At 49.9% G+C, this 268,699-nt stretch overlaps 6 protein-coding genes and 2 long non-coding RNA genes across 18 annotated transcripts; 3 read left to right on the forward strand and 5 right to left on the reverse strand.

The window, feature by feature from the left end:
* Window positions 1–42,019: 42,019 nt before the first annotated feature.
* On the forward strand, window positions 42,020–49,526 carry MANEAL (mannosidase endo-alpha like). Of its 3 annotated transcripts, none has more exons than XM_025190237.2 (5): window positions 42,020–43,316; window positions 45,765–45,874; window positions 46,678–46,754; window positions 47,925–48,515; window positions 49,331–49,526. In XM_025190237.2, the coding sequence occupies exons 1-5, from the start codon at window positions 42,833–42,835 to the stop codon at window positions 49,365–49,367; spliced, it is 1,299 nt and encodes a 432-aa protein (XP_025046022.2). In that variant the 5' UTR covers window positions 42,020–42,832; the 3' UTR covers window positions 49,368–49,526. The 3 variants fall into 3 exon arrangements, 2 of the variants coding, with proteins under 2 accessions (XP_025046022.2, XP_006134310.2); XR_012897559.1 differs by having other exon boundaries at window positions 42,021–43,316; window positions 47,925–48,831; XM_006134248.4 differs by having other exon boundaries at window positions 42,021–43,316; window positions 47,925–49,526.
* Window positions 49,527–53,945: 4,419 nt separating this feature from the next.
* On the reverse strand, window positions 53,946–60,372 carry YRDC (yrdC N6-threonylcarbamoyltransferase domain containing). The gene is given in 7 exon segments (XM_075908539.1): window positions 53,946–54,516; window positions 55,274–55,416; window positions 55,896–56,015; window positions 57,560–57,674; window positions 58,385–58,580; window positions 60,166–60,324; window positions 60,327–60,372. Coding segments are annotated over 7 exon segments (849 nt in total). The 3' UTR covers window positions 53,946–54,446.
* Window positions 60,373–64,424: 4,052 nt separating this feature from the next.
* LOC142819926 (uncharacterized) lies at window positions 64,425–70,193 on the forward strand. Of its 2 annotated transcripts, none has more exons than XR_012897609.1 (3): window positions 64,425–64,527; window positions 64,653–64,747; window positions 65,119–70,193. It is a non-coding gene; the product is annotated as an uncharacterized LOC142819926 (long non-coding RNA). The 2 variants fall into 2 exon arrangements; XR_012897610.1 differs by having other exon boundaries at window positions 65,674–70,193.
* Window positions 70,194–81,779: 11,586 nt separating this feature from the next.
* LOC142819941 (uncharacterized) lies at window positions 81,780–84,494 on the forward strand. Its single transcript, XR_012897624.1, has 4 exons — window positions 81,780–81,971; window positions 82,262–82,447; window positions 83,189–83,308; window positions 84,229–84,494. It is a non-coding gene; the product is annotated as an uncharacterized LOC142819941 (long non-coding RNA).
* An 11,680-nt stretch (window positions 84,495–96,174) lies between these two features.
* On the reverse strand, window positions 96,175–135,631 carry MTF1 (metal regulatory transcription factor 1). Of its 3 annotated transcripts, none has more exons than XM_075908516.1 (11): window positions 135,505–135,631; window positions 133,818–134,279; window positions 118,617–118,855; window positions 117,819–117,950; window positions 117,230–117,303; window positions 104,726–104,859; window positions 103,035–103,112; window positions 101,721–101,823; window positions 100,449–101,005; window positions 99,409–99,472; window positions 96,175–97,851 (listed from the first exon to the last, which is right to left on the reverse strand). In XM_075908516.1, the coding sequence occupies exons 2-11, from the start codon at window positions 134,226–134,228 to the stop codon at window positions 97,466–97,468; spliced, it is 2,178 nt and encodes a 725-aa protein (XP_075764631.1). In that variant the 5' UTR covers window positions 134,229–134,279; window positions 135,505–135,631; the 3' UTR covers window positions 96,175–97,465. The 3 variants fall into 3 exon arrangements, with proteins under 3 accessions (XP_075764631.1, XP_075764632.1, XP_006134307.2); XM_075908517.1 differs by having other exon boundaries at window positions 135,435–135,560; XM_006134245.3 differs by lacking the exon at window positions 135,505–135,631 and adding an exon at window positions 134,410–135,364.
* Window positions 135,632–143,178: 7,547 nt separating this feature from the next.
* INPP5B (inositol polyphosphate-5-phosphatase B) lies at window positions 143,179–198,383 on the reverse strand. 6 transcript variants are annotated; one of them, XR_012897655.1, is made up of 24 exons: window positions 198,177–198,383; window positions 197,794–197,859; window positions 197,096–197,175; window positions 196,537–196,634; window positions 196,093–196,122; window positions 195,232–195,342; window positions 168,930–169,023; window positions 164,806–164,970; window positions 163,361–163,462; window positions 162,434–162,548; window positions 161,587–161,703; window positions 160,373–160,560; window positions 158,143–158,254; window positions 156,990–157,099; window positions 154,467–154,602; window positions 153,683–153,793; window positions 152,599–152,761; window positions 150,540–150,775; window positions 149,444–149,557; window positions 148,876–148,960; window positions 148,081–148,208; window positions 147,712–147,823; window positions 145,328–147,315; window positions 143,179–145,027 (listed from the first exon to the last, which is right to left on the reverse strand). XR_012897655.1 is itself a non-coding variant. In XM_014579110.3 (23 exons), exons 2-23 carry the CDS (start codon window positions 197,848–197,850, stop codon window positions 147,191–147,193), a joined length of 2,589 nt encoding a protein of 862 aa, XP_014434596.2. In that variant the 5' UTR covers window positions 197,851–197,859; window positions 198,177–198,383; the 3' UTR covers window positions 143,179–147,190. The 6 variants fall into 6 exon arrangements, 5 of the variants coding, with proteins under 5 accessions (XP_014434596.2, XP_006134303.2, XP_006134304.2 ...); XM_014579110.3 differs by having other exon boundaries at window positions 143,179–147,315; XM_006134241.4 differs by lacking the exon at window positions 198,177–198,383 and having other exon boundaries at window positions 143,179–147,315; window positions 197,092–197,175; window positions 197,794–197,860.
* An 8,316-nt stretch (window positions 198,384–206,699) lies between these two features.
* On the reverse strand, window positions 206,700–224,954 carry LOC142819918 (uncharacterized). The gene is made up of 9 exons (XM_075908800.1): window positions 224,681–224,954; window positions 217,511–217,581; window positions 215,591–215,650; window positions 214,185–214,285; window positions 213,700–213,798; window positions 212,115–212,280; window positions 209,947–210,011; window positions 208,351–208,446; window positions 206,700–207,514 (listed from the first exon to the last, which is right to left on the reverse strand). The coding sequence occupies exons 2-9, from the start codon at window positions 217,545–217,547 to the stop codon at window positions 207,254–207,256; spliced, it is 885 nt and encodes a 294-aa protein (XP_075764915.1). The 5' UTR covers window positions 217,548–217,581; window positions 224,681–224,954; the 3' UTR covers window positions 206,700–207,253.
* Window positions 224,955–232,319: 7,365 nt separating this feature from the next.
* SF3A3 (splicing factor 3a subunit 3) lies at window positions 232,320–253,716 on the reverse strand. The gene is made up of 18 exons (XM_075908602.1): window positions 253,707–253,716; window positions 253,547–253,666; window positions 253,062–253,109; window positions 251,826–251,878; window positions 249,886–249,991; window positions 248,438–248,510; window positions 247,429–247,520; window positions 246,151–246,233; window positions 245,210–245,348; window positions 242,666–242,734; window positions 242,227–242,294; window positions 240,322–240,429; window positions 239,315–239,384; window positions 238,060–238,224; window positions 237,849–237,959; window positions 235,486–235,576; window positions 233,348–233,403; window positions 232,320–232,631 (listed from the first exon to the last, which is right to left on the reverse strand). Exons 2-18 carry the CDS (start codon window positions 253,640–253,642, stop codon window positions 232,554–232,556), a joined length of 1,506 nt encoding a protein of 501 aa, XP_075764717.1. The 5' UTR covers window positions 253,643–253,666; window positions 253,707–253,716; the 3' UTR covers window positions 232,320–232,553.
* Window positions 253,717–268,699: the final 14,983 nt, after the last annotated feature.

Below are 268,699 nucleotides of genomic sequence, written 5' to 3' on the forward strand. Positions count from 1 at the left end.
CACAGTGGCACAGATAATGCTGCTCAGGGACTGCAATGCTTCAGGGTTATTTGGCCCATCCGGGAGCAACTTGCCCAGTGTGACCCACCGCAGTGTGCTGGGATGCAGCAAGGCACACCGCCTTCTCCAAAGGAGCATAGCACAGCCTGGGCCACACCCACATGTCAGCGTGCCCCCCTGTGGGACAGCAGCGCTCCATGTGCCCCCAGCTCTCTGGCCCAAACGGGGTGACTCTCCGAGCGCGGCAGGGCAGTGTGGGTGCTGCTCCTTTCTGGTGTCTGTTCTGGCCAGGCCCAGCCCCCTGCATCCTGTGGCCCTCTTCACAGCACAGGAGGGCTGAGCCCTGGAACACCCAGTCCTGGCAGGAAGCCAAACCCCTGGGAGCCTCCCGTTGTCCAGTATTTAAACAAACTTCGTCAGCATGGGCTGTCAGTCCAGGGAGAGGTGCCAGGGCAGTGCCAAGCTGCGCATTTGCCCTTCCCATGGTACAGGCCTGCAGCGTGGCCCACTGAGGATGGGTGATCCAGCGAGCCGCTATGCCGCCGCTGATTTAATAACCTGCCTGGCCCCCGTTTAAATTGTTGAGCTGCCAGAGGGGCATCGGACACCTGCTCTGACCTGGCCTCATGTGCCTTTTTCAGTCAGGCCCCAAGGAGCTGCAGGGGAAGCAGGCCGTGTGGGTGTGTCAGAGGTCAGGAAGATGGAGAGATTTCAGCATCTGAAGAGGAGGAGGCAGAATGGCTCTGCACAAGAGGACTACATCTACACTGGCATGATTTTCCGAAAATGCTTTTAACGCGGTTTTCCGCAAAAAATCCCCGATTGCCATTTTTGCGATCGGGGCTTTTTTGCGGAAAACAATACTGTGCTGTTTACACTGGCCCTCTTGCGCAAATGATTTAGACAAGAGGGCTTTTGCCCGAACAGGAGCAACACAGTATTTCCGCAAGAACACTGACAATCTTACATGAGATCGTCAGTGTTCTTGCGGAAATTCAAACAGCCAGTGTAGACAGCTGGCAAGTTTTTCCGCAAAATCAGATGATTTTGTGGAAAAACTTGCCAGTCTAGACACAGCCGAGGGGTTTTTTGCGCAAGAAGGAGCGGTGTAGACAGCTCCTTCTTGTCGAAAAGCCCGTGCCACAAAATGGCAGCTCATTAGCTATGCAAATGAGGCACAGCGATATTCATCCCCGTGCCTCATTTGCATATCTTATTGTGCAACAATGCACAGTGTAGATGTAGCCAGTGTATTGTCTTTTCCCCTGAAAAAGATCCCGTGTGCTTCTTATAAGCATAACATTGGGGAGTACCTCGCCAAATTGTGTTCCTTCAGTGCCGGGCCTATATGGGCATCACTCTGTGAATGATCTCCCCATTGTGCCTTACTTCAGCTGTGCTGCACCCTTTGACTCTGGCCAGACAGGTGCTGGTTGGGCAGTTCAGTCTGGCAACTGGAGTGCACTGAATTGGCGGTAGGCAGAAATCCCCGTGGCTTGGCTCCACGGCTGGGATTCTCCCTTCACTCACATCCAGCTTGACCGCTCCGTCTCTCACTGATGCGCAAGGAAGCCTGAGAACCCCAGCAGTGCCAGGCCCATCCTACACAGGAGCTGGCTTTTTCGATCTCCCTGTCAGAAGGCGTCAGAGGCTGATCGATTTAATTCCATGCACTTTGGTAGAAAGTCAGGGACCAATCCGGAAAAGCAATTTGTATCTCCCAGAGCAGGCAGTTGTAACATTTCCCATTAAAATGTAAATTTGGCTAAGTTTTCTGGCCTCTCTTCTCCTTCCTTAAGGTAAAAAGAATATGAACTTGTATTATTTTTTCCATCAATGTTATCTTCCTCCCGGTTTTGTGCTAAGTAAAAAAACCTGCCCGATATACACCTTCTGCAAATTAAATTTGAATTGAGTCTGACAGCAGTACAGGGATCCAGATTACAAAGAGATGTGCTAGTCTAATTGGAATCATTTCTAAAGGATTATTCGCAGCAGCTTGCACCGTGGAAGGCACAAGCGGAGAGATGTATTTAGTGCCCGCCCTGAACTCTCGTCTCTGCAGATCCATGTGAGCATGGTGGCCCACAGAAAGGAGCACTGGCTGCACGCGTGAGTGAAGAGGGATGGGGAGCCTGGCAGGGCATCTCCTGCACTGAACAGGACTCTTCTAGGAGCATGGCTGGGGAGCAGCACACACATATTCAAGTTGTATTGTTTACATGCCACTAGCACCCCATTGAGCTAAAGCCCCGTTGTGCTGAGCAGTGCTCAGACAACGGCATGAGAAAAGTCCTGTTCCAAACGTTGACAATCTAAGTAGATGAGACTGGCAAAGGGCAGGAGAAACAGGGTGTGACGGGGTGTGCATACCCCACACTGGGACAGAAGGGTTAAAACTCGGTGGGCAGAGGAAGTCCCACCCCTCCACCCACACTGGGCATGCTCCAAGTCCAGGGCAGTATAAAAGGGAGCAGCTCAGCCCAGTCTGAGTTGGATGCTGGACGGGGAAGGACCTGCTGCAGGAGCTCTGGAGTGAATCCAGCCAGAGACTGCCTTGAGCCTCCAGAGCAGGTGGCGCCTCAGGGAGAGACTGGTGCTGAGGAGCTGGAGGACCCTGAAACCATGTGGATCACCCCAAAGCTAGAAGTGGCAGGAAGTGACCCACGGAGGGTGTGTGAGTGGGATCTCCCACCTGAGCGAGCTCGGCATGTTGTGGTGGGGTTTCCTGCTGAGTTTGTGGTGGATCACTCACCCACTGACAGGTCCCTGGGTTGGGGCCTGGTGGAATAGGGTAGGTCAGGCCCCCCTACTGAGGCTGCTGCCCCAAACCCCTGACACTCTGACTGCGTCTATTTTGGCATGATTTTCCGGAAATGTTTTTAACGGAAAAAGTTTCAGTTAAAAGCATTTTTGGAACAGAGCGTCTAGATTGGCATGGATGCTTTTCCACAAAAGCACTTTTTGCAGAAAAGCGTCTGTGCCAATCTAGACGTGCTTTTCCGCAAAAAAGCCCCGATCGCCATTTTTGCAATCGGGGCTTTTTTGCGCAAAACAAATCTGAGCTGTCTGCACTGGCCCTTTTGCGCAAAAGCTTTGCGCAAAAGGGACTTTTGCCTGAATGGGAGCAGCATAGTATTTCCGCGAGAAGCACTGATTTCAGACAGTAGGAAGTCAGTGCTTTTGCGGAAATTCAAGCGGCCAGTGTAGACAGCTAGCAAGTTTTTCCGGAAAAGCGGCTGATTTTCCGGAAAAACTGGCCAGTCTAGACACAGCCTCTAGCTATCAGGCTGTGCTGCCCTGAATCCTGGAGCTGTGTTACTGACTCTAGCCATTAGGCCATACTGCCCTGAACCTGAGGGCTGAGCTACAGACTCAGGCCAATAGGCCACACTGCCTCAGGGCGATGGACTGTCCTAGGTCACCTATGGACTGACAACCAAACAAGTGCTGCCCATACCTACAGGACATCAGGGAGCTAGTGTCTGGCCTGGTCGTGGTTTCAGGGCTCTTCTGGACACAGCAGGAGACGCAGTAAGTCCTGAGGGCCCAGGCTCCTGGCATCACGCCATTTCCCACCCTCCCTGGGCTCCTGAGTTGCACCATGCGAGTACGAGGTGAACCAGGCCCACACAGCAAAGCGCCTGGTTTAAACCTCTCATGAGGCTGCCCATTGAGTAAAAAAGAAGGGCAACAAGAGGGCCAAGGGCTGACAATATGCAGGGTGCAGCCAATGAATGAATTCTTCTGCTGTGGCCCGCCAAGCAATGTCGGTGGGTAAGGAGAGCATGTTGGGTTTTCCTTTGTCCATATTTGCTAAACAAGAGCCTCTGAGTCCTGACCTCTGCTCGGTCTCACCTGTGTGGCAGCTGCCCGCTCGCCTGGGCTGGGTGGGGGTGTACCATCCGCTCTGAAGAGGCCTCTCGGGTGTTGTGTCTTTAACTACAACCTCCCAGAAGGAAACGTTGCCTTTCCCCTTCGCTTCCCGAGCAGAGAGCAAACGACGCACCTTGTCACAAAGCAACGGGTTTTGCCCAGACGTGCCCCGAATAATTAAACCGTTCTTTCTGCTCACGCTGCAGTTTTTAAAGATGATCTTTAAAGATAATCCTAGCAGATTCACCACTTCTTTTCCCTTCCGACCCTGGAGGCTGGGAGGCTGTTCTCTCCCTTCCTGGGGAAGCTGGCTGTCAGCGTCTGAAGGGGATTTAAAGGGCATCAGCCTCGGCCACGGGAAAGTAGATGTGATTATGTAAAACTGAAAAATTAACATCTTTTGATGGTCAGCTCCGCGGACATTAATAGGGAACCGTGAGAGCCATTCTAATGCTCCCAGCCCAGAACTTCTATTGGATGTGGCGTGTCAAAGTCACACCAGAGAAGGACTGCTGCAGAACTAATCTGGGAGCCGGAGTGAATTAATTAATATCTCCGGCTGCGGTTCCTGGGGGGATAATTTCAGGTGCAATGATTTGAGTGACATCGTTTCAAAGAAGAGCCTCCCATTTTCTTGACTAATTTGAGGTTAACTAAATTTGTTTCTCACCAGGAGACAGCTCGTCAGCTCAGCTACAAGAACTCCATCTCCACAAGCTCTTCGCAAGTCCCGGAAAAGCAAGCAAGACATGTGCCTCATCTCTGAGAGAGGTCCTCAGAGGCAGCAGAATGAAATCCGCCCAGGCACATCCTTCCTGCTCCTATTGCTAGGCCAGCTGCTATGGAAGGGGAGGGGTAATTGTCCTTGATAAGACAGCACTGAGATATTTTGCTTGGCTTGCCCCTAAGCAAGAAGCTTTCTTATTTCCAGAACACTTGGGCTTCCTTGCAGCTGAACTCTGCTTTATACTAATAGCTGCTAACAGCTGCATTGTCCCTAGTTAATGTAGATGGAGACTAGAAAACAATGAATTGAAATGTTGCCCTAGGAGTTTGTAAGCATTTACCATGTATTGATTTAAAATGGGGGAAGGGCGGGAGGAGGAGGGAGGGAAGAAGTTTGAATCCCCACAATGAAGAGCAACAGATCTAAACCAGGGTTTCCCCACCTATGGGTCGGGACCCAAGGTTTGCTGTTACATTTCAAAAGGGAGGCCAAGTGTCTCCCTAGGTGGCTCTGCCCCCCCCCTTTTTTTGAATTGCCTTAGGTCACCAAGTCTTCCTGATTTGTCAAAATGGGTCTCCATCTGGAAAAGGTTGGGCACCACTGATCTAAACAAAGACACAGAGCAAAATCTTGAGGGAGGGGATTGCTCAGACAGGAAGATTTTTCACATTGTCTTTAAAAAACCACACAACAGCAGTTGCCCGTGAAAAGTGAACTCAGGCTGTTCGGGGAAAGGGATTTCCACCCCAAAGTGAGAAGTTTTGAATTAAACTGGACCTGCTTTTAAGAGATGAGACGCCCCTCCCCCCCCCGTCGTGGGGGGTTCGTCTCTTAAAAGCGGGTGCAATCTAATTCAAATGTTTTAGAGGGAAACCGTCTGTTCCCGGGGCCCAAACTTCAGCAAAGATTGGAGAAAATCCCTTCTCTTTGCACCTCATGCATCTGACCAAGCGAGCTGCAGCCCACACAACCTAATGCCCTAATAAGCCCGTTAGTCTTTAAGGACTAACTTGTTGGTTTTGCTGACTCAGACTAACACCGCGACCCCTCTGAGACTTGTCATGTGGGGGGGGAGTGGTGACAAAACGAGCCCACCGTGATTATTCCTCACAGATTATGACTAAGTGCAGACAACACGCCCAGTGCTGCACAAGGACAGAGCAAACTTGAAATGCCGCCTGTCTATTCACAGGGCTTTCCAGTGCCTGCCTCCCTGGGGCCCAAGCACTGGGCAATAGAAGAGTTTGGTTAGTGTTTAAGGCAGTTAAATGCCCAAACTCTATCATTAGGCTCTACCAGTGAGCAAAGGAGGCTTGTGGGTCTGTCCTCCAGTGCCCTCTTCTGGTATAAACGGCGCATTAGACTTCAGGAGTCCATGGTCCAACCCAGTGCTTAATGCAGCAGCCTTTGATTTCAGCCCAAAAGTCCCGTTCCTAGCCCACTCACTGCCCTGTGAGCATGCCCCATCCCCGCCAGACTGCCGCTCACTAGCTCTGTGATGAAGCTGTTTTACAACAGTAAGGCTGTGTTTAGACTGGCAAGTTTTTCTGCAAAAGCACTTGCTTTTTCGGAAAAACTTGCCAGCTGTCTACACTGGCCGCTTGAATTTCCACAAGACCACTGACTTCCCTCTGTCTGAAATCAGTGCTTCTTGTGGAAATGCTATGCTGCTCCCGTTCGGGCAAAAGTCCTTTAGCTCAAAGCTTTTGTGCAAAAGGGCCAGTGCAGACAGCTCAGATTTGTTTTGAGCAAAAAAGCCCCGATTGCAAAAATGGCGATCGGGGCTTTTTTGCGGAAAAGCGCGTCTAGATTGGCACAGACGCTTTTCTGCAAAAAGTGCTTTTTCGTTTAAAGAAAACTTTTCCGTTAAAAGCATTTGCAGAAAATCATGCCAGTCTAGACGTAGCCTAACTGTATTTCTCTTAGTAGCATGGGCCTGTATCTTCCATTCTTCACAGCCCTGGCCAATATGTGCAAGTTGCCCTGTTTAATATGCAGGGGTTCACTCAAACTAGTACAAACCCCACCTGGATACCCGTGATTTGGTTTGAGTGGCTTGTATTGGTTTACCTTGATCTTGTTCCTAAGCTAAACCAAAATAAGCCTGGTTTAAAACGATCCGTCCAGCCTTCTGCACCAGTTTAACTACTTGGGTTTCAAAATCATATTTTGAAGTTAATTTGCTGCAACATTCTTGTGTAGACAAGTGTCGGGAATTCACATTCCATCTGCTGCAGGCCAGGCCACTCCACACTTTGCCGCATCTGATTATCCTCTAGCCAAGCATGGCAGGCCCTTCCTTGCTGGGCTGCTCGGGCGGTTAGAACTGTGCAGAGCAGCAGTTGTTCCTGTCACACCCTCCCCCCCAGCTTTATGAAAATTGGCTCATGAATATGCATAACGTGAAGGTGGCTTATGCAAAATGCATCCTGTAACATGTCCATTTTAAAACTGCAATCTGCTGCCTCTGTATGTCCTATGTTTGTTCATTCTTCGGTCTCGTGTGTGACATTAGAAATAGGAGGGAATCTCATTTTACTTCTTAATGTGCTACTGAGGGCCACTGGGGATACGTTAGGATTTTAATGGCTTGGTACTCAACCCAACAATTGTGAATAGTCTTGTTTGTCCTATAAGCCAACTGTGGTTGGTCATAGGAAGACATGTGGCCTGGCCTCCTGATGCTGAGACCCGTTTTGGTTCTTGTATTTTTCCATTGGAGGTGAGAAAAGTTTGAACTGGGCACAAAGAATTCCCACGTTCAGCAAAAGGGATAGAAAGGAGGGAAAACAAACAAAAGGGGCAATTGCCAGGTGCCAAGAGACCTCTCCACTTACCATCTGGGATGCCTGCTGGAAACATCGAAGACTGGACAGGGGAAAGGATCGAACCCAAAGCAGGAGGCTGCCTAGCTTGTGAAAGAAATTTAGAGCAACTGTTTAGGGCAGGGCTACTCAAGTTTGGAAGCCCCGGGGGCCACAATGATACTCACAGCACATGCCAAGGGCCACAACTCAAGTGTAGTTGCATATACATGCAAATATATATGTAAATATATTCAAATAGCTTCTTTCGCACACATTCAGATAGGCATGAATACAAAGAGTAAGCCAAGACTACACAACACACAGGCCCCATTGCTGATATTAATAAAATGCAATATTAACTCGATTTCCACCCATATGACAAGCAATGACCATGCAGGAATTTAACTACTAAAACACATCTCAACAGAAGACCATTCTATTGACTCCTTTTTTGTTTTGGTTCCCACCTGCAGACCGCATGTTGAGCCCTGCATAAACCCAAACTGCACCGCGACTACAAACAAACAGGCTGTAGGCCGCATGTTGAATAGCCCTGGTTTGGGGTAAGAATTCGCTTGGGACAGATTTCTTAGTAGATTATCATAGAATCATAGAATATTAGGACTTGAGAGGTCATCAAGTCCAGTCCCTTGCCCTCATGGCAGGACCAAAAAGATTAGGTATCTTTATTTTATTTTTGTGACTTTGATCTGACTGCTTTTACTTGCAACCACTAAAATCCTACTTTTTATACTTAATAAAACGTTTTTGTTTATTATCGAGACCAATGTAAATAATTGTTACCTGGGGAAGAGCTACAGCTGTGTGTCTCTCTCATTGATAAAGAGGGCAGACAACCTCATGAGCTTTCTCTGTAAAACTTTCAACTCAGGGTCAGACAAATTGATTTGGTCTCTTTTGGGGGTTGGTGTCCTGGGTGCTGAGCTCTTACAGCTGAGCCTTCCCAGAGCTGAGCTAGTGCAGTGTCTGTGTTGCTCTGGGGGGGGGCAACCCCAACTCTGTGCCTTTGCTGGGGGAGATCAGAGCTTCTGGCCCAGCAGGGCAGGGTGGTGGGGAGTTCCAGAGGGCAGGAAGGCAGGCATTAGTGGCTTGATCCGTACACCGGGGGACAACCTCGTGGAATGAGGAGTAACGGTAGTTCGAACTAGGAAGCCTAGTTCGAACTACCTAGTTGGTGCCGCGTGTAGCCGCGCTGCACGGGGTTCGAACGAGCGGGGATTTAAAAATGGCAGCACCCTGCTTATGCAAATGAAGCCCGGGAAATTCAAATCCCGGGCTTCATTTGCAAGTGCGGTATGCCTATATTACCCCGTTAGTTCGAACTAGCGGGGTAGTGTAGACATACCCTCAGAGAAGTGCAGCAGGCTGGGGCCAGGCCGGGATGCTCCGCTTCCTGTTGCTGTAGTGAAGGGGAGCGCAGCAGGCTGGGGGCTGGGCAGTGGGGCAGGGTGGAGTAGAGCAGGCTCTTCAGTTGCTCTGTCCTCCACCACTGCAGTGAATGGGAGGGTGTAGACCCCTGCACCACCCCGTGCCAGGCTGCCCCGTTAATCCCCATCTCACATAGATGTAGGGAAAGGACTCTGGATAAGAGGCAACACAACGACAAGTTGCAAAAAAGAACGAGATAAAACGAGGATAGGGCCACCCGTGGTTATGAGCCAGGATGAGCAAGGATGGTGTCCTGAGGCCTCTGTTTGTCAGAAGCTGGGATTGGGCAACAGGGGATGGATCACTGGATGATCACCTGTTCGGTTCATTCCCTCTGGGGCTGGCATTAGCCCCTGTTGGCAGACAGGATACTGGGCTAGATGGACCTTTGGTCTGACCCAGTCTGGCCATTCTTATGTGTCAGGTCCCTTTACTCTCCTGGGCATCTGCAGAACAAACCCACTGGTTGGAAATGAAGTTAAAGATGCTCAAACTGGAAATAAGACCCCACTTGTCCCAGCGAGCATCCCTGGCCATCGGACTTGCTTCCCTAGGGCAGGGTGGGGCCTGCATGCCCAGGAGGCTGTGTCAATCAAGGCTGGGTGCCTTTCGGAAAGATTTGCTCTAGGTCAGCCACAAGGAAGGCTACAACTAGACAGCAGGTTTCTTTCGGAAGAAGCTTTTCCAAAAGTGATCTTCCAGAAAAACGTCTTTTGAAAGAGAGCGTCCACACAGGAAGGCTACGTCTACACTGGCACCCTTTTCCGGAAATGCTTAACACGGAACAGTTTTCCATTATAAGTATTTCCTGAAAAAGCGCATCTACATTGGCAGGATGCTTTTCTGGAAAAGCACTTTTTGCGGAAAAGCATCCAAGGCCAATCTAGACGCGTTTTTCCGCAAAAAAGCCCCGATCATCATTTTCACGATCGGGGCTTTTTTGTGGAAAACACTACTATGCTGTCTACACTGGCCCTTTTCCGGAACAGTTTTCCGGAAAAAGGACTTTTGCCCGAATGGGAGCAGCATAGTATTTCCGGAAAAGCAGCTGATTTCTTACAGTAGATCGTCAGTGCTTTTCTGGAAATTCAAGGGGCCAGTGTAGACAGCTGGCAAGTTATTCCGGAAAAGTGGCTGATTTTCTGGAATAAGTGGCCAGTGTAGACACAGCCGAAAAGCACAATGAAAAAGCGATCTGCTTTTTAGAAAGATCGCGTCCACATTGATTGGCTGCTATCTTGCACTTCAGTTCTGATGGCCGTGGATGGAGTGGCCACCGGGGCACCTATGTTTTTTCCTGGAGGCCTCTTCTTTCAAAAAAACCCACTCTTCCCCATCCACACATGCCATTTTCTGAAAGAGCTCTTTCAGAAAAAGGCTTGTTCCTCATAGAAAGAGGTTTACTGCTGTCGGAAAAACCCCTGCATTCTTTCAACTCTTTGGCAAAAGAACACAATTGCAGTGTGGACGTAAGTGTAGTTTTTCCAGAAAAATGGCTGGTTTGCCAGAAAAACTCTGCAGTGTAGACATACCCTAAGGCTACAGCTACACTGCCCTCTCTTGCGCAAGAAAATATGCAAATGAGGTGAAGCGGTGAATATTGCCATGCCTCATTTGCATACTTAATGAGCCGCCATTTTTGTGCAAGGGGCTTTTGCGCAAAAAGGAGCCGTCTACACGGCTTATTTTTGTGCAAAAAGCCCCTCTTGCGCAAGAGCCGTTCTGCCACTTATTTTCAGGAAGGACAGCTCTTGAGCAAGAGGTAGGTTTTGCACAAAAATGGTGGCTCATTAAGTATGCAAATGAGGCATGGAGATATTCACCGCTTCACCTCATTTGCATCTTTTCTTGCACAAGAAAGGGCAATGTATCCGTAGCCTAGCTGAGCTAAGTGCAGGTGTCACTGGGGGAGGCTCTCCAGTCTGTGCTAGGCAGATCAGATGCGATGAGCAGCGTGGGTCCTTCTGGCCTTAGCCTCCATGACACCTCATTGCTATGTCATCGCAGCTAAACCCCCAGAGCTGCTCGCCGTTTGCAGGGAGCTTCTGCTGACTAAGGCGTTCTCAGTTCCCTTGAAGCCTTGTCAAAACACGCCTTGGCTAATGGCAGCTTGCGTCCCAGCGTAATGAAGTAATTGTACTTGACAGTTTGTAGCCAGCCCACTTCCCAGCACCTCGGGGCTGGAATTAATGGAGAACATCATTACCGGCCCCGGGGAGAGATGGCTCATGAATAGAAACTGACAGTTCCTTTGCAAACGGGCCCCGATTGAGCCGGTTGTATTGTCGGGCAGGAGATAAGCGGGGCCCTGAACAGTCTAGGAGCTTGTCCTTGCAGAAGCCTGTTGCCTGCGAGCTGGCTGCTGGCTCCTTCCCTTGCACCTGAGAGGTTCCCACGGGTCCGCGCAGCCAGGAGCACAGGGCAGCACTGAAAAGGCTCTGTCTGGGGAGTGTCGTTATTTATAATTGTTTAGTAATGTTTCCAAATGCCCCAAACCACCAGAGTTTTTATAATGCACAAAGTAAATAAAGGGGGTTAGGGTAAAGAGACGGGAGGGGAAGCACCATATCTAGCTTCTATCTAAGGGTATGTCTAGACTACGTGGCTCTGTCGCCAGAGCCATGTAGATTAGTTTACTAGACATACCCAAATGAAGCAGCAATTTAAATAATCGCCGCTTCATTTAAATTAAAAAGGCTGCCGCACTGAGCCGATCAGCTGTTTGTCGGTTCAGCGCGCGAGTCTGGACGCTCCACGGTCGACATCAAAGGCATTTGTCAAGCTCCCTGTTATGCCTCGTGGGATGAGGTTTACCGGGGCAGTCAACAAATGCCTTTGATGTCGACCATGGAGCGTCCAGACTAGCGCGCTGAGCCGACAAACAGATGATGGGCTCAGCGCGGCAGCCATTTTAATTTAAATGAAGCGGCGATTATTTTGCGGAAGAGTTCTTGTGCAAAACCTCTTCCAGAAGAGCGCGTCTACACTGCCATGTGCTTTTGCGCAAGAGCATCCATGCCAGTGCAGACACTCTCTTGCGCAAGAAAGTTCTGATGGCCATTTTAACCATCGGGCTTTCTCGCACAAGAAATTCATGTTGCCTGTCTACACTGGCCTCTTGCGCAAGAACAGTTGCGCAAAAGGGCTTATTCCTGAGCGGGAGCGACAGAGTTCTGGTGCAAGAAGCCCTGATTTCATACATTAGAACGTCAGTATACTTGCACAAGAACATGTGGCCAGTGTAGACAGGCAGCAAGTTTTTGCGCAAGAGCGGCTGCTTTTGCTCAAGATTGTGCCAGTGTAGACACAGCCATGGGGAATAGTCTGAGAGACAGAAACAGAGGGATGCTATACAGCAGGCACTGAGATGGACCCCTGGTAAAAGTGTATTCTGGAAGGGATTTGTATTTAAACAAGGGTGTGACTTGGCAGAGGGCTAAGTAGCTGAAAAGGCTTCAGACTGACACAGTGCAGGCACATGCACTCAGCCAGACAGGGGCACTAGCGGGAGGTCAGTGCCACCCTATGGCGGGCTCCAAGTTATCGCAGTATCAAATGGGTTCTTTGACTCACCTCATAGCAGAAATTCTTGCTATAGAGGCATTCCCGAAACAGATGAGCTTGGGAGCAAAGGAGTTACATTTCCAACAGCACTCAGCAGTGATGAACCCCCCCGTCCCTCCATCCCCCCGTCTCCCTTAGCTTGTGTGGAGCCCAACAGGACTCCTGTTCAGTCAGGCCTTGGCTATACTCTGGGACTTCTGCTTTTCCGGAAAAACTTGCCAGCTGTCTACACTGGCCGCTTGAATTTCCGCAAAAGCATTGACGATCTCATGTAAGATTGTCAGTGCTTTTGCGGAAATACTATGCTGCTCCCGTTCGGGCAAAAGTCTTTTTCTGAAAAACTTTTGCGCAAAAGGGCCAGTGTAGACAGCAGAGATTTGTTTTCCGCAAAAAAGCCCCGATCGTGAAAATGGCGATCGGGGCTTTCTTGCAGAAAAGCGCGTCTAGATTGGCCACTGATGCTTTTCTGCAAAAAGTGCTTTTGCAGAAAAGCGTCCTGCCAATCTAGACGCGCCTTTCCGAAAATGCTTTTAATGGAAAACTTTTCTGTTAAAAGCATTTCCGGAAAATCATGCCAGTGTAGACGTAGCCCGGGATTTAAAAAAAAAAGGTTGCACCGTGAATAAGCCTTAATCTCCAGTCTCTGGCTGTTCCTTTGACTTTAGATATAAGTGTGTTGCACTAGGCCAGCAAGAGCTGTGGATCCAAATCTCTATTCCAAGCTAGTCTAGCCTATTCAAATTCTTAGTCTTTGGAAGAGGTTTTTTTGAGCCAGAAAATCATAAAAGGAAATTTCTGGCTGAGTAAATCCAGGAAGTTTCCTCCCAAATAGTAAATTTTCTGGAGGCTCAGGAGCTCCCAATCCGTCTGGTCCAACCCCATTTCTGTGTTCTAGTCGCGGAAGGTGAAGAACCTGTCTGCAAATGACATCTCTCTTCCCCTCCGCAGCAGGAAGTGACTGCCTGAAATCGGCCCACATTAATTATGCAGGGAACCACTTGTTGGCGGAAGGAAAAAAGAGAACGATCTAATTTAATCAAAAATTCATTAACTGAATGCTGAATTTTCCAACCCCTCTGACCCTGAGAGCTGGGTTCCTGTGAGGGCAGCCTCTAAGTGCTCGCGATTCACTGCACTGAACCAACCCTGGCTCCTGCCAGCCGGATTCCTGTTCTGTCCATCTCTTCCTCCTCCCTCCCCTTCCCCTGGCTTCCCACAAATCACTTTGCCCCCATTAAGCAGTAACACTGCCTGATCCTGGGCTGAGCTGGCGTCTGACTGTAACTCAGAGCTGAGCCCCGGCTGCGGCTGCCTCCCTCACTCTCTGAGTCCAGCCCAGCTGGAATCAGCCCAAGCTCCCAGCTGAATTCCGGTGGGATGCAGGGGGGCGAGGGGGCTGCATTTCCCAGTACGGTTTGCTGAGGGATGAGCACGCTGCTTGCTAACCAGCAATGCTCAGGGAGGCTGGCGGGGAGGGAGGCGTGTTCGCGGCCTCACCATCCCTAATCCCCTTGCAGAAAGGCCTGTGGTATCCCTGGAACTCTGCCCCTTCCCCCCTCGCTCTCAGCTTCACACCAGCCCCTGGGAGCCAAGCAGAGCCTGGTGGGTGTATCCCCTCCCCCCGGCACAGGGAAGTCCCAGATGATCCCTGAGGAAGGGCCCTACACTCCTTCTGGGAAAGCCTGTGCAATGGCCCTGCAGCAGCAGCAGCAAGCCCCCTGCTCCCCCAAAGGCATGAAGGTCCAAAGCTCCTTTGTTATGGATTGGGGGGGGTTGGCGCAGCACCCTGGGGACTATTATGGCGGAGGGATTGGGAGGGGCAAAGCTTTGCAAGATGTATGCTGGCCCCGTACCTCCCTTTCCCCGTTCCCCAAAGCCTGGAGTCCCATGTCAGAGCAGCAACAGTGCCCAGCAACGTCCTGCTAGTGGGCGTGGGAGGCTTCCTTCCCCTGCCTACATGGGCTGCACACCCACTCCCCCACCTCCGTCGCTCTACCCTGCGTTTCGGGGGCCAGCGATCCTGAAGGAGGGTTGGGTTCTCTCCCAATGAAACCGGCTCCAGGGACAAAGCCCTAAAGCTCCCTGGAACCCAGACAGAGCCAGACTCAGAGTCCTGTGTGATCCTTCCCGCTAGGGATGCTAACAAGGGGCTAATTGGATAAACAGTTACAGGGTTATCTCCATCTGCAGTGCGGGGCAGCAGCCAGCTGCCTAGCAGCCGGTGCATGCAGAGAGCCAGCTTTTAAGCCAGCTCCCAGTTCATGCTGCTGCTTCTGTATCGGAGGCAGCCATACTGGGTGGCAGCTGGCTCCCCAGGGCAGGGTGGGAGCCCACATGTAATTATGAACATTAACCGATAATCCCAGGCTGCCCCCCCCCCTTTAATCAGTTGAAACATCATAACCAAGTAAACGAGACTTTTATATCCCTATCAGGCAGGCAGGAATCTCAGCAAGGAGACCTGGACAGGATCTCAAGCGGAGATCTAGGCCTTCCCCATGCTGATAAGATAGCCCTGGCTCTGTGACACACACACACCATAAGGATTGCAAACATAGGGTGCAATTTTGCTCTTGTGTACCTGGTGTAAATCAGGAGGGACTCCACCAAAGCCCACAGGTTACAGAGCTACAAAAGAGGAGACTAAGGGGGGATATGATAGAGATGTATAAAATCATGACTGGTGTGGAAAAAGTGAATAAGGAAAAGTTATTTACTTATTCCCACAATATAAGATCTAGGAGTCACCAAATGAAATTAATAGGCAGCAGGTTGAAAACAAACACAAGGAAGTTTTTCTTCACTCAGCACATAGCCAACCTGTGGAACTCCTTGCCAGAGGGTGAAGTGAAGGCTAGAAGTTTAACAGGGTTCAAAAAAGAGCTAGATAGATCCGTGGAGGTTAGGCCCATCAATGGCTATTAGCCAGGATGGGTAGGAATGGTGTCCCTACCCTCTGTTTGTCTGGGAATGGATGACAGGAGAGGGATCACGTGAGGATTCCCTGTTGTGTTCCCTCCCTCATGGAGGTTAGGTCCATAAAAGGCTATTAGCCAGGGGATAAAATGGTGTCCTTGGCCTCTGTTTGTCAGAGGCTGGAGAGAGATGGCAGGAGACAAATCGCTTGATCATTGTCTTCGGTCCACCCTCTCTGGGGCACCTGGTGCTGGCCACTGTCAGCAGACAGGATACTGGGCTAGAGGGACCTTTGGTCTGACCCAGCCTGGCCGCTCTAATGTTCTTATGTTCAGTGCTGCAAAACCGGTACAAGCCAGAGGCATCCGGCAATTTTTAAAATATTCATCCCACTAGAGGAGAATTGTCTGCAAGTACAGAGTGGGGGTTGGCTCCTCCGGAGTGTTGAAAAGGTTAAATTGCTTCCATATGCAAAGAAATCACCATCTACCTGCGCGGGCGATTACTCGCTCAGAGGAGATGAGCGATTGCTCTCCTCGAGTCATAAAACTGAACTGCCTGGTGCTGCTGGGTGGCAGGAAATTTATCTGCAGCTGCTCTCCTGTCCTCCGGGTTATTACCGCTGCTCACTGATTGGAGTAATCAGTTATAGGCCGTCCTATGGGCCCACTTGGCGCCTGAGAAGCACTGTGGGAAATGAGACTTCGGATGCGCCTGTCCTGCCATGGTGATCTCCAGGGAAGCAATTCACAAAAAACTCTGAGCTCAACTTCCGTGGCATGGACTCTGCACTGCCGTTAAAGTGGAGCAGTATTTGACATTTTTTGGCCTGGGTCCGTAGGCAATGTTCTCCCGGACTTTTCCATGCATGTACGGAATAAATGTTGCTATGTGCACCAAGGCACGTGTGGATGTGCACCACCAGTAGGAACACATGCTTCCAGCGGTGGGCGCTCTGCTAATCAGCTGGGCGGCATTTGAATGTCTGCTGGGTGGCTGCCCAAGCACTCAACTTGCAGGAAACACTGTTTGTGGACACATAAATTAGCCAGTGTCCTCTCATCACCTCCCTAGGCAGCTACCAGCATCCTGACATTCCCCCCATGTGTTTCACAGCAGCCCGGCCCTGGGAGGAAAAATCCTTTTGCATTTTCTGGTTGAATCAATGGTCCTAGAATTGCTAATTTAATGCTGTGCAAACGGTCCAGCCTCCCAGGCATGCAGGGCAGCTAGGCAGCTGGGAAAATTCATTAAGCAGTTCTGGAAGAGAAGCTGTAGCCGCGTGACATGCCTCCGTGCACAGGGAGGGACAATACGGGCACGGGGACCAGTTCCAGCTCTCTCCATGTCGCTCTGTGCTTAGCAACTTCCCTGTCTCCATTTTAGGTGGAGCAGACTCTGTGGGCCAGTCTTCTTTAAACACAGCCGAGTTTGCATTCCTTGGGCCTGGCCTGGAAGAACTGGGGAGTCGGGAACCAAACCAAATTCCTTCTCTGGGCAGTGATCGCACTTGGCTCGTTGGCGGGGTTTGGTTCATCCTCTTCCTGCTCTTACTTGGCCATGTGAGTTTTGCTCAGTTCAGAGGATGGAATTCACTGCACGTGTCACTGCACCCAACGAAACTGAATGTGGGTGCAAAGAGCAAGCGCTGTGCTCTTTAGAGTGCCCCTGGAGTTTGGTTTCAGAGGGGCTGCCGTGTTTGTCTGGTCCGCAGAAACAACTAGGAGTCGGGTGGTACCTTAAAAACTAACAGATGTATTAGGGCGTAAGCTTTTGCATGGTGCAACTCACTTCCTTTTCTTCACTCAGCGCGCAGTCAACCTGTGGAACTCCTTGCCAGAGGATGTGGTGAAGGCTAGGACTTTAACAGGGATCAAAAAAAGAGCTAGATAGATTCATGGAGGTTAGGTCCATTACTGGCTCTTAGCCAGGATGGGTAGGAATGGTGTCCCTAGCCTCTATTTGTCTGGAAATGGATGACAGGAGAGGGATCACATGAGGAATACCTGTTGTTCCCTCTAGGGCATCTGCTATTGGTCACTGTCAGCAGACAGGATACTGGGCTAGATGGAGCTTTGCTCTGAGCCAGTCTGGCCATTCTTATGTTCTTCTGCTTGAAGCAAAAGAGAGGCAGAGCTGCAGCGATGGGCGTGTGACATCAGTGCCAATGAAATCAGAGTGGTTGTGGCTCACTCCAACAGTGACGAGAAGGTGAGAGTATCTCATGCAGATCCTATGCCCCACAACCCATTACAAATTTCTACCTCTCTGGACAGCTTTCTCCAGCACAGCCAGTTCTGTTGGAGCGTTGTTATGATGGCCAATGCGTGACTACCTGCCAGGATGGGGGGGCCTTCGGGGCTGGCCACAGGAAATGAGCAGGGTTAGCCACACTCCTCCACCCCCTCCACATCTGTTCACCTGCCGCTTTTTAAAGGCATGAGAAGCTGAGCGCTCCTGGGCAGAGGGGAGTTCTCATTGGCTGGGCTCCTCCCAAAAGGGAGCCCCACAGAGTGACGCAGGTTCCTAGCCTCTCCTTTGGGGATGTGCCTGCGTCCGTACTGACAGAGATTGTCAGGCAGGGCCACGTGCTGGAGCCCGATTCTCTGCGCTTGGGGAAGAGCTGGAGCAGGAAGGGCCAAGGTGGTTTTAAGGTGTCTCTGCCCCCATCATACCCTGGGAACAAAAGTGACCGAGGTGTCCGTGACTGCCATGGCTGGCCACAGAAATTGGAAATGTGAAATGTTCGATGAGAAAAGGCACATTTCAAAAGAAATGGTCCCCTTTTGACCAGTCCTAGCAAGGGCAGCCCCAGAGGCTGCGTCTCCTGGCCCCCAATGGCCTCTCTGCCAGCGCCATATGGGCTGTGAAGGCCAGTAGTATGATTGCATGGAGCAGCTCTCTGGAGGTGCCTTCTGCCCACCGAAAGCCCCGTTACACTGCCGGAGCAACACAGAGGGGCCTGGGCATAACTGAGCATCTGTTTATGATACATCCCCCTCTATGGGAGTGAAATCACTAAGGCTGGGCTTTGGCCAAGGCACAGAATGAACAAACCATCCTCCTACAGAAAACACCATATGATCCCTCATGACCCTGGTGCACAGGCCCTGGGTTTGATGGTCATCTAGAGCATTTTGGTACAGGGTCCAAAATCCAGATCAATCAATCAGGACTGAATCTGAAAGGCAGCATAAACCTAGCAGGGGCAGGAGCATCCAGGGAGATCAGTGGGTTCTGGCAACCTCATGCAGTTGTTACTATTCATTTATAACTGAGAGCAGGGCCCTTTCATGCCAGGTGCTTCCCAGACACACAGGGAGTAGGGCTGCCAGGTGTCCGGTATTCAACCGGACAGTCCAGTTTTGGGGCTTTCTGTCCGGTAAAAAAAATCAGAAAATATCGGATATGTGCAATGTCCAGTATTTTCTGGTTTTCCGGCTGGGCGCCCGACGGAAGCCTGACGGGAGCAGGGGAGTGGCTGGGAGGCGGGGTGCGAGGAATGAGGAGTACAGCTATTTCGGATTAGGAAGCCTAATCCGAACTAGCTACTCCGTGCCGCGTGTAGCCGCGCGGCACGGGGTTCGAACTGCCGGCATTTAAAAATGGCGCCGGCCGGCTTCATGCAAATGAAGCCCGGGAAATTCAAATCCCGGGCTTCATTTGCAATTGCGGTATGACTACATTACCCTCCTATTTCGAATTAGGAGGGTAGTGTAGACATACCCGCTGAGATCAGGGCCCTGTTGTGCCGGATGCTGCCCAGACACCATGGTGACAGTCACCACTCTAACAAGCTCAGATGCAAAGAAGTGTTTTACAAAGTTCTGTCAGTTTTTCAATCCAAATATCCCCTTTCCTCAGAGCACAGACTCTTACAGCCCCTTCCTTGGAGCCAAAGTTAAAGAGGAGTGAAGTCCCCACATGGTCTTTGGCTTTGCCTTCACAGACGGTCGCCATTCACACAGAGCTGCATGAGCTGTAAATGAGAGATTAGCAGTCAAAGTGGGGATGAGAAGAGGTGGGAGGGGAAAAGACAGCGGGATCCAACTCCAGCCCCATTTGCTCTGAGGTTGCTCTTTTAAACTCTCTCTGTTTGAGGCCTGTAAGCAGTTCAGAGCTTGCCCTGCTGGAATAATTCCCAGAGTTCATTGTTTTAAAGATCAGAAACGCCAGGGTCCTTCAAGTATTTCTGACCCATACGATTTTTTCCTGTAACCTTAACTCTGTTGTGAACGCCTGTCATGTTGAATGGCTGATTCCCATGTAGGTTAATGAGGCTCTAAAGATGGGTTTTTATGTGGCAGGTCAAATGTCAGCTTACATGCAAAACTGGCCAATGTACTCAGGCAGATCTGATTTTCACAGGGTTCACAGACGCTACAGTAGCTCAGAATTTGTACCAAATGTGAGCCAGAAAAGCTGGCTTGCAGGAATTTTTCTATGTTCCTCTACTGATCCCAAAGGGCTCCGGGCTTCCTTGGGTGTTCTGATAAAGTAAACTTGCTTCAGGCTGCACTTTATAACCAACAGCAATTGCATCTTTACCATGCACCGAATGGGCTGAAACTACCCAATCGACCAGCTGCCACCCCCCAGTTCTTGGTTTCCTATCTCACATCCCTGGGGAATTGCCGTTTGGACAGTAACTCCTGGGTGTGAACCCTTGTGATATTCATAGACTCCCAGGGTTGGAAGAGACCTCAGGAGTCATCGAGTCCAACCCGCTGCTCAAAGCAGGACCAACCAACTCAATCATCCAGGCCAGGGCTTTGTCAAGCTGGGACTTAAACACCTCGAGGGACAGAGATTCCACCCCCTCCCCAGGGAACCCCTGGCAGCACTTCACCACCATCCTAGGGAAATAGTTTTTCCTAATATCCAACCTAGACCTCCCCCACCGCAACTTGAGACCACTGCTCCTTGTTCTGCCATCCGTCACTGCTGAGAACAGCCTCTCTCCTTCTTTGGACTCCCCTCCCCCTTTCAGGTGGTTGAAAGCTGCTATCAAATCCCTCCTCACTCTTCCCTTCCGTAGACTAAATAAACCCAAAACCCTCAGCCTCGCCTCATACGTCATGTGCTCCAGCCCGCTCATTTTTGTTGCCCTCCACAGGACTCTCTCCAATGCGTCCATACCCTTTCTGTAACAGAGGGGCCCAGAATTGGACGCAATACTCCAGATGTGGCCTCACCAGTGCTGAATAAAGGGGAATAATCACTTCCCTGGATCTGCTGGCAATGCTCCTCCTAATGCACCTCAATATGCCATGAGCCTTCTTGGCTATAAGGGCACCCTGGTGACTCATATTCAGTTTCTCATCCACTGCATATATTAATCCATCCGTCCTAGCATCCGCATCTCTCCAGCATAGACATGCAGGTAACACCTGGCTCTGCCTTTGCCAGAAGGTACCACAGCTGCGGGATTTGTGAATAGATCAGCAAGAGCTCCAAGTTCCAAGCGGAATATTTACCAACAAGGAAAGCAGGTCGAATTTGAACCTGCTATCGAGAGCAGCAGCTAGCTGGGTTCTTTATTGGCACTTTCTTCTCTAGCGCCTCTGGTTCTGGGCTGCTCCTCTGTGGTGCACACTGCATGGGGATGTGAGTTGTCTCTTTGGAGCCCTGCCCTCCCAAAGCCAGGGAGATGTTATGCCAGCAGAAAGTCAAGGCAAGCCCAGGGACAGAAGAATGATGCTGCCTTAGGAGCCCTGAGGATATGTCTACACTACCACCCTAGTTCGAACTAGGGTGGTTAATGTAGGCATCCAAAGTTGCAAATGAAGCCCGGGATTTGAATTTCCTAGGCTTCATTTGCATCTTGCCGGGCGCCGCCATTTTTAAATCCCCGCTAGTGCAGACTCCGTGCCCACGGCTACACGCGGCATGGAGTAGGTAGTTCGGATTAGGCTCTCGTGGAACGAGGTGTACCGGTAGTTCGGATTAGAGAGCCTAATCCGAACTACCTACTCTGTGCCGTGTGTAGCCGTGGGCACGGAGTCCGCACTAACGGGCATTTAAAAATGGCGGCGCCCAACAAGATGCAAATGAAGCCCGGGAAATTTAAATCCTGGGCTTCATTTGCAACTTCGGATGCCTACATTAACCACCCTAGTTCAAACTAGGGTGGTAGTGTAGACATACCCTGAGAGACTAGAATCAAGTCTTAGACCAGCAGCCAGTTTGACTGCGCTGTGCCAGCCGTGTCTGGTCACAGCTCTGTTCCTGACACCGTGACCCTACCGTGTCCTTTCCGTGCCGGTGGGGACGAGAGCTCTGTGCTCTGGACTACACGGTGGGGACATTAGAAAGCTGAGCTGTTCTGGAAGCTCGCTCAATTCCCCATCGTCTGTAAGTGGTTCAGAGCTTGCCCTGCTGGAACAATTCCCCGGGTTCGTTGTTTTGAACCTCAGAAACGCCAGTGTCCTTCAAGTATCTCTGACCCATACGCTTTTTTTTTTTCACATCACCTGAACTCAGCTGGGAACTCCTGTCACGTTTTGTGGCGGATTCCCACGTAGACTTAACGTTCCCACTTACAAGAACCCAGCAGGGGGTTAATTTTTGTCCCCCATGTTCATTATCATGCGTTGGAAGAGTCAGTTTGCGCTCTAAGGCAAATGCATAATCTTCATGCCTCTGCCATGGCAGCAGAACGAACCCCGGGAGTCTCCCAATGCAGCCTGTGCTGCTTTAAAAATAATCATCCGGCCCCGCTAGCAGTGGAAATTAATAGGATTGAGTGCCTGGGATCCAAGGGCATTTCACGCAGGGAAGGAAGGGCGTGTAGTTAGACACTGATTGATTCACAAGGGCACAGGCTGAGGGGGCCTGGCAGGAGGAAAACATCTTTGCTCTTCCTTTCACCAGTTACTCGCTTGTTCTGGGGCAGGGGTTCCCAACCTTTTTCGGTCCCCGGACCCCCTTGGCTTTTAGTAAACCTTCCCGTCCCCCCTATTCAATATGAAAGGAAATAAATTCTAGAGTTTACCATGCATCTGCATGTAAGAAATTAAATAAACAGATTAATTAATTTTTCATAAAGAAAACTTTCTTCGGTACATTATAAAGTTGTTAAATGTTTATCAGAACACAGTCAAATTTATTAGTGAGACCCTTGATTCTGTTTCTTGTCAACCAGCAGTTTTATTCTCGGAATAGTTTTTGAAAGAGATACCTGCATTTCATGTTCAGCCTCCAGTTTGTTTCTTGCTTTGGATTTGATTGAGAACAGGACTGAGAATCCAATTCACAGAGATAAGTTGTTATACATGAATTAAAGCCTTGTGAGCACGTTTAGTAAGAATGGGATATGCTTCTCCCAGGGTACACCAAAAATTTTGTAACTTCACTGGCTGGAAATCAGTTCGGAGTTTCTGGTTATTGCAGAGATCAGTTAGCTCTCTCTCCAATCCGCAACTTTTTTCACTAACACTACTACTTTGGGAATATTTCAGTTAGGTAGTTATTTACCAAATATTCCCCGTACTCCCTTGACAAGCTTCTCATACCTCCTGGGGGCATGCGTACCCTAAGTTGGGAACCCCTGTTCTAGGGGATCCATCCCTCCGCCTAGCAGGGGCACTGACCAGTTCAAGCAGCCATGGCAGCATCTTGCTGGCCCCCGCAGTGCCCTCAGATCACCCATGCCATGAGCTCCTCCCATGGAGAGCCTCGTCCATTTGCAGAGATGATCCGCCAGGAGAACAACTAAATCAATCCCTGGCCCGTCTCACCCTGCAAGGAAAAGGCTATTTCTCTAGGGGTAGGTCCACACTACGCAGCTTTTAGCGACAGGGCCATGCCGACAGGCACGTAAACGCTGTTTGTGGGCACTTCTGCAGACAAAACTTCCACCCCCTGCGAGCAGTGTTTGCTTTGTCAGCACGAGCGCTCTCCTGCCGACAAAGCACTATTTTTACGCTAGTACTTGCCCAGCGAAGCTTTTGTGATTTGGGAGCGGGGAGGGGATTAAGCACCTGTGAATGACAAAAGCTTTGTGGCTCAATAGCTAGTGTAGACAAAGCCTCTAACTCCCATGGATCTAATCCAACTCCCGCTGCAAAAATCCCTCTGGACTGGCTCCAGCTCTAGGTCTCAGTTCCATGTTAATTAACGGCGTGGTCAGCAGATTTCAGAGGCAAGGAGAGACAATGCCTCCCCTGGGCCTTAGTGCTCAACCTCTCCCCTCGTCCTGTCTTTAAACCACGGCTACTCAACTTTGGAAACCCTGGGAGCCACAATGATACTCACAGCACATGCCGAGGGCCACAACTTAAGTGTGGTTGCATATATATGCAAATATATGCAAACAGCTTCTTTCACACGGATGGGCGTGAATACAAAGAGTAAGGCAAGACTATACAACACACAGGTCCCATTTAAGTCAGTTCTGCTGATATTAATAAAATGCAATAGTTACCTGATTTCTACCCATATGACAAGCACTTTTAATGAGCAATGACAGTGCAGGAATGTCACTACTAAAACGCATCTCAACAGAAGACTATTCTATTGATGACTTTTTTGTTTTGGCTCCCACCTGCAGACCACATGTTGAGCCCCGCATAAACCCAAACTGTACCATGGGCCACAAATAAACGGGCCACATGTGGAGTAGCATTGCTCTAAACCGATCATTCCTGGTGGCTTGCACACCCGTGACTCTTCCCCAGAAGTGGATCTGTTAACTTAAAAGTGAAAAGCCTTCCAGTTCACCAGACCTATTAGCATAACCCTGACACTGCAAAGAGGCATTCAGGGGCATATGCCACCCTATTTGCTGACAAAACCAGCTGTGCATTACTATGTCTACAGGGCCTTAGTTTAAATATTGCATTAGTTTGTTGCTGAAGATTATATAATCACATCTCTTAAAAAAATCTATGCATAGATATTTAGATGCACAATCTGAGTATTCAGCTTTAACCTTAAACACTTGGATCTTCAGACTAAGTTTTTAAAATAAATTCTTCAAAAAAATACCCTTATCTAAAATACACATTTTAATTGCTATAATACAAATACTTGCTTCCAAAATCTTCCTGTCCTTTCTATCCATTCCTACTCTCCTTTCACACACACACACACACACCCCTACTTTCTTTTCACACACACACACATACACACACTACCCCTGTTGGAAAGAGTCCTTAAAGGACAAAAGAATTTCCCTTTTACTTCTGTTTGATTAACTAGTTTTGAGAGACCCTGTCCCAAAATCAGTACTTTCCTAAGATATTAAATCCTTTGATATGCCTAAATTTTTTTAACCTATATTAAGATAAACAAATAACAAAATGTCACAAACATATCTTGTTATGAAAATCACAGAAACTAAATTAGTGTTCCCTTTTTCTAAAAGCAATTAATTTTATTATGAATATGCTGAACTGCTCTGATTAATTTAAAATCATATCTTTGTTCCAGTGAGTTTAAATATCTAGTAATCTGGAATGATTGCTTTACAAAGGCTGAAAAATATATTTAAAATATAAAATCAGCTTGAAAATACTGGTGAAGAGCCCTCCCTGCTCACCAAAAAAAACAGCCCCTTCTTAATTAGGCCTTAAAAATAAATATTTTTTAGATTAAAAAATGACACATTAACATGGTGCTTCTTTGTCTGATTGGTGGCAGCTTTCACTCCGCATATTTTTCATTCATTACTGACCTTTTATTAGCGCTGTTGTTGTTGTTCAAAGACAATTGTTGCAATTATGAAAAGTTCCTCCTAGGATTAAAGGTTAACAGGAATAAAACACACCCGGTTTGAACTCTGCTGGATCAGAACCCTGGGGATTTCAGACAACAGCTCCTCCCTGGGCTTCAGACCATGAATTACCAGTCATGGCCTGAAGCAGGGTCGAAAAATGATCCCTGCCTTTTCCCCTGCTGTCACCCACTAGCATTGCCTGGCAGCAAGAACTAAGGGTTAGAGCAGCAGACCGCACCTCGGAGCACCTGGTTCTAGGCCCAGTTCTGCTTATCTGCACTGTGACTACGGGCAAGCTACTTTAACTCCTGAGCTAATGTAGGCTCATGGTGCTGACATAGGGCTGGAGTTATCTGTCCCCTCCTGGGGGTGCGATGGCCAAAGCAACAATACTGGCCTGAGGCCTGTCTCTGCAGCCGTGCTGCACTGAGCCCCATGCACAGAGCTGGATGATAAAAGCAGCGGGAAACTGCCCGGCTAGGAGCCAGCAGCCGGGCAGAACAGCCAAGCAGCCATGTTGGAAGCTCTTTGGACTCTGAGCTGTGAGCTGGAGCCAGCTTCTACTGGGGATCGGGGGGATTGGGGTGCAAAGATCCCGCTGGCAGCTTGTCACAGAGTGTGTGAGAGTCGCCAGGCCCTGCACCCCCATCTGCAGCCAGCTGGTAGAACAGAAGGTTTATTGGTTCACAGGGACACGGCGTTGCCCAGATTTGTAGTTACAGGAACCAGGAGCATTCAGTACAATCCATCTTGGGGGAAGGGAGGCCCAGCTCTGAGCCCTTGCCCTGGCCCCCCAGGCCAGCGAGGCTCCCTTCTCCCCCAGCCAGCCAAAACTAACACACACCTAGCAACTGCTCACAGCCCCGCAGGCAGCCCTGCCTCCTGCTTTGTCCTGCTTCCAGGCCCAAGGTGTTATTTGCTGTCACCTGGTCCTCAGGACATGAGAGACTGACATACCTCCACAGTGAGACATGCCCAGCCTCCCCCTCCTCATCCAGATAGTGCTGCAGTGCCCAGGGAAACTGAGGCACGCACACACACAGAGTTACTCCAGAACAGCACAGAACTGTGGAATCACATACAACTCCACATGGCAAACAGAGTGAATAGAGAGGCAAATAGAATTAATACACTCCCTGCTACGTCACACAGGTGCGTGCAAAATGTTACAAGAATCACGGTTGGATGGGGTTCGAGAAGTTGGCAGGACACTGCAGCTGATTGATAACTCTGATTGCTAATGAGTCATGCTAGTTAAAACCTTTAATCATTCCCCTTCCTCCATGTTGCTGAGCAGGAGTTGCCTTGCCTGGTCTGAGTTTACACATTTTAGGGAGAGAGGTTTGTCATGGAGACGGCTCTTAACCGATCTGTCTTTACTGAGTCTGCACTAGACCTGACTTTGACCGAGTCTGCACTAGTCCTCTTAAGGTATGCAATTCCAGCTATGTAGAATACGTAGCCTGAGTCGGCTTACCTTAAGCCGAACTTGGCGGCATCCCCACAGAGGGATCTGCTTCCCTCACAACTGCAAGGAGAACAGGTGCTGGCCGGAGCTGCCCTCAGCATCCGATTTAGCGGGTCTACACTAGACCCGCTAAATCGACTGCCAGAACATCAATCTCCAGCACAGCAAGTGAAGCTGTGTCCTTAGTGTGTTACTTATTGTACATCTTTATGGCTCCAAAGTAACCAGGAAAAAAATCCTCTTGGGAACAGGCCTGTGGAACCACGTTTAACGCTGACACAATTATTCAGCCGCTCACATCAGTAGGAAATCGCTGGAACGTTGGTCAGCGGGGAGAGCTCTTCCTTGCAGATATAATACCTGAGCCCTCAGGGGAGTGCCTCCTCGAGGCACTGACAGTGACTGACTCCCCAGCATGCGCTTGATTGAAACGTGAGCCCCAAGTGCATCATGGTGAAGGCTACAGCCGCCAGAAGACACCTGAAAGCTGAAGTACAGACGTAATTTAGAGTGACCACTTTTCCCTCAGGGGAGCAAGGTCACCAGCCGTCCTACCAGAGGCCTGACATGCAGCTTGTCCTCTTGACTCTGGTTTAACAAATAAAGCTGCCACTGCGGGAACACAAAGCACCAGCAGCTTAAAAGGCCTCGATGCCAAACAAGCCAGCTAACATGCCCCGGCCTCTTGCCCAGAAGGCCCCCAAAGGGCTGCTCAGAGACACGAGGCCTGGGCCAGAGACACAAGGGTCACTTGGGCTAGCAGAGACGTGTGCAGTGGGCAGAACCAGCATACATCCTTCAAAGACGGCCCCTCGATCGCATAACTTAACTGCTCTGTGGGGCTGGGACTGATGTCCCATCCAGCCAGCCTGGCTCGTCTCAGCCTAAGGACCCTACTAGGAAGAGCGTGTGAGGGAAAGCAGGTGCAGGATTCAACAGTGCCCTCTTTGGCGGGGGTCGCTGGGTTTTGTCCCTGGTGAGGGGCTGCTGTTTTCTTCTAGTTAAACAGCAATCTGCAGGTCTCAGGACCTTGAGGTCTCTCTCCATTGTTCTCCTTGCAGCTGCCAAGCTGGGATCCTGTCCCCTCAGGTTCTCTGCAAGGAACTGGGAAGCGCCTTACTCCAGAGCTCTCCTGCCTCCCCTCCCAGACAGCTGCCAGTCTTGCAGCTCCTCAGTCAGACTGACCAAGCCTCAGGTTGCTGACTGTCAAAGCCGCCTTCAAGGACATGACCTCAGTGTAGCCCCCGAGGCTGGGGAGGGCTTTTCGGTCGGTCCTGTGCCAGGGGCCCAGCACTGGGCAGTCGTTCACAAAAGCTCTCAAAAATCCATGGAACAAATGGAACTCGGCCGCTGCCGAGGATGCTGCTCCGCCAGCCCTTGCGTTGCTTATTTCGAGTTGATTTCAAAATAGCTTATTTCAAAATGGGGCGCCGCCTACACCGCGCTTCTTTCAAAATAACCCGCTATTCCGAAACGTCCCTTCCTCCTCGCGGAATGAGGCTTTTAGGGACGCCGGACTAGCGAGCCCATCATATTTTGAAATAAAGGGCGCGCTCAAAAGACGCGGAATAGCTATTTCGGGATCCCAAAATAGCGCTGCAGTGTAGGTGTAGCCTCTGTGTCCCTGGATCTTAGTACAAAGGAGGTGGGGATGAGGCTGCCAGAAAACCAAGCATGTCCCCAAAGAATCAGTGACTGACAGCGATTCCCATGGACAGACTTTACATGTCCTATACAGTGGGAGGAACTGCCATCAGCAGGTGCTTTACACATAGAGAGAGGAAGTCACTGTAGGGTCATCCTTGTGTATCTTACATAGTCCATTAGCAATGACCAAAACAGCTGCTGGCTGGTGATACAGAAACATAAAACTTCCCTGACACTCAGGAGCTGGGAACAGGCGCTAATTTCCCATCTTCGCTGTGGCGAGTGTTGCGCACAGTCAGAACCCAGACTCCTTCTCTCTCCTAGCACCTGGAAACCTCTCTACACCCCAGAAACAAGAGGCCCTGAGTCCAAGCTGCTCCTGACACCCCCTCTTCCCCAGCAGCTCCCCTCCCCCGGAGAAGACAAGACTGCAGCACCCTTAAAAAGCAAAGGTGCTTTTCTTGACTTGTACACACCTAATCCACAGCTGGATCCTGCACACTCTGCAACACAGGTACTGCTGTTGCATGGTAACTCTTAAACGCAGTAGGGACATACCCTTTGTCCTACAGCCAGCCTCGTCAGGGACCCTCCCTACAGTCACCTAGTGCCATCTAGTGGTGGGAACCCACCCGCTACATTCCACATCCTAGTGACATAAAAACCCAAGCACTGGGGACTTGAGTACTTAGTACCCACCAGGGCCGGCTTTAGGCCAATTCGCCCGATTCCCCCGAATCGGGCCCGGCACCTAAGAGGGCCCTGTGCCCTAAAGCCAGAAGCATGCTGGCATGCCGGGCGTGCTGCGGGAGGGGGTGTCAGCCCTGGAGGAGGAGCACGGCGGCTTCCCTGCACCGCAGGAGGGGTGAGTCGAGCACAGGAGTTTCCCTGCGCCGCGGGAGGGGGAGTTGGCCTCAGGGTTTGGCGGGAAGTCAGGACTCTGCCCTGTACCTGTAGCTGGCGACTTAAAGGGGCTGTGACTCTTTTTGTGTGTGCTGGGGTTTTTGGTTTTGGGGGGTTTTTTTGCTCTACAAAAAGTCCTGGCTGCCAGGGTCCCATAGAAACTGTTCAAATTGGGCCCCGCACTTCCTAAAGCTGGCCCTGGTACCCACACTCTATCTGCTTCATTTAGCATGGACATTATAATTGACAATGTTTTCCCCCTGTTTGCCTTCTTTTTCCTTCTCTTCCCCCTCCCCCCCAACCCTCTCTCTTTCTCTGCTATTGTTTTGGCACCTGGACTCCTTTAACTCCATTCATCTGAAGAACTGGGTTGTGCCCACAAAAGCTCAGTTGGAGTCTTGTGTCCAGTTCTGGGCACCACATTTCAAGAAAGAGGTGGAGAAATTGGAGAGGGTCCAGAGAAGAGCAACAAGAATGATTAAAGGTCTAGAGAACATGACCTATGAAGGAAGGCTGAAAGAACTGGGTTTGTTTAGTTTAGAAAAGAGGAGACTGAGGGGAGACATGGTAGCAGTTTTCAGGTATCTAAAAGGGTGTCATAAGGAGGAGGAAGAAAACTTGTTCATCTTGGCCTCTGAGGATAGAACAAGAAGCAATGGGCTTAAACTGCAGCAAGGGAGGTTTAGGTTGGACATTAGGAAAAAGTTCCTAACTGTCAGGGTGGTTAAACACTGGAATAAATTGCCCAGGGAGGTTGTGGAATCTCCATCTCTGGAGATATTATAGGGTGTGTCTAGACTACATGCCTCCTTCGACGGAGGCATGTAGATTAGCCAGATTGGAAGAGGGAAATGAAGCCGCGATTAAAATAATCGCGGCTTCATTTAAATTTAAATGGCTGCCCCGATCTGCCGATCAGCTGTTTGTCGGCAGATCGGGGCAGTCTGGACGCGACGCGCCGACAAAGAAGCCTTTCTTCATCGGCACAGGTAAGCCTCGTGAAACCAGGTTTACCTGTGCCGATGAAGAAAGGCTTCTTTGTCGGCGCATCGCGTCCAGACTGCCCCGATCTGCCGACAAACAGCTGATCAGCAGATCGGGGCAGCCATTTAAATTTAAATGAAGCCGCGATTATTTTAATCGCGGCTTCATTTCCCTCTTCCGATCTGGCTAATCTACATGCCTCCGTCGAAGTAGGCATGTAGTCTAGACACACCCTAAGAGTAGGTTAGATAAATGTCTATCAGGGATGGTCTAGACAGTACTTGGTCCTGCCATGAGGGCAGGGGACTGGACTCAATGACCTCTCAAGGTCCCTTCCAGTCCTCATATTCTATGATTCTGTACAGATTTTGTTAGTCTCTAAGGTGCTGCAAAGCTATTAGTTGTTTTTTACGTTTTTTCATCCTCACCATGGCTTTGAAGGCCAGGAAGGGTTTAAGACTGGTGGGGAGTACAAACAAAACATGGTTCAGGGGTTTGCAGTGATCATGGGCCCATGTGGACTGATCTATCCAACAAACACGGCCTGGAAGATGATCTAGCTCTGAAGACATCTCAGGTGGCAGCCGGCTCTGCTGGTGACGGATGCCCCAATTTCAAATCAAGACAGGATCCCAATAATGAAACTGATTCATCACGCGAGGCCCCGGACATACGGAATTTGCACAGGAAACGATGCCGTGCTATCTGGCAACCCCACCACGTCTGCCCCATTAGAACGCATCATTCGACATCCACGATGCCTATCAGCATTTCACATTCCTGATGACTCTCCCATCTGATCATTACTCTCAGAATATTTTGCATGTAAATGGTTCCACTCTTTGCTTTCGCCTCCTGCACCAGCAATTTACGTTGCCAAGTCATCAGTTACATGTCACTGCTGGTATCCAAAGGAACTGAACTCACGCAGGCAGGGTAGGCTGACAGCAAATTCATTGGACTGTAGATTGCCCTCTTCTGCCCTTGTCCGGGGCACCAGCCGTAGACAACCAAAAGCTTTTCCCCACCTCCCCGGAGCCCTCTATCCTCTGCAGTTTGACCTCTCCGAGTGGCCTGCCGAGAGCTGTTTGAAAAGCAGTGGAAGAGCCTGCTCGTGGGATAGCAGTGCTGAACCATGCAATTTAACACTGTCCATCGAAAAGCAGGGATCTCTAGTCCCTCGGGCCGCAGCGCCCCATCTGGTGCTTGGTGGCTGCGATGTGCTGGAATGCAGGGAGCCGCCGATTGGAAAGCCGCTCTCCTCGCAGTACGCTCTGCATGCGGGAAGACACGAGATCTCCAAGAAACATCCAAACTCAGTCGCTGCACTGAGCCAATCGGCCCAGAGCGGGACACTCACTGCAGCAGGGTGGGACGGCAGGATGGAAATTAGATTAAAAGGCCTGCCCTTTCCTGGCAAATCACTGCAAGCCGGGCAGGGAGGGGGAATCCACATAACACACAGAGGCCTTAACGGAGCCTGATGAATAAATGTAACCTTGGGTGGGCTAGACTTCACTTCATTACCCTTCTCCAGGGCTTTAAAAAAACCAACTCCCACAGAAAAGTAGCTGGGGACTAGGGATAAAAAAAGTTAACTGGTTAATCAGTAAGCATTGGTCTTACCAGCATGCTTACCAGGTAACTGGTTATGGAGGGCAGGGCTGCGGCCAGCCTGGCAGGACCTTGGCCGGCTGGAGCAGTCCCCCACTTGCAGTGTGGAGGTACCCCAGCCACATGGTTAGTCAGTTAACCAATTACAATTACATTATTTAACCAGTTAACTTTTTTACTGCCTGTTTACATCCCTGCTGGGGACCCCGAGTTGAGTCTCTAGGGATTTTCAGCAAGGATCGCATGAGGTCAGGATCCCCACAGTCAAGTCCCAAGAGGAACAAAAGAAATGCATTTAAATAAGTAACTTTATTACAGAGCAGAGCAGACCTAGCCTCAGTGTCTTTGATCACCAAGTCTGCACAATTTGCTGAGTCTGAACCATCTTCCCTCCACTTGCTTGTAGGAATCCTCCATTGGAATCCAGACAGACTCTTCCCCTGCAGTGCACTGCTAGCGAGCCAGGTAATTGATTAACCAGTGACTCAGTTAAGTCACAAGGATACAGACTTAAGGAAAACCCTGCTGCAATGTGCTTTGCAGTGAGGGACACCAGCCTGCTTTCTGCTCCTGGTTCCACCTCTCCCAGCTTGCACGGGGCTCATGGCCCTTAGAAAAGCAGCTGCCCTGCCTGCCTGCTCATGGAGTCTGATCCCAGCAACAGAGTAGAGCAGACCCAGAACTACCACACCCAACTCCAAAAGCTTCTGGCTGTGGGGTGCTAAATCTGCCTAGCAACAGTGACCCAGACACAACTCACTCCTACCTCCTGCATGGGTCTCTTACGCTATGTCTACTCTGCAATGCTATTTCGGGATACCGGAGTATCCCAAAATAGCTATCCCGTGTCTTCACAGCAAGTCCGGTATTTTGGGCTCACTATTCCGACATCCCTGTAAACCTCATTCCACGAGGATTAAGGGACGTTTCGGAATAGCAGTTTATTTCAAAACTTGGTGCTGTGTAGAAAGTTCCAAATTACGAAATAAGCTGTTTCGAAATACATAGCTCAAATTGTGTCGCTTATTTCGAGCTAAGGGTGCAGTGTTGTTAGAACAATGGCGAGCCCAGAAGGAGGCCAAGGCAGAAGAGGTATGGAATTCAGCTTCTGGATAGCTTACAGTCCCACCCACCCACCCCCCCTCTTATTTCCTCACAGCTATATGATAAGATAAAAATGTGGTTAGCTTGCACATTCCTGCCTGACGGGAAGCCATAAACCGTTATTGTCAGGAAGAGGGGGTGGGTTTTGCAAGACAAGCCACCTATTGCACTGTATATAGGACGCTTGCTATGTGCATTCGGTGTGCCTCTCCCTCTGGCATGAGTCAAGGGGAGCACCCGCTCAGCTGACCGACAAATAAAGGGCTTGGCATCTGTCCTCTTGTCTTCTGTGCCTCCTTGGGGTAATTGGGTAGCTCCAGGGGGAAACGAGCCCGTTTGGCTAACAGTGTAGATGAACCCTTAAAGATATTTCTCCCTATTAGGTACATGAGTTACATAAACATGCACCATTGCCAACCTAAATCATTCAAAAACGATGAGGCAGGTCCCCAAAATCATGAGCTTGACATCAAAATAAAGAGACCCGGGTGAAAGGTCTTTTGGTTTGCTTTCTGGTTTCCGAGGGCGAGGGTACCCTCGGGTCAGATTTTCAAGCTTTTGTTTCTCTGCAACCATGACAGCTAGGCACTTACTTTTTTAAAACATTAAAGCTAAGATTCTCTTCAACTCACATGACTTCAGAAGCTGGAGCTTTCAGAAAAGCCCCAGACGCTGAAGTGCTACCAGACCATTTGCTGTTTTTATTTTTTATAAAATCACTGACACCACTGAATACGGCTTGCTCTCCTTTATTTCTCTCCTTCCCGTGAAAGAGAAACGCTGCCTTTTGACGCTCACCAAACTCTTCTCTGGAACTTGCACTGAGATCTGTGGGTAAGGAGACCGGCTGGACCGGCATCTGTTCCCACTGCAGGCAGCACACACATGAATGTGCGCAAAGCATGTAAGGACGTCCGGGGCACGAACAGAGCAGTTTGCTGACTAAAAGCTCTGGCGGACAAAGGCCTCACTGCTCGAAAGCACTGAGAGGCAAAGTCCTGTGGATCTGCTCATGCCACTCTTGTTTCAATGAATGTGAATCTCTGCTTTAAAAATTGCTCTTTAGATGTTTGCCCCTGCGGGTCTTCGGTTTGTGTGCAAGACATGGAATTCGCTCCTGTGCTGCAGGGCCAGTGATAGGCCGGGTAAGTCCCACGTCAGCCCTACATGGCCTGCGCATTACCCAAGTTCCATGTAATCATAAGAACATAAGAACGGCCGTACTGGGTCAGACCAAAGGTCCATCTAGCCCAGTATCCTGTCTGCCGACAGTGGCCAGCACCAGGTGCCCCAGAGAGGGTGGACCAAAGACAATGATCAAGCGATTTGTCTCCTGCCATCCCTTTCCAGCCTCTGACAAACAGAGGCCAAGGACACCATTTTATCCCCTGGCTAATAGCCTTTTATGGACCTAACCTCCATGAAATTATCTAGCTTCTCTTTAAACTCTATTATAGTCCTAGCCTTCACAGCCTCCTCTGGCAAGGAGTTCCACAGGTTGACTACATGCTGTGTGAAGAAGAACTTTCTTTTATTAATCCCATAGGGCCGAAGTGGATCTCAAGTGCCTCATAGGCTTTGGGCTGATCCCTGGTCTAGGTGAAGTTCACTTATTGCGCATTGCATTTGGCACACAGGCATGCTGCATTTAGCTCAGCAGGTGTCAATAGCTTGCAGGGACAAAATGCATCCTTCCGACAGAGAGAGAGAGAGAGAAATAAAAAAGATAGCAACTTCACAGTGCTGGGTGCAACACCATTCAGCTCTAACATGGGAAACTGGGCAGGGCTGGAGTTTCTGCACCTGTCTGGCTTTCCCAGCCTGCCCCTTTCCAGCAGGCAATCAATGATTTTTTTCCTTCTTCTTATACACACAAGCCTGCCAGAGATTCCTCTTAGACCTGCCCCAACTCCCGTCTTTTCTTGTATAGTTTTGAGCGTCACTTGCTCTCAGATCCTACATTCACTTCAAGGGCACAGCAGCTAAAAGACCAGTCCCGTGTTCCACCTGTGTAACTGATTTATTCAAGAAGGTGGGTTCATGCTCTGCCTGAAATCGACTCTCTGGGGCTCTTTTTAGCAATTGTTCGTCATGAGGCAGGAAGGTCAGCAGAGACTAGGGATCAGAATATGGATTTGGACCCTGGAGAGTCGAAACATCCAATTGGATGAGAGCAAGGGCCTCCCTTTGGCAGAGAAAAGACCTGGGTTTTGATGGGCTCCAACATCTTCATCTCTTGAGGCCAAATTCTGCACCACCGCCTTCAGGGGTGGCCAGGGATGTTAAATTGCGATTAATCAGCTAGTCGAGTAGTCGATGGAATTTTCATCGATTAATCAATAACGGGAGGGGGGAGCGCTTGCTACCCCCACTGCAGCTCTGCAGTTTAAATGTAGTAGGAGCCAGACGTGCAGCAGCCCGGCTCCTACTACATTTAAACTGCAGAGCCGCAGCAGGGTTAGTTCCTGGGGTGGCGTGAGCAGGGACTAAGCATTCCCAGCTTGCGCTGGCCGTGGGAGCTAACCCTGCTACATTCGCGCCCTGTCCCGTGCTGTGCCGCTGACTCCTCTGCCATTACTGCTGAATATGACGCAAAGCAATGAACAGAACGCAGGGCAAGCTAGCCCACTCGGCTATACCGGAGCTGCAGGGAAGCTGCTCTCATGGGGGAGAGGTTACAGGTTTGAGTCGAACAGCAGAGCCCCACGTTACCTGTACGGTGCAGAGGAGTGACGAGATGGCTCCCTACACTCCCTCGAGGGAAAAGGTGACAATAAGAACGTGGTTCTGGGCAAAAGTCCCTCTCACTAATAATCTGCTTCTTCAAGACAGACCCGGCAAGGAAAATAACAGAACGTCACTGGACATCAGCTACAGCCCCCAGCTCAAACCCCTCCATTGACAATCGACAACCTGTGCTAGAAAACAATCCCTCACTCTCACAGGCCTTGGGGGACAGGCCAATCCTCACCTACAGACAACCCCCCAATCTAAAGCAAAATTCTTTCCAGCAGACACACAAAACACTTCAGACACACTCACCCAGGAACCTACCCCTGCAATAAACCCTGTTGTCCTCTCTGTCCACACATCTATACAAGCAACACCATCACATCAGCCACCACATCAGAGCTTATACAACCGCACATTCTCTGATGTGATCTAAGCCACCAAGTGCCAGCAACGCCCCTTGGCCATGGATATTGGCGAAACTGGACAGTTTATACAACGAAGAATTAATGGACGCAAGTCAGATATCAGAAATGGTAACACACAAACCTGAAGGGGAACATTTTAACCTGCCTGAGCACTCATTAATGGATTTAAAAGTAGCCATTCTTCTACAAAGGCATTTTGCCAGCCAATTACAGAGAAAGAGAGGGAGAAATTGACATGCATCTACAAATTTGACACTCTTTATCTGGGCTTGAACAAAGACATTAATTGGGTGTTGCATTATAAAGCCAGTCTCCCCTGCATTTAACACCTCATTTACATCAAAAGCTAAGTAGGGGACACTTCCAGCCCACTCAATTAGCCTCATTAGCACTGATCCTACAATTGACAGGTCCCTTTTTTTCCTCTCCCCCTTCTTCTGTTATAAATTCTGGATTCCTGTTATTTCCACTCCAGCTCATTTGATGAAGTGGGTTTTGCCCATGAAAGTGCATATTATATATATTTTTGGTAGTCTCGAAGGTGCCACAGGATTTCTCATTGTTTTTAAAGTTATAGACTAACATGGCTACCGCTCTAAGACTTTCTCGCTAATGAAGAAGATTTCAGAGAGGCAGCCATGCTAGTCTGTATCAGCAAAAATGGCTCTACAACTCTCTTCCTCAGATGTGGAAGGAAGGAAGGAAGGAAGGAAAGAAAGAGAGATACGGAGATTGGAGTGTTACAACAGTGCTAATTAATTATTAATTAACTGTTGTCACACTCCCATCTCTGTGTCCTTTTTTTCCTCTTTCTGTCTTTCTTTTCCTCTTCAGCATCTGAGGCAGAGAGCTGTAGCTCACAAAAGCTTATGCACTAATACCCTAATAAATATGTTAGTCTTTAAAGTACCACCAGACTCCTTGTTGTTTTTACCAATGTACAAAGTGCCGTGACAATGCAAAATATTACTACCGACTCGACAGTGTGCTATGGCTTGTTCCAGGCCCAGTGGGCCATGCAAAGCTGTGGGTGTAATTTTAGAGGCTGGACTGAGTCTCCTTTGAAATTTGGCTTTGAATGGTGAGGGCCAATGCAGGTAACAATTGCTGCCACATTCCGGCTGGAAGGGATGTTTAAATTACAACTGCCTATGAATGAAAAAGTGTCTGATACCAAAGAGTTGTCTGAGTACCCTTGGATGGGGCAAGGAAGGAGGGAGCGGTGCTCTGTGGGACCCACAGGCTATATCTGAGAGCGTGTCCATTTGGTGCCCAAGCTGCTTCTGATTATGATTATTTATGGAAAGGACTCTGTGCCAGCCTCTTGATAGCTTTGTAAAGACTTCTTGCCCTTGGCTTCTCTATACACTGCACCCCTCTAGCACTTTGGTGAAGAGCTTCTTCTGTGGGCATAGGTACTCCTCCCCCAGAGGCAGTAACTAGACTGAGCGGAGAAACCCTTCTGCCATCAAAGTGTTGTCTGCTGTGTCGCTCAGGGGTGTGGCTTTTCCATACGTTGCTAGTGTAGACCACACCTCAGGGGATGCCCAGCACTTGCTCATCATGGACGGCAAATGGTTTTATAATACAGAGGCCCAAAGCTCTGACTCAAGGTTGAAAGTTATATTCTAACCTGAGCAGAGAGGATGCTGATTAGATTCTAAACCAATCAGCTGTCTCAAAGGCAAGCTGACACACTCCTTGCTGGTACTCCAGCTTGCTCACACTTAGCCAAACTCTTAATAAAGAATGTCATTCTGCATGAACGGATTTTGTGAGCAAACCTCAGCCAGAAACGTCCATCACTGTGGAGAAAGTGTCAGCCTCAATTAAGCAAAGTAATGTCACTGGCAGCACCAAACCTACTGGGAACCTATGAAACACCAGCGCCTGATTTGCAAGCGATTTGTTCCCTTGACAGGTTTATCTCATTACCCAGTTTCCATTTAGCAGGAGTTTTATCGTCTGTAACATTTGTGCATAATGGAGTCACCCAATTAAAATGTTATTCCCACTAATGGCTCCGATAGTCACATTTCAATGTTTGCTAGAGCATGTTTTCCTTTCTTGAATAAGTTTCATCTTTTATCAGCTGTTTATTTAGAATTGTTTCACTTGAGACTTTAGTGCAAGCTTCATTCTCCACACCTGGACCCTCCCTCTGTCCCCAATGCCATTCAAGGACACAAAGCCCTTAGTCAACAAGATGCTGATTATCATTCAAAGCTACAAGCTTCAAGCTTGCTCCAGCAAAGAGATAAGCATCTTCAGTGCCCACTGACTCTGATCAGTTAGCTCAGCACCCACAGAATCAGCTCTTTCATGCAAATACATTCCCCTAGGTAAGTATTAACAACAAGGAGCCTGATGGCAACTTAAAGACTAATAATTCATAGAATCATAGAACCATAGAACTGGAAGAGACCTTAGAAGGTCATCAAGTCCAGCCCCCTGCTCTAGGCAGGACCAATCCCAACTAAATCAATCCAGCCAGGGCTTTGTCAAGCCGAGACTTAAACACCTCTAGGAATACACTCACAATTGTATTATGGCATCAGCTTTCGTGAGTTGCAACTCACTTCATCAGATGCATGAAGTGAAAGACAAAGGAAACTGAAAGGAAACAGAGACAGGAGTGTTATATCAGAGCTCATGCACTCAGGGTGGATGTGGATAAGGTGAGGATACCTAAAGGGGAAAATTACTTATTGTAAAGAGCGAGCCATTCCCGGGCCCCTATTCAGACAGTGTCAAATTTGCATAAGAATTCCAGCTCCACAGTTTCATGTGGTAGCATGTTTTTGAAAGGGGTTTGTTTTGTTTTGTTTTGTTTTGAGGATGGCAACTTTTAAGTCTGTAGCTGTGTGTCAAAAACAGGCTGCAGCATGAAATTCATATGCAGATTGGACACCATCAGAATGGGTCTGAATAAGGATTGGGAATGGTTCTCTCATTACAATAAGTAATTTTCCACTCCATTACAATAAGTAACTCCCCCTTCTTATCCACGTCCACCCTGGTTGAATTAGCTCTGATGTAACCTCCCTTCTCTATATGCCTACTGATTCCTTTCTCTTTCATTTCATTCATTTGATGCAGTGAGTTGCAGCTCATGAAAGTTTTTGCCATAATAAAATTGTTAGTCTTTAAGGTGCCACCCGATTTCTTGTTATTTTTGCTGAAAAAGACAAACACAGCCACTTCTGAAACTTAAATAGGTATTGTTAGGGAGCCAGTCACCAGGGTATATATCACCAAACAAACTTTGCTTTCCTCCTACTGAGAATTGTTCTGTACCTGGCACTGCCCATGAGGGTCCCAGTGCTCAGACAAAATAGGGGCAAGTATCCCCTTGAAATTAGACCTTGCTTGATTTTAAATTCCCCTCAATAGCTTCTCTTAACTGAATACCAGCAAATTACTTAGAATATATTCAAAGTTTATCAGATATTTAATTTCAGAATCATATTCTTCACACAATTGACACACACACACTCTCCATATGCATGCATTGACCATAGGTACACACACACACATGCACACACACTTCACAATCAAACAACTCTCCCAGAATTACCTAGCATTGCTGGCAGCCATCCCTATTAGAATGCACACGTGAAGCAAAGACAGCTATGGTCTGTGTTTAGATCAGAGACCTCCAAGGAATGCTTCAGTGTTCCAGGAACTGGTCTTATGGGATCATTACATGGCCCTCTTCGCGTGGAGTCAGTACTCACCTAGTAGATCCACTTAGGGCCAGGCTATGGCTGTGTCTACACTGCAACGGTTTGGCAACAAAAGTGCTGTCGACATTCCAAAGTCGCCAAAAGTGAAAACCAGTCAAACTGGTTTTCCTGCCTCCCACTGTCGCTGTTTCATGGCTACGTTGCTAGCGCCCTCTCGACAGATAGAGCAAAGCATTGTGGGTAAACATCTCACAGTGCAGAGTTGTGGGAAGGCCAAGCTGATCCCTGCACTTCTTGGGATTACCTCGTAGCTCTGTGAGCTCTCTGTGCTGAGGAATGTCAAAGCAGCACAGCAGTCTTTCCAGCCCTCCCCCTGCAGCTGCAGCCTGCCAGCCACTGTGCTCCTAGAGCAGGGTAGAACAGGAGCATCCCAATGATTTGTTCTCCAAATGGAACAGCTCACTCAGCTGTCAGATACTTCCTGGAGCTTTGAAAGGGGAGGGGCATATGTCTGCAGGGCCACAGAGATCACAAAACACTAAGTGCAGAATTCGTAGGATACATGCTGAAGTAAGTTCTCTTGACAAAACAAACAGCAGAGTTCACAGTGGCTCTTCGTTGAAACTAAAGGGAAGGGAAAAGACAAAAGTCTCTCAGAGGGGTGGACGTTTTTTGTTGCCAAAACTGGGCATTTCTTCCGACAAAAGTCGCATTACAGTGTAAATGCTCTCACTGTTTTGTCACCAAAAGGCAGTTTTTGGTGACAAAACATGCCATGTAGACAAGGCCTTAGTGTTGTGGGGCTCTGGGTAGGGATTAGGGATGTTAAATATTGGTTAATTGAACAGTTGATTAACCTCATGAATTCTTATCAGTTACTTGACTATTGTATAGTACCCAGGGGTGGGGCCAGCAGCCAGTGCCACTCCTGAGGAGCCTCCCGCCACTCTGCACTGCTGCTTCTGTATCAGAGGCAGCAGTGCGGGGTGCCAGGCAGGAGCTGGGACACAAGGGGAGCCAGTTTAAAAACCAGCTCCCCTCACAGACCAGCTGCCTGTCACCCTGCACTACTGCCTCTGATACAGAGGCAGCAGCACGGGGTGGCAGCATCCCCTGTCCAGCGGGGGCTGAACTCCCAGGCCCCATTTGACTCAGAACTGAGGTGGGCTGCCTGCCTGCCTGGCTCCTAATACACTTTAAATACAGAACTGCAGCAGGGGTAGGTCCCGGATCCAGCATGAGCCAGGACTGAGCTGGGCTGCTGACCAGCCTGCTAAAAAAATATACTGGCAAGGGGGCGTGGAAATGCATATAGTCTATAGCATTAACCTATAATCTTTTGCTAATCGGTTATTTAACTACACTATTACTTCCCTCTTAGGGATGTCAGCAAGTAGACGACTACACGATTAACTGATACTCTTGTTGACTACACACATCCCCCCCTTGCTGCCTCTAATACAGAGGCAGCAAGATGAAGGAGCAGGAACCGGTGCACATGAAGAGCTGGTTTAAAAACTGGCTCCCCACAAGCACTAGATCTGCCTGCCGCACCCCCTCTCTGATAGAGAGGCAGCAGCATGAAGGGTGAGGAGGCAGGCTGGAGCCAATATGCAGGGGAGTTGTCCAGCTCCATGAGCCTGCCTCTCCTCCCTTATTGTCTCCTACAGAGGTGGGGAGGAGCAAGGAGCCAGTGCTGAGGGAAGCTGACTTAAAAGCCAATTCCCCCCAGCACCAGCTCGCCGGTGCCACTTGTCCCGTCCCCCTCTCCCGTTGCCTCTATCAGAAGCAGCAGCCGGGAGAAGGGGTGCAGCAAAGCAGCCACTGCGGCAGCAGTCCCTGTCCGTGGGGGGTCCGAACTCCCTGCGGACAGAGGCTGCGCCGCATCCCACAGAGCAGCCTGTATCTGCGGCGAGCCTGGGCACACAATTGCAGACAGGTGCAACCCATGTAACATCGCCGGGGCCATACAGGTAGCATTGGACATGGCCCTCCCAACACATTGCGCGTTGCATACGCAGCCCACAATGGCAAACCAGCTGAGAACCACTGCCCTGGCTATAACGGTTGCCAAGAAACCCTCAGCCACAGGTCAGCTGTGTGACCCGCGTACGCCCAACCATGCCACTGCCTGGTGAAACTGGGACGCGAGCGCCTGGCGCTGCATGACTCCCTGCAAGCCACTGGCCACCCCGTAGCCAAAAGCCGAGCCCAGGGAGCAGCGCCATGGCCTGGGCCCTCCACCTGGGCCCAGCAGGAGGCTGACCCAGCTCATGACTGGGTCGGGTTTAAAGCCCAGGCCACGCCCCTGCGGGCTGGAATAATGCCCAGCCACGCCCCTCGGCAGCACAATCCCGCCGCGGAGCAATAATGGGAGGCTGCAGCGCGGAAGGAGTTAATTCAGAGCCAGGCCCCAGCTCGTCTATGCGCAGCTGGGACTGTACCATGCAACCGGGGTGGGGGAGAGACACGTCAACCAGTCCTTCTCAGTTCTCCAAAGAGGCCTCTCTAGTCTTCTTCCCCCCAACATGTATGTAGGCTGTTCCAGGGCTCCTCGCTCCCCCATGAATGGGCTGCCCTAGGAGAGTTGATTTTGCGTGCGCAGGGCCTGCCCGCACCGATTCCGGCCGAAGCGCCCTCTCTCCCTCCGTTGCCGCTGGGAGGACATTTCTGTGGGACACGCTCAAGCTGTGGCAGCGCGGCGCCGCGGGCGGGCGGAGGGCGGCGCCGCAGCTCCGGCGGAAGCCAGTCGGGGTCCCCGCCTCCCCCGCTGCCGGGCTGCAGCGCACAGCGGAGCCGCCGCCCCGCTGGCCGGAGCGTGCAGGGGCCTGGCCCCTCCCCCCACCAGGCCCCCGAGCGACCCCTCCCCCAACCGGGCCCCGGACCGGAGCCGACCCCTCCCCCAACCGGAACCGACCCCTCCCCCAACCGGACCTGACCCGTGATTGACCCTCCCCCCAACCGAACAGGCCCCGTGACCGTCCCCCCAATTAGACCCAACCTCCCCCCCCCGCTGAGCCCCTTCCCCCCCCTCCAATGACCAACTCCTCTTCCCCTGGCTGACCGCCCCCCCAAGTCTTCCTCTGTGCCCAGACCCCATCCCCCAGCTCAGCTCTGGCCCATCCGCGAGCAGGGGCAGAGTCCGGACACGCTCCACGCTGGCTGCCAGCCCTGCCCTGCCCGCCCCCTCCCCGGCGCAGCCCCCCGCGCCATGGCCCGGCTGAGACGCAGAGCCTGCATCGCCCTCTTCCTCTTCACCCTCTTCATCTTCGGCACCATGATGGGCCTGCGGACGCTGAAACCCTCCGACGGCTTCTCAGACCTGGCCCCGGGGCTGGAGCTGGCGCCCTTCGTGGAGCGAGGGGAGAGGCGCGCTGTCTCCCATGAGGCTGTCTCCCGCCCCCAGGTGGCTACCAGCAGCGATGCCAAGGCACCGACGCCTCCCATGTACTACGACCTACACATCTTCTACTACATGTGGTACGGGAACCCCCACTCCGATGGAAAGTACCTTCACTGGGACCATGTCATGGTGCCGCACTGGGACCCCAAGATATCTGCCAGCTACCCCAAAGGGCGGCACAGCCCCCCAGAAGACATTGGCTCTAGTTTCTACCCTGAGCTGGGCCCTTACAGCTCCAGGGACCCGGAAGTGCTGGAGGAGCACATGAACCAACTGAAAGCCGCAGCAATTGGTAAGGATGCTCTGGCTTGTGTGTCGTCATTATTTCGTCAATACACCCTAACGCTTTCTTAGATGTTAGGTACCAGACGAGGCCCCAGTCCTTCAAGCTGATCTGTACAGCTGAGCTTCTGCACCCTAGTGAAGCCAGTGGTGTTCCAGGCACAGGCCTGCTTGCTGGAGGAGTTTCTGGGTGAACAAGATAAGAATTTTTAACATACTGGGGAAAGGCCAGTTGGTGCCAAGGAGGTTAAGTTAACTAAGATGTAAGCACCAAGAAAAGGAGACACTGAAGAACATAAGAATGGCCAGAGTCGGTCAGACCAAAGATCCATCTAGCCCAGTATCCTGTCTACCAACAGGGTCAATACCAGATGCCCCAGAGGGAGGGAATACAACAGGTAATCATCACGTGATCCCTCTCCTGTCATCCATTTCCACACAGAGCCGGGATGGGTCGGAATTTTGTCCTTAGCCTAATAGCCATTGATGGACCTAACCTCCATGAATCAATCTAGCTTCTTTTTGAATCCTGTTAAAATCCTAGTCTTCACAACACCCTCTGGCAAGGAGTTCTACAGGTTAGCAGTACAACGCAGGTGCAGTAGCAGTAATAGGAATTAATTAAAGGAAATTGTAGACTGAACAGAAAAGAAAATGTACCGTATAGTGTTTCTCCAAATGTTTACCTGCGTGCTTAATTTTACTTAGGTGAGCACTCACACTGAAGTTAAGGGGGTACTTGCATGACTCAAGTTAAGCAGGATGGGAAACACAGTTATAAACCCCAGGGTGTTAAATGCACCTTTACCTGAGTGCAAGGATTTGAAAGACTGTCATGCTACAAACTGAAGTAAAATGTCTACATGAAGACTACTAGAAAACACTGATTACAACTGGTCGAAAAAGCAGCTTGTAGCAAAGCTACCAATTTTCAAAAGTTGTTTGAATAAACTGCATGCCTTTTGCCTTCACAAAAAGTAAAAAACTTATTTAAGACCCTCAGAAGGCATTGTTGGAATGAAAATAATACTGACAGGTTGGGTACATTCTGTGCTTGCCTTAAAGGCTGTTTGCTTTTCAACTTGCATATTTTGCTGTTGAGCTTGCACAGTGTAGTAGTATACATACAGCAGACCAATTATATACTGTATTAAACAGCCTCATTAGCACTGGTGCCAAAGTGTATTTTATTAAGCAATCGGCCCCTTCAGGTTTGTGTGCTATACATGTTCACATAGGACAAGTGAATTCCAAAATTAAACAAATGCTATAAATTGCCAAATCTGACTCTTGAATGGGGCAGATGTCCCAGCTCTCACGATATGAAAGGTTTTAGGGAACCTTTGACTCCAAACATTAAGGATCTCTGAGATGTGGCAGCCTACTACCTCCCTAGCATTGGGCTGAATCAGTGGTACATTCACTGTCATCAGCACCTCTTTAGGTAGCATTGGGTGTGTTTGATCTTGGAGATTTCCCATCCAAGTACTGGCCTAACCCAGCCCAGTCTGCTTTCAAGGTCAGGTGGGATCACCTGAGGAAGGTAGCCTGAACCTGATCAAAACAATCAACATTGGCTCTGTTCCAGTGAAAATTGCATACATTTGAGTAAGTTAATGACATCATTATGTGATTGTTAATGAAATAGTGAGCAAGAGGAAGTCAGTTGCACCAGTTCATCCTAATTTGGCCTTGTACTAAAGTGGCTTTGTTTGCCCTGGATTCAGTCTAGTTCTCCAGCCATCACCTAAGATGCAAGTAGCTTGCTAGTTTGGGACTGTTAAGTACAGATGAAATTTCAGCACCTCCCTACTATGGACAGCTCCATTATTAAATTACAGTGTTGGTGAACAAAAGCTTCTTTATAGACAGATACTTTTCATTTGAAAGAGGTCATGGTGTTTACCAGCTTTCTGTCAATTAACCCTTTCCTTTTCAAATGCAGTGTCTTTGTGCTATAACAGATTTAAAACAGCCATGCTGCAGATCTTCCACATAACTAAACAGGAACGTATTATTAATCCAGACTAGGGTCTTTCCACCATGCACTTGCTCAGGCACTTGGCACTCCCCCTCTTATAGAACTCTGCCAATGGTGATGCTATTGAGGAGTAGGAATTTTAACTTCATCCTGAGGAATTCTCAAGTTATTACCCTGCTACTAATTATACCTAACAGTGTGACCATCCTGCAAATGCTTGAAGATAATTATTCCCATCTCCCCACACCTGGGTGTCAAGACATAGGCTCTATCCAGCCTGGAGCCTATCACCCTCCTATTTTAAGGGGTTTCCTCAAATCTGAGCTGTAACTCCTTTGACAACTAAACTTAGAGCACACTGTGCAGTTAGACTGACTCGAAACAACGGGAGTTGTGGTGCTGTGGGGGAGAGGCAGAAGGCAGGCAGGGTTTAAATATCATTGCATTTGGTTGGTCCTGACCTGCAACTTGTCGCAGGAGTCCTGGTTTTGTCATGGTACCCTCCTGGCTTGGCAGATGATAACGGGGAGCCATCAGATAGTCTGGTGCCATTTATCTTGGATGCCGCACACAGATACGCCATAAAGGTAAGGTTGCTCTCTCTCTCTCATTGTTTGAAGCTATTAAACTAATTGCTCAAATTAAGCAGGAGTTGCTGCTGTGCTTCTCTGCAGGAGCCTGCTCTTCTGTCTCAGTGGCTTTGTGTTATTTTTAACTGCTCATTATGGGAGGCAGTGGGGAGTCTTTATTTTGCCACAGCTGAGCACAAACAAGCATCACTTCATGAAAGGGCTTAACAGCTTGTTTTCACAAACATTAAAACTAATCTGGACAAGACTACTATAAAAAGCATTTTTGCACCAGCTTCCAGGACAGGTGACGTGCCCTATTATGATGGAACGAACCCTCAGCTAGTTTGCTGCAAGGGGGCAGGCAAGGTAGCGTCTGTCTAGGGATATAAAATTCCATGTAATTGGGGAACTGGTTAAACATGAAGCAAACTTCACATTTAACCAGTTATCCAATTGGAGTGCCCCTCCCGCCACAATCTGGCTGGAGTGGCCCCTGCTTGCAGCCCCCCAGGTCCACCGCAGACGGGGCAGCTCCATATGCCAGGAGCAGCTCCTGTTTGTGATGCACCCATGGAGCTTGAACAGGCTCCTGCCCACAGTGGGCAGAGAGCTGCTCCAGCCCCCACCAGTTAACCGGAACCGGTAAGCATCACCCATGAAAGGTGATGCTTACCAGTTAATCTATCACATTCCTACTTCTATCAACTTGGGATGGGCATTGTGACTTCTTCAGAGGGCTTGGGATCTGCTGACTTTGCCACCTGAAAAGCATGTGCTGTAAGATCACCGTCACCCCATCTCTGGGATTTATTTTGAAGGTTGCCTTCCACATCCAGCCGTACAAAGGGCGTGATGACCACACTGTGCATGAGAACATTAAATACATCATAGACAGGTAAGTGCTTGGCCTTCAGTAGCTGCCACGAGCGCACATTTCAGGCCCAACAACGGGGTGGGATACAAAGCAGAGTTTCAGGCTAGCCATGTCTCACTTGCTCTGTGTGTGAACTCAGTGGCTACATCTACACTGGCATGATTTTGCGCAAGAACTCTTTTGCAGAAGAGTTCTTGTGCAAAAACTCTTCCAGAGGAGAACGTCTACACTGGCATGTGCCTTTGCGCAAGGGATGTGCTTTTGCGCAAGAGCATCCATGCCAGTGAAGACGCTCTCTTGCGCAAGAAAGCTCTGATGGCCATTTTAACCATAGGGCTTTCTTGCGCAAGAAATTCATGTTGCCGGTCTACATTGGCCTCTTGCGCAAGAACAGTTGCGCAAGAGGGCTTATTCCTGAGCAAGAGCATCATAGTTCTTGCGCAAGAAGCCCCGATTTCATACATTAGAACGTCAGTGTTCTTGCGCAAGAACTCACGGCCAGTGTAGACAGGCAGCAAGTTTTTGCGCAAAATGTAGACACAGCCAGTAAGTTATGCTGCAGGGTGCAGTAGCAGAGAAACTCAACACAACATCATATAATTGTTTATAAATCACCTTTTACACATATGGCCTCCTCAGCAACCCTGAAGAGTATATTAGCCCCAGAGTCTGTAGAAGAAGCCATTGCCAGAAGTCTTAACAAGAAAATCAGATGTAAATGCTGGGGAAGCTTTTCCCCGAGGGTCACTAGCTGGAATGTAGGCGAGCCAGGCAGTACCCCAAAGCTGTTACCAGTTTGTAAATGGGCATGTGTCCGTGCAGCGTTTATTGGCACATCGAGGGCAGTCGTCCCTGCAAGTTGTCTCGAGTGTAAGCTAGTCTGATGGGAGCCTACCAGGAATGCAACAAAGCTTTCCTCTTCCTCCAGGCATTCCCTTGGGGTGGTAGAGTGGGTCTGAAATGCTGGTCAGTCCAGTGCAAATCCTCACTTGTGTCTATCCGGGGGCAGTGCAGCCGAACCACTCTGGTAATGGCAACACAGGGTGCATGGGAAGGATGAAAGTGAAGCATGCAACTGAGGTGGGTGCCAGGCTGCACTTGCCTGGTAATGGGAATACCTGCCTGCTAGTCAACATGGGGCTTGCTCCCCGGCTCCCGATCTCTCACGGAAATGCTGTGTGCTCTCTCTAGGTATGGCTCTCACGCAGCTTTTTATAAGTACAAGACCAGTACAGGACGGAGCCTCCCATTATTTTACATTTATGATTCTTATCTGACACCTCCCGAATCCTGGGCCAACCTCTTCACCCCATCGGGCTCTCATTCCCTGCGCAATACCCCGTACGATGCAGTGTTCATAGCACTGCTGGTGGAAGAAGGACACAAGCATGACATCCTCTCCGCAGGATACGATGGCATGTACACGTATTTTGCATCCAATGGCTTCTCTTTCGGATCATCCCACCAGAACTGGAAAACTCTCAAAGCCTTCTGCGACTCAAACAACCTGATGTTCATTCCCAGCGTCGGCCCAGGCTACATTGACACTAGTATCCGCCCATGGAACAACCACAACACTCGTAACCGAGTCAATGGGAAATATTATGAAACAGCTCTGCAGGCGGCACTCATGGTGCGGCCGGAGATTGTCTCCATCACTTCCTTCAATGAGTGGCACGAAGGCACTCAGATTGAGAGAGCCATCCCTAAGAAGACACTGACACGCCTGTATCTGGACTACCTGCCGCATCAGCCGAACATGTATCTGGAGCTGACCCGCAGGTGGGCAGAACACTTCAGCAAGGAGAAGGAGCAATGGCTGATGTGATCATTCTGCATGGGAAGCCTCCATGCTCTACAGCCCGTCCTTGCTCTACGAAAAAGGTCACAGTCAAAAGAATCGGTTGTGAGATGGGTGCTTTAAGAAGCCGTTGGGAAAGCAGCTTATGAGTCACAGTGTCTGATCAGGGCTGGTAGGTTTATCCAGTGTTCTCCATGAACAGCCCGGAGGATGGTTTACAGCACCAACTCAACCACCACAGGTTGAAATGTTAGTGAGTGGAGGAGTCTCTACGCAGCTCTCAGATCTACTGCTGCTGTGAGTTTAGGACAAATGTCCCTTTTAAACTCTTCTAGATCTGAACTGGCCTGTAAGTGACCAGACCAGGGAGTGAATGAGCAAGAGATCAATTTTTCCTCCGGTGCAGATGTTTAGTGTGGTATTTTACGTATAAGCTGGGCTCCTAGCCCTAGCATGTATTTTATCCTTGGCCCCTTCACCAGTTGCCTGCTGATTATATACTCCTCACTCCACTAGCAGCTCTTAAGAGTGTGACTCCCCTTCTTAGTTGATTAAAGAGTTAATTGTTCCTCAAAATTGTTTATCATAGAAGAAACTAAACCATGCAGTTGACGACCCTTTGGTGCGGGGTGGCATCTGTGATCCATTCTACCCAAATAACTAAAAATAATTAGAGCTTGAATGCTGGTGATTTTAAACCTATTGTATGTATTGGCCACCAATGGACTGCAAATGCTCTTTTAGTGTTTCACATGTTCAAAACTTAGCCTTAACTTTGTTTTACTCTCCTCTCTAGAATCAAAAGACGTGCAACCAGTGGCAATAAACTGTAACAGAAAACACTAATGTGTTCTCCCAGAAGGAAGTTACATCACTATAGAATAAATATCCTTTTTAGTAACCATGGTACATGCAGGCCCTTCTAAATCGGTTGTTTTAAGAACTCGTTTGTACTTGTCTTTTTCTTAATAAAGTGAGAAGTGGCAGCTTTAGATCTGAGTGCATGAAACTACCTTTTTACATTAATTATGCTTAATTTATACAGATTTGGACTTGCTGCAGTTAAAGTGCTAGTGGTTTTGTTTTTCTCCATTGAAATTACTGTCATTTGCATTACATCTGGCATATCGCTCCAGGTCAGTAGTTCTCCACGTGTGGTCCACAGACCGTCTTGCAGGGCTCACCTCCTCTGCAGCAGGGAGCCTGCACTGGCACTCCAGCAATATCCCCCCTTCCCCCACAAGATTGGAGCACCCGCACTGGTTTCTCTTGGTGCCCCCCATCCCCATCATGCAACCAGCCTCCAGACCTGCTCACTTGCACCCTCCTTCTCCCCCCACTCTGCTCCTGTACCTCCCTCCCATCCAGACCCCCAACCCCACACTGCTCCTGCATCCTACCCCTCGTGCAAAAAACAGGCATTAAACACCTCATCTACCTTCATGGCAGCTATTAGCTTTCCTTCACGGCTCAGTAGCACTCCTAGAAGCGCTATCTTTCTTTTAAGAACATAAGAATGGCCATACGGGGTGAGCCTCGTGATCTAGTCCCGTATCTTTTCTTCTGACGGTGGCTGGTGCTTTAACAGGAATTAACAAGGCAGTTACTGAGGGATCCATCCTCTGGTCCAGTTCCCATGCCAGGCAATTAGAGCCTTAAGGACACCCACAGCATGGGGTGCATCCCTAATGATTTTGGCTAATCACCAGCAGTGGCCCTGTTCTCCAGGAACTTCTCTCATTTTTTTTTTTAATCCTTCCAATTCTTTTTTGGCCTGTCTAATTCTACTTTACCACATCATTTGCCAGAGTTTGTGCTGCTTCGTAGTTTCAACAGTAGGATCTGATTTCCAATTTGTAAAAGGGGGGGGGGGAGGAGGGTGTCTTTGTCTGTCCTCTTTTATTGTGGGGTTTAACCAAGGTGAATTTTTTTTGTCCTTTTTTAAAAATTTGTTGAGGAAATGCATTTGGGCTGAGCCTCTACTTCGGGGGTTCTATTTTCACACAGCTCGCAGGCATTTCACTCTTGTGACTATTCCTGTTTGACTCGCTTCTTCCTTGTGGGGTGGTTCCCCCTTCTGCTATTCTGGCGGGAGTCTGTGAAGTTCAATTTAATTACATTAGAGTTGCTAGTAAGCCATTCAGCTATATTCATATCTTGCATCAGCTCTCGCCTCGGACTAAATCACTGTGGGTTCAAGAATCAGTCGTTAATGGTGTCTAGAAATTTTATTTCTGCAGCCCATCCAGAGGTGACATGTAGCCAGTCAAGAGGGGGAGCTGGAGCCCCCTTATTGGTTTTTATTTTTGTAGCCGCTAGTACCAGTCTGCTCAAAGGGCCACTCACGGGTTCGCACTGCTAGACGCCTATTACTCAAGCATGGACTCTCTTGGAATAGAGCTTCAATGGCAGAGTTGGATTAATTTACAATTTTCTGTTTGAATCTCTTTCTTCAACAACCTCCTGTTTGTGTGCACATTGTACCCTGTTCTTACCATGTCCCATGGATTACCATCCATCACATTTCTATACCTACTAGATCAGTCGTATCTACAGCATGACCCAATGTCCTGTTTTTAGAGGGACAGTCCCATATTTAAGCCTTCCTGCAGGTATCTCAACTTTTTCTTAAAGTGGCAAATTGTCTCCATCCTGGCAGGCCCTGCTGGGAGCTGGAGCTTTCTTTGCACATCAGCCACTTGCCACCAGCAGTGAGCGCAGGCCCCAATGATTGACCATGGGGCTGGGTGTACAAGGCAGGTGGCTGCTCCCCTGCTGGTGTGTGCCAGCCAGGCCCTGCCCCAGTTCTGAGCTCAGAGCAGGCAGGGGCCAGGTTTGTGTTGGCCTTTTTCATGCTTGGCCTCTCCTTGCTTTGTGCCTTTTCTCCCTCCTCCCTATCCTCCCTACAGGGCATATCCTGCACCCAGCCCCTGGTAGAGAACCAGCCCCTAGTTGGAGTAGAGATGTTTAATCAACTAGTCGATTAGTTGATATGCAGGGATTCTCTCCTCCCCCCCCCCCCCCCCCCCACACACACACACACATCAGCCTTTTAAATGCAGTAAGAGCCGCCTGGCTTTTAATACATTTAAAAAGCAGAGGCTCAGTATCCTGGGACTGGGTGCATGCCAAGAAACAGCTGGTTCCCGGCTCATGCCTGGTCCCCGCTACCCTCCTGCCTCCCATTGGAGATAGTGCTGGGGGGAAACCAGCTTTTAAGCTGGTTCCCCCCAGTACAGGCTCCTGCTCTCCACCCTTGCTGCCTCTTGTTTTTCTCCATTGAAATCACTGACATTTGCATTACATCTGTCATATCTCTCCAGGTCAGTAGTTCTCCACGTGTGGTCCACAGACCGTCTTGCAGCCCCCACCAGCTCGGGGCTCGCCCCCTCTGCAGCAGGGAGACTGCACTGGCACTCCAGCCAAGGGGATAGAGGCAGCAAGGGGCAGGGAAGCAACTAGTCAGTCAACTAGTCGCTTACATCCCTAGGTTGGAGTGCTCAGCTCACCAACAGCCTGATCCTCAGGCCCTTTCCTTCCCTCGCTGCCCCTGGCTAGGCCAATGCCCTGAGAAAACCCAAGACGCTCCAGCCTGGGTTGCTGGCCAGGAGCGGAGCCCTCCATAGCGCTGGCCCAGGGAACCTTCTCTGCCCCTCAGCTAAGCTCTGGCATGATGGTGGAAAGTGATTTCCAGTCCATTCGTACCCATACCCTGCAGGCTCCACAACAGGCCTGAGTGTTGGCTTAGCATCCTCTTCACTTACTCCCCTCCAACACCCCCGCTCATCTCTGTGGGCAGCACATGAACCGCCTGTTCGGGGAGGCCAAGGTCTGGTCCCGGCTCCTCCCCCACCACCCTTAGTCCCAGCCCACTGGCTGGCCTTGGCCAACATCTCCAGGAGCACCAGCTGCCTGAGCACTGGGCAGGAGGCCCCAGCTCCAGAGCACCCAGTGGCCCTAATTGCCCTAAGTCCCAGCCACCCACTGGCCTACCCTACCCTCAGCCCCAGCCCACTCTGGGGAAGCAGAGCAGCCTGGCTGTGGGCTGCAGCAGCAGAGTGAGCAGCAGGATGGGGGCCCTCAGGGCAGAGCCTCCCCTGGCCTGCAAAATCTGCCACCTACCCTGGGTCCTGCCGCCATCGAGTGCAGAGCTGCTTCCTCTCCTAGGCACCCTCCCCTTCTGAGCCACCTCTCTGGCTGGGTTTGCTGAAGCCCCTGCAGTCAGATTCCCTGGGCCCTGGTTAAGGCCAATGGGTTTAACCCCTTTGTGCCTGCACTGTAGCCAAGGAACAGGAGGCAGCTGGGTTGATAGCAGCCAGCAGCAGCCTGGAGGTGTTAGCTACCTTGTAACACGGGGAAAGTGTGGGGCATGAGTTCTGCAAAGACATGGTCCAGCTCCCCTCCCTTCTCTCCTGCACAGGGCTGAAAGGCTGCTCCCCGCCACATGCTGGTGTGGAGCCTGACAAAGCTGATGGGGGTATGTGACCCTGCATGCCCCAGAAGAGGCAGGTGGGCCCAGATAAGCATGGAGGGCCAGCTCAGTCAGTCTGCCCCTCCCCCGTGAGAGAGATGGACATGTCTGTGTGACACCTCTCCTCTGAATCCTAAACTCTTAATTAAATAAAAAGAATCCAGCTAGAGGGTCTCTCTTTGTAACAGGGGCTCAGCGAACTCCATATTAATTTGAACCCGTTTTTACTGATTGCCACTCAACGCACTTGAGTATGAATCATCACACCAACTATCCACTATTGGACATAGGGCAGTATGGGTCACCCTACTTTTTAATACCAAGTACTCACATTCATCTTTGTATTTCAACTCTTGGTGCTCATAGAACCTCTGCCTGTTACCTATTAAGTGCCTTACCCGGTGTGGCTTCTGTCCCTCATCCTTGCAGTTCTGTCCCTCCACACTTGCGCTATTCTTTTGTATTCCTCCTCAGCACTGTGTCCCTCTGTCCACTTTAAGGACCTGCCAATCAAAACATCTTAAAGGGCTCTAGGTGCAAAGTTCTACACATGGTACCAGAACATGCTCCAGTGAGTGGAAGAGTGGAACAAGCAAAACATTCGGCTCACTCACAAAAACACCTGGGTTATTAAGCCCTTCTTAATCTATTTTTCAAGATGTGATAAGAGTCCAGCTCCTCCATGCCTTGCTGTATGAAGTGGGCTGTGCTCCCAAAAGCTCATGATACCATCTACACTTTTTCTTAGTCTAAGGTGCTACAAGACTATTCGTTATTTTCTTGTTTAGCAGTGTCATCGTTGTAGAAATAAGGGTTTGACTAGCAAGTAATGGTAGGCTGTACCGTGATTAATCTTAGAAAGATGAAGCCATCACCTTCAAAAATAAACTGTATGTACAAAAGCCCCACTTACACAAAGAAGCACTGCAGAGATCCAAAACTCCTTAAACGTAAGCATTTATAACACAGAACTGTGTTAAAAACAGTTTGGTCACCAGTTTTTAAATACTACTAAATATTCCCCATGAACAAATTGATTTCATGTTAGTGTTCCCTGAATAAACAGGCTTTTAAACTGATCCTTGCCCGCAGGGCAGCTAAATAAGGAAAGCAAAGCATCACATTGCCAAGATATCACAAAGAGACGTTTGCTTATTTCAAAACCTAATAAACCCCATTGCTCAAGGCAAATGATCCCTTGTACAGTAATCAGGGATATTACACTTGCATCAGGAGGTCAGAAGTACTTGGTTCGTTTCTTACCCATGCATAGCAAACCAAGTACCCATTACACACAAATGATGAAAAGACTCCGGATGAGACGTGAGGACAGTTACAACCATTGACCTTATTAAACAAGGCCATCGCCACTGGCTTCCTGAAGAGACAGGCACACAGTGCCCAGTTTTACCGACTCTGCACAGCTTCCAGAGTTTGGGATTCATGAACAAGAAGGTTCTGGTGTCAAGCCATATTTCTTCCCCAGGATTTCAACTGTCGGTGTCAGTGCACTGTGGAAATAAAGGCAAACGGAGTAGTGACTAGACAGGAGTTTCCCTTTGCAGGGCTCAGTTAGCTCCATGGTTAGTTTTGTATTTTGCAGTTAAGGGAGGATTTGAGAACAAGCTGCACAAAGTCACCTTCAGCTGAGCAGTGTGAAAAAGGGGCATCTTATGAACTATAAATTATATCCTGCTGAACCCAGTAACTCAGTCGAATTTCAGCATCTTTGGGCAGGTGAGTTAGGAGTTAGAGAATGTTGCACATTGACATCATACAATAACCACTAGGGATGTTAAATTGTGATTAACTAATTGATTAGTCGATGGGATTTCCATCGACTATTCAGTTAGTCGATAAGGACTAGTGTGGCGTTCTGTCTTTGAAATGTATAAGAGCCCCAGCAGGGGCTCCTGTGCATCTCAAAGACTGAAACACCCCATGGAGCCCTGCTGACATAACGCTCCGTGCGGATGCTTCCAACTTTGAAATGCACAGAGCTAGAACTCGGGGGGACGGCGGGAGGAGGAACCAGCTTTTAAGCTGGCTCCCCCCAGCATACCCTCCACCCCTTTGCTGCCTCTTTGTGATAGAGGGAGCAAGGGGGGGGAAGATTTTACTTACCGGATAGTCGACTAGTTAATTAGTCGCATACATCCCTAATAACCACTGCAGGGAAACAGGCAAAACAAGCCCTGTCTTTTTACTTTCACTTTAGGTAAAGCAACATGCAGCTGAAAGCTGCAACTATGGTCAAAGTGTGCTTACCAGCCAGGCCGGATAATGGTGTATTTCCCAGATACGGACAAGTCGACCACTGTCGACCCCAGACGGCACTCTGGACTCTGGATATCTCCAATTACACCTCCATCAATGACCAAGGATAACTGAGGCCAAAGGTCACGGAATTCCTGAGACAAGACGGGAAAATTGGGTTCAGTCAACCAGACTTGAAGGGTTTTGGTTTAGTTTTTAACTAAAGTGCCACAGGTGCCGCGCAGCAGGACTCTAAAGGGCGAGAAGACAACTGTCTCAGTGCGTCTGAGCTGAACACACCGCAGATGTCGTCATTTGAACACACAATTTCACTATTTTAGGAGCTGAAATTACCCTCTAAGGACTCTCAGGGTCAGGACCTTCTGCTGCACAATCACATGAGATACACAGGAAGCATTTAAGCAGTCTGCATTTTAAACTCCCCCCATCCTCAATCTTTAGAGAGTATCTCAGCCCAGCCGCAGGGATTGTAGGCTAGAGACAAGGGGCCCTGCTACAGAAATAGCACAGCCACTGTGGAAAGGTCCTGGGGATTGCTGTACAAACAGCTTCTCCCTCCTCCTATCGGAAATCCTAGAACAGCAACTCTCCCCGGTGACCAAACCCGCCTTACCGTGACAGTCAGCGTGCTCGCCTGCGTACTGAAGTTAGCACTCGTTAAAGCCAGTGGTCCTGAGCAAGCCTGTGCCAACTCCCTAATGAAAGGGTGATTAGGAATACGAACGCCAACCAACTACAGGAGAAGAGAGGTACGTTTACACACAACAGCCAGAGAGGAGGCACTTACAGACAACACTTAGAGCTACAGATCAACCATGTATCCCATTACATTGTATGGGGCCCTGTTAACCAACTGGTGGCCTGATGGCCAGATCTTGCCCACGTGATTCCATCTCGCCACAATTTTCAGCTGTGGTTGGATATGCCCTGACACACGGCACAACCCAGACTTTTCAAGGGTAACAGGTATCATTCAGCCCCATAAGCCACCTGTGGAAAATACACACAGGCTCTAGCTTCCCCCTTCTTGCAGGAACCTCCAGTCTCCTGCCAGCCCGCAATGCCTGGTCTCTACAACCTAAGGGGGGACTGGGCCCGCTATCCATGCCTCCCTGTGGTCAGTGCCGCACAGACCTTACTGTTGAGGTCTGAGCAGCACACACAGGCTATGTCTATACTCGCAGCTAATTGCGCAAGTATGGCCGTTCTTGCGCAAGAATCCACAGAACGTCTACACTGCCCGCCTGCTCTTGTGCAAGGAAATTTACAGTACGGCGTGGTAAGAGAGGGCTCCTTGCGCAAGAGCTGCGCTCTTTTTTAACAGGTGTAAGCCCTCTTGCACAGGCGCTCTTGCGCAAGAGGGCAGTGTGGACACTCGGCAGGGATTTCTTGCATGAGAAAGCCCTATGGCTAAAATGGCTGTTGGAGCTTTCTTGCGCAAGAAAGCGTCCACACTGCCATGCGAGCTCTTGCGCAAAAGCACAGCGCACACATGGCAGTGTGGACGTTTTCTTGCGCAAGACTTCTTGCACAAGAACCCTTGCGCAAGATGTTCTTGCGTAAGAAGCTGCGAGTGTAGACATAGCCACAGAGACTGCAGCAAACCCCCTGCCGGCCTCTTCCCTGAGACCTGGGTAAAGAAAAGGGACACACCACCTACCATTTCAAACCTTTCTGGGGCACATGTGCCTTGATATTGCCTTGAAGTTCAACTTCTGATTTTCAGACTATCAGAGAAGGAACTAAGGTCTGAACCTTGAACAGCCTGTGGCCCTACTCAGGGCATTTCTTAGCTGCTGCTTCCAATGTTTTATTACAAATATTGATATTGACATTGAGACTCAAGTGCTAGAAATTTTTTTCACAGGGTTCTCACTAAGACATGAACTATTATCTTAGTTAAATTCTAAATCCTTTTAAAAAAAAAAAAAGGAGATCTGACTCTAGAATCTAGAATTCTATTTCAGCATATGGTTCAGAGTATCCAGTTTGGACCACAGAACAGGAAGAATAGGTCTCTCTCCCAGCTTCATAAGCTGTCTGAGGCAAGCACCCAGCACATCAAAAACTACCTGTATCATATTCAGACAGGTGACAAGGACACCTACAGGTAACCAGATCCTGGTACATGTTCATTATTGACAGGGCAGGAACTAGCCTCAAGACAACATCAGTCAGCGCTGAATGCAGTGAACACAACGAATGCGAGCAGGAAGGACAGGAGAAGATTGTGACCTGACACACATCTCTGCAATCTGACATGTCCCAAAGACTTACCGACGTTAAAGGGTTCAGGTCTTTATTGAGTCCCTCAGAACGCTGCAATACTAGGGTCACAGGTCCTGGGAGTAGGTCCTGTAGCAGCTCCTCTGGTACACTGACATGACAATATCTATAAAACACATTGAGAGGCACTGAAAATTGCTATAAGATACAGTCACAAAAGACTAGCCATCACTGGCCAGGCTTCCACGCTCCGAGTACAGCAACTCCCTCCTCTGAGCTTTTACAGTTTTGCTATTGCACAGTTAGGATAAGTAGCAAAATGCAACAAAGAGATGCTGGCTCTCCCATACCAAAGCATCACACAGTGAGAATTTGGGCAGCCCCGGCCCCCTTCCCTGGGCTCTCTATCCCCATTTCAAGGTACCTGCTCTACCATAAGCTGTGCTGGACACAGATTCTAGATGCTCAGAGAAGATACAACTTAAAATCTATATTGTGAATACATCTTCCCTTCGCCCCCCATGTTGCCACATTAGATATTAAACTGAATAATGAAGATTCAATTTACTTTTGTGATTTAAGCTACTCACATTTTGCTCAGTATGAACCATGACATCAAACTATTCCGATTTGCTTTTACTATATACCACTTTGAGTATTAAAAACTGAAAACAAAGGTGACTGTAGCTACCTGGAAAGTGCCCGAGTGCTACAAAGGAAGCCTTGCTTAAAAACAACTTTCCACTGAGATTTCATAAAGCATTTCTGATGGTTTTCCAAATGCTGTTTTTTAAAAGATTGGGTCCTACTTGGGTCCCCACAGTGGCTCTAGCATTCACTGAGAGGTTAGTGTCTGGCGCCCCAGTACATGCCTACCTGTAAATATGCTCCACATCTCCAAGACAGATTGCCAGAGGTTTACTTCCATTTCGCCCTTTCAGATTATAGATATTTTTAATTGCTTGAGAGCTCTGGGCTAGACATGCTATTCCATAGACCGTGTCGGTTGGAACTGCTACCAGGCCGCCTTCCTGCAGAACGGTCACCGTGGCATTTAGGATCTCCTGCCAGCCTGTTGGACAGCAACAGTGCAGCATTTAAATCACAAAGTGAACACATGGCTCCTTCCCTGAGCTGTCACCTTGTGCCATCCCTAAGCCAGCCCCAGTGCTGCCCATATGGTGCTGGCTGTCTCAGGGTATGTCTACACTAAGAGGTTTTGTTGACAATGCTTATGTCAACACCCAAAAGTCTACAAAACAAAAATCAACAGGTTTTCACACTTGCTCCTTCTGATGACAGATCATGTCCATTTTGGGGTGACCATCATCGATGGTGTGAGCAATGCACTCTGGGTTGTGTACCCCACAGTGCAGTATTGGGCGAAGGCAGAACTGATCACCGAGCATCTTGGGGATTTCCTCTGAACTCTCCCAGTCTCCTCAGCTGCTGAAAGCGGCATCATTAGTAGCTCTGTCAAAGCTGCAAGCAGCCTCTCTCTTCCCTCTGCAGCAGCGGTCTTGCTAGCACAAGGCAGAACAGGAGCAATCTAATGCAGCGTTTCTTAAACTACGTTCCATGGAACACTGGCGTTCCATGAACAACTCACAGGTGTGCCACGACCTCTTCTTTGTTTTTGTCTTTTTTGGTCTGACAACAACTTTTTTTAAGAACATTTTCACAGGTGTTCTACATGAAAAAATATCATTGTGTGCTCTTCCGTGGCCTCAAAAAGTTTAAGAAAGACTGATCTAATGATTTATTCTTTGGAGCCCCTCACACAGATAGGTGAGCTTTGAAAGGGGGAGGGGTGCAAGCCTGCAGAGATCAACACAGGGAGCAGAGCCAGCAAGGCAGGCATTGCGGGATACTGACAGACATCAATTCTATTAGGCAAAACTAACCACAGTGTCCGAATACGCTGGCTCTCTGCTGACAATAAACTGGGGGGGAGAGTAAATAAATTAATGGAGATTGACAGACATCAATTCTATTAGGCAAAACTAACCACAGTGTCCGAATACGCTGGCTCTCTGCTGACAATAAACTGGGGGGGAGAGTAAATAAATTAATGGAGATTGACAGACATCAATTCTATTGGGCAAAACTAACCACAGTGTCCGAATACGCTGGCTCCTTGCTGACAACAAACAGGGGGGAGAGTAAATAAATTAATGGAGATGCCTATCTCCTAGAACTGGAAGGGACCTTGAAAGTCATCGAGTCCAGCCCCCTGCCTTCACAGCAGGACCAAGTACCATCCCTGACAAATTTTCGCCCCAAATCCCGACATGGCCTCCTCAAGGATTGAGCTCACACCCCTGGGTTTAGCAGGCCAATGCTCAAACCACTGAGCCGCCCCTCCCCTCTCACGAAGGGCTGCCAGTTGTTGGGTTTTTTGGTCGCTGAAACGGGGCATTTTCCGAACGCTCCCCCGGGTTGAGGCCCAAAGGCGGTTTGGGGGGGGGGGGGGGCAGACAGAGCGTAGGCAGGAGCCGGGCTGCTCTGCCGCAGGGGGGTGAGCGCAGCTGGGAACTGGCTGCTGTAGCGCGGAGCCCCCGGGCCGCTCTCCGGGGGGGGCTCCGCTGACCGCTCCGCCAGCGCCCCCATCCCGCCGCGGCCCCCCCCAGCGCCCGGCCCGGCCCGGCCCGGCTCACCCTGCGGGACGCGCTGCGCCGCGCTAGGCCCCGGCCCGGGGAGCGGGAGCGGCCGGCGAAGGCCCCGCGCCCCCCCGGCCCATCCCGGCCCCGCGCCCCCCAGGGTCCCCTCCGCGGCTCGGGCGCAGCCAGCCAGCGCGGATCCGAGCGCACCCAGCATGGAACGGCAACTTCCGCTTCCGCAAGGAAGAGCCGCGATGGCGTCATTCCGGTCACGCCCCTTCTTAAAGAGACAGGCGCCTCCCCCGCCTGGGTCCGTCCCTGGGTTTGGGAAGGGAGTGGGGACTAGTGGTTAGAGGGGACTGGGCGCCAGGACACCGGGGTTCCATCCCTGGTTTTGGAAAAGGAGGCGGGACTAGTGGTTAAAGGGGGCTGGAGATGGGAGCCAGGACACCGGGGTTCCATCCATGACTCTGGGAGGGGAGTGATGACTAGTGGTTAAAGGGGGCTGGAGATGGGAGCCAGGACACCGGGGTTCCATCCATGACTCTGGGAGGGGAGTGATTACTAGTGGTTAAAGCGGGCTGGAGATGGGAGCCAGGACACTGGGGTTCCATCCATGACTCTGGGAGGGGAGTGATGACTAGTGGTTAAAGGGGGCTGGAGATGGGAGCCAGGACACCGGGGTTCCATCCATGACTCTGGGAGGGGAGTGATGACTAGTGGTTAAAGGGGGCTGGGAGCCAGGACACCGGGGTTCCATCCCTGGTTTTGGAAAGGGAGGCGGGACTAGTGGTTAAAGGGGGCTGGAGATGGGAGCCAGGACACCGGGGTTCCATCCATGACTCTGGGAGGGGAGTGGGTACTGGTCGTTAGAGGGGGTGGGAGTCAGGACACCGGGGGTCCATCCCTGGCTCTGGGAGGGGAGTGAGGACTAGTGGTTAGAGGGGGCTGGAGCTGGGAGCCAGGACACTGGGGTTCTATTTGTAGCTATATCACTGAGTTGGTGCGTGACCCCTTGGACAAGCCATATATCCCTGCCTCCAAGTAAGGAACAGGTGCCTCCTTCTGCTCGGTGCCATTTCCCTCATTTTACAGATTGGGAAACTGCAGCACAGAGAGGTACAGGTCACAGTGCAAGTCAATGGTGAGAGCTGAGAGCAGAGTCCAGCTCTTGTGATCCTCAGATCTATGTTCTTATTGTTAACGCCATTTCGTCCCCACACAGCAGGAAATAACACTCAGAAGTCCAGACACCAAGTATCCTCCTCTGTGCACTACAGACGACATAAACTGCCCTCTATATATGATTTTCTACTTCTTCTTCTCCCTCCCTCCACTCTAGGAACTTCACAAATAAAACACTGACTGATGCTGAATTTACAATGACCCTGGTCCTTTACGGCAATAACATTCATGAAGAAGAAACTCATGAAGTTTACTTATTTCAGGTGTCCCTCAGCTTTTAAAAAGTTCCTCAGAGGAGTTCTTTCATTGCCCCAGGGGTCCTACTCGTCCGTCAGGGTAGGCAATGCAGTGCCACCACCTTAGAGTTTACCTGCCTGAACTTCTGAACTCCTGCTTCACACCAAGAACTCTGCCCAGCACATCAACTGAAAGAGAGCCCTGGCCAGACACTTTTCACTCTTGAGGGATCGATGCACCTATATGGAGCGGGTACTTGGTACTAGGGCTCTGAAGAGGCTCTCAAGAACTAAGGGTACAGCTAGGCTGTGGGGTTTTTTAGGATACCAGAGGTATCCTGAAAAAAACCACGTCTAGGGAACACGCTTTTTTTTTTTTTGGAAAAGCAAACGCGCTCTTTCGGAAGTCCCTGTATTCCTCATTCTATGAGGAAGTAGAGGGCTTTCAAAAGAGGGGTTTTTTTCCCAACATTTGGCCCAGGGTAGACGGGCAGCTCAAATGTCAGAAAAGCCTCTTCTGACAAAAGTATTGGAAAAAACTATGCAAAGGGCGGAGCACATTTTGCGTAGCTTTTTCCGACAATCAGATGTAGTCTAGCCATACCCGAATTATTTAAATAATTATCAGTGAACTAGAAGCCTTCTGGTAACATGCATGGATGTCACACACAAAAAAGAGCAGAGAGGTAAATAATGCTGAGGCCAGGGCAGTGACATCGAGGGTTCCCTTGGGAAGCTGGACCCATGCAAACAAAACAGGTTTCCCAAAGATAAATGCAACGTCCTAGCCCTAGCCCCAAAGCATGTGTAATGCTGACAGACCTGGTGTTCTGTGCTCAGACCGGCCACACCTCCGGAATGGGGAACTGTACCCAGGCAAGCGGAGATTCCGAGAAGGATCCTGCCGGGCAAGCTGCTCAACAGAGCTCACAGGGCGATGCTGTGGTGAATACGGCTACAGCCATCATTAGACACATGAGCAGAGGAGTGAGCAGGGCCAGGAGGTGACACCGCATCCGTGACACTGAGATTGGAGACTGCAGCCTACTTCAGGGGGCACATTTTAAAAAGCTGTTGAAAAATTAGAGATGGGGCAGCAAAGCGCCAAATGTTTTGAGGGCTGAAGAAAAACACCTCGCCGTGATTAGCTTCTGCAAGGAAAGGCTGAGAGGTGACATCATTCAAGTGTCTAAGGGCCTTTCTGGAGAGACCATGTAGGTTGTGTCTAGACTGCACCCCTTTTGCGGAAAAGGGATGCAGATTAGACACAGCGCAATTGCAAATGAAGCGGGGATTTAAATCTTCCCCGCTTCATTTGCATGAACATGGCTGCTGCTTTTTTCCGGCTCGGGGCTTTGCCGGCAAAAAGCGCCAGTCTAGACGGGGATCTTTCGGAAAAGGCTTTATTTTCCGAAAGATCCCTTATTCCTGATTTTAAGAGGTATAAGGGATCTTTCAGAAAAGGCTTTATTTTCCGAAAGATCCCCGTCTAGACTGGTGCTTTTGCCGGCAAAGCCCCGAGCCGGAAAAAAGTGGCAGCCATGTTCATGCAAATGAAGCAGGAGAGATTTAAATCCCCACTTCATTTGCAATTGCGAGGTGTCTAATCTGCATCCCTTTTCCGCAAAAGGGGTGCAGTCTAGACACAGCCATTAGGTATTAAAGGGGTATTTAATGGCGCAGAGAAAGGCAGAACAAGACCCCGTGTCTGAAAGGTGAAACTAGACAAATTCATCTTAGAAATAAGGCACAAATATTTCACAGTGAGGATGATTCACCATTGGAACAAACCACTAAAGCAAATGATTGATTCTTCATTTCTTGATGTCTTGTAGTGAAGACTAGATACCTTTCTAGTGGGTGCCTGAATCAAAACTTAGCTGCTGTTAGATACAGGATGGTTGGGATATGCAAGGGTCAGATTTGATGCTCTAATGGTCCTGGCTGGCCTTAAGGTCCACTAATTAATTACAAACTCAGTGCGGCCTAAGGAGCAGCCTTTGGGGTTTACTGTCCAGCCAGCTTGGTCCCCAGACTCAGCTGTCATTAAGTGAAATGATCCAGGGGAACCAACATAAACATCCAAAGAGGCTGACCAGGGTCAGGACATCAGCCTTGCAGGGGTGGGATGGGGGTGGCAGCAGGGGCAGATGACCATTTCGTGGGGCCTTTACCACAGCGCATGCGCAGGGCTTCTTGAAGCGCAGGGCCCGGGGCGGTCGCCCCGCTCACCCTGCCCTATATCCACCCTGGGTGGCAGTGACATCACAAAGGCCTGTTGCAGGACCTCAGCCTATTGGGGGAAAGTGGTGGGTCGGTGGTGACCTCACAGAGAGGCCCTGACATCAGCCAATCAGGACAGAGGCACAAGGCGGGGGCAACTTCAGAGATTCCTGTGGCTTTGCAGGAGCAAGGCTCCTTCTCAAGGTCTCTCCCTGAGGACTGATAAAGAATTAAGATTAATCTACACAAGCATAAAGAGGAACCTCGTTGGAGTTTTCTCCTTCCCTACCACCCATTCCGTGTAACCTCTTCAGAAGGCAAGAGCTTCAGAGAGGTGAGGAGCCTGTTCCGTCTCATCCACCTGGTACCACCTGAATTCTACGCATAGAAATCACTAAGTTAAGGTCAATTGGGACTCTATGGCTGGGGGTCACTCTTGCTCTCTTTAGCTGGGTCTCTCTTTACATCTCTGTCTGGGAGCACTGTATTCTTATCAGTCAATGTGTCCCGAGGGGCGGGCTGGGGGCGGGACCTCAGCCTTGCAGGAGTGGCAGTGACATCACAAAGGTCTGTTGCAAGATCTCAGCCTATAGGTGACAGGGAGGTGGTGACCTCACAAAGAGCCCCTGACATCAGCCAGGCAGGACAGAGGGGTAAGGTTGGGACAAACTAGAGACCCTTAACACTGTGGGAGGCCATCCAGAGAAGTGGGACTCTGATTGCTCTGAGACTGATCCCCTCTGGTGATGACCCCAGCTATCCTTTAGGACATCTGGTGAGACCTCTCAGCCTCCTACCTCCTAGTCTCGAGGCTGATTAGCCCCCTGTTCAGCCAATGACAGGGAGGAGATGTTTTCCCAATTTCCCAGCTGTGACCCATGGCTGTCCCTTCCTTTGCAGGCTCTGCACATGGGCTTGTCTGACCTCAGGCAGGCCATGCTGGGGAACCTGCTTGCAGAGCCCCCAGACCTAGACAGCGCCAATACATCTTGGAGGTGAGCATGGTCAGGAGGGACAGGGGGCAGTTTTACCTTAGTGCTGGACTGGAAAGGAGAGGCTGGAAAACCATTTTCCAGTGTCCTCCTAGCCTGCACCCCAGTGGGCCATCCTGGGTCGGGGCAGAGCTATGTGGGTCCCTTCCTTCTTCAGGTACAGGGGAAGGAGATGGAACTTCAAGTCAGGGCCCTGGTTGGCTTTGGGAGTGAGCGCCTCAAACCTCCCACCCCTGCCACATCCAACCCCTGATGAGATCCAGGAATCAGATATTTCACCCTGAGCACCATGGCTCAGTCCCGGGGATGGAGAGGGCTTATTTGCATAGCAGTGCACAGGTCTACTGAGCCCGGCCTGTGTCCTTTCCCCACAGGGTGTCAACTTCTGCATCCAGTCCAGAGAGTCCCAGTGGAGAGCCAAGGCCATAAGGAGCAGCAGAGCCCTGTTTTGATTCACCTTCCCCCCGCCCCCCGCGGATTGGACATAAGTCTCCTCTAACCCCGGCTCCCTGACTCCAAGCATAGGCAGGCTGGAGGATCAGTAACCGCAGGGGCTGTGGGGTAGGAGTGCTCCCCTTGGGCAGCCAGAGTCAGAGCAGGGAACGAGAGAGACTTGAGTCGAGTTCATTTTCTCTTGGTTCAGTGGAGACCTTGGGCCTTTAAGGGGGACCATGTTTCAATCAGATTCCTGCTTGGCCTTGGGTCCCTTCTCATCCTCCTGGAGCAGCTGGAGGTGCAAGTCCTCATGAAAGGCCCTGCCCACATCCCTTTGCCCCAGGACCTCTTGAAGGAGAAAGACTCCTGGGCCCGGGGAGATTGGGAGCAGCCAGGAGAATACTGATGGAGCCCCCTCTCTTCCCTTCCCTAAGGTCTTAGCACCGTTCCCCATCTAGGGAACTTGGTGGCTTAGCTGCAATTGTCTTTTTCAGTGACCCAGTCCAGGATATGAGCCAGCTGGCCAGGGAGGGGATTTACCGGCTCTATGAACTGCTGCTACATCAGAGGGAAGGAAACCCAGCTGGGAAATGGGACCCAATAGAAAAGCGGCACTGACGGAAGCCGGACAATGGGACCCCTGGAGAAATGATGCCCCTCCCTCCTGAGGCTACCCTCCATTGGGTAATGGGAGCCCTGTGGAAACTCGCCAGATCCTCTGAGACTGACCCCAGCAGGAGGACGAGTCTGACCTCTCTTCTTCCCCCCGCTCAGTTTAATGTCAGCTCCCCTCCCAACCTCCTGGAGGCAGCTCTGCAAGTCTGTGGGGCCAAGGATGCTACCCTATGGGAAAGGAAGAACACAGCCACCAAAGCCAGACAGGTCTGCCGATGAGAAGCTGCTAAAGGACAGCTGTTGTAGGCAGACAGAGGGTATGGAGGCAGGAGCTCCCCCTCCAATGGGGTGGGGGGTGTCTGACACTGCAGGTCACTAGAGAGGAAGACGAGTCCATCCCAGAGTGCCTGTTACCATTAATCCTCCCTGATTCCTGGGAGGGGGAGAATCCAAGTCTCTGAAAGGTCCTCATGGAAGGCCCTGTCCACATCCCTTTGCCCCAGGACCTCTTGAAAGAGAAAGACTCCTGGGCCAGGGGAGACTGGGAGCAGACAGGAGACAGGAGGACATCACAGCCACGGTGATGCGCCAGCTCCACTCCATCCCACCCTCTCCCCAGGTTCCTGAGGCTCTGCAGGGATCAGGCCTTTTCAGGGCTGTGGAATGCCCCCACTGAGCCAGAAGGGGTTAGACAGGAGGCCTGGGTTACTGGGATCCCGCCCCAACGCCAGTGTTTCCTGTAGGCTATGCACTTGGGTGGCTGCTGAGGAGAGATTCTAATGCCACCCATCCAATTAGTGGAGTGCCCACAGCTGGGTTTTGGTTCGAGTGGTGGTGCACATACACACGTCTCTGTGCACATAACATTATTCCACACATGGATATACACACACTGCACCTGGATGGAAGAGATGAGGACACATTGCCCACTGCCCCTGCAGCACCTGCTCCAGCTGAAAGAGGCATTTCAAAGGGAGCCTGTCATGGGGGGTTATGTTCCCACTCGCTAGCTTAGAAACCAAAGGGTTAATCCAGGCACTGCCTGACACTGCTGACTAGCCAGATAACAGCAGCTGGGAGGATCAAAGGGCTGGGAAGCAGAGTGGAAGGATGGCTAAAGAGGGGTGAGCAGGCAGGAGATAGGAACTCAGGGAGGAGCCTTCCAGGGATAACTCCCCAGAAAGGGGCGAAGAGGCCAACAGACCGAACCCTGATGAGCTGAGCACAGAGTGGAGTTCCAGACCCCTGGGCGTGAGGAGTGGGCTGGCAGCCTCAGTGAGCCGAGCGCGCGAGAGCCACCTCCTCCCCCCATTGGGCCAGGGGATGCACCTTTGCACTGACGCACCTCACCGAGCCAGACAGCTCTGAAAGGGGACAGACAACAGAGAACCGGAGACTGAGCTGGGGAGATGCTGAAGATGGAGCCACAGGAGTCCTGGCTGCAGGAGAGATTCTGCCACCGGCAGCTGCCCCAGGCCTGAGAGCAGGGCCAGCCTTTGCTAAGACTATAGACCCCTTTGCTCGAACCTCTGGAGCTCCCACGCTAGCCACCCATTTCATGGGGGATGGGGGTTGACCCTTTTCCCTCCATTAGGGAAGAGGAGGGGGCAGGATGTGATAAGCCCTGAGCCAACCAGAGGGGGCTGCAGCCCCTTTCTTTTGTGGGGACCTTGGACTGTACATCATGTTGCCCCCTGAATCTGGAATTCCACTGGTGGACCAGCCGGAGAGCCCATCACTCAGCCTGGTTTATTCCACGCTTCCTCTTATCTGCTGCTATATGGGAGGCAGCCCCGCAGGGTCCTAGATCTCCACCACCTGACATGGGAGGAGCCAGGCCCAGGAACAACCGTGCAAGACATGTTCGGTCAGAGGGGAATCTTGGAGCCCCAGCAGGCTTTGTTATGGGAGAACCTGGTGTCGTCTCAGAACCAGGAATGGATCGACAACATTCAATGTGAAAATTCAAACCCAGGGGGAGGTTTCATCTTTGCTGCCAACCTTGAAGTCAAATCTAGTGGCCAAGTGGCAAGGATCATTCAAGGTTACAAATAGGGCAAAGGCAGCTGCTGAGGAAATCTGCCGTGCATGGAAGAGAAATGAGACAGAGGCTTTACCATGTAAGCCTACTGAAGACTTGAAGGGTATGTCTAGACTACAGGCTTTGTCGACAGATACTGTCAACAAAGCTTCTGTTGACAAAGAGCGTCTAGACTACAGCCAGTTCTGTCGACAAAGCAAGCCGCTTTGTCAACATGACAGTGTAGACGCAAAGGACAGTGTAGATGCAATTACGCCTTCCTAACTTGAGGCCACAAGAGAGCTCAATGCACCCGGCGCAAGAACAGGTCCCATGACCTGGGACTTTCCAGGGTTAACTGGCTGGGGCGGGAGGAAGGGCAGGCTGCCCCAGAGGCAGGGGCTGGCAGGCAAACCTCCACTCGGGGAGGGGGGAAGGATGCTCAGTGCACCTCCCCTGGGAGGTCTGACACTTGGGAGACAGATTTATCCATGCACCGGGACTGCGAAGGGACTGCCTCATACCCCTGGAGGTGGATGGCAGGAAGGTGATGGATTTCTGGGACACGGGGGAAGAGGTGACACTGGCCCGACCCGACATAGTGGGCCCAGACCGTATGCTACCCGACACTCAGCTGACACTGAGGGGCATAGGCGGCACCCCCTTTAAGGTACCCGTAGCCAGGGTGCATCTGAAATGGTAGGCCAAGGAGGGCCCCAAGGAAGTAGGGGTGCACCCGCACTTGCCCACCGACGTGCTGATGGGGAGTGACCTAGAGGAGTGGCCAGATGGACCCCATAGGACGCTGGTCACCACCCGTAGCCAGAGCACACGAGGGGCTGGCGGCCTGGAACTCGAGGAGGTTCCCCATCAGGGGGCCCAGGGCCCCGTCCCAGCAGACCTAGAGTTGGACCTAGGCAGTGGGGGGAACCACGGCCCTGTCCCAGCCCCAGCTGGGAATTCCAGGTGGAGGTGCGGGCGGATCCTTCCCTGCAGGCCCTGAGGGACCGGGCTGACCTGGGTGCAGCTCAACCCCTAGGAGGAGATTGCCAGGAGAAGTTCCGGTGGGAGAGGGGATTTCTGTACCGGGAATGGCTTTCCCCCGGGACGGTAGGGAAGTGGGGGCTCCAGCGGCAGCTGGTGGTTCCCCAAAGGTATCGCCGCAAGCTGCTACACCTGGCCCATGACATCCCGTTCTCGGGACACCAGGGGATCCGGCGCACGAGGCTGAGGCTGCTCCAAAACTTCTACTGGCCGGGGATGTTTGCAGCTGTCCAGCAGTACTGCTGGTCCTGCGACTCCTGCCAACGAGTGGGGAAGGCCCAAGACAGGAGGAAAGCTGCGTTGAGACCCCTGCCCATCATAGAGGAGCCTTTCCAGAAGGTGGCGATGGATATTGTGGGGCCCTTCAGCAGAGCGACCCGGACAGGGAAGAAATACATCCTGGTGGTGGTGGACTTTGCCACCCGCTACCCCGAGGCCGTGGCCCTGCCCTCTATCGAGGCAGACACGGTGGCAGATGCCCTGCTGACCATTTTCAGCAGGGTGGGGTTTCCCCAGGAGGTTCTCACGGACCAGGGATCCAACTTCATGTCGGCCCTGCTCCGGTGCTTGTGGGAGAAGAGTGGGGTGCAGCACACCTGGGCCTCGGCGTATCACCCCCAGACCAACGGGCTGGTGGAGAGGTTCAATGGGACTCTGAAGCAGATGCTACGGACCTTTATGCACAAACACCCGCAGGACTGGGACAAGTACCTACCCCACCTGCTGTTTGCATACAGGGAGGTGCCCCAGGAGTCCACGGGGTTCTCGCCGTTCGAGCTGTTATATGGGAGGTGAGTGAGGGGCCCCCTGGACTTACTGAAAGACGAGTGGGAGGGGAAGGTCTCCCCAGAGGGTGAACCGGTCGTGGAATACATCCTGACATTCCGGGAAAGACTTGCCGAGCTCATGGGCCTGGCCAGAGAGAACCTGAGCAGGGCCCAGAGGAAGCAGAAGGTCTGGTACGACCGCAATGCACGGGCCCGCGCCTATGCTACCGGGGACCAGGTGATGGTCCTGATCCCCGTGCGGAAGAACAAGCTGCAAGCCGCCTGGGACGGCCCCTTCAAGGTGGTTAAGCAGCTGAACGAGGTGAACTATGTGGTGGAGCTGACGGGCCGGACGCGCGGCCAGCGGGTGTATCATGTGAACATGATGAAGCCATACTGGGACAGGGAGAACTTGGTGCTGGCCGTGTGTAAGCCCTGGGAGGAGCAGGGGGAGGATCCCCTGGTAGGCCTGTTCCCTGGGACCGGAGAGGACTCTTCGCTGGAGTCAATTTCCCTCTCAGACCAACTCACACCGGGCCAGCAGGCCGAGATCCGAGAGGTGCTGCGCTCCCACCAGCAGCTGTTCTCCGACAAGCCTGGTCTCACCAACCTGGCTGTCCACCGGGTGCAGACAGGCACTCACCCCCCGGTGCGCTGCTCCCCATTCAGAGTCACGGGGAAGACAGCCCAGGACCTGGAGAGAGAGGTCCAGGACATGTTGGTCCTGGGGGTGATCCAGCCATCCTCCAGCCCCTGGGCCTCGCCCGTGGTGCTGGTCCCCAAGAAGGACAGGTCGATCCGGTTCTGCGTGGACTACCGGAAGCTCAACGCCATCACGGTGTCCAATGCCTACCCGATGCCAAGGCCCGACGAGCTCCTGGACAAGCTGGGGGGAGCTCGCTACCTCACCACCCTGGACCTCACCAAGGGCTACTGGCAGGTGCCGCTAGACCAGGAGGCCAGACTGAAATCGGCTTTCATCACACCGCTGGGGCTCTATGAGTTCCTGGTCCTGCCCTTTGGCCTCAAAGGGGCGCCGGCCACCTTCCAGCGCCTGGTGGACCAGCTGCTGCGGGGAATGGAGAACTGTGCCCTAGCGTACATCGATGACATCTGCATCTTCAGCCAGTCCTGGGAGGAACACGTGGCCCAGGTCAGCCAGGTACTGGATCGGCTGAGGGAGGCTGGGCTGACCGTAAAGGCTGGGAAGTGCAAGGTTGGAATGGCCGAAGTGTCCTACCTGGGCCATAAGGTGGGGAGTGGCTGCTTGAAGCCAGAGCCGGCCAAAGTGGGAGCCATCCGAGACTGGCCTGTGCCCCAGACCAAGAAGCAGGTCCAGGCTTTCATTGGGATGGTGAGGTACTACCGGAGGTTTGTGCCCAACTTCAGCTCCATCGCTGCCCCGATCACAGAGCTGTGCAGGAAGGGGAGGCCAGATAGGGTGGTCTGGACGGAGCAGTGCCAGAGGGCTCTCTGTGCACTGAAGGAAGCCCTGGCCAAGGCCCCAGTGTTGGTAAACCCGGACTTTGACAAGCCCTTTATCGTGTTTACGGACGCCTCGGACACCGGGCTGGGGGCGGTGCTGATGCAGGCGGACGAGAAAGGGGAACGTCACCCCATCGTGTACCTGAGCAGGAAACTGCTACCCCGGGAGCGGAGCTACGCGACCGTAGAGAGGGAATGCCTGGCCATTGTGTGGCCCTGCAAAAGCTGCAGCCGTACCTGTTTGGCCGGCGTTTCACGGTGTACACCGACCACTGCCCCCTGACCTGGCTGCACCAGATGAAGGGGACCAACGCCAAGCTGCTGCGGTGGAGCCTGCTCCTGCAGGACTATGACATGGAAGTGATCCACGTCAAGGGGAGCGCCAACATCATCGCCGACGCGCTGTCCCATGGCAAGGGGCCCGAACTTCCCTAGGTCACGAGCGGAGTGACCCTGCTCAGTTCGCTCTCGGAGGGGGGAGAACTGTGACGTAGTGGGGGTACTTGCTGGGCTGTGGTGACCTCTGCTGTCTGGAGCAAGACCCAGCAGGGAAAACCTCAGTATGCAAAGGTGACGCCAAACCGGTTGAACTAGACACCCCCCATGGAGAGGGACAAAGGAAGGGGGAATGCTGCCCTGGCTGGGGGGCAGGGCTGGAGGAGAGTGAGTTGATGGCTGTCTGGGAGCATGGAGGAGACAGCCTAGGGAAAGGGGCTGGAGTTTAGGGGCCCGGTCTCCCCCATCTCAAGGGGGCCTGAGGCATCCTAGCCCAGCTCTGTGACCAGATTCCATCTGTGCTGTGCTGTATCCTGGAGGAGCAATAAACTTCCTCTATTCCACCGGCTGGTGCAGTCTGTTTGTGCCATCTCGGGGTGCAGGAGATGGGGGACCCCCAACGCGCCGTCACATCCTCCCCTTGCATAGCCACTCTAGGTGGGGAGATCAGAGCCACCTTGAGAGCCAGTGCAGAGCTGAAGGTGGTACCTACTGTCGCTCTGCCCTGAAGGCAGCCCAGAAGTGGAGGTGGCATTCTTGGGACCCCCTCCCCACAACAATTTTGCAAATCCCTCCCCCTCCCCTGTGCACAATCCCATTTTGGGTCAGAACCTGCACGGTTAGAACACTGTGAAATGTTCCATGTAAACATCTGAAATGGTGGCATTGACCAATTTGTAAAACATCTAATCATGAAATTGACCAGCATGCAGGGTGCGTAGGGTAGGGCCCCATCTATGACCTATTCAGTGGAAGTTGTGGGAAATGATCAGCCAGAAACTTTTGGCCATATAGGACCTCAGGGTTATTAGGGAATCCCCAAGTGCAGCCTTTCTCCAATGGGGGCTACCAACCCAAAAGGCTGCAAGACAAGTGCAGAGGGGTTGTGAGTAGGGTCACTAGCCGTCCAGGTTTTCCCTGACATGACCTCTTCTTTGGCCTTCAAATCTTCCTCCAGGCTGATTTTGGAAATATTAAAAAAGGCTCCGATTTTTCCTTGCCTTCCAGGCTCGGTGGCTGGAGAGCAGCGGACCCAGTCTGGGCACTCAGTTTGGATGGCAGCGCATGGAAGGGTGGCATGGAACGGTACTGTCACCATGCCCCCTGCCGGCAGGTTACCCAGTTCAGAAATCAGCACCCCCACTAACCATAGCACAGAAGGATGGTTGCGATGAGATGATCTTGCCTCCCTTCCTTCTGCACTGCTGCTGGTGGAGGGGCTGCCTTCCAAGCTGGGTGGCCACTGGCCAGGCACCCATATCCAATGGCAGCATCTCCGCCAGCAGCAGCACAGCAGGAAGGATGGCGTGTGATGCTATTGCCACTCTTCCCTCTGAACCACTGCTGGCGGTGGCGCTGTCTTCTGAGCTGGATATCCCACCAGAGGCCACTACTTTCTGGCCACTCTGTTCTGCACTGTGGCTGCTGGCAGCCCTGCCTCCCAAACGGGGTGACAAGAGAGTGGATGCCGCTGGCCAGGTGCCCACCTCAGAAGGGAGTGCCAGTGCCAGCAGCAGTGCAAAAGGAGGGGTGGCATGGAAGGGTATTTGCCATTCTTTTGTGCCATTGCTGGCACCAGCTCTACCTTTCAAGCTGGGCAGCCGGAAAGTCAGTGCTGCCACCGGGAGCAGCAGAGAAGGCAGGGTGGCCTCGTGTGGCACTGCCTCCCTTCCTTCTGTGCCACGGCCGCTGGCAATGCAGAACTCCAAACTGGGAGGCCAAAGAGCGGAAGCCCCTGGCCACCTGCAGCAGCGCATCACAAAGGGTGGCATTTGCTGGTGCTGCTCTCCTTCCTTCTGCCCCACTGCTGGGGGCAGCGCCTCTCCCAGCCGCAGTGGAGAAGGAAGGCTGGCATGGGAGGGTATTGTCTCCCTTCCTTCTGTGCCACACTGGCAGTGGCCCTGCCTTCTAAGGAGGTGGCCAAGAAGAGGTACCCAGCCTGAATGGCAACCCCGCTGCCAGCAGCAGCAGCACAAAAGAATGGATGGCAAGATCTGTTCCTGCCACCCTTCCGTCTGTGCCACCGCCGGGGGCAGCCCTGCTTTCCACGCTGCGGGGCCGGGGGGGGGGACTGGCAGGACTCCCAGCTCAGAACTCAATGCTGCTGCCAGCAGCAGCGCAGAAGGAATATGGCCACTTTTCCTTCTGCGCTGCTGCTAGTGGCGCTGTCTTCCGAGCTCGGCGGCCACAGAGGAATGATCTCTAGTCACATGCCCCGCGCGGATGACAGCGCCACAGCCAGCAGCAAACAGAAGGCAGGGGGCACGGTACAGTATTGGCACCCTTCCATCTGCACGGCTGCTGGCGGTGGCTCTGCCTTTGGGTCTGGGCAGCAGCAGAACAGTGGCCATGGGCCAAGTGCCCAGCTCAGAAGTCAGCGCCACCACTAGCCACACCACCTAACACAGGGTGGCAGGTGATGCTATTGCTGTCCTTCCTTCTGCGCCACTGCTCACGGCAGTCCTGTCTTCTAATCTGGGCAGCTCAGAAGGCCGGGCCACCACCAGCAGCAGTGGAGACGGAAGGCTGGCATGGTAGGGTATTGCTTCCCTTCCTTCTGTGCCACTGCTGGAAGCAGCACTGCTTTCTAAGAGGGTTGGCTGGGGGGGGGGGGGGTGACAACTGGTCAGATGCCCAACCTGGATGGCAATCCCGCTGCCAGCAGTGGCACAGAAGGAAGGGAAGCATGGTCTGGTATTGCCACCCAGCCTTCTGTGCCGCTGCTGGCTCGAGCTTCTAAGCTGGGCAGCAAGGGAGTGCGGGCGCCAAGCCCCTAAACAGCCTGTCACCAGCAGCAGCACAGAAGGGAGGGTGGTAGAGTCTGTTACCGCCACCCTTCCTTCTGTGCCGCTGCTGCGGGCAGCCCTGCTTTCCATGCTGAGTGACCAGAAAGTGGCATTTGCTTGCAGGACACCCAGCTCAGACGTCAATATCTCCACCAGCAGCAGCGCAGAAGGGAGGGTGGCATGGTACGGTATTGGCCACCTTTCCTTCCACACTGCTGCTAGTGGTCGATCTGCCTTCTGAGCTGGGTGGCTGCAGAGCTGTGACCTCCGGCACGGCGCCCAGCTTAGATGTCAGCCCTGCTGTCAGCAGCAGTACAGAAGGAAGGATGGTGTAACATGATGTTGCCACCCTTCCTTCTGTGCCACCGCTGGTGGCACCTCTACCTTCCAAGCTGGGTGGCCAGATAGCGTGGGAGCCCAGCTTTGAAGTAGGAATAAGATCCTCCGGAAAAGGGCGCTTTTTCCGGAGGATCGGGGCCAGTGTAGACGCTCTTTTCCGGCTTTTCTAAAAGCCGGAAAAAAGCGGCGGACATTTTTATTTAAATGCCGCGGGGGATATTTAAATCCCCCGCGGATTTGCCTATTACAATTGCTGAAATTAACATGCCCCTTTCGGAAAAGGGGCCAGTGTAGACGTAGCCCCAGTGTGAGAAACACTGCACTAAGGGATTCCTCTACAACCTCGAGGTCCAACATGGCCAATAGTTCTTGGCAGACCCCTTCCCACAACTTCCTGGAAGTGGTTGTAGATTCTCAGGGAAATTTTCCGTATATGTTCCTGCATGGAGATTGGAGGATCAAATAAGGTCATGTCCAGGAGGACCCAGATGCATGGTATGTCTGTCAAACATCAGCATCCATGGCATTAAGTGGCCAGATACTTGTTTGTACATACTTGTGTATAAAGAAATCTTTTACTTACCCCGGAATAAAAATATCGTGTCTGTTTACTGCTTGTGTCAGCCAGATTTTAATCCAACCTTCTACTAACTCTGTAGTCTCCTGTCGGCTGCTGCCTCCCCTTTAATTTCCTGGAATAGCAAAAATGAAACCACCTCAGATAGATGCTACATCAACACAAAATTCTGCGTCCCGGGAGCACAGCCAACCTCCGGTGGACCAACATCAGGAGCCAAATTAAAGAAGTCATGAGGCTGGCTTAAACTAATGAGATGAAAGAGAAATAAATAAGTAATTCAATTTAAGTCTTTTATGGGCTTTTGCTTTCTGAGCCGTGAGGACACACCCGGGTCATGTTTTCAGCCTTTTCTCTGTGGACTTGAAACACCATTTACACAAAAGCCGAGGGTGCGGCTACACTCCAGAGCCTATGTTGACATAGCTGTGCCAGCAGAGCCCCCTAGCTTAGAGGCAGCCCACTTGCACAGGAGTTTTTCCATTGGCATAACACCACCACCTCCCCAAACAAAGCCCTCTCAGACTCCTAGCTTGGGCAGTCATGCCTAGTAGTCAGAGCAGTGGCAGTCAGAGAGCCAAGGGGTAGAGCTGGGGGCAGGAATCCAAGACAAAAGGCAGGACTCATAGACTCAGACTTTAAAGGCAGATGGGACCATCGTGATCATCTGGTTTGACCTCCTGCACGTTGCAGGCCACAGAACCTCACCCATCCACACCTGTCATAGACCCACCAGAACTGGCAGGCTGACTTACTCTGATTCAAAGACACCAAGTTATAGAAAATCCACCATTTACCCTGGTTGAACCCTGTCACCGTTTCCCATGCTGCAGATTCAACCTGTGGAACTCCCTGCCAGAGGATGGTGGAAAGCCATAACTACAACACGGTTCCAAAAAGAGCTAGATAAATTCATGGAGGTTAGGTCCATCAATGGCTATTAGACAGGACGGGTAGGAATGGTGTCCCTAGCCTCTGTTTGCCAGAAGATAGGAATGGGCTCATTTGATGTTACCATTCTGGTGTTTCCCTCGGAAGACAGGGTACTGGGCTAGAGGGACCTTTGTTGTCCTGCCCCGTCCTGGAACCCTCTCCTGAACCCTGAGGCCCTTATTTTTGGCTCCACCCAGAGCCCACACCACCAGCCCAGAGCCCGTGTTCCCCCTGAACCCCAAGCCCCTCTCAGGCCCTGAGGCCCCATGGGTGTGAAGACAGGTTTCAGAGGGGGAGCCCTCCTAGTCTGTTTCAGCAAAAACGAGTCCGGCGGCACTTTACAGACTAATAAGTTGATTAGGGCAGATGCTTACGTAGGCTACAACTCTCTTCCTCAGATGCTGAAGAGAAAAGAGAAGACAAAAGGCAGGGGTACAGAGATGGGAGTGTGACCTCAGTGCTAATGACATCAGAGTGGGTGCGGCTCATCTCCAACAGTGATGAGGAGGTGAGAGTATAAGAAGGGGAAATTATCTTGCTATCTTGCGCATCAAAGAGCCCCCATACAATAGCCTCTGCAATGAGAGGCTACATCTAGACTGCAGGCTTCTTTCGGAAGAAGCTTTTCCCCGAAGAGATCTTACAAAAAAAACCGTCTTCCAAAAGAGAGCATCCACTCTGCCAAAGCGTATCGAAAAAGCGATCTTCTTTTTCAAAAGAGAGCGTCCACACCGAATGGACGCTATCTCGCATGTAAGTTATAACTATGGACAGAGCAGCCACCAGGACACTTGTGCTTTTTCTTCTTCTTTCAAAAGAACTTCCTCGTCCCCGTCCACACACGCCTTTTACCAAAAGAGCTCTTTCGCAAAAAGGCTTCTGCCTCATCAAAAGAGGTTTGCCAATGTCGGAAAACCCTCCTCTGTTCTTTCGATTTTTCTTTCAAAAGAGCATGATTGCAGTGTGGACGTAAGTGAAGTTTTTTTGAAAAACGGCCGTTTTTCCGAACAAACTCTGTCATGTAGACATAGCCAGAACGAATCAAATATGTTTGTTATCTCTGCTGCCATCTACTGGTCATTGAGGGACAGGGAGGAAAGGGAGCACTGAACTCTGAGGACTCATTTGACAGGTCCCTTCTGCAGTCCCTAAAACCTGGGCGCACCGTGTGGTGTCCCAGAGTTCAGCTGAACCCACAAAAAGGCCGAGGAATGGGACTCGTGGCTGGAAACTGGACCCAGGCCCCTGGAAAGACTCTGCCCTCTCCCCGGGTTGCTTTGGGGAGCTCTAGTTAAGCGGCTGTATTTCTCCTTGTGCTCTTTAACAGCAGGAACCGCACGATGCTGGGAATGGGAGCGTGTTGTGCAACCAGAGGCCCGGGGAGGAGGAATGTCCTGAACCATTCAGCCCCCCCCCCCCCCAACCTCACCCCCGCAGGCCAGCCTGGACCTGGGAGCAAAACTCGGCCTTGGCCACTGCCAGGCTGCGCGTGGCGATGGGCTTGGCCTGCGAGAGCCTGGATGAGGCGGGGAGCTCCCTGACCAGGCTTCGCCCTGCAATGCCACACGGCCCGGCCAAGCTGAGGGGAAAGGTCCCACGGCAGCTGGGTTTGCAGGGAGGGGGAGGGGAACAACCCAGGTGGGGCCGGTGGCTGGCAGGGCTTGAGCAGAGATGAGGGAGGGCAGCCGGCGCCCATAACGCTCTCAGGGCCTGGCTCTCAGGAATGGCCGGCCCTGCGTGCTCAGGAGTCAGCCCCGCCGTTGGGGGGCGCTGGGACAGCAGCGTGTGAAAATCCCGCGACTGAACGCAGCGTGCACCGCCCGGCTCCGCTCTGCGCCCTGCAAGGCAGCCGAGCTGGGCTCCCTCGCCACGGGGGGAACGCGGCCTGGACAGGAAAAGGCTGCACTGAGCCCTGGAGAGTTCACCCGAGTCGGCTCAGGGGACACGCCCCGTGGCCCTCCCGCGTGTGAACGGGCTCTGGCACATACTGGCAGAGGAGGAGCCGTTAGCGGGGCCGGCTGATGCCATCTGAGTGCTGACAGACTGGCAGGGAAATGGCCAGACAGCAGCTTGAGGAGCCTGCCTGGGGCTTGGTGGCCCTGGCCTGTGACAGGGTGTATCCATGGCAGCCACAACCCCCCCTCCACCAAGGCCTCCCCTGCACCTGTCCTGGTTCCTCATCCAGCCTGAGCTCTCAGCCCGGCGGTACCACTCCAGCCCGCTCCACTGATCTCCCTGGGTTCTGCGGCACTCCAGGGGCAAACCCACCAGCTGGGCCAGGGCTGCTTGGGAGAGGCACTGAACAGCCCAGCACCAGAGCGCAGGCTGGGCTTGGGGTACTGCCTCTCTCCAGCCTCTGATACCAGGGCAGATTGCTTTGTGCCTCAGTTTCCCCGCTGGCACAGAGCGAGGATGAGGCGGCTTTATTCGCTCACACCTGGCCGCACCTGGGAGGGGAGAGGTTAGACAAGGGCCTCAGCTCCTGCCAGCATCCTTAGTGCAGAGAACAGCTGCGTTTCTGCAGCACCTCCCAGCCCAGAGGGTCCCAACAACATGAACTGCTGGGTGCCTGTGGGAAAGTCCACAGCCGGGCCTGGGATGTGGCTGCCCATGGTCCTAGCCCAGCCTCCACCCGGGAGCCATGCATGGGCTGCCCTGCCTGCCGGGGGTGGCTCCCTTGGACGCTCGCTCGCTCTCACACTCGCACAAGGACCCTCAGGTCCCTGCCTCCAGGGGTTTGTCATTATCGCTAAGCAGCCTTGTCACCGCACCCTCCGCCTGGGCTCCCCCCTGCACTTGGCTGTTCTAGATCCCCACGGGGATCGCCTGTCCCTCCCCCGCGCCCCCAGCCGCGACACCCAACCCAGCTGACAGACGGGCTGCAGCTCCCAGGAGCCACCTGTTCTGACTGCCAAGGTGGGTCAGCAGCTGAGCTCCGCACCTCCATGCAAGGGCCCAGAGCCTGGCCTTGGTGACAGCTCCCTTGGCCTGGCAGCAGCCTCTCAGCCCCTCTCCCACTCCCAGACAAAGCTGAGGGGACGTCAGAGAGATGTGAGCAGCCCTGGGTCTCAGGCAGACCCCAAATGCCTTCCGCAGGGCTCCCAGGGGTAGGAGAAAGGCACTGGGACGTCCTCTCCAACATGTAGATCACAACTGGGCTTCACCTGTTCTCCCAGCCAAGCCGTTCTCCTGCCCTCTCCCGTATTCCAGTGCCTGTTCTCTGCCCCCAGCCCTTCCCCATTCCAGGAGGAGCCCAGAGGTGGGAGCACTTGGCGGGTCGTCAGCCCAATTGTCTTGACAATGATCCCCAGAGCCAGGGACATGGCCAGCTGGCTGGGGGCTCTCTGGGGAAACGTGCTATGTGGGGCCTGAGGGCTCAGCAGCCAGCACCCGAGGTGGCTGGGGAATTCGACCTGGCTGGGGGAGCGGAGCCCTGCAGTTCTGTCCCAGAGAGCCCTCCAACGCACTTGGCTACCAGCAACTAGGCCAGTGCCCATGGCTGGTCTAACTGTGCCCATTGCACAGAGAGGGGAAGGGAGACCCAGGGCGGGTCAGTGCTGAGTAGCCTGAACCGGAACCAGTGGCAGAGATGGGAACAGGACCACCCAAAGCCAGACCCCAGCCTGGGCCCTGCTGCCCCAGATCCATGCCCTGGCCCTGGCAGCAGGCTGGGTTTGGGGTGGGGCAGCTGCCCACCCGCCATGCTGCCCTCAAGCCCTTCCCATAACTTGTGGATGCTGCCACATTCCCCTGAGTACAAGCTGGGATAGCAGGGGGTTGGGCGGAGCAGCTCTGGCACCCTACAGGCAGGAGCGCTGCTCATTTCACCTGCACTGCCAGTGCCCCTCACTCCGGACCTGCAGCCCCTGCCAGCCTAGCCCTGGGCTCCCCACACAGCTCTGCCGGTGCCCCTCACTCCCCACCCGCAGCACCTGCCAGCTCAGCCCTGGGCACCCCACACAGCTCTGCTGGGGCCCCTCACTCCCCACCCGCAGCGCCTGCCAGCCCAGCCCTGGGCTCCCCACACAGCTCTGCCGGTGCCCCTCACTCCCCACCTGCAGCCCCTGCCAGCCTAGCCCTCGGCTCCCCACACAGCTCTGCTGGGGCCCCTCACTCCCCACCTGCAGCCCCTGCCAGCCTAGCCCTGGGCTCCCCACACAGCTCTGCCGGTGCCCCTCACTCCCCACCTGCAGCCCCTGCCAGCTCAGCCCTGGGCTCCCCACACAGCTCTGCTGGGGCCCCTCACTCCCCACCCGCAGCGCCTGCCAGCTCAGCCCTGGGCTCCCCACACAGCTCTGCTGGGGCCCCTCACTCCCCACCTGCAGCCCCTGCCAGCTCAGCCCTGGGCTCCCCACACAGCTCTGCCGGTGCCCCTCACTCCCCACTTGCAGCCCCTGCCAGCCTAGCCCTGGGCTCCCCACACAGCTCTGCCGGTGCCCCTCACTCCCCACCTGCAGCCCCGCCAGCCTAGCCCTGGGCACCCCACACAGCTCTGCTGGGGCCCCTCACTCCCCACCCGCAGCCCCTGCCAGCCTAGCCCTGGTCACCCCACACAGCTCTGCTGGGGCCCCTCACTCCCCACCCGCAGCGCCTGCCAGCCTAGCCCTGGGCTCCCCACACAGCTCTGCTGGTGCCCCTCACTCCCCACCTGCAGCCCCTGCCAGCCTAGCCCTGGGCTCCCCACACAGCTCTGCTGGTGCCCCTCACTCCCCACCTGCAGCCCCTGCCAGCCTAGCCCTGGGCTCCCCACACAGCTTTGCCAGCACCCCAGGCAGAGAGCTCAGAGGGCAGAGCTGGGCAGACTGTAGGACGTCTCTGTGCTGCTGTGCCAAAGTATCTAGAAGCCAGGTCTAGCTGGGTACCCATCACTGAGGCGCCCCACAGTGCCGGTCCAGATGCAAGCCCAGCCTGGCAATGCCCGTTAGCACTCAGTGCCCCCTGGGGAAGGGGGGGGGAGGGGAGATCAGTGCACAGCGCCCAATCCTGCCTCCTTCCTGCTGCTGCTTCTTGCTCCTGCTCTCCACCTCAAGGGCGAGCGCTGAGGAGCTGCAGTGGATGGAAGGGCGCTGGAGCCAGGGCGCTGGAGCAGAAGTGCCCATTAGACAAAGCACAACATGCCACAGGGTCATTCCGGTCCCAGGATCTTGGGGCAGCTCCATTCCATCGCCCAGTCCTTGCTCTGTCAAGAGACTGTTGTCCCGCTCTCTTTGGAGGTGCCTCTCAAGATGGCTGCCACTCTCTCCTCTGGCACCCACCGCTGGGGCTTTTGATTTTACTACAGCTGGGCTGACAGCAAAGAACAAAGACTCACAGGGAATGCTTCAGCCAAGCCTGAAGGGAAAGAAAAAGCCAGCTCCTCACAGAAACTACAGCTCTGCTTGAGGCCTGAAGAACTAGATATAATTAGAGGTGGGGCCCATTTAGAAATGGAACAAGGGAAGGTTTCAAGGACAAACAGGTGATACCAATTGATTTGCAGAAGGAAGTTATAAATAAGGCCTCAGCTAGCTGCTCTGGTGGACTAGAAGGTGATGTTAGTTGTCTGTCTTCAGCTAGCTGGGAACAAAGCACGTTCTAGTGAAATAGCCTCCTGGGGCACAGAATTTACCATTTAACAAGCAGTTTGAGGAAAACCTTCTGTCTTTACTCTTTACAGGGAATCCTTTCAGGCTTGGAATTTGTCTTATTTCACAAAACATCTTCTGAGCATGTGATCTACTCAATAGAGCAGGTCCCTCACTGTTTGCCTCAAGATCCTCTCTTGGCTTTCTCATTCATTTTTTCCTAGCGTGTATGGTGTTCATGCCAAGCACTCCTGCGCCTTGGAAATTAATGCCGGGCTAGATAATTTATCAGTCTAGCTCAAATTGGGAAGAATGGCCAAGAGGCAAAAGAGACAAGCTCTTGTGTTCTAGTTAACAGGGCTTGCTCCAGCACCTCCCTCCCTCTCCCCCTGGGATTTCTAATTTGTGATTGGGAGCAGCGGAGAGAACCCCCTTGTAACAGTGACTTTTTTTTCAGTGTGATTGAGCCACTCGAAGAAGGCGGGAATTGGAGGCCGGCTCCGATGCCATCCGGGCTGGCCTGACCCTAAGATTAAAACAAACTTCTCTGGACTCTAGCTTGGCCATGGATGCAGAGGAACCTACACAACCAGATGCTGAGCAGCCCCCAGATGCTGAGCAGCCCCCAGACACTGCGTCGTTGGTTTGTATGGCTGTGGGAACGGGTCCGGCGTATGGTGCGGGATTGGGGGTAGGGATGAGGGTGGGTTAGATGTAAGGAGCGACATGCTGTTTGTCTTCAGCCTTTATCGGTGCCATAAAGCAGCATTTTAACATGGACTCGACGATGTTGTGAAGGCCAGGACTTTAATAGGGTTAGAAAATAGCTGGCTCGGGCTGACCCCCATGCTCAAGTTACGGAGTTGTGTGAGAGGATGTGATTCGGGTCAGGGCAAAGCGTGAATGGACTCCGCAATGAGAAGCCCTGGGCCTAACCCCGCTGCCTCCCTCTCCAGAGGGGTTATTGCTTCTGTTGAAACAGGCATGGGCAGCTGGTGAAGGTAGGGCAGGGGGGAGGTGAGCCCTTAGCCCCGCCCCTTCTACCCAGGTAATGCCCTCATTACAGAGAGGGCGGGCCATGCGCTGCCTGCCCTCCCCAGTCCCGGAACACGTAGGCATTCTGGGGACGGGGCCAGGCTGGCAGCTTGGGAAGGCGGCGCTTTCCCAGACTCGCATGCCAGCTGCCCATGGAAACAGGGATTCCATTTTCACGTTGCAGAGCGTGTGTCATGGCCAGGCTGTAATTAACGGGAATTCATCCACTGGTGCCGATGCTGCTTGCCAGGCCTGTTGCAGTTTGTGAGCCCCTCCCTGGCTCCATGGGGCTCCCTCATTAATCTCCCCCAGGCCCTGGAGAATGTCTTGGGCCTCCTCTCCTCCATAGGTGGAAGGCATGAGAACCCTGCTCCGATCCCTTGAAGTCCGGCAGCAAAACCTCCTGGCAAACATTGCCAGCTGCGACGAGCTGCTGGCAGAGATCACCCGTCTCCAAGCGGCGCTCAGGGTTGAGTATTGGGACCTTCCCCACTTTCCTGGTCGCAGCGGGGCCCTGACAAGGTCTCTGTGGTTCGGGGAGGGGGCAGCGAGGGTGTTTCCCTTTAACATTCCACAACTGGTCTGCTTGAGATAGAGCCACTCCTGTGGGAACCCGGGTTTCCAATACGGCCGCGTCTCCGCAGGAATGGCAAGGCCAGTGGGGAATCTGCTTCGTTGTCCTCAACGACTAAATTCATTAGAAAATGAGGTGCACTCGGGAAACAGGATCTCGCCCCCCAGTGCCATGAGATCTGTGGTACCCTTAACTTGGGTGCTTAACGTGGCTCCAGATCTGTGGTACCCTTAACTTGGCGGGGCTCCGGATCGGTGGTCTCCTTAACTTGGGTGCTTAGCGGGGCTCCGGATCGGTGGTCTCCTTAACTTGGGTGCTTAACGTGGCTCCAGATCGGTGGTTTCCTTAACTTGGGTGCTTAACGTGGCTCCGGATCGGTGGTCTCCTTAACTTGGGTGCTTAACGTGGCTCCGGATCGGTGGTTTCCTTAACTTGGGTGCTTAATGTGGCTCCGGATCGGTGGTCTCCTTAACTTGGGTGCTTAACGTGGCTCCAGATCTGTGGTACCCTTAACTTAGCTGGGCGCCAGATCGGTGGTATCCTTAACTTGGGTGCTTAATGTGGCTCCGGATCGGTGGTCGTCTTAACTTGGGTGCTTAGCGGGGCTCCGGATCGGTGGTCTCCTTAACTTGGGTGCTTAATGTGGCTCCGGATCGGTGGTCTTCTTAACTTGGGTGCTTAATGTGGCTCCGGATCGGTGGTCTTCTTAACTTGGGTGCTTAGCGGGGCTCCAGATCTGTGGTCTCCTTAATTTGTGTGTTTAATATGGCTCTGAGGAGCTACTGGACTGATAGTCATAGGCTTTTATTTGCTAGGCGCCTGCCGGAACAGAGGACAGCTCCTTGCCTGAGCCAGAAGAGAACAAGAGTTCCCAAGACGCTTCGTGAGCTGCTCCCTTGAGGGCTACTGACGGAGGAAGCTGTCACAGGGCTCAGGGGTGGTTCCCTCCAGCACATCCTGAGCCGTGTGGTCCCTGACCTGTTGACGGGCTTTGGGCATTGTGTGTCAGCACACGGTGCTGTGACTTGCCGCTCTCCACCGCCTCGTCTAGAAATAAAACCCCTGCTTGCTCTAGCTCTGAGACAGCTGCACTTGTCACAAGTTAATGCCCTGGGGAAAAACAGTGGGACCAGCCCAGCTCTGATGGGTGCAAACCTCACCCGGGCTCTCAGCTGCCCCCGGGGTCCCCTCCAGCCTTTGGATTGCTTCGTGCACAGGAGCAGTGGCCATGCAGGGGCTCCTGTTCACCCTTGGGCCTTACACTGAAGCTGGCCTCTAGGCTAGGGTGGCCCATGAGGTACCTCAAGAATAGGGGATAGTTGCATTTAGTGCATAGAGGATCCAGGGCTGCGAGATGTAGGGGGGGCGGGAGTCAGAGTTAGGGCTGGGAGGGTTGTGGGGGGGAGGGGAGGGTGCTATTTTGATGGGGGGGGGGCTGCAGCTGCACACACCAGGTCACTGCTTCTCTTCTTCCTCTGACTCTCAGGGAGCGAGGGGAAGTTCGCAGCCTGCTGCATCTTCCACAGCCGGGAGCAAGAGGAAGGCACAAGCTGAGCACTTTCCCCCTGCTCCCTGACAGGGGAGGAGGAGGAAGGCCCAGTATGCAGGGCTGCAGCCCCCCCTTCCCCCCCCCCCCCCCCCCCCCCCGCCAGCCCGAAAGGGCCCTGGGGGGAGGCTAAGGGCTGGGGCAGCCCAGGAAGGGGGAGGGAGGTCACACCTCCAGCCAGCCCTTTTCACCTGTCGGGTTACAGGAGCCTGCAGGAGAGTCCCCGGAGCCCAGCCTGGCTGGGAGCAGCTGCAGCAGTGTGTCCCCGCTGGCCAGCTCCTCCTTGCCCAGAGCACCGCAGTGGGGTGCACCAGCTTCCCTCACCTCTGGTCTCAGGAAAAATAAAGGCCACAAAGGCTTCCTGTTTGGTATCAACAGAGGCCAGAGTAGCAAAAAACAGAACCATCTTTTTTAGAGGACAAACGGCCACCTTGCTCTAGGCCAGTGTTTCTTAAGCTGTGTTCCGGGACGCACAGGTGTGCCGCGGAGAACAACAGAATTCAAAATGGCCACCCTTACAGGAGCAGGAGACTTTTTCTTTTTTTCTCAACAGAAAATCCTTGGTGTTCCTCATTTAAAAAAAATTTGCTTGGTGTTCCTCGGTCTTAAAAAGTTTAGGAAATGCTGCTCTAGGCTGATCTGTCCCCTTCCTCCTCTGTCAGCCTCCTGCCTTCAGCAGAGGGGTGGCTCCCCTCCTTCTGAGCTATGGTCCTAGCTGCATTTTGAATGGGGGAGGAGAATTACTGCAGAGCAGTGAATCCTCTCTCTGGGAGAGTGAAGCCGTCAGCAGTTCAAACCATGGCAGCACGTTTGTTTTCTGAGCACTGTGGTTCAGGCTTCTGGGTGGGAGAGTGGAGTGTGAGTGTGTGAGAGATGAAGTGCGGGTTGGGGGTGGTGAGATGCAGCAGCCCATCTAGTCTCCTGGCTGCCTTGTTTGACACAAGACATTCAAGTTTCAGGGTTGGAAGGAGCTGCTGCCCAAGCCAAGATACTGTGATTGACTTCAGTCTGACACAGCTGGATAAAGTGTGTGTGGGTGGAGGGGGGGGGGGGGAGAATTTATGCAGCCCCAGCAACTGCACCCAGCATCCCTTTCAGGAGAGATTAGAAAGACTAGAACAGCTTAGAAATGAGAAGACTTGGAGAGAGAGGACCGAGGTCTATAAAATCATGATGGATGTGGATAAAGTGAACAAGGAAAAGTGATTTACTTGTTCCCATAATATATGAAATTAAAGATCAGTAAATGAAATTAATAGGTAGCCAGTTTAAAACAAAAGAAAGTATTTCTTCACACAGTGCACAGCCTACTTGTGGAACTCCTTGCCAGAGGATGTTGTGAAGGCCAGGACTTTAATAGGGTTAGAAAATAGCAAGATAAATTCATAGAAGATAGGGCCATCAATGGCTATTAGCCAGAATGGGTAGGAATCGTGTCCCTAGCCCAGAGGTGGAGAACTGAAGGCCCAGGGGCTGGATGTGGCCCCCAGCTTGCATGGATCTGGCCCTTGGTGTTCCAGTCTCCAACACACACCTCTGCAGGGCACACAATCTACTAGCCTGAGGCCCCCTAGGCTCTGGTGTGCGAGGCGAATGTGGGGAGTGTCTTTCTCCTCCTCAGTTGGGGGCCACGTCAGTGAAGGGTTTTTTTTTTGTTTGTGTGCTGCTCCCAGCTGATTTTTCTCTGGGACATGAGCCCCTGACCCAAAAAAGGTTCCCCAGCTCTGCCCTACCCTCCGTTTGTCAGAGCCTGGGAACAGGTGACAGAGGTAGGATCCCTTGATGATTACCTGTCTTGTCTACTTCCTCTGGGGCACCTGGCATTAGGAATGAAATAGTGCAGCAGATTAACTGATAAGCAAGTGGTTAATGCTATAGACTACATATATTTCCCTCCCCCCAGTAAATATTTTTTAGCAGGCTGGCCAGCAGCACAGCTCAGTCCTGGCTCACGCCAGGTCCGGGAACTAACCCTGCTGTGACTCTGCATTTAAAGTGTATTAGGAGACAGGCAAGCAGGCAGCCTGGTTCAGTTCTGGGGCTCAGACGCATCCCTGCAGACAGGGTGCAGCCACCCTGTGCTGCTGCCTCTTTATCAGAGGCAGCAGCACAGGGGGACAGACAGCCAGGCTGCAAGGGGAGCGGGTTTTTAAACTGGCTACCTTCATGGACCAGCTCCTGCCTGACACCCAGAGCTGCTGCCTCTGACACAGAGGCAGCAAGCAGTGTGGAGTGGCAGGGGGTAGTCAGGAGTGAAGCCGAAGAGCACTGGCTGCTTCCCCTGGGGACTATAGCATAGTCGACTAACCAATACAAATTCATGAGGTTAATCAACTATACAATTAACCCATACTTAATATCTCTACCCGGCATTGGCCACTGTTGACAGACAGGATACTGGGCTGGATGGACCTTTGTTCGACCCACTATGGCTGTTCTTATGCAGGATGACCCTGGAAGAACTGACCCACTTCGGGACTCACTGGGCAGTTCCAGCAGGACTGTGGTTATGCTCCTGGAAAGTCTGTGTCATGGCTCTGGTTAGACTGAGAAGAACCCTGAGCCTGGCACGCTGTGACCACTGCATCATACCCAAAGTGCAGTCTTATTCCTGCCCTTGTCCTCATAAGAACGGTCATCCTGGGTTAGACCAAAGGTCCATCTAGCCCAGTGTCCTGTCTGCCAACAGTGGCCAATAGCAGATGCCCCAAACAGAGGAGACAACAGATAATCCTCATGTGGTCCTCTCCTGTCTCCCATCTCCAGACAAACAGAGGCTAGGGCCACCATTCCTACCCATCCTGGCTAACAGCCATTGATGGACCTAACCTCCATGAATTTACCTAGCTCTTTTTTGAACCCTGTTAAAGTCCTAGTCTTCGCAACATCCTCCAGCAAGGAGTTCCCCAAGTTGACACTGCACTGCTCCCCTCAGCTGTTTGTTGTATACACCTGTTTTCTCATCATCATAGATTTGGTCCTTCTAAAAAGCTTAATCCTCTCTTCCTTGTGTGTGTCAAGCACCTCACCCTCTGGGGTGTGTCCTGGAACTGTATTTCTGTGCGCTACCATAATACAAACCTGAATCCACTGAGGCTATAGGAGGGCAGAGCAGAGTCAGCTCAGCTGCTTGGGAAAGCCTTGCGCACACATTTCAGCCCTAGATTATCTGGAGCCTTAAACTGGCTCACAAGGTACCTGGACATTCCTGATTCCCCTGGCTCTAAAGCTAATAGGCTGCACCCTCTTTCGGCAGCCCCTTCAAGAGAGGCCAGTCACTGTGAATGAGCCAGGCTCTCCCTGGCTGAGGCTTCTCATGGACGTGCACTGACGGCTCTTACGACCTCCCTCTGAGTTAGCAACTGCAGGTCTCCAGTCACTATTAGCTGGCGGTTTCAAAGGGTGGCAGGACAAGCAACACCATAGACGCAGGCCAGGGCATCAGCCTATGACTTAGGAGACCTGAGTTGCTGTCCCACTCCCTAACTGTAGCCAGACAGAACCCTCCCACCTCTGACATCCTTGGGAGAGAGAGAGAAATCCTTGAGAGCAAAACTCTGTCTTCAAAGGCTCCAGGGCCTCCAGAGGTGCTGGAATAACAATGGCCCTGGATGCTAGACAGGAACCAGATAACAGCGACAATTGGGCCAGCGGGTGGTTGGGGGTCTTGGGCTACCTTTGGCTGGTACTAGTATTGATATGCCTACACACACCATCCCAGAAGAGGAATCTGCCGCCCCATCAGAAAAAGGACGTCCGGCCCTAATGATTTAGTTACCTCCACCTTACAGGTGCAAATTAAGCTTTGGACCCCCTGTGGGAGTGGGCATCACAAAGACGTTCCAACTTAATTGACATTTTAATGACAAGAGAAGCGTCTACATGACCACAGGAGTAGAAAGCGGGGCCCTGTGCCCCACTCTAATTGGAGATCCACCCATATACCTGCTGGTCAGGCGGTCTTGGACCCCCGAGACTTTAGGGACGCCTTAGTCTCGTCCTGACTGCTTCCCATTGGGATTGAGAGAAACGCTGGCTTCGCCGGAGTAAGGATTGCAGGGGTGAGAATATACCTGCGAGCTGTCTGGTTTTGCACATTTAATAGGAGCTCAGAGAACCAAAAGGGTTTCATGGTACCTGTAAGTGATTTTTTTATTGTAATTTGTGTCTTGTCATGGCTGTGTCATCTGTAACACAGCAGTAACATTGGACAACTAAGCTTGCCTTGTAACAAGAAACTAGTAACTGTTTAAGCTTTAACCTGACTCCTCCTGTTGCTGTAACAGAACCAAACACAATCAAAAAGAACCATAGCCAATCAGGGGTAAACGCAGTAAGAGCTGAGCATTGAGTCGAGCCGCCTCCACGGGGCAGACTCTTTGGGGCACCCGTCAGCCTCCCTGGCTGCCTGCTGCGAAGGGACTCTGTCCTAGCAGTTGAAGACTCCGGTGTGTGATAGGGCTCACAGACCACTCACTGCCCCAGCCCCTGGCTAACACTACCCCACCACAGACTTTCAGTCACAGCTGCTGGAGAGCTTTCCCTCCCCCTCACAGTTCTTGTCATGCAGCCAGAAAGTGGGCAATGCCATGTGTATTGGGGTTAAGTCCAAGCAAGCATTATCTGGCAGAGTGTTTCCCAGGCAGGGCCATCCCTAGAGGTTGGGGGGCCCAGGGCAACCCTCCCCCCTACTCCACATCCTGCACCCCTAGCCTGCCCCCACTCCACCCCTCCCCCCAAACTCCTCCTGATCCTGCTCTGTCCCCATTGTATTCCTTCCCCAAAGCCCCCTGCCCAGGACTGCCTGGGGGGGAAGTGTTCCCTCTAAGACTATGGCTACACAGCTGGTTTTTTGCAGGAGAGGATATGCAAATATGCAAATGAGTGCAATCTTTAGATTCCTTTTGTGAAAGATTTTTGCCATAAAAACCCCTGTGTAGATGAGGCCATTTGTCGGAAAAAAACCCTTTTTCGCAAGATCCTGTAAACCTCCATTTTTGAGGAATAAGGGATCTTGTGCAAAAGGGGGTTTTCCTGACAAATCTACACGGGGGTTATTGCAAAAACCTCTACTGCAAAAAGATTCAGAAGATATGCAAATGGGCACGATTTGCATCTCTTCTGCAAAAATACCCAGCAGTATAGCCCTAACCAACACTGTGTGGCAGAACTGTCCCAGCTGATTAATCAGCTCCGCCCAGTCAGACGCTCAGGGCTCCATGCAGGGAGCTCACTAGCTGCGCAGGGCTGATTACTCACCTGGGATGTTGAGGCTGCACATCTTAGAGGAAACATTGCTGGGGGGGCAGCAGTAGGAGCCAGACTCCCCTGCACTCCCTGTGGCAGCAGGCATTGGAGTGACCTAGCCAGCTGGTCAGCTCTGCCCCACCACCCATCCTGCTGTGCTTTTCCTTTAACCTTCTCCCCTCTGCTTCCCTGTGGTGATCCCCCAGGCTGCCCTGGGCCCTGCAAGTCCCGTCCATAGGATGGTCGAGGCAGGTGCCGCGGCTCCGCCCAAAGCACAGGACCCGGAGCAGCTGGCCTGATCTGTCCTGTGGACAGAACAGCTGTTCCCAGCTCTAAGGCCGCAAAGCCTTTACCCCATTTCCTGTTCTCAGCTCCTCCACGGCAGGCCTAAATGTACTTACAGCTCCCCCCTTGTCCTGCCCCTTTGCAACTGCAGTCATGTTCCGTTTTGGGGATTGAGAGTCTGAGGTTTCCAACCCTCTGCTTTTGTACTCCACGGGATGGGTAGGGAGTGAGATTGTCCTCTGGCCACGGCCAGGATTTTCAGCAGCTTTTAGTGTCTCCTATACCTCTCCCTATCCCCTTTTGCTCCTCCTAGCTGATCGTTTGAGCTTGGCTTGAGAGAAGCCAGGCAGCCTTCCCGTGTGCTCCTATTAAATCCCCATCGCACCCTGAAACACGTCAACTGTTCTTATCTGGTCCCATTAGACTAACAAGCCCATCTGGCCAGGCAGCATCCTTGTCACAAATATTAGTATAAGAGTATCAAAAAGTCAAAACCCAAAAGTCTCTCTCAGGCTAACCAACAAGCCTGTATATCAACAACAGCTTCTCTATCTTGAGTCTGTCCCCAGGGTGGTATGAACCCAACTGCTTCACAAGTGGCTATACAGAATAAGTACATAAAATAGATCATGCCAAGGCTGAGCAAAGATGTCTTTCCTCAACTCTTACTACTACCCCGGTCTAGATCCTCTTAGGTATCTGAAATACCAGGAAAGGAAGTTTCCATTTTCAAGCTACATTTGTTTAAAATTCTTTGGGCCCTTTCAGAAAAAGGCTTTTGTTGTGTATTGGCTAATCCATTCTCCTTATCACTTGTCTCTTGTTCTACTTTTATTGCCACTTAAACTTATCACAGACTCCTACCCAGAAATACTTCTGTGAGCTCCTTTAAGGGAAATTAGAATTGTTCTGTAGGGCAGTCTCATTTCAAAGGGCTGAAAGGGTTCATTTTTCAGTTCCTGGAAGATGGGGTTGTGTGCTGAACAATAGCTACATTTTAGGGGTGAACAAAGTGACCCCTGTATGTTGAGTCTGTGGGGTACTTGGGGTTCTTTGGATGAAAGATGTCCCTTATGATCATTGTGGGTGGAAGTAGTATACAGCCTAAGTCTTTAAAACCACAGAAGCTCATGATACCATCTACATGTTTTGTTAGTCTTTAAGGTGCTACTAGACTATTTAAGTTTTTCCAGTTACAGACTAACTTGGCTTCCCCTCTGAAGCTATTTACAACAGTTGGCCTTATTCCTTTACATGTATCTTTTAAGTATTCTACCCTTCCACATACCTGAAAGTACTTTATGGACATGAAGGTTGTGGATCTAAAAACTATTATGGTGGTGGGGAATATATACACATCAAAAAACTATTCTCTCTCCAGCTCCCAAGTCTCAATGTCGTGTTGTGATGTAAAGGAAATCAGAGTGCTCATACTCACATTCCAAAAGAAACTGATCGATTCCTTGAGGAATGACTCCAGTACCACAATATTTAAATAAGCATTTAATTAGGATTCCATTAGTATTAATATTGCTTTCAATTCCAAAAAAATGTTAATTTCCACTTCTGAGCAGATATTTCAAAGTACAATATTAACTTTATACAAAATGAGCAATTAAGCAAACACCATTATTTCACATTTTACATTCTTCAAAAATACAAATTCATATTTATTCTTTTTTGGGTTTTGGAGATGCTCTTCCTTTGGAAGTACTGTACCTGTAACTAACATCTTCATGTCACTCGATGCAAGTACATTTGTTCCCATGTTTCATAGTTAAATAAATTCCTTGAATTCCATACTCACACTTAAGAAATTGATGTGTTGGTTAAAATCATCTCCAAGACCACTGTCCGGCTCCCAATACACGTAAAACACAAGCAGTAAATAACCATCCTAAACTCTTTCTATATTTGCTGGTCTGAAGATTACGCAGAGATCAATGCTGGAGCAAATGCTCAATAACTAACCAGCAGTTCTCTACCCTCCTAACAGATGCTAGTCTGTGTAAATAAAACACAACTTTTAACTATTATTCTCTCTCCAAAATGAGGGTCAAATGAATAGCTTTAGTTTATAAGCAGGTGAAGACACAAAGCTACAGAGCAAGAAAAGCCTTTGAATGCCAGCTACTGTAGCTATGATACTACACAAACATACCCTTGATTTTGCTGAAAAAGATCATATGAAAAAAAATTCGTAAGAAAAAGTAGAAACTGCATTTAGTTGAGAAAGTGTACACTGCATAATGAACCAAATTTTGGCCAGCTTGCACACCACCAAAAGCATGGTGTAAGATTTTTAAACTAGTTTCAAGAACACACACATTTAGACTATGTATGCTACTACATAAATATCCAGTTTAGTTTGCATTTCTCAGTGCAGACACAGAATCCAACTTCTAGAATGTATGATTCATATCAAGACAAGATGCAAAAAAGTTAAAAATTCAGCCCTATCCATGAGTATCGACTACAGTAACATTTATAAACACTTGACATTGTTTTCAAAATATATGGAGGAAAAAAATACCAATTAAAAATGACACAATCAGAAATTTGTTGTGTTAGAGATGTTTATTTTTGCCTCACAGCCCAATTGACTAGTTCATTGTTCTGACCGGCTAGCTCCTATTGGTGATACTTTGCATTTCACTCTTTTCCTTCAGACATCTCAAAGCACTTTACAAAGAAAGGTGAATGAGCTTCACTATCCTCATTTCATAGATGAGGAAACTGAGGCATAGAAGTTAAGTGACTTGCCTGTGGTCACACAGCCAGTTAGTAGCAGAATCAGGACTAGGTTACCTGACTCCCAATCCACTGCCCTATACAATGGACCATGCGGCCTCCCCTTTCAGTTGCTACCTGCATAACATTGTCCATAAAACACCAGTTTTTCATCTCCAGTGAGTTCTGAGGCCAATAATACATTAACAAGCTAATGGCACCCTCCTCCCACAAGCAGTTCCAGACCCTCAGGCCAGCCACGAGTTCGTTTGCCAATGCTTATTTCTAACTGGTATAGAAAGAGTATTGTAAACATGTTAACAATGTTGCTGCAGTTGCAAAAACAATATTTTATGATTCTGCTGGAGAGTTATTCTCAGCGAAGTAAGGCAGATAGCATGGCATCGAAAATGATTGTGAAGCCAAAACTCTAAAAGGTGCAACATGCCTGTCTAGGAACAGTTTGTCACTTCTGTTCATGTTCATTCTGTAATCAGATTTGGGAGTAACGGGAATCTACAGATGAATACAACAAATTAAAAAAAAAAATCGAACAGAAGTGACAAGCGGCTCATCAGAAAGCATGAGAGGACAGGCCTGGTAAAGCACAGTGCTCTCAATGGAAGTTTTGCATAGATTGGACATTTGCTAAGGATGCATAATTTTGTTTGTGTATCGACAAGTTGGGTGATGGGTCACTGAGCTAGTTACTACACACATTCAATAAGACAGACATACACCGACCACATGGGACAATGATTTTTAGCTACAAGTATTGCACCAAGATAAGTGCTCATCTTTGCACACCCCTGTTAACTTTTTAATCAGAGCAAAAATAAACTTTCTGGAAGTATATACAAAAGAAATTGCAGCAATTGGGTTAAAGATAAAATAACCTAAAGTGCATTTAGATACTGGTGTAAGGTTCTGCAACCTAGCTTTTCTGGACACAGTCAGCATGACAGAAGTCCCCCATTTATACTTTGTTCTATGTAATTTGGTACCAACCCTGAATAAATGCCGACTTTCTGTCCTTAGGAACCTCTATCATCTATAAGCGTGAAAACTCAATTCTCCTACCTCCAGCTGTGTGTTCAGTCAGTTCACTAGGGTTACTACTTGCCTTTCAGAGCTACCATTTAGACCTGTTCTGTATTTAGGGTTTGGGTAAGCTATAGGAACCAAGTAAACCACCCTTCCCCGCCCCAAGAGCCATAAACCAGCAAATGCTCAAAGAGCTCTGTGCAGCAGCGCAGTTCTGTTGTGATGACAGATATGGGAAAGAATTCACAAACCGCATACATCGTACAGGGCATTCACGACAATCTCAGCGGCTTGACAGCGCATACATACTCCACTCTGGCAGTCTGATATCAGACCTGGCATCTGAAGGTAGAAATTTTTCCCTTCTTTTGGCACGCTGCTGGGAATTTACTGAGCCAGGGAAAAGTCTCCAGCTTCCCTGGGGCCAAGGGCTCTGATAGCTCAGCTGTGACAGCAAAACTCATGTTTCCCTGACAGGTACTCAGAGGCTCCTTCACCAGGCTGCCAGTGAGCCCCTCGGCTGGGCCTGGCGTTTAACTGTGCAGCATCTCGGGCAGTACAGGAGGTGACGGAGCACGGCCGAGTGCTGGGAGTGCTTAGACGCATGCAGCATCATTTAACATTCAGACAAATAGAGCACGAGTGAAAACATGAAGAACGTTACCAAAGCAACTACCTAAGGGGGACACACAGTTGTGCTGGGACAGGCAAAGTGCAGATGAAACAACTACTCTGCCATCGTTAGGAGCCCTTCTTAGCCTCACCTAAACTGAGAATACAACAGACCACTCACAAAGCACACCAGGTCGGACGCACCTCTTCACACCCGGGAGTAACTGCTCACCCCCTGTCCCTGAAGGAAGGGCTACCAAGGTTCCAGATTTAGAGCCAAATCCTGGTCCCACTGAACTCAATGGCAAACTCCCGTGACCCCACCAGGATCTGGAATTTTTCATTCACCGACACATACACAAACACTCTCTTTAAAAGGCCAAATACCCATGCAGCACCAGACACAAAAGGGACAAATCCTCCACCGCTGCCGGCCTGCCTGCGTCCCAAGCGCAGGCTGCAAGGTGACAGCCCAGGTCAGTCTCCACACATCGCTGCCCAGCAGGGCGGGGTAGTGTCACCGAGAAGAAAATACTGCAATGCTTTGCTCATTCATATTTTACAGATGTCAATCTTAGTGTCACAGCAACAGGAGGAACCACCCGTATGCACTGGACCCTCGCTGTCCTACTGCCATCCCATGAGCCCTTGTCATTAGGATATCCAGGACACAGAGTGTACTGTGCTAATCTTGTCCCTGCTCTTCAGTTACAAAAGCCACCCATTTCACGGTCTTATTCCTTCAGTCTCACCCCATCTGCCCAAATAGCATAAATCTCCCAACCAGCTGAAAGCCTGCTCTCTTGCATGAATTCTGTCTGCACCTAGGACGTGAATTTGCAATTGGACAGAAAGAGGTTGGGAAGGTGGCTTCGCCTCTAACAATATGCCAGGTGTTGGTAAGGCTGCACAGCTTTCGGGAGGGTTTTAAAAGCCAATACACCTCAGTGTAACACACTAAGGAGGAAGGTTTGGCTGCTCTATCGTGATCCTCCCCAACAAAAGGTGCTGAATGTAACTTTGACAAGATGAGAGTAAACAGGAAGAAAACTGAAGGGAGAGAACAGAAAGCCTCCCCCCAAACACCTTTCAAGAGTTTACATCCTTACACCTAGTGGACACAATTGCTCAGCATTATTTGGCTTATGATTATATCACTACACCTAACACCACCATAAACTGAATAAAGATTATTTAATATTCTTTCCTTCAACACAAAAAGACTCACAGCCAAAGCCAGACGGATGATAAAATACTATAAAATTACATTTTAAAATAATGCAGCATAAATAAACCATTTAAAATGAAACTGCATTTATTGCAACATTACAGGCTTTTTGGTGGAAGGGGAGTTTGTGGTTGTTTTTTTTGTTTGTTTTTTTACCCTGAGTCAGTTAGAATATAGTTTCAGCTTGATATGAAAAACTACTACATTGTGTTATGCATTTTAGTAGCCCCGTGCACAGACAGCTGACATGACAGAAGGTTAGAGGCAGATTCAGGCAGGGATTATAGAGTTTAACAGAAAAGAGGAAGCATTTCTGGACTGTTACAGGACATGGTCACCGAATTCTAGGTCACCCTGTGCGGACAAGGAATCATTGTCAACAAGAGTTACCTGCAAAGGTTTTGCATTCCTGATGTGGATTTAAAGCCTGACATGTTTCTACACAAAAAGTCAGAAGTTGATCAGATTGGTCAAAAGAACAATAGGCACCAATATCACCATATGTGAACCCCCTCTGAATTCTGCAAGAAGAGGCAAGCCAATCAGGTACTACATAGGCATAGGCTCTGATCACATTTCTAAATCAGGAAGCAATGGGCCTGAAATGTATTCTTAGCCCTCACTTAAATCAAATTAATTAACACAGCAGGAGCACAAGTACCTCAAGCTCTTCTTTAAGAACATTCCCCCCCCCCCAATGATTTCAGTTGGCTTTGCTAGTAGTGTTAGCACAGTACAAACAGCCAACTAACTGGGTGATGGGACAAGCATCCCATGATCAACAAAAGCATCTGAAAGTACCACTCCAGAAAAGCTCCAGCTCAAAACAACTGCTGCTATAATACCACCATCTTCTGCTACAGAAACTTCATCCTCTGGGTCCCTATTATAGTGCATGGTTAGTATCAGACACAGAGGGAGACAAAAGGAGATTACAGACCCAAGAAGTTGTAACAGAAGACCCACTTGCTGCCAGTACCAAACCCCCCAAACATAGAAGTGATGTGCAACAGGAGATGGACTGAAACTAAAACCCCCTTTCTTTTTATCATCTTTATGCAGACAAGTATTCCTTAACTTCCATGTTCACAAGTGACAAGCAAAAGTGACAGACAGTGCAGCCAAAACAGTTCATATATAACTTAGCTTTTTTTTTATAATCTTTTTTTCTTTAAAGATTCGACTCCCAAAGATGGATGTTTTGGGATGTGACTAAAATGACATCCAAGAAGCAGAAGTAGGCAATAAAACTTTTTAAAAAAACCCAAACAAAAATAAAAACCTCTTGAGCCTTCAGTGTCTGCTTCTAAGGTGGAGGATTTTAGCCTCCAGGTGCAAAGGAGAAGATTCTGGAGCATCTTCATTTGGAGAAGCTACTATTCAAAGCAATTTCCACCTCCCCCTGTAGTAGTGCTTCAATTGGAATCAGATTGGATGGGGTTTCCGGGCTTTGGAGGGACAAGAAGTCTGATACGTCCATGGCACTTAATGTTTCAGTTTGAGAGTCTGACGGGTTAGCCATCTGACTGTTGGGCTCACAGGAAGAGGAGGAGGAGGAAGGAAAAGTCTGAGGCTGCAGCTGAAGAGTTGGCTGCTCTAAAGTTTTCAGGTCAGGAGAGGAACGTTCCTTCTTAGTGGTTGCTTTCTCCTTGGCAGAGTCTCGGCAGGCACACTGACACTGGCAGAACTCTTCTTGCTTTATAATAATAACAGGAACGCTGAGACCAATCTGCTGAACGGAGTTTCCTGAAAGTGAAAAGAAAAGATATAAATAGGTCTAGAAGGGAGAGAACAGCAAAATCTCGGGACAGCGAGAGACTCAAGTCATCTTTTAGGTTTAATACAGATGGTAGCTCCTCATAGCAGGAAACACTCATTTGTCTTTGTCTCAAGTCACATGCACACTTCTGGCACCTTAGAAACAACTATTATGAGATCAATAAAAAGGGAAACAGCATTTCAAATCACACTAGTGAAAAGCTAGCGGAACGGGGGAAGCCCAAGTCATCATTACCTATGCGATAAAGTGCATAACGATGAATCCGCTCCACCCTGCAAGGAGCAACTAAAGTCACAGGTAGTCAGAGCTGTGTCCAGGTGCATTAGGCAAGCACTGATCATACGAACACACAAGCTCTTTGCAGCGAGTTACTATTAAATGGAAGAGCAACATTCGGCCTGTCTGCTTTTCAGTCACTAACTCCTCCTCTTACTATACAGGAGCACTCGCCTCGCAATCACAGGATGAGAGGCAGACATTTCACAGCTCACACAGTGAGCGTTTCTTACCTTGCTCAGTTCCCATGTGGCATTTCACAAGATCATCAGTATTTCCTAGCTGATGGCCAGGGGAACCTGTTCACTGGAAAACTTAACACCTCTGACACAGAACAGGTAAGGGTCCCAATTGTCATGTATTTAGATTTTCATACATCACCCAGCACCAGCTACATGCGTGCTAGCATGTTTTAAACCAGCCTTAGGGGGTTTTAATAGAGGCGTGTTTAAAAATTAAAGCCCTTTTCTATTTCAATGCCTCTGTCCCTTCAAACCAGAGAGAATCCCAAGGGATTGTACTATGGCCTCCCTTGCTCATCACCTAGAAGTCAGTATTCTCTTTTTGCTCTGTTTTCCTGCCTAGTGACTACAGGGAGGGTTCTTTCACTTGTGCTCTTCCATTTATTTAACACTGTCTCCTTTCTTCTTTTCAAATCTCATCTTGCCTGTTTTCTTTAGCCCTCGACTGACTTTGTGAAGTATCTGACACTGTGTGTGAAAGATGCAACAAAAACAAAATATGTGACTGTGTATTATACATGCAGCTCAGAGGTGGTCAGCCAACAACCTGGACTAACGTAAAGCATCGGCTGCTCCCTTTCCCCGCATGTAAAGATTTAAGCTTGGCAGTGATCTAAAATCTCAGTGAATAACGTTAATTATCTAACTTAAAGGAGCTACTTACACTTCATACACACATTAGAATACCACATGATTGTTAATATCAAGACAATATAGTTTGCAAATTTCTCCCCAGTATCTTCAGTGTTATCTTTGTTTCCTTCTTCACATTATACTGCTCATACCCATAAGGTGAAACATAAGTCTAAAGTGAGCTAAGCTTAAGCCATTACCCTTTAGAAATGTAAAAAATTGAACATTTTCTTGGACTTTTTTTTTTTCAAGCAATTAACACCCCCCACCCCAAACAAGTATTATTCAAGGTGATAATTGCCAAAACTTATTGCCAAAGGAATGGCCCTGGGACTATAAAAGGGTAAGGAGTTGCATTTCAAATGTACATACCCGTGTTGCCAGCCACTGGTAACGCAGTGGTAAAAAATACTTTCTCCACCTTCGGAACTTGTGGCTTAAAAAAAAACAAAAAAACATATTTGATGCACTTAAAATCAGATCTCCAATAAGCAACAGCAAACTCCAAACAGCTGAGATCAAGAGAAATGAGTGCCCCAGAGAAAGGACTAGAAAACTGGATTACAAATTAAGCAGTTTGAGCTGATATAGTGCCTTCCATATTCTGGATATGACAAACTGGGACAATGACACAGGAAGTCCTGAGATGCTATGGATTTGCCAACACACATTGTTTACACTTCAACAAAATTAATCAATTCCCAACTAATAATTCATCTTTTCCATCGCATTCATCTCAATGGCTCTATTCGTTGGCATTCACAACCGAGGAAACTTTTTCAGATGGCACTGGCTCACTACTTAAAACAATGACACAAACTATTCTTGAGGTCTCAAACCCACAGATTTATGTAGCATCAGACACATTCTTGTTTTGCAGAAGATTTTCCCTTATCCATATAAACAAGGCTCCTCTGTATTATGAGGCAATACAAGTAGGCTACGGAAATGTAAAACCTATGAAATGCCTCAATGCTGAAAACACTATAAAGTTTTTGTGCTTCTATTTTGTCACAAAGATGGATATAAAACAAATACAAGTTACTCCCAGGACTCACAATACAATGGCACCGGAAAAGCAAGCCCATGTTTTCTGTGAGGCCTACACAAGGGAGTTTGTTAGACAAAAAGAAAACCACTCACTAAATCTTCCCCACATTTGGATTTTCTAGACATTTTCTTCTGCATCTCTATCTTTTAAATTCTTCCAACCTGGGATTGTTAATTTGTGACCTGCATGGAGCCATGCACATCACCACTACCCAAAAATGAAGGAGACACACTTGGGGTGGGATTGAATCCTGAACCTTTCCAATATACTAAAGACATTTTTCTATTAAAAACAGGCCCTGCACTATGCAATGAATATGTATGTTTTGAACTGTTTCAGCAACGTTATGGTATATACTAACCATTTGTTCTTGATTTTGGGGCGATCCATTGGCACCATTTAAAATCCATTGCAAGTTCTGTTCTCCCATGACTATGCTAGATTGCAGAATAGCAGTGCTCTGAGACGGAGTAATTGTTATAGTTGGATTACCCGTCAGAATAGGGTTTGCACCCACAGGCACACTCTGAACCACACTGGGCAGAGGCTCAGTGGCACTCGATGCTGCTTGAGCAGAGGCTCCAGCAGCCACCGAAAGTCCTTGTACAATGGGATGTGGTGGGTTCTGAGTGTGCTGAAGAAAGTCTTGGTGACTGGCAGCAAACTGTGTGCTGTGAGGAACAGGCACTTCTGGGGACTGTAAAATAGTCGCAGGGTTTCCAAACGCAGTTTGCTGTGAACTGGTTCCTATGGAAGTGGGAGCTCGAGAGGGTACAGAGGTTTGTAGTGCTGGGTGCAAAGGTTCAGAGATGCCAAGCTGCAGTACAAGTGGGAAAGATAAAGATGCTGAATCTCCTACGGAAGGCTGAACAGTAGTTACTGAGTCTGCATCACCATTAAAACTTTCAATCAAGGCAGCTGCCAAAGGAAACAAAGTAAAAAAGAAATATGAATACGCCAAGTCTCATGTGGTCCAGAAAAACAGTAATTCACTGAACCTTAAGAAACTAAGCCTAATTTCCCTTCTAGCTAATAAATTACAGCTAAGAACACCAACAGCAATGATTTTCATAGTCAATGCACTGTACAAAAGTCATAATGCAAGCCAATTAAATAGAGACATGTTGGGGAGCCAGGGCAGAGACCTTCCTATGTCTAAATTTAGGAAGCCAATAAAACTGTACTCCACACATAGGCCTGTTATAGCTCTTAAGAGCTAGTGGCTCTAAGTATTTCTATTATAAACTCCCTTCTACAGATGGTTTCTTTCATTCAGCCATAAATGCCTGCTCCAAGAGGAAACCTACTACAGAAGAGTTTATAAGGAAAAGCCCAGCAGCACCATTTTCAGTGCCATGGGATGATACACAAAACTAGTGCAAACATAATCTCACAGTTCTAGTGAGACAGTCCCAACGCTTCAAACTAGGAATACTATTTACTTTAAAAATAAAAATAAATTAAAATGGCAGTGCTGCCCTCCAGTCCTTTTAAAGAGACACTTCTCTGGCTTCTTCTAAGGCTTTATATCATCCACCAGGCAAGAATTCTCAGTGTGAGGTGCATAAATGAAACTAGCTATCTGCATGGATAGGCGGGACCGTCTCTCTAAGAACACGAATACAAAGTGTACCTGTCTGTTGAGAATCTTCCTGATTTGCTGGATGATCTGGGCTCTGGAATATAGATTCAAAGATGCTTGCTGGTGAGATTGTGCTAAGATCTTGTCCATGTGTCTGGGGAGGAGAAAAAGGAGAGAAACATTGGATAACAGTTCCCTGATTTTAATAAACTAGTGCATAAATGCCAGTCATCTAGCAAATGTATGTTGTAATCATTTACTCAGTTATTTTAATGGGCCACCCTCAGAAAGGGCAGGGTACTTTGTACTTCACGCAACTAGTACGGTGAGAATAGTTTTATCATAAGGCTAGATTTCTGGTCTTTAAAGGAACACTGCTAGTTCTGGAGACAAATCCTTCTTTCTAATTCAGCAGAGTGAAAAAGTCCTTTTTCAGGTTAGAGAGATTTGCGATAAACATCCAAAAGTCTGTGCTAGAGACACCAGCAAGATGGAATTACTTCCTGCCCAGACTTGTATGAGTACCTACAAGTCTGCATCCTTTTGCAAGTCCAATCTCTTTCCTCAACACCTGGAGGCAACCTAATTAAGGGATTGTGTCACAGCACAATTCTATTGGTGGAATTATATACTACAGCCTTAGTATATAATTCCACCAATAGATGTGAAATGCAAGTTACAGAAATGGCCAGAGAGGGAAAAGCAAAATGGAAAAAACTACAGCAGTACAAGCAAATGGTGCTAATTCTGACTTCCACAAAGATCTTTTATATAGCTGCAAGTGCCAAAAGGCTCTCAAGTGACTTAAAATGAAATCACTATATTGCTATATCCATCCTAATTTACTTTGCCCACATCAAATGTTACTGATCCCCTGGAACAGAATGCTAGGACTGGATTGCTTTGAAAGGAATTGTCCCAGCTTAAAACAATATTGAGAAGAAAAAGTTAAATTCACATGTTATAGGATTATCCTGCATCTGCATAAGCAGTCAGAGCCAAGTGCACTGTATGAGATGCCAAATTCACCCAATAGGATGATTGCAGCAATATTTCACAATGACAGATGGTGAAATTTGACTGTAGGAAAGGAATCAGAAGAGCTGTGTAGGAAGCACATGTATGTGTCAGCACATAACATAATGTATCCTGCCAAAAAAATCCACTCGACAGAACCAAGATCAATGCAAGGCCATCCCCAGGCGACAGGAACAAAATAGGGACCAAAAGCAGATAATGCCAAACGACACAGCAAGTGAAACAAAACCATTTTTTAATACTTAAACCCTTTGTTTCACTAGACAGGGCAAACACTCTGTAATAAAAGACAAAATCTCCAATTATAGGAGAGGCACGATTACTTACTGTATTAGAGGTTTCCCGCAGTTCCGAATCTGTGGATATGAGGCTTAGGTCACTCAGACAAAGGGAGTGGTTTGTATCCTGTGAGGAAGAATACAACTACAGTTACGTATTTAAATCAGTGTCAGCAATCTTGTACTTTACATGGTATTTTAGAGGCACAGGCATCTACACAGCTTGTCAGGCTATTTCCTTCAGGGTGGATAAAAAACAGTGAATAAAAAAATAAAAACTGGATTTTTAATTTAAATATTTTACAAAATAAACCTATTTAAAATTACAGTTGAAATAGATACGTTTTGTCTTTGAGAGAAGTTGTTATAACCCATTTACAGAACCGTGCAAATCCCCAGATATCTGTGTTATGTCCATGAGTATCCACTTGTGTGGCTGTATGTGCCACAGCTCATTTTTGCAGATATTGATGTGCATACATATTTTTATCTAGAATCCTGCAAATCTGCACATCCTCTTTATAGCTGCAGGTATCTGCATCAGAGGATGTCAATGTGGGTATCTGCAGCTCATGTTTGCAGAAACAAAATTCGTATCTGCATTTCCCCAGGGCTCTACCCATTTACATTAAATAAATAATAGTAAGTTTTAAAGAAAGTCTAAGCACCTGAACTAGCAAGGGTCACTGGCTAAGCACCTGAAACCAGAGTTTGCTAAAATGTTAAACCAACTTTTGACAGCAGTAGCCTCTTCTGCAGGTAAAGAGAATATTTTCTTTGCTTCAATTTATTCAGCTATATTAGTTTAATTGCTAGTTCATTCAAAGTTAAGAAACTAAGTAGGAGCTGAAAAAGCAGTAAAGCTTGTTTTCCCTCTTCCAATATATGAATAAAAACTAGGTGAGAGACAATGAGGTCTTCTCATTCTAAAATCCTGAAGGACAATAATTTGTGAATTAAACTGATGTTTCTCATCACTAAAGATAAATCCTTTGTTTAATAAATCAGGACATTTTAAATGAAAAACATATTTGGTAAATTTTTGATACACTTTGTTTATATTTCCAGTGACTTTAAGGTAGTTTATCAAACAAAAGCATTAAAATGCTGCTTTCATGCATTTTTACTTGAATTTCTATCCAAGTAAAGCTTGACACAGATCATAAGTCAAAAAAATTAATCTAGTAAATAAGAAATGCATAATTCACCATTTCTTAAATTAAATAATTAAAAATTAAGAATCTGGATAAGTGTAAGTTAAGCTATATATAAATGCAATAACAAATGTGTACACATACTGTATCCTAATTATCAAAAAGTTCAAATTTAGTATAAAGGCTATATTTAAATTGGTAACCATTAAAACGTGTTGATTTGCAATCAATGAGGATTAACCTTCAAGAAAAGACGTATAAATGCAAAAAACACAAAGTTTCCTGCTTGATTTAAATCATAACTAATAATTAGTGATTTAAACAGCTCTGACTTAAATCAATCCACCCTGATTTTGTTCCTTGATAAGGCATTATCCATCTTGAAATTTAAGGCTGGGGATTTCAAAGGTGCTCATGACAGTTAAGCATCAAATTCCACAGATTTCTAGTGGGAGAGGTGCACCAAATACTCAAGTTTCTTTGAAAAACATCAATGCCTTTAAATTGCCTCTGAACTTCTCTTCAAAATAAGCTTTGTTTCAATCTACCACAAAAGTACTAAAAAGAGAAAGCAAAAGCTACTGACCTCAGATACATTGTTATTAGGAAGTGCATTAAATGAGTGTCCTTTCTCATGACCTTTCATGTGACTCTTCAGACTATACTGAGTACTAAAAGTCTTCTCACAGCCATTACTGGGACAGAAGAAGGGTCTCTCTCCTACAAGAAGTACAAAGACACTTCAATGATTTGTACACAAGTTTAGACATCTCTAAACACACAAGCAAAATGGCTTTGGTGACTTAAGTCAGAATCGTCCAACCTTTGGCAGTAGTTAAAATACGGGAAAACAAACTGTTATGTGGGTAAGAATATTTTAAGCACTTTAATTGTTTCCGCTCTTCACTGGTTAGTCTGTGGATCCTACTTCAACCAGTTGTATTAATTTAGATAAAGGTGTCAACATAAAACTAACCAATGTTGGACTGAGTTGAACAAGGTTTGGTCTACAGAGACCTTCACGTGCACAGTCCCATGGCAAACAATTAACATTCCTTTGAAACCTTTTAAAGAGAAAGAAAAGAAGGGAAACAATTAAAGCAGGGGTGGCCAACCAGTTAGAGATGAAGAGCCAAATAGCTGTGGATAGAGTGCAAAGAGCTACGTATTATATATTTATTTTTATATATCTATATAAATAGATATATAAAATGTAGTACACAAAACGTAGTGATAAAAATGACATTACAGGACATTTCGGAAAAAACCAACTGAACAATAAAAAAAGTTCTAGTGACTTAAAAAAATTCACAGCCAGTCTATAGCTCTTCAGAGAACTTGACAAAGTAACAAACATCAAATTTAAAAAAAAAAAAAAAAACCTTTAAAAATACAGTAATATTCTCACACTAAAAATAAGCATCCCCACCGTGTATTTTAAATTTAACACCACTGCACTGTGAGTTTTTTTTAAATTAAACTGAACTGAGAAGTAAATTAGCACAATCTGAAGTGCTTGTTTCACTGCAGTTTGTTGATCTCTGGTATGGTTGCCTCGTTTTAATTTTTTTTTAAACTTATGAAGATGGCTTTTTACAGTTCTAAAAATTCAGGTCTGTCCCAGGCAGCAAATATGAGAGGTTCAAAAACAATAACGGAGACACTCATCTCTCAGAATAATTGCTTCAACCTGACAAACAAAAGCCTTTGCATTTTCTTTAAAGAAACAGTGTAAACCAGGTACATGCTGATTCTTTTTTTGCCCTGGAATTTAAATATAACATCAGTGTTGGCTGCCTCATTCTGCATCCATGAAGACTTTCAGTTTAAGGTGCTCCCGCCCCCCTGCTCTAACCGAATACCCCAGAGCCAGGCACCCCCAGCCCCTCCGCTCTAACCCAATGCCCCCCCCCCGAGACATGAACTCCCAGACATCCCTCCCTCTCCCTGCTCTAACCCAATGCCTAGGTCCCAGAGCCACTGCCACACACATCTCCTTTCAAGCGCTGGGGCACGTGTGCAGAGCAACCAGCTGTGAGCAGTCCGGGTGCATGGCTCAGAACTAGCAAGAGCTGCATTTCTTAAAGCAAAGAGCCACTAGTTGGCTTCCCCTGAACTAAAGTATCTGAAACAAAGCAAGGCTCTCATTTTCAAGTGTCCCTTGTTCCCTTTAGCTGGAGAGAATTTCAAGAAGGAAAAGTCCCCCTTGCCTGACATTGACAGTCTCTTAGATTAGTGATTTTCAAATTAGGGGTTGCAACAGAGTATTGGGTGTGGAATATCAGGCACTGGGTCTCTTGCTGTAGGGGGATCAGGTGACCAGCAGGGGTGCTGAGGCAGCTACCTGCCTGTCCTGGCTAAGGATGTTAAGTAGCGGTTAATTTACTAGTAGAGTAGTTGATGGAATTCCCATCGGCTACTCGACAGGCACTTCTACATTCCTCCCTTGAAATGTACAAGAGCCCCCGCTGGGGAATGCAGAACTCTGGAATGCCAGTACATTTTAAAGCGGCAGCGCAGCATGGAGCCCGGGGTCAGCAGGGGACTCCCCAGCTGATCCCGGATTCTGCAGAAATGTAGCTGGAGCCTGAGATCAGAAGGGGACTCCCTAGCTGACCCCGGGCTCCACGCATGGCAGCACCGCACAGCTGATCCTGGGACCAGCTGTGCAGCATTGCCCCTTTGAATGCTGCCTCAGCTTTTCAAAGGGGCAGCCGCAAAGCTGAACCCCGGCTCAGCTGTGCGGTGCTGTCCCTTTCAAATGCCAAGGTGGTGTGTTTCAAAGGGACAGCGATGCACAGCTGAGCTGGGGATCAGCTGTGCTGTGCTGCCCCTTTGAATGCCACTTCCTCATTTCAAAGGGGCAGCCCCCCTCTTCCCCTCCCCCATTTGCTGCTTCTATCTGATAGAGACAGCAAAGGGGGGAATCGACTGGTCGATTAGTCAACTGACTATCCGATAAGCATCTGCTTACCAGATAGTCGACTAGACCTTAACATTCCTAGTCCTGGCACCACAAACTGTGCTGTGCTCCAGAAGCAGCCAGCACCAGGCCTGGCTCCTAGGTAGGAAGCACACAGGGCTCTGTGCACTGTCCCTGCCCCCAGGAGCGGCCCTAGACTAGCTGCCAGCACCTGGCGCCCTAGGCAAACCATGCAATCGGCACCCCCACCTCCAAACCCCTCAATGATATTGCGCCACCATTTGGCGCCTCATTTAATTTGGCGCCCTAGGCAACCGGCTAGTTCACCTATATGGACGGCCGCCCCTGCCTGCCCCAAGCACTAGCTCTGTGCTCCCATCAGCTGGGAATCCGCTGTTGGCTGTTTCTGGGGTGCAGGAAAGGCAGGAAGCTGCCTTAGCACTGCTGCTGCATCACTGACCAGGAGCTGCTCAAGGTAAGCCCCTCCAACCCAGCCCTGACTCCCCTCAAAGCTGGAGCCCTCTCCTACACCCCAAAGCTCTCATCCTCAGCCCCACCTCAGTCAAATTACGTTGGGTTATGAGAAAAAAAGTTTGAAAACCACCAACATTTTCTTCAACTGGGTGATGAGAAAACATTTTCTTCATCAAACATTTTCTTCAACTGGGTGATGAGAAAAAAAGTTTGAAAACCACCAACTTAGAAGATAAACATGAGGATAATTGTCCTTTTAGGGGGAGTTAATTGAAATGGGCTGGAGCCATTATTGTTGCTGCTAAAGTCCAATTCTGTTTCCTAGGAGACAAAAATGCACCAGAACAGAACAGCAAAGACAGAAAATGCAGCTTTTATCCTACACATTGACTTTCGCTTTCAATCTTATTGCTGAAAAACAGGAACAGCACAATCTTATCAGCCACTCCAAGACAGGGGCCCACCCACTTATCACCCAGGCCCACCTCTACCCCAGCTCTGCCCCCATCCCAGTGCTTGCTCTGCTCAGCCCATTCGGAGAGGGAGGGCATGCCCAGCTGTAGTTGGGGAGAGGGGGTTGGGCTGCAGAGGTTTGCCCTGTTCCGCCTGCCCAACGCTTCTGATGATGTCCAGGATCAAGGCACCAGGCTTGCTCCACTCTGCCTGTCTGGTGCTCCAGCCACAGAGCCAAGTTGGGGACTTCCCCTGCTCCTCACACCCAGCGCTCATCCTAGGGAGCAGGACTGGGGCATGGGAGCTTGCAATCCCTAGACCGGAGATGGGCAAGCCCCAGTGCTGTGACCCTGCTCCCTGGCTGGAGTGCCCGGGGGAGGCGGGGGGGAGACAGGGAGAGAGAGAGACAGCACAGCTGGGGCATGCACTTTTTTCAGCCCCTTATTTTTCCATTGTTCCTTGCCAGAGCATCTATCACCCCCAGGGAGATTGAAGGGGGAGAGATGGTCCCCATGGCTCCCGCCCCCACCCTCCTGTCATTGTCCACGCACCCTAAATTGGGATCTACCCTAGTGTTCCAATCTGCCTACACCACTGCTTCAAGGCCTGGCAGACTTGTACCAGCATCAGGCTACTTAGCATATTGCATTTAGCTGCCTTTTTCTGATCAAAGGCCGTCAGCAGTGTTGCACAATATAGTCATGGGTGGCTAAGCCAGTCTTATGCAACGGAACACAAAAGGAGAGTCATAGCAAAGAAAAAAAAAAAAGACGGTGGGGGAAGGAACAGGCAGAAGAGTCTCTTATTCTAGGTGACGTTTGGGATTCTGCCAGGGAAGCTGGAGATGTCATCTGAGAGCCATGAACGGATACAAATGTCTGCCTGCGAACGTGGGTATCCGCGGCTAGACATCAGTATCCACAGGGACACTGCAGCCAAAGGAGAGGAGTGTGATCCCATTGAACCCAGGAGCCAGCACCTCCAGCCAGCAGCTCCTCCCTGCCATGCAGCTACTACCCCCAAAAGGGATGAATGACCTCAGAGAGGAGATGATGCAGCTGGGGGTGGGACTGGAGGCAGTACAGCCATGCAGCCTGGAAGGAGCTGGCTTCCGGGCATGATGGGACCATTCTCCTCTCTGTGGACCCCAGTGTCTTTTGGGAACAGAGCCCTGCGGATACAGCGGTCTATCCACAGATACCCTCATTCCCGGGGAGACATCTGTATCCTCACAGGGCTCTAATCATCTGGACACCCCTCTTTCTGGTCCACTCTGGTCAGGATGTCCCTCAGGTTTAGGAAGATGGTGGTCCGGGACACAAGCCGACAACAGCGGTCAAAACCTTTATGGTGATGCTTGCTTCAGTCGCCAATTTTCACCTAAAGTCTCTCTTTAAGGACTCAAAAAGGGAGTGATTGTCATGGGGCGATCCATATGCTTTATGAAAATAACTGTAATATGCTTTATGTAAAATACTTCCTGTAAGGCATCATTGGAAAGCTTGTATGAACAGGATTATCCCATTTGTATGCATTTATCATTCCTGCATTTAAAGTTAGAAATCTGGAGTATAAACCTGTGTTATTAATGTAGTCATGCAAAGTGGGAGCCATTAATGTTATTTCAGTATCTTGATGGCCCATTGGCAAGAAAACAATTAACTGTAAATAGACTTATTTTTCCTAGAAGCCTGAGAGAAGGCGCTACGGACGGATCTACCAAGACGTGGTCATATCGCCTGATGCTGAGAGCAGTAGTGCTTGTTTCCTTGATACAACTGTCTGCATTTGGGGGTGAATAAAAGTAGTCACTTCAGGCCCAGTGAAATGGACACAGAAACAACCACAGCAAGAAACACAACATCATTTATAGTTTGTACATCATATATAGTTTAATAAGTGAAAGACGATATTTTATAGTAAATCAAATCTAGTACAAAATAAAAGGCAGAATAGTAAAACAACATTCAATACTATAAACATTTGGAGATAAATCTCTAAGTCACTGTGTTGTGCCAGGCCAATTCCACAAGCCAAATACACAGGGAAGCCTTGGAACTTAACTTCATTTACAGGTTTGGGATCCATCACACAGGTAGGAACGAAGACATTACCTGGCTAGCACACTATATTCTAAGGATGTTAAATAACAAGTAATTTACTAGTTGAGGGAATTTCCATCCACTACTGGACTAGCTGATAGGCTCTTGTACATTTCAAAGGAGGAATGCGAAACTCCACGTACAACCCGGGGCCAGCGGGAAGTCCCACTGACTCCCAGCTCCACAAGAGCCCCCTCCACTTGGCATTTCAAAGCAGCAGTGCTGCACGGAGCCTCAGAGCGGCTGGGGAGTCCCCAGCTGACCCTGCGTTCCGCGGAAATGCCACAGGGAACCCAGAGTTATCTAGAGACTCCCCAGCTGACCTCAGGTTCCATGTGACACTGCCGCTTTGAAATACCACTCTTCCCTCCTCCTCTTGCTGCCTCTATTAGATAGAGGCAGCAAGGAGAGGAGATCAACTAGTTGACTAACCAACTAGTCCTTAACATCCTTACTATATTCCACATGCTAATGCCTTAAAAACCAAACAGTGGGTGTTTAAGAACAATCTGTACCTTCTCTATCAGCTTCATGTGGCATGAACACTCTGACTATTTCTTTCCCCCTTTTTCCTTCTCTACCCCCCATCCACTATTTATTTTGGAACTGAATCTTTATTAATTCCATTCATCTGAAGAAGTGGGTTATGCCCCCAAAAGCTTATGATGCCATCTACATGTTTTGTTGGTCTTTAAGGTGCTGCTAGATTATTTGTTCTTTACGTTTTTCCAGTTACAGACTAACTACCCCTTTGAAGCTTAATTCCTTTGTTTGTTTATTCTGGTAATTTTATATCTTGGTCACCCTGTGTAAGATTTCCTAAGCATCGAATGATGGTATTTTTGGTTCCACTAAAAATTCTGAGTCACTCTAACCCATCTGAACAGACCAAAAAGGGAGTAATTCCTCCTATATTCAAACTACTAGCTCCTTCAAGCCAACACAATCCTTTTGTCACAATTTTTCTATGGTACCCATCCCTATTTTTGGCCTACAGCTTTCTAGATAATTTACATTCACTTGAGAATTAAACTCTGCTACAAGGTACAAGAAAACAACATGAAACTGATAACAAAGGTCTCCCAGTTCTGAAACAATTCTCAGAGCAATGTATTTGGATTATCTAGATCAATCATTTTTTTAAATTCTACAGTTAATTGATGGCAACTGCTACAACCTATATACAAACTTATTTTGATAAACTGGAGAAAACAACAATTATCCTTTGTGCAGGCAATAGTTCAGGCAAACACTGAAAGTAGTTAATACATTTAGAATGAAAGATTCTCTAATGTTCGAGGGTTAGGGGGAAAGATAAAACTGGGGGATGAGATGGATCCTACTGTCCTAGGAGCAGTGCAAAGTATGAGACTAATACCTCCAAAGTTAATGTGATACTTTAAATGCCATCATTAAATATAGATTTACATTCTTGACTTGGGTACTTTTAGATCTGCCTGCTAGAAAAGAATGAATAAGTGGTATTTTTCCATGAGGATTTTATCTTGACAGAGAGGTATTTCTGCAGAAAGATTTACGCATTTTGTTCTTATAACAGCATCTGCATCTGAAATGTTACCAAACTCTGACAATCTCTTCATCTTAATAAGGCAAAAATAGGCTGTATGTTCTCACCATTATTTTCTTCATATCAATATTAAGGGCTTGATTAACACAGGGCAGTGGAAAGGGGGCTCAGATCTTATCTGACAGTTTATTTTTAGGGCTGGTTTTACAAGGAGAAAAGGTTATCTGTCTAGTCTGGTACACACTGGAATATTTCTGGGCATTTTTTAAAATGTAAATTACTGGATCTCCATTTTCATGAATCTTAACCACAGTGTAGGTAGCCGTAAAACAAGCGCAAATGATCTCATTTTTGGTATGCAAGACAAAACTCACTCCATTCGTGGTTGGAAAATCTTAGAGTAGGGGTGGACAATAATTTTTTATGTGGGAGAGGGGAGGAGAGGGGAGAGAGGGAGACCAAGAATTTTGTAAGTGGTCGAGGGCCGCACTCTTCCATTATATTAATGGAAGTTGGGTGCAGAAGGGAGCTTGGAGTAAGAGACTGGTGGTGTGAAATCTGGGAGGGAGTTTGGGTGAACTAGGGGATCATGACCTGGGGCAACAGACTAGGGTGAGGAGGGGGTGCAGGGTCTGGGAGGGGAGTGTGACCTGGGGTAGAGGTACAGGGGTTTGGGTTGTTACCTGGGACAGGAGCTTGGGGTGCAGAGCTTGGGAGGGGTATGGATGCAGGAAAGGATTCTGGCCCCAGGCGAGGGGTGCAAGAGGAGGGAGTGCAGGTTCTGGGAGGGGGTTGTAACCTGGAGAGGAGTACAGGGTAAGGATGTTAAATTGCGGTTAATTTACTAGTCAAGTAGTCGAAGGAATTTCCATCAACTACTCAACTAGTCAATAGGCACGTCCTCATTTCTCCTTTGAAACGTCCATTTCAAAGGCGAAATGCAGAATACCACATGCAGCCCAGGGCCTGCAAGAAGTCCCGCTGACTCTGGGCTACGCGTGGGCGTGCCAGCTTTGAAATGTACAAGAATGCCCAGCAGGAGCGCACTCATGGAGCATGGGCTCCATGTTGAGCTGCCAATTTGAAAAGTCACACGGAGCTTCAGATCAGCTGGGGAGTCCCCAGCTGACCCTGGACTCCAGGCGGTGCTGCTACTTTGAATTGTCGCCTCGGTGTTTCAAAGGGGCAGTTCCCCGCACAGCTGATGTGCAGCACTGCCCTTTGAAGTGCCTCCTCTTTCCCCCCCTTTGCTGCCTCTGATAGAGGCAGCAATGAGGGGAGAAATCGGATAGTCTACTAGTCTTTAAGGGTATGTCTACACTACCACCCTAGTTTGAACTAGGGTGGTAATGTAGGCAACCGGAGTTGCAAATGAAGCCCGGGATTTGAATTTCCTGAGCTTCATTTGCATAAAGCCGGGCGCCGCCATTTTTAAATGTCCGCTAGTGCGGACTCCGTGCCGCGCGGCTACACGTGGCACGGAGTCCGCACTAGCGGACATTTAAAAATGGCGGCACCCGGCTTTATGCAAATGAAGCCCGGGAAATTCAAATCCCGGGCTTCATTTGCAACTCCGGTTGCCTACATTACCACCCTAGTTCGAACTAGGGTGGTAGTGTAGACATACCCTAACATCCTTAGTACAGGGAGTTCAGCAATTTGGGCTGTGACCAGAGATAGCGGATTGGGGTGCAAGGTCTGGGAGGGGGTTGTGACCGAGGAGGGGAGTAGCAGGGGATGCAGTGTTTGGGAAGGCACATGTGGGCTGGTACAGAAGGTTTGGGCTACATGGGGTAGGGGGGCAGAGGGTTGGGGGAGGGAGAAGGTGGTGCCAGAAGCAGGCTCTGGCTGGGAGACCATACCTGGCTCCCAGCCAACAGCCCAGCAGGTTTCTTAGCCAGGGTCATTGCCTGCCCTGCTCCCGCATGGCACTCAGGAAAGCTGGCTGCAGGACTACGTGTGTGTTTCTGAGTGCTGAAAGCCTGGAGGGCGGGGAGACCAACTTCTTATGCTGCCCCTACCCCCAGAAGCTGTATGTGCTCCGGGGAGCTGCAGGAGCCATGTTTACTGCTCCGAACTGAATGCTGTGTAAGCCAAGGGGATGAGCAGCCTTTCACATGCTGTCTGTCCTGGAAACAGGCAGCTGCTAATGGCTGAAAGTGGCCAATGGTAGCTTCTGGGAGCGGGGGCAGCATGGGAAGCCTGTCTCCCCTCCCTCCCTCCCTCCCTCCCTCCCTCCAGGCTCTCAGCATCCAGAAACACACACGTGGTCCTGTGGCAAGCTTTCCTGAGTGCCGAGCAGGAGTCAGGCAGGCAGGAAGCCGGCTGAGACTCTCACAGGCTGGATCCAGCTGCTTGGCAGGCTGGATATGGCCTGCAGATCATTTTTCACCCAGCCCCATCTTAGAGGGAATACTGGTGCTGAGGCAAGCCCCTTTAAATGAGCCCTACCAGAAGTGAGCTGATCTCAGTGTCTGATTTATACTGCAAAGGGCTGTGACCCTCCTCTGTGTTAGTGCTGGAGGCCAGAGGGCCTGGCTCAGCAGGATAGAGCTGGGGAAACACAGGGGGGCAGAAAGGCAGGCTCAGTTGAATTTCAAGTGACAGTTCCAAGGAGGTCTTTGTGACTGAACCCATCCAAGTGATATGTGGAATAAAGCAACGCCTTGTTATTTTGTCCACCAATTGGACCTACTAGCCAAAATAGCAATTTTTGTTTCTTGATTTCTGGTTCTACACTCTTCTTGTTCACCATGTATCATTTTAAGCACAGTCCTTGAGTACATTAGACCTTTTTGTTTGGACTAACCCAGTATGTCTCGCTTTCCTACCTTTTTTGCCCCCATCAACATTTGTTATAGGTTACTGTGACAATATTATGAACTCATACACACTTTACAGTTGGGCTCACAATTAAGGTACATTTGCAGGCCCAATCATCATAAGCCCCCTAAACTTGATAAGGAAAAGTGAGACATCACCTCCTATGACGATATAATCTTTAAAGACCTTGCTATAGAAAGACAAGATTGCAACAGCAAATCTCAGAGAATTTCCTTAACATACCCACATTACAAAGGCCCACGGTAGAAGACTGAATTCTACCACATAAAGACCCTCTTGCTAAATGTTATGCTGTAAGAGTGAAGCATGAACATAGGACTTGTGAGAACATGTCTGAACAGCCCCTTAAACAACTTTAGTGTCAGTTGCTGGATGAAGTGAAATAGGCTTGGAAATAAGCTTCAAATTTTGTTAAGTGAGTTGGTGAGGACTTAAGTTTTACAAATCATTATTAGCAGGGCTCGACAAATCACCCCATTCACCAGCAGCGCGCACATGCGCAGTGTGGGTCTTGTGCCTGTGCAGTGCAGGGCTGGCAACTAGGTTTTGCTGCCATTTGTCAAGCCCTGATTATTACTGCATTTGTGAGGTGCGCTGGTGAAATAAAACAGCTGCCAAGTTTAAACTCAAGGGATATTTTACTATTGCTTACTATCCCGAGATAGCTGGCTTTCTTGTTTTCTAATTACAGCCACTCCCCGAGTTACGAACAAGTTACGGACCAACACTTGGCCCGTAACTCAAAGTGTTCATAACTTGGATCCAATAGAATTAGATGGCGACTGCGCTGTTTGTATGTGCGGATTGCCGTTCGTTACTCGGATCTGCATTTACGACCACTTTGGTCGTAAGTGCGGATGGTCGTAAGTGGAGGTGGTTGTAACTCAGGGAGCAGCTGTAAAATATTAAATGAATTATTAACTGTTCACCACTTTCGGCACATTACTGGTTTATTTGCTATGATTTCTGGAGAAGGTTGGAATTTGTTCTGAGAGGCAACAGGAACTGGAAAGATGTCTTGTGCAGCAGATTCACTGGACGATAACCGAGCTAATTTGTTCCCATCTAGGGATATTATATTGCAGGTAATCAGCTAATCAAGTACAGGCAGTCCCCGAGTTAAGCGGATCTGACTTATGTCGGATCCGCAGTTACGAACGGGGCTTTTCTCGCCCCAGAGGACTGGAGCGGCGGGACGCCCAGATGCGCTGCAGTCCCGCCGCCCCCGTCCTCCGGGCGAGAAAAGCTGCTCCACGTCTCCCTGGTCTGCTGGGGGGGGGGGGAGCCCCCCGCAGCAGACCAGGGAGACGGGGAGCAAAGCCTTGGAGCACGCCCGCAGCGGGACAGCCCGGGCGCGCCTGGGCTGTCCCGCTGCGGGCGTGCTCCAAGGCTTTGCTCCCGGTCTCCCTGCAGACCAGGGAGACGGAGCAAAGCCGTGGAGGACGCGGGCAGTCCGCCACCCGTGTCTCCCTGGTCTGCTGGGGGGGGGGGGGGAGGTGCAGCTATTGCCCCATTCCCCCCCCCCCAGCAGACCAGGCTTTTCTTGCCTACGCCTGGGGTAGTGCAGCTGGGGCACCACCGGGTTGGTCCCGCAGTGCCGCTCCTCGGCGCTACTGTACCAACCCGGCAGCACCCTAGCTGCTCTGCCCCAGGCGTCCTGATTCAGCCGCTGCTGGTCAGTTTCAGCAGCGGCTGAATCAGGACACCTGGGGCAGAGCAGCTGGGGTGCTGCTGGGTTGCTCCAGTAGCGCCGCTCCTCGGCGCTACTGGAGCAACCCAGCAGCACCCCAGCTGCTCTGCCCCAGGCATCCCCAAGTCAGCCGCTGCTGAAACTGACCAGGGGCTGACTACAGGAAGCCCGAGGCAGAGTTGCTCTGCCCCGGGCTTCCTGGAATCAGCCGCTGATCAGTTTCAGCAGCAGCTGACTTGGGGACGCCTGGGTTTCTTAAGTTGAATCCGTATGTAAGTCAGAACTGGCGTCCAGATTCAGCTGCTGTTGAAACTGATCAGTTTCAGCAGTGGCTGACGCCAGTTCCGACTTACATACAGATTCAACTTAAGAACAAACATACAGTCCCTATCTTGTACGTAACCCGGGAACTGCCTGTAGTTGACAAAATTTCCATCAACTCCTCGATTAGTCGATAATGGGGGGAAAACTGCAGAGCTACAGTGCTGGGAACTAACCCCGCTGCAGCTCTGCCCTTTAAATGTATTAAGAGACCGGCAGCTCTTAATACATTTAAAAAGCAGAGGCACCGCATCTGGCACGGAGTGTGATCTGGGAATCTGATGATTTCTGGCTTGCACCTGGTCCCTCACTACACCTCTGCTTCCCCTATGCCCAGAGACAGTGCTGGGGGGAACTGGCTTTTAAGGCAGCTTACCCAACACCAGCTCCCCCAGTTGCTGCCTCTCTCTGATAGAGGCAGCTAGGGTTGGGGGGAAATGACTGGTCGAGTCATTAGCTTATGCTAATTGGGTAGTCGGCTAGTCACTTACATCCCTATTCCCATTTTAATGTTTTTATTAAATGCTGCTGAATGTATTCTGATGTTAACAGATTAAATGTCAGGGTGCCTTGACATCATTTTTACTATTCCTTACATCTGAATAAACTGAACTGCCCATCAGATGTCATTTGTTTATGTCCTTAAATGCCCACTCTGCGCTACTCTGTAGACTACAGGTATAAGCATGATTAGGCTTATGAAAGCCGTATCAATGTAATAGGCTCAGTTAGTGAAGCAATCCCTCCAGACTTACCAGTATGCGTCCTAACATGTGTTTTAAGGTGGTGGCTTGCAGCAAACGCTTTTCCACAGCCGTCATGATCACACCTGAGGGAAGAACCAAACCAAAAAGTATATATTGGGTATAATGTGAAGTCATGCTTCCCTGACTGAATGGCAGGAAGCTCCAGATTTAAACTCTGTTACCTCCTAATAGTTACTGTTATCTGGCTACACATGATGCCCAGAGTACAATGTGACAATTGCAATCACCATTTTTTAAGGATTCAACTTTCCACCATAGCAGGGAAGAAACAACAAATTTTGCAGATGTGCTGCTCATCACAGCAGTTTGGCCAGCCTGATCTACTTGATAACAGAATAATTGGGTGCTAATTGCAATACAGACCTCTTCAAACCAGTTGAAGTGGTAGTACAGACACACTCATGGGCCTAGCCTGCTTCACTGGACCAAAAGTGAAAATGTTTTGAGCAGTTTGTGTCTCAATTCTTACAATAAGCCTCTTTTTTAGCAACTCTGATGATTTGCACATGCTCTCAGTTATCAAAATCACCTGTCATTCTCCCCACAGGAAAGAAAACTGTCTAGTCTAGCAACTTACCGAAATGGCTTTTCTCCTGTGTGTGTTCGAATGTGCTTCCTAAGATCACTGAGCGTTGTGAAATATTTACTGCAGCCTTCACTGTCACAGTTAAATGTTTTTCCTGTGTGAAGCCTCTGATGTGCTTTCAACCTGCAAAGCATTCCAAATAAATCTTAGCACCTGCAGCACAGTAATGGCAAGTGTTCCCTGTAAGCTCAGCGCTTGGGTGGATGCCCAAACGAGATTCAAATGTCACCCAGCTGATTAGCAGAGTGCCCAGAGCACCCACAGCTGGCAGCATGTGTTTCTATTGGTGGTGCACATCTGCACATGTTTTGATGCACATAAAGTTTAATTTTTTCCATCCATCTGTAGAATAGAGAGAACATTGGCTCATTAGCCTCAGGTAGGAACATTACCAAACAACAAGGACCACAAGACAGATTCAAAGGCTTAAATTCTGGTGTGTTTGTTAATAAATTCTGATACGGATAAGTTTAAGGACTGAAGTACGCAAATCAAAAAATCTGAAAGCTCTAGATGACTGAACAGTGTCAAGTGCAAATAGCATTACATTTACTTTAACACAAATAATCAATGATAATATCACAAATGCGGCTCTCCCAGTCGTTGGTACTGATGAAAGTGGACCTTCATGCTGATTTAAGATTCTATAGCAGAATTAGATCTGGAGCTGGGAGAAGGACCCAACCCCAATAGCTGTAGCTAGGGAGCTCAAACAAAAACTGAATTTGATAGGAAAAACAGTGGTAAGCGTCTGCCATGCAAAACAGAGATGCCTGGAGGGGCTCTTACCTATACAGCGTATTGAATGCCTTTTCGCAGCCCTGCACGTCACACTCAAACGGCTTTTCCTTAGTGTGCACTCGAACATGGATTTTGAGACTATAGGAGGTAAGGAAGGCCTTGCCACAACCTTGCTGATTGCAGACAAATGTGTATTCTCCACGATGTGTCTTCTGGTGAGTCCGCAGATTTCCAGCCGTGCTATAGGTGCGAGGGCAGCCCTCAAAGGTGCACTGGTATCTCTTAACCTATGAGAAAAATGCTGCAGAGTTTAAGTCTACAAAATGCATGATTCCACCAAATCTAGTTTTAGCACGTTGGGGATCTAATCCAGGGTATTGGCTCTGATATGGTTCATTGCCTGGTTCATTTGTTCTAATTAAAGATGAGGAGGAGCCAGGTTTGATCCCAGAATGATACCAATGTATTTTTTTAATTAACAGATTACTTTTTTTAATTTAAGTACCAAATCATTTTGCCCTTCCATTGAGTTACAGGGGAAAAAAACAAAGGCAAACCTACAGAAATAGTAGTTTTCAGAGTTTAATTAATAAAGGAACATGTGTCTAGGGTGATGATACATCAAAATGAAGGATTAAATCCCCATATGCATTCCAAATTAAAATAAACTTGGCTTTTAGCAATGGGCATTCTACTATAGTAGAACATTTAAGGGAAGAGGCAGACAGACACATACTTTTCTAACCTGATCCACCAAAGTGCTGAACCCTCTTAACTTCCATGAAACTCCTCAGGGTGAAGTGTAGTTGCTCAGCATTTCCCAGAACTATGAGTCTAAGAAAATACTGCTATTTACTCACTCTCGCTTGTTTTTAATAAAAATAATGTCTAAATTTACATTCAAAGTCTTCAAAAGCGTTCAGCTGTCTGTTAACCAAGACAAATGTCTAATTTCAAATGCACATTAGCAAGTCCAGAAAGAGCAACCCTGCAGTCTGTAATAATTCAAAACTCACCAAACATACCCTATGAGGAGTAAAAGCCCAGGTCAGAGAGATAACTCTGCACTATGCTCCTCCAATATACTCAGGAACTGGACTTCTTACAAGTTACTGTGAATTATAGACTGCTTTGCTCCATCTAGTCCATATTTTCTTATAATTTATAGAACTAATGTAAAATTGGGGCATTTTCTTTGCCCCAATAGGGTCTATGTGATAATACTACCAACTAACTGGGAATATCAGCTCAATGAAGCAAAAGTTTGCAGAGATCTAACTGGGAAGAAGCCAATGCCAGTCTATCTAGGAGTTCATCTGTCTGAGAGTCCATTTGTTCATGAACTCCTAAATAGTAATAGCTAAAAGGCCACCAAATTTGGTAGGAGGCTTCCTCTTATCCCAGCTTAAAGCAAGGTCAATGTTTGGTTGTGCCAGGAAAACAGGACATGGGACTGGGACTGTTTTCCAGACCATGAAAAGGGAGGAGGCAGAGAAGAGGGATATGATATTGAGGCTATGTCTACCCTGCAGAGCTTTTCCAGGATACCAACACATGCGTCTGCTTTTTCAGAATAGTTTCTGAACCCTCTTAACTTCAGAATAGTTTCTGAAAAAGCAGACGTGTTTTCGGCATCCCTGTATTCCTCTCAGTGAGAGAAATAAGGGATGTTCTCAAAGAGGAGTTTTTTCTGAAATTTGGCCCTGTGTAGATGGGCCAAATTTTGGAAAAGCCTCTTTCAGAAAAAAAGTGGAAAAAGATATGCAAATTGCAGTTTGCATATCTTTTTCCGACTTTTCTTTGCTGTGTAGCTATAGTCTCAGTGACCACTGTGGGCAGCAAGCACAGGGGACAGTTATAGTGTAGAGTAACCACTGAGGGCAACCATGCCAGTAAGACAGTGGCCAGCTGCAGACAAGGCTCTGCATGTCACCAGCCAACGGAGCTGGTAAGTGGCTCCCCTACTCCAAACACAGTGTTGGAGGGAATCAACCCAACCCCTGATCCAGAAGAAGCCAGAACCAGTCCCAGCTCCCTCCTCCGGGAGGACAGATCCCCGCCCCCCATCTGGACCAGCTGCGAGGCCAGAGGGGACAGCTACAGGCCAGGGCCAGTGCCCAGAGGCTCAGCTCTTCCCCTTCCCTGCCGCCATCCCCCGCCGGCCTTCCTTCCAGACGTACTGCAAGACAGAGGGAGGTAGGGATATGCTGCCCCTGGACCAGCTGCAGGTCAGGGGACCAGCTGCAGGTTAGGGCCAGTCTGTGGACCCTCACACCTCCCCAGACAAGCTGCAGGGCCCGGGAAGAGGGGAGTGCTACTGGCCTGAGGCAGCCTCCCAGAACCTTGCCTCCTCCGAACCAGCTGGAGGGCTGGGGGAGAGGGGTGCTTCTGGAGGCCAGAGCCAGCCCCCACAGCCTTACCCCTCCAGAGCAGCTGCAGTTCCAAAGGAGAATGTGCCCCCCTCTGTCCCAGTCAGGCTGCAGGGTGGGGGGAGGCAGGTGGATACTGGGGCCACCTCCCCAGAGGCTGCCCCCTGAGCAGCTGCAGGCCAGAGCCAGCTCCCAGAGCCTCTCAACCCTCCTAGATCAGCTGCAAGGCCCAAGCCCCTGCCCTGACTCCTGCATATCTCCACACCTACAGCCTCATGCACTGAGCCCCTCCTTAATGACCCAAGCAACACCAGGTACATTTGCTACAGGCTGAAACTCTCTTAACTGGGATTCTCTGGTCTGGGAACATCCATGGTCTGGTCTCTGATGTTGCAGGACCAGAGAGTCCCGGTGGAGGGCCAGCGGCATGGATCCCTGAACCAGAATTCCCAAACAGCTGTTTGGATCACCTGACTCATGTCCGATTAAATTTGAAAGACGTCCTAACAAGCTTCTGCACAAAATCCCGTCAATGCTAATTATCATATTGATAATTTTAATTTGACTGCATTGGCTAAGAACCCCTACCAGTCATAAAATATTTCTAGAGCCCCAGTGCACTGTCTAGGCAGCTGGCACATGGAAATGCAGTATTCCAACAGAGGTTTAGAAACATTTCTAAAAACAGAGCAAAGCTACAATACACAAGGAAGAACTTGCTGCTTTTCTCTGACCGTGAACTCTCTTATAGGGATGCAAGTTTTTTGTCACCAAAATTGGGTGTTTTTCCTAACAATAATTGCATTGCAGTGTGCATGCTCTCACTGTTTTGTCACCAAAGGCAATTTTTGTCGGACAAGACTCTGTGGTATAGATTTAGCCTCAGGCTTCCTCGCTGTCACTGGAGGTTAAGAAACGAAGAGGGACAGATTTATGGGTATATTATCAGGCTGCAAACGTATGTTGATGCTGCTTTGAGTGAAGCAAGGTAACCAACATTGGAAATAGGTTGAATGTGACAAACAGCACAATTTTAGCACCAAAAATACTAACCAATAGCACAACTGGTCAAGAACCTACTGAAAGCTCCTGGAAGTCCTACCAGAAATGAAAGCATCTGGTTCATGCTTTGCATTGTATTTGGTATAAATTAAATGAGCAGTTGAGTCTTCGGTACAGATAATAGACCATGCCTACTGTAAAAGCCCTTTTGTTAGTATTTGGAGATGAGCTTGGCATACTGTTTATGGAATCTCCCCCTGCCCTTTTAAAAGCATCAGTGATGTGTTTAAACCCTCTAGCCTCAAATAAAGGGAGGAGATTTGAAGCAGATTCATACACATGTAGAGTAAGTGCACACACGGCCATAGTGCACACATGGCCATAGCTTTCAGAATGTTTCATATAAAACACCTGAGCTTAGTATTAGAAACAATCAAAGACACAAAATTAAAATCAGTCTCTAAAAAATATTCTGTAAGTAGTGTCCCCTATCCAAAGCTGCAACAGAGCTTCTTGTATACAATATGCTGTTTTTCAGGAAATTTTAATCAGTTATTTTAAACAGGAGCTTGAGGAGGGATTTTCAAAAGCATGCAGCTTTTGACTCAGTGTCTTATTACTGCATGTGATAAGAACATTTAGGTCAGAGCGGAGCACCTCTGAAAATTCTAGTTGGATTTTGGAAGCTCAGTGGCTCAATCATACCAGGAGAGTACACATTAAGGATGTAAATGAGTAGTCAACTACTCGCATTCTGCCCCCTTGCTGCTGTTGTATCAGAAGCAGGGTCGGGGGGGGGGGGAGGGGATCAGAGGCAGCAGCAGGTAAGAAGGGGGGCAGCAGCCCTTGTCCGCAGGTGGTCTGAGCTCCCTGAGGACAGGAGCTGCTCCGCATCTCCCTGAGCAGCCTCTATCCACAGTGAGCCTGGGCCTACCATGGGCAGAGGCTGCTTTGTGGTAGCAGCCCCTGTCCATGCCTGGCCCGACCTTCCTGTGGACATGGCCTGCTGTCACCTCGCACTGCTGCCTGTATCAGAGGCAGCAGCAAAGGGTGGGTGGCAGACAGCCGGTCTGTGAGGAGCTGGTTTTTAAACTGGCTCCCCTCAGGGACCAGCTCCCCTGCCATCCCACAGTACTGTCTCTGATACATAGGCAGCAGCACAGGGTGACAGAGGGCTCCCTGGGAGTGGGGCTGGGAGCACACAGGGAGATTTTATGCATTAACACAACTATTCAACTACCCGATAACTAAGGGTATGTCTACACTACAGCACTACTTCAAACTAACTTAATTCGAATTAGTTAATTCAAACTAAGCTAATTTGAATTGGTGCATCTAGACCTAAAAACTAATTTGAATTAGCATTTTGCTAATTCAAAATAGCATGTCCACATTGAGTGGACTCTGAACCCAAGTTAAGGTTGGCTGGAACCAGTGCTGACAGGGCATCAGGTTAGGACTTAGAGTGTGGAGCTGCTGCCTCAGGCTAGCCGAAGGCTGTGCTTAAAGGGACCCGACCCCCACCCCGGACAGACAGTTCTCAGGGTTCCCCGCTTGCTTGTCTAACTCGATGAGGGACAGCAAAGCAGTCTTGTCTTGGAGTGCCCTGAGTGTCCACACTCGGCACATCACAGCACTCGGCCATCAGCCCGGCTGCACTTGCCGCAGGCTGCCATCCGGGGGGGGGGGGGGGGGTGTCAATCGGGGGTCTGTCAGGATCCAGGAGGCCCTGAAGGATAGCTTCCACCCCGAGGAGCCCGCAGAGCCACCCCAGTCCTCCCCATCGGGGGCTCGGGCTCCATTCCTCCCATACCTCCTTCCACTTACCCCTCTCTAGCCCCCCTTCCTGATGTAAAAAATAAAGGACACGTATGTTCAAAAATAGAAACTCTCTTTATTTAACAAAACTGGGGGCAGAGGGGGAGGGAGGATTAACCTCTGGGGAGACTGGTGAAAGGAGGTGGGAGAGGGGAAGAGAGAAGGTGGAAGAGGGGAGGGGGAAACCTGGGAGGAGGGAGCTGGAAGGGGGGAAACCAGGGGAAGAAGGGGGAGGGGAAGTATAAAACTATGGTACGCCATATCTTCAGTACTGTGTACAGATGTGGTCTCCTCACCTCAAAAAAGATATTTTGGTCTTGGAAAGGATTCAGAAAAGGGCAACTACAGTGGATTAGGGGTTTGGAACAGATCCCATATGAAGAGAGGCTAAAGAGACTGGGACTTTTCAGCTTAGAAAAGAGGAGACCGAGGGGGGATAGGATAGAGGTCTATAAAATCATGAATGGTGTGGAGAGGGTGAATAAAGAAAAGTTCTCCATTAGTTCCCATAATAGAAGGACTAGAGGACACCAAATGAAATGAATGGGTAGCAGGTTTCAAACTAATAAAAGAAAGTTCTTTTTCACACAGCGCATAGTCAACCTGTGGAACTCCTTGCCACAGGAGGCTGTGAAGGCTAGAACTATAAGGGTATGTCTAAACTACAATGTTAATTCGAACTAAGCTAATTCGAACTAACGGATCCAGACTAAAAAACTAGTTTGAATTAGCGTTTTGCTAATTCGAACTAGCATGTCCACATTAAATGGACCCTGAACCAGGCTTAAGGATGGCCGGAAGCAGTGCCGGCAGGGCATCAGAGGAGGACTTAGAGCGTGGAGATGCTGTCTCAGGCTAGCCGAGGGCTGTGCTTAAAGGGTCCCGACCCCCACCCCGGACAGACAGTTCTCAGGGGTGCCCCGCTTGCAAAGCAGTCCTGGCTTGGATTGCCCGGAGTACCCACACTGGACACATCACAGCACTCAGCCATCAGACCGGTTGCACTTGCCGCAGGCTGCCATCTGGGGAGAGGGGGCAATTGGGAGGCTGCAGGAGAGCTTCCACCCCCAGAAGCCCGCAGAGCCAGCCCAGTCCACCCCTTCGGGGGCGCGTACGCCATTCCTCCCTCACCTCCTTCCACTTACCCTTCCCTAGCCCCTCTTCTTGATGTACAAAATAAAGGACAATTGTGTTCAAAAATAGAATCTCTCTTTATTGAACAAAACTGGGGGAGACTGGGAAAAGGAGGTGGGAGAAGGGAAGAGAAAGGGTGGGAGAGGGGAGGGCAACTAAAATGATCAGGGGTTGGGAACAGGTCCCATATGAAGAGAGGCTAAAGAGACTGGGACTTTTCAGCTTAGAAAAGAGGAGATGGAGGGGGGACAGGATAGAGGTCTCTAAAAGCAGGAGTTGGGTGGAGAGGATGAATAAAGAAAAGTTCTCCATTAGTTCCCATAAAGAAGGACTAGAGGACACCAAAGGAAAGGAATGGGTAGCAGGCTTCAAACTAGTAACAGAAAGTTGTTCTTCACAAAGCAAAGAGTCAACCTGTGGAACTCCTTGCTGCAGGAGGCTGTGAAGGTTAGAACTAGAACTGAGTTTAAAGGGAAGTGAGATCAAGTCATGGAGGTTGGGTCCATGGAGTGGTATTAGCCAGGTGATAGGAGTGGTGTCCCTGCCCAAGGTTTGTGGAAGGCTGGAGAGGGATGGCACGAGACAAATGGCTTGGTCACTGTCTTTGGTCCATCCCCTCCAGGGTCCCTAGGGTTGGCCGCTGTCGGCAGACAGGCTACTGGGCTAGATGGACCTTTGGTCTGACCCAGTACGGCCATTGTAAGCTCAGGGTCGGGGATCTCAGTGGACCACCTTGATTTTCATGCACACCTGCTCCTGGGTGGCCAGGCTGGCAGCTCTCCCGCCCTAGACGGCCACTTTCCTGTGCCTAGTGTGGTGTCCGCACTAGCCCAGGCGGGTGCCCGCCTCTTGCGGTCCCGGGCAAGCTCCCGGGAGCCGCCAGCCTGGTCCCGGGAAGAGGGGGAGGGCTGGGGGGGCATCGGGTGGGTGGCTCGATCCGTGCCAGGTGCAGGGTCTGCTGGCTGGGTGCTGGCAGGCTTGCACCTGGCACGGGTACCGTAGCCAGCCCGTGCCCCTTTAAGGGGTCCGGGTCCGGGAGGGGGGCAGACGAGTTTCCTTGGTGTTGGCCAGAGTGGCCACCAGGGAAAGCTGGGGAGGGCTAGCCTCCCACTACTTCGAATTAAGGGGCTAAACACCCCTTAATTCGAACTAGCTAGTTCAAATTAGGCTTAATCCTCGTAAAATGAGATTTCCCTAGTTCGAACTAAGCGCTCCGCTAGTTCAAATTAAATTCGAACTTGCGGAGTGCTAGTGTAGCGCCTATTAAAGTTAGTTCGAACTAACTTTGTAGTGTAGACATACCCTAACAGAGTTTAAAGAGAAGTTAGATAAAGTCATGGAGGTTGGGTCCATGGAGTGCTATTAGCCAGGGGGTAGGAATGGTGTCCCTGGCCTCTGTTTGTGGAAGGCTGGAGATGGATGGCAGGAGACAAATCGCTTGGTCATTGTCTTTGGTCCACTCCCTCCGGGGTACCTGGTGTTGGCCGCTGTCGGCAGACAGGATACTGGGCTAGATGGACCTTTGGTCTGACCTAGTACGGCCATTCTTATGTTCTAAGCTCAGGGTCGGGGGTCTCACTGGACCAACTTGATTTTCATGCAAAGCTGCTCCTGGGTTTGCATGTGGCCTTTGGTGGCCAGGCTGGCAGCTATCCTGCCCTAGACGGCCGCATTCCTGTACCTAGTGCAGAGGTCATGGACGTTGGAAACCTCCCCGCAAACCTCGATGAGGTCCACAATCTCTGCACTAGACCAGGTGGGCGCCCGCCTCTTGTGGCCCTGGGCAGGCTCCTGGGAGCTGCCAGCCTGGTCCTGGGAAGAGGCACGTGGCTGGCTCATGCCGTGCCAGGTGCAAGGTCTTCTGGCTGGGTGCTGGCAGGTTTGCAACTGGCACGAGCACCGTAGTGAGACCGTGCTCCTTTAAGGGCTCCGGGGCCGTGGGGGGCAGAAAAGTTTCCCTGGTTTGGCCCAGAGTGGCCACCAGGGCAAGCTGGGAAGGGCTAGCCTCCAACTAGTTCGAATTAAGTGGCTACACAGCCCTTAATTCGAACTACTTAATTCGAACTAGGCGTTAGTCCTCGTAGAATGAGGTTTACCTAGTTCAAATTAAGCACTCCGCTAGTTCGAATTAAGTTCTAACTAGCAGTTTGCATGTATAGATGCTCTGAAAATTAATTCAAACTAACAGCTGTTAATTCGAATTAACTTTGTAGTGTAGACATACCCCAACATCCCTAGTACACATAATGGTGTCAGTCCTAGGTCCACGACAATTCAGTAGAGTGACGAGTACAAGATGACACCAAGCTTGGAGGAGTTGTACGTACTCTGGAGGACAGGATTAGAATTCAAACTGATCATGATATACTGAAGAATTAATAGAAACTCAACAATTCAATAAGGACAAGGCAAAACTACAAAATGACGAATAACTAGCTAGGTGGTCATGCTGCTGAAGAGAATTTGGAGTAGGGATGTAAAATCCCATTTAATTAGTTAACCAGTTAAATGTGGACAGGGTCAGCAGAACCAGCAGTCCCATGTGGGGGCCCAGCAGGACTAGAGCAGCCCTTCTCTCACAGGCTGCTCCCTGGGTACTAGTTAACCATTACCCTGTAAGCACACTCAATCAGCAGAAAGGAAAATGTAGGTTAGATATTTTGAAAAGTTTTCTACCTCTAAGGGTGGTTAAATACTGGAATAGCTTCCAGTAGAGATTGTTGACTCGACTCCTCAACACTGGAAGTTTTTAAGAAACAGGTTGGTCAAACTAGTCAAAGATGGTCTAGATTTACTTGATTCTGCCCCAATGCAGGGAGCAGGATTTGATAACTGAGATCCTTCCTAGTTCTATATTTCTAGGAGTCAATGAATGCCTGCTTTTCAAAGTCAAAAAGCCCAGAGCGTCACAAACTACACGAGTGGTACCAAAGTGTAAAAACAAGACAAACCCCTTAGGTATCACAGGCATTAGATTAAAAAAAAAAAAAAAAAAAAAAAAAAAGAGTAGTTACCAAGTGCTGGTAGTACAGTAACTCTAGGGAAAAGGGAAGTTAGGAAAAGCATCACACATTGAAGAACTCTGAATAGCGTGGAAAATATTTAACTGCAAAAAGCAGTGGGGATTGTGAAAGGACAGAGGGAGATTGCATAGACAGAAGCAAAAGAATCAAAAGCAAAAGTATGCATTGACACAGCATGAAAAGCAGTCTTGTCATTTACAACAGAAGGGCAATTGGAAACTGATGTCATACAGCAGCTATTAGGAGGCTGGAGGACACCTACAACCTTCGACTCTCAGTACCACAGACTAAACTTCTTTTTCAATTCCTTCTCCTTGGCAGAGGAGACCATTCTGTCAACCCCCACTATCTCTAATCTCATGTGCTTTATAAAGACACACCCTTGACTATGGCAACAACTGATTCCAGGAAAAGGAATTTTGTAAGACAGTCCACAATTTGATACCCCCATCATTGGAGGTTTTTAAGAACAGTGTAGACAAACTTGTCAGTTAATATCTTAGTACACTCATTCATTCCTTGTACTGAGGCAGCACCAAGATGACATCTCAAGGTCTCTGCCAGCCCTACATTTCTATAGTTCTATGAATTTTAGCTGACATTAATGCAGCTGAAAATAAGGTGAAGCCAGCACCATACTTACAGACCATTTGAGACCTGCTGCCCAGGATTTTCTGGAGCAGATTCATTCTATGACACTACTACTTTCGATTAATTAACTGGGTACTGCTATCTACTCAGTTTCTACAAAAGGCCACAAGCAGAAACATGTATTGCATGGCTTCTTATGAATGGGTAGCCTAGCAATAAATAAATCCACTGAATCAAGTCCTTGCCAAACCTATCTTTCATTCATGTGAAACTTGCACTCAGTATAAAAGCATTCTGCCCAGAAGGTAATTGCTCTGAGTTTGGTACAAGCATCCACAAAGGAAAGCTAATGGGTTAACTGGATGGAAAGAGGAACCACACTATCAGCCAGATATGGAGGGTTGCTTCATATTCCTTGGTGTCTGAAAGGATACACAGAGACAGAGAAAAGGGAAAGAAAACACTAAACATGTTTAAGATGAAAAGTATCCTAACTCTAGAGAAAAGTCATGCACCAGCTTTCAGAGAAGTAAAAATAGAAAATTTTGACATTTTAGCATTTTTTAATTCCGCCTCCATGACAAGTCAGAACTGGAAAACCTAGCATCCATGGGAGAGGAGAATCATTGTGCAGAGTTGGCAAAACACACCATACTTTGTGGTCTCATAACAGCAAGACCACCCATCAAAGATAGCATGCATCAGCGATGCAGAATAGTTACACATCAGCTAGACCAGTGATGGGCAACCTGCAGCCCAAAGGCAGCACATGGTGTTTTGTGTGGCCTGTGAGACATTCTGTGTACCCACTGCTCACAGACAGGTTTGCCAGACTCCACTGGTTTCTATCCACATAGGTTTTTTTTCCCCCATACCAATATTACTCAAGTGACACACATTGAGGGCACGTGAAACATGATGTGCGCTCGCTGCACTCAGCTTTGACTGTAAGAGCCGTGCACTCCTTCTGCAGCCAAAGCACTACTACAGTTCATTTAGCACAACCTGCAAATTCTAGGGACACATGTGCAGTTAGCAAAACTACCTTAACCCAGGAGACCATCTTGGTTACAACAATCTTGTGGCCCACTTAGAGGAAGGAGGTCCATTCATGTAGCCGAATCACTAGCCTAGATTGCCCATTGTGGTGCTACACAATTTAAAAAGTGGATCTTACAGTTATAAGTTGAGATAAAACACGAGAAAGGTCTGGCATATAAAGCAGACTGGTTCATTTAAAACCAGACATGGGGTAGGAAAGTGAATTTTATTATCTGGAAAGAGGTACATTCTTTCCTAACAAGCTACCAGCTGTAGTACCATTCATTACTAATACACATCAGCACTAACATAACTAGCTCGCTGATAATGCGGTTTGTCCTGAAGTTAGGGTGTACACTGCTACATCAAAAAGCTCCATGTGCATGAGAATAATCTTTACATCAGCTACTGAAATGTGCTTTATTTTCTTGTGGACTACTCAAGATCATGGGCTCTAACCAGAAGCTTAACAGTGGCATGGTGCGTGGCTGCATGCATAAGTAGTTAATGAGACAAGGAACTATGTAACCATATTCAAAGCAACACACATCTTTCAGTACATACAGCAAGCGTTTGTTTACAGTAGATAAAAGTTCTGTGCAGAGGTGACCAAACATCTAAAATGAAGCTGCTGTGCAGAACAGGAAAAAAATCAAGTTTTCCAGAAAAAGGCTTGATGCCATCACAACAAATGAAACGTGGCCCGAGGACACAGACAAAGATAGCAGAATACAAACACAAAGGAATATTACTTCTGTAGAACGCAGTGGCATTAGCTATATTGTATATCGTCTTTGCAAAGAAAGATGGGCAGGGCCTTGATGGGTAACCAGGAGTCTAGATTTTACACACAGGGGGCTAAGAGGAAGTTAAATGTATCTTTATTGAAGGAAACTTGGTGGCATGAGGTAGAACACTGTCCAACTAGCTACATTGTTCAAACTGATGAGTAATTCAAAACCTAGTGAACACCAATTATAAGAAAACTGGGTTTAGGGTGAACTATTACCACTGAATAGGAAGCTTATGAAACTAAGAGAAGATGATGCAAGTACTAGCTAGTCTCATGGGAAAAGTACTACTAAAGGCAGAAAGGTGTAACAAAGTAAAAGTTAAGGGTGATCTCCAAACTTAAGTAATGGGGGCTAAGCCATTTTATACTTTGTGAATGTTCGTAAAGAGTTTGTTTTGCTTCTAGCTCTCAAACCATAAGCAACATCAAAGTCATCTTCCCTATCCAGTAAGGGCCAGAAAGTTAGCGTGTTAACTGTTTCAGGCTTTAATTGAAGGTGCAAGGGTGTTTAAAGATCTTCTCTCAGGCATTTAAATGAAGCAGACATAAGACCACATTTCCCTAGGACTCACTTTTACTGTGCCCCTACTACTACTTCTCTAGTAATTTTGCCTCCTTCACAAAGAGAAAAGTAGACATTGCCTCAATGTACAGTGTATAATAAAGCAGAAAAGACAACATCTTCCAAACCTTTTAAACAAGGACAACCCCATTTTTCACTCATTTGTAGAAGAGCCCACACTGATTTTGCTAATACACAGTGCCCATTCTAGGACAATGGAAATGGCCAATTGAGTACCTTGTAAAGGATAACGGAAAACGGCAACATTGCATGAAAATAAAATTTAGCAATAGAGCAGTGGAGAAGGTGGTAGGTGCACTAACGACAAAGGAAATCCCTCATTTGAGTCCTAGGCTAACCGACTTGCTGAGCCATACCTTTCAGACCAGAAATTCCATCTCCTATCTGAAAGCAACTGTTGCTACTGACCCACTTACACTTTGCCAAGTGAACTCCAAACAAGGTCCTCTGCTAAACTAAATTATTCAGGCTTTCAAACCCCAATTCCATTTTAACTAAAGGCCAAATTTTGCAACCCATTACTCACAGAGTATCAGTTACACAAGTAGTTCTATTGGCTTTAATGGAAACACTCACATAAGTCCTGATTCACCAGGAGCATGGATCACAGAACTAGTCCAAAGTCTGAAATGCTGATAGATTATATCAACACTAGTCCGCTAAGGATACCTCATATAATTTGTTAATTTTGGACCCAAAAAAAATTTACTAAGTCTGTCTGAATTTACCTTGCTTTCAACAACAAAAATTTACTATGCAAATGTGTTCTATTGCCAGAACCATGCCATTTTCAGACCAGTAAGCTAGTTCAAACTAGGGATGTAAACAGGTAAGCTTACCAGATGATGCTTACCAGTAACTGAAGCAGCCTTCCCCCCCACCCCACCCCCAACTATGGCATAGCATGGTGTGCTCAACCTGGCTGGAGCACCCCCTCCTCTTTACTCCCTCTCCCCATCTATGGTGTGGTGGGCCCACCTTGTGGGATCCTGGTTAAGCGGTTTAAATTGATTGTTTAACATTCTGTTTAACCAATTAACTTTTCAAATTAGATTTTACATCCTTAATTCAAAATGACATTTTAATTAAGTACAATTGCAACTTATTACAAGTACAGTAGACTTCCTATAATCCGGCACCTTTGGGACCTAGGTGGTACCGGATTATCGGATATGCTGGAGTATCGGGAAGTACTCCAGTGGGGGGCTGACACGGGTCTGCCGGAACCCGCACTGCGTCCAGGGGATGGGTGGGGAACGGCACAGCGAGGGGCGAACCCTCTACCATTTTGTAGGAAGGTGGGGGAAGCCCCGCACAGCCACCAAGAGCTTCCAGGGAGGGAGCGGGCTCCCCACCTCCCAGACTGCAGTAATTATCACCGAGCAGAGGGGTGGTGCTGCGGGACCATCCCAGCAGCACCGCTCCACCGTTTGTCCGCCGCTCATCACTTTCAGCAGCGGCAGCAACGGACTTGAGGAAGCGGCGGAGTAGAGCAGCTGGGGTGCTGCCGGGTTGGTCCCACAGTGCCGCCCCTCACCCCCCTGCTCAACGATAACTACTGCAGTCTGGGGGGGTGGGGAGCCCACTTCCTTCCCAGAAACTCGGCGGCTACGTGGGGCTTCCCCCGCCTTCCTGCAAAACAGTGGAGGGATCGCCCCTTGCCACGCCATTCCCTGCCCACCCCCCACCCGGAGGCAGTGCGGGTCCCAGCAGACCCGTCACAGGGGTATAATCCCCTTCCCCTCTTCTCCCCTTCCCTTCCCTTTACCAGCTGTGAGCGCCCATAGGGCTCACAGCAGCTCCAACTGTCCAGAGCACTTCCGGGTTCCAGTTGGTGCTAGACTATCAGGAGTGCCGGACCACTGGATGCCGGACAATTGGAGTTTTACTGTACAATGGTAATAGTACCATAACTAGGGTTATGTCAAGCTTCTGTTTTAAATCAGTGTGGCTGATGAAGGTTTAATATTTTAGAAGTTTTAAATCACATTGGGATGGAATTTCACACTTAATTGGGATGCAGAATTTTTCCTAAACCAAACTTGGTACAGCCACAGGAACAGGGAAGTCTGAACATGGGGCAGGAGCATGGTAGAGGGGACCAGCGCCTCAGCTGGAAGCCCAGCACGTGGGAGGGGAGAGCATGGTGAGTAGTTCTAGCCCCAGAAGCCATGGAGCTCCAGCCACAGCCAGGGAGCTGCAACCCCAATGGCAGCCATGGAGCTCCTGCTCCACCCCGGCTGGAGTCCCAGCTACAGAGCCAAGCAGCTGCGGAGCTCCAGCTGTGTTGCTCTGGTCCCGGCAATAGTGGAGCTGACAGCAGCTAGAAAGCCCCAGGGAGCTGGGGCAGCAGTGGGGCCAGGCTGGAGCCCTAGTCCAGTGGCAGCAAGGGCAACAAGAAGAGGGACCTCCCCTGGTCCAGCAAATCCCCTCATTCAGGACCAGTTAGGTCCTGAGGGTGCTGGACAAGGGAGGTCCAAACTGTATTATCATGGTCCCTATTTGCCACAGCTGTCACCTTTTATCCTATAATTAACAGTAACTGCACTGTCATGAAGCATACTGAGTTTCTTTTCACACAGTTGCGGTTACATAATAAGGCATATGGTCTAAGTGAGAGCAGGAGAGCCTGAAACATTCTTAACTCTGGTTGACTCACTGTGTGATCCTGAGTAACTTGTGTAGGTAAGTATCTAAGTACAGAACCTACTGTGCAGTTAAACCTAATGGCTAAGATTTTCAAAACAGTGATGTTGATTTAGGCATATGCTTTCCTTCAATGTGCAGCTAAATACCAACTTGGAAAAAAAATCAACTAATATCTGTGAAGTGCTTTGAGATCACCAGATAATCAGCTCTCAAGGGCAAGTTTTACAATTATAGTTGGTCACTTACTTCTTTACGCTTGGTCTCTGGGCACTCAGATTGCAAAGTGAGAGTAGCTCCTTCGATATTTCTTGGCATGGGAGTTGAACCAGGATTTATAGTCAAATGAATCTGATCTGGAGAAATAATATGTTGAACATAACCCTGGGACATTCCTTCATGATCTTCTATTAAATGAAATCCTTCATGACCCTCTGGTAAAAAAGGCAAGTGATCTCCACATTGTCCTTCATCCTCATCATCTTCTAATGTCCCATGGTCTTGTTCAATTAGAACAGTTGTCCTGTCATAAATTGTCCCAGATGATGAAGGAATTAGACCATTTTTATCAATAAACCTCATCATTTTATCATCTTGGATCAGTTCGTCTTCGTCCCCATCATAGTAGTGAATGCTGTCTTCGGGAGTATTTTCCCCCATGGTTTAATGGAACTTAGTGCAGCATCATGAAATTAAAATGTAACAACTCACCTGTAACAGAGTAGCATAAGTGTAAGAATATCATAATATTTAGACAAGGACTTTTCACCTAAACTCTCAAGGGTGCAAACTAACACGTTTACATTTCTTCTCCCCATTAATTCACTTCCAGAAACCTTACCTTGCTTTCAGAAAAGTAGTGCAGGAAAGTTTTTATTCAGGTGACACAAGAAAATACTTTCAAAGGTGCTCCAAGTCCGCTAAAATACATATGGTATGCGACCTGAAAAAGGGGCCTACAGTTCTTTCAGATTTAGAAGAAACATCCCTCCACTGCGATTGGGGCTTTTCTAGCGAAGTTTATGAAAAGTCACCTGCAAATTACTGTATATTGCCAGAGGTTAATCAGCTGTCTTGAACTGATAAAAAACGAGCAGGAATCTCTTTGGGAGAGGACCGCCTTATTGAAGGGTGGTCAAATATTGGAATAAATTGCCAAGGGAGGTGGTGGAATCTCCCTCTCTGGAGATATTTAAGAACAGGTTAGATAGACATCTGTCAGGGATGGTGTAGACGGAGCTTGGTCCTGCCTTGAGGGCGGGGGGCTGGACTCGATGACCTCTCGAGGTCCCTTCCAGTCCTATGATTCTATGAGCTGTGCCCAGGAACGCTCACGATACCGTTCTAGGTGTGGTGTTGGTCTATAAAGTGCGACCAGACTATGGGTTGTTTTTTAAGCACGCACAGTACCTGGTGCCCCCCATTCCCCGAGCGGGGGGCTCCGCACAGCGCAGCCCGTCCCAACTCCCGAGCCAGAGACAGTCCCCCGCAGCACGTTACCCTCACAGGGCTGCTCCCGGGCGTGTCATCGAAACACGCGGAGAGCGAAGGCGCCCGGCGCCGCAGACCTCGCTCCTCAAGCGCTGGGGAGGCTGCCTCGGGCCGGCGGCGCGAGCTTCGGGCGCCCTGTCGGGGGCCGGGGAGGGGACGCACCAGGGCGGGCCGCGAGCCCCGGCAGCCGGGCAGGGAAGCGGGCGCGCGCCGGGCCCTCGCGGAGCCTGCCTGCTCCTGACAGGGCGGCGCGGGCTGAGGCCGGGCCCCGCGCTCGGCGCTGCGCACTCACGCCCCCCCCCCGCGCTGTCCGGGTCCCCCTCACGTTTGCCTCGCGCTGCAGCCCCGTGCCGGGCCCCCGGGCGGCTGGCTCACCCGAGCGGGCCGGGCTCGGCCGGCGAGCCCCGCACGCGGCCCCCCAGCTCTGGCCGCGCCCCGCTCTCACCAAGCTCCCAGGAGCGGCGGCGTCGGCAACCTCCCAGCAGCACCATGATTACCCACACGCATCACTTCCGCTTCCGGCACTCGCCGAGCGCGCTAACACCCGCCCCTTCCGGCCCCCCGGCCCTGTCCCCGAGGAGGAAGTGGCACGGGGGCGGGACCTGAGAAGAAAAGGAGAGGGAGGCTGGGGGGCGGGGCCAGTTGAGAGGGCGTGGTTCGGTTGACAGCGAGGCTTCATGGAATAAGGGGCGTGGCCCAGAGAAGAGGGCGGGGCCTCATGTAACGGGGCGTGGCCAGCTGGGGCTGGCGAGTGGGGCCTGAGTGTGAGGAATAGGGAGCAATGAGGAGGGATGGATAAGACTGGGACTTTTCAGCTTGGAAAAGAGAGGAGTAAGGGGGGGCAGTGGCTGGGGTCTGTAAAACCAGGGCCGGCCCAAGGTACGGGCGAGGCGGGGTACGGCCGGGGCACCCGATTATAGGGGGCGCCACTTGGGGCTGCCGGGCCGGGCGAGGGAGGCACCGCACATGCTCCGCGCACCAGGAGTGGGGCTACAAATGCGCTGCACGCCCGGGGTGGGGGCTACGCATGCGCCATGCTCTGGGGGCAGGGAGCACCGCACACCCGGGGGCGGGGCTGTGCATGCGTCACACTCCCAGGGGCAGTGCCATGCTCCCGGGGCGCGCGAATGGTTCGGGCCTGCACTGTATAAAACATGAGGGGTGTGAACACTTGAACTAGGAAATCAATAGGCAGCAATTTTAAACCATGCAAAAGGAAGTATTTCTTTGCACAACCCAGTCAACCTGTGGAACTCCTTGCCAGAGGAGGGTTGTGAAGGACAAAACTATAACACGGCTTCAAAAAAGGACTAGATAAATTCCTGGAGTATAGGTCCATGAATGGCTATGAGCCATAAATATAGGCGGAGAGACCATCCCTAGCCTCTGGTGGCAGAAGCTAGGAATAAATTACAGGGAATGTCTACACTGGTTAGACAGGGTATGTCTACACTGCATTCCTCTTTTGAGAGAGGAATGCAAATGCAGCTGAGCGAAATTGCAAATGAAGCGCGGATTTGAATTTCCCGTGCTTCATTTGCATAATAGCATACAGGTGCTTTTTCGAAATACCTTATTTTGAAAGAAAAAGCCCAGTCTAGATGGGGTTATTTTGAGAAAAAATCATTCTTTCAAAATAACCCTTACTCGTTAAAAAATGAGATTTAAGAGTTATTTTGAAAGAATGTTTTTTTTTTTAAATAACCCCATCTAGACTGCATTTTTTTTCAAAATTGGGTATTTTGAAAAAGCGCCCAGATGCAAGAATGCAAATGAAGCATGCGAAAATCAAATCCGCGCTTCATTTGCAATTTCGCTCAGCTGCATTTGCATTCCTTTCTCAAAAGAGGAATGCAGTGTAGACATACCCTAAGTGATCACCTATTCTGTTTGTTCCCTCTAGGGCATGAGGCACCGGGCACTGGCCACTGTTAAGAATGGCCATATTGGGTCAGACCAAAGATCTGTCTGGATCAATATCCTATCTTCTATGTGTTTATGTAAATATTATGAGCCAAATTCTGCTTTCAGCTGATCCTGTATACCCCTACAGCCGTCAGCCCAAATAATTTCAGTTAGATGGTACAAGTGTTATTTATCTACATATGCTAACCCAGAATGGTTTAAAAAAAAAAGAATAAAAAGACTTTGAACTATTTTAGCTAATTAAACGTGGCAAGACAGACAGACACTGAACTTTTAATAGTACTAGCGGTAGAAATGGTTAAGGCTGGCACAGGGTGAACATAGCATACAACCACTCTACATTCCACACATGTCTGTGAAAGTGTCAACCCTCTTTTCACTTATGAGTGTGTCTCCAGGAAACTAAGGGAGCCCAATTTTCTATAGGCTCTGTAAATTCTCTTTGTTCTCCTTAGCATTGACACACAATCTGTATCCTGTGATTGAGATGCGACTTGGCAGTATTTTATGATCTAATATTAATTTTTTACTTGGTATATCATTACACTTGGTATACCATGAGGGCATCAGGTTATTCTCAGTCATTGATTTACATAATTTCCTTTCTCCAAGACCTAAAATAGCTAAGATAAAGTCTTGCTGACCTCAGCCTACAAATTTTGTATTTCAGCTTGTCTTATTCATGTCTGAGGCCATGTCTACACTACAAGATTGGGTCTAATTTATTAAGGTTGATTTATTAGTACACAGTTTTGTAAAATCAAAGGTGCATGTCCCCACTGTGCGCAAAAATTCGATGTAGTGCCTCCCCAGTAGGGTGGCGACCGTTGACTTTGACAGCAATGCGCTGTGAATAGCTATTCCATAGTTCCTGTTGTCCCTTTGCATTCTGGGTTAAGCACCCAATGCCTGATGGGGACAGAAACAATGCCCCGCATAATTCTGGGTCCATATCATCAGCCTCTCATGGTGCACTTATCTCTTCTCCTCCCCTCCCCCGCTTGCAATGGTAAACAATCTATTTGTGCACTTTTTCCCCTGGTTATCCAAGCAAATGCCATAGCAAGGCAAACATGGATCTCTGTTCAGCTGCAAGTTGCTGTGGTAATCATTGCAAACACCTTGCACCTTATGCTGTGTTATATCCAGAATGTAGCCAGGAACACTGTGAGGAAGCCATGAACACAGACACATATGAAACTCTTGAGTGGAACCATTGGCAGATGCTGGCAACTGTTGATCCTCTTGACACAGTGGAACACCACTGGTTCTGGTCCTGTGAAACAAACACAGACTGGTAGGCCATTAAGTTGTGCAGCTATGGGATGATCAGCAGTTTATTGACTAGGTGAGATGTCAGTGAAAGCAACATTCTCCTGTTGTGACAGCCTGCTCTGTGCTCCATAATATCTGTGCAATTAAGGGGGAAAATGTTATGCTGGGAAGGGGGTAGGAGGGGGAGGGGGCAAAGCAGATCACCTAGTTGCTAATTAGGAGCACCCAGGCATTGAGGAGAACATATCAAGGGGCACTGCAAATCAGAGAGGCTTTGAAAAACAGCTTTGTGAATGATCAGACAGCAATATGACAGTCAAGTATGTTGCTCTTAAAGAGGTGCCCCCTGCATTAACTAGTCGGTAAACCCTGTAACTCCTCCTTTCCTGATACAGATACTGCGGTTGAGAAATCATTCATTTGCATTTAGGGAACACAAGGAAGAAGAGACAGAAAAGGAGTTCAGGGCAGGAGCTTTGGTGGGAGGGGGAGGAAGGGCAAATGGTGTATTACAAACACAGGCATGGAAATGACAGCCTTCTGTTCTGGGAGACATCCCTGGGAGTTAGTGGAAAGCTGTCCTTACTTCCACCCTGCATTCTAGGGCACCTGGGAGGGGACGATAGGGAATTTGGTGGAAGGGGCCAAAGCTGGCCTCAGTGCCACCCGGAGCACAGCCCTGTAGGCTGCTCGGAACACACGGCACTCTGGCAGCAATTTAAAAGGTCTGGTGCTCTGGCCGTCGCAGCTGCTGTAGTAGCAGCAGCCAGGAGCCCTGAGTTCCTTTGAATTGCCAGCCCCCAGGACAACTGCTCCCTTTTGCCCCTTCTTACCATTAGCAGGGCCTGCTTGTGAACTATAGAGACCCAACCAGTCTGGCATATGCAGTCTGGGTCTGTGCAGCTTCTAAAGCAAAAGAGCAGAGGAGAGAATTTATTGGAGGATTCACTTTAACCTCCCTTCTCTGGTGCTCTGGGAGCCATTAACCAACTTTGACCTTTAGGCTTGGCGCTATTGAACTGGGGACCTGGAGCTGAAGCTGTTTCATGGTGGTGACCAGTGTTCCCTGTATCTGTGCGCTTGGGCAGCCACTCAGGAGAGATTAAGGTGCCGCCCAGCTGATTAGCAGAGTACCCAGATCACCAACATATAGAAAAATATGGTGGTGCACATTTACACATGCCTTGGTACACATAACATTTATTCTGCACACGGATGAAAAAAATTAGAGGGAACATTGGTGGTTCATTTCTGCTAGAACTAATAATGGCATTATATATAAATCCATCTTTGTTCACAGAGCCACGGATGGGCGGAGGCAGCTCCCCCAGCAAACTTTCTTGTCAGCCTTTTCTGCATGAGAATACAGCACGTACCTCTCCAAGACCTTCTCCTCCCTTTGCACTGAAACCAGCGTGTTTAACGAGGTTCATGGTAATCCCTATGCTATACACTGTGAGCACTAACTTAGCTATTCCCATGAAGATTTCATGTATTTCATGTTGAGGGGAAACTAAGTGAAGCACAGCAACATTTGAACTCATCTGCCGCCTGCATCTTTGCTCTTGGTGAAGCAAAGATGCCTGTGAGACAAGCAGTAAAGACATTAGTAAGAAAATGTTCGTCAGTTTAAAAATCCTGGCCTTGGGTGATTGATGCTAATCACCATCACTGCCAAAAGAGAATATACTGCCCTATTACAGTCAGCTGCTGTGCACCAGATTTTTCCTTGTGCATGCCACAGCTTAGCAGGCAAGTGTAACCCCGAGAATGGAAAAAGGCAAGAATATATTTCAGTGTTGGCTTGATTGTGGAAAGCAGTGATTCTCAAACTTTAGGAACTTGAGAAACTTCATTTTGATTTACATTTTTTCAGACCCCCAAATTCCCCCAACTCAACCCCAGACTGCCCCCACTCCATTCCGTCCATTAATGAAACAAAAGGAAGTACTTCTTTATATAACATTCAGTCAACCTGTGGAACTCCTTGCCAGAGGATGTTGTGAAGACCAGGACTTTAACAGGGTTCAAAAAGAGCTAGATAAGTTCATGTAGGATAGGTTCACATCAATGCTTATTAGCCAGGAAGGGTAGAAATAGTGTGCCTAGCCTCTGTTTGTCATTGGTTAGGAATGGGTGACAGGGAAGGAATCACTTGATTACCTGTTCAGTTCATTTGCTTTAGGGCACCTGGCATTGGCCACTGTTGGAAGACAGGATACTGGACTAGACTGACATTTGGGTTGACCCAGTACGACAATTCTTACGTTCTTATCCTCTTCCTGCCTCCTCCCACTAGCACTCCCCATCCTCACTCTCCTTTCTAGCATCCCTTGCGTGCCACAGTACAGCTATTTTCTGGCATGCAGAAGGCACCAGGAAGGAAGGGAGAGGGAGGAGTTGATCAGTAGGGCCAATGGACCCCCTGGAATACTCTTGCGGTCCCCACTTTGAGAAACACTGGTGTAGAGCTTTTCTCAGACCATACTTGTCCCCCTCTATTTATGGCCTCTAACCAAATCAGTGTCTCTTCACAGTACAATCAGTAAATGGGTGTAACTATTACGACCCTAAGTATTCTATTACCTGTCCTCCACATATAAGTGGCAACCTTTTCCTTCAAATTTTCTTGGGGAAAAAAGTTTTATTCCAAGTTTGTAAGCATTAGGATTATACCATGTAGATATAAAATAAAGCTCTTTGGGAAATTGGTCTTAGAGGAGTCAATGATGAAGTCATGTAATTTTTCAGTTTTTTTCTTTTTCCATGAATAGTAATGACATACTTTGGCTTTTGATTTGCTAATGCTAGATTTGGCAGTAACAGGAAACTTTGTACTTAAAGACTGAATAAGTTGTGAGACTGTCCCTTAATAAAATCCCCCCCGCCCAAAAAAAAGGAAGTGAGATTTTTCACAATTGGACATTTTTACAAAATAATTAGTCATTACTTTGAAGCAGATAATTGCCATCTAAAATTTGCAACCTGTCATTTTCTGGTTAAAGGTCATGATTTTGGGAAATATGGTATGTTTTAACAAATAGTAAAATAAAATTGATATGTTGTACAAATTAACATTTTGTGCACCCACATGCTATTTTATTAAAACCATTAGGCCAAATTCACCAATGAGATGAAATGATACGACTCCACTGAAATTGTTAAATGATGAATTTAGCCTCTTATGGATTAGTGCAGTGGTTTTCAATCTATTTACCACTGTGGGCTGAATAAGCAGCTTGTGTGTGTGTTGTGAATCACATCCACACAATGCATATACTATCTGTGGTGCCTTGAGGGTTTCACATGCGCTGTAGTTGAGTGCGGATTGGGCTCCAAGCAGCCTGTGGGTTAAAAACCAGTGGTTTAGTGGAATTAGACACATATGGGAAAGGTTTTTCTCTTAACTGTTGACGGCATTGATGAAGATACTGCTATGTCTACTCTGCAGAGTTTTTGTGCAAAAACTGTTTTTGTGCAAAACCTCGGAGCATCCACACCTCAAGCACATTTTTGTGCAACAAAATTTACAGTGAATCAACAAAACAGAGGGGTTTTTGAAGAATAGGTATTAGGGTTGCCAAATGGTTTAACAAAAAAATACCGAATCCCCCTCCCCCCCACAAAACCACCAGGAAAAAATTCTGTTGAGGAAAAAAAAAAAGGTGGAGGAGAGACACCAAAGTTGTTGAGCCAAAAAAGGACCCGAGAGTTGTTAAGCTTAAAACAAAATTAAAAAAACCAGTGTGGCCCCTTTAACAAATGCTTTGCTTTTGAGGCTTTTTGGCCCCAACAGGCTTCCAGCGGCCACATGCCATCTTGCCTCCCTGCACTGGGCCAGACAACTCCCTTGTGGAACCTGGTATGAACCCAGGAAAAAAACCTGGTCGGGAAAAACAGTCAGAAAATACCAGACATTTTAGGTGTCCGGTATTTTCTGAATTTTTTTTTTTTAACTGGACAGGAGGTAAAAATACTGGACTGTCTGGTTCAATACCGGACACCTGGCAACCCTAATAGCTATTCCTCTTTCTACGAGAAATAACTCCTTTTTGCACAACAGTTATTGCGCAAAAAGGTCACTGTGGACAGGCAGCAGGGTTTTTTGTGTGCAAAAACAGCCTATCGAAAGAAGCACAGATGGCCCTGGTAGCCATTCTGTTAATGGTAATCAGAGCTTTCTTGCGAGAGAACATCCATGCAGTCTGGATGCTCTTTTGCGCAAAAGCACATCGCTTTTCTGATGTGCTTTTGAAGTGTGGACGCGCTCTTGTGCAAGAAGTTTTTGTGGAAGATCTCGTCCGCAAAAAGCTTCTGGCGCAAGAAGCCTGCAGTGTAGACGTAGCCTATGGCTACGTCTACGCTGTGCATTGTTGCACAAGAAGATATGCAAATGAGGATGAGTGATGAATATCATTGTGCCTCATTTGCATACCTAATCAGCCACCATTTTGTGGAAGGGGATTTTGCTCAAGAAGGAGCTGTCTACATGGCTCCTTCTTGCGCAAAAAACCCCTCTTGCACGAGTCATTCTTCCTGAAAATAAGCTGCAGAACAGCTCCTGCATGAGAGGGGTTTTTTGCGCAAGAAGGAGCAGTGTAGACAGCTCTTTTTGCGCAAAAGCCCCTTCTACAAAAATGGCGGCTCATTAAGTATGCAAATGAGGCACAGTGATAGTCACTGCCGCGCCTCAGTTGCATATCTTCTTGCGCAACAATGCACAGTGTAGACATAGCCTAAGAGACCAGGAACTTCTAAAACTTGAAAAAGAAAGAAAAGGAAATGGTATCTAGGAGGGGAAGGAAGCAAGGGTGAGAGCACTTTAAACCCAAGAAACAAAACACACCAGAAAGCCATGTAAGACCACAGGCTACAGCTTTATCCAGAAAGAGGAAGTGGAATAAATACTAACTGTAGCCATTGTTAAAAACAGGTTTATCATCAAAATATTATTAAATGATAGTAAAAGTTGCAACTCTATACAATATGATGGAATACGATATTTAAAATGGAATTTGCAAAGCTAAACAATTCATCAGTACTGAATTTCATCTCAATGCTTTCATTGACCATAAATTCTTAGTTACCACAGCATTATCTCTCATGATGCTGACTGAGAGTCACTGTCCTAATAACAAATAGCAAACAAAAGAGCTGATATACGTAGGTCTGGATAATAGTATTTTCTAGATTGTCAATTTCAGTTAACTCATATGATTAAATCAAAAAATTTCAATTAAAAATTAATCTTGATTAATAATTTTAATTGCACTGTTTAATAGACTATCAATTGAGCCTTGTGGATAAGGGAGAAGCGGTGGATGTCATATACCTAGATTTTAGTAAGGCATTTGATACGGTCTCGCATGATATTCTTATTGAAAAACTAGGCAAATATAACTTAGATAGGGCCACGATAAGGTGAGTGCATAATTGGCTGGATAACCGTAGTCAGAGAGTTGTTAACGGTGCTAAATCCTGCTGGAAAGGGATAACAAGTGGAGTTCCTCAAGGGTCTGTTTTGGGACCCGTACTGTTCAATATCTTCATCAATGATGTAGATATTGGGATAGAGAGTACGCTTATTAAGTTTGCAGATGATACCAAACTGGGTGGGGTTGCAACTTCTTTGGAGGATAGGGACATAATTCAAAATGACCTTAGCAAGTTAGAGAAATGGTCAGAGGTAAACAGGATGAGGTTTAATAAAGAGAAATGCAAAGTGCTCCACTTAGGAAGGAACAATCAGTTCCATACATACAAGATGGGAAGCGACTGTCTAGGAACGAGCATGGCGGAAAGGGATCTAGGGGTCATAGTGGACCACAAGTTGAATACGAGTCAACAGTGTGATGCTGTTGCAAAAAAAGCAAATATGATTCTAGGTTGTATCAACAGGTGTGTTGTAAGCAAAACTCGTGAAGCCATTCTGCCGCTCTACTCTGCACTAGTTAGGCCTCAGCTGGAGTACTGTGTCCAGTTCTGGGCGCCACATTTCAAGAAAGATGTGAAGAAATTGGAAAGGGTTCAGAGAAGAGCGACAAGAATGATTAAAGGTCTAGAGAACATGACCTATGAAGCCAGGCTTCATGAACTGAGCTTGTTTAGTTTGGAAAAAAGATTAAGGGAGGACATGATAGCGGTTTTCAAATATCTAAAAGGGTGTCACAAGGAGGAAGGAGAAAATTTGTTCCTCTTGGTTACTGAGGACAGGACAAGGAGTAATGGGCTTAAAGTGCAGCAAGGGAGGTTTAGATTGGACATTAGGAAAAAATTCCTAACTGTCAGGGTGGTCAAATATTGGAATAAATTGCCAAGGGAGGTGGTGGAATCTCCCTCTCTGGAGATATTTAAGAACATGTTAGATAGACATCTGTCAGGGATGGTGTAGACGGAGCTTGGTCCTGCCTTGAGGGCGGGGGGCTGGACTCGATGACCTCTCAAGGTCCCTTCCAGTGCTATGATTCTATGACATTTAAAAAAATATTGTGGATGTTTCTACATATTCAAATATTGTTTTCAGTTGCACAGAATACAAAGTGTACAGTTCTCACTATTTTTACTGCAAATATTTGCACTGTAAAAATGAAAAGTAGCATGATGTGAACTGAAAAATATAAGTACTATAATGCAATTTGTTGTGAAAATGCAACTTATAAAAATGTAATTTGTTGCATAATTGTATTAAAAAACAAAATGTAAAATTTTTAGTTTCTCCAAGTCCACTCAGTCCTACTGCTTGCTCAATCACATGGGGTATGTCCACACTACCCTCCTAATTCGAAATAGGAGGGTAATGTAGGCATACCGCAATTGCAAATGAAGCCCGGGATTTGAATTTCATTCCACGAGGAGTAACGGTAGTTCAAACTAGGAAGCCTAGTTCGAACTACCTAGTTCGTGCCCCGTGTAGCCATGCGGCACGGGGTTCAAACGAGCGGGGATTTAAAAATGGTGGAGCCCCGCTTATGCAAATGAAGCCCGGGAAATTCAAATCCCGGGCTTCATTTGCAATTGCAGTATGCCTACATTACCCTCCTATTTCGAATTAGGAGGGTAGTGTAGACATACCCTTAGAGAAGCAAGTTGGTTTACATTTATGAGAGTTAATGCTGCTAGCTTCCTATTTACAGTGTCACCTGAAAGTGAAAATTGGTGTTTGCATAGCACTTTTGTAGCTGGTATTGCAAGGTATTTACATTGTTCATATGCCCCTTAATGCTTTGGCCACCATTCCAGAGAACATAGTTCAATACTGATGACACTTAACAAATAATGCATAATTAAATGTGACTGAAATCCTTGAAGAGGGGGGAATTGTAGGTCTACTCCTCTGTTTTACCTACATTCTGCCATATATTTCCATTTACTGAAGTCTCTGATGCCCAGTACACATTCATTTTAAGAACACTTTCACTGCAGATAGATAACACACAAGAGATACTAATATGAGATTTCTAAACATAACTAGAGCACTTGTCCCAAGATCTAAGAATCTGATGTGCCTTCCAAAAGCTAAGACAGGAATTATGGAATATTTTTCAGAAGTCTCAAAAGAGCAACACTTCAATGCAGAAACTCATTTTTTCAGTAAGAACGGCTCTTGCGCAAGAGGGGGTTTTTGTGCAAGAAGGAGCTATCTACACAGCTCCTTTTTGTGCAAAAGCCTCTTGCGCAAAAACAGCCCGTAATTAATTATGCAAATGAAGCACAGCGATATTCTGCTCTGTGCTTCATTTGCATAAGATTTTCCGTAAGAAGGCTACAGTGTAGATGTAGCCAAAGAGCAAGGACCACTGAATTTTGTATGCAGCTTCATCTTCTCCTAACTTAAAGCAAGGTCAAGGTTTGGTTGTGCCAGGACAACCGGAAGCCTCAGGAAAGGGACTGTTTTCCATAACATGGAAAGAGGGGAACTGTTTGGAAGGATACAATATTGAGAGTATTCACTGGGGGGCAGCGAGCCCGCAGGGGAGAGCTAGCCTGCAGAGTGTCCATTGGAGACAACTGTACCCCCAAGGAAGTGGCCAACAGGGCTGGGGCTCTACCATCATGCCTGCCAGCAGACTAGCCTATGCCCCCAGCTTCCTGCACTGCCCCCTCCCACATTCCCAAGGCCCTGCACTGACTCCTGCACTCCCGACACTGCCTAGGTCCTTCAGGGCAGGAAGCTGGCAATGCCAGGTAAGTCTTCTAGTCAAAAATAAAGTGAGCAATGTACACTTTATATTCTGCTGTAATTTAAACCCATATATTTGAAAATGCAGAAAATATCCAAAAACATTTACATATTTTATTTTAAGTGTTCTACTATTAACAGTGCAATAATCGTGATTAATTTTTTTAATTGCTTGGCAGGCCTAGTTTTTTCCACAGTGTCTGTACCTACATATAGAATTGTTAAACTTATTTGCCTATTTGCACGCGCATGAACCAAATCCTAAGCGATCTACTGATCAGTTTGCGCAATGTTAGCAAGAATTGTGGGAATTCATGTTTTGCAGCTCACGTCTCTGTGCCTCCTGATATTTCATGGATGGGATTTAATTAAAATGAACAGCAAACATCCAGTCCAGCCAATAGGGATTCAAGCCGAAAGGTGGGATGGGAAAGTGCACTAAGATGGCATTGTTATTTAAATAAAAGGAACTTTAAAATGGAGATTTTAATACAAGTTAAATAATTAAAATATAATACAAAATGTCAGTTCTCTGAGTCTTTTATAAAAAACATCACATTTAAAAATTCAATATTCTTTACATCTTAATACAGTGACAACTGCTTCTATGTGCCTGATCTGTATTTAATATCAATGGATTGTACTCGGAGTAAAATACTGTAAAGTTCTAAAGAGGTGATGCTCTGTACAGACGTCTTTTTACAGTAACTTGATAGCTTCATCTAAAAACCAGATTAGCTGTATCTGGAATTCACGGCGAGTTGCTTTCTCTCAAGAGGAACTGCTGGATAAACTGCTGAGCCTTCCTCTTCTCAGTTACATCAGGCTTAGGATGTCGGGGAGGAGGACGCAGCAACAAGCCCCCAAATATACTAGCTGCATGAAAAAGACACACAATAAAAGCCTGTTAACATCCAGGGGTCAATGATAATTCTTCCCAAAATAAATCTGGGGAGCATCTGAGTTCCACTTGGGGATGGGTGAGAGAGGAGGAGGATGTAGTTGTGCAAAGCTGGCCATCACAATTTTTCCCTTTTTTTCCAGTAGCACTTTCTAATGTTTTTCATGCCAATAGGGCCTGTTTTTTGGCACGACAATGCCCCATATTCGCTTTCTTAGCAGAAGTCTGTTTCCTGCCAGGTTGCATACCAGGCACCAAAAACAGCAGACTGCAAAGGACCACTAAAGCAGTAATTTCTGAGAGGCACATGGCTTGTTCTATAAACTACTACAAGCCTCTGTAGAGCAGACAGGTTGCTTGGTTCATCTTACCTAGAATATTCGCATCCAAGTGATTTTTCTCTGAATTTTTCAGTAGTTCCCGTAAAAACGCCATCAGATAGTTAAACACATTTTTATGGCACGTGGGCAGCCTGGAGACAACCTGAAAACAAAGTAAGAACTTTACTGTGAAAAATTACCTAGAGAAGACTTATACGCTCAAAGCATCAATACAATTACACAAGACACAAGCCTTAATGACATCTAATAAAAACCAGGAGCCCCCATTCAAGGTACTTTCTAGCAATGACCCTGTAAGCTCATTGGGTTTTGAGCCCATTATCTGTCTGGCACAGATCAGCCAAACTCCATGTTCATTTAAGGCTTTATGTTAACCCACTGCAGTAATGCCTGCATTACCTGGCTGCTCAGTGTGTAGTTGCCAGCACAATGCAAACAGTCGTTGTAGAGGTGGCAGCAGATAACAGGCTCTGGCAGGCTTTCCAAGAACAGCAGCAGGGCCTCAGCTACTGAATGGTTACTGCCAACTGACCCGATGATGGTTAAAGGAAAAGGTAGTGCAGTGATCTGGTTTGTTAGCATCTCTGTTGAACCTTTAATCACTGGTGAGGTCTCACCACAGCTCCTGAACGTATTCATAGCTGGCAGAGTTTGTACTATCCTGATTGATTCCACATAGCAAACACTGGGACCATTTGTACCTATCATTTACCTGTCACTATTCTATAGATCTTCTTACACCACACACCTCTCCCTAGGATCTGAATGCTTTCCGGAAGTATATTAAGCAATGTGACTAGCCTCTGTCATGTGTTCTCTCCTCCTTTCCCCAGGGAAAGATGTACTTGGTTTTGGATACTCTATATTGTATATATTAGCAATGTTTTAGAGTACATGACCGATATGATTTTTTTTTCTCTCTCTCTCTCTCCCCCTCTCCCTCCCTCCCCTTAATTACTGAAGCAAATTGTCTCTAGTATTGGGCTGGCTCATCCTGCAATGACTACTTACCAAAGGTCTGGCAGACATCATGACTCCTTACAATCAGTGCTACAGAAACACATTGCGATTAACACAGTTCAAGGGACAATACAATGTAATGGAGCACTCGGGTGCTTGAGGCTCCAACTGTCAAGTGGTTCCAGCGCAGGACACACAAACCAGCCTCACTGAACATTAGTTCCAAAAGGATACGGAGAGTATCGAGCATTCCTGTATCCAAGCAGTCTCGGATTTGCTGAAATTCAGATCTTAAGCCTGGCTGCTGAAACAGGTCTTCCTGCAATAGAAAGAAAAACCCACCGCCTCAGAGAAGAAGGGAACAAACAGAATAATCTTATACACTGCTGTTCACTGTAACCACGTGACCCACATTTTACCAGAAATAGGTGTACAAAATGTTGTGAAAATTTTTCCAGATGTGGTGCCTACTGATGTGCAGAACACTGTCAACAGTTCTAGCCGAGGCTATCGTATCACAGTATGAAAAAGCCAAAGCAAACAGCTGCTGATCTGCATTATGAACCTTCACATGAAGCTAGTCTCCTTCGCCCCCTCTTCCCAAATGCACTGAGTGTGCTCAGACCTCTTGTCAAACGAGTGTCCTTCACATCCCCTTTACTCTTGAGAGAAGGAACTCTTCCCACTTCTGGCTAATGTCCATGCTGCTAGCGCCAACAAAAGCTGTTCACAATGTTCTTCAAAACTCAGCTACATGTTCGGCAGAACAGAGGACAGTTTCTTAAATGCTGACATTGCCTACCTGGTGGGAAGCATTGCGGTACAGATGATCCACCAACATCCACAGCTCTTTGGGGATGTCCAGGGGCTTCTCATCCCGAAAAATGTCATCACTCATTTGAAGTGGAAGTAGGGTCTGTAAAGGAGCATGTCAGACTCTTATTTAATTCTACAAAGCTCTCTGAGCAAGAAACAGGGGTGTTAGAGTTAAGGAACATTACAGAGCAGAAGCCTCACCAATGGATCTGAATATACACTAATACAATAAGCACACTTACATAGTACCACCACCTAGAAGGATGACACACTGCTTCACATACAGATACAAAAAAACAAAAAACAAACAAAAAAACCCAAATCCCCCCCACAAAGATATTAACAGGATGTCACATTATAAAGCCAGTCTTCCCTGCATTTAACACCTTATTTTCATCAAAAACTAAGTATGAGACACTTCCAACCCTCTTAATTAGCCTCATAAGCACTGGTGCTACAATTGATGGGTACTTCCCCCCCCCTTCTTTCACTGTTATAAATTCTGGGTTCCTGTGATCCCTCTCCAGTTCATCTGGTGAAATGGGTTTTGCCACAAAAGCTCATGATGGTCCTTTGGCAGCTTAAAGTTACAGGCTAACATGGCTGCCCTTCCAAGACTTAAAAAACCCACATATGGCACCAACGAATTGAAATAAAAACAGGCACCAAACATACCCCTATTGGGTGAAAGCCACAGACACCGAGGTAAATCTCTCCTCATAGCAAAAGCACCCTGGGATCTTTAATGCCCCCAGCAGAACAGATAGGATCTAATTTTTTTTCCACATTCTGCATGGAACTTTGAGAGCTCAAAGAGCCCAGGTGATGTGTGAATACACGGCATCAAAGATCAGAAGTTGCAAACCAAGCCAGCCCTAGCAGGGGGTGTAGGGAACTGTTGCTGTCACAGTGATTACTGGAGATAATCCTATAGGAGCAATAAAAGGAAACGGGGAGGATGCTTATTAACACTATGCAATGAGGGGGCTGCCAGAGATTTAACAGCCTGCCACTAAGCGAGGGTTCTGTTGGGCTTAGAAAGGCAAGCTTCCCAAAGATCTTCTGCTCCCTCGTTAACGTACCAGTTCTCGAATGGACTCTGCTGACATATCCTGGATAGGTTCTCTCATGTAACACAGTGTCTGGATTGGAGATCCAAAGCAGCTGGGCAGGTAATTTCCCGTCACAGAAAGGAAATAATCCTTCCCCTCGTTAAGGTGTAAAATCAGAATGTCTTCGAGTTTCTCTTCCCCAGAGTTCAAGCGTGTAGCTGTTGATTTATTAACAAAGAGTTCCAATTCGATAGTCATTTCAGAATCTGCAGGAGATAAACATATGCTCAGTAAACCTCACATACCTATACAAGTGACAGCATCACAGGACCTAACCACATCAGCCACACCATCAAGGGCTCATCCATTTGCACATCTACAAATGTGATATATGCCACCATGGGCCAGCAATGCCCTTCTGCCACATATAATAGCCAAACCAGACAGACAGTCTCTGCACCAAAGGATAAATGGACACAAATCAGACACCAAAGAAAGCTAACATACAAAAACCAGTAGGAGAATACTTTAACCTCCCTGGACACTCAGATTTAGAAGTAGCCATCTTTCTACAAAAATCAAAACCAGACTACAGAGAACAGCAGTTCTACTGTTTCTTATTTGCAAATTTAAGAATCAAATTAGGACTGAGTAAGAACTTAGAATGGTTCTCTCACTACAAAGGCAATTTTCCCTCTTTTGATATTCACATCTCGCCATTAACTGCTGGAAGCGAGCCATTCACCCTGACTGAACTGGCTCCCTTAACTCTGGTCCTACACTTGATAAGTAGCTTCCTTCTTTTGCTATGCTAGTACATATCTATATCTAGATCTACATCTAGATCTATATATCCCTATCTCTGTGATTTCCACTCCATGCCTCTGACAAAGTGGTTTTCACCTACAAAAGCTTATGCCCAAAAATATGTTAGTCTTTAAGGTGCCACAGGATTCCTAGTTGTTTATGCTCATTAAATTCAGTCATGAAACTGACAAGTCCTGTCCAATGGCAGATTAACACAGGGACCATGGCAGACTCTAAACAGAAAGGAGAACTAAGGATGTATGTTAGTGTGTAATTGAATAGTCATGTAACCACATCGAATTTTAGCAGTTACATGACTATTCGATAGTCTCTAGGGGCAGTGTGCTCCCAGCCCCACTCCTGGGGAGCCCCCTGTCATCCCACGCTGCTGCCTCTGTATCAGAGGCAGCAGCGTGGGAAGGCAGGTGGGAGCCAGTCTGCGAAAGAGGCTGGTTTGAAAACCAGCTCCCCGCGCAGACCGGCTGTGTGCCACCCGGTGTTGCTGCTTCTGTATCAGAGGCAGCAACACAGAGTAGCAGCAGCCCTGTCTGTGGGGCGTCTGACTTCCCCGTGGACAGGGACTGCTGCTGTGGAGCAGCCTCTGTCCATGGCAGGTCCATGTTTGCTGCAGACAGAGACAGCACCATGAGATGCTGGAGCAGCCCCTGTCCGCAGGGACTTTGGACTCCCCATGGACAGAGGCTACTTCACAGCAGCCTCCCCTACCTCTACCCTTGCGCTGATAGAGACAGCAGCATGAGGGAGGAGGCAGCTCCATAGAGCTGGTGCTGGGGGCAGCTGGCTCTCCCCAGTACCAGCTCCTGCCTCTCTCCCCACCACTGTGTCTGTAGGAAGCAGTAAGGGGAGCACGCGGGTCTGCAGACCTGGCACATGTGGCGAGCTGGCTTAAAACCCAGCTCCCCACTCATATCAGCTCCCACCTATCTCCCTCACCCTCCACGCTGCTGCCTCTCTATCAGAGGCAGCAGTGAGGGTGGGGAGGGTAGGCAGATCAGGTGCCTGTGGGGAGCCTTAAAGCCGGCTCTCCACAGGCACCAATTCCCACCTCCTCCCCCCTTGCTGCCTCTGATACAGAGGTAGCAGGGGGAGGGAGGGATATGTGTGTAGTCAAGAGGATTAACTGCTCAGCCTAGGCTTATTGGTAAATCGTGTAGTCATCTACACACTGACATCCCTAAGGAGAACAAAAGGGGAACAAGCCAGATGCTGGTTTATTACAATGGGATGAATAGAAGCAGAATTCTCTGGAAGAGTCAGTCACCTGGTAACAGGAAGCCCTTCCTGGGGTTTGCAATCAGCCACTCTTTGCAGTAGGTGTCTTCATCCAGTTTGTTGATGAATTCAAATTGGCAAGGCACTTGTTCATTTCGGATCGTAAAGGTCTTCACCTGTAGCTGCATGTACTTCACATCCCTGAATGAGAACTAGAAACAAATAGTGCCAGTGTCACCATCTCCTGCTTTTCCATCACCATCAAGAGCCGGCACAAGTGCCAACTTCCCCAAAGAGAAGGGAAAGGTCTTCCCCTGGAACAGCCATGTGCCTCAAACATTTAATCATTTGTTAATGAGATGTCTGCCATGCCTGAACATTAAACACCCAGCTCCAGAGGTTACCTGAGATTATGTCTGTGCAGGCTGTACATTTCCTACGAACCCAGGTCACATGTGCCAATCAGCCTTGTAGGACAAATTCATTGTTGGTGTAACTCTACTGAAGCCTGAGCTATGCAGGGGATCCTAAATGCTCTATTTGAACTGATTTTCTGGTACCCAACACAACAAACAAGATCAGTCTCTACACAGAGATCAGGCTCCAAAGGTCTCTGGAGTTTGGGGCTGATTAGGTTTTATGTTTTTAAGAACAAGTTCGAGTGAGTGATACAGTTATTCCCACCTTGGCACAGCTGGGTAGTGCAAGTGTGGTTCCATCTGGGTTTTTTAATGGAAAGTATCTGTTCCCAGCACCTGTGGAACATCTGTGTAAGCAGCAGGATTTTATAATTCAGTAAACAAAACACTGAGCACTCTACTTTGCACTCACTGGTACCAAGTGCTTTACACTCTGGGCAGGATTCTCCTTCGCATTACAGGGGGGCAAAGGGTGGCTGACTTGCCTTGGGCCTCACCATGACTCTGTGATAAACCCAGAATTAGAACTAAGGAGCTTCTGATTGCCAGTCCATTGCTTATTTCTCTAGCTATTCTACTTCCCAGGAATAGACCTTATGAGTCCTGATTTGCAGTCCTTGTGCTAACAATTACATTGGATACCTCTTGGCTCTAGGATTCATTTCCCCCTTGAGTGGATAGCCCTGGAAGGGGAAGTATGGGAACAAGTCCTACCTCCCTCTGGGACAGGATCACTGATGGGATGCTGGCATTCTCCATCTTATCCAATGAGCGCACTATTTCTTCAAAGGCTTTTCGGTAGAGCTCCTCATTCACAACCTTCACCTGAAAGGGACACACACCTTACCAACAGGTATTTACTGTGCCTCTGCAAGACAGCTGTGACAGTTGGATGCATATGGAGCAACGTGATTTTAAAGACAATGGGAATACTGAAGCACAGGTAAAACACATGGAAAAATTATGCAGATTTATTACTAAAATAGTTAAAACCAGTCTCCAAGCCTTTACCAAAGGATGAAGTTGAACAAAATAGACCAGTGTCCCTTATCCAACATTTGCTTATTGCTGGGCAGGCTTCTGGCTTTGTGGGAGGCTGCTCTCCCTGGCAGATAAATCAGCCAGCCTGCACTAGGATCAGTTTGTTCAAGTCTAGCAGTGAATGACACTCCTGTCAGCTGATGCAAATGCTGACAGTTTCCAGGGGAAGATGGATTAAAAGCAGGAGGAAATAAAGCATAAGCTGACATTCATGAACCACTTCTGCTCATGGATAAGCTCACCTGTATGGTTGCCAAGAGCAACAGGTTCATAGTTGCACCTGTGTTTTACTGAGAACAATTGTCCCATCTCAGGGCATTATCATCAGCACCAGGCTATGAGAAACACACACACAGAGCAATAGCTTATAAGAAAAGAAAGGAATTAAATCTCGCCACTGTGACTACCTTCGGGAGAGGGTTAGCACTGTTACTACTATGAATAATGGTGCACCTACCTTAATATCAAACATGGAGCTCACTGGCTTATGGTCACTGATCTTCACAGCCATGTGGCTGCGATAGCTGAGCTGAAAAATATTCTTTCCTTTCCAGAGGATCCGATCACACCATGCTGGGGCACGACACTTCTCACTAAAACAGGAGGCTACAATTAAATTAAAGCTTTCCCAGAGGACAATCTAGGGGGAGTAACAGTGCAAAGCAGAGCAGGCCTTGGCCAGGAACAGTGGCAGAGACTAAGGTGGTACTCTACTAGGACCCGCAGTTTGTTTCCAACACATTCTCAGAGAAAAGCTACAGAGGGTGATGTGTCTGCCTCTGTATTTCTGTACCCTCATTCACCTTTATTCTTGTTAAGAGGAGCAGGGTATATTTTTCTCTCCTCAACACTATATAAAAAGCAGCATTTGGTGACTATCCTGAATTGTTTCAGACTGGAGAGACTTTGGAAAAAACAAGAAAGCACCCAGTTTTAAAATTAAATTTTCCTCTTGAAATGTCTCCTTTAACACTACTGAGCAGATCCAAGCATTCTGACTGACAATCCTGCCAGGACAGCGCCGCACAGAATGGTTGGGCAATACATGAAGAATATATGCATCCAGCAGTCTTTTGGGGGATGCACATAGGTATCTGCTGTAAAAAAGCACTCTGTGACCAGTCAAGCCACGCCAGGCATGATTGTACTGGGCATCAGCAAATAAAAGAGCTCCAAAAATTCTGTTTGAAAAAAAGAAAAATGATAGCTTTGAAATTTCTTCCAATGTAAGGAGATGAAAGGGTTTATTCCTAGCAGAGGGTAGGGAATATCCAACAAACAGAGTTAGAGCAGAGAGGGCATATGTCCCTAAACCAAGGTTCCCCCCTAAGCTGTGCAGTAACACAGCTCTGTAGCTCCTTAATAAGCCCTGCCCAGCCAGGGGCTCAGGGCTTCGCACATGAAGCTGCCTGCTGAGGGAGTGACACATCTCATTGAACTACAGCAGCAGCTCCATGCTGAGGACAGAGCAGCGAATCTCTGAGCCAGGAGGGACACATCCTCTCCTTACTGTCTGGGAGAGATTCGCTCATTAAGCAGCTGCAGGGCTGTGCTACCGCGCAGCTGAAACGGAACCTTGCCCTAAACCAAGTGATGGGATTCGAAATCTTCCAAACTGTGTCCAAGGAAGAAAGTCTGAGACATTGGCCTTGGCTCTGGACTCAAAGAAATGGTTACTCCCGTGTACTGTAACTGCAATTCTTCGAAATGTGTTGTACACACACATTCCACTTTAGTTTGTTTGCATTTCCAGACACTTCAATCAGAGTGTCTAGTAGCACTTTTGTCCAGTACCATTCATTGGGATGGTGCAAATACCCTGAATATCAAAAAGTATGCATGAAGGACAGGGCTGTCTTGGCCCACCCACTGTTGCTTTGCACCGTAATCTTCCTGTTATCCAAAGTAGCAGGAATCAAAGGCAGGGTAATGGAAAATATGCTATACAAATATAAATATATCTCGAAGAACCACAGCTACTCTACAGATGCCGGCTTCTTCAAGCACTTGCCTTATATCCATGTACATACCATTTTAAGTGATACCCAAGCAATGTTCTTCAACTGAAACACTGACAGACTCTTTCCAAAGTCCGCATCACCTCTGGGATGCTTTGATGATGGCATAGCTATGAGCAAACCTGTGTGTATGTGTAAGAGGACCATGTAGCTGCTCCGCAAGTATCCATGATTGGAACCTCTCTCAGCCTCTGAGGTAACCCAAGCCCTGGCAGAACGTGCAGTAATTCTTGCTGGAGGTGTCATATTTGCTGAGTCATATAACAAGTCCTGATACAGAAGAAGGTTTGTGTGATCACATCTGTTCTGAGTCTTTGTGACTCTCTCTGATGTGACACAGCTTTGTTCCGTTAATACAAAATGAGAGTGCTCTGGACGTGTCCAAGGCACGTAACCTTCTCATGAGGGGCCATTTCAGACAGAAAATCCATAGATTTATTATTTAAATGAAAATCCAACACCACTTCTGATAGCAATTTCAGATGAGGCCTTCCTGAAACTTTATAGAAAGCCAGACACGGAGGTCCTGCCGTCAGAGCCAACAGCTCCTTGGTTCTCCAGTATTATTGAGGCAAAAGAAGCTGTCTCAATTGGTAAGTGAAAGAGAAAGAAAAAGGCTATGCTAATAACCATTAGTGGTGCAGCATGACTACAAACTCCAATTGGGAGCCATGGGAAGCCTAAAGAACTGAGAGATGTCCAGGTAGCCTCTAACCTTTGTACCCTGTATAACTCGGAGTGTGAGACCCATCCCAATGGGTAATGCTAACCGAAAGTTTTCAGCCCAAGTGCACTGGGCATGCACACACTGAAAGTGGAATATACGTTCCGAAATTCTTTAACTTCCTCAGGTCTGTTAGGTCTAAAAGCTCTTGCAGACTCATTCTTACTGCCTTAAACAACTTCTACAGGAGTTAATGGATAGGAATGGCATGACGGCTGAGTCCTTACATATGGCATACCTCGTGTCCCAGCCATCACAGCCAGTATCGTATTTGTAGGTTGGCTGGAACGTAATCTCTCCCTCTGAAAAGCCTTCAAAGACAGCCTTCTCGTCCATCTGCCTCTTCAGCTATTAGAGGGAAAAGCCAAATAGATGAAAACTTAAATTGTTTAAATAAGTCTTCCTAGAATCCCGAGTGAGGGAAAAAAAGCACCATATGCTGGGAAAGTGACAAAAAGGTGTGTACATGCATGTGCACAGAACGTCCCCCCATCTGCGTGCACACAATCTAACTAGTGCTGCCATTTCCAAAGGAGTTCTTCACAGACACAGGAATGGAAGCAGCAGATTTTTCTAATGTTAGGACTTAGAAGTGTGATAATCATATTTTACACACGGTCTTACATTTCCAGGACAGGAGGTACTAATACAACTATATAATCTGACCTCCTGTGTAATAAGGCCAGAAAGAATTTTAACCCCCGGATTCCCATTGTGAAAAAGCACACACGGCTTCTTGTTGATTCACTTCTTGTAGGCCTCAGCATAGCACTAATATAAATTCACTATTTATATTTTTTCTAGATGGAAGTGGTAGTCAGGAGTTCATGGGCACAATCACTCTTATACCCACCCTTCATAGAGGAGGGGCTGAGCAACCATATTAACCATGATAACCACTGGACAAGAAATTCACGGAAGTGTAGCTGGATTAGTTTTGCAGCTTTCACATTCTCTTTTGGCAATGCTACTTCTCTGAGCAGCCCTTATATCCTGTGCCTCGGGGGCCAACTTCCTCTTGCCAGGCTGTGGCACCACTGCCCCACAACCAGCTATTTAGGAGGTGAATGGGTGGTGACCTGGTGTATGTAGTGCATGCTGAGGCCAACTGAGTCCTGGGAGTAACTACTCCTGGCTCAAACTCTTATGTAGAAGGACAACAGTCATTTCTGATCATTTTATGGACATCAAACCAACCAGCCAAAAAGCAAATCCCAATGCATCTTGGTGCTGTCCTCACTGATAGCCAGGGGTAGCAATCTGTCAGGGTTAGTGTGCAGGTCATTTTCAGAGCAAACCAGGGAGTTTCATAAGCTTCCACTAAAAAGGAGTCAATTTCCTAGGCGCATTGATGTGGGGCCCACCCGTCCTCTGGAAACACATGTCTGTACCTGGTCATGTTTGTAAAGAGCTCGAAACGCCTTCTTTTCAATGAGCATCTTCACCTTTTCCACATCCAGCTCTTCTAGCCTGTAGTTGAGGTCCCCCAGCCACAAGACAACGCTGTAAGGACAGCACACACGGGGGAAATCACTGTTTGACAGTCTCTCTAAACAAGCCCTGCTGGCTGCATAGTCTCTTACTGTGTGCCCTGCCTGCTGTGTCCCAGACAACATCCTGTATCTCACCCCGCTGCTCAGAATCAGGCAACCTCAGTCATGTGTGAGGGGGAAGCCTGAGGAAACCACACCTTCCTGAGACTGCTGCCAAGACTGCTGCCCCAGGCCACTCTGCAGAAACTCAGCTGCACCAGATCATTCGTATGTGCAGCAACGCACCAATGGCACAGTAGTTCTACACTGAAATACTTAGGAGCCAGCCAATCCCAAGCACAGTTCCATCGCATCTCTGTGCAAGCAGGACTATCTTAGCATCCAGCTCTGTCTGCAGGTTGCAGACATGCTTAATTGCTACGCATATGTTTACACAATGCAGCTTTTAGTGACAAGGCGATGTCGAGACAGCCTTGTCGCTAAAAGTCAGCATGTGTGAATGCTGTTTGTTGGCACTTTTGCTGATAAAATACTTCCACCCCCTGCCAGGGGGGTTCACTCATGCTCCTGCCAACAAAGCAGTCACACAAGTTTTGTCAAACAAGTGCAAGTGTAGACAGACCCTAATAGTGCCATGATACAAGCACATAAAGGAAACTCAGAGTTCCTGAAGAAAAAATGCCTCTATATCATGATCTAGACCGTGCTTGGTCCTGCCGTCAAGGCAGGGGACTGGACTGGATAGCCTCTCGAGGTCCCTTCTAGTTCTAGTGTTCTATGATATCCCTGGGAAATTTGGCAAGGCACAAGTCATATGTCTGCAGCTTCCCAGAACCAATCTGGCATGTTAACTCATCTTCGCTCCCTGGAATGGGGCATTTCCTCAAGGACAAGCTTTCCAAGGTTCAGTACTGCCAAGACAAGAAGTGAGGGGCTAGATATGCCAAGCCACTAGAGCAGGGACACAGCAGTAGCATTTTGATTGTATCTTCAGGCTTCCTGCCCAGCCAGTCCCATCACCTGCCTCCCACTTTCCAGCTGCTGTTGCACCAGGGGCCCAGAAATCTGAATTTTAAGCCCCTTTAGCATTCCAATGCAATTAACATTTACCCGTATTTGGAAGAGGGGTATATGTGCATGTGACACTCTGAAGGACTGGAACACGTCGCCCAAATACTGTTCCCAGCTCTTCTACTGACTCATTGTATGACCTATGACAAGTCACTGTCATCCTGTATCTCAGTTTCGCCACTTGTAAAACGAGGGTAATGACACCGTCCTACCCTCAAAGTGCTATCACACCTATGGAAGGAGAGCCCTACATAAATACTAGATATTATAAGTTGTAAAATATTTTGCCTACTGCATTTTCTAACTTCCTTTTGGGATCAATCTAAAAGAGACAGCAGCAGAGCAGTTTAAACCTCTCTAGTCTGGCATTCTCTGGTCCAGCAACATCTGTGGTCCAGTATGATTTTAGTTAGCTGGATGTCCACTTATCATGGGTGTGAACAAGTTTCCCCAGAGGCCAATAAAGTTTGTTTATTGGGCTGCTGGGTGGAGACTCCAACCCACAGCCCTGTCCTCCTCAGGCTAGTGTCCTCCTTAGGCCACCAATCCTAGCTCTCAGTGTTTGGTGCTGTTATTTAGCTCCAAATTATCCATAAATGTCTTCTAAGAGCCCAGTAAGCAGAGGAAGTGTTGGTAATGCTGCTAGATAAAATTGACCTCCTGTGGTTCGGAAAAGTCTCTGGTTTGGGACCGGTCAGGTCCTAAAGGTCTAGAGAGGTTCAAGCTGTACTTTTAATCTTCCAAAACACCATAAAAATAACCCTCCCAATTCCCTGGGGAAGCAAGTTTGAGTTAGTACCATTTTACAAATATGGGAAAGTGAGACAGTGACATATTCAAACCACATAGGAAGCCATTTTCAAAGCTGGGACTAGAATTGACAGATTCCTGGGTCTATGGCCTGTGCTCAAACTGCACCTCTCAAGTTCCTGCCAAGGAACTGCTTACACCAGGAAGTGCAACTAGACATTGATACAGCCCTTCACTTGTCCCATCCAAGCCAGAGGCCAAGCAGTGAACTGTAGTGATCTGATGGATTATAACCTTGGAAACATACTCATGTTTACTTATAGTAAGGGGTGGCAAGTTTGGATCCAACTGGCAGAACTGCATCCGAGAGCAGATGTCCTTGAAGTCCTGGTTCCTCCGCTCGTACTCCTCCATATGAGCTGCGAGGTGAGAGTTCACAATGCACACGCTGGTGTTGTGGAACTTGAACCGAATAGCAACTGCACCTTTGTTACCCTAGAAGGCAAGAAGAGAGATTGGTTTTGAGTTTTTCTGGGACTATGTGAATTGGTGTCTCAACTGGTGTAACAGGATAAATCAGAGAATTCTGGTACAGTCAGTCTGGCTTGCGGAGAAAGAAAAGCTCAAAACCATAAGCAGAATTTTCACAAAACCTCAGAGAGTATCAGCCCAGCTCTTGGCACCACTCATCACCATGCGAGGGAGAGCAACATTAGCACAGTACATCATGCAAACAGTAGCAAAGGGTACACAGAATTCAATTTTGCAATTCAGGACAGGGCTCGTATGACAGCAGATTATACCATTAAGAGCAGGCTGGTTGACTGCTCTGGCAAGTAATTAAAACTGCCCAGTAACAAACTGGCTCTTTCAACACAAATTACAAAGACTATTTTATAAGATACCAAAGTAGCTTTTGGGGCCCTGCCCTCAACATGTAGCATCTGGGGGATTATTGGAGGTTAAGTTCAAAGGGCAAAGAGGTGGTCCACATGATCTTCTAAAAGCCCATGAAATCCGCCAGAGAAATGAACTCCGTTCTGGGCAGGTACGTACTGCCCAGGCTGATTTCTATGCACATTTAATTTAGGAAAACCCATGACCAATTTCAAGCTCTCGAGAGCCAACTCAGCACTATACATAAATTGGACAGGCACCAAAGACAAAATTCTGCATCCTTCTTTCAAGCCCTGGGAACACCTTGTGTCTTCCTGACAGAGAGAGCTGACTCCATGTCTCCTTTAGCTGCGAGAACCCCCATTGTGATTCAGGGCCAGGGTAACAGCCTGGTGTCCCAAGCCTCTGTTTGTCAGAAGCTGGGAATGGGTGATGGGGTGAATCACTTGATGATTCCCTGTTCTGTTCATTCCCTCTGGGCACCTGGCATCGGCCACCGTCAGAAGACAGGAAGCTGGGCTGGATGGACCTTTGGCTGTTTTTATGTTCTTACACTGATAGGCTGTTCAGGGTCCTCTCAAAGGCAACCTCCCCCACCTGCCCATGTACACACTGCATTCCTACCATCCGCCCCATGATTCCAGTTCCCACTGTCTCAGCTTCCACTTCGGAGATGTTCAGGGCATGGTCTGCCTTCACATACAACAGCAGCATCATCCCCACAAGGCGTATAAGCTTCACCTGAAAGAGAAAGTCGAAGGCATAGCCACCATAGCAAAGACTGTTTCTCAGGGGACAGCCTTACCCCACCCTGTTCTCAAGTCAAAGTATAAACAACCAACAACATTAATGCTCCAACACTGCATTTCTGGGGAGCCACCCACCTGACACACACAGGTGCTCCGGCAGCACAACACGGGACAGGAGTAACTAGCCCTGCTCAGGGCAAGTGGCTCAATACACTGCTTGGGGGAGAGGCAGCCCCGAGAAGGTACATGCCTGGAGTGGAGGTGAGAAGAAAGCAAGGATTTTAAGGAGCAGGTACCAACCTCGAACTAAAAACAATATTCCTACCGCAGGACAGTTCACTGCTTGGTGCTGCTGAGTGGATATTGGCAAGTACCAAGGTATTTTCTATCCATTCGTTTCAGCACAAGAGGGAGCTCTCCTTGGACTGGTTGCACCATTAAGTCCCTTTCTAACTTACAGCGTGCAGCACAAATGTCCTTAGCTCTCACTAAGAATGCTGAGGGGAATGTTTCAGTTGAGAATGTGACCAGGTCTGGGAGCCTTGCAGAAAAAGTGCTATAATCCACCTACCCTGAGTATTGCTGCCCTGGCAAAAACCCACAGATGCCCAAACCTTCAGGAGACATGCTGGAAACAAACCAAGGAAAACAAACAAAAAACAACATCTGACTGGAAACTAGCTTAAGGTTGAAAACTAACTCCATCCCCAAGCCAAATGTACCTTTGCATATCTGGCATCTGGGTGAAGACTATCAGTTACAGCTTTGAACCATTCTTCCTCCTTTGGTGTGTCATTGAAAAAGAAGGCTTCTTTACTCAGATCAAGTTCCTGGAAGCTGCATCACAGGGAGAAACACATGGATGCAATCACTTTACTTGCCTTGCTCTCCAGCCTTTTCCACCAGGGAAGAGAAACATTTAGGCTGTGTCTAGACTACATCCCTCTTTCAAAAGAGGGATGTAAATGAGACACTTTGAAATTGCAAACAAAGTGGGGATTTAAATATCCCACACTTCCTTTGCATAATCGCATCATGGCATGCTTTTGAAAAAGCGCTATTTTGAAAGTAAAACCGCGATCTAGACGTGGTTCTTTCAAAAACGGCAGGCTTTTTCGAAAGATCCTGAGGTTTACAGGATCTTTCGAAAAAGCCTGCCGTTTTTGAAAGAACCACGTCTAGACCATGGTTTTACTTTTGAAATGGCGCTTTTTTGAAAGAGTGCCATGAAATGATTATCCAAATGACGCGTGAGATATTTAAATCCCTGCTTCATTTGCAGTTCGAAGTGTCTCATTTACATCCCTCTTTTGAAAGAGATGTAGTCTAGACACAGCCTTAGAGCGCAACATATATATTGATTTTGAAACTGGAATTTTAATCTAGTTAAGTTGATTTTAGCAGTGCATTAGCAGTCCAGTAAGTTACTCTGAGTATTAAAACTGACTTAACCGCAGTGTGGCATTAAAGCATCTGAAGTACATTGTGCCACTAAGGAGAACACACACTTCTGGAATAAGGACCACTATAGATAATGCAAATGTCCTCGCTTTTAAATGTGTATGTGCAAAGCTTTGGCTGGATAATACTGCACATTCATCAGACCCAAGAGATATTTCCAGAAGGGCTAACAGGAAAGAAATACGCACCCAACACAGTAAACATCCGGAGGTTCGATGCCATGGCTCAGCCAAGGCCGGAGGTTCTCTCTGGGTGACTGGCCATTTACATTGTACGTTCCAACAAAAAACCTGCAGAGAAACTTCGGTTCAACAAAATCCTGGAGCTGCAATCCAAGCAACTTTCCTTCAGAGTGTTATACAGTGGTGAATTTGCAGCATGGGAAGTATGCATATAGTTTACAAAAGAGCTACAAGCCACGTTGTTTGGTAATAGTTTGGGACAATTTTCTCACTCACTCTTATTCCCAGAATGGCTTGTTTAAGAACATTTTAACCAAAATAAAGTTTTCAATATTAAACATCTTTCATATGTACTGTTTTCCTCAAAACAGAAACCATTACAGAAATAAAGAACAAACAGAAGCAAGGGAGAGACAAGGGTCCAGGGAAAAGGGAGACACAGCAATTTTAAGTGAGTTCTGAAAAGAGACTGAGAATAAGATGTACAAAAAGATTCTTTGCTTAACAAGGTGCATGCTCCTCAACAACTGTGTAAATTAGGGATGGGCAATAATTTTTTGAGTGGGGGCCACTTCAAAAAATGTTGAAGTGGTAATGGGCTGCCCTGGAAGTGGCGGGGACTTTGAATAGCAGGGGTTGAAAGGGCTCACACCTCCCCTGCGACTCCCAGACATCACGTTAGCCGGAGATGGGAGCTGTGAGCCCTTTCAATTCCTACATTTTAAATGGCTCGCAGCTCCAGCCCCATGCTAGCATGTTGCCTGGGAGCCAGGAACCCATGAGCCCTTTCAACTGCTTCTGTTTAAAGGGCTCACGCCTTCTCTGGGGCTGTTGCCTGCCAGCCATGGGGAAGGTGCAAGCCCTTTCAACAGAAGCAGTTGAAAGGGGTCGCGCGTAGCTCCCAGGGAATGCACTAGCAGTGGGGTGGCAGCTGTGAACCCTTTTAATTACTTCTATTTAAAGGGCTAAGGCAAACCTTTTAAACAGAAACAGTTAAAATGACTTGCAGCTCTGGTGCCACTAGCGCATTGCCTGGGAGCCTGAGCCACGCAAGCAATTTCAGCTGCTTTTATTTAAAGGGCTTGGCCTTCCCCATGCCTATCAGGCAACACATTGCCTGGCAGCCATGGGGAAGGCACAAGCCCTCTAAGTAGAAGCAGTTGATAGAGCTCGCGCGGCTCCGGCTCCCAGGCGATATACTGGGGGTGGGGCCTGGAACAGACACACAGGCCAGATCAAAGCCTTAGGCGGGCCGCATCCAGCCCGCCGAGTGGCTTTTGCCCACCTCTGGTGTAAATGGAGGAGCGATGCACAAAGGCTGTTTCACACCGAGGGCTGAAGTCTATTCCCCACCACCCTCAAATTTCCGATTTCAGAATGTATTACAAATGTATGAGCTTTATGTATTTTGCTATTACACCTAAAATTATAATCCCAAGGCCGGCTGTTACCTGAAGTTCTGGAGGGAGGTGTAGGAATCCTCTCTCTTTACCAGTTGAGATTTAACTATCGTATCTCTTAACCCAAATTTCTGCAGTGATAGGCTACAAGCCTTGTCTGAAACTATCATGCTGGATCGCACCATCTCACTTACATCTGTCTTGGATTTACTCTGCCTGTTAACAGAAAGCAAAACAAGTCACTTACACACTTAGTTTGTCAGAACGCACACTCATCATCGCACAATGTAGAACTGAAAATAACAATCCCCATCCCCCAAAGAAAGGATAGTTTCTATGACTGAAACCCTGTTTCACATAAGTCAGTCTGTTTAATCACCTCATTTGTAAGTGATAGAAGGCTGAAATGAGTGTTTCTCAAGAGGACTCAGATCTTGCTTGTACACAAGAGTTCAGCCTGTGTGTTTAGGCAAGGCCTTGCTCACCCTGTTTCTAATGGAATTTAAATGATGTGTCCCACTTACTGGGGTGGGGAGGCGAAACTCTTCTCCCTGCCCCCCCACTGCCTCCCTCCACCCAGCCAGTAGGGTTACCAGGTAGCTTCAGAAAAAAAATACTTGATGGGAGTCGGGGGGGAAGGGACCGGCCAGAAGGGGAGCAGAGAGAAACGGGCAGCAGGGCTGGCTGGGGGGTGGGAGTGTCGGGGGCAGCAGGGCTGGCCGGGGGAGATCGGAAGGGGCACCCAGCGGGAAGCAGGGCTGGTCGGAGGAGGGGAGGGTCGTGGGGAGCAGGGCTGCCCAGGGGAGATCAGGAGGAGGAGAACCGGCCAGCAGGAAGGAGGGCTTGCCAGGTGTCGGGGAGAGTGGGGCTGGTCGGGAGAGGGTCAGGGGGAGCGGGACTGACCTGGGCACATGCAGATCCCAGGGCGCTGCCTGTCCTGCACACGGTCCCAGCGAAGCACGAGCAAGTCCAGCTACGGCTCTACAATGCGCTTGAATAGCGCTCAGGAGCATGGACAGGGCTTCTCCTCCTCCCCAAGATATCACTCCTACATCAGACGGAACCAGAGGCTCCCAGTGCCGATTGCGCCCTGCCTCCCAGCCACTCCCCCCCGCCAGGCTTCTGTTGAGCGCCCAGCTGGACATGTCCAGTATTTTCTCAATTTTTTTACCGGACAGAGGGCCCAAAAACCAGACTGTCCGGTCAAATACCAGCCAGCCCTCCCCACCTTAGCAAAAGCATGGAAAGCTGAATTCAGCCAAGGCCAGTCCTTGCACAACACCCTCCCTGTTCTTTCTGTGTGGGGCTGGGCAAGGTGTGTGTGTGGGGGGGGGTTAGGTAGTACTATATGGTATTTGATAACGTTTCAGTAGATGGGACGTTCTATTTTTGTTATAAAGCAGCGATCTGGGGAGTCAAAAGTGGGAATGCCAGGCTAAAATTACTATTAATCCCCGTTAAAGAGACAAGACGGTTGGGCCATATCTTTCACCGGAACAATGTCTGATATTACCTCACCCACCCTGTCTCTCTAATACAGCCGTTCCCAACCTTTTCCAGATGGGGACCCATTTTGACAATTTAGGAAGACTTGGTGACCCAGGGCAATTCAAAAAATGTGTGAATGGCTCCTTAAGGGCCATCTGGACAGACACCTGGCGACCCTTTTGAAATGTAATGGCGACCCATATTTGGGTCCTGACCCATAGTTTGAGAAACCCTGCTCTAATATCAGGGACTGACATGGCTATAACACTGCATACTAGTGGCTCTCCCCCTTTGCAAATATAGGCTGGCCAACAGGTGGTGCTGATGTGTACCACAATGGCCGCCGGTATGCACAACAGCTTCTTAGTTCAGCCACATGAAAATCAGGAAGTTAAGGCAGAAAGTTTTACTGTGTCTTCCTGCTCCTGAGACACATGACCTGTCAGCAGTTTTCCACTGCTCCACACCATTTTGGACATGCTACAAATAACTGCAGACATTCCCATTCCTGTCTGGCAAGATGAGTCATTTGCCACTAGTATGCAAGGAAGCACTGTGGAGGACAGCAATGGCTAAAGCCCCAAATACACAATGCCATTCTTCATAAAGTAAACAGGATCGGAAGGAAAACTTTCGTTACTGCTAGCTGGAATGGGAGAGAAACCTTATGGGAGAGAAACCTTGGGTGTATCTATGTAAATACAGTTTGTTCTTCTGCTTTGCTTGGGTATATTAGATATTCAGCAGATGAAGTGGTATTTTGCTCATTGTAATCAAATTAATTTGTGACCCAACTCCAGCTATGTTTGGATTAAATGCAGGGACAGCTAAATTACAGTTACCAATGTTTGTAATTGTGTGTGAATACAGAAAAATAGGACAGTACTACATTGTTCCAAATGTAATGGCTCAGTTAGCAGAAAGAATTTTTGCAAATGCAGGGGCTTGATTTTTCAGAGCTCTATAGAAGAAAGGGATGAGGGAAGGTTTTTCTGGTCTGGAGCTATATGGCTTCCCTTGCTTGGACCAGTTTGATCTGTTCACCCCCCACGCACACTGTTCCAAGAACAGAGCTAAATAGGCATCTTTAAGTGCCTCTCTTCTTATGTTAAGAAAGTCATCTGGAAGATAATTAGGTGATAGGTAACAGCCAGCATGGATTTTTAAAGAACAAATCATGTCAAACCAATCTGATAGCTTTCTTTGATGGATAACAAGTCTTGTGGATACAGGAGAAGCAGTGGACATGGTATACCTGGACTTTAATAAAGCATTTCATATGGTTTCGTATGACCTTATCAATAAACTAGGCAAATACAACTTATATGGGGCTACTATACGGTGGGTGCATAACTGGCTGGATAACCGTTCTCAGAGTAGTTATTAATGGTTCACGATCATGATGGACGGCCATAACAAGAGGGGTTCCGTAGGGTTCTGTTTTGAGACCAGTTCTGTTCTGAGACTGGTTCTGTTAAATATCTTCATCAGCGACTTAAATGATAGCATAGAAAGTACGCTTATTAAGTTTGCAAATGATACCAAATTTGCAAGTGCTTTAGAGGATAGGGTCATAATTCAAAATGATTTGGACAAACTGGAGAAATGGTCTGAGGATGAACAAAATGAATTTTAATAAGGACAAATGCAAAGTACTCCACTTAGGAAAGCACAGTCAGTTTCACACATAAGGAATGGGAAGCGATTGTCTAGGAAGGAGTACTGAAGAAAGTACTGCAGGCCATCTGTCAGGGGCGATGGTTTTTAAACTGGCTCCCCTTGTGGGCTGGCTCTGCCTGCCACTCCCCACTGCTGCCTACAGAGGCAGTGACATGGGATGTCAGGGGGCTCCTTGGGAGTAGGGCCAGGAGTGCACCCGTGGGGACTATCAAATAGTCCTGTAACCACAAACATTTCAACTATTCAGTTACACAATAGCTAACATCCCTAATGGGCAGGGGTCACAGCCAAGGAGTGGATGGTAGCCGACTGTAACAGAGCCAACAGGTTGGTGGTGGAGAGATGTGATGAGTAACCAGCAGAGTGGTGGTGGCATGACAAGCAGCAGAGCAGTGATGGAGAGACGTAATGAGCGGCCAGCAGGGCGGCACCAGACAGCAGGTGCATGGTGAGTGACAAACTGAGTAAGATACCTCTTTTCCTCCCCCTGCTTAGGATGGGAGGTGAACTCTGCAGATACACTTCTGAACTCTGGGTATGCTCTGACCAAGGGCAGCAACTATGAGTGGGATGCAGAGAAGGGTTGGGCATGTGAAGGTGACATTTACATTGCTGGACTTAAGAACCTGAGAGGAAAAGGACACTGACCAACCTACTTGGGGTGGGACTTTTACTCACGGTTTGGTTATGAACTCTGTTCGCAGTGTCTTCCCAAATTAATGCCACGTTACTTCCCTCCCCTTTCATTAAAAGTTTTTCTACACTCAGACGCTGTGCTTGCGAGTGGGGAAGCACTGCCTCTCAGAAGTGCCCAGGGGTGTTGTGTCAATTCTCTAGGTTACTGGATGGGGGCTTGAGCCAATTCTGTGTTTTATGGATGGAGAGGAACCCCTAGATATTGAACCTGGCCCTGGCTGCTGCTGGCTTTACCTGGAAGAATTTAGAACTTACAAAGCACAGGTGCCATGTGTCTCCTTTGGTAAAAGAGGATGTAAGACATACTGTACCTCAGAGTAACTTTGTCATCACTGTTAGTGCTCTGGCTGTGATTAACTACAAGATTTTTTCCATTCTGTTTGATGTCTTCAGACCCAACAATTCCTAAAGGAAAAAACAAAAGCTTTACTCAGAACAAGGGAACACTGCATCAAATACCTACACACTGAGATAAATATAAAGAAAATCTATATGCCAAGTGTTCCCAGAAAAAAAAAACCTAGGCTCTTATTTTAAGTGTGTTGCATTCCTCATGGGATAACAAGGTTAAAAGGGTCTTTCCAAATACTGGCTGTAATCCCACAAGCATAGTTCAGTGTTTCTAAAGAAAGAAAAAAAAACCGGAACATTTTGTTGGGGGATTTTAAGAATATGTACACACATTACTGTAACGGTAAAAAACTGTTGATGCAGATGGAAGTTCCCAACTGCTACACAGATTCTGTATTCTAATAACTGGGAAGGAACCAATGGGAAAAGAAACAAAATCTAAGAATAAATGACTTAAAAAAAAAGAGAGAATCCTTGCAGAGTACTAAAAACTGCTTTTCCTATTGTAGATAAAGGTGTCACTGGGGTGAGTGAGCATTTAGAACAAGTGTATGAACTATACCAGGGCACCCATTACAGCACAGGTCCCCAAACTGTGGGACCAGGTAAGGGAAAAAGAAGGAACAGACCAGCTGGGACCCAAGCCAACCCACAGAAGGCAGAGAGAGAGAGAGCACCACCCAGCTCCGCTGCAGGCTCTGCACCTGAGGACCTAGCTGCCAGCTGCAGCTGGCCTCAACCCCCAGCCTCAGCTCTGTTTCCAGCCCTGCTCCTGACCCCAGCCTCGGCCCCATTACCCCATCCTTGTCCCCCTTTTCCAGATCCACAGCACTGCTTCTGGCAGCAGGTGGGGGGGAGGGGAGGAAAGGTGACACAGACAGAGGGAAGGAGGGAAAAGGTACAGTACAGAGAAAATATTGCTCAAGCGGCTTGTTTAAGATTCCTGCAAGACAGTCAAGCCACAAGACTGGCCTGTTCATAACAGATGCTACAGAAAAAGAACCCTGAGGCACTGATAACTGATGCACCTTTGCTCTCATCTGCACCAATTTGTTTCCTCCACAACCTCATCACTAGCTTCGCTCTGTCACTGGGCTGCCCAGTATCTCTAGGCCCTAAGAAGGCCTCTGCACTCCTAAAATTGCCCAATCCCCCCTTCAAAGCATACTTGCCTACTGAATCTTTGCCAAGTCTACAGCCAGGCAAGGAATATAGAGAAAAGATAGAGAAACACACACGTTACTTCAGGAACTTCCACATCTGCTGGAATATCTATAGCAAAGTACAACTCACTACATGGTTTGTCTATCTCCACCCTGACCCAGCTCGGTACAGAGTCCTTGGTGGAAAGCCAGCCCCACCTCAGCAACAGCAACATGACGAGTGCCAGATCTCAGCCTTGACACAAGGTGCACTTTACAATGCAGTACCAGCTATTATGCAAGTTTAAATCATACACTACTACACAAATCGTCATTTTGCAGTACAGTAGATCATGTTGCATTCCTTTCCAGGCATGTAGGGCTAAGGGCTTTTTCTCCCCCATCCCCACCCCCATTTTTTTTCTGCAGATACACAAATATCTTCATATTTTGACACAAGACTATATGACATAAGCAAATTAAGTGTGGTCTAAATGGAATTACTGCAGGTGAGTGCACAACTGGTTGAAAAATCCATACTCAAAGAGTAAATATCAATGTTTTGCTGTCAGACTTGGTGGGGCTTTAGTGGGGTACCCCATACTATTCAACACGTTATTAATAATTTGGAAAAAGTGTCCTTCAAAAATTTGTGGATGACACCTAGCTGGGAACAGTTGCAAGCACTCTTTAGGAGATGGTTAGAATTCAAAATGACCCTGACAAATTGGAGAATTGGTCTGAAATCAACAAGATCAGTAAAGACGTGCAAAATACTACACTTAGGCAGGAAAAAAAAATCAAACGCACAACTACAAAATGGGAATACCTGGTTAGACTGTGGTATTGCTAAAAAGGACCTGTGAGGTTACAGGGAACGGCAAAGTAAACATAAAATATCAGTATTATGCAGCTTCAAAAAAAGGTTAATATCGTTGTGAGGTTTGACAACAGGAGCATCAGATGTAAACACAGGAGGTAATTGTTCAGCTAAACTCAGCATTGAAGAGGCCTTCAGTTTTGGGTACCACACTTTGAGACAGAAGCAGAAAAACTGCAGTGTTCAGAGAAAAGCTATAAAATTAGAAAAGGTTTAAAAAAAATCTGATTTCTGAAGAACAGATTTAAAAACCGGGTGGCTGTGTCTAGACTGCATCCCTTTTTCGTAAAAGGGATGCAAATTACACATATCGCAATTGCAAATGAAGCGGGGATTTAAATCCCCCCCGCTTCATTAGCATAAAAATGGCTGCCGCTTTTTTCCGGCTCGGAGCTTTGCCAGAAAAAAGCGCCAGTCTAGACGCGGATCTTTCGGAAAATAAAGCCTTTTCCAAAAGATCCCTTATCCCTCTTAAAATGATCCGCATCTAGACTGGCGCTTTTTTCCGGCAAAGCTCCGAGCCAGAAAAAAGCGGCAGCCATTTTTATGCTAATGAAGCGGGGGGGATTGAAATCCCCGCTTTATTTGCAATTGCCATATGTCTAATTTGCATCCCTTTTACAAAAAAGGGATGCAGTCTAGACACAGCCGGTATGTTTAGTCTTGAGTAAAGAAGACTCAAAAGGGACCTGTTAACATCTTCAAAATCTTACAGGATTATAATCAATTGTTGTCTTTGTCTACTGAAAGTAGGACAAGGAACAATCAACTTCATCTGCAGCAAGGGAGATTTGGGTTAGTTATCAGGAAAACCTTTGAGGCCATATCTTCATTAAGCAAAAGACTGATGCTGCTGCAATCAATCTTCAGGAGCTCAAGTTAGTGGGTCTAGTTAAGACCTGGTAAATCAAACTCAGAGGGTGCCCTTGTTGGCAGCCAGTACTTCCGGCAACAAGGGAAGCCAACGGGCGCATTTGCTACCATCAGCCTCCCACTGTGGGGACAGCAGGGAAAAAAAAATCGAATCAATGTATGTCGACTCCAGCTGTGTAATTAACATATCTTGATTCAACTTTCCCCTTTAATGTAGACCTGGTCTCATTGTAAGGCTAGTTAACTACTGGAATAGTCTTCCAAAGCAGTTTAAGGATTCTAAGAACAGTTTATACAGGAATAGGGTAGGTTTACTTGGTCCTATCTCAGCACAGGGGGCTAGATTAGACGACTTCTTGAGGGCTCTTCCAGTCCAACATTTCAATGATTCTATAAAGCGGCAGTTTACAGTTTATTTGGCCTAGTTCACAAACCGACATATAATGAAATGTTTGTTTCCGAGATCACAGATCTGATAAGTGAAGCTGGAAGGAACAGCTCTGTTTACTGAAACACAGAGCTGAGCTCTTATGTACTTCAATGACTAGGCAGTGAAGCTTCAGATTTTATCACTTCCACAACATTTCCACCAGGCCAGCAGTTCAAACTAGATACAGAATTTAACATCCTTTACCCGGAGATTCAGAACACAGGCAGACTAGAAGTAGCTGTTCCTTTAGCTTGGAAAACTTCCTTCTGCCCATTGAACCCTCTGAGAATAAAATACTTCACAAGAGGATTTACTGGAAGCTGATTCCAAAAAAGCCCGAGGATCAAAACTTATTACAGCTCATGAATCCAAAGTCCAGTAGGGTTGGACCTGGGGCCACTGCTCCTGGAACCGGCAACAGATTTAGATGGACAAATGCCTGGTTTTTGTTGTTGTTTATGTCTGCACAAAAATGATTAGGGGTTTGGAACGACTGTCATATGAAAAGAGATTAAAAAGACTTCAACTTTTCATCTAAGAAAAGAGGAGATTAAAGGGGGATATGATAGAGGTTTGTAAAATCATAACTGGTGCGGAGAAAATGAATAAGGGAAATGTATCTACTTGTTCCTGTAACATAAGAAGTAGGGGTCACCAAATGACATTAATAGGTAGCAGGTTTAAAAACAAATGAAAGGAAGTATTTCTTCACACAACACACAGTCAGCCTGTAGAACTCCTTGCCAGAGGATGCTGGGAAGATCAGGACTTTAACAGGGTTCAAAAAAAGAACTAGATAAACATTGATCCTCCATGAATTCATTAGCCAGGATGGGCAGGAATGGTGTCCCTAGCCTCTGTTTGTCAGGCTGGGAATGGGTGGCAAGGGAGGGATCACTTACTGATTATCTGTTCTCTTCATTCCCTCTGGGGCACCTGGCATTGGCCACTTCTGGAAGACAGGATACTGGGCTAGATGGACCTTTGGTCCGACCCAGTCTGGCTGCTCTTATTAACAAGGAGCTGTTTGGCTCCACATGTGATGTAGCTAACTGCAGCTTCCCAGGGGGTTCACCCAGCTGATCTAGGAACCACATTTCCTGAGAAGGTTTCTAAATGTGCTTTTGCAGAATTTCCCACAAATTAAAAGAAGAAATTGGAACTGGAACTAAAAACAACACCAGAAGAAAGGAGACATGTCATATCAAAACGGTCCCATTACATTTCTGACCCAAGCCAATCCTCCACAGAAACCACTGGTGCTGTCTTGACAGCAACAGACATTTCCGTTGCCATGGAGTCTCAATTAGGGATATGAAAGGTTAACTGGCAAGCCTTATCCTTAACAAGTGAGGCTTACAGTTCCAATTAGTCAGTGGGGGCAAGGGCAGCTCCCCACCCACAGCCCCTGCCTGACCCCTTTAATCAGTTAACCTGTTAAACACTATGTTTAACCAATTAAACAGGATTTTATATGCCTCAGTCAGGTGCATTCATCTACAAAACTCCAGCCTCAGAGCACATCTATGTTCTCAGCATTGCAGCAGCACAGTGGCAAGGGTACAGTGGCGTTACTGAAGCATGTGGGGTGAAGACATTGTTCCAATGGTTAGAGATCTCTCCGACCAGCATAAAAAACCACCCATGACCAGCATAAACTATGTCAGCAGGAGAGCTGTCTCCACCACTGACACAGCATGACCGCTTATGTTGAAGTAACTTACACCAACTTGGGGGATGGAAGAGTCACATCCCTGAGTAACATACATTTCCCCATCATAAGCAGTAGTGTAGACATAGCCTGAGATGAGCAGAATAAAGCAATGAATATCCCCAATCCCTATCCTGCTGCTCTTGTACATCTAAAATAAACTAACCCTGCAGAGGCTGCAAAGGTCGGGGTGGGATGGGGAGGGGAGCAGTTTTCCCCCATCTTGAGGAACAATCCACTGGAGGAAATAGGTTGTGTTAGGACACATGCCAGAGCAGCTTGGTACAGCACCTCTTTCATCAGCAAACTATTTTCAAGGAGAATAAACCCAGAACAATAATTAGCAGCTTGCTCAGAGGGCACCGCCCTGATCTTTTTTGCCTAAAATTAGACCAACTTAGATCCTCAGTACATTCACCCACCTGGGATTTTTTAAACACAATCTAATACATTTCAAAGACAGACAGAAAAACATTAACATCTGCTGCAAGGAGCCAAGGAACAATCCTGCACTAGCCTCTGGATGGGAGTAGATCAGTGGTAGATCTTGGAACTTCTGACAGGTGATCTTGACAGGTTTAGCCAGGAGGCTATCAATATCAAGTGCTCGTACCTTATCTGCCCCTCAGCATTGCGGTGCTGCTCCTGGCCTCTGCCTTGGAGGTGCCCTGGTAGCCTCCTGCTTGCTGTGCAGGACCCGGGAAGAAAAGGAAGGAGGGGTGCTGATGTCAGGGTGCCCCTCCCTCCACCCTGTACCCCATCTCCACAGAGCATGGTGGGGGCAGGGATGGAGAAAATTTGCTGTTTGCTTTTGGGAGTGGTGCAGGGCCAGGGTAGGGGTGAGCCTGCCTTAGTCCCCTGCACCACTGCCCAGAAGCCACGTGTGGTAAGCAGTGCCCAGCTGGAGCCAGCATTCTGAACCCGAGCCCCAGTCCTGAACCCCAAACCCCTGTCCTCCACCTGATAAAAGTGAGTGAGGATGGGGGAGGGAGGATGGAGTGAGCAGGGGTGGGGCCTCGGAGAAGGGGAAGGAAGGAGGCAGTGCAAGGGTGTTTGGGTTTGAGGTAGATGCTGGATTGCAATTAAATTCAAAAAGTGATCTCATGCTTAAAAAGGTTGTAGACCACTGGAGTACATGGAGCCAAAAGGTACCAAAATCTAATGTGCTAGGAGCCACAAAGATCTCATCATTAAGCAAGTGTAATTAGTCTTTCCACCCGGGTTCTAAATATACAAGAAACAAAAAACGCCAAGTCAAATTTTTGGGCCTGCCAACCTGCCTGAGTTTTTTTACCATTATAATACCAAACCAAAGAGATTAATCTAGAGGCTGCAGCATCATGTTACACTGAGCTAACAATATACGTCAGTTTTGAAATAAGTTGAATCACTAACGAAAATTAATTCATTGCTTTCAAACATCCCTCTCCAGCCTGCAGCAACTGCACCGCCTCTGGGGTAGGCCTACACATTAGTGTAATCATTAAGTAATCAGCTGTTTCCTGGGACTCTGCAAGTACTGTATTCTGCTTTAAGTACTGAAATCCATCTCAACAGTAACTCAATACACAGCCTGGGCTTACATCCCTAGAGACTGTCACGAGTAGGAAGGACACAGGGCTCAGGCTTTGTTGTCCGAACACAGCCCATCACACCTGCCAACAGGCAGAACAGCATTAATGCCATAAATGGCAAATCAGCTGGCAGCTTGAACTCACAAGATACAAAGTGAATGATGCTTACAGGGTTGCTACATGCAGATCAGGGGACAGGAGATGGTAGCAGAGATAGCAAGGAGGTTGCTTACAATGTTCTTTTTTATATTAATATCCTGCCTGCTATCTACTTTGGAGGAACTCCTGAGTAAGTGAGCAACCACAGAACGCCTCGCAGGGGCTCAATGTAGGAGAAATACAATTCAAAAGCCACTTCTCCCTCCCATCCTAAATCCGTCTCACCACCGACAGTTGTCAGAGTGGAGAACAAACATGTACTGGCCCAAGTTGCTGGGAAAAGGACATGAAGCAAGTTAGCTACTTCATGGGTCTTTCAATGACTAATTTATGTAACTAAGAGGCAGAAAGAGTCTCTATGCTTGAAACGACTTCCTTTCATCAAATCGGGCTAGACACACTGGCCAAATTGATTTTTTAAGTCTAGCTAAGCATGGTTCTAGCCAAAGGACAAAAAAATGAAAATAAGATGAGCTAGGACACATGAAGAGTCTTGAGGGGGAAAAATTAACTGTTGTAAAACCAGGCACAAAGTTGCTTTGTGAACTCAGTCCAAATAGTGTATGCACGGCCCAAATGGTAAACAGGATTTGCAGCTAAACGGATTTGCAGCGAATTAAGCCTTTCCTATGAAAAGGTTGTAAAGATACATTTTAAGCACTGCCCCAAGGCAGACCCCAGCAATGTATTGGAATCTTAAACTTGGACCTCTGGAGATCAAATCTATAGCATTATTAATTGCACTGACCTCAGCTAACACGCCCTTTTGATTACAAGGATACAGTGTAGCAAAGGAACCCTAACAGAGTCTCCACCTCCAGCTGAGAAAGGACAGAAAGCAAACCCCTTGCTTAGTAAAAATCCAAGGTTAGTCAGATTGTTAGAGCAGCATATTCAGGCTGGTAAATAAAGTGGCATGAGGCACACCAGCGTTCCCCTTAGAAATTCTTCTTCAGCAGCAATGAGCAGCTGAACTTTCCCACTTGGGCTGTACCTTGCCTGTGGCTGCACAGGATCTTGACCGAAACAAAGCAGAATTCTAAGGTGCAAGTCAGATGGAGTCTCAGACTCCTTTCCTACCCACTGACAGAAGAAACCCTCTTCCGCATAAATTCACACATGCCACCTCCAAATCATGACTGGCAGATTGCACAACAGGCCCTTGCCCAGCTAAACAGTCGATATACACCTTGTATGTTCATGTTCTCCACTGCCCCTGCTATTAGCCAATTGGAGTGAGGGATGAGAGCAACTGTTAGATCTGGATGACTCAAAAATCACCACACAGAGGAAGCCTTGTAATAGCAACTTTGTCAAAAGCCAATCACGCACTCTCAGAATTCAGCATCCGGCTGAGAGACTTTAATTCACACTAATGGAGATATTAGGTTTCTATGCTTCAGTGGTACCGCAAGAACATATTTTCAAAACAGCTGCGGTTGTAAACTGTTCAACACTGTGGTGCTTCTCTCAATATACAAACAAGTTCTTTTCATAGCAAACTTTAAAGCAGGCCATCGACAGGAGAGCGGGAGAACTAAGAGGGCAACTCCCCTGAGGCCCAGGGATTCAAAAGGGCTTGGTACTCCCAGCTGTACTCCCAGCTGTTGCTTCTGCTAGTGTAGCAGTGGCCAGAGCCTTTAGGGCTTTTAAATCACCTCCCAAATCCCTGCCCCCCTCCTCGTTATCCAGGGGCTCAGTGAGTCTTGGCCTCACTGCCTTAAGGTGAAGGTATTTTAAACCTCAGACACTTACAGGCATCATCTCTGATGAGCTATTTCAGGTCTCCCCATCCCTCTTCCATTCTGTACCTCCTGGTCCCCACCCCTCACGATAAAGCACAAGCTAGAAAAATTCACAACATGTTTAGGGCAAGAAAAAGAACAACAAAAAAAGAGGAAATAAAACTGAAAAATGGAGAAGGTAAAAGGAGGATGGATGCAAGTAACTCTTAAGCCAAGAATCTCAGTATCCATGAATTTGGTCAAAAAAGCACCAGATGTGAGAGTGTGGGGGAGCCAGGAATGCCCAAGTTCCAATTCTGGCCTCAGGTCCCTCCTTGTCTCACTACCCCATTTTACAAATAGACAACTTTGTTACAGTGCTTCCCCATCATGGAGACTGGGGATTGTGAGCATTTGTTGTTTGTAAAGTATCATCTCAGTAGCAACAGGAAGTCACACCCTCCATCACAACCCAAGAATGCTCTGCCCACTTCCAGTGGTAATCAAAAACAAAACCATACCCACACCTATATATGTCTAATTACATGTTCCTGTTGTTTAGCACTCAAAACACATTTTTAGTCTGCACTGACAAAGGAGGAGTTCCCATCTGCCCACATCTTGCTCTGCAGAGCACAAGAGGCTATCTCCCAACAGCTCTAATTCTGACCACAGTAACTCTGGTCAGGGCCAGATTAACGGGGGGAAGGGGGAGCTAGTCGGGCAGCTGCCCGGGGTGCCAACCTATGCAGGGCACCTGATGGCAGCTGTAAGGGGCGCCGCGCGCCTTAGAGCTGCCATCAGGCGGCACATGCCAAGGGCCGGGGGCTGTGCGGCGCCCCTTAGAGCTGCCATCAGGCACTGCGCAGCCCCTGGCCCTGGGTGTGCAGCGCCTGATGGCAGCTATAAGGTGCGCAGCACACCAGGGGGCAGGGCTGCGCATGCTCCATGCGCTGTGCACCCGCTGCCCAGGGCGCAGGAATGGCTCAAGCCGGCCCTGATTCTGGTTATGCCTTGTGTGATCTCTGCATAAAAACAACCCTTGCTTCCTCTTTCAAAACTGGCATGCTGCAAAGCTTTACCAATGGTCACATCTTCCAATAGCGAGGTAAAGCCAAGGGAGGGGCTTCTGATGCTTAACCAAAAGTCAAAGCCGCCACTGTGACCTTGGGCAAGGACCCACAGCTCTAGCATGGGCATGGTTCATTCTGAAGAGAAGAAATACAAACAGGGCCAGATTAATTCCTATTGAAATCAATGGGAGTCGGAACAGGTCAATAGGGACTTTCCAGTCATCTACCTTGGTCCTTATGTGGCTCTATCACCATAATATCTCCAAGTGCCCCCCGAGAATTTGAAAACAGGAAGAGCAATCAGAGATAAAAACCATCCACAAGATTGTCCGGGGGGAAGATTCCTGGAAGAATCTGCTACACTGACATTAACCTGGGATAAGGCCTCAGGGTTGCCAGCAGCCAGAGACCCCACCTTGTAGCACTCAAGTTAAGAAGTGCAATCAGGTCCCATTTACCTGAGGTGTTTTATGTCAGAGCAAAATACAAACTGCTCATCTCTAGGTCATTCTGGATAGCAGGATACTGTGGTCTAGATTCAAAGCTCCCCTGCAGAACAGGAGGGTCACAGAAAACTGGATGATCAAAGGCTGACCACAAAGAGAAGCAGCATACACTCATGGGCCAAATGAGAAAGAGTATGTTGGGTCCCAACAGGTCTGCAGGGGTCAAGTTAGTTGGGGCTGACCCTTTTCCTAAAAGTCACTGCAAACCTCTAAACATGTGCCTCCATGGCTGGCAGCTTGAGATCACAGAAGAAAAAAAAAAAAAACCTCAGCCCCCAATTTATGAAATCTTAAAACACTGACAAAGCTGTTGGATATCCACTATGAAATGCAGAAGGACACCTGTGAGTGTAAAGATTTACAACGGAGAAATAGGCTGAAGAAACAGAGTTCTGAAAGAATCCTGGTGGCTACTAAGGATGTAAATGGGTAATTGGTCATCTGATGAGGGTCCCCCTTACCGGTTAACTAGTGCCAGGCCCTGCAGGTAGAGGATTGTTCCAGCCCAGTAGGGCATGCCGGGAAGAGGGGCTGCTCCAGTGGCTCCCCCACTTAAGGCACGCCACGGCAGGCAGTTAACCAGTTAAAAATATAGTTTAACCAGTTAATCTTTTAAATGGGATTTTACATCCCTAGTGACCACCCATGTAACAGGGCAGGGTAAACAGCTTACAAGTGCCACACACCTATCTGACCATTGGCACATGGAGAGAGAAGAGGACTGTTCCTGCCTGTGCCACCTTCATACGAAGGTAAGAATGGCCATATGGTGTCAAAACAAAGATTCATCTAGCCCAGTATCTGGTCTTCTGACAGAGGCCAATGCCAGGTGCCCCAGAAGGAATGAATAGAACAGATAACCATCAAATGATCCCTCACCTGTGGTTCATTCCCAGCTTCTGACAAACAGAGACTAGGGACACCATCCCCACCCAAAATGACCGAGACCGGTCAGATTACAGGAAAGTTCCTTCCAGTTACTATTAAAAAAAGGGGGGGGGGGGGGCTGGGTTTTTTTTCCTCCCTACCCAGTAGCCATTTTCAGAGGGAAAGGCGGCTTTCGAACACAGCTCAGGACAATCATAGCAACCACAGAAATTCAGTGTCTTCTGCCCCAGAAGCTATTTGGAACCCCCAGAGAGCAGCAACCTTATCCTTCCTCTTCTATTCTTTGCCTTCCACCCCACAGGCTCAGATCATTACACTGACCAAGAGGAAAAGGGAACCAATCGCCCAATCAACGTTAAATTCACAAGCACATTATGGGCTTCACACATTCCTCTGCAATTCCATTTAATTGATTTGGTACCACTCTGGCAAAGGGACTGCACCGTGATTAAAACAATAGTTTGTACCAGTGGTGTGTGATGAGGTGTACCAGCCACCTCCCTCCCCCCCCCCCTCCCCGCACTGTGAAGGCTGAGCCTAATCAGGCCCACCTGGCTGAAGAAGCCCTGACCCCACAACCCTGCTGGGCATAGTCAGACTGTAGCCCAGGTATAAAAGCCTGGAGGTAGACTCAATCTGGGCTGACTGCTGGAGGGAAAGGACCTCAGACGAGAGCTTCTGACCAGCACCAGCTAGCCGATCGGAGGGAAGACAGCAGAGACTTGAGCGCCAGTTGGGACGTCTCTCCTGCAGTCTATGAGGGAGAAGCAGCCCCCAGGGACGTAATGGACTCTGCGAGCACGTGGGACGCTATCCTGCCAGATCAGGTAGGAAGTGGCCCAGAGAGGGCCTACTGAATCCTTGGCATGTTTCAGATGGATTCCCGCCAAGGGAGTGGTAAGTCCTCTTGCTGCTCACAGGGTCCTGGGCCAGGACCTGGTGGAGTAGGGTGGGCCTGGGTCCACCTACCAGGGGTGTATGACTAGTTCTGGCTGAGCAGCTGATCAGCCCCTACGGTAGAGGCTTGACTACAGCCCAGGATGGAGTGCACGAGGTAGATGGTAGACCTGGGGGGATGGGGGGGGAAGAGAAGCTCCCTGGTGACATGGTGCTTTTCCTTTTCAAATCACTTAGCAAACTTCAGGGGGGCCGGCAGGGCAGTAGGGCCGGCAACAGGTGGGGAGTCAGCTAGGAAGCCAATAGGCTAGGCCAGGGCTGGTGGAAAGGGGCCAGAAATGACCTCCCTGGTCCAGCAAAATCCTCATCCAGGATCAGTCAGGTCCCAAAGGAGCCAGACCAGCAAGGTCCAACCAGTACGTATTGGATTCCTTTAACAATTTTAACTCACCTCTATTTCTTTAGGAATAAGCCATTAGATTTTACACACAAGGATTGACAACAGTGAGATTTTTGGATAGGATCTGAGTTACAGGCAGTCCCCGGGTTACGTAGAAGATAGGGACTGTAGGTTTGTTCTTAAGTTGAATCTGTATGTAAGTCGGAACTGGCGTCCAGATTCAGCCGCTGCTGAAACTGACCGCCAGTTCTGACTTACATACAGATTCAACTTAAGAACCCCAAGTCAGCTGCTGCTGAAACTGATCAGCAGCTGATTCCAGGAAGCCCGGGGCAGAGCAACTGTGCCTCGGGCTTCCTGTAGTCAGCGCTGGTCAGTTTCAGCAACGGCTGACTTGGGGACGTCTGGGGCAGAGCAGCTGGGGTGCTGCTGGGTTGCTCCAGTAGCACCGCTCCTGGAGCTACTGGACCAACCCAGCAGCACCCCAGCTGCTCTGCCCCAGGAGTCCTGATTCAGCCAGTGCTGAAACTGACCAGCAGCGGCTGAATCAGGACGCCTGGGGCAGAGCAGCTGGGGTGCTGCTGGGTTGGTCCAGTAGTGCCCAGAGCAGCGCTGCGGGACCAATCGGCAGAGCCCCAGCTGCTCTGCCCCAGGGTCCACAAGAAAAGCCTGGTCTGCTGGGGGGGGGCACACTAGCTGCGCCCCCCCCCCAGCAGACCAGGGACACAGGGAGCAAAGCAGCAGCGGGGGGTGCCTCGCCTCTGAGGCTTTGCTCTGACGCGGGACCGCTTTGCTCCCGGTGCCCCTGGTCTGCTGGGGACCGTCTCCAGCAGACCAGGGGCACCGCGAGCAAACCCGCCGGGGCTGCGGCTTTGCTCCTGATGCCCCTGGTCTGCTGGAGATGGTCCCCAGCAGACCAGGGGCACCGGGAGCAGCTTTTCTCGCCCCGGAGGTCGAGGTGGCTGACCGCTGCCTGTGAGCTCCGGGGCGAGAAATCCCCGTTCGTATGTGCGGATCCGATGTAAGTCGGATCCGCGTAAGTCGGGGACTGCCTGTACATATTGACCTAGGCATGTGGCTGGTCCTTAGGGAGTGGAAGAATCTTATTTGATTAGATTAGTTTTCATAACCACTCCTCTGTATAAAAAATGCTACCAGTAGTGATACAGGGGAACTGGAGTGTCTGAGACTACTGCTTGTATAACTTCTTGTTAGCCAGTGTGGTGGAACAGAAGTTCTCCTCAGGGTTGAAGTGATGCATGTTTATAGCAGAGAGCCACCAAACTTGTGCTGTGATAGCCTTGTCTCTAAGCAGTTCTTCCTGAACTAGATACTCCCAGTAGTGTCCTGCCAAAGTACACCTGTTCACACCAGGCAACAGTGTATTCAGCCTAAGATCATGAGAATTTCTGTAGAGGGAATAATGGTTCAGATCGCTAGCTGATCATCAGATTTCTCTAAAGGAAATTGCCTGGACTTTTGACATACCAGCACTGGAGACAAGAAGGTTGGGGTAAGGGAAATACACTCCCAGAGTAATTAGGAGACTAATCTGGACAGCCAGTGATATATATCAATTATATTTTCATCTTCTGGACAGATGACAAACTCCCACCTAGATTTCCACCACAACTCTCTCTGGAGCACTTCCACACTAGCCTCAACTTCCTGGCCAGCACAATCGGCTTCAACAATGGTACTTTATAGACAACTATGTACAAGAAACCATTGGATCACCACATCTCTCTTCATAGATCCAGTAACCACCCAAAACATACCAAGAAATCTGTTCTCTGCAGGCATGCTGAAACCAGGGAACGTGCTCTGAAGAGAAATACATCTTGGGATACACACCTTAATGCACTCAAAGCCACCTTTACTAAGCAAGAACAATCCACCAGAGAATAGATTGCATCATAAAACAGTCCACTCAAATGCCCCCAGAGAACCTGTTTCGATACAGACACAAAACCCTCTCCAATCACACACCCTAAAGGGTGACCTACCACCTCACATTGGAATCCATACAGGATACCACTGCATAACTGTAACCCACCTGAGGGGAGATCCCATTCTGAAAAAAGTCAAACACCATGTCCTCTGTGGGTACACACTTTTCACAGAGCAGTCATTCTATGAATGACACCTCAGTCCTCATCCACAAACAGAATCTGCACAACACCTCCAAAAGACAGGCCTGGGAACATAAACTCATGCATTTACAACATACTAAAAGTCCTGGACAGAATGGAGACACGGGATTTATGACTTATTACAACAATCTGTTATCTGCAAGCCTCCCTTTTTGTTCAATGATTGCCAGGGTGTTAGCAGACCATCTCACCTTGAATTATCCCATAGAGCAGTGATCTCCAACCTTTTTAAGCACAAGTTCACTTTTTTAACATAAGTGCAACCCAGGATCTACCTCAAACCCAAATGCCCTTGTTTCACTTCCTCCCTTGTGCCTTCTCTGTGGCCCCACCTGCTCACTCCTTTCTCTGCCATCCTCATTCACTCCCACCAAGCTGGGACAGGGTGTTAGAATGCAGGAGGGTGCACACTCTGGTCTTGGGCCAAGGGGTTTGGAGTGTGGAAGGGCTCTAGGCTGAGCCCGGGGCAGCAGGTTGGAGTGCAGGAGGAGGTTCAAGGTGCAGGCTCTGAGAGGGAGCTTGGGTGCAGGACTGGCTTAGGGCTGTGGCAGGAGGTCAGGATGTGGACTCTGGCTGGGCACTGCTTACCTCAGCAACTCCCTGAGAGGGGTGGCACAGTGGAGCTGGAGGCAGGCTCACCGCTGCCCTGGCTCTGCACCACTCTTAAAAGCAGCTGGCATGTCCAGCAATGGCTCCTGGAGGGAAAAAGGGCTAGCTCTGCTTGTTGCCTCCTGTCCACAGGCACGGTGCCCATCCCTGGGGAATGAGTTGCAGGATTGGTACCTGTGGATAGGGGGACAGCACAGAGCCACCTATTCCTCCCTTTCCAAGAGATGCAGGGATTTGCCAACCACTTCCAGGAGTGGTACAGAGCCCATTCCCCAAGGAATGCCTTAGCCCTGCTGTGCTGCGAGGCTGTTAGCAGCCTGATTCCAGGAAACTCTTGGCCAGCATTCTGCACATGGATGGAAAAGGGAATACATTTTGTTATGTGCACCAATATCGTGGTAATGTGCAGCAGCACACCATCAGCCGCAACCAAAAACCTTGATACAATGTAGATAGATAGATAGATTTTTAAATTTACTATAGGGCTAATTACTCTAGCCACAGCAGGTAATACTTGGAGCATGCACTACTCAAAGAATTACATTTAAGCATAAGAGAAATAAAAATTCTGAAATGCACTGACCAATCAAAAACCTAAAATACCACACTTTGAAACCTAGGCAACCTGAGAGGGATGCACAAGAGGCCACATACCACACACCATCCCTCCCTTCCCAGACAGGGGGCCAGACAGCAGCCAACAAAAGGACTAGCAGACTGAAGGGCTATCACTGGCAGCAGGAATCCACACTTTTTTCCCCCTCCCCCATACACCGGCAGCAGCAGTGGAAGCAGGTTTAGGAAGGCGGCTCCAGCAGCGCTGCTTCCAGGGAGTGCTAGGATGGTCCTGCCCCTCTCCCAGGGCCGCACAGATGGAGAGGCCTAACCTTCGCCTTCCCCGCCACTGCTGCCAGTGAGTGCAGGGGGTGGGAGGTGTGCAGTGCAAACTCCTTCTGCTGGCATTAGGCCTGCTAGTCCTCCGGGCTGCCTGAGCTGGTAGGAGGAGGTAGAGCAGGAGCAGGGAGAGGTGGGGCCTAGGGCAGAACAGGGTTATCCTGGCCCAGCTCTTCCTGTTTAGCCAGTGCCCTCCCTCTCCTTTCCCAATCACCAGTGTCCTCCTTTTTGAAAGAAGTAGTAACACCACAAGTATGTGTGAAGTGAGTCTGAAAGAGTGGGTTTGTGGGACAGATTCACATTGCCCTTCAAGTATATTAAGCACGCTCAAACATAGGAGCAGCTGCCAGCAAAGGGGTGGGGGGAATGAGGTACCCTGACGTCAGTGCCCCTGCTCCACAACCTCCCCCTCCCTGCACAGCCAGCAAGAAGCTTCCGCTGGTGGGCAGCTCTAAAACAGAGGGCAAAGAGCAGCATAGCAGAAGGGGAGAGGCAACTGGAAGTGCAAGCACTTGATAGCCTCCCAGCCCAAACCAGTCAGAATCACGTCAGAGGCTCCAAGATTTACCAGTAGATCCCGATCTACTGGTTGGTGACCATTGCCACAGAGTATGTGCTGCTACTCCTCTAGACTATTCAATCTTGTATTTACATGTAGCACTAGGAATATATTTCCCAGATCAGAGGAAGAGCTCTATGCCACTCAAGAGTTTGTGTGTCTCACCAACAGAAGTTGGTTCAATACAAGATATTATCTCATCCACCTTATCACTAGGAGCAAATAGTCATTTTGCCAGTCTCCTACCCAGAAGTCCTGATGATAAACCTCTTGCGTAAATGTTAAGGACACCTCACTCCAATGGCTTCATAGACTCTAACACCTGTGATTCAAAAATGACCAGGAGAGGCACCTATGAATATGAAAGCTGACCCAACTACAGGTACTTGCCCAGAGAATCTAGGACAAAGCAAGGGAGATGTTTAAAGAAGTTAGACTAGTCTACTATCCAATAAACAAATACTTGTCAGTCAATCCCCCCCCCCTTGCTGCTGCTATCAGAGGCAGCAAGGGGGGAGAGGGAGATGAGGTATTTCAAAGGTCAGTGCCACATGCGGAGCCCAGGATCAGCTGGGGACTCTCCAGCTGATCTCAGGCTCCATGCGGCATTTCTTCGGAACTGGGATCAGCTGGGAAGTCCCCCCGCGTTCTGAAGAAATGCCGCGTGGAATCCGTAGTCAGCTGGTGAATCCTCAACTGACTCCATGCTCCGTGTGGCATTTCAAAACGGTAGCACAACATGGAGTCTGGGATCAGCGGGGGACTCTGAGTCCCCCACTGATCCCAGGCTCCATGAGTGCACTTCCACACTTCAAAGCTGGCATAGCAACCTACAGCCCAGAGTCAGCAGGACTTTCCACTGGTCCTGGGCCGCATGCAGAAGTGCCTGTCGAGTAGTCAATAAAAATTCCATCGACTACTCAACTAGTAAATTAACTGTAATTTAACATCCTTAGAGACGGTATCAGGATAGGACAATGTTTATAGACTGACCAGAACATGTTCAGAGAGAATTATTATTTGCTTAGCTGTAACACAAGAAAAATAGAAAGCCGTATTTAGTTTTGCTTCTGAGATGCGTTCAACCTAAATGTATTAGAGAAAATTGAATTAAAATAATGATGTTTATCTTTTAATAAATCTTATTTCTGTTAGTGACAACAGTAGTCTGGATCACTTCAAACAGGATCCTTGGGAAAAGAGAAACCCATAACCTCAAAGGAGAGATACTGAAGGGTAAAGAGTTCAAGAACTAACCACCACCTCTACAGCCAGGTCTATGCTGAGAAGGTAGGATTTGCCAGCACAGCTATACTCATCACAAAAGCCACCAGTGTAGATGCAGTTATACCTGCAAAAGGAGCTATACTGGCAAAAACAAAGTCGTACCAATAAAAGCTGCATCCACACTAGAAACACTTTGTTGTCCTGTAGCAAATTAGAGACTAACAAAAATATATATATCGTAACATGAGATTTCATGGACAAAACTCCTTAGAGGAGTGGAGAAAAAAGGGGGAACCTCCAAATTTGGTCTAGTACAGTGGTTTTCAAACTTTTTTTTTCATGACCAGTTGAAGAAAATTGTTGATACTGGCAACCCAACATAATTTGACTCGAGTGTTGGCTCTGGGGTGGGGCTAAAAACGAGAGCCTTAGGTGTAGGAGAGGGCTCTGACTTTGGACAGGGGGAGTCAGAGCTGGGGCAAGAGGGGCATACCTTGAGCGGCTCCTGGTCAGCGGGGGTGCTAAGGCAGCTTCCTGCATCTCCTGGCACTGCAGACCATGATGTGCCCAAGAAAAAGACAGTGACAGGTTCCCTGCCAATGGGAGCGCAGAGCTAGTGCTCAGGGCAGGGGCAATATGTGGAGTCCTGTGTGGGCCTGCTGCTGGCTCTTTCTGGGATGCTGTGCAGTCTGCCGTGCCAGGACTAGCAGGAGCTGCCTTAGTGCCCCTACTCGTCACCTGATCCTCCTGAAGCAAGGAGATCCAGTGCCTGACATTCCACGCCCCAGTACTGGGCTGTGACCTGTAGTTTAAAAACCAAGGGGCCAGTATATCAACACATTCTGTTGGCAAAACCTTTCAAACATAAGCCTGGCCTCAATCTTTGTCAAAAGGCATCTCCAAAGGTGTCTGCTCTTAAGGAGTTGTGTTGCTAAAAGAATGAGATAGCGGAACTGGCAGTGATGTTGGTCACTTTTTTGCTTGTTTTAAAAGCCCACTCTTTTCCAAGATACCTTTATACCAAGAGCCAACTGGCACAAATCCAGTCCCCTTCTTTACAGTTACACTTAAGTATGAATTAACACTGAGGTTTTATTCAGCTGTATTTCACAATGCCTACCATAAACACAGCATAACCACGGCACTATAAAAGTCACACAGTTATCTAATTCCCTGCAGTGACATTTTCAAAAGATAGTCTCCACCACTTCGCACAGAGCCTGTAACTCCCATCCACTGCCTCGTCGGAATGTGCACTACTATTTTAAGAGTCTATATTTTAGACAAATCCCAAGTACACTGAAATACTGTGCTAACTGAGCTGAAACTGCATCTGGCCGGTAAGTCACAGGCTTTATTTCAAGTTTTGATACTAATCGAAGGAGGCACTCTGAAGGTTTTACATCTCATTTAAGCAATAGACGGAGCAATGCCTTGCGCTAAAAGTGGTTCCTTTACTAATTCTGCAGAAGTACTTCTGTGATGACCTACGTGAGCCCGTTACTCTGTTGCTTGATTTCTGCACCCACAGAAATCTTTCCAGACAATGGTACTTTTATTGTGTAAACACATCTACAAGGTTTTAGGAAAACTAAATGTATTTTATCTGTAACCCAACGGAAATTCAAATCCTGGGTCCAAAGAGCAGGCCGTCCAGCAACTGTGTATATAGGAATGTGTTCCAACTGACACACAGGAAGTCAAGGCACCTATGTTAGATGTCTGGCTAGGCACCGAGACCTACGCAATGCAGTGATAGGTACTGTACACATACCTGGAAGACTAAGGGCATCGCTACACATAACAGGACACCCTACCATTTCTATCCATGCTGAACCAGGGCTTCCCATTCTAAATGTCAGAATAATTTCTGAAACTGGTTTAGGAGGAGTTAATGTCAGTCAGAGGTAACACATTTACAACCAAGGAAATAAAAACATCCATCAGGGATAGGCTCTGATAAGGAAAGGATAAAAGAGCATTCCATGCATCTTATAACATGAGAACAAATGTCTCATGTTTGGAGCATATTACACTCTCAGACAGAGGTTTTCATTTCTCATTATTCAACAGTGCAAGATCTGGCTGTCTGCATGTCAGATTTTGTGCAATCACCGCACACATTGGCTATGACAGCAGCTCAGAGAACCACAGTTTCGAATATTTTACAGCCAATACAATAGTTTGAATTTCAGAAGGCTAACTTTTTTTTCAAGTAGTAATTCACTTCATCAGCAGGCTCTTTAATAAGATAGATTCATAGACTTTAAGGTCAGAAGGGACCATTATGATCCTCTAGTCTGACCCCCTGCACAGTGCAGGCCACAGAATCTCACCCACCCCTCTTAGAATAATCCTCTCACCTATATCTCCGACATTGAAGCCTTCAAATACTTTGCAGGTCCCAAGATGCAGAGAGTCCTCCAGCTGTGATCTGCGCCCCATGCTACAGAGGAAGGCGAAAAACCTCCAGGGTCTCTGCCAATCTACTCTGGAGGAAAATTCCTTCCCAACCCCAGGAATTTTCAAACATGCTGGCAGTGCAATATTGCTTAATTCAATTACAGAATGAAATGTGTATATCCGCCTTATAACAATGATCCATGAATCATTAATCACATTTATCTTCATGCTCAGAGCAGTCTCTATGCTAGTGCATTTTAATAATACATTATAAAGATACAATAAACTAGCATCTTCCCTGCTGAAGGCTCCTCAAACCCTTGATGGAGATCGCTTCATCCAGCACACAGAGGCAGACACTTGTGAGAAGGGTACAGCAGGTGTTGCAAAGGAATGCTTCCCCTGCACTCAGTAGCAGCCACAATTGGGCTATGTCTACACTGGCTGGTTCTTGCACAAGAACATCTTGTGCAAGAACACATCCACACTGCCATGTGAGAGATGTGCTTTTGCACAAGAGCATTCACGGCACTGTGGACATTCTCTTGCACAAGAAAGGTCTGATGGCCATTTTAGCCATAGGGCTTTCTTGTGCAAGAAACCCCTGCTGCACGTCCACACTGCCCTCTTGTGCAAAAGCTGTTGCGCAAGAAGGCTTACACTTGTAAAAAAAAAAAAAAAAAGAGCATAGTTCTTGCGCAAGAAGCCCTCTCTTACCACGCCATACTGTAAATCTTCCGCAAGAGCGGGCGGGCAGTGTGGACACTCTGTGGGTTCTTGCTCAAGAACGGCCGTTCTTGCGCAAGAATCCACCAGTGTAGGCACAGCCTTGCTGTTTATAGGGGAGTTGCCTCTCCCGGCAGGACCAAGATGCAGCTACCTCTGGTGTAGAGCATAACAGCTGTTTATATAGGGACCCCTTTCCTGGTCCAGCTGCTTCTGAAGTGGGGTGCCAGGCAGAACTCACAGCAACACCACACACTTGTTTTAGATTAGAAGGGAAGAGGGGCCCCACTAACACTGAGGGGAAATTCAACGAAAGGGAATGGGTCAGGGGTAGAGGGCTTGGGGGGGGAGAGAAGGGAGCAAGGATTGCAGTGTTCACAAAGCCCAGGACCGCTCTGTCCCAGGCAGCACTGCCCCCCAGCACTCCGCCCCCACCCCCGTCACTCCCCTTCCCCCTCCCGGCCGTCTCCGCCTCCAGCCCAGCCACCCCCGGGGCACCCGCACCCGGCACGACCCCGGCGCCGGCCCCTACCTTCGCGATGCCACCCGGCCGCGGACATAGCCTCAGCCTCCTCCAGGCCGGCCAGCCCGCCCGCGCCGGGCAGGGCTACCTCCGCCGGGCCCCGCCCCCTGCACTCGCCGAGCATTCCCCGGGCTACGCCCCTCCACTCGCCGAGCCCCTCCCTGGGCCACGCCCCCTGCACTCGCCGAGCGCCCCTCCCCGGGCTACGCCCCCTGCAATCGCCGAGCCCCGCCCCTTTCCAGACCACCACGCCCCCGGAATTCGCCGAGTCCCCGCCCCAGGCCACGCCCCCCGTATTTGCCAAGTCCCCGCCCAGGCCACGCCCCCTGAATTCGCCAAGTCCCTCCCCCTCCTCCTGTTAGGCCGTGCATCTGCGCTCACCGCACACCGCTTCAAGGGTCCCGCCTTCTCCAGTCACCAAGCACCGCCCCTTCTCCCGAAGCTGCCCGCCATTTCCTCGCGCCCTGGGGCTGGGCCGTGGCTGTACTAGGCTGCGGGGTAGCCGAACCCGTCCCTGCTGGGCTGGCGGCGGCCTCCGGGGTTCGGACCCTCGCAGGTGAACCCTGGGGGCGGGGGCCTGGCACCGCGCAGCCAGTTGAGAGCGACCTCAGCCCGGCTGCGCCCCGGCGGGGAGCAGGGACCAGCCCCTGCGCCGGGCGCCCGGCCCAGCCAGCGCCTCAGGGGTCTCGTGCCAGGCTCCCCGCGCTGCCCCTCCCCCCCAGCGCCTCAGGGGTCTCGTGCCAGGGTCCCCACGGCCCCCCCGCCAGCGCCTCAGGGGTCTCGTGCCAGGCTCCCCGCGCTGCCCCTCCCCCCCGCCAGCGCCTCAGGGGTCTCGTGCCAGGGTCCCCACGGCCCCCCCGCCAGCGCCTCAGGGGTCTCGTGCCAGGCTCCCCGCGCTGCCCCTCCTCCCCCCCCAGCGCCTCAGGGGTCTCGTGCCAGGGTCCCCACGGCCCCCCCCGCCAGCTCCTCAGGGGTCTCGTGCCAGGGTCCCCACGGCCCCCCCGCCAGCGCCTCAGGGGTCTCGTGCCAGGGTCCCTACGGCCCCCCCCCCAGCGCCTCAGGGGTCTCGTGCCAGGGTCCCCACGGCCCCCCCGCCAGCTCCTCAGGGGTCTCGTGCCAGGGTCCCCACGGCCCCCCCGCCAGCGCCTCAGGGGTCTCGTGCCAGGGTCCCCACGGCCCCCCCCCAGCGCCTCAGGGGTCTCGTGCCAGGGTCCCCACGGCCCCCCCGCCAGCGCCTCAGGGGTCTCGTGCCAGGCTCCCCGCGCTGCCCCTCCTCCCCCCCCCAGCGCCTGAGGGGTCTCGTGCCAGGGTCCCCGCGCTGCCCCTCCCCCCCCAGCGCCTCAGGGGTCTCGTGCCAGGGTCCCCACGGCCCCCCCCCCGCCAGCTCCTCAGGGGTCTCGTGCCAGGGTCCCTGCGCTGCCCCTCCCCCCGCCAGTACCTCAGGGGTCTCGTGCCAGGGTCGTCCCCCCCCCGACAGCTCCTCAGGGGTCTCGTGCCAGGGTCCCCGCGCTGCCCCTCCCCCCCGCCAGTGCCTCAGGGGTCTTGTGCCAGCGTCCCCCCCCCCCCCGCCAGTGCCTCAGGGGTCTTGTGCCAGCGTCCGTCCCCCCCCCCGCCAGTGCCTCAGGGGTCTTGTGCCAGGGTCCTCCCTCCCCGCCAGCACCTCATGGGTCTCGTGCCAGGCTCCCCACACGGCTCCTGGGAGACACAAGCCCTTTAAATAGAAGCAATTGAAAGGGCTCTCAGTTCTGGCCCCATGTTCACCCGCTGCTTGGGAGCCAGGCACAAGTGAGTCAACTGCTTCTACTTAAAAGGCTCGCACCTTCCCTATGGCTGGCAGGCAACATCCCCAGGGAAGGTGCGAGCCCTTTAAATAGAAGCAGTTGAAAGGGCCCTTGGGTGTCCCAGGCAATGCACGAGCAGCAAGGCCAGGAGCAGCAAGCCCTTTAAATAGCAGGAAATGAAAGGGCTCGCAGCTCTCGTCTCCAGCTAACATGATGCCTAGGAGCTGCAGGGGAGGCACTAGCCATTTCAACACCTGCTATTTAAAGGCTCTGCCCCTTTCATCCAAGGCTCTGTCCCTTCCAGGACGTCCTGCAACTACTTCAAACATTTTTTAAGTGGCCCCTGGCTCAAATTATTGCCCATCCATACCTTACAGTCTAGTTCAACAGCTCTTGATGTCAATGACAAAATTGGGAAGCCAAGAGTTCAAAGTGCTAATCCAAGTAGCCGTCACACACTTTTGTCCCAAAAACCTTTAAAACATGCCTCTTGATATCCTGGGAAATCACACTAGCTTTTATAATATAATATCCTTGCTATAGCAGATCTCAGTACACAGAATCCTATGATTTAACCCCTAGAAACAATTCTTGCTGCCATTTTACCATTTTACCTTTCCTGCTCCCTTTAAAATTCCTTGCACTGCTATATTGTTCTTTACATCTTAGGACTGAGTTATTATCCATTGAAGAATGAAGTGCACGAGTTGACTAGAAACAGTCTGTGTTCAGCCGCAATGAGCTCCAGTATGGGGAGCAGTTTCTAGTTCTGTCAGAAATGTACTACAGGAGGGTCATGCTCTGTGCATGACCCTCCCAACTCTCCCTCTCCCCCACTTCTCTCCAGCCTGTCTGTTTGCAGAGATAGGACTTTGTATAGACATAAATTTTAAAATGAATGTGTCAGTTTACTGAGTAACAACCTTTTCCCAAAGAAAAATGGGAATATCCTGGTTGGAAAACGGGTCAGAGGAAACAGGCCATACAGAGTCACGTCCAAGAAGCATTTTTGGACCAGCCCGCTGACAAGTGCTCTGCTGTCTCTAAGACCTGGTCCACACTTAAGCTTTAGGTCAACATAACTATGTCATTCAGGGGTGTGGAAACCATAAGTCACAGGCTGCGTCTAGAATGGCAAGATTTTGCGCAAAAGCGGCTGTTTTTGCGCAAAATCTTACCGCCTGTCTACACTGGCCGCGAGTATTTGTGCAAGAACACTGACTTTGTAATGTACAAAATCAGTGCTTCTTGCGCAAATACTCTGAAGCTCCTGTTCAGGTATAAGCCCTCTTGCACAAGAATACTTGCGCAAGAGGGCCAGTGTAGACAGGAACGTTAATTTCTTGCGCAAGAAAGCCCGATGGCTAAAATGGCCATCGGAGCTTTCTTGCGCAAGAGAGCGTCTACACTGGCACGGATGCTTTTGCGCAAAAGATGTCTTTTGCGCAAAAGCATCCATGCCAGTGTAGACGCTGTCTTACGCAAATACCTTTAACAGAAAAACTTTTCCATTAAAAGTATTTGTGCAAAATCATGCCAGTCTAGACGCAGCCACAGTGTAGATGCAGCTAGATCAAGAGCAGAATGCTTCTGTCAAACTAGCAACCATTTCTCAGGGAGGAGGTATTTCTACACCAACATTCAAAAAACCTTTTTGTCAGTGTAGATACAATCTATGGGTTTATGCAGTCCCAGCAAGGGTACATCTAGATTACAGGCTTTTGTCAACAGAGGCTTTGTCGACAGATACTGTCGACAAAGCTTCTGTTGACAAAGAGTGTCTAGACTACATCCAGTTCTGTTGACAAAGCAAGGCGCTTTGTCGACATGAGAGTCAAGACACAAAGGACAGTGTAGATGCAATAACGCCTTCCGTCGACAGAACTCTGTTGACAAAAGGCGTTACTCCTCGTAGAATGAGGTTTACCGCTGTCGACAAAACTGCCGAGTTCTGTCAACGTTATGTCGACAGAACTCAGCAGTAGTGGAGATGCAGGTATAGTTTTGTCGACAAAAGTCCACTTTTGTCGACAAAGCCCTATAGTCTAGACACACCCCAAAGGTGCTGAGCTATGCTGGTATAGTCTCCATTGGTCTAGAAGAGGCTGATGAGGCTCTGGGGAGGCATATCCAGAGTCCCAGCCATTCCCTGGGCTGGAGTAAACATCACATCATTTTAAAAACTGACTTAAATATATATATGTAAATATCCTACATGCCTATTGGGCTTTTCAACTCAAAGCGCTCTATACCTAAACCTATGCCAAGAGAAAGTCCCAACACAGGGATCACTACATCGACTCACTGAATGGTAGCCACCTCAGAACTGACAATGAATTGAACCACTAATCCTTCTGCCTAACATGGCAGATAACAGGAAAGAGTCCCACATGGTAAGGTGGCAGCTGTGATACAACTTAGGTCATGTCTCTACTATGGGGACTACAGCAGCACAGCTAGGCATGACCCTGTAATGTTGATGCAGACTACAAGGATGAAAGGGTTTTCCATTCCTCCCCAAGCGACAATCGCTAGGTCAATGGAAGCATTATTCTGTGACTTAGCTGCATCTCCACTGGGGGTTAAGTTGGTGTAGCTACAGCACTTAGGCCTGTGGATTTTTCACATCTGGAGCTATGTTGACCTAAGTTTTGAGCATAGATCAGGCTCTAGTCTTTTAAGAGGAAGATGATAGAGTGGGGAATAGGAGTAGCCAACAGTGGCTGCCTCCCTGTGATCTCTTACAGCATTAGCACAAGTCACAACTTCGAGTTTAGTTTCTGGAGGATAGTTTTTAGGCTACATTTTACTTCCCTGCCCATGAATGGAGCAGCTAAGCAAAATTGCAATACAAATACTACCCTTACTTGCTACTGAGGCAAAGCTCAGAACATCTCTATGGAGCCATCTAGTGGTGGATAGAAATTACGGCCTTTGAAGTTTAGTACATCAGTAAGGTAGCTGTATACATGTAAGTGGCAGCAGCAGGTACACTAGAATTGACATTCCTCTCATGATAAGAGAAAGCACAGAACATTCACAAACCCCTAAACTAGACTTCCTCCTTGGTCTGCAACATCTGTACCAACTGGTGGATTAAGTTCAACATGTATATGACAGAGGGTTGTACCTGGGAGGCACTTGCTGATCTCCTGTAGGAACATGCGTGTGTGGGAACCAAATGGCAACTGCACCACCAGCTGACCATCTTCTGAGCTTATCTGCACAGTCACGTCAGAACCTACACGTGGCAGGAAGAGGAAAAATTAATGCTCCTTAGTTTGGAAGAGACCTGATTTCTAAACACAACTTCAGGTGCTGCATGCACACAAAAGCCATGTCAGCACTGGACATATCTCTGCATCCTCAATACTGAAAACAGTATAAAACCATGCTAGCTACAAGGAAAGAAATCAGCTGCATCACTGCTTTCATTTTCCTGTAGTTGGATGAATTTCGTTTATATTTCTCTAGTCCTTTCAGCATAATGGATCCAAAAACATTTTATAAACTTAAACTAACTGAAAAATTAGACAAAGGAATCCAGTTGCATTTGAATTGTACTTAACACATTTGGGGAGGGACTTTTATAATTTAAATAAAAAATAACATATCTAGTTGAAACTCCAGTGAAAGCTAGGGCAATAGTCTGGGGTTATTTTGTTGTTTTTGTTTGATTTGGGTTTTTTTGCAACAATCTGGAATCATTCAGCCAAACAACTGGTTTGAAGTGGGACTCTTAAAAACCATACTGGTTAACTAGTAATAATGTGCAGATTTATAAGCTATTCAATAGTAGCAAGACAAGACTCCATCCTTGCATTAAGTGTGTCTGGTTCGGAACAGTTCAGCCTCAGACATTCCATAAACAACCCTGGCCAAACATCACACACAAAAAAAGCTGAATAATGGTTCATACAGAGTCTGTAACTTGAGTATATGAGAATTTTTCTTGTACCTTGTGGTAATCATAGCAATAGAAGAGACTCACCAATGATATAACGGTCATTGTCAGGTGTAACTACCAAAAGAGAAAAGCAGTTCTATTAGAAAACCTGGCAAGTAGTGTAAGGCTAATACTTCATAAGTAACTCAGACAGCCCAATATAAAGGGATGCAGAAGAAATCAGAAAGGATAGAAGGCCATGAATAGAGCTTTGGGTAGAGGAGCTAATCTGGGTCCCCTGGGGTCCAATGCAGCCTGTTTTCTTGACAATGTTAATTAATTACATTGGCTTCAGCTGTTTCAAAGTTATAGCAAAACAAGGCAAAAGGTGATCGATTCAGGCTGCAGCTCAACAAAATCGAGATTCTGTTCCACACATAGATCCTCTCTTTGCCCACCCCCAAGAAAAGACTGCAACTGATTCATCTCTGAGGAGCAGAAGCAACCACCTTCCAGGAAGCGAGCGAAGGATGCAGACGACAGCTCTACCTTCTTCTACTGCAAATCCTTCTGTAATGGGCACGATTCTCTCCAGGCAGACATCCTCAGCAGTTATAGCCATTCGCCGATGAGTGTACAGGAAGAGCCTGCAGGCACAGAGCAGGGGGTAATGCCATCTCTGTGACAGCACCATCACTGAGCTCCCTGCAAGCATGGTTTTACACCATCCTGTCCCAATACCACACTCACTTGCTAGCATAGCCCCTGCACCTCCTGTCTTGCCCTATGCCTACCAGTCCACCCAGTAGGATGTGATATTTTAAATTAATGTATTTCAGATCCCCGTGAAAAGTACCAGAGAGAGCTTGAGTCTAGGCTCCTCTGATTACAGACCGAGCAGGTACAGAACAGGTAATGGCAAGCAAACATCCTTCCCACACTGCCTTGCTAAACCCCGATGTGGAGAAAGCATCTTTGGGTTGAGAGGGGAGGTCATGCAGTCTCCATGGCCCAGTCAATTCTGGGATTCTTTCTGCTCAGACTGCCAGCAAGAGAGCCCAGCCTTCCCCATATGAATGTCCCACAAGACATTGTCTCAAGCACCTACGCATGCTCTCCATGAGTCCGCACAAGGCCCAGAAGCCGGCTCTCCACACTCTCCTCACCTGCCAGGATACCTTGTACCACATGCAGCTCATAGTCAAGGAACGGCCAACAGAGATATCAGTCCTCTAGAGCAGCCAGAGAGGCAGGATGCTGAGCTCTGACTCTCTGAACCTGTCTTCTACTGCAGCAGCCACTGTCTGCTCAGCCTCTGGATTTCCTGTCAGGAGCCTTCATTTGCACCCAGAATCAGTTAGGAGCCAGGTGTTCAGCTTCCTTAAAGTACCATTTCAGCTCAACCCTGGAACCTACACACTGTCCTGGGTCCTTGCGTGTTGTCACTCACCTCTGTGAGAAAGACTGACTCTTCCACCTCTTGTGGTGGTGGGCAGAGCGGTTCAGTGTCACTCTGCTGGGCAGGGAGTTGTAATATATGAGTGGCATTTCAGATAAAATTCTTTCCTGTGACAACTTCTTTCTCAATTAGGGATCATTAGAACTGGCCCAATATTATTAGCACAGTGTGCCATGAAAAGGACTGGGACATACAGGTTTTGGATTAACAGGTGGCCTACAGGTAATGGCCCTCTCTCCACTGATGGTCAGTTGCTCAGAGACGCAGCAACAGAGTACCAAGGGATAGGATTTCTCTGGTAATTCCGCATTCACTTATCTACAAAGAAATGCTAGAGCAAAGGATATAATTAGGCAGGTCTCTCCGTCCGCCAGGGTCTCCTGTATAGCAACAGACTGGTCCATCCTCCAGACCTGAAATGCAAAGGGCCGCAAAGTGAATTATATAGGAGGATTTGCCAAGCTGATGTAAGACAGCTCTGCAACAACCAGGCCACAAGGTGGTGCCAAGCAATGAAGCTACTACCACACTACACCATGCAGTCAGAGATGCATACTGTCTATGACTGTGGGTTGCATCAGACCAGGAGGAATGACTCAGCCCCAGCCCATTGCAGGGAAACAGACCCTGTTTGCACCACAGATGGAGCCATGGTACCCAGCAGGGTAATGAACACAGGCCAGTAATCGATGGCTAGCTGCAGACTTTGCAATGTAAATCAGATACGTACCACCCGTTGTATTTGTACCAGATCCTTCCCCTGCTGCCTCCTTCTGGCTAAGGGCTCAGATTTGAGACACAGATGGAATCACCCCACCGCAGATGCTCCGGCAGTTGCCCGAAGCAGCCTCAGTCAGACCCGCTTTCTGAAACTGTATCACAAGAATGTTGAAAGTCTGTCCACTCCCAGAATCCTGGAACTCCAGCCCCCTCTGCAGCTGGAGCCCCCTCTTTTCCGGCAGGCCTCCTCCCCACTTCCTCTCCACCCCGCTGTAGCCTGGCTGCTTTCCCACTTCCTCTCCAGCTTGTTCCATCCGCTCTGGACTCTTCCCCCTCCTTGGACTCCCAGACTCCACATCAAGAATCTGGGCACCAAAGCCGGCGCAGCTGGCAGGGCCCCGTCTGTGGATTTGAATGGGAGCAGCGTTCCGGCCCCTTTCAGCCGTGCAGACCCTCACCTCACAAGGGAACAGGCTGATCTTTGTTCTGTCTCCCAGATACTGGCTGGACCCTGGGCAGAGTCTGTAGTGATTTCAGAGGGATTTTTGTTCCAGATTGGAACTAGCTCTCTGGACATAGCAGCAGGTTTTTCTCACTGCAGTTGGCCTCTCGGTGGAACAGATAGGATGCCATGGCAAGTGGATTTTACTTTTTATAGCCTTTCTCTCAGAACATTGTTCCCTTGCCTGCTGGCACCTGGAGAACCTGCTGTGTCCAGTGTTTCTATAGAATCAGGTTAGCTCACACCTGTGCCTCTTGTTTTTTTTCAAGCTATTTCCTTATTTTCCCTGTGAATTACCTAGAGCCAAGCCCTGTTTGCCCAGGCTCCTCTCTGCCTGGTGCCTATCACACATGGACAGGTGATCACCCCTTGGGGCACAGTACCGTACCTGGCTGCAGGCAGCCATTTCTCATCAGCAGTCTTATTTCAACTCCCAGCAATCCTGCTGCCTTCTGCTCCAGTCCTGCACTGAACCCTCCACATTTAACTCTTTAATTACAAAACAAGCAATTTATTATGTCAAACCACATAGGAATGAATAAATATGATGCCCTTCCCTGTGTTGTCAGAATGCTTCAGAGTCATTAAATGCCAGGATTTTTCTTCATGATTGCATTTCCATTTGGACACAAGGAGACTTGCTTTGACTTCTTGTGTCTCAGGTGCAGCAATGGTTGGATTTCACACAATGCAGGGGAAAGATTAAGCCCCTAAAAGAGCCATTATTACCAATACCTAAATAAACAAACATCAAAAAAGCTTTTTAAAACAAAATAAAACTCAAATGTTGGGTTTTAACCTAAACTACCTGACAGTTCTCCCCGTAAAATAAAGCAGGTTTTTTTCCCCAGAAATGCTGCTTTTTTTTTCTTTTTTTTTTTTTGGATGGGGGTAAAAATATAAACAAGCCTCCAAATGACTGGATATTTTATTTCCTGCTTTGATTTAGAGAGTTTGGAGCAGATTTTCAAAACTGACCAGTGATTCTGGGCACCAAATCTGAGTTTCTTAAAGAAACCTGTGGCTTTGCTGGAAAGTGTCTGAGCTCCCATGCTTGGAAAAAATTAAACCAAAAGGGAGTAACATCCCTGCTTAAAGAAAATCTCATTTCTGAAGAGCATTCTGGAAAAAAACTCATAATCAGAACGAAGACTGCAGGACTAGCAGAGCCTTGGAAAGATTCATTTCATGGCAAAATTCAGAAGACCATCCCTTTCAGCTGCACCTGTTGTGGACCTTCCTGAAAACAAATGATTTCTGATTAAAATGCAGCAGCATCTTGTGCCACAGCCAATGTGAGCAAAATCCGAAGCATCTGCTTCATTATGCAAATCAATCATCAGAGTCCCTCTTGTGAGCAGGTGCCTGACCAAGGGATTGTCTGCATTTAAAATGCTGCAGCATCACCTGTAGCACTTCGGTGAAGCACTATCTAGGCTGAAAGGAGTCCCTCCCAAAGAGGCTGTAGCTTTGTCAACAGGAGAAGCCCTCCTGCCAGCAGAGTGCTGTCTACTCTAGGGCTATGTCTACACTGGCATGTTCTCATGCAAAAACTCTTTTGCAGAAGAGTTCTTCTGCAAAAATTCTTCCAGAAGAGAGCGTCTACACTGGCATGTGCTTTTGCGCAAGAGCATCCATGCCAGTGTAGGCGCTCTCTTGCGCAAGAAAGCTCTGATGGCCATTTTAACCATAGGGCTTTCTTGCGCAAGAAATTCATGTTGCCTGTCTACACTGGCCTCTTGCGCAAGAACAGTTGCACAAAAGGGCTTATTCCTGAGCAGGAGCATCAGAGTTCTGGTGCAAGAAGCCCTGATTTCATACATTAGAATGTCAGTTTACTTGCGCAATAACACGCGTCCAGTGTAGACAGGTGGCAAGTTTTTGCACAAGAACAGCCGCTTTTGCGCAAGATCACACCAGTGTAGACACAGCCTGGGAGTTTGGTCGGTACAGCAGTGTGCTCAGAGGTATTTTTACCAACATAAGCTGTCAACCAAGCCCAAGAAAGCAAATCAAACCCTCTCCATACAAAAAACAAATGAGTGTGGCTTAAATTAGCAATTGTCAGAATCACATTCCAGCTGCACCTGTTGTGGACAAGCAGTTATGCAACAAAACACCTGCCTTGGTTCTGAGCATTCTCTCTGGATCCTGTGGCTACACTATCCTTCCCATGTTCCCTAGGCTCCAGTGTGCTGGCCATGAAGGAAAGAACCCATTGTGAGTGAAATGGGTGGGGAGAGTAGATAATGTTTCTATATATTCAGCATGTGTAATGCTACTGACTTTACACAAAGGTGAGGCTGGGAGGAAGTTGGACAGGGATATAACTTGTGAGAAGTCACTGGAGAGAATAGGGCTGTTGCTAGCACAACTGTAATAGTTACCATAGTTCATGCCTGTGAGACCACCTTTGCCAGGTGTGAGAGTAGAAAGGGGTAGGTCAAAACCCTCCGTTTGCTTCATGCTATTGGGAGGGGGGATTTGTATCTGAACACGTTAGGTGATTGTACAGAGTGTTATAAAGGAATGGCCGGCCCCCCAGTAGCACCTGCTCAACGGGCCTAGGCTGGAGGGGAAGTAGCCAGTCAGGCACATTAGGGAAAACTTGTGTTGCTGGTAGGTTTCTGTGGCTTTTTTCAATCTGCTGTAAAGGGACAAAGAGTTCCTACAACTCTGCAGCTGTTTCTTCTTTTTCTGAAAGCCTGAGAATGTGGCTTTTCTTCTCTTCCAGGTTTTGAGACGGATTATGGTGTAAATACGCCCTTCTCATGCTTGTTTTATGACTGACCTGTGGGAAGAAAAGCACACCTGCCGCTCCTAAGCCTGGGCATCTTAGCAAAAGCTCTCAGGTGTGTGGGAAGGGTGAAGCAGATTGCAAGGAAAGCTCAGCCTGGGTATTCCGAACTGTCAGACACGTGCCTGTAAAATGCCACAGGGGACATTTGTGCGTGTGTGTAATTTATGCTCGCTCAAGTACACACATGAGCCTCAAGGCCTGCCAGCAGTGGAGGTTTACACCCAAACAATGGCAACAGGATCTGTTCCCCTCAAAGGCAGTTGTTAGCACAGTCTGAATCTTCCCACCAGCACCTGCTTATGATTTCACATAAGCTAGCACATGAGGACTGTAGCAAATAAAACCCCACCTTTGGGCTAGTTCAGGGGTGGGCAATAATTTTTGCAGGGGGCCCACTTTACAAATTGTGGATAATAGTTGTTGGCTGGCTATGCCCCCAGAAAGGATGGGGCCCTGGGAAGAAGGGGCCCCGCTAGGTGCGGTGCGCCCCTGGTGGGAGGAGGAGACTTCTCAATTGACCAGGGCCGCGGGCCGGATCCGATGGCTTGGTGGGCTGCATCTTGCCCACCCCGGGCTAGTTTGTAAACACATCTTAGCAAGCAGGTAGTGGACTAGGCTGCAAGTCGTTTCAGAGAGTGAAACCACGTTCATCACCCAAGGGCCTTCCGCCCACTGTTCCCCCCTCCGCATCTGTCTCTTCGAGATGCCCAGCACAGACAAACCCTGAAGCGGGCTTCAGCCGCAGCAACAGATCACCTCCAACAACTCAGCACTGAGGTTGACAAATATATTTATTTATAATGTCTCTTCAAAGGACAGAGTCTGAAAACAACAATAATGGAGTACAACAGTCACAACAGAGCTCATGTCAGCACAACTAGCAGCAGCAGTTACCAGCAATCTCTGCCTTATGATTTCCCACACGTATGTCAATCAACAACAGGGCACAGCAGATTCCTTTAGAGACAGACTAATCCCTGATTAAAAATATGCCTGGAATGAACCATCCCTTAGAACCCCTGCTCTATTTTTATTAGTCACCCTTTAGCTATTAAAGACCCCGGAATTGGGAAACAGGAATCTAAGATGTGCCACTTTTAGAGGAACCCTGTTTCCTTGGGTAAGATTCAAGAGAAGAAATACAGTGTTTCTAATTCAATCCACCCAAGCAAGAGACATTCCATCATCAGTGTGGTTATAAGTTTGGGTATGTCTACACTACCACCCTAGTTCGAACTAGGGTGGTTAATGTAGTCATACGAACTTGCAAATGAAGCCCGGGATTTGAATTTCCCGGGCTTCATTTGCATGTTGCCGGGCGCCGCCATTTTAAAATGTCCGCTAGTACGGACTCTGTGCCCGCGGCTACACGCGGCACGAACTAGATAGTTCGGAATAGGAAGCCTATTCCGAACTATCTGAACGCCTCTGTTCCATGAGGCGTACAGATAGTTCGGACTAGGCTTCCTATTCCGAACTATCTAGTTCGTGCTGCGTGTAGCTGCGGGCACAGAGTCCGCACTAGCGGACATTTAAAAATGGCGGCGCCCGGCAACATGCAAATGAAGCCCGGGAAATTCAAATCCCGGGCTTCATTTGCAAGTTCGTATGACTACATTAACCACCCTAGTTCGAACTAGGGTGGTAGTGTAGACATACCCTTAGTTACTGAGGAGGAGTGCTCAGAAAAGCAACATTACTCCACATGGACTTTGCTTGTTCCTGGATTGCTGGCAGAATTCTTAGCCCTTTCAGAGGCTTCCTTCACCCCATCATTCTTATATCTACCTGAATGTCATTCAGTCCAGTAATCCAAAAATCTCAGACTAGTAAAGTCACATGGCAGTAGTCCTAGGCAGCTTCACTTTGTTTGCCAGCCACATAGTCCTAGGGGGTTTTGGCAGGGAAGAGTTCAGCTTTGCAGCCTACCTAATGCATAGGCTGTGCATCTGCTCTGTTCCCCTTTGGATGTCACAGGGAGAGACACAACCTTGAAGGTTTAAGGTTCGTTAAAAACACGAGGTGCCAGAAAAGCACTAACCGGGGAAGCTAAAACAAGGCTTAGAAGTTGCATAGGAACTTGGAAACAGCAAGCTGTACTTGTTCCAAACTACCAATAAGAGCTAACCTCAATCAACCAAAGAATCTGATACACTAACTAGCAACACTTTAGACAGCTGGGCCATGGCTGTCAGCAGCACTCTGGGCTGCCACCTCAGAGAAGGTGGAGGTCAGATTTGCGCACTCTGGCCTAGGGATGAGTAATAAATCTGTAGAGCTGGGAGAACTGGGGAGCTATTGCCTTAAGGTGTTGGGGCAGGGGGAGGGGGATGGCGTTAGTTAGTTAGTCCCTGATGTGGGCAACATTTACCAGGATGCTGGACCCCACCTCCTTGAGAGGCAGCAGCTTAATGTCTTCCCAGGGGGCTAGCTGGGCAGAGCTACATCCCCCAGAGGTATGTTTCAAGCCCCTGGGAGATGTAGTTATGCCAGTGTATGGTCCCAAGTCCTTCCCTGCCCCGCCACCTCAAGCAGTACGTTCCCTTTGCTAGCACAGGCATCTTGCCTGCTATTCAGAAACTGGGCTGCTCCCCTGAAATTGTTTTCCTACCAATATTTACACAGGGGAGGGCTGGGGAGCATGTGCAGCAGAGGACTGTGATTTCACTCAGCCACCCTCCCTGCTACACAGCTGCTTTACATGCAAGCAATGAATAATTAAGAGGCATGGATAGTGGCAGAGTAATTCACAGAGTCCCATAATGGCTGGGCTGTGTCTAGACTGGCCAGTTTTTCCGGAAAAACTTGCCAGCTGTCTACACTGGCTGCTTGAATTTCTGCAAAAGCACTGACTTTCTACTGTAAGAAATCAGTGCTTTTTGCCGAAATACTATGCTGCTCCCATTCAGGCAAAAGTCCCTTTTGCGCAAAACTTTTGCACAAAAGGGCCAGTGTAGACAGCTCAGATTTGTGTTGTGCAAAAAAGCCCCAATCGCGAAAATGGCAATCGGGGCTTTTTTGCGCAAAAGCACATCTAGATTGGCACGAACGCTTTTCCGCAAAAAGTGCTTTTGCGGAAAAGCGTCCGTGCCAATCTAGATGCTCTTTTCCGAAAATGCTTTTAACGGAAAACTTTTCCGTTAAAAGCATTTCTGGAAAATCATGCCAGTGTAGACGTAGCCCTGGAGTTTGCCCTCGTCAGGAAGAGATACTGGCATTGAGTGACTGGCATTCAGAAGGGAGGGGGCTTCACTGAGGGCCTCTCTGCAGCAGCTTCTAGGCCAGTGTTTCTCAACATGGGCCGCAGGCCCACAGCGGGAAAGCTGCCAGCTGGCCGCTCCGCTTTGTTTATCTAAAGGCTCCATAGCTACTGAGCCTCGTGGCTCCCATGGCTGCCCTTCATTTCCCTTGGCGGCCCATCTTGAGAAACTCCAGCCGAGGCCTGTGGCTCTCAAACATGTTGGCCCATAGCACCCCCTGCTCAATGCAGACCTTTCTGCAGACCACCAGCCAAGCACCCATGATAACAAAATAGGTACAGGAGCAGGCTGGGGGTGGAGAGTCTGGTTGGGGAGAGGGTAAAGGAGTGAGATGGTGGTGTGGGGTCTGGTTGGGGGGAGGGTGCAGGAGCAGGACGGGGGTAGAGGGTCTGGTTGGGGGGAGGGCGCAGGAACAGGACGGGGGTAGAGGGTCTGGTTGGGCGAGGGTGCAGGAATGGGACAGTGGTGTGGGGTCTGGTTGGGGAGAGGGTGCAGGAGCAGGATGGGGGAAGAGGGTCTGGTTGGGGAGAGGGTAAAGGAGTGAGACGGTGGTGTGGGGTCTGGTTGTGGGGAGGGTGCAGGAGCAGGATGGGGCAGAGGGTCTGGTTGGGGTAGGGTGCAGGAATGGGACAGTGGTGTGGGGTCTGGTTGCGGGGAGGGTGCAGGAGCAGGATGGGGGAAGAGGGTCTGGTTGGGGAGAGGGTAAAGGAGTGAGACGGTGGTGTGGGGTCTGGTTGTGGGGAGGGTGCAGGAGCAGGATGGGGCAGAGGGTCTGGTTGGGGTAGGGTGCAGGAATGGGACAGTGGTGTGGGGTCTGGTTGGGGAGAGGGTGCAGGAGCAGGATGGGGAAAGAGGGTCTGGTTGGGGAGAGGGTGCAGGAGCAGGATGGGGGAAGAGGGTCTGGTTGGGGGGAGGGTGCAGGAGCAGGATGGGGGCAGAGGGTCTGGTTGGGGGGAGGTTGCAGGAATGGGACGGTGGTGTGGGGTCTGGTTGGGGGAAGGTGAAGGAGCAGGGTAGGAGTGGAGGGTCTTGGCATGAGGGACAAGTGGTTTCCTTCACTCTCCCAGCAGGGGGTAAAGGGAACAGCAGTATGTGGAGCTGCTTCCTTTCCCCCCTGCTAGCTGGATCTGGCCTGCGAGCCTTCCCTCCCTCCCTCCCGCAGTGAGAAGCCGGTGCTGGCGCTCCAACCTCATGGGCTGGGGCACAGGGCTGGAGCACCACTGGGGGCTCCCCACTGTGGGGGGGAGCCCCAAACCTGCAGACCACCTGCATGATATTCATGGACCACTAGTGGGCTGCGGCCCATACTTTGAGAACCACTGGCCTAAGCTAATCTGTTCTGCAGAGACAGCATAGCCAGGAGTCAGTCTGATGAGCAGATGACATCACGCCTATGGCTAGACAGGGCCGGGAGCCCCGAATCCATCTGCCCTCCCCTAAAAAACAATGTGGAATCCTGTGGCACCTCAAAGACTAACAGATTTGTGCATGCACGATGCCTTTGACAAAGTGGGTCTCTGCCCACAAAAGCTTATGCCCCAATAAATCTGTTAGGGTACGTCTACACTAGCCCCCTAGATCAATCGAGGCAGGCTAATGAGGGCGACCGAAATTGCAAATCAAGCCTGGGATTTAAATATCCCGTGCTTGATTTGCATATTCCCAGCCAGTCGCCATTTTAGAAATTGACTAGCCTGAAGTAACTGCCCACGTCTACACGCGGCAGTGAAATGGGATTCCGATTTAAAGCCCCTAAATCGAATTAGCTGGTAAACCTCATTGCAGGAGGAATATGAGCTAATTGGAGTTAGGGAATCCCGTTTCACTGCCGCGTGTAGACGCGGGCAGTTACTTCAGGCTAGTCAATTTCTAAAATGGCGACTGGCCGGGAACATGCAAATCAAGCGCAGGATATTTAAATCCTGGGCTTGATTTGCAATTTCGGTCGCCCTCATTAGCATCCCTAGATCGATCTAGGGGGCTAGTGTAGACGTACCCTTTGTCTTTAAGGTGCTGGAGGACTCTTCATTGTTGTTGCAGATACAGACTAATGCGGCCACCCCTCTGATGCTTGCCCACTCTCCCCTGTATCAAATTAGGGAATTAATGAGGACTATGGATCTCTCTACACTGCAGTGAGATGTGGCTGGCCCATGCCAGCTGATTCAGGCTCATGGGCCTCACTTTTTGGGGCAATCAAATTGCAGTGTAGAGATGGGCTGGAACCTCCCCCCGCCCAGGGTCCCCGAGTCAGCTGACATGGGGCAGCATAGACGTACCCTTGCAGGTAAGCCAGCTGCTTTCACTGGGGTCTGTATTTCATAACCAGCTTCCTTGGGTGCTAGCCATGCCTGCACAGCAGGCTCCAGCGCTCCCCCTTCCTGTGGCGTTGATTCAAGAGATGGAGTGTCCTAGCCAGCCATAGCTGAATGTAAGAGGTGCAGAAACCAGCTTTAGCCAATATAGCGTATGCCCCTAAATCCTTCCTGCCCCTAGTCAGTCTACGGAGCTCTGCGGGTCATTGCTTAGCCCTGCAGGAAAGCGCAGAGGCTGTAATGCAGCACAAGCCCTACACCACAGACCAGGAGTTTCAGGAGCGGGGCCAGAGCTGCCTGCCCAGCACCATTGAAGTGCACGTTGCCGTCCAGTTTCAGGCAGCTAGTTGTAGGAGTAGCTGGACAGCATTCCTGGTAACAGGGGATAGTTGCTGTTCCGGAACACACTGGGCTGGAGGAATTGCAGGCTTTGCTACATCCAGCCACGTAACCCGTGTCAGTCTTCTTCATCTGGAGGAAGGAGACAGACAGTAGTGGGCTTGGGTTTAGCACCTCCCTGCCCCGCTGGGTTCTTGCCTTCAAGTTAATGAAGTTAACGCATACGAGGGTGCATTAGGAGGAGCATTGACAGAAGATCTAGAGAAGTGATTATTCCCCTTTATTCGGCTCTGGCGAGGCCACATCTGGAGTATGGCGTCCAGTTCTGCACCCCCCTCTATAGAAAGGATGTGGACGCATTGGAGAGGGTCCAGCGGAGGGCAACCAAAATGATTAGGGGGCTGGAGCACATGACCTATGAGGAGAGGCTGAGGGATTTGGGCTTGCTTAGTCTGCAGAAGAGAAGAGTGAGGGGGGATTTGGTAGCAGCCTGCAACTTCCTGAAGGGAGGTTCCAAAGAGGATGGAGAGAGGCTGTTCACAGTAGTGATGGATGGCAGAACAAGGAGCTGGAGGGGGCTGGACCTGATGACCTCTTGAAGTCTCTTCCAGCCCTGGGATTCTATGATTAATGGGACCAATTCAGCCTCCTGTAGCTAAGGGCCTGGCTGGAATCGCCAAGAGGCCAAGGAGGGAGAGAACCCCAGAGACTCAACTACTCCCTGCCCCGGGTTTTTGTCCCGAGGGAGTTCGGTGTGGCTGACTCTGCCTTCGCAGCTCTATGGATGACGCCCTTGGAGTTGTCAGGGCGGCACGAGGTCCACAGCCATCTCCATGCTGCAAGTGCTGTCAAGAGCCCAGCTTGAGTGGTGAAAGGGCAGCACTGACCGAGCCATGGCAGACGGCGCGGAGACCCGGCCTGCAGCCCTGCCCCAGGGTAGCAAAAGGATTCACAGACAAGTCCAGTACCTCACAGAAATCGTATCCCACGATGCACTGGTCAGCAGGCTTCTGGTCTTTGAAGCATCCCTCTCCTTGGCAGGAGAAGACGGTGCATATTTTCCCCTACAAGACAGCCAGGAAAGGCGCCATGAACACCTGTCACTCCAGAGAGCAGAGCTACCAGAGCAAGGCCTGATGTTTAAGTCACTTTCCTCTGGCCTGGTGGTGATGAGACACCTGGATGAGGAGCTATAAGCCCCCAGGGAAAGCGAGTCATCCCAGCAGTCCCTGGGTCAGCAGATTTCCCTCGAAGGGCTCATGGGCAGTGACTGGCACTGGCCGGGTAGCTCCAGCAAGCCCAGATCTTCACTGACATGGCCTTTCAGGGGCTGGCCTTGCAGCCACCTCTTCCAAAATTCACTGACCTTCCACATGCAAAGGGTTCCAAGAAAAATCAACTCCACAGACTTTGCAGAAAGCTTCACTGACATTGAACCCTAGCTGGCAAGTGCCAGCCCTGCCCTCTCCCTCCACCCTCATGGAGGGGGCTTTGCAGGGTCCCAGGGAGAGATAAGCCATCATAGGGGAATCTCCTCCAGGAATCAGAGGACGGAGATTGAAAGGGTCCTGTTGTGGACCCATCTAGTCCATCTCCCCAGGGGCCAATGCATGATAGTGCCTTACAGAATGCAACTCCATTGATGTGTGTGTGTGTGTTATGCCACCCTATCCCCATACTTGGTCTGTAAGGGTCTGTCTACACTGCCGCCTTAGTTCGAACTAGGGTGGCTAATGTAGGCATTCGAACTTGCAAATGAAGCTCGGGATTTAAATATTCCGGACTTCATTTGCATGTTCCCCGGAGGGTGCCATTTTTAAGTGCCCATAGTTCAAACTACCTGCCCGCGGCTACACATGGCATGGACCAGGTAGTTCGAATTAAAGCTCCTAATTCGAACTACCGTTATTCCTCCTGCAATGAGGTTTAACTGTAGTTCGAATTAGGAGCTTTAATTCGAACAACCTGGTCCATGCCGCTTGTAGCCACGGGCAGGTATTTGAAGAACGGGCATTTAAAAATGGCACCCGCCCGGGAACATGCAAATGAAGCCCGGGATATTTAAATCCTGGGCTTCATTTGCAAGTTCTAATGCCTACATTAGCCACCCTAGTTCGAACTAGGGGGCTAGTGTAGACATACCCTAAGAGCTTTGGCCCCGGAGAAGGATCTCAAGATAGTGCTCTGAGGGCCTCCGGACCGCCCGCCATTCCCCGCAGCACTGTGAATAGGGCTCATTATGCAACCAATAGGCCACGCTATGAACTTGGATTGGAGCATGTGGAATTTGGCTCTTCCACTGCCTTGGAAGAGGCATGTTTGGCTGGGCTAGTTACCGACCCTTTCTTTGCTTGGTGCTCCATGAATCTATTCCCTCTCACAGAGGCTGCATATTGGCCTTTGAACCCAGAGAGCACATAGCAGGGGGGAACATTTCCTCCAGCCCTGAAAGGCAGCCACTTCTGGGGAGGAATTCCACAGTTTAACAGTTTGACGGCAACACTGCTGGACTCCCACAGATAGTGCACCTATGCTGTCTGACCCTGCTGGGAGGCAATACTTACATTTCGGGGCGGGGGCTTCGGGGTGGTGGTGGTGGGTGCTGTAGTGGTGGGGGGCGGAAGGTCACCTGAAAGAGACACAGAAGGGCGCTGGTGAGGCAGAGCTATGCCCTCCCGCAGCTCTGCGTTTCCATGCAGCCTTCCGATTCGGTGCCAGGATCCAGAACGCAGCCAGACACTGACATGCCCCGGTGGAAACCACTGGTGTCATTTTAACATGGGGCGTGACATCCGTCCATCTCAGTACGGGGGCCCAAGTAATCAGCAGCCTCATTCCGGAACCTGGACCACATCTGTCACTTCCCACCAGCCCCTGCTCTCCCTAGCAAAGCTTAGGTTTGTTTGGTGCCTAGAGACTGCCAAGCTAGGCGTCCATCTAGCTCAGTATCTGCTCTGTCAGCACCTCGGAGACAAGTTCAGGGAACGCCCCCGCTGTGGACATCTGTGAAATAACCTGCCTACAAGGGATGCTGCTTCACCTGATAAGGGTTACTCTCTGCCCCAAGCCCTGCTCAGTGTTGCCCCAGTGAATGGAACTGTGAATGTTTACACCCTGTGGAGAAGGGGCTAGGCCTTTGCAAACAGTCTTGCTAAATTCTTGGGCTTGGACAGCAAGTCACAGCAAGTTGGACTCTGGCAGCAAGTTCTCCAGGTTAGTTAGGGACTGTCTGGCCACCAGTTTCACTGTGGCACAAAGCGAGTAGTAATCCACACTGGCTGATGTGGGGAGTGGCTGAGTGAGCCTGTCACACTCCTAACGGGAATCTGAACAGGTGGGTCACGTCCAGCTGTGGGTCTGCACGATCCCGATGATGGAAGAAGAGAGAACTAATTTGTTTATTCCATGGGCTGGAAGGAGGGAAATCAGGGTTCAAGCGAGGCTCTCAAGGTGGAGAATGGGTGACCACAATGCAGCTAAAGGAGGAAGCACTAAGAGAGAAACCACGTGCATGAGCTGAACCACCAAGGCAGCGCTCCCCATTCCATCAGGGCTGCAAGACTCCAACAGCCTGCAGGCAATGTTCCCTTTAATCTTTTCCATCCACGTGCAGAATACTTTTTATGCGCACCAAAGTGGGGGTGAATGTGCACCACCCATATAAACAAAAAAACCTAGCTATGAACGCTTTGCTAAACAACTGGGTGGCACTGGAATCTCTCCTGAGTGGCCGCACAAATGCCCAGCTTACAGGGAACCCTGCCTGCAGATATCAGACTTGCCTGTCAAGACACTGCAGGATGGTGTTTCCAGAGAAAGCACCATCATAAAGGTACAGTATTCTGAGGAATCAGGTGCCTGATCTTTGCTAGTGATCATGATTCAGCTAGTTATCCTGTGAGAGGCCTTCCTACAGAACTCCCCTCTGGCTGAACCAGAGCTGTCAGGAAATTGGAATCCAACCCCCTTCCCTAAAACCTCAGGAGTCAGATGGTTTCTACTCAGAAGAGGGGTGGGCACCCATCACTACTATCCAGGGCTCCCTTTGGAAGGGTCATTTCTGTGCCTCTGCTGTTGGGATCTCCCTCCAGAAGAATGAGTTGGATGGAGACTAGGGATGTAAACACCCGTTTAATTAATTAACCAGTATGTTTAACCAGTGAACTGATTAAATGGAGGGAGAGGGTTGCTCCAGCCTCCACCGGTTAACCTTAACTGGTAAGCATCACCCAGTAAGGGTGATGCTTCCTGGTGAAGTGGTTAACCGGTAAGCATCACCCTTACTGGGTTAAGCGGTTAACCGTTCACATTCCTCGCGGAGAGTGCTGTCATGTAGGAATTCAGCTACTCTATGGCCCTTCCTTGGGCTTCCGAGCCCCAGCGGGGATGAACTCTGGTCCCACACCACAAGCCCAGAACCGAGCACTCCAGGTGAAGCTCTCTTAGTTGGTAGCAGCGCAGAGCCTCCGACTTCCATGAGAGCAGGTCCGGCAGGGGGCTGTGGTTACACAGTACAGGTGAGGCTGGTGAGAGTGCCCACTACACCCACTTGTCCGCTCATGTAGGCCTGCTCCCAGCCGTGGGGAGATAAAAGCTGCCATACAGCCAAGGCCCCAGGTGAAAGACCCAGACCACGTGCTGAATGGACCCTTCTATCTGCTGCAGTGAAGCGAAGGTGCTTGCTCCGCGTGGGACGCCCGGCAGGCCGGAGCGCTCCCGGCAGGCCGGTTACCGTAGGCAGTGGCGTTGAGTCGCAGGCACAGGGACGAGTTGCAGCACTCCATGGTGCAATTGTTCATACTCCACGTGCGGTTGGTCATGCACATCTCGGTGCCATTGCCGCTGCCACATGCGCTGCTGCACTGGGCGGTGTAGTTGGTGGGGGTGAGGCGATAGAGCTGCAGGAACGAGGGAAAGAGACGGAGGGGCGTCGTCAACGTGCTGTCAGCTATGCTCTACTCACACAACTGGGTCAGATGGAAGGGGGGGGGGGGTGGCAGCCCTGTGGACCTTGTGGTGTGAGGTGGGGCTCCCTGCCATGGAGAAGAGTCTGAAAAACGGCACCATGGATTGCAGCGGGCACGCTTGAGCCAAGGGGAACTCCCAGCAGGAAGCCTGCCCTGGTACAGCAGACAGATGGCTCTGACAGCAAGGAGATTCTAGCAAGCTCTATCCCAGAGAGCAGGGGGCAGGCCACGGGAGACACCAGGCTGCTCCTATGAGCACTAACCGGTTAACCAGTAAGCATGAGGCTGACTGGCACGCTTGCTGGTTAACCAGCCCCTGCTAGTGAATTCCATCAACGGCCAGCTGTGCCAGGCCAGAGGCGTTGGATGGTGGGACCCCAGGGCTAAGTGGTGGGGCCCCAAGGCTGGGACATGGCTGGAGGGTGGACTCTAGGTTAAAGTAAACTGTTTCAATATCCCTAAAACACTAAGGCTGTGTCTACACTGGCATCCCTTCCGGAAAAGGGATGCTAATGTAGCACTTTGGAATAGGCAAATCATCGGGGGATTTAAATATCCCCCGCGGTATTTGCATTAACATGGCTGCCGCCTTTTCCGGAGGATCTCTTATTCCTACTTTCAAGTAGGAATAAAAGATCCTCCGGAAAAGGGTTTATTTTCCGGAGAATCACGTCTAGACTGGCGCTTTTCTCCGGCTTATCCCCAAACCGGAAAAAAGCGGCAGCCATGTTAATGCAAATACCGCGGGAGATATTTAAATCCCCCGCGGATTTTGCTATTCCAAAGTGTCTAATCTGCATCCCTTTTCTGGAAAAGGGGTGCAGTGTAGACACAGCCTAAGCGAAGGGCAGATTTCAGGCCCTGGGAAATAAGATGAGGTTCAAGAGGAAAGGATGGAAGAGGGACAAACCACACACCGAGGTCAGGAGAGCGTGACAGAAACCAGTAAGAGCCAGAACAAGTGACAGACTGTACAAAGAGAGAGGCAGAACAACCGGAGCGGGGCACAGGTTTGATAAGCCCCAGGGGCTACCAGACAATTGGCCAAGGAGGGAGGGAAATACTGATTCGCACGGCATCCCCCTTTCCCCACAGCAACCTGGGGAAGCCAGGGTAGCACCAGGTTTGTTTAGGCTGCCACTTCCTTGGCACAGGCCTGATCTCTCTGCCGCCTCACACAGGCAGGGCTCTCTCCCAGCGTCTGCCCCTGACGGGACAGGATACTCCCTCCAGCGTGGCAGAGCGTGGAGGAGTGCGATGCCCAGGGTGTCAGGGTAAGCCAGTCACTCTTGTAGGGAGCAGCAGAGGCGACTGGCGCGGTGCCCACGGCCAGGAGGAGAACTCCCCTACCTTGCAGTAAGCCGCGTTGGAGCAGGACGCGGTTTGATTGGTGTACATTTCCTTCTGGTAGCATCGCTCTCCGGAGCACTGGAAGCTGTGGCAGGTGAGCTGCAGAAAGAGCGCAGACTGGAACATGCACTCGGAGGGCACCTGCCCCCTGCCCACGCCGGCCGCACGTTGCCAAGGCACCCAGCAGAGCCTCCCTCGGCTGCCCTTCACTGCTGCCTTGCCGATTGCTCACTCTGCCTCTGGGAGGATCTGCTCCGCATCATGGGCAGGGGGGAGGGATGGAATCTGTGAATTCTTGCAGCACTAGGAAACCCAGCTTTGAGGGGGGGGCTTCATTGTCAGCTAGGGGAGCCCAAGCGGAGCTGCTGCCTTGCCAGCAGGGCCACAAAGGAACTTTGCTTTTCTCTCTGCTCCTCATCTGCACCCCCTCCCGCCCCTCCAGGCTCCTGGCAGAAATGCTACTCAGGCTGCATGCGTTTCCTTACCGCTGTTGTGTTCGTAGACATGTTGGTAGCCTGGACAGCTGCTGTAGAAGACAGGCTGACGCTCACAGCGGGCACAGTAGTAGTAGGAGTCGCACTCGTGTCTGGAAGATACAAGGTGTCCAAGTGACGCGTCACCAGAAGGGAAACGTCTCTTGTCACAAGCTGAGAGCGAGCTCAAGGATCCAGAGAGGCTGCAGCCTTCCCTTTGCACAGCCTGCTACCTGATGGGCTGTCCAGAGCCTGGCAGGGAAATCCTACGCGGAAGGTGGGTGGGGAAGGGTCGGAAAGGCAGCAAAGACCCTTTCAGAGAATACGCTCAACGGGAGCGTCTGGGACGGCAGAGACAAGGTGGGGACCGGGGGTGGGCAAAGGGGCCTCTGCGGGCCGGATCCGGCCCACCAAGCGGGTTGATCCAGCCTATGGCTGCCCTGCCGCTCCCCCGCCCCCAGGCCAGTTGAGACCTGGGAACAGGGGAGCATGTGAAGTCTCCTCCCCCGACCAAGGGTGCACGGCACAAGAGAGAACCGTGAGCCCCTGGCAGGGCGGGGGAGCCAGAGACTATGTTCACTCCCTTGCCCACAGGCCCTTCCCAGTGGCTGGGAGGCGCGGTGCTGGGAGGGGAGGCGAAGTGCCTCCTGAACTAAGGGGAAAGCCTCCCTTTGGCCCCTCCTGATGCTGCTGCGCTTTTTCTTCCTTCTCTCCCTTCCTCCCTCCCTCCCCCCTGATTGGCCTGGGGGCGGAGGAAACGGGAAGTCTCCTCACACCGCCAGGGGCATGCGGCACCTGCGGGAACCGCCAGCTGTTCAAAACAGCCGGCAGTTCTCTCTAGGCACAGGGCGTCCCTGGCAGGGCAGGGGGCAAAGACTTCACGCGCTCCCCCACTCCCAGGCCAATCAGGGTCTGTGGGCGGGGAGCACTCAAAGTCTCCTGGCCCTGCCCCTGCCTCTCGAAGCCACACCCCTTCCCGGGCAGCCCGGGACCACTTCCGAAATTCTCAAAGTGCCCCCCCCCTTCAAAAATGATTGCCCATGGCTGATTTGATAGCCCCTCCCTCACCTCTGCTGAAGGCAGAGCCCGGGCCCATGAGCCGCTCTGCAGTGACACTTTGCCTAAAGAGAAGCCTTGCCTAGAATTAAAACTGCACTTGACAGGATGAGGGTGGCAGCTGGGGGGGGGGGGGACACTTGCAGGTAAATCAGGGTTCCTAGAGCTGTAGCAGCTGCCAGGAGAAATGAGCTAGGAGCAGACGTCAGAAACCCGAGGGACACTCCGATTTTATTTCCCTCTCCCCCGCCCCCCTCCCTTCCCCACACATCTCTGACAAGGCCGGGATGGGCCTGCTGCCCCTGAAGCAGTTTGCCCAACAGGAACTGAGCGTTTCCCCCAGCGGCCTCCCTGCCCCTCACCTTCTGCAAGAGAGTTCCACACGCTAAACTGCAGAGTCCAAATGCAGAGCAGGAGGCAGCCTGGAACAAAGGGAGGAGACGGCTGAGCGGGGAACATGCTGCCAGGCACATGCCCCAGGTCTCCCTCTGGGGCTCCCAGACATTCTGAGTCCCCCACCTTAAAATCCTGGCGGAAGGGAGGGGGGTCTGGAGGTGCAGTGGTCACCTCCCTCCTCCCGAGAGGAGTTTGCCCAGCCCTGTGCATGGGAGGGGTGAGAGCGTGTGAGCAGGGATTGCAGCGGGAGCCTGACCATGCTCTGGAGACAGCCGCTTTAGCCAGAGAGCTCACGGTCTGCCAAACCCCACGGGCCCTCCTCTGGCGCAACCCTATTCGAACCCACTGTCCCGGGACAGTTCCCCGGTTCTGCTCCCTAACGACTGAGCAATCGCTGTGGCCGGCCCCCTGAAACCGGGACCGACACCTCCAGGATCGCCCCAGTCCCCGCTGGGGGCCCCGTGGAGGGCAGAGGGAGCGTGTGGCGGACACAGAACAGCTGCGCTGTATTCACCTGCTCCAGGGATGGGGTGAGCTGTCAGCATCACGCAATTTAGAGGAAATGTCACCAAGGCGGCAGCAGCTGCTTCTGGTAACTGATGCAGCCCTGGGCCTGCAATTCCCAGAAGCAGCGCAATGTGCGCCGTGGCTGCGCTGCTGCCCAGGGCAAGCCAGCGGCGGCAAGGGGAGCGAATACCCTGCCATTCCTCAGGCCACACAATGCCGGCGTTATCTCAGACGGTGACAGCTATGCCCAGGGGAGGGTGTTATTTATGGGCCCACTGGGAGACCAGAGGAAGCAACTCCCCGCAGCCTGGAGAGCGGAGGTGCCAGCACGGCAGAGCAACCCTCGCGGCGCTGCTCCCAGGGCAAGCATTGGGCTGTCTGGTCCAGCGAGGCGAGGTTGCACTGGTAGCAGAGCCAATCTCTCAGCATGGGGGGGAGTCGCCCTCGGTCTCCGAGATCCCTGCCACTCGCACCCCCACTACCAGCTGCTGCCTCCACAGCATATCAATGGGGCTCACGCCAGCACGGCCACCCTGTCACACTGGAGAACGCGTGTGGGGGCTGTGGGGGGGAGGGGGAGACACGCAGTAACCAGGCGCAGGAGCAGCGGGCCGAGGGTGTCGCTTAAACCAGGGGCTTTCAAACTCAGGTGGAATGTCGGCCGCTGGGTTTCGTTGCTGCAGGGGGATCAGGTGAGTAGTGGGGGGGGGGGAGGCTAAGGCAGCTCCCTGCCTGTCCTGGCACCGCAGACCGCACTGCGCCCCAGAAGTGGCCGGCAGCAGGCCCAGCTCCTAGCAGGGGGGAGTGCACAAGGCTCCGTGCACTGCCCCTGCCCTGAGCACTAGCTCTGCAGGCCCATTGGCTGGGAACCTGCTGCCGGCTGCTTCTGGGGTGCAGCCTGGTCTGCAGTGCCAGGAGAAGCAGGAAGCTGCCTTGACCTTTCCCCCCCCACACACCTTCTGCTGCATCACTGGCTGGGAGCTGCTCAAGGTAAGCCCAGCCCTGACTGTCTCCCAAGCCGGAGCCCCCTCCTACACCCCAAAGATCTCACCCTCAGCCCCCCCCCCCCGGAGCCCACACTCCAGTCACATTATGTTGTTGTCACGAATCAACAATTTCCTTCAACTGGGTCACGAGAAGAGATGTTTGAAAGCCGCCGGCTCAGGCAACTTGGCTTCTGTGCTGCCTTATTCCTCCCACGGGGGCTGCGTGGCACACGTCCCGCGGTGAGACTGGGTTTAGTTGCTTAGTAGCTCCAGCACCCAGCTCCCAAGTGGCCAAAGCAGCCTGAAGGCAGACGTCTGAGGGGGGGACAGAGGAACGCTCTGTCGTTTAGCCGGTTTGCTTCTTACAGCGATTGCCGCTGACCCGCCACTCACCTCGGCCTGGGGCGACCCGGCGTTCCCAGCCTGCCATCTTCAGCCAGGGAAGCGCTCACAGCAACAGAACCCTGGGGGGAGAGGCAGAGTAAGAGCCAGTCTCACTGCTGTGAGACCCGGCTGTGAACCCAGCTGCATTCACGATACAAACTGCCCCTACCCACCCCACAGCTCCCTGCAAGCCGCAAGGCTCCAGGGCCAGCGGGATGCAGGGTTATACTTTCCTGAGAGGGCCGGTCAGTGCAACTTTAGGACCTCGTTACATTTCAGAAGCTCTCCGAGGCTGGCCTGCGCTTAGGACACCAAGGAATTTGGGCCAGCGACGTGCAGGTTGGACCTCTCGGTTGTCTGCGGCCAGCTCTGCTCATAGGTCTCCTTCCTCCACAGCCCAGCAGCGGCTGCCCCTGCGTGTGTTGTGGTCACCACTCGCCAGAGCATCGGGCGGGAGAGCCCAAGCTGTCCTTCGAGGTTACACTCCTAGTCCTTGCCACTAAGCCTGCCTATCTGACAGCTCAGTGACACCTCTCAGAGGCCTCGTTCCGGGTGAGCAGCCTCCTTACCTGGTCCCCGCTGAACCAAACCACGTGCCAGTGTCAGCACAGGGAGGCGTTTCACTGTGTCACTTCACCGACCCGCTGGCTAACGCACTGTCCTGGACTACCTCCCAGTCGCCAAAGCCCTCCCACCCTCTCCAGCAGCGCCGCACTGAGACCACCACATCTGCAGCGAGAAGTTTACAGCAGGCTACCGCCGCAAAGAGCACCCGGCCACACGGGCAGCGTTTGATCTTGTTCAGAAAGAGCCGCCTGCTCCCGCCAGACCTGCCCCTGCTTCACTTTCCAGCCTGCTGCCCTGAACGGCCCCTGGAGCCTGGGGCTTATGCAGTGCGGTGGCTCCACCCAGGTATTCCCAGCTGGAAGCAGGGTCAGTGCCTCCACCTGGGACCCAGAGAGCAAACTGGCTGGGCCACCCTGCGGCACTTTCCCACCTGTGCTTGGACGGGTTCCGAATGGAAGTGCCCAGCCAGCCCCACTATCCCTCGGAGCCAGCATGGAACTGCTCCTGCAGCGCAGCTCAGCAGGTAGCTTGAGAAGACCCTGATCGCAACTGGGGGCAGAGTCCTTGATTGAAATCCAGGGAGGGGCTGCTGGGCCCAGTTCTGGGACTGCAGGCTGGTCAGACCGGCTATTGGATGGGGCTCTAGCAGCAACCAGAGAGGGCAGAGTTCTGGCCCTGGAGGATCTCTCCGAGAAAAATAAAACCCACCCGCAGGAGGGCGCCCCAGGATCACAGCTCAGAGTGTTGCCTAGTTGGGAGTCACCCCAGGAAACAAAAACCTGAGCCGCATGACTTGCAGCACTAACCACGGTCAACCCACGGTCAACCCAACCTGGGCACCGTAGCCATGCCACAGTAGCTCCGATGCCTCATACAGCAGCAGACTGGTGTGTTTCTGCTGCTCTAATCCACCCTGCCAAGTGATGGAGGCAAGGGCGACAGTCACATCCTTAAAGACTGAAAGAATTGGGGTTGTTTCATCTGGAAAAGAGAAGTCTGAGAGGGGACTCGGTTGCAGCTTTCAAAGGCCAAAAAGGTTGTTACAAGAAAGGGAGAAAAATTATTCTCAAACTCTGAGGATAGGACAGGAAGCAATAGGCTCAAACTGCAGCAAGGGAGATTTAGGTTGGACATTAGGGGTACATCTAAACTACATGGCTCCATCGACAGAGCCATGGAGATTAGTTTACTCGAAAAAGGGAAATGAAGTGGTGATTTAAATAGTCACCAATTCATTTAAATCAAAGTGGCCGATTGTTGGCACGGCGCAGCAGTCTAGACGGGGATCTGCCGATGAAGCGTTCTGGGATCGGCAGATCCCCGTCTAGACTGCCGCACTGTGCCGACAATCAGCTGATTGGCACAGCGCAGCGGCCATTTTGATTTAAATGAAGCGGCGATTATTTAAATCGCTGTTTCATTTCCCTTTGCCATCCTGCCTAATCTACATGGCTCCGTCGACGGTGCCGTGTATTTTAGACACACGCTAGGAAAAAATGTCTTGTCAGGATGGTTAAGCACCAGAATAAATTGCCTGGGGAGGTTGTGGAATCTCCAAACCCTGGAGATTTTTAAGAGCAGGTTACACAAACACCTGCCAGGGACAGTCTAGTCGGGAGGGGAACCTGTAGCCCGGGGGCTGAAAGCAGTCCCTCAGGGCTCTATGTGTGACCTGTGAGACATTTTGTTACTGTTGCTCATGCACCGGTTGTCAGGTTCCGGTCCATGTCGTTTTTTTCATACCAATATTACTAAAGTGAGACGCACATAAAGCCAGGGCACGTGAAGCAAGGTGGGTGCTGATTGCACACAACGTTGACTGGGAGAGCCGTGCGCTCCCCCTGTGTCTAATCAAAGCGCTGCCATGGTTCACTCAGCACAGTCCTGCACATTCTAGGTACACAAGAGCAGGTAGCAAAACGGCCCTGTCCCGGGAGACCGCCTTGGTTACAACAATCTTATAGCCCACTGAGATGAAGGCGGGCCACTCATGCAACCCACTCGCTAGCATAGGTTGCCCATCACTGGTTTAGATGGTCTTGGTCCTGCCACGTGTGAAGGGGACTGGATTTTACCTCTAGAGGTTGCTTCCAGTCCTACGATCTTTCCACATCGGGAAGTTGCGTCTACATAGGGAGGTTGGCCTGCATGGCTAGCACTCTCAGGGGTGCTGGCTGCATGGCTGAAACCTCAGGCGTGTGATTTGCACACCTCTGAGTGTGGTCACTAGGTTGGCCTCACTACTGAGTGTCGCTCAGGCCTCAAAGTTCACACTCCTCGAATGGCGGAGCCCTGTGCTCACTGTTCACAAGGGTCTGCACAAGAAAGGCTCAGCTAGGGGCTGGCAGCAAACAGGACTCAGCCGGAGACCCAGGCAGCCTCAGACAGCTTTCCCCACCCGGCACTCCGCTCCAGCTATTTGCCCAGGTGCGCTGCAACCAGTGCCTCAAACCCCAGGGCTCCCGCAGCTCGGGGCGATTCTGGCACAGCTCAGGCCACAAGTCCTGGCCTTCCATTTTGCCAGACAGGAGTAGGGCTTCCCCTCCGGTTTCCCACTCAGCCCTCCGGTGGGAGACGAGTTCCCCCCACCGCTCCGGAGAGGCAGGTCTCTCTTCTGCCGGAGGCTGTGGTCTCACAATGGTGCTCGCAGGGACACCCAGTCAGAGCAAGGACAGCGCTCAGCTCAAGTCCCCTTCCTCCTCTGCACCCAGTCTCTCTCTCTACCTGCGCTGGTGCAGCAGGGAACTGCCTGCCACAGCTTCCCCAGTGGGCTCGAGATGCTAGCCCCTACTGGAGCCCAGAGCTGGGCCCTGCGCCTGTGGGTGCTGCTCCCGTGCCTCACCCTCGCTGGTTTTTGAGCCGAGGGGCAGAACAGCCAGAGACGCTCCTGCCACAGCCCTGCCGCCACACTGCACCTGGGGCCCTTCCAGTCAAGGCAACGAGTGCAGAAACAGGCCGCTGGGGCGGACGGTCAGAGAACCTTCCCTCAGGGCCTGGGCTTCCGGCGCCATGGCGATATCTGCAGAGCGCTGCCTGGGCCAGGGGAGCTCCTGCTGGCTCGCCTCAAGGAGAACCACTTGCCCCCTGAGCTGCTGTGGCTGCCTCCAGGCCAGCAGGACCGTCCTGTGTGGGGCCTGCAAGCCGCTTCCTGCCAGGCCAGGCCCCCCTCACCGGCAGCCACCACCTCCTCTCCACTTCCCTTGGCTGACGGGGCTGGGGGTCCCTGCCGGGGGCACGCAGGGAAAGCAAACCCGCTCCGGTCTGGGTCGTGGGCTCCCTTTGGGGTGGTGCTAAGGACACTGATATTGCCTCCAGCGTTTGACACCCCTGGGTGCTGCTCTGGGGCAGGCGCTGAGGCTCACTGGTGTGTGGCCAGTTGGGCCTCTCATAATAACCAAGCCCTCCCCACTTCCACCCTCTGCAACGCCAGCAGTAGGGTGTCCTGGACGCTGTCCTTTCATTACCGAGCCATGCTCTGCTTTGTGGGGGGAACTGTGGGGGTTGGGCCTCGCTGGACCCTGGGGTCTCCTTATGCTAACCCTTGCCCTCCCTAACATTGCTGCTGGGGGAGCTGCCTAGTGTACAGTGTGGCTCCAGACGGCCGGGGTACAGTCAACGTGTTAATAGCAGAAATCGTTCGGCTGTGCAATGCGAGGGTCTCACAAACGCAGCCCTGGGGAGGAGGCCAAGAGTTGGCATCTAACCTCAAACCTGGCACAACCATCCTTTCATTTCCCCGGAGGCTCGCCAAGGCCGCCATAGCAACCAGCCAGCAGCATCATCCAGGGTCTCGGGTCTCGGTAAACACACAGGGGAGCCCCCATGCACGCGGTTGATATAGCGACGCTGTGTTTGCCCGAGTCCCGCAGGTAATTCTCAGCGCGGCAAACAGATCCGGTGAGCGGCAATGGGTTACGGCACTGACTGGCGCCAGCCAGCAATTAGCTTCTTCTATTCACAATAAAGATGTGAACAGCGGGGCCAGGAAGGAGGGAGCCTGTAACCACCATGCTAAGGGTTCCCATGCAGGAAAGGAAGGGGGGTGAGACTTTAGTTCTGCTCCTGCACCCTTGACTCAGGTGCTGAGCCTTTCTAGGGCAGACACCTGTGAACGGTGAGCACAGGGTGCACGTAACAAAAGTCATTCCGCACATGGGCATGAAAAATTAGAGGCAGCCCTGGACAAGTCCCTCCCTCATCCATGTCAAACTGCAGGAGAGGGGAGCTGAGCGAACAGAATGTAATTACCCCTCCTGCAGTTGGCCAGGACATGGGACTAACAAGTCCGGGCTCCCAGGAGAAGTTCCACTGACAGGCCAGGACAGATCTCGCCCTGTGTTACAGCATCTGTCGAGTTACAGAACACGCTGGACTTGCGTCTGGGGTCCCTTCACTCCTATGGACCAGCAGAATCAGCAGCCTAGCTCTGCCCTTGTCCCGAATAGCTTTCCTGTTCCCCTTTCTCCTCCTGCCCAAGCCGCTGTCCTGGTGGATGGGGTGAGGGAAGCTCTCGTGCAGCACAGAGCAGACCGGCATGCGGGTAACAGGCTCTGAGCACCCCCCCGCGAGCGCTCGTCTCTAACAGAACAGCGTCATCTGTCACCCCTCTGCAAACGAGGTTTAAAACGCCTGTGACTGACCCTGGCATCCCAGCTTTAGGACACTAATAAAACATCAGCCAGAGGCTCTATGCTGCTCGGCCGCCAGGTTACTTCTCACCCAGCCATCAGTTAAAACTGCTGCTGAGCCACCATGCTGGAGGAAGGGGCTGTGTTAGACGGACAGTGCCAGCAACATAGCCCATTGGCCCTTCCCATTTGGTTGTCCCCTGAGAGCACCCCCCCCCCCCAGATACTAAGGGAACTGGGCGCAGCAGGTTTAGCTCCCGCTCGCTGCCTGACGTTCCCTCTCACCCCGTGCGGAAGGCTCAGGAGGGACGTCGGAAGCCCACAGGCCTTTTGCCAGCCCCCTGCACAGAGGGATTTTCACCTGGACAAAGGAAAACACTAGCAAGAAAAATACCCATTTCCAAGCGCACCCAGTCACGGCCCCTGGGGCTTAGCAGAGCAGCACACGGGGCTGTTAGTTCTGGTGCCTGATCGTTGGCCGCTAAAGCCGCCTCCACTGATGGGAGAGGGAAGCGCTTTGGAGTGCAGGGAGCTGCCCGAAGGGGAGCTCCGTGGACCGACCCCCCTCCCCCGGGAACTGGCCACAGTGCCTCTGCGTTCCCCTTCTCAGCGCCCGGCATAAATAGCCCCTCCCCCGCGTCCCAAAGCCAGGTATTTCCATGGCAATGGTTTTAACGGGGCTCCAGATGCAGGGTGCTCAGAGAGGGGACCCAGCGCAGAAATCGGAGCACAACCCCGGCCGGACACGTGGTTTACACACAAAAGGGCCTTTTTCCTTTGTGCAGTTCGCACTGTCCTCAGTGTCCCAAGACAAAGCCAGCCCTGCTGGCCGGATCCCCCGTGACACAGCCAGATACCAGATAAAGTGACCGTAGGTCAGGCCCGGCGATGCAGGGATACCAGGTCCCTGCCAGCGACCTGGCGCACTGGCTCCAAGAGCCTAGCCAGGCCTGCTGCAGGATCTGACAGTGTCTGTCACTCGGCACCTTCTGAGGAGCTGGGCCTGGGAGCCTTTGAACAGGTCCAGAGGCCTCATGCCTTCCCCTCAGGTCCCCTCCTGCTGCCAGCTCGCTCTGAGGAGTGCGCCCTGCAGCCTGGTCCTATGGGAAGGGGACAGTTTCCCCACACCGACTGGTGCCCGCTTCTGTTTTTAACAAGTCTCCCTGGATGCCTCCACCCTGCCCCTGCTCCCAGCAGGAAGAGGTCAGCCCCACCTTCTAGGGAACAAGGGCAGGCCAGTTACCCACAATTACGATTTTCTCAGGAGTTTGGCTGCATTGGGCGTTTCTCAGAAACCCCCAGGTCCTGGAGTCCAGTGACTACGTGGGGATCTCCGCTTGCATTAACACTACATTTGCTAGCCCTCCTGCCTGTGAAAGAAGGTGAATCCTACAGGCCCAAAGCCCAGACAGAAATAAAAAGAATACAAAGCAGTGCTTGATTTTGAGGGCCTGGCCCATCCCTTTTGAGCTGTCAGGGAAGCCAGAGAGATCTGGTCCAGCTAGCCCTGACTACAGCCGCTTGTCCACTAGGAGAGGGAAGCCAATACGGGGGAGGTCTCCCCTTCCTAGCCTGTCCCCAGCCTTCGACACAACACACAGCTCTTGCACGAGGGCAGCACACCTGGGCCACTGCGGAGCTCCCTGCTGGAAAAGAACAGGCTAGAAATCGGCTTTGGGCTCACGCTGGGGCCACTTTCCTGATACCTGAGACAAAGCACCCAGAGCTCCGTGCCTCCCAGCCGCTGGTACTCTGGGATGAGCCCCAGTGGGCGAGCCTGGCTGGATTGCGCTAGCTTTGGTTCCTGCTCCCCACAGGGTCTTACCAGCCGCCCTGGAATAACGCCCGGAGGTGCTGGAAGTCTTGGTCCCCGCCGCCCCTCCAAGGAAGATGTGAGCGAGGAAGTGCCAGGCCCAACCACCCAAGAAAGGGGGCTTCCCCCCAGGGCAGGGCAGGGGAAGGACAGCTCACCGCACCCACTCACCCTGCCTGTCTGCTCTCCGGGAGCCGGAGCGGGATCGGGTGCCTGTGCTCGGCAAGGATTTCTGTCGGAGCTACCTGCCGCACAGATGCTTCACGCTGGTGCCTGCCAAGCAGCCCCACCTCCCTCGCCCAGGAAGAGTGGCTCAAACCATTAGCCAGCGAGAGGTGTGTGTTACCTGCTGCTCCCAGAGATGCAGAGGGCAGCAGGGTCCAGGGGAGGGAGACAAGCACAGCTCTGGGCTGCATTAGCCAGAGGGAAATCCCGTTCCGGACCGCGGACATGGCTCACTGAGCCAACCTGTGCGACAGCAAAACCCCTCCTGAGGGGCTGCAGGCGGGGAAGGGTCGGGGCGGATTCCCTGTCTCCCTGGCAGGCAGCAGAGCCAATCAACGAGCTCTGTCTCCCCCCACCTCAAAGCCCCCCCAGCTGTCCAAAGCAGAGCAAGAGAGACAGGGCAGGCTCCATAGGCACGTCACAGGTCCCTGCCCAGACAGCGAACAGCAGCACGTGCACAGAAGGACGTTACGGGATTCACCTGTCACATCCTCCGCGCACGGTGCAGGAAGGACAGGCAGTTTGGCCTCTGCGCCATACACATCAGTATAGCTCAGGGGTGGGGAACCTAAGGCCCCGGGGTCCGGATGCAGCTCCCAGCTTGCCTGGATCTGGCCCCCAAGGCTCAGTGCACCCCTCCCCCCCACAAGCATTGGAGAACTGGAGCTCCAGCCCGGCAGCCCCCCTCCTGCACAGACCCTGCACCTCCGCTCCACTTCTGCACTCTACCTCCGGCCCGGCCCAGCCCACTCCTGCAGCCTCCCTCCTGCCCAAACCCCACACCTGCTTCCCGACAGCCCCCTCCCACACACTGGACTTCTCATTTCTAGCCTCCCCTCAAAGTATGGGGGGTCCACAAACTCTATTAGCCTAGGCCCCCCTTGTCTCTGGCGTGTGAGGGGAGTGTGAGTTTTGTTTTTGTTTTGCTTCTCACTTTTGTGCAGCCTCGGACTGATTGTTCTGTGGCTCAGTGGCCCCCAACCCTTCCCCACCCCTGGTATAACACCACTGTGTCTCTCCAAAGCCCTCCCCTCCCCTCTCCACAGAGTCAGAAGGACCAAGATGGGGGCTCCCAAAAACACAACCATGCCAAATGTAGAATTTCTCCCTACGCGGTAGGAGTAGGTTGGGCAAGCAGGCTACCTCCCGACCCTCCAACTAGGGATGTAAGCAAAAGCTTATCGGATAGTTGACTAGCTCCTCGACTAGTCACTTCCCCCCCTTGCTGCCTCTGCTGGCTCCTGATTTTTAAATGTATTAGAAGTGCAGAGGCGGGCAGCAGGGGGGCCCGGCGCAAGCTGGGGCAGGTGATTCCCAGCTCACACCGAGTCCCCCCTGCTGAGCACCAGCCTTTTAAATGTATTAAGAGCCAATAGGCTCTTCATACATTTAAAAGGCAGAGCCACAGCGGGGTTAGCTCCCGGGCCTGAAGCTAACCCCGCTTATTGACTAATCGATGAAAATCCATCCACTAGTTGATTAGGCTATGTCTACACAGCAGCGTTATTTCAGAATAACAAAGAGCGTGTCTGCACTGCAAGCCATCATTTCAAAATAGTGGCGAGCTGGAGGACTTCTTACTCTGACTCCTGTAACGCACATTTGACGAGAAGTAAGGGAAGTGGAAGGAAGAGTGTTCCTCCTTAGACTTCCTGCTGTGAAGAGAGCACCACAATTGATTAAATTAAATGCGATATCCCTACCCCTAACCCACACCAGGTAACTCCTGCCCTGGAGTTAGCCAATCTCTCTTCCACCAGTGGCTAACACGCTCTCACTCGGCTGTGGCAAGCACTCACCTTCTCGCCCAACCGCACCCTCTCGGTTATGGAGATCTCCTCATGGCAGCACTTTCGCTTGGGAGCTCCTTGCCAGAGCAGCCCTGGAACCAGGGAGTCCGCCACGCCCATCACTGGGCTGAAGGGACCGTGCACGTCGGGATGCAGAGATTCAGCCTCATCCTGCGCTCATCCCAGTATACAGAGGGCTAGTTAGGCCTCAGAATATGTGACCTTCTTGTGATGGAGCCCGGAGGCCCCCACCGCGTTCTGAGGCATACGTAGTCGTGATTCTAGGATTTAGTGCCGATGACACACAGCCAGGCCTCGGTCCTGCTCTGAAGAACTCACTCTCTGGCCTATGGCCAAGGAGGAGCCAAATCCTTTGGCTCGCTCATCCAGCCCCACAGTCCCCCTCTCAGAGGACATATGGCCAACCCTAGGCCTCATCAGGTGTGGTTCTCCCAGGGCAGGTTCTAAAGGGGGGCTGGGGACTTCTCTTTCAAGGAGAGTAACACTAACTAGAAGCCCCAGCTGGCTCCTCCCACTTCCTAGGGTTGCCAGGTGTCCTGTTTTCACCCGAACAGTCCGGTATTTGAGGCCCCTGTCCGGCAAAAAAACCCCAGAAAATACCGGCCATGTAAAATGTCGGGTATTTTCTGTTTTTCTGAGGGAAGGCTGGCAGGGACATTTTCCCCCTGCCGTGTCTGGGTGGGGGAGCGCAGGGATTTTTTTTTTTTGGCTCAACAACTCTGGTCCCCCGTTTTTTTGCTCAACCAATTTTTTCCCCCCCGCCATGTTCAGGATTTTTTGTGAAAGTATCTGGCAACCCTACTACATCCACGTGCCCCCCGTGCACGGAGCTCTCCAGCGCTTGTGTAACACAGGGCCACACTGCTTCAGACCAATGGTCCATCTAGCCCAGTAGCTTGATTTCCAATCGGGGCCTGGACCAGATGCTTCAAAGGGAAGGAACAGAACAGGGCAATTGCCGACCGATCCCACCCTTGTTCTCCCCTCCTGGCAGGCTGAGGCTTAGGGACAATGGAGCACGGCTGCATTTCTCATAAAACCTCGAACGGGGCAGGGGGTGGTCGTGAGGTTATTACATAGGGAGTCATGAGCTCTCAGCCTCCACCCCAAACCGGGGGAGGGGGGGTGTCCAACTCTGAGTTTGCTATGTGAAAGGGGGCACCATCAATACGACAGTTGGGACCCAAACGTTTAAAGCCTCTGGCTCACTGGAGACCAAGTGCCATTGTCAGGGGCGAGCGGCCCATGCAGGCTGCTGAACCCAGCGCTCAGGCGGGAAGAAAGCGCTAGGAACAATTCTGTGGCTCCCGGCTCTTAGCAACTGTTTGATCCGAAACCGCACGGCCGCTCCTTTCCCACCAGTCCCCAGCCTTTGAACACGCTGCCAGGGCAGAGGAGGCAAGAGAGGTTGTCCTGACAACCGTTAATCACTGTCCTAGGTGCACATCGTATTAGGTTTCCAGTTCCCTACTCTGGAGCTGGCGGGGGATGGGTACAGAGGAGCCCTGTTGCTTTAATTCCAGGTGCGGTGAGGAAGTTTCTCCTGCAGTCGCTTGAGTCATCCCATGGGCGGCTGGTCCTAGCGCTCCTGACCTGTGAGATTCCTTTGGCTGCCAGCGTGGAGCAGGGGTGGGCAAGATCCGGCCCACGGGCCGAATGTGGCCCTCCAAGCCATGTGATGCGGCCCGTGGCCACAGCTCTGGTCAATTGAGACCGTGAAGTTTCCTTCTCCCGCCAGGGCCACATGGCACCTGTAGGGGCCCCTTCCGCCTGAGGCCCCGCCCCCTCTGCCTGAGGGCGGAGCCAGCCCGCAACCACTATTCACAATTCGTGAAGTGGCCCCGCTACAAAAACGATCGACCACCCCTGGTGTAGACGCTACACCGGCCCAGGCATGACTCAGATGCCATTGGTGCACGGAGGGCTAGGAATGGAATGAGGAGCAGAAATTCTTGTACTTGGCTCTTGCCCTCTGATTTGAAATGCTGTGAAGCCCTTGATGAGCTCACCGTGCCGCTCCCAAGCCCAGAGGCCGGGCCGCCCAGGCCCCCATCACAGAAGGGCCAGGGCAGAGCCAGGATTAGAACTCCTGACCCAGCTTGGCCCTCAGCCCCCTGCTCCCCCCTAGGATTGAAATACCCTGGTGCATTATGGAGGGGCTCGGGCTAGAGTTTTCCTCTGCATGCGGCTTTGCTTTCTGCCTGCAAACCTCACGCTGTTCTCCAGGGCTCTGCGCTTTGACACTAGGGGACTGCTCCAGCCCGCCCCAGTACCAGAAATTGCCTTTGCCCCAGCACAGCTGCCACTGGGGTCTGAGCTGAGGGGCTGTTGAGACTGCCCCAGATGATCTGCAGCCACCTTCACTGCATACCCACCCAACCTCTGGGCACACCTTCCCTAGATTTCACTACCTCTTCAAGGCCAGGAACTGGGCTGCAGTAATTACTGTAATCATCCTGCCCAGCCCTATCCAATTAACTTTAATTACTCATGCTCTTTCTTCCCAGACCTGCTTCACCCCAGGGAGCTCTGGCCAGTGGGGCTTTACTGTAGTCAAACAAGCCAAACAAGTGTGCCCGGCAGGCAGAGGAGCCCCAGGGAGACTTGTACTTGCTGCAGGTGCACTACAAGGCCTGGCTGCCTGATGCCCTGCCCCCTGCCTGTCACGATGCCCCGCAGTCCTGCCTCAGCTGAGAGCACAGGGCTGCAGCTGGGACCATCTTGCTCTGCACTGCCCCCAAAGACACCATGAATCACCAAGCTCCGGAGCCAATCAACCTGGCTGGAAAAGAGGCTGAAGTGCCACCTCCGGGGTTCGGCTCTAGGGACAGTAGCAGCCCATGGCCTGGCGCTGCCGATGAAGACCCACTCCAGAGAAACTCTTCCTCCCTCAGCAGGAACGTTCCCTGTTTCTGACACACACCCATCAGCACGGCCAGCCCAGCGGTGCCAAATTGCGTGAGACCGTACCACTCGGTAACCCAGCCGGGGCTTGGCCCTGTCCCTCCTGTCATCCTGCTACCCTTTCGGTTTGGCGTGAAGTTGTTTCTCTTACACACAGAATGGGACTCTTCTGCCTCGTTCGATGGAAAGCGGAGCAGGCAGGGGCAGCCGCGCACCCAGTGGCATCAGAGAAGGCTGTTTCTGCTGGCCTAAAGGGAGCAGCACATTATTCCAAATTAAAACACACCGATAATAAGGACTCCTGTTTAGGGAACAGTACTGGATGTACCTTACGGGGAGTCAACACCCGAGAGGAGGGAACGACTCCATTCAGCCGTGCTCCAAACAACCCGGAAGCTAAGCCGTGCATGAGACCCATGGGGCATCTCACTGGCTTAACCACGCCGCCGCCTGCAGCCTCAACGTTTCCTCCTGGACAGAATCCTTTGCCCCTTGTAACTGAGGGGCTTTGCTCAGACCTGCTCCAAAGCCCGCTGAGCAGCGAGACCTTTCCTGACATATCTAAGCTTGGCAATGGACGGCGAAGCTGGAGCAGTCGCTGCCAGCTGCTTTCAAACGACATTCTGGCACAAGGCTGGGAAAACTGCGCTGTGCCCATAACCTCATCTAGCAGCTATCCCAGCAATGGTCAACCTTCGCTAGGTGGCCTTCTTAGCCAACCTCGGCACGAGTGGCCCTCCTCCATCTCAATGGGACGCAGAATTGTCCTAGCCAAGAGACTCTCCTGGGCCGGGGGAGTTTTGCTACCGATGCTTAAGTAACTAGAACTTGCGGGGGTGCCGATTGCACCACAGCAGCGCTTGGATTGGATGCAGAGTGAGCACATGGCTCGCAGTGTTGTGTGGAACTAACACCTACCTCCCTTCACGTGCCCCGGCTTTAGGAGCAGGTCACTTTAGTAATCCCAGAAGGAAAAAATGACACAGACGGAAACCAGTGGAATCTGGCAACACTGCATGTGGAACCCTGATGGGCTGCATGTGGCCTGTGGGCTGCAGGTTGCCCACCACGGAGCTAGATTCTAGCCAGGTACCAGCAAACCAAGCCACACATGCAGCCAATCAACAGCAGGAATCTCTAGCAGGACAGCGGTTCACATAGGGGGAGAAAGTCGCCAGTTTCTGCAGGAAACTCTCAAATCAGCTGAGAATATTGGCCAGTCCCTAGCCAGAGGCAAGACACTGCAGAAGTTACATGCTGGAGACAACTGTGGCTGGGGTGCCCTCTGTTGAACACTTCTGCCAAAGCTTGCAGGGACGGACCCGGCATGATCCAAACAAACTGCCAGAGAAACAGGAGCAGACCATCAGTGCAGGGGCCCTGCTGTATTCCAGCCTAGGCACCCCGTCCTGGCTTCCAGCTCCCCAGCAGTCGCCTCCCCAGGAGGGAAACTACCACACTTCCCCAGGCCTTCACTGTGTTACCCATCAAAGAACGTCCACCAGGCCCCCCAACAGCAATTCTGGGCCCTGGGACGGAACTATCAGTGGGCCCCTGCCCCCTCCCTCAGCTGGAGCCTCAAGCTCCCCACCCAGAGGGAGCTAAAGCTGGCACCAAAAGGAGACAAATCGAATGTACGTGACCCTAAACCCAAATGCCTCCTCCATTATTCATTCCTGGCAAACCCCTCCCCAGCCACCTGCCTCCTCCGCTCCAGCAGCATTACAGCACCCTGCCAGCACAATGCAGAGACGGGGCGGATGCTACCTCCGCTTGGAACCAAACAGGTGCCTGCCATGGGATAGTCACTATGCCCCATTTCCCAGCAGTTAACAATAGAGTTTCAGGAACAGCAAGGCTGAAAGGAACCTGCATGCTTGGCTCTCACGCTCCCATTCCTGTGGTTAAGGGATAGAATACCACGAGTCTAGTGATTCGTTTTTTGCAGTAGGAGGTCAAAGGGATCATCTAACTCAGAGGTGGGCAATCGTTTTTACAGGGGGCCACTTCACGAATTGTGGATAGTAGTCGGGGGCTGGCTCCGCCCCCAGAAAGGGCAGGGCCTTAGGCAGAAGGGGCGGGGCCTCGTGAAGAAGGGCCGTGCGCCCCTGGTGGGCGGAGACGTCACATGCTTCCCTGCCCCAGGGTCTCAGTTGACATGGGGCGGGGGCACAGCAGGGCAGCTGCGGGCCCGATTAAATGGCTTGGTGGGCCACATTCAGCCCATGTGCTGGATCTTGGCCCCCCGATCTAATCACTGCCAGTGGAGAAGCCTCCAGGCATTCAATCTATTGCAGCAGATGCTGTTGGGTTTTTGATCAAGAAAAGGGGGAAGCAATGCCCCTTAAACTCAGGAATGTGGACAGGACTGAACCTGTTTTCACACTACCTGCTGCTGCTCTTCACTCTTCTGCAGGGTCTCTTCACATTGGGCAGCCCACCTGCTTCCTACTGCCCAAGTCCTCCTACAGTAACTGCATAGACAGAAACCAGGACAAATGGAAAATAAGAACCTAATTCACACAGCTCAGTGCAGAGTCCTGTGGACCTTGTGTTCACTTCAACTTGGGGCAGTCACGGGTGGTTTTTTAAAAGGTCAATCCCACCAAAAGCACTCAAAGAACTGGAGCGTAACAGAAGCAATGATTAGAGCCCTGTGCGGATACAAACCTTGTATCCCTATCCGTGAGCAGTGGCTATCCACACTGACATCCGCAGATGGCTATAGAGCAGCAAGCTATGGATTTGCAGGGCTCTAGCAATAATGTTACTGTGATCTATAATAGCTGTGTGCATGAGAGATTCTTGGTATTTTAATTCAGTTGAGCTCTTCCTTCCCAGGCTACAAAAGGAGACAAGTTATCCAGGACTTCCTACACTAAAATCAGTTTATTTTTGCAATATCTTTTTAGTATAAAATACATTTTGGAACATCACAGTTTTGTGTTGCACAAAAAGGGACTGACTAGAAGGTGTTTCTACGAAGTGCCCTTGAAATGTATGCTCACGCGGAACAGAAAATGCAGAAGTACAGAGAAGAAAGAAAGGTCTCGGCGTGCTTCCCTGTGGGCCTCGGAGATGCCAAATCCACCAGTCAGAGAACGTTACAGCAGCCCTTGACGTTTCAAGTCTTCATAGGTCTTTTTATTCACCACGTTTCCACTGGAATCCTCATACTCCTCCTAGAAGGGAAGTGAGAACATCTGTAGTTATCTGGGCACCGTACAAAACCGGAACGGGAGAGTGAACAGTAATGGAGGTTTAGCTCTGCCAATAGCAGCCTGTCAGCCCCTTAAATGACAGCAGACTAGGATCCCCTCTGCAGCACGTCTTTGCACAGGGGGTCTAAGCACTCTCAGAGAAGGGGGAATATCAGTTTGCAATGAGGCCTGGGCTGGCGCATGCCAAGTTGTTACACTGCCCGCCACAGTACGCTGTCCACTTCGTCGCAGCTTAGCTGAACTCAGCAGGACAATGGCAAGTTCTGTCATAAATTGGATTTCACGCTGCATTGTACGTGCCTTCTATAAATGGGTTTGCTCCAGACTGGTAGGGCCCCTGGGCTACAATGGAAGGTTCTTAGTTACAACTTTGACAGACTGACTCCATGGAATCCCTCACCATGTCGATTAACACCCCTCTCCCCTCAAACAGGAAGGGTGTAGACACTGCAGAGAGAGACGCTCTGGGCAGATGTCATACTAATGAGCAGCACGTTCCCAGCCAGGCACGTGCAGCTCTTAAGAGCATCACCAACAGCAGGGAGCCTCTGTGACAAGCAGGGTGGCTTCCAAGCATACTCCCCAACGTCCAACAGAGTCTCCGGAAAACTGGTACCTCTTCTGCTGGGACCAGAGTCCCATTAATCGCCACACCTGAATACTGGTACTCAGCTCACCTCTGTGTCAGGCTGCCATCTCTCCGAAGCTTTCTGCTGCTTCAGCTTTGCCCACACTGTGAATACAAAGTCACACCAGGTCAGAATGCTGTTTCGATTCAGCTACCAGCCTTTAGCCTAGCGCGGTATGTACACGGCCACCTCTTTCTGCAGCATCCCAGGCTGACCCACACTGGACTGATTGCTCAATGAGTGAAACTGGCCACGACTGCTCCGCTAGATACCCGAGCAGCAGGGAGCCTCAGACAGGGCTGAAGGTTACTATCAAACACTCTGCTCAGCTGACACATTGGGCTTTCGTAGGAGTTGCACCAAATGTGCTGCAAGTTGCATCCTGCGGAGTTTGCCCTAAAACGAGCGGCACGTGAGTGTTGGCTCACCACACCCCACTGAAGACACGCTTCCCAACCCCAGCACTCCCACACACACTGCAAGCGCTCCCCTTGGAGGCGGGGGGCCAGTTTGCCTCAAGTCAGCTGGTATGGAAGCTCTTAAGGGAAAGGCAGCCAGCTGAAGTAGCAAGTGTAAGGAGGAGAGTTCTGATTGGACAAGCTGACAAGCCAGATTAGAGAGGAAGGAAAGCAAACGGGAACCCTAGTTCAGCTGCACTGAACCAGAGACAGAGTGTTTCATGGGCCCCCTAAGGCCAGGGTCCTCACGACAAAATGTTTGGTGGTGTCTGAATGTGGCCACTAACTCTTGCTGGTGGACACTCTTGACAATGTTTCATAACGTACTTAATTAACTTTAGGGAAAACACAGAAAATGCAAATCTACACGTGTCCACATCACTGCTAGTTTGTCCTGCAGACACACTAATGAAAATAATGCACAGTTGTCTCTATTCTTACAAGACCTAAACAGAAGAAACATAAGGGTGGTGCTTTGTACAGTCTTGTCTTTTATTGTTGTTTCTGTGGCTTTTTGGCTCCCTTTTTTTAAGATTTGCTAGCTAGTACGCTTGCTGCTGTGAAGTGTTATCGGTATATTTGTTAACATCACTTTTCACAGCAGACTTACTAGCTGGCTGGGAGGCCGTGAAAAGTGATATTAACAAACATTCAAATGACAAATATCAATTTTCAAAGCAGACTTGCTCGGCTCTGGCAAGCCAGGGGACAATTAAACCTTGGATGGGGACAGTGGAGGCTGGGATAATGAGGGGAGGGTGGTGAGCTGAGGGGCAGCACCCAACACCACATGGCCAGGCTGAAGGCCCCAGGCCCCGGCCTCACTGCCCCTGGGAAGGTGGGGAATTCGCTGGCCGCCTGCTCTTCTGGCATTTGTTGCTCCACAGTGGAGCAGGGCCCAATCCCTGCTAGTTGCTGTGGGGGAGTGTTCAGTGGCCTGTCCCCTTGCCCACCAATCACTGCCCTGGAGATTGTGGCCACAAGAAAAGCCCCTGTTGGCCACATCAAAGGAACGCTGCCTTAGGCTATGCCTACATGTAGCAGAGGTGGAAACCTCAAGCAAGTGCATCAAAACAGCAGGGTGGCTACAGCAGCTGACATGCTAACTTGAGCCCGACTGGTCAGTCTGTCTGAGCTGGGACCTGCACTGTGAGCTGCTGTAAGGACAAAGTCCCAACAACAAATTTAAACTCCTCTTCCTGGGCTTTACCGCTGTGCCTAGAGGGACTATCAGACACTCCCCTCCCACCCCAGAGCTGCCAGCGCACAAGGCGACACTGTTGGCACGTCCTCGTTTCCAGAACAAAGAGCGTCAAGCCCTGCCCATCTCTGTTGGGGCTGGGCAACTTCGTGCCTGCAGCTGCTCTCAGCACGGACATGCCCCGAGCAGAAGCTTTACAGTCCAGCGGTGACTGAAGTACCCAAAGCCAACAGCATTACATCAGGGCCAGGCCAAATGCGAAAGCTGCAAGTTTGTTATAGGACTTACATCCTGGATTGTCTTTCCCTTCTCCCTCCCCACCATGGCGTGGAACCAGCCTCTTGACTGTCTGAAGGAGATTGGTGCCCCTCAATTGCAACGGGATGATTAAGGTTCCACCATATAAAAAGCTAACCCCGCCCCCCAGTGGGAACACTGACAACAACAAGGCTTTCAGCCAGCAGGCAGCAGAGATGAAGGGAAACAGATTCCACCTGCTCCCAGTTCTGCACAGAGACATCACTTACAAGAGACTGCATCTTCGATCTGCGTGACATTAGCAAAATGGGCCGTGTTGGGAATGCCCAGGCATCTCATCCCGTGTGCATGACGCCACTCCTGGAGGTAGAACAGAAAGATCAGTATATAGGCGAGAGAGTTATATCGAGTTCACAGACTCACAGCCACCCGTCATAGTCCGTCACACCTGTCTGAAAACATGAACAAAGTCGTGTCCATGGGGACTAGGATGGAAAGAAAATAAGAAGAAAAACTATTTCCTTTGACAGAAGTCAGCTTCCCTTTTCTGCCGGCCTTTCATAGTACAATACAAAAAAAAAAAAAAGTTTTATAAACTAAGAAAACGTGATGGTAAACCCATACAATTAGCAATGACAGTACGTGAAGCTGCTTTCAAACTCATGTTTTAAACAAACTATATATTTCAAGGTAAAAGCATCTAATTAGCTTATGAGAATGTCATAATATCCAGCTTAGCACTAAGCAATGACTACAGTATAAGGACAGTTTAGCAGCAGTCTGTGCTTCCACCAGGCCGGGGGCTCCCCATGCACTGCGATAACAACAGAGTATTCACACACTTTGGCAAGACTAGTGATAGAAATGTAGCCGTGTTAGTCTGGTGTAGCTGAAACCAAGTGAGTTATAAGATCAAGAACACATATTCCTGTGCATCCAGAAATATAATTTATGCAATCATGTGCCGAAAGTGCCCGTCTGCTATGTACATTGGACAAACGTCTCAGACACTTCGCCAAAGGATCAACGCCCACAGAACAGATATTAGACAGGATCACAAAGAAAAAACAGTTTCTTGCCATTTCAACCAGAAAGGACACTGTCTCAATGACTTAATTACCTGCATCCTGCTTCAAAAGCCTTTTAAGACTGCACTTGAAAGAGAATCCTCTGAACTATTATTCATGCTAAAATTCGACACTTTACGCCGAGGTCTTAACAAAGACTCTAGTTATCTTACCCATTACAAAGATAGCTTCCCCAATTATCACCTCTAATATCATTAGCTCACAGACATTTACCTCCCCCCCCCCCCGCATCCCCCTTCTGTTCTGAAATTTGATTTGTCCTTTTCATGTGTGTTCATTTTTTTAATTGTATCCTTTGGTATATATGGTTGTGACTATTTTCTTCCACTATTTGATCTGAGGAAGTGGGTCTGGCCCACAAAAGCTCATAACCTAATAAACCATCTTGTTAGTCTTTAAAGTGCTACATAGTCCTGTATTTTGTTTTGGCAAGGCTGATTTTCAGTGGAACTCATGTAGGATTCTGACAGAAGCGCATTGGCAAGCAGGAGCGGGAACTGACGCAGAGCCATAAACTCCTGCTGCCTCGACACAAAGCTCACTTTCATTTCAATGGCACGTTCACAAACAAGGGCTCTCATTCACATACTACAGAAGCCCAGGGTTAAAAGCCATGCCATTTTAGGCCCATTATAATTAAATTATTATTAGCCCTAAGGAGAGAAGCAACATCTAGAAAACCTCTTGCTGGCTTTCAGGGCAGGTTTCTCCTAATACTCAGAATCTGAGTAACAAGCCAGAGTTCACTTAGATTTATCCTAGAATCCTAGGGCTGGAAGAGACCTCACGAGTCATCGAGTCCAGAACTCTTGCCCAAAGCAGGATCAACCCCAACTAAATCAACCCTACCAAGGCTTTGTCAAGCCGGGCCTTCAAAACCTCTAGGGATGGAGAATCTCTAGGGAAGTGGTCCCCAACCTTTTGGGCTGCCAGGCGCCTGGGGCGGGGCTGCGCATGCGCCAGGGGCCTAAGGTGCAAGAATGGCTCGGGTCGGCCCTGGTCATTACGCGGGCGCACATAAATGCCCCAGGCGGCGCCATGGAGCCCGCGGGCACCACGTTGGGGACCACTGCTCTAGGGATATCCCTTGGAAGACCAGTTTACTCCTGGGCATATTTTAAAAGCTATTCAAACCTGTTCCTTACGTCTGGGTTTTATGGAACTTGTCTCCTCTATCAGCTTTGCCAGAGCACACCAAAATAAGGTGTTTGCCCACATACCGTCAGTATCTAAAGAGGCTGCTCCCAGGTACCCAGCACCGTTCTGGCAAGGCTAGACATTGGAACTGGGGTACAGGAGAAGAGACCCTACAGCCACCAAGAGGAAATGGCATCTGAGCAGCACTTCAAATGGATCAGAACTCAAACAGAACAGCCCTGCAGCTCAGCACCAAGCACCGGCCCACACACTGGGACAGGATGCAAACATGCCCCTCATGCCCAGAGGTGAGGTCTCCCATCACCAAGACTCCATTGATTAATTAGTTACATACAATTAGGATTACCCCCAAACTGATGGATGGGGCCATACCAAGCGTTACTTACCGCGAAGTGTCGCTGGAAAGCTTTGGGCCCTCGGTAGGTGTAGTTACCGCAAATCTCACAGTTGTAGTTGATGTTCAAACCATGTAGTTTATATAACCAATAGGGGATGGGCTGAAATACAAGCCAGGCAGAGCTTAGGTCAGGTTACAAGGGGGGTGTTTGGATGCAGTGAAAGATCTCGGCTCTGGAGCAACAGGGGAGCCAGCCTCACCTTGCCATCCCAGCCAAGCGGCAGGTTTTTAGGGTTGTAAATTATTTCATTGTCATCGTCTTCGCTTTCGCTCTCACTGATCTGCTCCTCCTCTTCCTCCTCTCTCTCCTCGCCTGTGCGCGCTTGCTTACGCTGCACGTTCTCATGGGTGAGATGTCTTTGTTCCTATGATGCAGGAAAGCACGTGGGCATGAGGGGCAATAGTCAAAGATGGCAGCACACAGGGTAGCCAAAAAAGTGTGTGTGCGTGTGTGTGTGCGCGCACGCAGGGAGGAAAAAAAAAAAATCACACGAGTATTCATCTTTCTTTTGTGAAATCCCCTCCATTGGCTTCATTAGGGTCTGTGCCATAACGCTGCATTGATTTGTCTGCAGTCAATCAAGAGAACTCCACCCCATTTTGCTCCACCCAACAACCTGTAAGGTCGCTGGGTAGAACACAAATCTCATCGCAAGACGACAGTGGAAATATTTAAGTACAATTACTTCCAAGCTGCTTAGCAGTGATGGCAACCAGCATTCTAAAGGCTTGTCTTCACTACACAGAGGATTGACTCTGCAGCGATCAATCCGCTGGCCGGTGATTTATCACATGTGTTTCGATGCAACAAATCGACCTCTGAGCATTCTCCTGTCGACCCTGGTACTCCACCAGGACAAGAAGAGTAGCCAGAGTCTACCAGAGAGCAGCCCCCTTACTGCACAGAAGACACTGAGGTAAGTATATCAACTTCAGCTACACTATTTGTGAATCTGAAGTTGTGTAGCTTAGATCAACTGGGAGGGAGGGGGTGTTAAGTTGATTAGGCCTAAAAGTCACCACTGAAAACTGCGGCAAGACCATGAAGCCAAATGAAGGCAGCATTCATGGGGCTTGCTGTCTCTGGGGGTTAGATGTAAAATCAAAATTCTACACTCGGCAGAAAAGACTGCTTCCCAGGGCACTCCTGACCGTCCTATCTGAGTTACACAAAGACTCATGATCTGCCATTCGCAGAGAGGCAGACCCAACCCTCAGCATCACAGCTGTAGGACACGGAATCTTCACTAAAAGCTGGCAGGTTAGCAAACAACAGGAAGAAGCAATTCCAGACTCCTGTCTTAAGGATTTCCAGGTCTGCCCAGCACCATACACAACATAACCCTTCTGTATGTGGTGCTTAAGAAAGGGAGAGAGGAAGACACAACTGAGTCTACAACAACTTTTGATGGCGCTGCATTTGCAAAGCTCACAGATAAAAATTAAAAACCTTACCCCAAGAATTTCTACGTACTCGTAGACCTGTGCTTCCAAGAATGCAAGGTCTTTGTTCCTCTCTGTGTCCCTGAAATACAAAAGGAACTTTCTCAAGCACTGTCCATGCACCTGATTCCTAAAGATACACTTGGGCTGTGTCTAGACTGGCAAGTTCTTCCACGAAAGCAGCTGCTTTTGCGGAAAAACCTGCCAGCTATATACACTGGCCGCTTGAATTTCCGCAAGAACACTGACGATCTCATGTAAGAAATCAGTGCTTCTTGCGGAAATACTATGCTGCTCCCGTTCGGGCAAAAGTCCTTTTGCGCAAAGTTTTTGCGCAAAAGGGCCAGTGCAGACAGCTCAGATTTGTTTTGCGCAAAAAAGCCCCGATCATGAAAATGGCGATCGGGGCTTTTTTGCGCAAAAGCGTGTCTAGATTGGCACAGATGCTTTTCCGCAAAAAGTGCTTTTGCAGAAAAGCATCCGTGCCAATCTAGATGCTCTTTTCCGCAAATGCTTTTAGCGGAAAACTTTTCCATTAAAAGTATTTGTGGAAAATCATGCCAGTCTAGACGTAGCCTTGATGTGTAGCTACTAAGAAAGTGGGGAAACAAATATCAGGCATTCCGTTTAGCCTCCGCTGCACATGTACTGTTCAGTGAAGCCAGACACTCTGACCGGCTAACTCAGTCATTTGGCTCTGGCATGCAGAGCACCTAAATGCTCCAGGGACATCTCATCTCTGCCATTTATAACTCACAGAAGGGAAAACATCTTTAACTGGGGCAATAATTAATGAAGGAAGAAGCAGGAAACTGAGTGTAAATGAAGAGTCGACCCGGGCAGCGTTCCGCGTAAGCTGGGAGTTTGTGTGGCCGTTCAAGAGATTCAAAGGCCGCCCAGCTGATTAGCAGAGCGTCCACAGCCAGGTTTTTGTTTCTAGTGCCTTGGTGCACACAAAAAAATATTCCGCACATGGATGGAAAAGATTAGAGGGAACATTGAACCTTTTGGGGGCTCACCTTTTGCTTCCTTTTGTCTTTGGATTCTTAGCAAACAAGGAAGAATCGAGGGCTTCCAAGGATTTGCCTTTTGTGCTGAACAGCCGCTGAGCACGCTCTTCCAGAGTGCTGGGAAAAGCAGGGGAGAAGGTGAATCTCGAGGGCAGGTTTATTTTTTTGTCGATTGATTTGTGCTCATGTAATTAAAAACATAATTCCATTACAGATTAAATCATTCAGAGGTCATGAGATTTCAAAGTGACCCTCGTGGTCCATGGCTTAGGCCCTGCTTTTGTATCAGGATTCCTACAGGCTCTTGAGGTCCTGCCATTCCACATTATAGAATCGTAGAACTGGAAGGAACCGCAAGAGGTCACTGAGTCCAGTCCCCTACACTCATGGCAGGACCAGGCACCATCTAGACTGGGGGAGGCAAAATACAGTCCGTGGGCCAGAACCGACCACCCAAACCACTGGATTCTGCCTGCAGGAGCCTCAGGCAGGCTCCCTGCCTGCCCCGCCCCTGCATGCCACTCAGAGCAGCCTGGCTTCGGGGGCCATGTGCTTCTCTGAGTGCCTCTGTAGGTGGGAAAAGTGGGAGAGGCTTCATGTGCTGCTGCCACTCCCCAGCCAATGGGAGCCGAGAGATTGTGCTGGGGCAGCGTGAGAAGCCTCCCCTGACCGACCGTGCTGAGCATGTGACCCCCCCAGCCCACTGCTCTGAGTGGTGTCAGGGCTGTGGAAGGCAGGGAGCCTGACTGAGGGACCTGCTCGGCTGTTGGCTGGGAGCCACATAAGTAAGCACCTCCCAGCCAGAGCCTGCCTCTGGAACTCCAACCCCTCTCTTCCCCCAACCCTCTGTCCCCTATCTTGTACCCCTGCCCCACATAACCCAAACTCTCTGCACTCACTCCTGTACCCATACTAGACCTCAATCCCCACCCCAGGTCATAATCCCCTCTCTTGCCCTAGTCACAACCCCCTCCCAGACCCTGCACCCCCTCCTACACCTCAATTCCAGGTCACAATCCTCTCCTTCACCCAAACTCTCTTCCGGATCCCACGCTCCCTCTTGCACCCCAATCTCCCTTCTGCACCCAACGTCCATCCCAGACCCCGCACCTCCTCCGTTAATATCGTGGAAGAGTGCAGCCCTTGATCATGTACCAAATTCTTGGAGTGGCTCCCCATCAAAAACTGTTGCCCAGCCCTGGGCTAGACCAACCGTGACAGAGGTTTACCTCTAACCTGCTCTTAAATATCTCCAATGATGGAGATTCCACAGCCTCCCTATACAATTTATTCCAGTGTCTAACCACCTTGACAATTAGGAAGTTTTTCCCAAATGCCCAACCTAAACCTCCCTTGGAGAAATTTCAACTCATTGCTTCTTGTCCGATCCTCAGAGGTGAACTAGAACAATATTTCTCCCTCTGCCTTATAACAACTGCTATCATGGCCCCGCTCAGTCTTCTCTTTTCCAAAATAAACAAACCCAGTTCTTTCAGTCTTCCCTCACAGATCATGTTTTCTAGACCTTTTATCATTCTTGTTGCTCTTCTCTGGACCGTCTCTAATTTCTCCACATCTTTCCTGAAATGTGGTGCCCAGAACTGGACACCATACTCCAGCTGAGGCCTAATCAGTGTGGAGTAGAGCAGAAGAATTCCTTCTGGTGTCTTACTTACAATGTGCGTACTAATGTATCCTAGAATGCACTATTTTTGCAACAATGTCACACTGTTGATTCATCTTTAGCTTGTGGCCCACTATGACCCCTCTAGATCCCTTTCCAGACTACACATTCCTAGGCAGTCATTTCCCATGTTGTACGTGTGCAATGGATTTCTACGTCAGCAGAGAACTGTGCATTCACGTCCATTCAGATAACTGAAAAGATTCTAGAAAAAAGCCGCCACTTCTTACCCGCCGCATTTCAGACCCAAAGCCAGTAAAGCAGATTTTAATCTGTCCAGTCCCAGAGAGGCCAATTCCTGTGCAATTAAAAGAAACAAATGTACATGAACATGGCTTGCAGGTGTGTACAATATCATCCACGTGTGTCCATGTTAGTTCATTAAAAAAATCCCGCATGGCTCCGGAAAGCACTCAGGCGGCTCGCCTCTACCCAGATCAGTAGCATCTATGGCAGAAGCTTGATCACACCTACAATGGAGAAAAATGCTTCCAAGCTACTGGTGTTTCCAGTGACAGAAAGCAGAGACCATCTGCACGGGGAACTCTCCATTCACAGTGGTTGTGGCCAGAGTCTCACATTCCCACAAAAAGAATTGTGAAAAGGAAGCAGGTGGATGGATCCCACCAGGATTTTCAGTACAAAGAGCTTAACGCAGAGAGAACGCACCTCCCAAGAGGAAAAGGCAGAGAGATCCAGATGGGCTCCGGCATGGGTAAGTGCACTGCTGGTCTCTTTCTGCCAAGAAAAACCACGTCAGTTGCTAGCTCGATCTTCAGGACATTACAGAACGGTTGAGCAGCAATACCAAAATATCCTCCCAAGAACAACAGAGAACTCAGCACCCAACTGAACCAAACGCACAGGAAACCTCCAGGTAAGTGGAAAGGACAGGAAACACGAGCAGTAAGCTGTGCCTCAACTGCAGGGATGGGGAACCTATAGCCCGTGGCTTGCCTTGGTTCAGCCTGTGAAGCTTGGTGCTCCCACCCACCCCTGTAGTGGGGGGAACAGGCGCTGTCACTCCAGCCATGTGCGGGAGCGCCGAGCCTCGCAGGCTGGGTCAAGGCAAGCTGCTGGCTGCATTTGGCTTGCAGACTCTGCCTGGCAGGGGGGAGGAAGCAGCTGGGGGAACAGCAGCGCAAGGAAGCTCTCTTCTTGTGCTTGCTTGCAGGCACTACCCCCATCGCTCCAACTGGCCAGGAGCTACAGCCAATGGGAGCAGCAGGGGTACGTGTGTGCGCCTGAAAGTGTAGGATCATGCAGAGCCAACTGTGCCCCTCCTCTCGGAGCTTTGCCGATAGACACCCCAACCTCCTGCCTAGACCCTGCTCCCCCACTCAGCTCCTGTACCCTACCTCCCACCCATACCCTGCATCCTATCCCACTTCTGTGTCCTACCTCCCACCCATACCCTGCATCCTATCCCACTTCTGTACCCTACCTCCCACCCATACCCTGCATCCTATCCCACTTCTGTACCCTACCTCCCGCCCATACCCTGCATCCTATCCCACTTCTGTGTCCTACCTCCCACCCATACCCTGCATCCTATCCCACTTCTGTGTCCTACCTCCTGCCCAGACCCTGCATCCTATCCCACTTCTGTGTCCTACCTCCTGCCTAGACCCTGCTCCCCCACCCCACTCCTACACCTCCTAATCCTCCCAGGCCCTGACCCCCACCCTCCTGTACCCCCACATGCAACCTGCTCCTGCACGCCACCTCCCCACCCAGATTCCCCACCCCAGCAACTTCTAAACTCACCTCTCACCCAGTCCCCCCATCCCCGTCCCTCTTCTAAACCTGCCTCCCACCCACTCCCCACAGCCACTTGCCACTCTCCCCACATTCCTGCACCTACCTCTCACCCAGATCCCACATCTGCAGCCTGCCCTACACCTTCTCTCCCAACCAGATCCCACAAGCACCAAACCAGACAACTCCTGCACCCTGCCTCCTGCCCAGACCCTTCACCCCCACCCACTCCTGCACCCTACTTCCTGCCCAGACCCCACACACCCAGGCTGCTCTCCAGCAGCCCCTCCTGTACAATGAACCTCTCGTTTTGTCCCCACCTCAGAACGCAGGGGGCACCAACATCTACTAGCCCCAGTCCACCAGAAGAGTTCCTCTGGCCCTAGGGGTAAGCTCTGAGCCTCAGAGCCCCCATGGAGCTGGAGTGAGGGGAATGTCTCTTTTTCCTGCTTCCCAGCTGGGGCCCACGTGTGTAAGATTCTTTTTTTCTCCTTCTCACTGGGTGGCCAGGCCAGTGAGGGGGTTTGGTTTTGTTTTTTGCATCTCACTGTCGTGTGGCCAACTGACCGTATGATTAGTCACCAGGACCGCTCTGCAGAGCTGCAGCAGCGGTAGCACCAGGAGCCGGCTCGAGCTGGGACTGAGCAGGCTCCGGGAGCCACCCGCGCTGCAGCTCTGCATTTTAAATGTAGCAAGAGCTGCCGGGCTCCTAGTACATTTAAAATGCAGAGGTGCCGCGTCCCAGACCAGCGCAAGCCGGGACTGCTAGGTCTCAGCTCGCACTGAGTCCAGCAGCCCCAGCCTGCCACAAACAGCCTGTGGCCAGCTCTCGCCACTGCGAACAGGGGCTGCTTTGCAGCAGCTGCCCCATCCCCTCCCCCCGCGGCCTGATAGAAGCAGAAAGGGGGAGGGGAGGGAAGTGAGTAGTCGACTACTCTCTAACATCCCTTGTTCCCACTGCAGCACGTCTGCTTTTGAAATGTAGCAAGAGCCCCATTTCAAAGGCTGAAGCACCGCAGTGAGAACATGTGGTGGGCAGGGATTGCTTGAGTCCCCACTCACGCTGTTTTCCCGCTGTATCTCTGCCTCCCCTGTCCCTGTGGAGACAGTGCTGAGGGGAACTGGCGTTTAAGCCAGCTCCCGCCAGCACCGGCTCCTGCTCCCCCTCCCCTTACTGCCTCGCTCTGATAGAGGCAGCAAGGAGGGGAGGGGGGGAGCGATTAGTCAGTACTTGACTATCCGATAAGCTTTTGCTTGTCAGATAGTCAACTAGTCATTTACATCCCTAACCTCAACTTGAGAAACGGTTCCCCAGGCCTGCTCTATGGCTTTGAGACACAACAAATCGACATGGCACTGTGAGATTTTGCCTTAATGACCATTTTACACCCCACCCCACTATACCAAGCATTCATAACTAGATCTGCATTTCACGCGAGCATAATGTTTGCTCACCGGCCATCCAGGAAACGTTCCATTGTCCCACTTCTTCTCAAATTCAATCTGAATCTTCCCAAAGAGCTCGTTCTGGTCCAGCAGCGGCTTCACCCGATCTGTGTAATCCTGCAGGTACTCAAGCAGCATTTCGAGATACCTGGTAGAGGAAGAGCCAGCTCAGGTCATCTTGTACCAGACATTGTGTAAGATGAACATATTACATGTTTCTGCATCAGACATACTCAGTCTCATCATGGGGATACCTCTTGCCTCACAATCATATAAGAAACATACCCACTGTCTTCTTCCTTCCAATAACTCTCCTTCCTATTGAACAAGCTCCTGGCTGTTAAGAACAACCCTCTGGATAAGAGATTATTTCACCAGAAGCCCCAACCCGAATGAAACGTCATCCGTTGGGCTTTTTAGATGAGAGGCAAAATTCAAAGTTGACAAATACCTCACAATCACACAGGTAGGTTTAATTTAATACCACATCATCTGTTCGTCCTGCAAACAGCAAGTCAGGAAGATAGGATTTGTCTGCAATTGAAAAAGCTCAACATTTATGCAGAAACACTTGCCTACAAGGCATGTGGGTTTGGAAAGAAAAAAAAGCATAAAGAGATGGGGGGGAGGGCGGGAACAAGGAGAGAAATACTCATACACTGTCTACTGTAACACCAGGGGAACTATATTCCTAGTCTACTGTAGGTTCTGTCAAACACAGACACAAAGCCCTGAAACCCAGAGCCACTCCTTCTACAGGGATTAATAAACCTGCACACAGAGCACAGAATCAGTAATTTGTTTAAAAATGTAAAAATTGAAAATTTGCATAAGCTTTGCTTGAAAAGCTGTAAATCAAACTGCTTATGAAGGCAATTTCATCCAGGGCTTGAACGTGCATCATGGAAATTAGTTCCTACTGGACAGCCTGTCATGGATGAAGGGCCCACCTCTTATATTCAGCATTTTTTCTCTCTTTGGGAATATCGAAGAGTTGGTCAAATGTGGATAAATACGTGATGTAATCCAGTTTCTGAAAATAAAGAGGCTGAGAGTTAGATTTGACACACAAAATAGCCTGATTAACAAACGCATCTCCAATCACTGAGTGAGCCACAAGAAATGGCATCTTTCCATATCTGGGTTGCAGCCACTGTTCCCTGTAAGCTGAGTGCTTGGGCAGCCACCCAGAAGAGATTCAAGTGCTGCCCAGCTGATTAGCAGAGCACCCAGAGCTGAAAGCATGTGTTTCTAATAGTGGTGCATGCTCACACATAAAATGTATTCCACACGTGGATGGAAAATCAGAGGGCACACTGGTTGCAACATGCCACTTTTTCTTCTTTCATGGTTCCTGACGCCAGGTCTACACTAGGGGGGTAGTCAAACTAAGGTCTGCAACTCCAGCGATGTGAATAGCATAGCTGGATTTGATGTACCTTAGTTCAAATTTCTGTAGTGTACCACTGTGTGTGTGTGGGTGGGGGGGGGGGGGTGTGTCACTGGAAGAAACTCTCTCATTGACTTCCCTTACTCCTAAGGATGGAGTACCGGAATCCACAGCAGTGAATTCAGCAGTCAATTTAGAGCAGGGTCGGGGGAGCCAGTGACCCACATAAAAATAATTCGAGGGGCACACACAAGTGAAAAGCAAAAAAAGCCCCCTCACTGTGGTCTCCAACTGAGAAGGAGAAAGACACTCCCCACATTTCCTTCACATAACAGAGCCTACAAGGGCCCAAACCTAGGAGATATTGTGTGCCAGTGGGGCAGTGTGTGGGGAGGGAAAAGGGGGAGACACTGAAGTGCCAGCATGGACTCCTCAATGCTGGGGAGTGGAAGCACTGAGCCTTGGGGGCCAGATCCAGGCAAGAAGCCTAAGGTTCCCCACCCCTGATTTAGAGGATCCTTACTAAATCCACTAACTCAAGGCCTTAGAGACCATGGACTATTTAGTAACACGGGGGGGAAAGGACACCGCATCTTTCAAGACCACATTAAGGGGAGAGGACTGAGAGAGCAGCTGTAACTATAACTGCAGAAATAAGAGAGCACAGGAAAGGGTCATTTAGAATTTAAAAATCCTTAACTCATAGCCTCCCAAAAATAGGCACCTGCGTAACACATCAATGGAAACAAACTATTTAAAATGACATCAGAAATGCTCAGCTCTGAACAGTCAAGAACAGATATGTGAGGAGGTCTCCTCAGCAATTATAGCCTCTTACCTCTGTTGATTTTAAGTTAATGTACTTGAGGTAACAATCGTGAAGATCCAAGTACCGGCCATACCCTTCTTCATCGGTGAACTCCACTAGATCTACGGAAGATACGTCATGCAAAGAGCTTCATCAGAAACCAAAAATCAGAATGACAGCAGAGTGCTCTCACTGTATGTATTCCTGTGTTAGAGCCCTCTCATAGCTTGTAGATGCAGCTGAATACTTTCATGCTATACTTTGCATAGCTGTGCATTCATGCGAGGTTTCTTCATGTTTTGGCAGGTTCTAAAAATAAGGCTTCTATGGCAGAGCCTGAAGCACAGCCAGTTCCCTGGGAGCGGGCCTGGTAGCATAGCGGGCATATAAGCCTTATTTTTACACCAGGGAGCTGGCACACACCTGCAGGGCAGAAGAGTTTAACCAGCAACAGAAACAGATACACTGTTAACTCTGGAGTGTCCAACACACTAACCACTTTTCACTATTTGGCTGGTTGAGTGTGGCTAGTTGGCTCACAAAATCATTTACATTTTCAGAATAACGTGGCTAGTTTGCTATAGCAGTAGCCACTATAGTGGCTATTGCTTCAGTACTGATTGGACACTGTTTACTGGTTACATTTTTACATCCCCACCTTATGTGAGCCCCACTTCCAGGGCAAAAACCCTCAGTCTTACACTTCAACCACAGGTGGGGGAGTGGGCCTTCAACCTGGGGCCCTAAGAAGTCTAAGCCAGCCCTGGCAAACTCATTCAAATGGGGTTGCAACCCACTTTGGGGTCCAAACCCACAGTTTGGGAACTACTCTACTAGATCCACCCTCAAGTGAGAGACACTTTTACTGCAGAACATTCCAGACTGTATAGAATAAACACATACGTGCCAGAATCTGAGCATAACTTCCAGAGGATTAAGGGGAGAGGTTCAGAGACACAACACCAGCCAGACAACTCAATAACAAACAAGCCGGGCATTTTTGTTAAATCTAAGTTTAAATATGAAACCACTGACTTACTTTGTGCCTCCTCACTGGGGTTCTCTCTGGCTTTCAACAGTTCCTCAAATTCCACTGACATTGGCACGCAGATCTTCAGGAAAGATCAGAAGTTATAACAAAAACAGAGAGACAGACACACACACACTCACTACTATGATAACGTCCAGACCTATTAAGGTGACGTCCCATTGACAGCGCCGCACTGTCCGTAATGAACTTCTTGCGGAAGTATTCCCACTACCAAATCAAAGATCATTGTGTTCCAAACTAAGTCCTGTTTTTTTTGCTTCTGCCATTACACATGATAATTAAACTGTACTGAGATATTATTGTGTTCCTCTTCAACTGCATTTAATCGGTACATGTGCAAAGTACACTAGATGGAGAAGAGTATATTCCCTGGCTACAAAGTGTGGAAAAAATAAGATATTGGGATCTTTGTGGGTCAGTGCAGAAGATGGAGGGACAGATATGCAGCCAGCTCCATAAAGCAACTGCCTTGGAATTCCCCTGCATCAGCTGACACTCTGCTGTCTCTAAATTCCAAGGATTCTCTCTCCCATAACTATCCTCTTATTGATGCAGGAACAAATTATGCAGACAACTCCTAAAAATGACTGTTCCCATAGAGAACATAAGAACGGCCAGTTTGGGTCAGACAAAAGGTCCATCTAGCCCAGTGTCCTGTCCCCCGAAAGTAGCCAATGCCAGGTGCCCCAGAGGAAATGAACAGAATAGGGAATCATCATGTGATCCCTCTCTTGTCACCCATTCCCAGTTTCGGACAAACAGAGGCCAGGGATAATAGCCATTGATGGACCTAACCTCCATGAATTTATCTAGCTCTTTTTTGAACCCTGTTAAAATCCTGGTCTTCACAACATCCTCTGGCAAGGAGTTCCACAGGGTGACTGTGTGTTGCATGAAGGAACAGTTCTTTTTGTTTGTTTTAAACCTGCTATCTATTAATTTCATTTGGTGACCTGTAGTTCTTGTGTTATGGGAACAAATAAATAACTTATCCTTATTCACTTTTGCCACACCAATCATGATTTTATAGATTTTTTTTTTTTTTTTTTTTTTTTTTTTTAAGGAGAGGAGGCTACCACACACTCCTAAAAACCATCCTGGCTAGCACATGGAAGGCAATGCTCCTAAACTGAAGACACAACAATCATAGGATAAGATTTTAGCATTTTGAATATTACCTCATTCTTGAACTGCTTTCTCTCTTGCATAGAATGCCTCTTCTATCACAGGAATATGAACATGGCCCCTACTTTAAAAACATCACTTTCCACTGGCCACATTTTTAGTCTCAAATTTGTTGTAAATGAAATAGGTTGAGAAGAGCTGAACTGACAATGCAAAACAGCCCAGAGCCCTGAGTGCTGTATGGATACACTGCTTGCCACTGTCCTGTAGCTCCACATACCATCTCTCATATGGCATCCTGGGGTTCTTACCTCATTTGGGTGCTTCCGGTGAAACTCCTTGATCTGTTTCAGTCGATTATAGAATTCTGCAAACTCATTTGGCCCAGAAATGGCACTGAGCTCCTCCTTCCGTAATCTGTGGGTCCATGAGAGACAGTTCAAGTCAGATTTTGAGGGTAAGAGAGGGCAAGTTTAGGACTGTTTATGGAAAACAGATATATTGAAGTTGATGTAATCTGAGAGTTTCATTAATTGATTCTAATCACTCTAGTCCTGGATTTCTGATAACACAAGGGTTCCCTAAACAATCTCCCATCCTGCAATACCATAGTCTCCATCAAAATTACATAGATATCTCAAACTCAGCTAGATTTAAGATTTGGAGGCTCTGCTCTCCTTCCTCCATTCAAGTGCAGAGTCTCCAATTACTGCCCTTTAAGAGAATCACCCACTCAAGTGACGGACTCAAGCCAAATGAGACAATAACCCCACCTCCCTCCCACTACAATCTACACAGGATCAAATTCAACAGCAAATCTGGAAAGTTGCTTTGATGGTATCAAGCACTGAAATAGGATTCCGCTGGTGTATTTTCTATTGCCTCACATGCACATTTTCAACTGTTACATGGGCTATGTTTATACTACAGATCTTACAGCAGGGTAGCCGCAAGGTCTCCTATGCCAACAGAGAGAACGCTCCCATCAGCATAACGAACCAACGAGCAGTGGTGCTGTCCACATTAGCATTTCTATCCGTGAATATTATTTTGTTTTTTTCCCTCACCTCTGACCCACAAAAGTGCTAGTGTACATACAGCAATGGAGAAATTTACTGCTGAAGTGTGCAGAATCAGCAACACCCCTTCTTGTCCCTTATTCTACTGAAGAAGCAACACACAGCAAGTTAAATGGGATTTGCAGGAATCTTTAACCGTGTATAGGTCTTAGTATGAACCAGAAGGGAAACACTGCAATTGGCACATTCAGTTGTTTTTGTTGGTTCCCCCCTCTTAAAGGTCATTACACCTACAAATGGGAGTGCAGATAACTCAGCCCTAACTGCATCTTATTTGATGGACCATTTCAGTCGTGATTTTTTCTCCAACATGATATTTTAGAAGGGCTAGATTTATGGCAGATTTATTCTTTCCCTCCCCTTCCTACTCCCACACACTTTGGATCAAACAGTACTTTGCTGGCAAATCTTATGTCAGTGACAGCTTTGCAACGACATGTTGCTCTATGGCACTGATGAAGTTATGTCAAGACGCCTACTAATAATGTCTGGTCAGGGATTTGTTTCCAGCATTAGACTTTTACTCTCATGTTAAAAACTGGCAAGTGCAATAAAACTTCTGCAAGAAAACTTAAATTTGCTTTGGAGAAAGGTGGGGGGGGGGGATTTTTTTTTTTTTTAAACAAGTGCCATAGCTCTAAATTAAACAAAAAACAGGACTATGTAGCACTTTAAAGACTAGCAAGATGGTTTATTAGGTGATGAGCTTTCGTGGGCCAGACCCACTTCCTCAGATCAAATAGTGGAAGAAAATTTTCCTAAATTTTCTTCCACTATTTGATTTGAGGAAGTGGGTCTGGCCCACAAAAGCTGCTCACCTAATAAACCATCTTGCTAGTCTTTAAAGTGCTACATAGTCCTGTTTTTTGTTTCAGCTAGACCAGACTAACAGGGCTACATTTCTATCATCATAGCTCTAAATGCATCGCTCTCTTTATATGTGACCTAAAGAAGTGCCAGTAAGACTCTCCTGTAGCTCTGAAAGCACTAAAGGGACATCTACACTGAAATTAAAAACCAGCAATTGGCCTGTGTCAACTGACTTGGGTATGCAGGGCTTGGGCTAAGGGGCTGTTAAAGTGCTTGCAGACATACTCTGTGTGAAGGTGTTTAGCTAGCAGATCTTTCAGCTTTTAAAAAAGCCCGTTCACATCTTTTTTGCAGACACTTACCCATCCTTATCATCATACAGGTCTCTCAGATTGCCACTCACTTCCATATATCTCTAAAAAACAAAAAAACATGTTACAGTTATGCATATACTTTTGCTGCACTTCAGCACAACATGCAGAGTTAGGAAAAATAAGCTGCTTTCTTGGAAGCTTGCAAAAGCTTGCTTACATTTGAAATAACAATCCCACAAACTTGAGCTAAACAGACAAAGAAATGAAAGGCTGCTCAGTGAAAGGTAATGAAACATTATAGGGAAATTTAGCAGCTGAAAGTATTTTCAGGGAAATACAATATCTCGCTACCCAAGTCATTTCATGATCTTCTGTGGAGTTTTGCTGTTTAATAAATTAGCTGCAATGAAAATAATACAGCTGATTTAAAATATAGCTAAATGTTTTTAATGCTAAAACTGATGAGTTAGGGTGCAGGATGGAATTACTTATGTTCCATGTGCCCAGGTTCTGGTAAAAGGTAATGCAGATGCATCAAGCATTGTGCAAAATAAATCCTATAACTTCAGTATCAAGTATCTCTGCAGAATAAATATTGGTATAAATATGAAAACACTTTAAAAATTTGCAGATAGAACCAAATCTAGGCAAACTCAGCTCATGAACTTTATGGTAAGCAAAACTCCAGTAAATACTGTTATCAGCTTGCATATGTCTATCAGTTACTATGCCGCACACAAAACCATTTTTTTTTAACCTTGCACCCTGCAATCTTAATGTGTTATACCAGCAATTCTCAAACTGTGGGCCAGGACCCCAAAGTGGGTTCCAACCCTATTTTAATGGGATTGCAAGGACTCGCTTAGACTCACTGGGGCCCAGGGCCAAAGCTCAAACCCCACTGCCCGAAGCTAAAGCCAAAGACCAAGAATTTCAGCTCAGGTGGCAGGGCTCAAGTTACAGGCCCCATGCCTGGGACAAAAGCTCTTGGCTTCGGGCTTTGCCTCAACATCATGGCGGTGGGGTTTTGGCCCCACTCCCACCTGGGATGGTGCGGCTTGGACAGGCTCAGGTTTTGGTCTCTCTCCTAGGGTGGTATAGTATCTTCTGCTGTCAGAAAGAGGTTGCAGAGCAATGAAGTTTGAGAACCCCTGTGCTACACACATCCAGAAATACAGTTTGCGATGTATCGCTTAAGTAACTCACTACACCGAAACAGCCTGTGCTCCAGCCCATAATCTTTAGGGAACAAGGCGCGAGGGAAAGAGAAGAGGCGATACTCACGTCCTGCATCGCTCGGGTGCGATGATCAGAGTTAATCTGGTCCCGTAACTATAAGACAGATCAGAAAAAAAAGATTAGCCACGCTTTCCCCAACTCCAAATCTGGGAAAGTTCAGCAAAGAACAGTCTTCATCTGCCCCAGTCAGCTAGGGGTATGCGAGGAGTCGCTCACTGGGACAAAGGCTGCTGGTGGGTCATTGGCATCGCACTGCACTTGCACCGCGCTCTGACGGGAGGCGGCTTCACTGAGGTGGGGGAATTATGAGGGGGGCCACCCCTGGGACAGAGACGGGTGAACGGGGGCCCACGTCAGGGAGCCAGGGGCCCATGGGCCAGGAAGCTGCGCTGTGGGGGGCTGTCTGGTGCCCGGCTCGCCCCAGGACAGTCACTGCCCCGCACCCAGCCCTGCTGGGGGCCCCTCCGGGAGGGGAGGGCTGAGGCCGGCCCGACACGCGGGCGGAAGAGCAGGGCCCCTCCCCCCCGCACCGTGGATTTCTTAATCAGCATCTCCTTGGCCATCACGTCCATGAGCCGCTCCCGCTCCTCATGGTAGCGCCGCTGCTGCTCCAGGATCGTCTCCATCTTCCCCGCGCGCCAGCCGGAACCCTCCCTGCGGTGCGCCTCTGTCCCCGGCCCGACCGGAAACCCTCCCTCCGGTGCGCTCCCCTGTCACCAACCCGACCGGAAACCCTCCCTCCGGTGCTCCCCTGTCACCAACCCGACCGGAAACCCTCCCTCCGGTGCGCTCCCCTGTCACCAACCCGACCGGAAACCCTCCCTCCGGTGCGCTCCCCTGTCACCAACCCGACCGGAAACCCTCCCTCCGGTGCGCTTCTGTCCCCCGCCCGACCGGAAACCCTCCCTGCGGTGCTCCCCTGTCACCAACCCGACCGGAAACCCTCCCTCCGGTGCGCTCCCCTGTCACCAACCCGACCGGAAACCCTCCCTCCGGTGCGCTCCCCTGTCACCAACCCGACCGGAAACCCTCCCTCCGGTGCTCCCCTGTCACCAACCCGACCGGAAACCCTCCCTCCGGTGCGCTCCCCTGTCACCAACCCGACCGGAAACCCTCCCTCCGGTGCGCCTCTGTCCCCGGCCCGACCGGAAACCCTCCCTCCGGTGCGCCTCTGTCCCCGGCCCGACCGGAAACCCTCCCTCCGGTGCGCCTCTGTCCCCGGCCCGACCGGAAACCCTCCCTCGGGATGCGCCCCCCGTTGGACACTGACAGCAGAGTTCCGTGTGTTCCGTGTGCGTGTGTCCCTGCAGTGTGTGTGTGCATGTGCCCCCCGTGGGTGTGCATCCTTTGCATGTAGACACGTGTCCTATATGTCCTGTGTGCGCACATGCACGTGTAACGCCAAGAGGCAGAACCGAACCGGGGTCCTCTCTGCAGCTTAGTGCAAGAGCCTCTGTCCACAGCTTGAGCTAAAACCCAGTTGGCCTCAGATTCGGCTGTAGAACACGATCGCATAATTCTCTCTGTAAGCGGTCTCAGTGCCTTGTCGGACAGTGAACCCCCCCCCGTAGGTGTGGGGGGCTACATGTGCATATGCCTCTGTGTGTGTCCTTTGCATGGGTTGAATACCAGCTGTGTGTGCACGTATGTAAGTGCCACTAAGTGCCACCGAGCAGATTTAAATCTGGGACCTCTGGAGGTCACTATAAGAGTCTCTCACAGCTTGAGCTACGAAGCCAGCTGCCACTCAGCTTAGGCTGTAGAGCTCCCTTGTTCTTATCTCTGGCTGTAAGTGGTCTAAGTGCCACTACATAAGACAGTGAACCACATGAGATGGGTGGGTTACATACTTCCCCCCTAGCTGAGGAAGTGCATTCTGAGCTTGAGACCCAGTTGAAATTGCTGACAAGTGCCCACTGATAACCACCACGGGCCAGATTTGAACCTGAGCTCTTTGGAGTTTAGTATAGACCCTCTACAGCTTGAGCTATAAAGCCATCTACCACTTAGCTGTGGCTGTAGAGCTCCCTTGTTCTTATATCTAGCTGTAAGTGGTCTAAATGCCACTACATGGGACAGTGAACTTCACGAGGTGTGTGGGTTACATTCAGTCTATGTGAGTGCCCTGTGCACCTTATGCGTGGGTGCACATATGCCTGTGATCATTGTGCACTGTGTGTGTGTGTGAGACAGCTGCCATTGTCACCACTGTTGACAGCACAGGCCTAGCCCAGCCCCTTACTCCAAGCTGGAACCCCCTACCTACAAGTAGCATTGCCTGCTCTTCTAATTTCTTTGTGCATGTGCTGATAGTTGCAGGGTCAGTAAAACATTGTGTACATAGCCATCTCTGTCCTTGAAAATAAAGACGCTTCTAGCCCTCACCACTTCGCAGACAACATAACCTGAGCCTGGCCTGCAGGCTTAGAAATCAGAAAATAAATAAATATGTCCGCCCTTCACACACACCGAGTGTTTGCTTTAAATCTCATGATGTTTCAGCCAATCTCATGATTATTTGGCTCTGGCCCTTGACTCATGACTTTTGAGCACTTGGAGTTCACGGTGCAGTAAAAGGGAGGGGCTGTGGGCACAGCATTTGGGGTGCTCTGGCCTTCTTCCTCTCCTCTCTAGATCTGACCTGTGAAGAACAGCACAAAGAAAGCCTTTGAGTGCACTGCAAAGCCCGCTGCCTGATCAACAAGCATTGATGGAAAGCCCAAAGTGCCATTTTCATGGGTCGATAGTGCACATGAGGCGAGGGGGTATTAATTACATGACTGTTCTATGGATGACAATTCAGGCATGGGATAGGTCAGATAAGGCCTTGAAAGTAAAGACAGGTAGTTTGCACTTAATGCAGTGAAAGAAAGGTAAATGAGGGGAGGCTGAACAGAGGTACAAGACAGCACAGCGAGCCAGGAAAATGATCTATGCCAGAGGTAGCACATTGTAGGTGCACTGCCCGCTATGCCCCCACCAACATTTTAATTGCTAAATGGGGTGCCCCCATATGCCTCCTACCCATCAGAGTGGCCCTCATACCCCCTTCCCCCACAGGCACTAATTGCCCCTGATCTTTGCAGCAGCATTGAATGAAAACTTGACTAATGTCACCGAAAACCCTTCCGGTTCTACTCCTCAATACTAAGCACTGCTTTCCTGGCTGCAGAAGCAGGAAGTTGCCTGTTTGCCATGGAGACATAACTAGTAGGGCAGACCCACGCTCTGGTCTCTCCCAGCCCATTCACGGGAAGGTGAGCGTTGTAAGCTCTTGAGCTGTGGGAGCCCCGGGACAAAACAAGGGCTGGCTTGTGGCTTGTGTCCAGCAGATGGCAGGCTTTCGCTTTTCTGGAGAGCAGCTTGTGCACTCTCTCTCCCCTGAAGGTGGAACTAGCTGCTGCTCTCATCAGATGCGGTTTGGTTCTCTTGGCGTGATGGCAGCATTGGCCCCCTGTATCTGATTTAGAGCTGGTGCCTGCACAGCTCAGACCCGTGAACGGCTTTACATTCCCCCCTCTCCCGTGAGGAAGCGTGGGATCATTAGCCACCTCACACAGCTGGGGAGGTGAAGGCAGGGCAGTGACTTTGCCAAGGGCCACACGAGAAGTCTGTGGCGGAGCTGGGAGGTCAGGCCTGTGCCTTATTTGCAGCATTAGGCTCTGCCTCCCAGAAGTCACCGGTCTGATTCTTTTCCATAGCAGTGACCACTTGGTAGGTGCTGCTGTGGGGCTATCGGGCCCTGGAACTGGAGAATCTCTCACAGGAATCCTCTTCTGCATGGTGATACCCGAGATGGAGGCTTTTGCTCCCAGAAACTGCATTGTCAGTGCCCTAGCAAGACATCAATCCCATCTGGTCATTGCCCTGGGGCACCCAGACTCTACCCACCTCCTAGCCAGCTTAGTGGGATGAGCTCATCCTACGGCATGGGTAGAGGCCCGGTAGCAAGGGGGGGTTAGAAGGGGGGTTGACCTGCCAAGTGTCCCATTGGCGAGAAAACTGTGAATTTCTGCCAGGAAAAGCCCTGAATTCCAAAGAAAACGTCTTTTGTTTTGGCTGCTCAGAGCCGCTGCCCTCAAACCTTCAATTTGTTGTTCCCCTTCATTTATGGCCAGGCTTTCCCCTTCAACCATTCCCGTGGTGCAGCTGGGAGCTAACCACCATGGCGTAGTGACTCATCTGGGGCCCTCGGTGTTACGGAGCGCCAAAGGTGCCGCATCGCTGGGAGGGCCTGGCCTGGTGACCGAGCAGGCGAGTACCAGTCAGAGCCGACCTAGAACGAAGTGTGTGGCCCTCTGCCGCTGTCTCAGACATGGAAAAGCGTTACCTTGTGACAGACACATGTCAGATTCTCCTGACGTGCAGCGGGGTGGGGGGGAGTGGAGCCCCTGAATCATTTTATGGGGCCACTTGGCACCTTACCTTAAATTTTGCTCAACTCTTTGCAGTCACTTGGAAACCTCTATGTAAGGAGAACTAGCCAGGCTCAGTTTGAAACATGCCCTGGGGTGGGGGAGGGAGAAGAGGTGGGAACAGCTCTGCCTGCATGGGTTTGCCAGGGACTCTCTGCGGGAGGAGGAGGAGGGGTGTTGAAGGACATGGAGGTTTGAGGTTTTTCTGAGTTATATTTGTCTGGGGCTCTGGTATCTCTTGGGCTCTTTGGCCCCATCCTTCTCCACAGGGAGAGGGGTGCTTGCTTCCCCTGTTGCACTTCGTACCGTTCCATACCAAAGTTGCTGAGCTCCAAAGAGCAGCTCCGGCTGGCCACAGCACAGAGGGGTTTCAGCATGCAGCTGAGTCCAAGCCCTCCTGATGGCTGCCGTCCAAGCCACCTCCAGCCCTGTTCTACTGGTTCTCTCCCCAGTACTGACCATATATGGTGGCACAGGCTGCAGTGAGATGCTGCCAGCTGGATTTAGGATCAGGGCTGACCCCAGCGTCGGAGGCACAATGACCTTTCTCAAGAAACAAAGGCGGAGAGGAAAAGGGCAAAGTTAAAGGGAAGAGAGACTCATAAAATCCAGCACGTGTCTGAGTGGGAGGGCGGCCTCAGAAGGGTTCAGCGAGTTGGGCGGGGGGTGTTTGGGTGTTGGGGAGGAAGGAGAGGGGAGGAGAGATGGAAGAGGGGAAAACAATAGTCAAGACCCTCCCCCAAAAAATCCTATTCCTAACCCAGACAAACCAGCTCAGCAGCTGCTTCTGTGCATCAGTTGTGGATGACTACAAGCGACGTGCGGTCTGAAATAATCCTGGAATCTCTCTTAGGCACAGTTCCCCCTGCGCTCTGCTCGACACACGTACCCCAGTCCTCCTCTCACAGGCACAGTTCTCAGCCCTCCGCCCTCCAACTCAGCCCAGCTACGGGGCTGCCAACACTGGGGTATTGCACTGTGCTAGCAGCAAGGAGAGGGAACACATGGAGAAGTAATTAATTAGCGTAATTAAACCCCACCGTGTATTTCCTAACCGATTTTACCCTAATTGGAAGTAAGTTAATGGTCCCACGGGCATCAGGACTGAAAGCCGGCACTGTGCCCCCAGCATCAGTGCCACGGGCGGCACAGTTTTACCTCCTGGTGCTGTGCAGCATTCCTCGAGGCTTTCCCTGTGGCTGGGTTGGCCCTGTGAGCCCCAGGCTCATGGATCATTGGCAGCGGATGCAGGCAGCCAGGGCAGGCTCATGTAGCAGTTGGGGATTAGCAGTAACTGGCTGCTCTTCTCGGATGTTGCTTGTCAGAATTCTGAGCACTAGAGAGCAGAGCTCACGGACGTGCCCCAGGCCAAGGGTATCTGTGACAGTCCGGGATGCAATCCAGAGCCGTGAAGAGCTGTGTCATCACCTGCTCTGCACCCTGGGGTGCCTCACCGTGGTTTGCTGCTGTGCTCCCCTCCTGGGCTCCTCTCCAACAGCAGGCAGGGCCCACCCTGAGTGTCTGTGGAGAGCCACAGCCCTGGTCTAGCCCTTCTGACCTCAGCAGCCTGTCAGCAGCCAGCCAGTTTGGTTCCCAGCAGCCTTGGTTACCATGTGCAGGGTGACATCCCACACCCCTCCACACACACAAACACACGCACTCACACATTCACTCTCTCTGTCCCAGATTTTGCTCTCAAAGCAGCAGCCTTTACAGACAGTCCGGATATATTAGGTGGGTTGACTCGCTAAGAGGATCCCTTAGAAACAACAACTGGCCACATTAATCAGAGTTTTCCCCCGCAGCTCGCAACACGGTATTAGCTTTGAATAAAGACTAAACCAAGGTTTATTTCACTTCAAGGGGAGGTTTTCAGTGAGCACAAGTTGGAAGGAATCACTGTGGCTACAAGAAAAACATCACTACGAGGTTTCCTAGTCCTGCACTTCACTTTGGGTCTGGTTTCCAAACGCATTGGTGACCAAGTTTCAGGCCAGCATCTGCTCCCAAGGTTCAGCGACTGTTCTCGTTTGTCCTCTCTTGGGTAAGAGACAGAGATAAATCGGGAGAGAGACCTGGGGGTGATTTTGCCCCTCACTTTCGTAGTTCAGTCACCTTTTGACAAGCATTTTCCTCTGTGTGGCCCCCTACTTACAGTTCAGGGGAAGGTAAGGGGACGTGGAGCGTGGCAAAGAAAGGGGTTTCATATTTCATTTCATCTGTGTATGCAGAAATGCAGATTTTTTTGCTGTTGTCTTTCTTCCCCCTTTTGCGGTCTGAGGACTCTGTATACAGCTTATATGCAAATGGAGGTAAACACATCCCATTGCTTGACAGGCCTGCTTGACCGGTTCTACCTAACCGGGGCTGCGGTGAGTTTGAACACATGCCTTTAGCATCATACTGGGACGGATTTAATCAGTTTACACCTAATGTTGCTACCTACATGTCACCATATTAGTGACCAGTGAGTTGCTGTTTTCCCAATGAGATTGCACAAGGCCGTTTTGTACACAGAGTATTCCAAGAACGTGTAGGCTGTGAATAGAGGGCTGCATTTGGTCATCGGCTCAGTGCGGTGGAGCTTGACTCCTGCTCTTGGATGTACATGAAAGGCAAATGCTGGGGCCAGAGAGGGGATGAAATAGCCAGGCCTTGCACTTCGGGTTGTCATTTACAGCTGTGTCGAGAGATTACAATGCAGGGTCAGGTATGTCCCTGCCAGGGCAAATCTACAAATCCATGGGCTGTGCATCGCCCAGGCTCTGTTACAGGTATTTATATAAATGTATTGTATGACATTGTAACCATCCTGTTCTTTTAAAGTCAAGCACTCGCACTTTCAGAAATGCTGGCGTTCAGACTGGCTGTGTGCTTCAGTTGGCCGCCTTCTCCATATTAGGGATGGAATAGTGTAGTCGATTAACCAATTATCCGATAAGCAAAAGCTTATAGGTTAATGCTATAGACTAGACGCCTTTCCCTACCCCGCCCCTCCGGACAGGGGCTGCTGCCACCTGGCGCTGCTGCCTCTGATACAGAGGCAGCAGCACAGGGCGATAGGTCTTTGAGGGGAGTTTTTAAACTTGCTCTCCTCGCAGACCAGCGGCCGCCGGGCACCTCGTGTGGAGTGGCAAGGACTCCTTGAGAGTGAGGCCGGAGTGCACTGGCTGCCAGCCCCTCCCCCGGGGACTATAGAATAGTCGAGTAACCGATAAGAATTCATGAATTCAGTTAAAAGATATTTAACATCCCTAGTCCGTATGCCCCATGATACACATTTTTAACTATGGAGTCATGCACTACTTCTTCCACAGGACCCAAGTTTCATTCTGAGAATGGGGGGTTAGTCAATATTTCTTTCCTCATTTAGGTTTTGCTCCCCCAGGGTATTTAATGCCTGCCACCCAAACACTGTGCCAAATGATTTATTGCTTTCTGGCCATTGCTGACTGCCTCATAAACTTGAATTTATTTTTACCTCCCCCACATGAGACGAGGGCAGGCTAATATTGCCTTTATACAGCTCGGGAGCTAAGACAAAGACAGATTTGGAGCCAAGCTGTAAGAAGCAGTCACTATTTTTGGGTGCCTAACTTGACACCACTAGGGCCTTGCGTTTCAGAGCACCGAGCATTATCTAGAACAGGGGTCTCAAACTCCCGGCCTGAGAACCAGCCCTGGCCAGAGCTGTTGCGCAATCCAGCCTGGGAGTCCTGGCAGTTGGGAAGGGAGGACTGGGAGAGGGAGGGGCGCTGGCATGGGGCAGCTGGATCGGTCGGGTCCCACCGCATTTCCCACAGTGGCAGGAGCCATGGAGAAACAGACAGTGGCAGAGGTCCCTTAGATCAGGGCTATTCAACATGTGTCCCGTGGGCTGCGTCCTGTTTGTTTGCAGCCCGCAGTGTGCTTTGGATTTACACGGGGCTCAACACGTGGCCCACAGGTAGGAGCCAAACAAAAAAGTAGTCAGTATAATCAGGGGCGGCCCGTCAATATAGGCGAACTAGGTGGTCACCTAGGGCGCCAAGTTAAATGGGGCTCCAAATGGGGTTTGGAGGTGTGGGTGCCGATTGCATGGTTCGCCCAGGGCACCAGTTGCTGGCAGCTAGTCTAGGGCCACCCCTGAGTATAATGGTCTTCTGCTGCTATGTGTGTTAGTAGTTAAATTCCTGGACTGTCATTGCTCATTAAAAGTGCTGTCAGATGGGTAGAAATAGGGTCAATGTTGCATTTTATTAATATCAGCAGAACTGACTTACATGGGGCCAGCGTGTTGGGTAATCTTGCCTCAATCTTTGTATTCATGCCCGTCATGAATGTGTGAAAGAAGCTATTTGCATATATATTTGCATGTACATGCAACCACACTTAAGTTGCGGCCCTCGGCATGTGCTGTGAGTATCATTGTGGCCCCCAGGGCTTCCGAAGTTGAGTAGCCCAGCCTTAGATCCTCTTCCAGCTCATTGGCCTGGCCATCAGCAGGCAGTAGGCCCAGGAGTAGGGCAGAGTTGTTGACTCGAGTCCCAGGACTTGAACTCGAGTCCAATTGAAGTCACTAGGTGACTCAACTTGCGACTTGACTCAGGTTCATTGTTTGTGACTTGAAATTCTGTTAAATCAACTTGGGGAAAAAATTGTCCGAAAATGCCGATATTGAGGGCTTGGACAAAAGTGACTTGACATTTTTAAAATTAAGACTTGACTCAAAACTTGAACTGTAGTGCCTTGAGACTCGACAGCGATGACTTGAAGACAACACTGGAGTAGGGTGCATAGAGACAACTGCCTGCAGGACTGTTCAGAAGTCCCTGTGCTGCCCTGGCCCCAGGGAGGAGTGTGCCCTGCTATGCAATAAGGCACAGGAGCAGTTGGCAGGTGCATCTTCAGCCCAGGGACCATTGGAAATGCAGCTGAGTGCAGACACCTTGGTGCTCAGGGTCTTGGCACCCCAGGTGCATAACACTGAGCACACATGGCTGCTGCACTCCCTGAGCACGCAACAGGTACATCCACACCGGGATTAGAACCTGTGGGCTCAGGAGCAGGGGCTGGTTCAGTGCTGTGTAGACATTCCAGCTCAGGCTGGTGCCCACAGTCGAAGACTCTGCAAGGTAGCCTGGTCCCAGAGCTTGGGCTACACATTCAGCTTCAACATCTACAGAGCAGGGAAAGCGCCCCTGCTCCGGAGCCCAAGTCAGCTGGTGCAGGCCCGTCATGGGGTATTAATTACAGTGTATACACACTTGGAGCGAATGGGGTGACAGCTCTAGGCCTCTGGTCTGAGCTGTAGCTTTTGACCTCTGGGAAAGGGCAGTGCTTTGATTAGCTAATGAGCAGTAAAATACAAAAATATGGAAAACCAACCCAGCAACCTCCCCCCAACACCGTCCCGCTGACTGTGCTTTGGCACCGCAATGTCTTCGCAGGTCCTTTCCTGAGATGCTGCAGCTGGCAGCTGGCATGTCCCACTTTTCAGTTAGATTTTAATTAGCTTCCTCCAACCCAGCACGGCTGCTTTGCCCAAAAGCCGAGCAGGGAGCCGGCCAGGGTGGCCCTCGGAGAAAGCAAAGCCATAATTAAATGTCAGCCTGCGAATGAAGGCCTCATTTGTGCTACCGTGGCCATGGTGTGACACAAGCAAAAGGCACCTTTAGAAAAGCAACCGCCACCAAAAATCAAGCAGAATTACAGCGATCAGAGTGGGCTCCTGCCTTGAGATGAACCAATCCAGCTGGGAGGGAATGATGCCCTCCTGGCATGCTTGTGTGCCCTCTGAGCACCGCAGGCCTTCTGCGTAAGCGCCTGCCTAAAAATAAACCCCGAGATAAGATCCGGCTCTTACTGTTTCTCCATTTCCCTGCAGCGTGCACCCGGGAAGAGCTGGAACGTCCCACCCACCTGTTGCCCTTTTTATCCAGGCTTTCAGCATTAGAGGGGGCTCGGTTTCAGCACTGAACATGATGGAGCGTGTCAACGGACCAGGACCAAGTCCCTGCACATTGCCCTGACCCATAAGGTGGGAGTGAGTCTCCCTCGTTGGCAGGAACATGGAAACGGGCTTGGGGCCAGCACACAAACAGCTTGTGGAATTCCCTGCACGCAGCTCGCTCCCAGCCTGCCGCTGACTTTTATGGCCAGTAACATTTGTGGCTCTGTGTCACAGGAAGGGCACCCTGGTCTCAGGTGTCAGGGCCGTGCTCCCTGTAAGCTGGGCGCTTGCGAGGCTGCTCAGGAGAGATTCCAGTGCCGGCCAGTTTATTAGCAGAGGGGCCACCGCTAGGTTTTGTTTCTACTGGTGGTGCGCATTGGCGCATACTTGGGTGCACATACAATTTATTCCGCACAAGGAGGGAAAAGACTAGAGGGAAGGTTGCGCCAGGGCCCAGGTCCGTATGCCTGTTCAAGGGATTAAGGGGGTGCTGCTTGCCCGCCAAAACTCTGCAGCACTTTCCAGCCTCCCCCCTCCAAAACCCCTGCCGGAAACACCTTGCACGTTCCCGAGAGCCCGTCTGTGCGGACACTTGGTGCCCAGCCAGCTGGGGCGTACATCTAGGTGCACTAGCTGGCCTCGTGGCCCTTGCTGCTGTGCTGTGAGGGCCGCTGCTCGGTTCCTTCCTGACACAGCCACCAAGGCAGCTGCAAGTTGGGGTGACCATTGCTTATCAGTGGAGCCCTTGAGGCTGGTACATGATGCTATGGCCTAACATCCCCCTCCCAAGTGCCCACGGATGCCTCAGACCCTCAGCTTCTGAGAGAACCTGAGCCAAGGGTGCACAATGCCTGCCTGTGTGTGCCCAGAGTCTGAACCAAGTGCTCTGGGTTGGGGGTGGGAGGAGGGGGAAGGGGGTGAACTGCTCCATTCTGCTCAGGCAGAAGTTCACCGGGATGCCTGCTTGTGTAAGACGGCACCAGCGGTTCCAGTGCTGCCCGGGTCACCGAGCGGCATGGCCACAAGTCACTGACATGAGGCAGCTTCAAGCCAACGCGAAAGCATCGACTCCTCCCAGCACGAGGTCCCTGGTGCTGCACAGGGCCGGCTGTGGCCCACAGGCCTGGCAGCGGAGGGGCCTTTGAGGGCACGTACCCGGCTGCAGAGAGTCAGCCCCAGGAGGGAGGGGGCGCTTTGACTGGCTCTGGTGCTGAAGGCCTTGTCTGCTCACATCTAGTTTGGCAGGGGAGTGCACACATCTACCCATGAATCCTTGGGGACGCTGCTCTCCCCTTTCGCCGTGGGGACGTGGAGGAAGTAACGCTGGGATCCAGGCAGCAGGATCCAGGCAGCTGTCTTTGGACACTGTGCAGCGTGTGGGCTGTGCTCTCTGGGGACCTGAATTCATCACCGACTCAGGCTGCTGTGCCACGGGGTCCTGCTCCTCCGGGGGTGGAGGCCATGGCTTTCCCCCTTCTCTCTCCTACAAACATTTCCACAGTCGGCGCCAGGCCCCGAACCAGAGCAACCGCTGGCAATTTCCCATGTGTTAAACACCACGACTACGTCTAGACTGGCATGATTTTCCGGAAATGCTTTTAACGGAAAAGTTTTCCATTAAAAGCATTTGCGGAAAAGCGCGTCTAGATTGGCACAGACGCTTTTCTGCAAAAGCACTTTTGCGGAAAAGCATCCGTGGCCGATCTAGACGCGCTTTTCCGCAAAACAGCCCTGATGGCCATTTTCGCGATCGGGGCTTTTTTTGCGGAAAACAAATCTCTGCTGTCTACACTGGCCCTTTGGCACAAAAGTTTTGCGCAAAAGGGACTTTTGCCCGAACGGCAGCAGCGTAGTATTTCCGCAAGAAGCCCTGATTTCTTACAGTAAGAAGTCAGTGCTTTTGCAGAAATTCAAGCGGCCAGTGTAGACAGCTGGCAAGTTTTTCCGGAAAAGCGGCTGATTTTCTGGAAAAACTGGCCAGTCTAGGCACAGCCTATGGTGCCTACAATCAAGGAGAGGTAACCCGCCCCCCCAGGCCACCTACCCAGGCCAGGCATCGCCAAAGTGACCCGCCAGAGACCCCCCTCTTAGCCACAGCCCAGTCCGGAGACTATAGCGGGATAATGTGGCTCAGTAGGGCCCCCACACAGGGAAGGGCTGCACGACAGAGCAGCACAGGGGGCAGCACGACCCACTGGTCATTTGGGTCCCTGGCCTAAAAGACGGACCCAGATCCTGGCCATGCCTTGCCCGGACTGGCGCTGACCCGGCCAATTCCCCGGGAACCCAGCGGTTTTGCCAGCAGAGGAAGCCAGGTCTGGCGTGTGGCCCCGTTGCCTTCATTTTATCCCCAGGGAGCATCGTTAGGGTTGCCAGGTGTATGGTTTTGAACCGGACAGTCTGGTATTTGAGGGTTCTGTCTGGGAAAAAAATTAAGAAAATACCAGACATATAAAATGTCCAGTGTTTTCTAATTAGGTACGTTTTATTATTATTAGACGTCTCAGTACCTAGTTGCGAACTGCCTGGCTGGTAGATACGCACAGGCTGCGTGAGTGTGTCTACCAGCCTGGCAGGACGCAACTACGCAAGGGGGGGAGGGGCCGGACGGAATCCCTGGGGCCGGACTCGCTTGTGCTTCACCAGGACCATGTGCGGGACGGGCAGCGCCCCGGGATCTGCGTGCGCCCGGGTGAATCCTGTTCCCTGCCGACCGATTCTCTTCCCCCACCCCTCCGCTAGCCCTGCCCCCCCCAACCCCCTCCAAGTCACCCTGCTTCCCGTCGGCCGGTCCCCCCCACCCGATCTCCCCCAGCCAGCCCCGCTCCCCCCGGCCGGTTCTCTCCCCCTCCTCCTCCTCCCGATCTCCCCCGGCCAGCTCCGCTCCCCCCAACCCTCTCCCAGCCAGACCTGCTTCCCACCGGCTGGTCCCCCCGCCGATCTCCCCCGGCCAGCCCTGCTGCCCCCGACTCCCCTGATCGCCCTCTGCCAGCTCCGCTGCCCCCGTCCCTGCCAGCCCCACACACACACACACATCCTCCTGGCCAGCCCCACATCCCTCCCGGCCAATGTCCCCCCCCACATCTGAGATCAAGTATGTCCAGTATTTTTTTTTTTAAGCCATCTGGTAACCGTCAGCATCGTACCCTCGCTGTCCAGATCTCTCAGCCCGGCTGGGCGCTGAGCTCCCGCAGCATCGGCCTCAGAGGTCGGCCGGAGCTCATGCAGCACCCGCTGGCCGTGGGACACCAACACTTCAGGGCATGACAGCAGCCCAAGCAAATCCATGGGGCAGGGGAGGCGTGAGCAATGTTTGGCCAGTGCTGAGCAGCGTCCACGGAGTAACCAGCTGCAAATGGAGCAGTCCCTCTGGCTGGGCTCACAATCAGGGGTTGAGGCCAGGTTGCCCACTCTGGCCCCTGGTTTCTGCAGACCCCCCCCCCCCCCATTGAACCAATAACTGAAATTAGGAGACTGGACAGCAGTGCCACAGGCAAGGGGGAGGGGGACCAAGGGGCTTGACTAAGTGAGCTATGCCCAGCTGCTTGGTAAAGACCTCACAGCATATGCTCTGTGGGCCTCTCGCAGGACATACCCCGCGCACAGTAGTTACCCAGCAGCTGCCAGGCCCCGGGGCAGAGGTAGCAAGATTTCTGCAGGCCGCACCTCAAAACTTCCTGCCCCACCCCTCCAGCCCTGTGGGTGCTGCTTGTGCGGCAGCAGGGAGCGGCTGCTCCGTCTGCAGCTGTTCTCACTGCCTGCCCCTCACCTCTGCGCTGTGCGTGGGGGTGGCCCCTCAGGCCAGGGGCCGGGGGCCTTGATAACTTGCTCCCCTGGCTCAGTGCTTCACAGGTCCCGGCCTGCTTGCCCCGGCAGAGAATTTGGCTCTCCATGGCGGCTGGCTGTCTCTAGCCCTGCCCTGGAGCCATTCCGAGGGCTGGACGCTGCAGCAGCACCGCACGGAGGTCTCGGCTTCACACTGGCAGGGCTCCCTGCCTGCCAGCCCCGGCGCTGGGGCTGCTCCGGCTCCTCTGTTGCTCCCGCATAGCAGAGGCGCTTGTCAGGCTGAACTTGAAGCAGGCCCCAGGCCAGTGCCCCTCCACTGACCTGTCAGGGCGGGGGCCTGCGTTTCCTGTAAGCTGAGCGCCTGGGCAGCCCCCCTGCAGGAGAGATTGAAATGCAGCCCACCTGATTAGCAGAGCACCCGCAGTCAGCAGGTGGGGGGGTGCACAACCGCACAGGTGTTGACATACATAAAATGTATTCCGCACACCGATGGGACTATTGGGCGGGGGGGGAGTTTTCCCCAGAGGGTGGCTGCCAAACGAAGCACGTGATGTGCTGGAGCGTTCCTGGGTCACTTTTTCACCCCAGACGGAGAGACTCCTTCAGGCTCTTGCGGGATCGAGGTTAGCGGGCCTGTTCTCGAGGGTCTTGCTGCTTGATTTTGCCCCCAGCTCCGGGGCCTCAGAGCCCAGCCTGGCCTCCACCCCGCTGCCCCGCCGGACTATGCAGCCAGCCAGTTTCATCTCCACCCCCACTGCCTCGCACACTAGGGAGCTCAAGGCCCTGCCCCCTCAGCAGCTCTCCCCCCCCCCCCCCACACACATTGTTAGCCTGCGGTTTAGTGATATTTAATGACTGTTTTAGACCCTCTTTGGGAGCCCGGGGGGTGGGGGTGGGGATTGTGCATTACATCACCCCCCTTCCCTCCCCGTAAATCAGGCACAGGGGCTGTGCGGATCCATGACCCATTCATGACAGGGATAAAATCCAGATGTTCCAGCCCTACGTGCAGCTGGGTCATTTCCTTTTTTGGCTAAGAACGGGCGGCTCAGAAACCCGACTGAAAGAGGAGCCGGGGGGGAGGGGGAGGGGAAAAGGGGGGGGGGGCGCGTTTGTACAGAAATCTTTTGCGGTGAATCTCTGGAAACAGCTCTTCAGGAAACATGGGCTTGCACAGCCCCTGCAGGGGACCGGCTCCCTCCGCAAGCCTCTCCGGCCAGACGGGCCTGCTCCTTGCACGAGGCCTAGCAATGGCAGCCCTAGAATGAGGTGGGGAGGGAAGGGCTTTGCGGCCAGCCAGAGCCCATGGGCGTAGGAGCCTCCGAGCGAGAGGCCTGCGAGTGCGGAGAGACTTGGAGGCCGCCTCTTTCATCCCTGGCTTCCACTCACGGGGGAGATCTGGTAGCGCGGCACGGGGGGGGAAGTGGAGAGGCCAGGGGCCAGCCCGAAGCCCAGAGGAAGTCCCGATGGCTGTTACTACATGTCAAGGAATCTGTGGCAAAGCGTTTCAGGTGTTAGGGGAATGCACGATTCCGCGGCAGATAAAAATG

This window comes from Pelodiscus sinensis, chromosome 25 (assembly GCF_049634645.1).
Source record: "Pelodiscus sinensis isolate JC-2024 chromosome 25, ASM4963464v1, whole genome shotgun sequence".
In the NCBI taxonomy this organism is placed as follows: domain Eukaryota; kingdom Metazoa; phylum Chordata; order Testudines; family Trionychidae; genus Pelodiscus; species Pelodiscus sinensis.

Excerpts from the sequence above, each read along its gene's own strand:
- MTF1 (XM_075908516.1), bottom strand. The coding sequence starts at position 134,228 with ATGGGGGAAAATACTCCCGAAGACAGCATTCACTACTATGATGGGGAC. Across the intron at positions 104,860-117,229 it reads ACATGTTAGGACGCATACTG|GAGAGAGACCCTTCTTCTGT; the intron begins GTAAGTCTGGAG and ends TACTTCTTGTAG. Across the intron at positions 101,824-103,034 it reads TGCGGGAAACCTCTAATACA|ACACATGGACAAGATCTTAG; the intron begins GTAAGTAATCGT and ends TCTCCTCCCCAG.
- INPP5B (XM_014579110.3), bottom strand. The coding sequence starts at position 197,850 with ATGGACCAGTCTGTTGCTATACAGGAGACCCTGGCGGACGGAGAGACC. Across the intron at positions 197,176-197,793 it reads ACGGAGAGACCTGCCTAATT|GTGGTACAAGGTATCCTGGC; the intron begins ATATCCTTTGCT and ends TATGAGCTGCAT. Across the intron at positions 149,558-150,539 it reads CAGAGTCCATTCGAGAACTG|ACCCTACTTCCACTTCAAAT; the intron begins GTACGTTAACGA and ends GCTCCTTTACAG.
- LOC142819918 (XM_075908800.1), bottom strand. The coding sequence starts at position 217,547 with ATGGCAGGCTGGGAACGCCGGGTCGCCCCAGGCCGAG. Across the intron at positions 214,286-215,590 it reads GTGGAACTCTCTTGCAGAAG|ACACGAGTGCGACTCCTACT; the intron begins GTGAGGGGCAGG and ends TGTATCTTCCAG. Across the intron at positions 213,799-214,184 it reads TGTCTACGAACACAACAGCG|CTCACCTGCCACAGCTTCCA; the intron begins GTAAGGAAACGC and ends CTCTTTCTGCAG.
- SF3A3 (XM_075908602.1), bottom strand. The coding sequence starts at position 253,642 with ATGGAGACGATCCTGGAGCAGCAGCGGCGCTACCATGAGGAGCGGGAG. Across the intron at positions 237,960-238,059 it reads CGCTTGGCTGGGATGGCAAG|CCCATCCCCTATTGGTTATA; the intron begins GTGAGGCTGGCT and ends CTTGTATTTCAG. Across the intron at positions 232,632-233,347 it reads GATGGCAGCCTGACACAGAG|GAGGAGTATGAGGATTCCAG; the intron begins GTGAGCTGAGTA and ends CTTCCCTTCTAG.
- MANEAL (XM_006134248.4), top strand. The coding sequence starts at position 42,833 with ATGGCCCGGCTGAGACGCAGAGCCTGCATCGCCCTCTTCCTCTTCACC. Across the intron at positions 45,875-46,677 it reads CACACAGATACGCCATAAAG|GTTGCCTTCCACATCCAGCC; the intron begins GTAAGGTTGCTC and ends TTTATTTTGAAG. Across the intron at positions 46,755-47,924 it reads ATTAAATACATCATAGACAG|GTATGGCTCTCACGCAGCTT; the intron begins GTAAGTGCTTGG and ends TGCTCTCTCTAG.